The 218373-nt window shown below is 39.9% G+C and overlaps 7 protein-coding genes across 14 annotated transcripts; 5 read left to right on the forward strand and 2 right to left on the reverse strand.

The window, feature by feature from the left end:
* The first annotated feature begins 29581 nt into the window (after nucleotides 1–29581).
* On the forward strand, nucleotides 29582–51241 carry BRDT (bromodomain testis associated). Its single transcript, XM_050306582.1, has 19 exons — nucleotides 29582–29773; nucleotides 31939–32076; nucleotides 32798–32927; nucleotides 33736–33908; nucleotides 35043–35414; nucleotides 36429–36557; nucleotides 36733–36921; nucleotides 38149–38336; nucleotides 38411–38703; nucleotides 38785–38895; nucleotides 40464–40586; nucleotides 41459–41526; nucleotides 42708–42879; nucleotides 43599–43711; nucleotides 44987–45128; nucleotides 46877–46950; nucleotides 48206–48405; nucleotides 49840–50002; nucleotides 50732–51241. The coding sequence occupies exons 1-19, from the start codon at nucleotides 29582–29584 to the stop codon at nucleotides 50810–50812; spliced, it is 3051 nt and encodes a 1016-aa protein (XP_050162539.1). The 3' UTR covers nucleotides 50813–51241.
* Nucleotides 51242–56539: 5298 nt separating this feature from the next.
* Nucleotides 56540–73537, forward strand: EPHX4 (epoxide hydrolase 4). The gene is made up of 7 exons (XM_050306607.1): nucleotides 56540–56797; nucleotides 59727–59812; nucleotides 63237–63394; nucleotides 65426–65554; nucleotides 67340–67443; nucleotides 68474–68622; nucleotides 72599–73537. Exons 1-7 carry the CDS (start codon nucleotides 56555–56557, stop codon nucleotides 72831–72833), a joined length of 1104 nt encoding a protein of 367 aa, XP_050162564.1. The 5' UTR covers nucleotides 56540–56554; the 3' UTR covers nucleotides 72834–73537.
* Nucleotides 73538–74812: 1275 nt separating this feature from the next.
* BTBD8 (BTB domain containing 8) lies at nucleotides 74813–114318 on the forward strand. Of its 2 annotated transcripts, XM_050306578.1 has the most exons (18): nucleotides 74813–74940; nucleotides 75018–75203; nucleotides 82756–83030; nucleotides 83832–83949; nucleotides 87017–87106; nucleotides 88882–88962; nucleotides 90010–90106; nucleotides 90747–90835; nucleotides 91054–91156; nucleotides 94044–94226; nucleotides 95048–95185; nucleotides 96203–96332; nucleotides 98848–98909; nucleotides 99959–100595; nucleotides 100889–100976; nucleotides 101545–101684; nucleotides 102744–105044; nucleotides 106397–114318. In XM_050306578.1, the coding sequence occupies exons 1-18, from the start codon at nucleotides 74828–74830 to the stop codon at nucleotides 106864–106866; spliced, it is 5301 nt and encodes a 1766-aa protein (XP_050162535.1). In that variant the 5' UTR covers nucleotides 74813–74827; the 3' UTR covers nucleotides 106867–114318. The 2 variants fall into 2 exon arrangements, with proteins under 2 accessions (XP_050162535.1, XP_050162536.1); XM_050306579.1 differs by lacking the exon at nucleotides 75018–75203 and having other exon boundaries at nucleotides 74926–74940.
* A 533-nt stretch (nucleotides 114319–114851) lies between these two features.
* On the forward strand, nucleotides 114852–124378 carry CUNH1orf146 (chromosome unknown C1orf146 homolog). Of its 2 annotated transcripts, none has more exons than XM_050306614.1 (6): nucleotides 114852–114864; nucleotides 117551–117675; nucleotides 119538–119631; nucleotides 120757–120925; nucleotides 122942–123020; nucleotides 124157–124378. In XM_050306614.1, exons 2-6 carry the CDS (start codon nucleotides 117607–117609, stop codon nucleotides 124274–124276), a joined length of 531 nt encoding a protein of 176 aa, XP_050162571.1. In that variant the 5' UTR covers nucleotides 114852–114864; nucleotides 117551–117606; the 3' UTR covers nucleotides 124277–124378. The 2 variants fall into 2 exon arrangements, with proteins under 2 accessions (XP_050162571.1, XP_050162570.1); XM_050306613.1 differs by lacking the exon at nucleotides 114852–114864 and adding an exon at nucleotides 117094–117188.
* Nucleotides 122956–143872, reverse strand: GLMN (glomulin, FKBP associated protein). 4 transcript variants are annotated; one of them, XM_050306597.1, is made up of 20 exons: nucleotides 143732–143872; nucleotides 143444–143581; nucleotides 142130–142201; nucleotides 141550–141675; nucleotides 140212–140331; nucleotides 139335–139443; nucleotides 137972–138218; nucleotides 137395–137494; nucleotides 135305–135492; nucleotides 134774–134827; nucleotides 134259–134289; nucleotides 133820–133909; nucleotides 133232–133273; nucleotides 133075–133148; nucleotides 132697–132781; nucleotides 131392–131501; nucleotides 130235–130298; nucleotides 126978–127101; nucleotides 125514–125596; nucleotides 122956–125385 (listed from the first exon to the last, which is right to left on the reverse strand). In XM_050306597.1, the coding sequence occupies exons 3-20, from the start codon at nucleotides 142193–142195 to the stop codon at nucleotides 125278–125280; spliced, it is 1821 nt and encodes a 606-aa protein (XP_050162554.1). In that variant the 5' UTR covers nucleotides 142196–142201; nucleotides 143444–143581; nucleotides 143732–143872; the 3' UTR covers nucleotides 122956–125277. The 4 variants fall into 4 exon arrangements, with proteins under 4 accessions (XP_050162554.1, XP_050162555.1, XP_050162551.1 ...); XM_050306598.1 differs by lacking the exon at nucleotides 143732–143872 and having other exon boundaries at nucleotides 131392–131498; nucleotides 143444–143625; XM_050306594.1 differs by lacking the exon at nucleotides 143732–143872 and having other exon boundaries at nucleotides 143444–143623.
* RPAP2 (RNA polymerase II associated protein 2) lies at nucleotides 143816–176505 on the forward strand. Of its 3 annotated transcripts, none has more exons than XR_007627703.1 (13): nucleotides 143816–143871; nucleotides 144684–144729; nucleotides 145491–145605; nucleotides 146267–146365; nucleotides 147075–147140; nucleotides 148163–148251; nucleotides 149248–149283; nucleotides 150179–151115; nucleotides 151434–151528; nucleotides 153310–153390; nucleotides 158523–158591; nucleotides 173967–174189; nucleotides 174691–176505. XR_007627703.1 is itself a non-coding variant. In XM_050306600.1 (13 exons), the coding sequence occupies exons 1-12, from the start codon at nucleotides 143823–143825 to the stop codon at nucleotides 174100–174102; spliced, it is 1818 nt and encodes a 605-aa protein (XP_050162557.1). In that variant the 5' UTR covers nucleotides 143816–143822; the 3' UTR covers nucleotides 174103–174113; nucleotides 174691–176505. The 3 variants fall into 3 exon arrangements, 2 of the variants coding, with proteins under 2 accessions (XP_050162557.1, XP_050162556.1); XM_050306600.1 differs by having other exon boundaries at nucleotides 173967–174113; XM_050306599.1 differs by lacking the exon at nucleotides 174691–176505 and having other exon boundaries at nucleotides 173967–174275.
* Nucleotides 176506–199890: 23385 nt separating this feature from the next.
* GFI1 (growth factor independent 1 transcriptional repressor) lies at nucleotides 199891–210162 on the reverse strand. The gene is made up of 7 exons (XM_050306606.1): nucleotides 210048–210162; nucleotides 209883–209917; nucleotides 209606–209756; nucleotides 204516–204931; nucleotides 204289–204426; nucleotides 202536–202701; nucleotides 199891–200476 (listed from the first exon to the last, which is right to left on the reverse strand). Exons 1-7 carry the CDS (start codon nucleotides 210160–210162, stop codon nucleotides 200298–200300), a joined length of 1200 nt encoding a protein of 399 aa, XP_050162563.1. The 3' UTR covers nucleotides 199891–200297.
* Nucleotides 210163–218373: the final 8211 nt, after the last annotated feature.

Consider the following 218373-nt stretch of genomic DNA (forward strand, 5'->3'; position numbering starts at 1 on the left):
GTCCCGCACCCCCCGTGCCCGGGGCCGTGAGGGAGGTCCCGGTGCCACAGCACGGCCCGGCAGAGCCGGCAGCCGGCGCGCCGACAGCCGGGGCACGGCGGCGATAGACCCCGCTCACGCAGCCGCGGGCACCACGGCCCCGCCGGCAACGGCTTCGAGTTACCGGCCTCGAGGGCGCGTGAGGCCGCCGGGCAGCGCGTCCGTAACGGAGCCTGCGCCGCACTCGGCCCCGGCGTGACCGGCGGTGCGGCGGTGCCTGCCCTGTGCTCCGAGGTACGTCCCCGCAGCCCCCGGGCGGGCCGGCTCCCACCGGCGGCGGGGGCGCAGGGACCGAGCGGGCCCCGCTGTCCCATCAGCGCGGCCGCCCCGGCCCAGAGCAGCCAAAAACATCAGAAGGGGTCTTGGCTGACACCACACAGCTGACAGAGTATACAGCTAAGCAAATTAATGCAGATCACTCGAGGGTTATTACTTTATGGTGAAGATTACAAAGTGCTGTTCAGTGCAGAATGCACTTTTTAAGTTTGTCAAAACACCCAGCTGTCAAGACTACTGACTGTGGAGCCATGTGTCATTCAGGGACTTACACCACGGGTGAGGCCTTTCCACCTGCAGCCCAGTTCAACCGTAATTTTCTCCTACAGCAAGGATGGGCACAGTCCTGCAAGACTGCAAGCTCAGGTGTGCTGTTGGTACCTACATATCCTTTAAAAGTCATGATAACGAGCAATACTTGGAAACATTATTACACCAAAACTCCTATCACGAAATTGAGCCCTAGTCCTATTGCTATCCAAATAAATGTTGTATAGGTATGGAGACCATGTGGAGATAAAGAGAGGTACAGAGGAGTTTAAGAATGTTTCAACAAAATTTTACTATTTTAATTGGCTTTTTTGCTAGGAGAGGAGTTGATTTTTTTCACAATGCTGTTTGACTTTGGCCCCTTTGTCCCCAAATCATGAATGCTGAATTCTTACATCTACCCAAGAGGTGTGTTGTGAAAGTTCAGACACAATTTAGCCACTTGAAATGCCAATTTGCAACCTAGATTAATATACCACCACTTAACACTGCTCTGTACTGTCTGGACGAACCTTACTCATACAGTTCTGCTGCACATATGACACATCAGTCAATGGCTGGGTCCCCCAAAGACTAGGCCCCAAAACTTCTACATTATCTGTATATGAGACCTCTAGCAAGTAAATCAAAGTAAATCAAATAACAAGCATTTAGCCTACATTAAAGATTTCAGCGAACAGGCTTACAAAACCCGCAGAAACATGTAAAATACAAGTTTGGACTGCTTGTTGGCGGCGTAAGCCAGCTTACAGAATTTTTTATTTATTTTTGGTGTTTGAAAAGTTGTGCATGTTGGAACATGACATACCTCCTCTCTTATCACTCTCATATGAAGGATGCAAAATCTTTCCAAGAGAGATGTGGAGGTGGGGGAAGTCCCTTCGGGAACGAAGAAAATTAATATTCTTTAGCAAGATATGCATTTCAAGGCATATTTCCACTAGCTGAAATTCCGACAGCTGATTAAAAATGGGATTGAAACTTAAGCAAACCAATTATTTTTATTTTAATTACTCATTTAGGTCCCAATCCTGCAAAGATTAAATCAAACAGATTAGGTTCACTCAAATAAGCAGCCATGAGAGCTGTTCAAGTGTGTGAAGTCAAATGTGTGCACACAAGTCCTGGCAAAATCAAATTCTTTGTACACAGGTCTGACTCCAGCCAAATTATTTTCACCATTTTCACTGAAGAATTGATTCTTGTCCACGAGCCAATTCTGTTTGGTACTAACCATAGTTCAGGCTTTACACCACTTCTCCCAGTGTCTGAGAAAGTTCAAGACTTTCTAAGACACACTCAACAATGATTTTTAGTTGTAAACTAATATGTAACTCTGTTGATATATATGAAGATATGAATTTGTATAGGATAAATTGCCACATTAAAGTACAATTAGGAACATAAGCTGGCTCGCCCAGGAACATAATGATGGACAGTTGGCTTTGGCAATTTTTCTTTGTTTTCACGTCAGAATAAACAGAAAACACCTAATTTCTATTAAAACCATGGAAAATTCTTGTAATCTTAACTATAATGTTCATCTTTGCAGCTGAGGAACACAATTATATACATAATTTGTATTTTTACTTACTTTTTAAGTATTTCCTGATCTAGTGATTAACTTCAGTCCAGGGCAGGGTAATTTAACTTAGCAGGCATTGGCCCAATCCAGCAATGTAATGTAGTAACCTCACTAAGATGTATGAAAGCTGTGACAGTTCACTTTTGCAGGAGGTTTAGATGTTTTCATAGTGCTACATAATTAAGCCTAAGTAAATGAAAAATCTTAAAAAATAGGCACCAAGTAAAAACTATTAACATCACTTGGCAGTTTTAATTTCTTTTTTTCCCCCTTCTTTCCTGTGAAATTCTGTAGGGATACTTCTGTGGATAACAACTACCCATTTACTATTCTCACAAAATTATAGACCAGTTTCAATTATTAACCTCACTTTATGGTCACAGAGCTCTAACCTGCACTGAAGAGGCTGCTGAGTTCAGATCAGCCAAGCCAAAAGCAGTATCAACCCATTAAAATCGCATCCAACCCGAACTAACTAATCCTTGCCAGGTACAGGGGTTATTGATTTGGATACCATTCTATATTCACAGAATCACAGAATATTTGGGGTAGAAAAGGAGAATTAGAGATCACTTGTACTCAAAACCTCAGCATAATAAAACCATCATCGCCTGGGTAATTTCCACAGGTTTAAGAACACAGAAGCCTCTCTGCCTCTGTAATGATGCAGGACCGGGGCCTTGGGATAACCACGGAGCTGGGGCCTGTGTGCTGTCCTTGGGACTGAATACTCTTCCTGCTAATTAACATATTCCTCTGATGAGCCCACAGCCACGAGTATAAGCAAGCTTTAAAGAGTTGCTGCAGGATGTAGGCATCTGATGATCACTTACCTATTTATAGAGCTATTTAAAAGTATTTCACCCACCAAAAGAAATGAAGGGTACAACAGATCTACAAAAAGTTTATTCCCAAATTGACTTGGAGATTCTAATCAAAAGCACACACTTCTATAAAAGAGCAACTTTGTTTCTTGTCATATAAAGTATTTCCAGATCACAGACATGAATTTCGGACATTAGTAAGGACTAATTCTCACAAAACTCTGTCTTACTTCAGTGTCTAGAATCTTGTCAAGGCTAAAAGATAGTCCCAACCAATAAAACACTAAAAATAGATAAATAAATAAAATAAAATAAAAATCAAAGATAGGAAGGACCACACTGTCCTAAGAACTGTTCCTGTTTGCTTTCAAATTTATAGATCATGTTCTACATTAAGGCAATACAAGTTCTGTAATGCTGGATCCAGAAAACAGGCCAGCAACTGTGTTCTTGAAATGCTAAAGAACCATTCATAGTTTCTAAAGTCTAGAAAAGAGTAAATATCTTAATTCACCAATTACAAAAAGGAGTGGATCCTGCAACAGTATCTTGTACATTAGACTGGTTTGGAATTGGGATCAAGCATAACGAGTATGTTCAGATGAGTGCAGTCATTGCCCAGGACATCCACTTTGTCCTTCTCTGAGGTAAATTGATATTATTTAAAATTAGCTTTCTGTTTTAAGCTGATTTATTTGTGATTTATTGTGCAGCTGAAAGCAGGGAATAGAAAGGTCTAAAAGCCTTCACCATAGGTTGCTACATATAGGTTGTTATGATGCAGTAACTCCATTGTTATACTCATATGACTCTACCCACACAACCTTTAATATAAAGGTTCACTTAATAAAATTAAGCCATTAAAATCTTCTTAGGAAATAACTCATTAATACAAACTAATGAGGTAAAATTCTACATTCCTTACTGAATGATCCTGAATTCCTTGAACACCTAAAACTTTTGCCAAAGGTAAGTAAATGTTAGTGTTGAACTGTTAGGCTTGTCTACACTTGAACGTTACCTTGGATTAAGGCAGGGAGTGAATTTCAAGTGCACCAGCAAATCTGAGTAATTCCAAGCACAGACAAGTCATTCATAGTGCAATCGTGGAAGATACCATGGGTTTTAAACTCAAACCTGATGCTACATATCCAATTCAAATTACACATTCTTAACGCTTTCAGATTTAAAAAAGGAAGAAAAAAGACAAAATTCTCTGTCATGACTAATCATATCCTTTGTGCCTCCCCTTCACGCCTGCTTGCCTTGCTTAGGCTCTTCTATACCTAGCACTCCTCTTCTACTGACTCTGATATGCCCCTTACCCTCCTTCCAACATTTTTCTGATAAGATGTTTATAGGCCCTCAACCTACCAAAAGCAAACACAACAGACCAGAAGAGGGAGGAAAGAAAGAGATTATATGAGAGAAGGGAAAAATCAACAAAAGATCAAACAAGAAAAACGTGAAACTAGCATACCTTCACTGCTCAATCACTTCTTTCTGGCTGGATCCCATTCCTCATATTGCATGTTTTCTGTTTAAAACCCAATCTGAAGTTTAATCAAATAGCCAGAAGTCAATAGATTACTTTAAACTCTTCAGTTCCAGACAATTCTCTTTATATTTGATCATAACACACCTAGAACCTTGTCACATAAAAATTATTTAATAACATATACACGTACTTTCAGATTCAAGCCCACATATTAAATAACTCATATTCAACCCTGTAATACTTCAAATATGGAGCTATATATATGACTAAAATTGCATATGTTGTTTGCAGGATTGAGTCCCAAACTGCTGTATTCTGCTCTGAACTTTATACTGCATGCTTGTGGTTTTAAGACCATATTATGGGTGAAACTCTTTTGTAGCCAAGATGTAAGTATCACAGGCTGAAATCTGCTCATGTCTACAATGCCCTAATTACTTTATTATTTTTTATTTCCATAATTTCCATAGGGTGCCAAAAGTTTTAGAAAATCATCAAGACAAAGCTGCTGTCTAGAGAGTTAACTTCAATTAGCAAAGGTAAGTGAAAGAAAGGGAGGCAAGACAAAGTAATGGGGCATTGAAGCTTGACACACTGTCTTAATTATGTGTCTCAGACATTTTCTTTTAGCCCTTTCAATCTCTAGTTGATTTGGTTTTCTCTCTTTCTTCCCTTTCCAATCTGATTTGATTGCAAGGACATGATCCACTGGGTCACAATAAAGAAATGGAAGGAGATTTAAGTACAGCCTGCCTCACAGATGAAGCAGAGCCAAAAATCAAACAGCTAGATAAATAGTCATTACTTTTCATAAAGTAAATTTCATCCAGCACAGTAGAAATGCCTGAAATAAGACTGCTTAAGCTACATTTCTGTCCCAAAATAAACAGGTTAGCTAGATGTTCAGAATCTAGATATACATCCCAGTGAAATTTCATGTCAAGTAAACAATCAAACCTAAAAAAACCAGAAAACCCAACCAACCCAAAACCCAGAATTTGGAAGACTTTATTTTGTTAAATAAAGCTACTGTTTTGTTATCAGTCTGTTTGCAAAGAGGTTTGAGGATGAGGAGGTTATGACATGTTTATAAGGTGATACAGTATGACATTTTTGTAGCCTGGTTTAGGTAATCACATTTTAAAGCAGAGTAATAAAATGAGTCTCTCCTCAGTATACAGTGTTTCCAAATTTGCTCCCCAAAAGAAAAGGTCACCCATTTAAACCTACTAGTTATATGAATTTAAATACCAATCTATGGCAAAATTTTTGGATTTGGGAATTACCAAGTAATGTATTGCCCAGGGTCCAATTTATTTCTTGTTTGAACTCCAGAAGTTCAAGGAAGGAATTCTGCACTGCTGCTTTGTGCTTAGGTTTAGATTGATCCTGGGGAACACACCAGGAGAACACACCTTTATTTTTCTTTTGCAAGAGAAATTACCAATACTACTGCAAAACAAATGTGTAAAAGTGCTTAATTCTATACTTTCCTATGTGACTTACAGTTTAGATCTAGTCAGAATTATGAATTGATGTAAAAGTTTTTCCTTCACATATACAGCGCAGCATTAACTATTTCAGAGAACATATTCCTTTGCCTTTGTGTATATAAGAATTAGAGTCTTTTTGCAAGCGCTGGAGATCTCAGTTTCATCCCTCCAAGTGATCTCTAATTCATTATGTTCCTTATTTTGCTTTAGACTGCTACTGATTAATGCCTTATGTTGGATATTTGTTTGTTTTTCCCACGTGTTAGTTCATCATTCCTGAAATTACAGTAACACGTGCCAGGGAATGTGACCTGTTAACTGTCCTTCATTAAGACTGAGTGGGGATGTAAGGCAAGTGCATACATATAATATGTGAAGGGTTTACATTCAAATTTGACACATAATTTGCTGCTGGAAGGCTTTCATGTCATACACTGATTCATAAAGTATCAATTATTTAGTGTAGATGTGTGTGAATTGATATCAAAATTCAGTCTTTGTTGCCATTTACACATTAAAAAAACCAAATGCAAGTTTCTTTTTCCTTCTAACATATACAAAAGATCAAAAGAGGTCTCCAGTAGAGAGAGGAGAAAAAACAACCAAACATCCCATCTGCTCCTTTACAAAACCTCGAGAGAACAGACTGGTCTTTCCATTTCTTGTGTCTCTTGATTGAACCAGTGAGAATATGGCTTGTGGAGAAAGGTAATCTTTCAACAGAGAAATCCACACAGATAAGTAGAAAGCAGCTGACTGACACCACCAATCACAGCACATATCTGAAGACAAAAAATGTGAAATACCCGTTCCCAAGCAGTCCAGAGTGTACCCAGCTAGCTGTACTTTCATTTCTCACTACAGGCCCAAACACAGCTGCTTCTTGTAACCCACCACCATTCCCTGCCTTGCACAATTTACCAAGAATTTTATGTATTTCTGAATTATTTGTTCCACAGAACTGGAAATGTCAAATATGAAGGCGATAATGAGCTGAAGGACATCAGCAAACTAAGTACGTCAGAGCCAGTGCCCCCAGTGTTATCACGTGGAAATTGCTTAAAAGCAGGGGCAGTCCAAGCCCCGCTGTATCACAGGGCCGAGAACTTTCTGTACAGAACAGGTTGCTTACACTTGCCACATGTGACCTGTGCATCTGTTGAAACATCTGTATTTTAGCAGGCAGGCAACAAAATTACTGTTGAAAACCACAGACAAAAAGAAACAATCAAAGGCAAGTTATGCCGCTAGCAGAGATCATAAATATACATATCCAGTAAATTTGCTATTCAGGTCTTTCAAATTTTGCTGCTGCCTGAAGGTTTAATTTTATCTCAAGGACTGGAAGTTTCATTTGCACCAAAATCTTTTTTGTTTTGGTTTGGTTTTTTTTTGTTTTTTTTGAGGTCTTTTCAGGCTGGCATGGTAGGTGTCCACGACAGCAATACAGATCTGCAGAAGGTTTCAAAGTTGAAGAATTTGTACTTTTCTGAACTAGCCAAATTGTACCTAAAAAATTTCAACTTCTATAGGTTGTAAGAGACCAAAAGTATGAAGAAAGAAACGTTATATACTTAAATTTTCTTTTTGATACTTCATCTGTGTAATTCAATTGCTCTTGGGGGGGGTGGTGGGAAGAAAAGAAAAAACCCATAAATCATTTCTACACAACATGCTCTTTTTAAAACATGGAAGGAAAACATTTGCCTGCCCTAGAAAATACACTGATACGTACCAGTACACCAGAGAAATAGGAAAAACCAGAGAGCTCTTTGTATATTTAGATGTCAAGATATTTTGATATCAAGAAGCAACAGAAGCAGAATAGTTAACTACATTGAAAACTGTTCCTAATGTGTGAGCCACAAAACTATCACTATGAGGGTGAGAAAGGCCTCGTGCTAAAGAACATTGGCTGGCCTCCATCTGTCTCATCCTGTTTCTCCCATGGAAAAGACCAACCACTTTGTTAATGAACAGTAATTAATTCCAGAAGGAATAGGGGATACAAGAACAGATTCCCGTAATCATGTTTTTTAAAAAGCAAGCCATATTAATTATCAGGCTGTATCTCTCTATTAACAACTACACAGGTACATTAGGAAGGAGTCTACAGAACAGAACTGTATGTGTTGAGGGTCTGATGTCTATACTAGACACATTTTATAGGGAGTTATTTCCAGCCAATTCCAGTGTGGACTGCATGTCCATTAGTTTTTGGAGTACGTTAGGTCCTGGGTAACAGTTTAACTTCACCCAGGAGGAATCCCATTTGTGTACTCTGACACTGCCAACTTGAGAACCAAACCATATGGGAATGACCAGGAGCCTTTCCAAAGCCTGCTGCTGATCCAACCTAAAATGCTGACATAGGCATATCCCAAATATCTCCCCGGACACATTTTTGCTCTCACTGCTCTGCAGGGACACACATGGGCAAGAGAAACTTACAGACCACATCCTACAAGGCACTGGCAGCACTGGCACTTGCTGCCTGCCAATAGATGCATCTGATACCATACTAAGATGTTCACACTCAAAGGGAATGCAAGTTCACAAAACATTTTTAGGTCTCTGCTTCTAAGTGTTGAAATCCATGCCAATGCAGAGAAACAGCTTTCATGTTCTGCTCTGCCCTTCTTCATCCCTATTTTGACTCCATGTTGTGTCCAGGATTTGTACTGGCCGTCTGCTAGGGAGAACTTCACTGCCTGTCCACGAAGGGATTGTAGAATCCTTCTCCCCAGCCCTCTTTCTCCTCTCAAACAAAACACAAATCCCTCTTCCATTACTTTTGGAACTTTATCTAGCCATACGTGTATGTGTGAGGCTGATATACCAGAGGAGATACTGCCTTGGGTTGACCTTTATTTCTTAAATGCTTTTACTTCTTCAAGGTAAAAATATTCAACCACAGTTCTATTTCATTGCATGGGATGGAGTTCAGATCCCTGAAGAGAAAACAGCTGAATTCCTTGGGTCTCAAGTGTCAATGCTAGAAATATAAAAGGTAACAAACTCTCTTTAGAGCAGAAGGGATTAAGAAGGTAATTTCTTAACAGCTGCATAATAAATCCCACATACATTCATGATAAAACAGACATATTTAGCACAGGTTGAGAACACTTTTTTTTTTTAAACCAAAATCTAGAGTGATTTCTCAGATGCAATGTACTTTCTTTTACCTTTTATCTAAAAAGTGTGATGGCAACAAATTAAACCATCCATCCAGCAGAAAGGCAAAGTTAGCCCTTACACATCTGTTAGGTCAAGTTAGCAAAAGACAGATAAAGCACATGACTGTGCTGCTGTCTTTTCTAATTCCAAGACATGCAGTTAGTGTTTGAGAGTAATTGCTAAACTAAATAGTAAAACTAAGGCCCATATTGATTTCTGTATTTGTTGAATTTCTGTAGAGTCCAAACCAACATATTATGCAGTTTAGGTTGAATTTTCTTTTTCTACTTCTAATTTTTGAAATGCAGGCTTGTTGTACTACTCAAAATTTAGACCTTGGTAACCATTAGCATTTTATTACAACGCCTATATGGACATTTTTTTACTGTAACTGTATACATCTCTCAGAGGGGCATAAGCTGGGGACCACTCTTAGCTCATACTTGTTTTCCCTATGCAGCCACACATGTGGTGAACAGCTGGAGAAGTTGTAAAATTGTCTTTACACATTGCACATGTTGTTGAATTTAATATGCATACACATTATATATGAAGCAAGTCCTAAAGCAAAATAATGTAGTGAATATTTCTTTTTACTCATTTTTGTAAATATTTGTCTTTATTTAAATAAAGACAAATGTTTCCTTCTTAGATTCTTTCAACAAAATAATAGCACTTAATTATTCAGAATTGCAGGTTTACCAGTTCTTACCACAAGCAAGCCTTTTAACCACGTCCGTTATGGCAAAGAATCAAATGCTGTCAAAAGTGAATCTGCAAAGCAACTGTTACTATGGTATTGTGACCAGCTCCACGGCAATAAAATACAGAAATGAAAATGTAAATTGTTACTTACATATACATTTTGCTCCAGGGTGCTATAAGCAAAAATGAAAACAGCTGACACTGAGTCACCCTTCTAGATAATAAATATTGCTAATATGAATCTGATGTGTTGAAGGGTGGGAGGAAGCTCCAGAGACTAACACTCCCCTCGTTAATATTCTACCACCAAATTGAAAGAAAGGTGGAGTGGTTTCCCCATCTCTGGTGAGAGCTTAGTTTTCTGAATACAGCTAAATCAATCCCCACAGAGATATCTTATCTGCAAGGCTTGTGAAAAATATCTGACAAGTAAATGGTTAGCAGTTGGAAGGGACCACACCATGTGAAGTCACAGTTATTTCATAAGAGATTTCCCATGGTATATATTCCCAAACCCAACTACGAGGCCTTCACGCCCACACCCACCCCATGATATTATTTGAATGCTGTGCTATACTAAACAGGGCAGTTTTAAGCAGCAAAATACATCTAGCCAAGCATACTAAAAGGATTGCTTATTTCTTGGTTATTATTAAAAAAAGGAAAACAGATCTGTTTAAATGAGGAACACCTCCCTCTGCTCCCATCTTCCATCTGCCAACAAATGCTGATATTGCACATGAGGCTTATCACATAGTAGAAAGGAAAGCATTATACAAGCCCACTGTTAATTTAGCTATGTAAATATAAGCAATCGTTTTATAAATGTGCTCCTTTTTCTCTTTTCTTACAGTCCTTGTAACATGTTCAAAAGAATAAGCATTATTTTGAAAACTTTCCACACTATTTATAATTTTTTATTATATTTTGATCAACTATATACTGTAGAAACACGCTATCACTGATGTTAAAGTTAGCATGCATGAAAAGAGAAGCAATTGCCCATACAAATTGTCTGTAAGTCTTTCACACTTATCTACTGCACATCTTCTGCATGCACTAAAACTGGTCAGATTAAATATTTTTTCTTATCACTTTATTTAAAAAATAGCTAAAAATCACTTGAATCTGATTTATGGATCTGACAAAAGCGCTTACAAAACTTTGCAGCTAACTTGAGAAATTTTACAAACATTTTTATTATAATATCTAATTACAGTGCACTTTCTTTTCCTTGTCAAAAACAAAACAAAACAAAACAAATCCAACTTTAACAAATTAGTTTTACTTTACTACCTCTAGTATTAACTTATGTTTGTTCTGCATGACAAAACAGTGCATGGATTACTGTGGTGCTCTGATTTAGGGTATCATTTTACCTACCTGTGCCAGTCAAGTTTTTAGGGAACTTTATCCATAGTGCACATCTTCATTAAGCCCCAGTTCAACCAATTACTCATGCATTTACCAATCAATTAATAAGTTTTCTCCTCAGAATAAATGAAATTGCTTGAGTGTCTAAGTTGTGTTGCCTAAAGCTGTAATGAGGTCATTTGCCTGGAGAAATGCAAGTTGGAACACCTCGCTATTTCTGTTTGCATGAGTTCAGATCTCCTAGTGGTACTAGCAAAAAAATACTAGCCAAAGACTCAAGCCAGAATAAGCAAAGCAAAAATGCATCTTATATTGTAGGATGCTGCCTTTTCTTCCTTGTGGGATACTGCACTGCTCAGCCAAGGCCTTGGTCCTGATAGCTCTGCTTATGGGGAAATTCACTTCAGATTAAAGAGCCTGTGAACTTTAGCAGGCAGACATATGTTCACCAGACAATTTGCTCTACCAAAATTCAATTTTTTTTTCTGTTATCACAGTAACTGTCATGTAGTTAAGCCATTGCTGATACATAGGAGAGAAATCGGACTTCTACCATAAGGATTATCAACGTAGCTACTGTCAGAGATACCAGAACCACTTTCTTCAAACATACAGGGAATGACTTTTTTTCCAGCAGAGATCTGGGAGAAGGGGAGGAGGGGAGAGTTGGAGAGATCCTTCAAACTGGAATGTAACTTCCAATAATGACTTACAGATGTCTGAGTAATGTTCTAAGATCTTCCTATTAGCCCAATGCTATTATTTATAACATATGCAGAATGAAAGCCCCTTGCATAAAGCTGTAAACAAACTTCTTGACTGAACTAGTTGTGGCTCAGCCAACTTCAGCCCTGGGGGCAGGGAGGTGCAAAGAGGGTAAAAAGAGGCCTCATTTTTTAGTATCACGCTCAGGTTTTTTTACAATTTTGCCATTACTTTAGAGATGGGACGTCTTCACTGTATAGGTTCCAAATCACCACACAAAACTATCGGAAATGCCTGTGATAAAGCAAGTAAAACCACACCCAGCATTATAGGAGAGAGATTTGAATTCAGACATGCAAGAGTAATGAGAAAAGATGAGAGTTTTCACTTAGAATATATGAAATTCACTGCCAAAAGAGAAAGAAAAAGCATCCAAGTTGGGCAGCTCACGTATACTGAGGAGAATTTATGTTTAAGTGTATCCAGCTTTCACAGTAAATAGCAAAGCATATAATTAATCATATTCCAGCAGTAAATATTAAGATCAAATGCTGAATATCTCATTTACTCCAAAGCACTTTCAAGGTTTCAATTTCAGAGAGTCTCATTCAAAGCAGCTGTTTAATAAAAATTTGTATAAATTAAAATCAACATTTGATCTTCATGCTGGTTCTTAATTATCAGATAAAACTCTTAACAGTGTGTCTGATGTAAAGCAGGGGCACACTAGAGGTGATGTGTTTCCTTTACAGATGAAAATAAGTTGTTTGCAGTGTCTGTCACCATATGCACTTCAGGATCAGAGACAATTTGGTTGCATCAATTAGATTTTCATTAGAATGCCAATCAACATTTTTTACCAGCAAAAAGACACTAGAGTGTGCGTGGAACCATCAACTGTGTCTGGCACCAAGGTTTGCTGGAAGGGGAGCAAATCAGGAAAGAAGAGCACACCTGGAGTCTCACACACCTGTGGTGGAGGTCAGCAGTAGGTGCCCATTACTCACTCCCTTTCCCCAATGCCAAGCAGTCAGGTGTCCCCAGCAGTGCCCTGCTCTGTGCAGGGACACAGCCCTCCTGCCGGGGGGAGGGAGAGCTCTGGCTCCTCCCCAGCTCTGTGGGAGCCAGCAGAGCCACGGTACCTGAGGAACTCGAGCTACATGGATGTCCCTAACACTGCAACAGCAGTTTTTAGCCCTTAGTGCTTCTACAAGCCAGTGCAATGTAGGAGGTTGATCTGGACTTTTCTTACATCATACAACCTGGGAAACACATGCAGATTCCCCCTAAAACTAGTAGGTGTCAGGGCACGGCGAGGATCTCATTTTGCATCACGGGGGAATTACTGCCATAGGGGTACCATTGCTGCGCTGGATCAGCTGGGGCAGAGCTTCATCCTTGGCCAAAGCTGCTTCATAAAGCTTCATGGTGTTTTGCCAGAGGTAGTTGGGTGACACCTGCCTCAGGTAGAGATTATTCTAGCCCCTGTAAGTCAGTAGCATAAGTATTTGTTTCTTCTCTAAAATAATTATTTACTTAACAGTATGTCAAATCTGAGTAAGCCTGGGTTTTAGTTTTGTTTTGTTGGATTTTTTTTCCATTGTTAACTCTTTCTCTAGATCCCAGTAAACTCTAGATATCAAAGAGTATCCTCAAGTAATGATTCCCCCAAGGAGAATATGCATTGCATGAAAAAACTTCCTTTCAATTTTGCAGGCCAAACATTTCAGTTTCATGACTACCTTATTCACTGTGGTTTGGAAGATAAGGTGAATAGCCATTCCTGCTCTAACTTATCAACATTTGCTATCACTGTTTAAAACATTAGATGTGTCATGGTACACCTTATTTATCTAAGTTATATAATTATCTTAATTGGAGTTTTTCACCTCTCTCAATTTAAAGCTCTTGGGAGTTTTTATCACTTCTTTTGACCAAACTAATCTTAGCCTGCTGTAATTTGGGGAGAGAAAGACATTTCAGCAGCAGGAGTCTTAACATCTGTGAGAGATACTCTTGTTTTTTCTGCTCCTGTTACATTCCCAGTACACACAGATGAGATGCAGGGAAAGCTCCTTGCGTGAGTGGACACGGAATTGAGGATGCCTTGCAAGCAGCAGCACTGGGCTTTCTGTATTCATAGATGTCAAACAGACAAATAACAATATATCTACAATTTTACTTAGAGGCAACAATAACAGAAGACAGTTTCTCTCTGTATTAACAAGAAGTAGCAATGCAGAAAAGTGAAATGCTTCCAGCACTGAGGTTAATCATTTTAGGGCATGTCCAATAGCCCTTGTTGGAAACCTTGCATAAATGAGGACTGGCATTTGCCAAAATTTTTCATCATGAGGGAACACTGAAAGAATTGAAAACTATTTCAAATTAATGGAAAAGTATATGGCACATTAAAAGTTTTACAGAATATGTGTTCAAAAGAACTTCAACACAATACAATTTAGGTTTCCCAAGAGCCTCAAAAAAAGAGAAAGTATTGCATAGGCCTTTATTCATATTTCATGAACTATCAGAATTATTTATGTTCCTACATAATTTTGCAGAAAGCTCCAGCTAACTGACCACCACCTGAGAAATTTACATGTTCTGTGCAAAGTCATACAGACAAGACAAAATTGCTTCAGGTTGTAAAACCTGCTTTGGTCCTCAGATCCTCACTATAGGACAATAATACCTGAACATAAGCAGATTTTGCACAGAAAAACCAGTCTGAAATTCCTCTCAGTGTTTCATTTTTATTGGTAGCGTGGCCGATGAGCAGGTGCTTATTCTGCAAGTACAAGCTGTCATAATCCTTACATTTACAAACTGCTGCAGCTGTAATGAAGCTCATTCTTAGCTCTGTTCACCCCATCTATCAACACTTCTCACTTCTCAAAATTTACCATTAACGCACGTAGTACAGAGTGTTCACAGAATATCTTAAGTATCCTGTAAGACTCCACTTCAGCTCCTCAATCCATCTATTCAACTGCCTATAAATATATTTGTTCAGAATTATTACTGTAGTTTACAATTACGCAGCTTTAAAATTAATGAGATGCAATATGAAACAGTAAATCACATTTTTCACTTGTTTATATTTTCCTAGATCAATATTTTAATAGAGAGAAAGAGGGAACAAGATAGAAACCCCAATTACAGTTAGCAATACAAATACTTCCATTAAACAAATCAGTAATCACATAAACATCATACCTATGGATCTGTACATGTGCATTTATTTTCCTTCATTCTAAGCAGTGCAACGTCTCAGTTATGTCAGGATTATGCAAACAGAAAGGAAGAGTACTTGCCATACTACTGAAGTAACTGCTGTCCCTGTTCTGTGGCAGCCACAGAAAAATCTCATTGAAAATGCAAACAAACAAAAACATTCTATCTCCTTTCCAAAAATTTGTAAATTGTGTTGCAACTGCAATTCCACAAATATGTTTTAAAATACAGTCATTAATTTATTATTCTACTGTAAACCTATCTGCACTGCCAGCCTGAGATTTTAGCTTGATAGAGACTGATACTTTAATTTCTGATTAACTTCTTTCCTTTTAACATGTAATTCTAAAATATATAGTTTTATATTACTAAACTGACCTTTGTTTCCACTTCAGTAGTTTCCCTATAAGAAGAAACAGAACAGCAGGACCTGAAATAGTGTAAGGTACTTGGTTAATTAAAAAAGGTTTCATAAAGCAAGTTTTACTATGTTAAATCTTCTTGGAGGTTATTTCTTCTTTAGTGAAGAGACAGATATAGTTCATAATTATTCATTTTTAATTTTTGATTAGTGAAGTCAAGAGCTGTGGTGCCTCACGAGAGCTGTAAGAAATCCTAGGTTTGATCCAGCTCTTATTAACTTTAACAAAAGCTCCAGTTTTCCCTTGATATCTCCACTGTACTGCAGGCAAACAGTGCTTTTCATTTCTTTTCTTCTACCCTTTCACAGATCATATATTTTTTGTAATGAAATAAAAAAAAAAATTCTGCTTAATATAGGAATATATCCTCAATCACTTTTTGAGATTATTGATTTTAATGATTAAGTTGATTAATTGGATTAATTAAATACTTGAATAAATACAGAGCACTTACACCTTCCACTGAATTACAAGGGTTTAGATCTATTTTAGGACTAAACTCTCAACACAGCATTATTTTACAATATGGCTGTAATTTTATCTGCCACTCACACAGCACAAGAACCTACAGAAATAACTGAAAATATGCAAAGTACTTGGATGTATTTTTTTCCTCCAATATAGACATCATACACATTGTATTCATAATACCGTGGACACAAAGTACAGTGGGATTTCTCCCGCATGTGCCAATTCTTACAAGTAGAGAATGCTAACAGGTCACACTGCTAATGAGTTAAGTAATTTCTCTGCATTTAGAACATTCCAGTGCTGGATGGATACCACAGAGGATTTATGTTTGTAGCAATCACCTGGAAAAGGTATAGGAAGAAATGAAAATAAGTTGCACAGTTTTTGTTACTCAAAGGCAGAAAAGCTGTCCAGAACAATTTGCTGTTAATGGCTGTTTTAGCTCAAAAGAGGCCCTGAAGTGAAGAATAAACAAACTGTCACAGGAACAGAGAGTAAGTCTCTTAAGATCAGAGTTAAGGTTCATTGGTACAATTGCTCTAAGGCAAAACATTACTGCATCTTGAATTAATCTTGGCATGTAGATAAATATAAAGGTACAGCACTAATGCACATACGCCTTTTTTGTAACCCTTGCACGTGCAATACAGCCAAATGCATAATGCAAAATACAGTGTCCTGTGAAAATGAAATGGGAATTCTAAATATGTTGAAACAGTGGTTTAGAAATTCAGAAACTAGATAATAATAAACAAAAGTTAGATAAACAGGCTCTGCTGTCAGTCTTGCACAAGTTGTATTACCCTTGTTTAAGCTAAAACAGACTCCGGCCAGCCATCTATCTCAAAAAAACAGTTTTCCCATCTACAACTTGCCTTCAGCTTTTTTCTCCCCCACAAAGCCTCAACATTTTATTTTTTTAAAAAGATTATTTTAACATATTTTGACCCTCCCATGAAGAAAACCAGACATGCACAGTGCAATTCCATGCTGCAGGGATTAGTCCTCCACATTTATTTAAGTATTATTATATCACTGGAAAATCCTTCAGGTTTGCATTTGTTAAAAAAAAAAAAAAAAAAAAAAAAAAGGTTGTGCCAAAATCCTCTTCTCTTCTCTTTGATCATTATTTGTTCTCCATGAGTACCAGAGTCGTGAGTTTAGCCCCCTCTCTCTCACTCCCAGAAACATGCCTCTCCATACACTCCCCTGCCCATTCCAGCTAAAGGCATTTCAGCTCTTGGAGCTGGGTCAGAAGTATCAGCACTCAGGCTGAAGTCTCCAGCCAAGCAGTCTGTTCTCCTTTGCCACATTCAAAGCTTCCCTTTAGGAGAGTAAGAATTGCTCAGCTTCAGGCAGTGGCTAGGGACAGGAAGGAATTCTGACAGTCCTCACTGTAAGAGTGGGATGCAGCAAGGACCTCTCACCTCCTCCCGTGTAAGGTTCTCCATTCCCTTTGCTACAGAGTTGTCACCACACCTCAACTCCTGCAAAAGTCACATATTGCCACACTGATATAGTGATAAACATTTCCCAAGAGCAAGGGACTGTTCCTATTGCAAGAACAGCGCTGCATGTCCACTGCTTATCCTTCCTCGTTTATTTGCATTACATAGATAAGAGAATGAAGGAGGGAAAGCCATTCTTCTGATGGCAAGCATCTGCATCCCAGTGCAGCATTGTGTTATCCTTCCTCCTCCCTAGCAAATAATGCTGGCCAGCATTATCTATTAGAGCAAGAGCAGTAACAGTCTCCGGGATTCCTGGACTGGGCAAACTCCCGAGGACTGGGCTGGTCACTTACTAAGCCTCTCCATTTGCTGATACACTGCTCCCTTCACAGGCTCCTTGGCATAGAGAGGTGGAATATTCCCACTGGCCTCCAATATTAGTTCTTTTTTCCATTATGGTATTTCAGCAACTGTTGTACTCTCCAGGACTTCTCTGGCCTGAAACAAAGTTAGAATCAGCACCGGTAATAGAGGATCTCCCTGGCCAAGGTCTAATATTGTTAAACTGTCCTTAACATAACGTGCCTGTAGACACTAACAGCAAAAGCTGCTGCTGACATGCACAGAGGGAAGAGTATTTAGCAATGGAAGAAAGTGAAGCAGGCCTTGGATGAGTTTTCCACAGAAGTGGATGCAGAATGCACAGGCAGAAACAGCAGGGCAAGTTCCTTGCAGAAGGACAGAGGCTTTGGAGAGGACTTTGTGCTTGTGAAATCAGTGACCAGTCTCGGGCCAAGAGCTTGTGTACACAGTTTCATAGCAGCTTCTCTACCAGCTTCAATACCAGTGGCACTGCTCTCAAGCATCAGCATTCACATGCTCAGCTTTAAGCCACTTCACATAAGCAGTTATAGGAACTGCTTAAGTCTGGGAATGGCAAAGAAGTGGAAGAGTTCTTCAGAAAGCCACTATCAATGGGACAGACTTTCATTAATCCCATTATTAGTGGCTCACATAATTTCACTGTAGCTATTTTAGCTGTTTTGAGCACATATACATACAGGTCTTTTTAACTGACATTGTAGGTGAGTTCTTTTCTCTGTACATGAACAAGTACTTAGGGTTAAAATGGTTTAGCTTTAATTGAATAGTTTATGACTTGGTTTGTGTTTAAAATACATTGCTGTATGTGTTCTGCACATGCAGAAGAGCCAAGGAACAGATTATTAATCTTTAAAAAACTTGCAAAATGTCACAATCAGCTAAAAGCTAAAGCTATATTAACCCTGTAAAACATTGACACCTAAAAATCTCACTAAACCAATAAACATATAAAGCCTGTGACAAATTAACTGATGGTAAAATCTAATTTAAAATTTATTAAAATTGTTCAAACCATTATAGCTCCACTCAAAAACTCACTTCCTATGTCACTTCGATGTAGGTATGTAGGGTATATCTTAATTCCCACCTGTCCCGAGCCAGCCCCAGGAACAATGAAACTTTCTAGTTGCCCATATCAGCTCCCTAAACAAGCAGACTCCTGGAAACACCCCATATAAAAATACCTCTGGGTTGACAGTGCAGAATTTTTTAGCTCAATCTAATTGGGGGCCCTGGATTTTTGTCACCACTATCAACCTTCACCCAGTTCAACAAAATCACCCTCTTGCCATTGTCAAACATTTACAGCCAGTTCTACTGTGCCTGGCCCTCTGATGTTAAAGAAGTTCCATTTATTGAGCAATGGCAATAGTGAGGAACCTCCCTCCTAAAAAAAGTAATGACATGTAAGCAGCAAGGTCACTAGAAACAATTTTTTTAAACAAACAGGCTGTTAATCTCCTAAAGACTCTGGAAGTGTGCAACTTGACTTTTCTGAATTTATTATATTGGCATCCACAACTGTGTACTGAGCTAGGCCACAGACTGCAAAAATAAGGAGTAACATTTTCTTGGAATTGATGTCTCCATTTTTTCTTTTTAGAGGACCGAGTGGCAGCAGGTATGCCATCTACACAACATGTATCAGTTCAAAAAGCCTAACCCCTAAAAATAATTTATTAACTCTTATCTTCACGAATTTTGAGGACGCACATCATTAATCACTTAACAGACTCCGTGGTCCTAGTACAAAGAACTGAACTGCCAGGACAAGTTTAATTTTAATTTATACTTGTATTTTTAAACTTAAATTTGTAATCTACAGAAGATAAATCAGCCTGTGATAGCCACCCACCAGCAGGTCAGTGTCAGGGAACAGGAGCTGGCTGCTCCACCAGGCAGGGTAAGCACAGAGCCAGCAGTGACGTTGGCCTCACCCACACACTCCCCATCCCAAAGTCCCAGGTGAGCAGAGGGGGTCTCACAGCAGCAAGCAGGGTCAGCTGATAGTCCAGTGATTGTCAGACAAGCTTGCAGTGACCAAGCAGGTCCCAGCCAAGCCAGGAAGCCAGCTAGCAGGGTATGGCCAGGCAAGGGATAAGTACTACACAGCTCAGGGAAGGGCATGGACCTGAGGCAAAAGAGGGGGATTCTAAGGATGGCCCTCACAGCCCCGTCTCACACTGCTCTCTCCCCAGCAGTCTCATCCAAGGCTACACAGCTGCACTGTGTCAGGGCAGGAGCCAAACCACTCCCAGGAGAGGAGAAAGGACTGCCCAGCCTGTTGGTGCACTCAGGGTCCTGACATTCGGGGAGCTCCTTATTCAGCCCATGGTGGTAGTTCCTGGATGCCCCACTGTTGGTTCTCCCAGATGTGTACAACAGCATGGTTTCAGCCCATCCCAAATGTGATAGTTCCAGTGTGTATGAACAGTGTTATGCTACCGTAAAGACCAATGGTCAAAGTTTTGCCTCTCAAATGCTGTTTCAGCAACATATACAAACTAAAATTAGTCCTATAATTCTAAGAAAATAAAAGACAAAGTAAAAAAACTCCCAACAGCAAGCATATCCCTCCCTCACATTGTCTCACAGGGATAACCAGTTCACTGGGGCAGAGACTCCTCTGAATGCCCTGGTGGTTCTGTTTCTGGAGCACAGAGGTTGCTGCAAATTACTACCACCCTCTGCAATACAGTGATTCCTTTGCCCTGGCTTCTCAGTATGGCAACTTGGAATCAGAATCTGATCTTGAAAAATCTTTCCTTAAAGATTAATAACTAACAGACTTTCTTTTTTCAATCACACTGAATTCAGTCTGAATTCTCTCTTTACAAACGTCACTGAGCGTGCAAATGTCACACTGGTCACACTGGATGTGTGAATAGTGATGTTCTCAGCAAGCAATTTGATATTAAAAGTCAAGGCCAAAGTCACAGAACCACTAATTCTTATTACGGAAATAAGCAGAATAAACTTTCACCAGTTCTGAGCTGACATCTACTGGTAGAAGGTTGCAACAGAGTAGGACACTGGACACAATCAGGAAACACACAGGAAGGTATTTTGTTAAGGATCTCCAAGTGGTACCTGGTGAATGATCTGGGACTGGAAAGAGCATAAAAGTATAAATTTATGCAATTCTGCTGTGAGGGTATAATCTCTCACAGAGAGATCAGGCACACAGCTAGGGGATGTAACTCCTCAATCACCACCTCAAGTTTTGCATTTCAAGCATAACTTTGAGCCAATTTTATTCATGCAAGCGATTGTGCTGAAATTCATTTTAGTCAGATCTGCTTTGGGTTAGCTTAAATCATGAAGGGTATGAATACATAACAGCTTGCAACTGCGTTAGAGCAGTTCAAGAAGTTCTTAGGTTTCAGCTGAGGCACAGTAATTAATAACATGTACATACTTCTAGCCAGCTGCAATGTAGAGCCAACCCAGCTTGCACAAAGCCACCACTAAAGAGGGTTTAAAAATTAAAATTATGCTGAAATAAACCACTACTAAATCAGAAATACATTATTTTCTTGGGGACTCAAACAACTGTAAGAACCTTACTTCAATAAAATCAATTCAGTAAGCGGTAAGGCTGTGGATGCATCTTTTCCACCTTCAGTTTCTTCCACAGCACAAAAAGGGGATTGACAGTGTGGGAAGCATCCAAACCTTTCAATACAATCCAAGTGCCACACAGATTCTCTGGATTCAATCATATGATGGCAGCACAGCCACGCCATAACTGCACTTGAAAATTACTACCACAGATTCTATTCAAATTACTATAAATCATGTGTTTTAACATATTTTATATAACAGAAATTAGATCCCTAATTTATGGCTAAATATATAGCATTTTATCATGTACTGTTGCTTTAGGCAAATGTTAGAGGACCTCCTAGAAGAGAATAGGTAATTTCCTGACATACGCAAAGAGGGGATCTCATGAAGGAAAATAAAAAGGTGAAATTCAGACTTAATACACTGCTTTGTTTCTGTTCTTTTCATCCTAGTTGCTTCTAATAACCACAAATTTAGTGCTGATACTGAGTATCAACATCCTGGGAAGAACAAAAATATACTGAACAACCCAGTCATTTTCCCTTGGCAAGCTATTTAAATCTTTGGTTGTGAAAAGCACGCTGAGCATTTCATTCTGCTAATTTTACACACGATGAAAAGAGCTCCCTTTTCCACACCAGAGGATTCTGTCATTTTTTGCCATTCTCTCGGTATGGCCAAAGGTCACAAGATGGGACAAAGAACTGATGTATTCTTGGACTCTTCAGAATAATGCATTCAAATTCTATGTAGAGAAGCCTAGGGACTGAGGGCTTCTTTTCCTGCTCAGAATGAGAGCTTCACAGGATACCTCCCCTTCAAAGCAGAGCAGCTCCCCACATCCACATCCAGATGGGATCTCTGAAAGCACAACAGCAAGCTGGCCATCAAAACCTAAGGCCTGACCAGACAGAAATTATTTTGAGGAGCTAATTAATAAGGGAATATGGATAAAGAAAAAACTTAAAAGATTCAGGGAGTAAGCAGATGTCCCTGACCAATCCAATGAACAGTAAGGCCAGGCAGGAGCAAAGCAGCTGGAGGGACATGTTTGTTTCAGGTGAGAAGCTGAATTGCCAGAAGGGAGAGCAAGGCAGAGGAAGCTGCTTATCCACAGGCTGGCAGAGGCCAGGAGAGCCACAGCAGGGGTAGAGGGAGCACCTCACTGGCTGAATGTCAGAAATAATTGACTTAATTGTAATGAAATAGTTTAGAAATTAATTTTCAGGGAGAGAAATAGGTAGTTGCCAGCTCCATCAGCTGATGATGTAGTATGTTCCCAGTCAGAGATCATTCTGCAATAGTCCCTCAGCTGGACACAAGCTGAAAGCTGAGTTAATGAGGTGTGAGATTTCTCTAGCAAGTGAAACCAATCTAATGGGTGAGAAAGCAAGCTGGAATGGTGCAGCTTTCTGGGATGGTTGAATTTTTCACTGTCATTTCCTGTATGTGCCAAAGACCTGCCTTTACAATTTTTATGGGTACTCTGCCATAGAGTCGCAGATGAACAAAGTTATAAATAGCTGAGAAAATGATACAATGAGTTAAACAAAGAGCATGGGGAAATGACACTTTGCTATCATTTGCCTCAATGAAAACCTAAGGCAAGTCTGTTGAAGTTAGTAGGGTTATTCCAAATTTACAGGGCTATTTGAGAGCCAAATCAGGCCTAGACATTAAAGCAGTAGTCATCAACTTCAGTTTCTGTGTCTTACTGTGATGCAGAGCTGACTCCTGCAATCAGGTTTTGAGCTTCAGTTCCCGTTACTGTGTTTCCAGTGTTTTTTGAAGTATTTGTTACTTGCATAGTTAGGGAGAACAAAATTAACGTGCTGTGAATACTTTTGGGAAATACCATTCAACTTCTATAAAGTAAAATAAATTGTTTGTGTTTCATGTGTTGTAAGGCTGATGTAGCAGTGTCAAAGCAGCAGCCAAAACCACAAAGTAAGCACATACGAATGTGAATTATTAACATATATCAAATTGCACTGCTATCTAGGATAGTACTCTCCATACATGATTAAACCTAGAAAGTGCTAAAAGGCAAATGTAGAGCAAGGGAGAAGAAAAAAAGTGTCAGGAATTTGATGATCTTGCTTCACTTATCCCCATTTCTCCCTAAGATCTGATTTAGAGAATACAGTCTGTACAATTCTGCAAAGCATTTGCCTTTGTTCAATGTTCTGTTCCAAACACAGAGAAGACAATTCTGCTGAAAGGCAGCAGTGCAGCAGCACCTTGAGAGTTGTTTTTAAACTAATAAGAGAAAATAAACACTAGTTAGCTCAGTACCGTGTCATGAAATCCTACTCAGAACAGATGTAAGGTGGCACAGTGCAGAGAACTGCTATGGGAGTAACTGCAACAGCACTCTCACCAGTTCACTGTCTCCAGGGAATTACCCAAACATTTTTGGAAAAGTACAACAGCTATGAAAATCCAGCTATCCTTAGGACATAGCTTAAACATTTTATGAGGGATATTGGACATATGAGATTAAAGTCAGTGAATTTCTTCCAATCAGAGTTTAAAAAAAAAAAATCCCTCCTTGTTAGCTCAAACTAGTTGCCTTTTTAGAATATTAGTTTTTAATTGCTGAACCTCAGCTGTCAACACTGACCCAGTCTGTAAGTGGCAGTGTTTATCAGCACCAGCCAATTTTTACATAAGATGTTTATAATCAGGAAGAGTTCATCATGATTCAGGGATAAATGGCTCTCTGTAAGAGAAATTTTCACCAGAAAGTATAAAATTTGCAAACCTCAGCTAACAAAAACCATGGCAAGGGATAAACATGCCCTGTAGGAAGATATAAATTTAAAGATGAAAAGAAATAGACTCTTCATTATTTCACATCTTCTTAGCAAGCATTTAAAAATTTACCTTCTACCCACGGGACCTTCAAATGCTTTTGTTCAGTAGATCACATCCCACTCAGATATTCTGCCTTAGTAGACATTTAAGAATGATCAGTGATACTTGCTTTCACATTCCAAACAGACAAATCATTTCAAATATAATAATATAATTTATTTCCCTGAGATTCACCATATTAATGAAGTCTCAGGCTACTACCTTGGACACTGTCTTACAGTCTCCCAGATAGAAGTGATTAAAACTGTACAGAATGAAGTGTCTTCAGAAAGATGCAGTCTAACCCACTGCAGGAAGAGAGAACTGTCAACAAGTCTGCACTGAAATAACCACTCCATCTTAGCCATCCTATCAGACTTGTAAAAGTCCATTTTCTGAAGCATGTCAGGAATGTCATTCTAATCTGTAAGTGGATGGCACTAGGATGGTCTTGGAAATAGCAGACACTGGATGAGGACAAAAGCATAAAGGTGACCACCTCTTTCCACTATGTTATTGTTCTCTTCTCCTCACTACCCAATTATCACCTTTGGGAGAATTGCCAAAAGTATTGTTGGCAGCTACCTGCCTACAGGTCACAGCCAGCCAGACTCAGAACATGTAGCAAGTGCTGTGACTGGGGAGCCAGCAATGAACACTGCAATAGTTTTCAAAGTTGCCTTTTTCCACACAGCATTTAAATGAATCAAAAATTACAGCAGTACATTATTTTTCAGCTTATTTTAATATCAGTTACCCAAAGGCAGTGATTTCATTAAAACTTGATTTTCTAAGTATTTACAAACCAAACCAGTATAGTTTTCAAACACAGTGTTTCCCCATGCACAGCACAGCCTACCAGATCCAACTGACTTAAAGTTTACAAGACACGAGCAGATTCAGAGGGGGATTGAGCAGTTACAGTCTGGAAGCTAAGGGCAGAAAGCAGAATAACAGAACAAACAAGTCTGCTCAATAGACAACAGCTTCTGTTTTCTTTTGCCACTATTGGGATTTTTTGCTGGTGTCCTTCCCATCTCGCTGTCCAATCTCATCAACAGTAACACACCTTCACGCCTCTCGGTAACAATCCTCCAGTGAGGAGAGCACTCAGTTCAGCAAACCCTGAGACCTACCCACAGAGGATTCCACTCCCCTTCCTTGCTTGGCTTTATTGAATGAGGTTTCTACTACTTGCTCTGCTTCAAATGTAGGAATTCTTTACATTCCAGTAAAAACATCCTCTTCCTATCACCCATAAGGAATAAACTTTGTGTTAGCTACTCACATCTCAGTAGAGGTGCCAGAGGAAGCAGCAAACAAATGCTTCCCTTAACAACTTCATCCACATGCTCCTAACACATTGGGCTGCTGAAGTAATAATGCATGCTGGATCTACCTAGATATTTTAGATCCTATACAGGTACTTCATACTTTTGCCAGAAAAACAAATTCATCTAAGTAAAGTTTGTCCATTCACTAGGACACCTTGCTAAAAAAAAGAAGAAGAAATAAAAAAAAGCGTGCAGATTAATGACTGCATGATAGGAATCCAGGCAGGTTTTGATCCTAAAGTGGGACATGCACCTGAATGGAACAACAAATTAAACAGAAATCCCATTTTGTAGAGCTACCTTATTCTAAAGCATGCTGGGGATGAAGCTTTTAAGGTGTACTGAGAAAAACAAAAGCTTAGTCAATAGCTAAAATTCAAAATAAGCTTGGTAAATTCCTTTGTAGTTTTACTGACAACAAATGAAATTCATTAGGAAACAACCTGGCCCTCATTTTTACACTACTATGCATTTGCTAAATATATTTGGGGTTTAATTTAAGTAATGAATCTGTATAGTGAAGTAAGGTATGAATACTAGCCAGCTCTTAACCAGGCATAATATTTATGTACTGTTCTTATGACATAACACAGTACAACTCAGCATAATTAACAAAACATAAGCATTCCCATTATGTTAAATGTAAGACTTTAAAGTTAAGATAGGAAAATCAAACCAAATTTATCTAAGTATACTAACTCTTCTTTTTTAACCCTTCCACCTTGTGTTACTGACTAATGAGTGAGCAGGTCTGGCAGAAATAACCCTCTGTTGTGTTTTAGCCCTTAACAGCTGTTCCTGTTTTATGCTGATAACTTCCCAGTGAGCACCACTGATAGGGCAGGGTTTAGTCAGGGTTGCAGGTGTGTGGCTGTTATTGCTAGAGAATAAAATGAGGGTGGGATGAGATTATAAAGACTTCTATGTCTGTCTTCTAAAGCTCTGTTCTTCCTTCATCTTTCAGGTGGGGAGGAAGTGAGTTGTGGCTTTCCTAAAACTAAGGTAAAAAAGATGACCAGTCTGCTTTGAGAGGGGAAGTTTGGTTTTGAATTGCTCAAGGCTGGTTATGGCAGTAACTCTAAGTCAGTGATTTCTCAGCACCTAATATTTATATGGATTGTCTTTAAAGGTAAAATTTGTTTGATGTACCCCAGGAGAGGTCCTAAAAATAAGGAAATGCTGTTTTATGGATATCTTTAAGGTGGTAACTGTCCTTCTGAAAGAAGAGATTGTGCAGTAAGAAGACTACTCTGTTCTGGGTAGTTTTAATATATCAATCTATGGGGGGTTCCAATATTACTTATGAAACTTCAGGGTGATTATTGATTATCACCTAAAAAAACTGTTAAAAAGGCCTTGAAGAATCAAATGTTCTTTGGGTGTAGAGTTTGGTAGACTGTCTGCCTTTGTTCTGTATGTGGTATGCTAATATTTTTCTGAGTTTCTGTTCTTCACCAGTATATGATATATACAGCTTCTATGCTGGTAGCTGTAATGCTGAGCTAAAACAAAAGGAAATAGCTGCCTTTTCAGAAGGCTTGCTAATGCATGCTTTTAGAGTCCCATCAGTGAGACTAAATAATCTTTTCTTTAAAAAGAAAAAAAAAAGGCAAAGAAATTTGATTCTCACAAGATGTGGTATCTTGCTAAAAGCCTTGACTTCTCTAAAAATGTAATTCATGCAAGCTATTTGCTTTTTATTCTTGAACTAAAAAGACACCTCTATCAGTACAGTTAAAAACTTCAAACTGGGCCTAAAGGAAACACTCAAGGCTTCTCTTTTGAGGCTACTTGACCTTCGGGTCCTGCTTCAGCAGCTCAAGGACGCATGGGGCTGGGAAGGGGTGGTTTGAAAAACATCAAACAACTTAGCTGGCTGGAATCTGATCACACTTTTGCTCTAGTGTGCAAACATAGGTTTTATTTTAAGATTGGAAGGAGTGTTATGTGACTAGGGAGAAGGGGAGATGGAGAGGGAGGTAGTAAAGAAGGGATTGATAAAGACACAAACTTTTGTCTGCCCTTCAGAAGATGCAGTCTTAGCTCTCTTGCTGGCATGGAAGTTGGTTTCCACAACATAAGGTTTTAAAAGCTAAGCATCTAGGCCTAAGACACTGTGTTATGTACACAAAACTTTGGTCTCCTGGTTTCCTTGGGCACTCTTGATTCCAAGTTTGTGCGCTTTTTTCTAGGCTCTACTGTACTAATTTATGAAATTTTTCAGAAATCAGATGTGTCTCCATCTGAATAAAAGACATGCAGAGCCTGAGATGGTGTACTTAGTAATAGAAATTACATTTGCATTTATTCTTCATATCAGGCAGGTGTTGCTATTTTCCAAGGTATGTGAACTCTAAATGTGTTCAGCAAACTCCAGAAAACAGAAGGATGTTCTTGCACAGAGAGAGCAATAGGAATGCTTAACTGTGGTACTGCATCGACAGAAGGTGCCTGGTGAGTTTGCCACTGGCTCGTGCCAGGGGGCAAGCAGGGCTCTGCACGGACTGGAGGGACAAGGCCAGTCAGGCTGTTTTCAGTAGCCCAGCTTGGCTGGGTTCCCTCTTATGGGCATCTCCAATGGAAAGTACCAAATGAGCTGTCAAAGTATCAACTATCTTTGCAAAAGCAGTACTATGAAAAATAACAATAGTTTCGATACCTGCTTTATTGTGGGCCTCAAAAGAATCTGATCTGCTATTGAATTTATTTCTGATGTAGTGTCCTATGTAGGTATGCTGGCTGGTAGTCCAGAACTGTTCCTGGTAGGAATGACTCAGGTTTGATATGTTTTCCTTATTTAAGAAAAAAAAATAGCTTTTACCTTGATGGTAGTACTGTTCAATGAAAGATATCTGCATTCTGTAAATCACTACACTGAACTAAGAAGTGTGTCCAGCAGGTCAGGGGAAGTGATTCTGCCCCTCTTTTCCACTGTCACAAGATCCCACCTAGAATACTGCATCCATCTCTAGGGTCCTCAGTGCAGGAATGACAAACCTGTTGGAGCAAGTTCAGAGAAGAGTCATGAGATAACTAGAGAGAAGGGAAAGTTAGGATTGTTCAGCCTGGAGATGAGAAGGTTCTGGGGATACCTTAGAGCCTCTTCCAGTACCTAAAGGGGCTACAAGAGAGCTGGAGAGGGACTTTTTACAAGGACATGGAAGTGATAGAATAGGGGGAATGGCTTTAAACTGAAAGGGAATGGGTTTACATTGGATATGACAAGGAAATTCTTCCCTGAGAGGGTGGTCAGGCACTGGAACAGGTTGCTCAGGGAAGCTGTGGATGTCCCATTCCTGGAAGTATTCAAGGCTAGGGTGGGTGGGGCTTTGACCAGCCGGGTCTATTGGAATGGGTCCCTGCCCATGGTAGAAGGGTTGGGCTAGATGTTTAAAAGGCCTCTTCCAACCCAGGAAATGTCAATGTCTCTTTAGCTTCGGGAGCTGTTTGAGGTGTGCTTTGGAATGCTGAAATAAAGAACAAATGAAAAGGCAAGATGTGTGATATGCAATGTGTGATGGGATGTTACAGTTGGTGTAAGATTGGGCCATCGATCCTATTCTAGTAGTGTGCTGGGAACAGTAGCTTTCTGCTTTATAGTGACCTGTTCTGAAACTCATTACATACTTGATAGCATGATGAAAAGCAGGCTATCAGTTTTTCTTAGCAGAAAGCTAGGATGTATTTCTAGACTCTAGGGGTACAGTATATCCAAATATGCTTTTGTAAAACATATGCCTTGCTTGGAACATGAAGATATGCTGGTAGCTACAGTATTGACATTCTCCAAATGAAGGGAACATGTAAGCACCATTAAATCCAGATATCTTCACTGAATACTTCTGTCTTTTTTTTGCCCTCAGGTGTGACGCATAATGATCTTTGAACAAGTGGATATACAAGCTCACTAAAGATGTCTGTTCCAAGTCAGCACCATTCCATTATTATTAACCCTCCTCCACCAGAATACTTAAATAACAAAAGTAGTGGTTGTCAAACCAACCAACTCCAGTACTTACAGAGGGTGGTCATGAAAGCCATGTGGAGACACAACTATTCCTGGCCATTCCACCAGCCTGTAGATGCAGCAGCACTGAATCTTCCTGTAAGAACCATTTTGGAATAGGAGTATTAATAAGTAAAATATTTAAAGGACTTATGAATTAATGTTAGTTGAAAACAGGTTTTTTCTGATGCAACAGATTATGGAATACTACTTTTGCGTTTGAATTGCTGTCATTAATCCAAGTCTACAAGAGAACTGTTTTCTTTCTATAGAAATGTTGCATTTTTTTCTAGTTTGTTTTCTGTACTGAGACTAGAAAATCTGTATTTTGAAGGGATAATAATAATGCTTAGACAAGTCTCTTAGAGTTTCTGGATGTTGGTGTTATCTGTCTTGTTGTCTTCTGGTTTAGACATATTTATTAACACTGCATATGGTGAGTATTTTCTTTTACCTTTGAGTTTTTTATTTTTAATATGAGGCAGCTTCAATGTCAAATACTTTGATGGAAAAGCAGAACTGATTGATTCTGAAGTAAACAGGCAAATCTGGATCCATTTTGATGCACAGAAGTCATTACACTTGCAGTATTTGTTCATTTCAAATCCTCTCGCTCTGAAGTTTCTAGAGGAATTAAATGTCCCTGTAAAAACAGAAAGAACAGGTTTTATTCTCATAATACCACAGTGGTAGATCATCCTTCTAGGGAATAGATATGATGCTTAAATTCTTGTTCCATATCGCCATGCAGGTTTTATTTTTGTTAAAACTTAATTGCAATAAAGTGCATGTGTATAACATCTTGTGATAAATTGTTTTAATTCAGGTATCTTTAGACTCTGGTTTTGGATGTTTTTCAGTTGAATGAAAACACAGGTTATTGACACAATGGTATTTCAATGACCTGGCAGATGCTGCTCTAGGTAGAGAAGTAGAAAGGTGTTAAATAAAACCATTATATGTTTCCTTTGACTGTTTTCTTTTTTCCTCCACCAGCTTAGGCATTCATATTTAGTTCTCTTATATTTCCAAGACTAATTGTACAACATGATTTGTTCTGTTCAGAACAGACAAAAAAACCTTTACCTGTGGCTGTTTTCTTGTGACAAACTCATTTGGTCACTTTGTACAAAAGCACAGTCAAAGTGACTATCTTCCTGTGTCTTTTCTTACCCTTTTTCCTTCTTGGAAGGAGCTGTCAGTTAAGGTTAATATTAAGGGTCATTCCATCAGAGTTGTAGCAACGTTTGCAGCTGGCTTCAGGCCAGTTCTGCCTCTCTGGATTTCTAAGGCAGCCTCTTGACTTCTAGGAGTATGTGTTAGTTCAACCATTGCACAATAACAGGCAAATGTCTGGCTCCATGGCAAGGACAATAAAGGTATTTGCCTCTCTCTCCCTTAGATACTGGAATCTTCTAATGGCAGAATGGACAGTAATTATTAGCTGCTTTATTTAAAAAATTTCTTTGGTTTGGTTTTGGTAAATTCAATAGTCTACACTGTCATGTATTTAGCTTATTTATTTCACCAACACAGACTGTTAGGACAGCTTTAGAACACTCTTGAAGTAGTAGTAACTTCACACAATTACAAAGTATATGTGAACTTAGTGGGAATATTTCTGTTCCAGTTTCTTAAATGCACCATCAGGGAATTAGCCTCATGTTCCTACCCACAAGCTTTTAGCCATGCTACTAAAACAATCACAATAGTTCACATTCCAGCTGCCTTTCAGTCATTGCCACATGTTCACTAGACTAACCCTGAGAGGAGAGCCAGTATAACCCAGGCAATAAAGTATTTGGACAACAATTGTGAAAACTTGGCAGCTTCACTTTGTTAGTGACTGAGACTTTGTCTCTGCCCAAGTTTGTCTTTGGCTTCTTTTTCTACTGTTCTGTAAACTGGAGTGCTACTTCAGGCAAATGGCTTTGAGATAACAAATGAGAAGTTAATATACTTTTCATAAGTATTACTATCAGGACAGCTCTGAAATAAATATATCCTATTGAAATATGTATTCTTTGGGACTTTGAATAGTTTGTTATATGGAAGAAATAGGAGGAAATATAAGGTGAAGAGTTCCTGACCACTTTTTTGGTACCTATGGCTACAGGGGAAAGTTTTCTTTTACATCAAATATTGCTTCTAACATAATGCAATTCTCCTCTCTTGCCATTCAACTTTTATAGCTAAATATGTAAAAAAATCTTTGTCCTAATATTAAGGTATATGTTTGGTGACTTATTCTTTCAATACTACAGGATTATTACAGTATTATAAAGAAGCCTATGGACTTAGGCACCATAAAAAAGCGTCTGGAACACAATTACTACACAAAAGCTGCAGAATGCATTGAAGACTTTAAAACTATGTTCTTGAATTGCTACATGTATAACAAGGTATGTGAAACACAGCCTCTCACCAGTAACTGATTCTACTGAACAATCCAAACAAGTCTAAAACAAGCAAATGGTTATTAGAACTTGCACTAAGTCAATGTCTTCATGATTTTTTTTGAAACTATTTTCTCTGAAAGGAGGGAGGCTCTTTTGCTAGGATTGACTGAAGGCACATAAAGGAAGTCTCCCTTGCTGTTACAACTGAATGCTGTACAAGGATTACACCTCCCAAACCTCTGGGTTAGAGCTGCACAGCTCAAACAGCAGGTGCTCTGTAACTCCTGGACAAGTTGAACACCAGTGCCCATGAGCCATGCTCTGCTCCTCCCATAAGTTTAACCTAATGAAGTGTGAGCATCTCCCTGTGCTTGGATGTTTGCTGGCTGTGTCTCAGTATCTTTGAGCTTCAACAGCTTTCCTCAGGACATAATAGTGAATAAGGGAGTTGCAGATCTGCCCCCTTTTCCCTTTGCTGTAGAAGTGTGGGGATGGAAAAGAGGACTGTGCGGTGGGACAGAGGGAGAAAAAGTATTTCAATAGCAAAGTAATTTGTTTTAAAGTGAATTGTGGGGGCAGGGATGGCAAGGACTTCTAGACCTCTCTGGTACTGGTGGCTTTCTTCAATCTGTTGGAGCAGGATTCTGTAGTCTGGTTATTTTATGAGGTAGCCCTCACTACTGCAGTCTCTCCTTTCCTGAGTGTTACTGATCCTCTTTTGCAGCCAGGTGATGACATTGTGTTTATGGCTGAAGAACTAGAAAAAGTCTTTATGCAGAAAATAGCCCAAATGCCATCAGAAGAAAGAGTAGTGAGTCTCAGTAAAGGAAAGAAAAAAGGAAAGAAGCCAGAAGGTAAGGCCTGTGTTATATGCTGAATTGTTAAAATATCAAGCAAGCAAAAGCTGGAAACAGGGAATCCTTTTTGTCACAACTCAACCTTTGAGCAGATGGGTTTTTTTTTTTTTACTCTTTCCGGAACAATCACACAAGTAACAATACTACTACAAGGCTTTAGAAGATTCATGTTTTTTAAAAAGGCAACTGACTTCCATTTCAGAGAATGTCATAGTGCTGGTCAGTGTTGTGTTATATAAACTAATAAGTGTGAACATCCATGGGAACTAAACAGAATAACAGCTGGAAAAGACATTAGTAATCTAACCAGCCAAAGCAAATACAGAAAAACATTGGTCTAAACTGTTCTCAGATCAGTGCTGGAGAGCTGTAATACTGCTAACCAATATATGCAGGTATTAGCTATGCTTAGGGAACTTGAACCTTCATGATGCAGCTTGTACCTTTTACTGCTTGGTCTTTAATATGTTCATAGAAAAGAACTTGATTCTCTTCTTGGCAAGAATGTTTTTATGATATACAGTGTATAGTATGATGCCTCTTTAATCTTCTGTCTGAGGTTCATCCACAGCTTTCTTGAAGCCAAATAATGTGGACCTCAGTACAGCATTCTAGCTGAGGCACTACCGGTGCTCAGGAGGATACCAATGTTGCTATAAGCAACAACTGCTCTTGTTTGTATTTATTTATACCACTTGTGTATGGACGAGTGGTTGTGCTCACAGCTGTTCAATTTAACCATGAAAGAAATTAACTGCAACATTTAATACCTAACTTTTAAAATTTCCTGTATTAAAATAACCAGGAACACAGCAGCCCCTCCCTGGGACTTCAAATGAACGAAGCATAAATCAGAGCCAAGCTGGAAGCGGTGAGCAGCCTCCAGTGATGACTCAAGAGCGACAGCAGGTTCCACTGGCTCCTTTGTCTGCAGCCCAGCCGAGTGCGTTAATGCCAGCTGCAGTCCCTATAACAAAAGTAAGTTTCCTCAAATAACTTTCAGAAAGAAAGACATTGAAATTGCTCCTTCAGGCATTAACAGCAAAACCTTAGGAGCCACGCTTATTGCAATATCTTTTCAAAACTTCTATTGTGATAGAAAACATCAAAAAAATCTCTATTAAGTCTTCTAGCTCTCTGCTAAATAACTGGGCCAGTACTAATTTGAGAAACTAAACAGAAATTGGGATGACTGCTTGGTACATTTTTTCTTATAAATGTGGTTTTAAAATATTGTTCTCAAAGAAACAAAATGAACTTTAAAATAGTCATTTTTGAGGAGTATTACTACACTTCTGCAGGCTTCTCCTTGATGCAGAAACTGTTCTTTCCTTGAGGAAATGATGAGGCTACTTGGAGGATAATAGTTTGAGTACTAAAATAAAGCTCTATTTAGTAAGTTTTCATGTTCTCTATGTAAATCAAATGCTTGATTCTCCAAAAATAGCATGTTTGCTTAAACACTGTGTAACCAGTCTGGAAGATGTTTGCAGCTTACAAAAGCAAATTCTTGTTAACTGCAATCTTAATTGTATGTGAACATCTGACACTTTCCTCAGAAAAACTCTCTTGTATTGACTTGTTTTTGTTTTGCTCTTCCAAAGAGGAATAGGCACTTGTGCCAGCCTCTCCTACAGCATATACACTTCACTCAAGAACAGTCTGAACACCGATGACAAAGCACAGATTGTATTGCTTTCAAACCAAATACTACGCAGGTTAAAGAAAAATAAAGATAAGCCTTGTACATAAAGCCCTCAACCAGGCCTAAAATAAATAGCAGTATTTTTCCCCCTTTGTGTTGCAGTCAGCTTGTGGGCAACTTCATAACCTACCAACTTCCTGGAATCCTCTTGAATGGCTAAAAACTGACCACAACCTGAGCCTGCAGTACATCCCATTCTTTCCTTTAAATCTAAGGTTGAGCTTGGTGTGTTGATCTTGTAATAACTTGTAGATTTTCAGTCTAAACTTGTAAGTGTCACATTCTGCTCTGACTTCAGTAGCTGTCAAAGTTCTGACATTTTTTAGATTATTCTTTGTGTGTGTATAGTCTGAGAACTGACCATTCTCTCACTGTTCTGGACACCTGTATGTGTTTTCTTTTCCTAGGCAAAAAAAGGTGTGAAAAGGAAGGCTGACACTACAACTCCTACTACTTCAGTAGTCACAGCAAGTGGTGAATCTTCTGCAATGTGTAATGAAAGAAAAGCTGTTAAAGCATGCAGAGGTGAAAATGAACGTATGGTAACAAATAAGCTTCTGAAGAGATCCTTGCCACATTCTCAACAGTCACCTGGAATTATTAAAAAGATTCAGTTGTCAGAAAAACTAAAACATTGTAATGCAATACTCAAAGAAATGTTTTCAAAGAAACATGCAGCATATGCGTGGCCTTTCTTAAAACCTGTAGATGTGGCATCTTTCTCCACTGGTGAGAACCAAGGCATTGCCAAATGTCCTACAGACCTAAGAACCATTAAAGTAAGTGTGTTTCTGGGGAAATTAGACTGTTTGTGTGCCTGCTTGATTAACTTGTGCAATTACAAGATTTTAAATGTGTTAGCTGAAAAGGTGTCATGAAAGCTGCTTCTCCTTCGAAAGAAATAATGGGCACAGAATCCAGATACACTTACGTGTCTCAAACTTAGCCACTGAAGAACATTTAAGTCTCGTGACTATGCACATAGTGGCTAATTCACTTACCCAGTGAACAAGCTAATGTAAGGAGTGAGGGAAGCAGGCTGCACCTTAAATATCTCTGTTTGTGTATACAGCGCTGTTGTTAATGCCCCATAAAACAAACTGCAATTCTATTATATCGACATTTGCTTCTCTCTGAATCTCAGTATCCTTGGTGAAGTGCCCTGAAATCTCAACACTGGATATTTGTGACACTTTTCACCTTTTTTTGTGAGAAGCAACCCTTCTAGATGGAGATATGTGGACAGTGTTCTGTGAACACTGGGCATATCTCTATGGGGTTAAAGTATAGCCCGGTTAAGCTCTGCTTTTTTTTTTTTTCTTTTTTTTTGGGGGGGAGTGTGTTGAATTTAAAAATTTTACTGAATTACCTTGAAAACTGGCTTGTACAATATAAAGGTTATTTCCCAATTTCTAGCCCATTAGTTTGACTCCAGCTATTATGGAACAAGCTTTGTGTAAATACCATGCTTAGAATCAAAAACAGGCGCTGAGAGCATAACCAAATAAAGTCACCCAGACATTGTTGTCTTGACCTAGTGCTGAAATTAGTACTATAAAGTCCTTCCAGCAATTACAATTAATAAATCTGTTTAAAAGAGGGAAAAAAAATCTTTGTTCAAAGGACAATGTTGAAGTGAGAAGCAGGTCTTTCCATAATTTTTTTTACAATATTTATTGTCTTGATACAAGCTGAACCTGAATCTGTGTGTCGAAGTTCTTGTACCTCCTCTTTTTGTGCCAGTTCATGGTAATGCTCTCTACTAAACATGCAGTATTTTTCTTTTCCTCTAGAAGAAAATGGATAACTTTGAGTATAATGACATACAAGAATTTGCTACAGATGTTAGATTAATGTTCATGAGCTGCTACAAACATAATTCTCCAGATCATGAAATAGTTGCCATGGCAAGAAAACTTCAGGTGAGTTATCTCTTAAGTCAGACTTGAAAAAGAGTAGGTAATTTCATGCCCTGATGTAGAATCTGCTATTGTTACTGAACTACTGTGTTGCTATGCAGTTCTAGAGAACAAGTAGTAACTTTGTAATGCTTTTAGAAATCTGAAAAGTATGCTGTTCCCAAACCTAACTCTTCAGGATGTTTTTGAAATGCACTTTGCCAAAATTCCTGATGAACCTGTTGCAAGCACTCATCTGCCACAGCCTGGGAGAGAAATGACAGAAGCTTATTCCAGTGAAAGTAGTAATGATGATTCTTCAGAAGAAAAATCATCTGAAGACTCTGAAGAGGAAAAAAGAGTGCACCTTGCAAAGCTTCAGGAACAAGTGAGCATTAGTACTTAATGTGCATGACTTCAGATCTATCTGACAGTGCCACTTTGATTTTTCCATTCTAAAGCTTAGCACCAAAGATCAGTTTTTAAGAGATCCTAGTAATTTATTTCCTCTTTGGAAGCACCACCAAAAGTTAAGAATAGTGCCTCAGCAAATACCAAGTGGGTTTAGTGAATAATTGTTCTACTCCTCTTGTCTACCACTTCTTCAGATGACTCTCAAACTTTTAAAGAAATAAAACTGTTCCTGTGGTATGATGAGAGCCTCCAGACACTCCACACGTAGCTTAGTGTCACGTTCTTCCAGCAGGAGCATTTCTTTCATATGGTTGAAGAGCTCTGTCTTACCCCCTGTTTCTCTTGAGCCACACAAAAGCAAGTCATTAAATTCTACTTGAGAAAGCTCAGTATGAGAGAACAGAAGGAATCTCATGCTAACCAGGGAAGCAAAGCCATGCTTCATATTAATAGGGGATGGGTCCTGTTTCTGCTTGAATATAATGTTTTAACCTGTTGCTTCTGTATCTAAAAACTCTGGAGAAATTTAGCATTTGTTCTGCTTGTCAAATAAGGGACAGTTTTCAGTACTTGTCAGATGAGCAGCTATGTCATCAACTTACGAATGTAGGCAGGAGGATAAGCAAGTGTACAAGCCAGCCTTTGCAATAGTAATTCAGTTTGTCTGAATTCTAATTCTCATCCCCTTACCATCTTCCAGTTCCTGAGATTTAAACAAAGTTAAGTTTTTCTCCTAAATTCTTAGTATGTCCTAACTAGCCATCTTATATTGCAAATTAAGATGCATGAGCCCAGTCCCACTAGCCTAATTTGTCAGTGCTGTAAGAGATAGAACCTAATAAGGACTGATGTGCATCCCAAGTACTTCAAATTAAAGAGGCTGCTGGAAAGTCCTAGAGAGCTTGTTTTTTTTTTTTTTTTTTTTTTTTTTTTGGCTTTTTTCACTCTTGACAGAATGTTAGAAAACACATGTGCTAGAAATGTCTGCATAAAATAACTAGCCCTACATCTTCCAGGTGGATAGCCTGTGACTAAGCTACAATATAGTAAGATGTTTGGAAAATAAATCTCATTTGGAAAGCCAAACATCCTATTAATATCCACTCAGCTGCCCACAAATAGCCTGTGATATTTAGGACCAGCTCATTGTTCCTCCTACATTGCCCAAGATGATCAGCTTTTTTTTTTTTTCTTTTGATAGCTTAAAGCTCTTCACCAGCAGTTGTGGGTTTTGACCAAAGCATGTTTATCTAGACCAGAAAAGAAAAAAGGGAAGGCTAAAAGTGAGAAAAGAAAGAACAAGGAAAAAGCTAAAATAAAAAGCTTGATTCAAAAGAAGAAAAATCTGAAACACAAGAAGAAATCTAAGAAAAAACTCTCCTTAAACATGTAAGTGTGAGGGATTTGTGTGGGTGTCTAATTATTTTAAACTGTTGTTACTGCAGTATACTTTTTTCCTGCAGTCAATCAAAGCAAACCATGCAGCAGGTCTTGTTGGCACATAAATCAGAAGATGAAGATGCTGCCAAGCCTATGAATTATGATGAAAAACGGCAGTTGAGTTTGGACATAAATAAACTCCCTGGAGATAAGCTTGGGAAAGTAGTCCATATAATCCAGTCAAGAGAACCTGCACTGAGGAACTCCAACCCTGATGAGATAGAAATAGACTTTGAAACTTTAAATGCTTTAACACTCAGAGAACTAGAGAAATATGTGGCAACCTGTTTGAGGAAGAGACAAAGAAAGCAGCGGGGTATGTAGTGTAAATGAAGCTTAAAAAAAACCATTAGACTTGTTTTCTTTGCTTCCATGTTAACTTCTGTTTCACATGCAGCTAAAAAACCAACAAAGTCAAAAGAACAACTGAATTCTGAGAGGAAACAAGAGCTAGAGAAGAAACTACTGGATGTCAATGGTCAACTAAACCCAAAGAAGAATGGCAAGGGTAATGTGGCTCTTTTACTCATTTGGAATGGAAACAGCTTAAAGTGGAATTCTTCCCTTGGGCTTAAGTGCTGTTATGCAGCTGGGGACTTTCTCCTCAGAATAGCTGGGGTCTTAAACTTCCCATTGCTAGTCTTAAGATTCTTGCTAAGTTGAGTGAGCTGGAGTCGTGAGCTGGAGTCACAGCAGCAGATTTGGTCAGTTACTTGTCCTGTCTAAGCCATCTTCCTTATTATTGCATCTAATACTTCATTACAGGTAAAGGTGGTAACGGCTTCAGAACTTAAGCAACACTAAACTCCTTTATGCTGACAAATGAAAATATGGTGGGGAGTGGGGAGGGTCACACAGTCTCTTTGTTCATAATTCGCTTTCTGTAGTTTAGAGACTCAAGAATAACCAACTCTAGTTATGCTTGTTATATGGCAGTCTCACTAATGCTGGCACACTAGCGAAATTTCTGTGTCGGTGACAGGTGTCTGTGTTACCTTAGGCTTAAGGAAGCATCCTAGGAGAATCAATTCAGTTTTCAGGCAATAATGAGTTTTGAGATCAAAGCCGGAAATTTAGTACACACTTGAGCTGTACACTTACTGGTGGTTCTCATCAGGGGCTGAGAATGGATCAATGCAGCTGATGCTACTATTATAGGTCAATGTTCCTCATTAAACCACTGAGTGCTATTATTGCCCTCCATTGGATATCTATTTAGCTCCTGTGTAAAACCAGTTAGCTGAAGTGATGGCAGCATCCCTGCAAGACACAGGCGTGCATCCAGCATTAGCATTTGCTCAGTCAATTCTTCCTATCTGGTATGCATAATGGCTTGAAAACAGTCTAAAAAGAAAGACTTAAAGAAGCAGCTGAAATCCATTGAATTGGGAAGTACATATTGTGGGAAGAGAGAAGAGGCAGGCTGGGGAATCTTTACAGCTGGCATCTAGCTTGTTTAAGAGAGCTTAATCTGGCATTTAACAAAGATTCGCATCCAGGGAAACAGGTGTCCATGGAACTTCTCATTTGCAAAGCTTCCATCAGAGCAACAACCTGGAAAAAGCTTGGACTGCAAAATCCCTATAAACTAAGTTAAATCAACCCTGCCGATGTAAAATAGTCAGATGGCAGGGAGGTGGCAGAAGATGGCAATTCTGGAGTACATGTGGCTTGGGAAAGAAGAGTTGGCTGTAGATAAACACCTCAGCATGCATCTCTAGCAGCAGCAACAACAAGCACATAAACAGGCTCTTAACAGCAGGAAAGCTTATGGGGGAAAATTGCTTGAATTGTGTCACAAGACAGCATAGTTTTAACCTAATTGAGGATTGTAAATCATGTGACTACAGCTCCTCCCTGGATATTTCAGTCATTCAACTAGCATGCTGCTGGTAAATCCCCCTCCTCTCCTCTGTAGAGGGAGGTCTTTTTTTTTTTTTTCAAGCCTGCTGCTGAATGGACAGTGGACATGGAAGTGGAATAAGATGAACTGTAAGATGGGAGAATAGACCTAACAAGGTTGATCCTAGTCTTGTGTATGAAGCATGTTCTGAATTCTTTCTCTTCCTCCTGCAGTTGAAAACAGCACTGAGTCCAGTACTGGACCAAGCAGACTGAGTGACAGCAGCAGCTCCTCAGATTCTGGCAGCAGCACTAGCAGTGGTTCTAGCTCCTCAGATAGCAGTGACTCTGAATCAGGTCAGAAAGCTTACTTTTGTGTTTGCAGGCAAAACATCTGCCCTCTCAGTTAGCATTTACTGTTCCACATGCTTACTGGCAATTTTAGTTATCCTCGTAGGTTTGCTCTGTTTTGAAGGCTCAATTATAGTGCTGCTAAATCAATGTCTTAATACAGAGTTTGTAGGTAAAAACAAAACAAAACAAATGACAAAACAAACAAAACCCACTACAATGTCAATTCAGCTTACCAGTGAAAATCTTTAGAAACCAAAATAAGCTAGCAAACGGTCTGTGTATCTAGCCTGGACACTTGACTACTGGGCAGTAGCTTATTCTTGTAGTTTTGATTTGGTTTTGAAAGTGTGATTCCCTTTACTTTCACCTTCTGGTCTGCAGTATAAAGGATGCCTTACCCTAGGGTAAGACAGTCCCTAAGCTGAGAAACACAAATGCCTACAGCATTGACTGTAGAGCCAAAGTCCACCCTGGTGCTTAAGCTGTCTCAAACTTGTACACAAACCTCCCTTTAGTTTTCTAGGACAGAACAGATCTGCCTGGAGGTCTACAATGTAGATATCTGTGTGAGGTATAAGGTGAGATGAATGCTCAACCCTCTGTAGTGTGGGGAGGCAAATATAGTGAAGTCAGTGGCAGCAAAGACCTTGATCCCCCAGGAATCTTTGTGGTGTTTTTGTATCTGGAGAAGTTCTTTAAACACATCAAGCTAAAGTCAAAATATTCAAGATAAGAATGTTCCTTTCACTGTGAGGCTTTGCTCTCTCGGTACAACTGCAACTCACACCTTGTCTATGTGAATAATGTAACATATGTGAATGACTGATTTGGTTTTTTCTATCCTCCTCTTTCTGCCCACCTCCCTGTATTTACAGACACAGAAACCTGTTCAAAACAAACTGGAGCCAGGCAGAATTGTCCAGCTTCTATGGAAAAGCCTAAGGTAAACTGACTGGAATGGATGTAATATTTTTGCCCTAAACAAATTTAACATACAATGGTATTGGAAATGACACAACTTTATCAGGAAATAACAAATATGGCTTGAATGTTACTTGTTCTGTAGGACTGAGTTATATGAAGATGTCTCATCTGGTGTTTTTTTTTAAAGTAGCTTATGTATCTGTGTATAAACTGATGTCATGGGAGAACTCCTGAGGCTTTGCCCTTTTATAATCATTGTGGTCATTATGTGTTAGGTGAAGGAGAGGGGGAGAATGCTCCACACACACCCCCAAAAAAGTAAAATCCTCTCCAAATTGATCTTGGAGTATACATGAGCCAACAAAAAGTGCAAGCCCTACTTAAGTGTTTTTTATCTATGAACAACCTCACATCTACATCTGAAAATAAATAAATTGTACAATATATCACTTATTTTCAGGATACTTTAATAGTGCTTATTACTATGGTATTACTATGACTATCAGCAGTTTTATCCAGAAATAATTTTTAATGCCTCTTACATCGAATTGCTCTAGTCCTGTATACACAGTGGGTGTTATTTCTTGTCAGGGTTAACTGCCTTTTACAATTTCCCTTCAAGCTGCCAGAGACAGACCTTGAATTTCAAAGCAAGATCATGGCAAAGCCTTCATTCTTTTTGCAATAGGTTTGCTTTCCCTTAAAGTATAGGAAACTAGGCTGCAAATTTATTATTCAGCTGCTCCTTCTACATCTTCATAAGCAAAGACTGAGGAGAGGAATTATGCAACACACTTTTTTTGCTTAAGAAGAGCAGCCTCTGCAGTGACAGAATGATAGCAAGAAACTTGAGAAAACAGGATCCAAGAAATAAGTGTCAGCTTGGTCAGTTGTAAAAGCCCCAAACTGACTTTGAGTAACAGCAAACATCATACTTCAAATCCTCACATTATTTTGTTCTCAGGGGTTTTCTGTATCTGTCAACCCAGGCAGTAAGTGCATTTTACCTCATGTCTCTTTGTCATCTCAACTCTTTAAAAAATGTTGGATTAGTATTACAATGCAAGGACTACTGAATCTGATAAGCAGTGGAAATGGGAGCAGTGGTGGGGAAAGGGGATCAAAACACTATTAAAAAAAAAAGATTTGGCTGTATTAACTACTATAACCTCTTTATAGAAAATACCACTTTGTTTACAGAGAACATCCTGCAGTGCTGTTCTGCAAGCACAGCCCTCATCTGTTACAAGTAGCTTGCAAAATCATGGATCATCTGAGCTGCAGCAGCCACCTCCCAATGTACAGCAGAGGCTCCAGCCCTCACAGAATAGAGCACTTAAGCCACCAGAACAAAATGCCTTCTCTCCCTCAGGTAACACCTTTATGGCTCTATGTGACCCCTGAGGGAAGAATGGGTGCCAGGATGCTTGCATTGCCCAATAAGTTTATCTTGGATTTTTGGAGGCTATCAAGTGGATATGAGAAAAAATTCTTGTAGGGTGCAGATTACAAAGAGCATGATGTGAATTACAGCATGGCAGCACTGAGGATTGGCTGGAGTTTCAGATTACTGGGCAGTTGAGGTGGGACAGAGTAGTATTCAAACAGGAGGTGTTCAGATAGAAAAGGATACCTTAATGAACCTACAGTTCCAGGAAGTGCTGAACACCTTAAGGCAGGAATTAGATGCTTAAACCCATCACCACTACTCAAGTTCATGTCTGAAATGCCTATTAGCTGAATTTAAGACTTGGTGCCATAGGTCCTCTGAATTGATTGCTGTTGTCTAGACATATCAAATACATGAAGTTGCTTAGGAACTTGATCCAAGGAGCTTTTCTTTTCCCTCCCTCATTTCAAAAGCTCTAATAACATCAGACACTTCTGAGGTTTTGGTAAAAGACAGCTTGAGCTGGTAGCTGATTAACTGAAAAATCAATTAAAGCCTGATTAAAAATAACTCTTAAATTGTGCAGCTAGGATACATATCTTCATACTAAGTTAAGCCACAAATCTAAACAGTGACCTAATTTGAGAGGTAGGACTGCACTTTGCATGATAGGGAAAAATCATACCCTGCTTCTTTCTCAGGTGTAATCTCGGCTGTTTGTGCTCTGTATGATGCTCCAGACCAGCAAACTCCTCAGAGTACTCCAAAGACAAATTGGGCTTTTGTCACCCAGTCCGGACATGCTCTTCCAGAGGTGAATATGTGCTTCTCTCCAATGAATTAATTTAAAATAATGCCTGTAAAGCATGTTCTTACTTCTTTAAATAAGATATAATATAGTACTTCAGGCTTGAATGTGATGTGATGAAGGCCATTTCAAGTTTGGAACAAAAGTTTTCTAAAACCCTACCAACAAAGTGATTCTTATCCTTTAACAGGCATTACTTCATTGCCTGTTGGCTGCAACACAGAAGGAAAGTTTGGCCAATCAAGTTTATGGGGTACTATAAAGCTTATTTTATTTCCTTTCAGGGCTATAGCTTGGACTTAAGTAACCCTTGAACGCTTACAGGCTAAAAGTCCCCCTGCAAACCTACAGCTTCACAAAACAGATAGGCAGCTTATAATAGATGTTTTGGTTTTCCAGAAATACCAACTTCACAAACTCAGTAATACTATGAAGGCTCTAGAGGCTACACTAGAAAAGTGTGTTGTTTTTTATTCCTTTTCCTCAAGCTATGGAAACTGGGGCTTTCAGGGTCTAGATGAGGTGTGAAATATTTAGTCACTATTAACATCTATCTCAATACGTTCTTGGACAGTATCCTGGTTAGAAGGGCCTCTGTGTAACAAAGGGAGATACTGATGTTACTGCAGCATGATCTCTTCCATCTTAAGGTATTTAATGGTCTTTCTCCACATGGTTGAAAATTTAGCTGCTTTAGCCAGGCTGTAGTAGCTTTTGTTTTCAGAAATTAACAAAAGTTACATCTTGAATTTATGAGCACAAGAATGTGCCCTGTAAGTAAGGAAGAAAAGCAGCTCACCCTTTCCCATTGCTGTCCACTCTCCAAGGTAGCAAGTGGTGTATACCAGGACTCAGGTTTCTGCAACTCCTTCCTCAGTTCAAGGGATTACTGCACAGAGGCAAAAATACCCTGAACTGAAGATCTCAGTTGACTCTGACCCACAAGCTAGAGTGCAGCACTGGCTTTGTGACAACTTCATTCTGTTGTGCTGTGTTAAGGGTTAAAGAGCTTGTATCAGTTTCTCATGCTCTACCCTCTCCATCACTCAGAAGGGCTGGCTAGAACAGATTCTAAAGCCAAAGAGTTGATATATGAATTTACTTTGGTTACCATAATATGAACAAAATCTAATTCTTCCCTGCTGTTTACAGGAGCTGGAGCTACACCAACGTACTGCTCTAAACTTCTAAACCTTTAATCCTGATGCTGTGTAATAAGAATCCACGTGTGCTAAACACACATTTTGAAGAATATATTTTGAAGTCTGGCTTTTCTTCTAGGTATCCAACACAATTTCCCAGGTTGACAGTGCTGACTGGAGTAAACAAGCTGAGCAAACAAGACATCTAGACAAATCAAATAAACTTCAAAACAAGGCCAGTGTGAGAACTGCTGATTCAATATCCATAAGTCAAAAACAAAGTATGTAGTGTCATAATAAAAACTGTAATCGATATCTGGGGTGCAAAGTTACAAATGTATATGAACCTGGTTTAAAGAAATAAAATGCTGAGAACTTGTACACTAATCAGTTTGTACAATCTGTACAAACAAATTACCATCTGTAATGATCCAGAATAATGGAGGGTGTAATGTTTTCCCTTGCTCGCTCTTTTTGATTTGCTGCTTTAAAAAAAAAAAAAAGTTAAATGGATGTTTGGTTCTTGTTCTCTGTTAAAATGTATAAAGCAAATTACTTTTTGATGTACAAATTTAGTACTAGGGATAGTACTAAAGGAAGGAAGTCTGAGAACTGCTGCTCCAATCTGCAGAACTTGACTGGCCTTTAAAATATCTTCTGCTGGAGCTTCATGGAGTATTTTGAGTTCTCTGGCTTTTGATGACAAGGGTCTGACAGTAAATTAATGTCGAAGAGACTTTCATCATGAAACAAACTTGCAATTACTATAAGAACACAGGCCCGCTGAAAGCTGCATTCTATACTTCATCCATCTTTCAAAGTAAAGAATTGAACTGAATATCCATGCTGTGAGTCCAATGTTACCAGATGTGATGGTTTTGGTTCCTCCTTTAGTCTCTGCCCTCTAGCCTACCTCTACAGGTTTAAACAGGGGAGGGAAGAAACTTCTGAAAATGATGAATTAAAAGGCACAGCTTTCTCACTGATGAACTTTTTAGTTTTTGCCAAAGAATAATGCTAATTATTTGAATTGCATTAAGAGTTCTAAAACTGGAGATTTAATTTTCCATGGTGTTCTCTTCAGCATTTTCCTGATCTTAACACACCAAGCCATGCATGTACTGCCCCCTACTTTGTTCAAACTTGCAGCAGCTCCACTGGGTCTGTGGCTTTAGTTAATCATTTTCAATTAAGAAGTTTTGAGGCTGTTGAGGTCTTTCTGAAAATACCCTTTATGACAAATTGAGTGAGGGTTTGATGCTTTGCCTTCAGAATTCTGGATCTAAACAGCCAAAGACATGTCCTTTGCTTAACAAAAATATGATAAGGTGTTACCTTAAGTTTCTTATTAAGCATTTACTTAAATACTGAAACATCTCAAACTGCAGTTGAGGATCACTGCTGAATGACATCAAATATCTGCGGTGTTTATATCTGGTTTGAAAAAGTGCTTGGGTTTTTTCCCCTCACATAATAAAGAGGTAACAGCATGGAGCCTTTGTGCATCCTCTAGGCTACTGCAAATGTGATGACTAGCCCTTGCTGCCTGACCTATTTGCTTCGTTTAAAAGAACCCTGAAAAAGTAAATAGGGTTGAGAGCTTTAGGCAAAATGAGTTTACATAATGAATGAAGTACCCTTAAATAATGCTGGAATCAAAAGGAAAGAGGGTTGGGAGGGGAAGGGGAGGAGGTGAGTAAGTGGCAAAGTGCTGCGTTGAGACTTTCTGACCAAACTTCTTGGGTATTCCACTGGGATCTCTCCTAGAATCAAACAGGATTTAATTTCTCATCTACAGCTGAGATAATTATTCCTTTCCCTGCCCAAAAGTGGAGAGAAGTGGTCCAGTTCCCCTTAAGCTTAGAAAATGTTTGGGAGAATTTCTGTCATTCTGAGTCTAGTAATAGTAAACTGCAGTGTAAGTTTATAAGTCAGTTCCTTGAATGACTGAAGTTTTAGCATTTAAGTTTGAGGGAAATTTATCCATAGAATCAACATGAGTGAAAACCCTTTTTTATTCTTCCATCAGGTCATTATACACCTGATGATAAACCTAATGATAAAAACATACTAGAGCCAAAATCTGAACTTCTTCCAAAAAAGGTAAGCGTGTTGATCAAGTTCTGTTTGAAAGGAGGGTAAATTTACGTACTAGGCTGAGTAACTTCCTGACTTGGGATCTTCTCTAAAAATCTGTTCTTTTACAATTAGAATATTTAGTGTATGTTAGTTCTCAGGCATTGTTATAATCTGTACAGATTTATCTGATTTTTAGTTCTAAAACCAAACAAATCTATAGACTCTGGTCATTCCAGAAGGTACATGATATATATATGTGTATATATATATATAAAATAACATATTCATATTGTCATATAAAATTATGCCATGTTTCATTTAGTTTTAATATTATCTAGTTCTAATATTTAAGTTACTAGTGTGCTTTCCCTTGCTGATCCAGTAACTAATAAGAGTAGTGTGGAATATAGTCTTGGGTACTATTGGAAAACCTGTTTCGAAATAAAGAACTTTTAATGACTGAAGGTATTTATGAAAGTTAAACAAAATATTTCTTAGCATGTAGTTTAAGTTATCTTAAGTGGAGGGACAGAGAAATTTTCTTATCTGTTAAATTCTTCTCTGGTAATCAGCTATTTGAAAACATTAAATCAAAATTACTAATAATAGATCATGTTCGCTAATGGACCTAAAAAGTTTTCTCTATAATCTGTTTCTAGAATTTTTCTTTAGGCATTTAGCTCTTAGAAAGCTATTAACTAACATACTGAATTCAAGTCCAAAAATATGTTTTTCCTTCACAAACACATGACCTTCTACTAGAAGCAGGATTTCTTAACAATAGTGGGTTTATGCTGTTTTCTGCTGTGAAGAAAATGCCACAGGGGAAATGGGGGTAACATGGGTATTTAAAACAAACAAAACCCACAAGCCTAATGCAAAACTATTGCTACATAAGGATTACATATAGAGATCAGGTGGATGTTTTTGGTATTAAAACACTGTCAGTGGACCTTGATTAAACTCAGCCTTGTGAATTCCTGTTTTCTGAAATGAAAAAGAGAGGCAGACTTAAAGCATAAGAATAGATACAAATACTAACAAATTTTAGCATATTGCTAAAGAATCTCAGAGTGGATGAGAAAATATATCTGAGTCTGTTCAGACTGTTATACTTGCACTCCTGTCCTACCAAAGGAAGGATATTTTGTTGCAGATATTTCCAAACAGAGCCAGTTAAAAAATGTTGTTATAATGTAAGAGCTAAGCAGGTAATGGATGTTAGTAGTTGTACCATATATTTGCCTCTGCTGTGTTTTCCTTTTTCTAATAACTTCAGGATGCAGGATTTAAGAATATAGATTCTTGGATAAGCCTGTGTAAAGCAATGAAGCTTCCAGCTCCAATAAAAGCATCTGCTGAGAGCTTCAAACAGTTCAGGGAAGCAGTGTTAAAGAAGAGTGGGCAAGTGCCGGAGGGAAAAAGGCCTCTGGTGCAATCTGAGATGGAACTGCAAAACATTCCACAGGGAAAAAAAAGGTTTGTAACATGTATATTTAAATATTATTCTGGTTTTTTCTTGTATGTTACTGGGTGGGTTAGTTCTTCAGGAACAAGTGTTTTGGGTTAGGTAATGGCCACACATCAGATGAAGGCAGGGAGCTGTACCACTCTAAGCACAACTGCACATCCAAAATGCACAAAGCAGCCTTTTGCCATCAAATCAGTATTATTTCAGCAGTCAAAGAAACTTCTTGGGAATTTCTTTTTTGTTGTTGTTGTTAGTTTGTTTTCTGTTTTGGTTTTGGATTTGGGGAGGGGTGTTGGGGGGTAAGGGTGGGGGTGTAGATTTGGTTTTTGTCTGGGTGTCAGGGTGGGAGTTTTTTCTCCCCTAGAATACTCAATTCCTCTGGTCATGACCAGAATTCACATTTGTCCTCAATATTTTATTTCTCCTATACCTGTAGCCAGGAATATCCTCATCTTCCTGCTATCCTAATGGGATATAGGATAATCTAGTCTTCAAGAACATGGTGTTAACAGGGCTAAAGGGGTTCCAGTGCACACCACTTTGGGCAGCAGAGTTCTTTGCACTGCTGTGGAGAAGCATATTACATAAGCCCCTGCTGTAGCTTTCTTCCCTAGTTGTTTGCAGCCCCTCTTTTAGGGAGTACCCATTTGTGTTTCCCAGTCTGAGGTCTATGATTATGCTGAGCAGGATAAATGCCAGCCTACTAATTACTGCATTGCAATAATATCCTGAATTTTGTTTGCTGCCTTTTGGAAACTCTTTAATATTTCCCTCTTGAGTAGTACTGATTCTTTTTCTTGTCTGACCCTGTGAAAAATAAGTCTGAACTGGTTCCTAAATTCTCCTGCTACTGCCCATTGCTGGCTATATTAGAACAGGTTAATTGTTTAGTTGATTATTTTAATATTTAATATCTAAATATCTCCAATCAGAGCATTTGAGAGACTTAAGAGTATGCTCCTGGTTTACAACACATAGTGCAGCCCAGGCACCTTCAGCTGGTTTCTATGAGGAGCAAACCAGGCACGTAGCTCTACGGAATAACACATTACAGGTGTTTGCCTGAAGTTAGTGAAATATACCTCAAATAACTACTTGAGGAGGAAGAAGGTAGAAAAAAAACATTAGGGGCCAAGAAAGTAACAGAAAATTAAGAATTTCAAAGACAGTGGATGTAAGTTTTGTGTAGCATGTCTAAAAATCCCACATGCGTAGAGATTGGAAATGGGACACGGGAAACCTGAACCTACTACAGCCCAACAACTGCATGCACATACATCTTATGGAGCGAAATTACCATGAGACAACATGTGGAACAGAACCACAGCTTGAGTGCTATGCACTGATTTCAATTATTGGCAGAATTCTGTCAGGTGCAAAATGTTGTTATGAAGAAAAAGGACAATTTTATCCTATACTGATTTCTTTTCATGTCTTTAAAGGGCCCAGGAAAGCACAGGATTGGATGCCATGGCAGCGCCAGACTGTGAGCTTGAGAAAGAAACGCATAAGGACAAAGAACTTCCCGAAGCTCAACAACATGTTCTTGATCAAGACCGCAACTTGGCTAGAAAAATGGAACAAGAACGCAGGAGGAAAGAAGCAGTAAGTTGCTGGCTCCTCCTACCTGATATTTTTTCAACTCAAGTAGAGAGTAAACAAATATTAGGTCAGGTCCTAATTTCAAAGGACCTAAATAATTGAAAACAACAGAACTACACTACCTGAAGAGTTAGTCCAGAAAATGGAATAGGAAACTCAAAGTATGTGTTCAAGCGATGTACTATGAAAGCTATCCGCTTGGCCCTATTACTCCTATAAGCTTAGAATAAGTGTGTGGTAAAATAAAACTTTAAATAATAAAATATTATTTATGCCATCTAAATATATAATTTATATTAAAATAGATATTTAATATAATATATATTTCATATAAATATATAATATAAAAATATTATATATCCCTTCTAATAGTTTCAAACCTTGAGTCTTGCAAGCTGTCTGTCCTCTTTAACACGCTCCATGTCAACAAAAGTGCTGTCACACTGTTCTGGTCTGAAATATCAAACCTGAGCCTTTTTAAAACTAGCTCTATCTACTGGTGTAGGTAATGAATGTTTTTTAATTGCTACCTTTTTTAGAATAAACATTTCTTAAAAATTCATGAGAGGACTTCAACAGCAGGCACGCTCAAACTTGTAGTAACAGAGAAGGCATACATTTTTTGAAAAGATGCCTTATAGTTTTTTCTTAAATGCTTATTAAATATTTGACCTCCATAGTATTCATTAATGTCTGATTGCTATGAAAATACACTAACTTGCTTTCTTGCAGATGGCTTGGCTGATTGATGTGAATCTGCAGAGAGATATTATGGCATCTTTGAAGAATATCTTGAGTGAAAGCTGTAGTTAATATAGAACTTAACTTCAAACCTACTACAAACAGCATAGTTTTGTACCAGTTATATCTATCTTATAAGTTAAGACCACTTTAAAGAGCATGTAAACTTCTCTAAAATAGTTTGTATTAAAAGTTTGTTCCTTAATACCTGAAGCATCGAAACACTTTTTTTCTGGCGGCTCATTTACACCCGGAATGCAGTCTGACACACACTGGAATGCACCTGTTCTTTTGTTTACAGTTTTCTATGTTGTGTATGTATGCTATTAAAACAATCACTTTTCTTTGCCACACCTGCACAGAATCTGGGCTGTGATAAAAAGACCTCTATAACAGTGATACTCTCTAAGGGGTGTGTAACAGTATTTGTAACCATAAAAAAAGTTTCCGTGAATGCTGCAATTACAGCAGTAAATCCTGTATACTTGCATTTCTTTTAAGGCTCAGATGTGTTTAATGTATTTTATCTTAACATTCAGCTAAGGGTGCACAGTTCTGGTTCTTCACAGGAAGAAATTACCTAAAACAACTGGCTCCCGTTTTGAAAGAATTTCTGATTAATGCAAGATTTTATTAATGTGGGACTACTTGTCTGAAGTGGAAACCAGAATGTAAAAACTCTACATTCTTTTTAATTTGACATAGCAATATATAATCAAGTATGGGACTAATAGAACATTGTTTTATAGACTTAATACAAAAACACAATGTGTAATATAGAAATGTTGGGTGGAAGGGGCCCCCTTGAGATAATCCAGTTCACTGTCCAAACCTTTTTCATGGCGTACCCCATCATTTAAAAATTTTAAGCATGGACTCCCATTTATTAATTTATAAATTATATACTTGTTTTACTGTACTAGTATATTTTTTACATTATAATTTTTTAATTTCCCTTTTTATTTTAATACTGTTTATTTACTTTTGCTTACTTATTATTTAATTTTATTATTTCAAAAAATTGTATTACATATTTTCTTCCCACACTGCACTTTGGAGACTTCTGATCTCACTGAACCTCCCCCTCAAAACTCCCTGTCCCTCTGGAGAACTCTGATCTGTCAAGTTCTTGGGTGAAAGTTGAAAGTTGTGGTGGGGTTCTACCACAGACACCCAACTCAGTAAAGTAAGTGGAAAAAACTTTCTACACATAACTGAATTTTCAGAGAAAGACAGTAAGTTGCTTCTAAATTCAGAGATGCCAGCTAAAGCATGCCTAAAAATGGTAGCCTGGTCATTCAGGTAGCAGGCTGATGAGATAGTGCTGGCTCCAATAAAGTACTGTTCTGGATCTTCAACTTCTGCCACTGCTGGAAGGGTATTATTTCATTCACCAGCAAAGAGTGTATATGACTATATATATGTGTATTTGGGCATCACCCCCTGAAATGTCTAGGGATGTCCTCTTCCATGAGCCTGGCCTGGAGGCACACTCAAATATATGCTGTTTGAGAGATGTGAGGACTTGGCTAGGACAAGGATTTGGGATGAAAGATGTCTTGTAATGTAAATTGGTGCTCTTAGGATGTCTTGTTTCATATCCATATCAAAAGTGACCTGCCTGTCAAAAGATCTGCCTTCACTTGTATTTTATATGTTATTAATAGCTATTTTTTCTGCAATAAAACACTGCAGCTCACATTCAGGACACTCTACCTTGCTGTCACCTGGATATACTTTCTGACTGGGTTAATGCAAGCTCAAGATCTCTTGCTTCCGAAATAGGTGGTGACAGAGGCAAGGGCAAGAACTCCTTCTCTGCACTTCATCCATTCTATATAACTATATGGGCACTGCTAATGGTATGAACTGGTACTTTTGCCCCTTCAAAAACTAATTCCAGCTTCCATGACTCTGTATTGTTGTGATGGCTTAAAGTCACAATGTCAGTGATGCTAATGCTAATCTGATAAACCCTTTATCTGCAACCTACAAGTTACTTGGAGAGGATAATCAGTTCCTATCTCCAGCCAGAAAGCTGACTTGAGAGGAAAGGGAGATGGCCTCCAAATGTGAGTAGCAAGCCTATAATGACTGTTTGCCCAAAGCCATGGCCACACTCGAGGAAGCAGGACTACCGCTTGTGTAGATACCCCCTGCAAACAAGTTGCTTAAATCAACTGTTAGTTACCTAACAGTTAAAATGTGTATTAAGTTCTGTTACACCGTTCATTTAGCTTGACCATTTGTGAAAAACAGCTGCATAATGTGTCTTGCATACTTGTGTCTCTGCTAGTAAATTGTCTCTACATGTAAATGAAGGGTAAGATAGTCATTAGCTTTAAGAAGTCCGTCTGTCACTAACAAATGGAATATGTTAAATTTCTTACTATCAACTACGGGCTGGTCAGGCTGGAGGCAGAGGCAGAATCAGTGATGTGCAAAGTTGTCCTCTTTTGTCTCTCAGAGAAATGGGATTAGTTGAGCTGACAAAAGATAAGCAGGCAGATGGCACTTTATGGAGGGCAGAGCACACTGTCAAAGCACGTAAGATCATCTGCCTTGGGGTTGATTTGGCTTGGCACCCATTAGAACAATAATTTAGGGCAGAAGATGAGAAAATCAAAACATAAGGAAGACAGGAAAAATTATTTGTGTTCTTAATTTTTCTTATTCATGTGAGATATATAGAAGATTCCAGGCTTTCTTCTGCAAAATGGAAATTCTGGAAAATGTGTGGAAGGTATTTGTACAAACAGGTTTGCCACACATATGCAGACAGCATGGTCCTAGATACAAAGGAAGTGTTCCTCAATAAAACAGGAATTCTAGAGCTTCCTTGGTAAACAGGGCAGCTAAAATAGCACAGGTGGAGGTGCCCAGAAATGCTGAGATAGGATGAGCAGATATTTCATTGTGCAAAGACTACTCAGAACTGCTAGGTCTCCAGCACTGCCTTCCTCCCAGCCCTGATAGTGGATCCATATCCAATACCTGAAGATGACATAGCTAAACTCCATAGGCAAAAGGTTTGTGTAATTTAGAAGTTTGACATAAAACTACCTGAGCAGTTAGTGATGTACAAAACAAAAACAGACTTAGTTCTAGTCCTGTAAAAAAATTGGCTCTGCTTCTTTCTTAGTACAAAGCAATACTGCTTAGCTTGGCCAAATACCTGCATACTGTACGGCACATCATGGTTCCAACGTTTCACCCTTCTTGTATTGTAGACAACTACTACAATTTTGTGGTTGCAGTGTCCAACCCATCACTGGGCTTTCATTGACCTTTCTCTAGAGGCAAGTGGAACGTTGTGGTCAACTCCAGGATTTCCAATCTCAGTTTTCCAATTTTTCTTAAGGGATGTTTTCGAGTAATTCATTCTGATTACTGATTTATTAAGAAATTAGATGGCTACTGTGATATAAACAACATTGGTTGTTTTGCTACTGCCAAACTTCCTAATTTATCTAACTGGGTCATTGGTTTACTGAGGTGCACTTCAGGGAAATTCTGCTGCAGCTTAGTCTGACATTGAGAAGTTGCAAAGGCTTCTTCCCTACAAGAAAGGTCATTAGCACAAAGTCTGATGCATAAGGAATTAGCCCTATGTTAATCCTGAGGTTGGCGGTGTGAGTAATCCGAGCTCGAACGGAAAGCTCAGGCTCGGTAGGCGTGATTCATGTAATCCTACTGCAGTCTGCAGAGCTCGGTGTCTGAACTGAATCATCTGCTTCTGATGGTCCTTCTCTTCTTGCCCAAGAGAATGAAGGAGCCTTAAACAGCCCTTCACCTTTTTCCCATTAGCCTGATAAAGCTCCTGACCTTAAGTTTGTAAGGGCTTGTGTTTAGATGATGAGTAGGGATCATGAACAGTGCTATTCAACATTGGCAGCTGATGTGGGTTGCTGGGATTTCATTTGTGTTATTGATATGACAAAGCTTGGCAGATTTTTACAGCTACTTGAAAATGTTACATTTAGTAGCACAAAATAAATTCAGATAATGGTTTTGTATCTTGCTTAAACTTTTAAATGCATGAAAATGCAGTAATGGGACTATTCTTTATAACATTCCCTTCTGCTGCTTTATTTTTTTAAAAAGAAAAATGTTGAACTTGTTGAAACCAGAATTAATTCTGTCACTGCCTTCAGTGGGACTAGGATTCAACATCAGTGCCTATATTTGTAAGTCTGAATTTAGAACAAGTAGGAGAAAGCATTTGGTATGTTACAGACAAAAGTCGTCTACAAGCTGTGTTCCATGCATAGTGAAAAATTATATATATATTCTGCCTGCATACATGCTTATCCAATTTTTTAAAAAACAGCCCACTGAATTACATATCTTAGAGTTAACAGATGGATGGTGTCTTTGTACTAGCTTCCACTTGCACTGTTGGACAGAGCAAAAACATTTCTTTGAACTTAGATTCTAATCCTACAGATCCTAATCCTACCTGGACCAAGAACACATTTTGGTTGTCATCAAATTCAAGTAACATTTAGCAACCCCTCCTCAAAAGGGAAGCAGCTGCACATAGGACTACATATTAACTGTGACTCTCATGTGGCCTCCCCAAGCCTTGAACCTGCCCATATCCTCTAGAAGCAAGGGGTTGAGATCTAGGAGTAAAGATGAGCAGGCTGTGCAGTGAGTTGGATCAGGACTTGTCAGGACTTGACATGCAAGCTCAATTCTTGACTGCAATTTTCTTCTAGTCAGCAAATACCTTGTCCACATTTTGTTATCTTCCAGAACTAATAAACTGTAGTTGTTTATAACCGGCACTTTTATGACCTGCAAAATCAATTGCTTAGCATAGTTACACTTCTTCTTACAATTTTGGATTACATGAACTATTCTAGTTCTAAATTACCCTTTACCTTGCATATCAGTAGGTTAATACCATATAGACTGGAGCCTTCCTTCTTACCCTGGCATCTATGGCCTCATAGGTGACTGTGACTCCTTTGCTTATGCTTGAAGGGATTTCCAACTAATGGACAGGCATAGGATTGTTCAGCTTCTAAAATCAGTCTTGAAGATTTGAGATCTCAGTACAGAATAAGTTACATTAAAAAAAAAAAAATGGTGATGGAGCTCAAAATTTATATCTTTTTAAGAAATACTCATTAGTAATAGCATACAATAACTAAAACTGTAATACATTTACAAAATCATCTTTAAATGGGCATAGTGGTGAGGCAGCAGTGAAAGACTGTAGTCTTGAAACCCACTACGGTGGAAGGACACAGCCCCACACTTACACCTGTCCACCTCTGGCACGTCAACAAGGTACGGGCAGTCAAGGACGTGTTCGGAGCTTGCAGCGCGATCGCCGCCGGGCCCGGGGCAGGCCGGGTGGCGGGGCTGGCCCGCCGGCCCCGGCCGCGCTGCTCCCAGTGACATTCCGAGCGCGTCCCGGTGTGTGGCGGCTCTGCCGGAGCGCGCAGGTGACACAGCCGCGCCCCAGGGACGGCTTCTCCCTATTTCATTCAGAAATACCTGGGGAGCAGAGCCCCCGGTGGCCGAGCCCTCCGCAGGCGGGCGCGCCCCCGGCCGCAGCGCCGCCGCCCCCGAGACGCCGCCGGGGGCCCGGCGAGCCCGGGCCGTGCAGCCGGGCGGGGCGGGCGGCCGGCGCAGTGTCCGTGCCGTGCCGTGCCCGTGCCGTGCCCGCCGGCGGCGGGGCGAGGGCCGCGGGGCGGGCGTGCCTCCGCCGCCGCTCCCGGTGCCTCCGCTCGGGCGGCTCCTGGCGGCGGCGGCGGCGCTCCAGCCCCTCCCGGCCGGCGGGATCGGCGGCGGCGGGGCCCGATGGCGAGACCCGGCTCTGCGTGCCCGCCGCCCGCCCGCCGGGTGATGGTGGCCGCCCGGGCGCTGCTTTTCTGGGCGCTGGTGTACAGCTACTGCGGGGTGTGCGCCTGCATCGCCGGGCTGCGGCTGCTCTGGAGCATCGGCCGGCGGCCGGGCGAGACCTTCCGCTGGGTGGTGCGGGAGAACCCCCCCGCCTGCCTCAACGACCCCTCCCTGGGCACCCACTGCTACGTCCGCATCAAGGTGAGGGCGCGGGAGGGGGCGCGGGCCCCGCTGTGCGCGCTGCACCCCCTCGTTGTGCATGGCACCCCCTGTGCATGGCACCCCCGCCCGCCCTGCCGTGCGTGGGGTGCTCTGTGCACGGCACCGCTGCCTGCCCTGCTGTGCATGGCACCCCTACCCGCCCTGCCGTGCGTGGGGTGCTCTGTACACGGCACCGCTGCCTGCCCTGCTGTGCATGGCACCCCTGCCCGCCCTGCCGTGCGTGGGGTGCGCAGTGCGTGGCACCCCCGTGCATGGCACCGCTGCCTGCCCTGCGGTGCGTGGGGTGCTCTGTGCAAGGCACCCCCGCCCGCCCTGCTGTTGTTGGGATGCTCTGTGCACGGTACCCCCTGTGTGCGGCACCCCTGCCCGCCCTGCCGTGCGTGCTCGGCCCCCTGCGCTCACACCGCGCCTTCCCGGGCTGCCCCGGGAAAGGAGCCGTCCCGGCCGCGCTCGCTGAGGGGCCTCAGGCCGGGCCCGACCCTCCCGCCCCGGGGGAAGCGGTGCCCGGCCGGAGTGCGGAGCCCCCTGCGTGGGCGGGTGAGAGATTCGCCCGCCTTGGGTGTCCCGCACCCCGCGCCGCCTCTGCGCTCGCTGGGATTTGCGGTTTGGCCAGTCGCGCATGAGTCGCAGTGAAAAACACGGAGTAACAAACTAAGCGCTGTCCCTCAGGTTGTACAGTTAAAGCCACCCCAGTCAATTTGGGTGTTTGTCTCAGGTCCCTACCTGCGTTTCGCTCCTTTACCAAGTGCTCTAAATGAAATTGTATTATCTAGATTTCTTTTGCAGTTATAGGTGAGCAAAAAATGTACAGCAAATTTTGTCAAGTGCTATTTTTAATACCCTGTTCTCAGGGTTCTGTGCAGATGGTTTCATGCCAGGCAATACTAATATAAATCATTGAGCCTCACTTTCTTATGATTTGCTTGTCTTCTTTTGCTAGCAGTGTGCACTTTTTTACTTGTATGACATATTCTTTGTTTCTTGTAGCACAAAGCAGTTAAATGAATGGGCTGCTAGGGAAGTGAGAGAGGTGTGACAGTAGTAAAAGAGCATTTAGGGGCAAATCAAATTGCTGTCAATATGACAGTCAATCACTCAATTCAGGAAATAAGAAATTCTGGCTCTTGGATAACAGCAGGCTAATGGATTATTTTCCAAACACAAATATCCTACAGATCTGTTCAGATTTCAACAAAGATTTCGTTTCAAAACACAGAAAACAGTTTCAAAAAAGATGGCAACATCCTGTGTCTGTTTGGGGGTGGAAAAAAAGGGACAGAAATCAGCAACTGAAAAGGTAGAGGATGGTTAGGGTTTGGGGTATGTAACATTTCAACTGCTGCTGTACAAGTGGTAATTGAATTTGTATAAGTAAAGGGGATGTCCTTAAAAGCAACAAACAGATTAAAATAACAGCATTGAAGGTAAATCCCTAGGGGACACTAACTGAAAGAAGCAGCATGGAGGAGGGATTGCTCACTGCTCATTAAACTGAGAAGAGAAATTGTGGAAGGAAATTGAGAAACTTCTACTTTTTTAAATATCAAAGGAACAAAGGCAGAATGATGTGGAGAACTGTATGGATGAGGTAATGGCCCTAAAATTTACTAGGAATTTACTTTTACCTCTAAGGACTTCATTGGCATCCCAAAGGTGAAATATCAGTGTAATTTGGGGCAAAACCAAGCAAAAGTCCCTGTTATATCCATAGCAAGGATAAAAAAATCTAAATAGTTCTCTCTTTGGAGCCCTTTTGAGAATCAGTTAATTGTTTTGTAACTGGTTAGTAACTTATAAGTGCTAAGATATCTGAGAATATTTGAAGCATCTTTGGCAAGAAAACGTATTTTGTATGCATTTGTGATCCTTGCCCTGATATTAGCTCTTGATGTGTAACAAAAGGCATGGGGTTTTTCTTTCCTGTTTGAAATAGCAGAGAAAGTGCAGGCTCTGACATTTGTTCAGGAGCTACACAACATTGCTTCCTGCCGTTTCCTTCACATGACTTCTAAACAGTATTTTGTGAGCTAACTCCCAACTTCTCTATCTACTTCTGTGCCAGAATTCAGTAAAACCCCCTGGGTCATAATCTCAGTTTGTTTAAATTCTACTGGATTTGACCTTGAGTCAGCCTAAGCTTGTGTACATCCATTCCCTTCAACAGCATTTCAGTGTTCAGCCTCTGCAATAAGTAACTTGTCTGCTTGTAATTCTCATAAGACTCATTTTCTTAAAAGGTGCATCAGAAACAGTGCCTATAAACAGGGCAGAAAGAACATTATAACATTAAGGCTTAATTTTCTGGAGTGAGTCTGAAAGCTTGAATAGTAAAAACTATCAAAATCTACTCGCTTCCTAGTTACTTAATTTTGATTGCTTTTTGTTCTAAAGAATCCATGCGGTCCTTTATCGTGCCAGAATGCAATGTGATGGTTTTAAACAGTTGCATAACCTTACAAGCTAACTGAAAGATTGAAAGTGCATTTAAAGTATCCTGTGTCTCAAAGTCTTTCTGTAAAGCACATGATGGGCGTCCACGTGAAAGCAAAGTGCTTGCTTCGACAGTAACCTGCATTTCCCACTCACGGAGCCAGGGCTGTGTCAGGAGCGTCGTTGTGCTCATGGCTGGACCTGCACACCCTCACACAGCCTGGCAGGTACTGGAGATAGTCCTCCCTGGGGAAAGCTGTGGTGGCCAGGGTGTGGGATACTCAGCACTGCCAGCATGTAGCACATATTGGCTCTCAGAAACACAGAAGGCTTCAGCTTCAAAACTAATAATTTGATTTTTTTTTTCAGGTGCAATATATTGTTTCTTAGAATATTGTCTGAAACCATCATCATTCTCAAATCCCAGAATAGCAGTTTATGCAGCAATAAAAGCACACTTCTTTTTCTCCCCTTTCAGGATTCAGGGTTACGATTCCACTATGTGGCTGCTGGAGAAAGGGGTAAACCACTGATGCTGCTGCTTCATGGCTTTCCAGAATTCTGGTAAAACTCCCTACACACTTTTCCTATATAAAAGAGGCTGCATAAGATACCCAAGAGTGAACATCTCAACCTAAATATCCCCACTGTGATCCATTATATATGTTTATGAGTACTAACTAATGGCATGAAGTTTTAGTAGGCAACAAACCACGGAAACATTTTTTTAACTGCAGCACCCACAAAAAATTCCTGCAGACTAACACAAACCAACCATCTTTTTTGCATTGTAAATTCACTTTTCCCCAGGTATGTACCTTTTCTTAAGACTTTGGGGAGGAACTGCTCATTTTTAACATTTGCTGTTTGGATAGCATGTGTACTATATGGATAAACTTACAAATTATTGCAGAGGGTGTTAAAATAAGGATAAGCAATATGGATTGCTCCATTTATTAAAAATACTATACATTAATTTTTAACTGAGGAAGGTGAAGAAGAACTATGAGTTCTATAGGCTATTGTGCAGCCTAATTTCAGAATGCTACTCAGGGAAAAAGGTTCTATTATTAGTTCATCACAAGATGAATGATGAATCAAACACAATCCTAAATGTTTGTTTATAACCGAAAAGCAGTCATGTGTCTAATGATTTAACCAAAGGCTGTCATTGTCAGGTTTAACTAGTGAAGCGTGGCCTACAGAACTTGCACCAAAAAACCAATAAGGGAATAAAGGAAGTGCTAATGCCAGTAGTTCAGCAAGTTAAATGATCCTTCTCCTTTCTAAACTCGGGTATGGAGCTTGGGTTCACTGTTGAAACCGTGATCTTTCAATCTGGACTAAGGTCATACTATGATAAACTGACCCAGGTGACACAATTCAGTTCTCTTCCCTTAGCAGCAAATTCCCGTAGATACTAACAGCCTTGAGGATGATGGTAGAGAGTCACATTTATGTTAAGATAAATTTTCAGAGAAGTAGATTGTTCTAATAGTAAATTGCTATCTAAAATTATTAAAGCTGTAAACTTTGATTGAAAGGACAGTTAGATGGAGCAGTGCCTATTCTATGCAAACATTATGCATACCTTGAATAAAGCCTATTCTAACACAGGCAATGAGAGTGCAGCTGATTTCCCCTACAGGGGGATTAGTAATGGAAAAATAAGCATTTTACATACATATTCTACTGAGATCAGGTATACTACTTTTAAAAAGCAGAAAGCCATTCTTAGAGTTTAGAATGGTGAGTGATACTGTAAGTCATGGCTTATATATTGTATTATCTGACCATTCAAAAACAATTAATAAAAAACCTGTTATACAGGTCACTGGGACCACCAGTAGCATAGTTTATATCACTGTTTTGAAAAAGAAGACTACATGCTAATAGTCTGTAAAACAGTCATACTCAGCTTGGGTTGTTCATTCAATCAGTGAAGACTTTCTTTATGCAGGAATAGTGATTGTTCTAAGAGCACAAGATAAAATAACCACAGTTTAAGAGAGATTTAAAGAGCATCAAATTTGTATTGTTTGTCTAGGAAAATAAAAAGGATATGATCCACAGAGTTCTTAATTGTAACAAATCCTCTGCCTTCAAATGTCTCAAGGTTATAAATAGGACAAATATGAATATATTTGTCCTATATAAATAGGACAAACAATACTGACCTTAGTGAGTGATAGAGAATGTCTGAACACGAAAGATCACTTAAGAATATAATTCACCAGAGCCACTAAGTGCTTTAGATGCATTAGAACTTGAAAATCAATACCAATGTTGTGGAAAGAAAATAACAAAATATTTGAAATTGGGCATAATGTGTTGAGACAGCTGGGTACCTACAAGACTTGTGTGTGAGCTGCTAAATTTTGTACAACTTGCCTTTTAGAAAGAATGTGATCAAAAAATCTCAGAATAGTTTCTATGATTCAACCTTAAGAGCACAGAAGCATTCACAACATTTCCAAATTCTGCTTGCAAAGCAGTTGTCCAATAGTTACATATCATATGTGGTAAAAGGATTTCTTCAAATATAAAACCTACCCATTTGGTAGGTCACATATTTGGTGATTGAGGGACTGTTGTGAAAACAGAAGATGAGGACAGGTTGTTTTCTGAAAACAAAAATAGTTAATTTATTTATTTATGGGCCTGGTTCTTTCTTCTAACTGAAGTACATAGGATAGCTGCAACAGTTACCATGGCAAATTCAGCTTCCAAGTTGTTATATAATGCCTTTAAAAAATTCATTCCTGGAGATCTCAGCTAAACCTTGTCTTAGTATTATATGGCACTGAAATAAAAGTGTTCTGTTTTGATTATATGAATACAGATTCCTATCATTGAGTGTTCCTGTAATATTACTTAATATTACTAATAGGCTGGAGGCAAAAATCAAGTAGAAGAGCCAATGGTCTGATATAAACACTATTTGGATTAAGGTAGAATTCTGTGCATCACTGCTGCAATCACTGATGATCCCAGTGTTATATATCCTTTATCTGAGACTGTTGAAACAAGCAGAAGTAAAAGCCACCACAGAGGGATACAGCCACTATTAAATATGCTGAGAAGGATTCATTTATCTTTCTATTACAGTGTAATATAAGGCCATGTGTGTCTTGGTACTGGCTATTCTGAAATTTATTTGCTCTCAATAACAGCTGAAGGGCAGATAGTTCTTGCAGGATGAGACCCACCATTTTCTTGTTATTTTTGCTTCATAACACACATCTAGTCACTACATACTGTTACAGAATGAGGAACAGCCCAGGCCTTTGCCCAAGTTCTTAATTTCGTATGTCTTTTGATATGTGTAATGTTATCAGTCTTGTCCATAGAAACACAAGGAATGAAATATTTTGTGTAGCACCAACACATTGAGACAGCTTGTTCTGGAACAGTTCTGGTAGTAAAGAGACACAGATAAAATATAAATTCTGCAAACTTTACCAAGTTCATTTGTTATTAATTGAATTTCTTTCTTTGGTTTATTTAGTGTCTGAATTACCTGACAGTGTTTTTCTGAATAAAGAAAAAAGTCAACCATGCTTTGAGGCATGTTTCCCTGCTCTATCAAAACGTGTGTGTGAGTAAGCCAGGGAGAAGAGACAGCCTTTAAGACCTTACATTTTGATGATACTGCAGCTCCAAGGATAAAACAGAATAGTCCTCTCTGTGCTCTGTTCATTCTGCCTGCTTCCTTCACTATAAAGGGACTGGACCAGGAACTGTTGAAACACCCCAGCTCTGGCCATGCTCCCTTTCTGGCAGCTGCACTTCCTTACTGGTGAATTCAAGAAAGGTACAGAAAACTGCTGCAGCCACAAAGGACCACGAGTGTAGAAAGGAAAAGGAATCTCATTGCAAAGGAAGTCGTGCTAATTTACCCTCACTTACGTGGGTGCAAAAGCACTGAGTGCATTTTTGTATCATACTGCTTGACCTTATAACTCCAACTTTTTTTCCTCTTTGTTAGGTATTCTTGGCGCCATCAATTGCGGGAATTTAAAAGTGAATATCGAGTGGTGGCCCTGGATTTGAGAGGTTATGGAGAAACAGATGCTCCTTCTCACAAAGAAAGTTACAAGTTGGACTGCCTGATAGCAGACATAAAGGACATTTTGGAATCTCTAGGTGCGTTAGTAGAAGACAACCTACTTGACTCATAAATGACTTGATTTTCTAGGGAGAAAAACCCCATAAAGATTTAGAACTGTTTTCTCTTAAACTGCATATTTTTAATATATATAGTATAGGTATCAATCTAAGGGTACTAGTATTTTATCGATTATTATAAATGAAAAAGGGTTGTTTTCTAATTATGATGTGTATGTCAGGATAAACAACAGGTAAAGATGATGGAAAAAACCTCTTTTTCCATCAAGAGGTTAAAAAAAAATTCTTTCCTTTGTGCTGTGAAATGCAGCAGGACAAACCTCTGGTCTTTTTCCTTACGAAAGCCTTTGCTCCTAACCACTTACACTTAGGGGGATAATGTTCTGAATTAGCACTTCCAGAACAAAAAATTTAAATCAGATGACATTTTTCTTGCACAAACAACACAGAATAATATTGTGGGCTTTATAGAAATGATGAGAGTACATCTGCTCTATTAAAAACAAAACAAAAAACCCTCCCAAAATACTATTCCTGCAGAGTAGTCAGTTCTCCAGAGCTGAATCACTCTGTCTTACACAACAGAGAGAAGAACAGAAGGGAGAACAAGGGACACACAAATACCCAATGTAATGGTCTAGAGCTGAATGAGCCTGCAAAATTTGCCCCTCCAGTTCAGTTTGATGTTTCGCTGTTTGGGCAATCTTGTAACACCTGGTGAAGGGTATTTCCTACCAGCAGCAACACAAGGGATTAGATTGTCATTCTCTGAGTCATTTTAATTCCCTGGATACTCCAGTGATAGTGAAACCACTCACTTCATTTCATATGAAGAAATAGTAAAGCAGTGATTCCAGTTCTGAGGTTTGAATTTAGAATTTGCTTTGCTTGTGATGTTTGAGCATTGTCAAAAATTGGGCAGGCAGTCCCACACTGTGTTTACATTTTCCAGCCTTTGCTGGTTGTGTTAATCTCCATGGTAATGGCGTGGTTATGCTTGAGAAGTGCTCTCAGCATAATTCAGTTTCATAGGGATGTAAAATTTTTCAGAAAAAGTATTTCAGAGGCTTGTTATCTTTGTTCTAACCCCAAGTTAAATTCTTTTGGAGAACTTACTCATATCAAAAGCACTCCAAAAGATTTCTATTCAAGAGGGTTTATAAGGTGCTTTGACAACTCTGTCCAAATTTATGTCAGAATTCTAGAAATCTTGGCTTTTCTATGTTTCATTTGTAGTGTGTGTCCTCAGTGAGGAGAGTGGTGGTATCTGACTGTGTACAATACTGTGTATTCCAGCAGTGCTTAAAGAAGCAATAGTTAGACTTTCAAAAACTCGGTCATTCAAACTCATCAAAACTCATCAAAAGCATGACCCTTTTATTGCTGTTAAATACCATTTTTGTTGATGGAAGAATAAATATGGGAATGTCAACAACTTTAAAAATTGCCAACAAAACAGCTTATGGAGAAAAGCTGTGGGCCTACTCAGCATATATATGGGTGTGTATGTCTACGCTGTATATATGGCTATGAAGTATAATGCCCACTTTTTGCATAATGGTGGTGTTGGGTCTTAGATGACCTCCCATAGTCAGAGAAATTCATCAGGATTAGTTTCGTTCAGGAGGGGCTTAGCAGATTGCTCCATCTTTTTGTCTGCAGTTTCAAACTCCAGACTCTGTAAGCATGACAAATGTACATGCATTGTAAGGACTGCAGGTTGAACTGTCTGTCTGACCCTGCACTGGCCAAGATGTAAACAGGGAGGCAGTCTGGATTCTGAGTGACTTTAGTTTGACATGGAGGTAGTGCAGTTAAAGTTTAATTAAGTCCAATTAAATAATTTTAAATATTTGTACATTTTTTAAGTATACCAGTGGACTATATTTTCTGACCATTAGTAATGGAAGCAGGGTAGTTCTGAAGTTACATTAACAAATGTGCTGAACCGCCTATTTTGCGCAATAACGAAATCATTATTGTATGTGATCATTTCTGTGGATACTAATTCCATTGAAATAAAAGCATGTATCTGTGTTTATGTGGTAGGATACAACAAGTGTGTGTTGATTGGCCATGACTGGGGAGGAATGATCGCTTGGTTAGTGGCTATTTGTTACCCTGAAATGGTGACTAAGCTCATTGTGGTTAATTTCCCTCATCCTTCTGTATTCACAGGTGAGTTTTATAGTAGTGTTTGTTAAACCAAAGTACTCACTGTGCACTTCCATTACGATTATGTTTGCTCTGAGAACCAACTACCTGCCCCTTTAGATGTTCAGTAGATAAGCTGCCAGTACTCCATGCCTCTCACAATATGGACTGTATTTTATAAAGCATTAAGGTATCAAGTATTTGACTTTTGGAAATAAATTTATTGTAGGAAGTTAGCAGTGCTTGCAACAAAATTTACTGATTTTTTTTGTAATCCTTGAAGGTCCACAAACATAATTTTCATACACATGAATCTGTTTTATTCCACTTTGGCAGGATAAAATTCCCTGAAGAGGGGTGTATGTTGTATTACACTTTGGTTAAGGCCTCACTGCGTTATTAAATCTGCATAAACCAGCCTTTGTATAAATGTGACTCAGACATTAGAATTAAATCCCAATTTAGGTGACAAGCAATAATTTATGATCTGGTACAATATTCATTGGGAGAAGACAGCCTTTCCAGGCTACTAACTAGATGCTACTATACTAGTACTATTACTAGATGTACTAGTGCTGAGCTGAAACAAGGACTGAGGTGCACCAGCAGAATTTGTTGTGTGATAAACTTTGAGCTTGTCTACTACCCAGAATTACAAAACATTTCATAGGGATTATATCAACATTCCATAATGAAAATGAAAGTAGTATCTCACTAATTTCAGTTTTTTCAATTGCTGGCCTTAACCATTTCCACTTAACAAGTCACCTCATTTCCCCAGAAATAGCTAAGAATATTCAGTGCAGCTTTAATTTTCATTTGAGTTGAATGTAAATCTGACCTTACACCACTGTAGAATCAGAACCATCCACATATGTTGTTCTCACAGTGTTCTTGGGCACCTTTCTAAGATACTAAAGAACATTTTGCCAGGCAGTAAAGCCACACTTACCCCAGGAGAGGTCTGTTCATCACATGAGCAAGTAGGAGCTTTTTGCAGTATTTTCACTGAGAGCAGAAATCAGGCTGTGGAGAAGACAGTTACATTTTATTAAAATATTGCATATTTGTTGAAGTACAAAATCTGTTCTGTAGTTTGATAAATTCCCCCTAAATCAAATTTGTTCCACTGTGGGTTAAATGAAAATCCACAGTTTATAAATAGTGCAGAAAAGTAAAGTGAGCAGTGATGGTCTATCAAAGAAAAATATAATGGGTAATGCAGTTTAAGAATGTGTAAGATATGAATGTTTAGAAGATAGCTGACACTTCAGTTTGCATTGGTTTAAACCCCATTTTTATTCATGTCAGAGTTAATATTTCAGAGATATCTCCTGTGCTGTGAATGCAGTACTTCTGTGAGCAAGAGTGATGCAGTCTTTAGAATATCAGTGGATCATCATCTAGAGATTTCTGTGCATCACATCATTGATGAAAGAAATACCTAAAGATTCTTATTTATACCCTTTATTTCACATTTGGGAAAAAAAATTATTTGGACTAGCTACACAAATAGGTCTCTAAGTGAAAACCTATCATGCAATTAAACTCCCCAGTGTTGCTGTCCTCACTTAATCTTTGGCAAACTTTTGTTTTGCTGGCTGTTTCTATTAACATTTATAGAAGAATTGTGATTTAATGGCCACGCCATATATTTACTCCTGAAACAATAATCATCTTTTGTCACATAGCATGCTTTAATGTAATATTTTTAAAACATTCCTTTAAGTTTAAAAAATAGTAATATTAACAGTAATTTTGTTTGAGTCATCAGTTTTCATTTTTAATTCATGGGCATTTTTGTTTCAGAATACATTCTACGACATCCATCACAATTGATTAAATCTGGTTACTACTTCTTTTTCCAAATGCCATGGTTTCCTGAATTCATGTTTACACTAAATGATTTCAAGGTGAGCAAAATGAATGCTCTTGTTTATATATTTAACAGTGAGTAATAGAATTGCCACCTACGTTGATCCCTTCTGATGTAGTTCTAATCACTGGAAAAAATATGAAGCTTTCTGATTTTTCTTCTTAAGCTTTATATAAAGCAGGATATAAGTACATAGAGTTTCTGAGGTTAACTCTTGCACTTCTGGGAGGTGTTCAGGTACATACTTTTAACCTCCAGCACTGCAGTGCATTACTCCACCTAGAGACTCAGCTGGTTTTACTTGTGCCCATAACACTGGGACATAGCTGGTGCCTGTGGAACTCCTGCTGACTTATCTGAAGCTCCCATGGGCAGTGGGACATTCTCTTACCTCTCAGAGCCTGCTGCAGGGCAGGCAGCCTGGCCATCACATTCAGCCAGGTGATTAATTCTGCCCGAGGACCCAAGGTCAGCACCTTGTGTAACCTTAAAACCCAAGTGCAAGCCTACAGAAAGGGCCAAAGCAGCTGCAGGTACACGCCCTCTTACATGCACACAGCCCAGTGCAGAGCTCCCAGTGCTGCATGCACACAGGGCACAGCCAGCTGGGGAGCTCATGAATCGTCCTCCCTCCAGCCCTGTCACCTACTGGGGTCCATCCCCCCCAGAGAAAAAAGTATGTGCCTGCACTTGCCTTTGCCTTTCACAGGTGGCAGGTCAGGATGCAGAACTCAGTAACTGGGTAATATTGGCATTTGTCTGTACTTGATTATTCTGAAGTAAGTTACACTAGAAATAAGTTAACCATGTGCTTTACACATAGCTCTCTAAAAAAACATTTGAACCCTTCATTATATTTTCTCTTCCCCTGTCCAGTCACAGAAGGGAGTGATAGAGTGGCTTTGGTGGGTACTTGGAATCCAGCCAGGTCAAACCTCTGCAACTCTGAACATAAACAGATTTATAAATATGTACAAATAGATTTTAGAGAGATATGTTCCACTGAAGAAGAGGAATAACATTTTCTAGCTATCTTAGGTAATAGCTTTTTATTCTTCCTTTTGTAGGTTCTGAAAAGTTTATTTACCAGCCAGGCCACTGGAATTGGAAGGAAAGGCTGCAGATTAACGGCAGAAGATATTGAAGCTTATCTGTATGTCTTTTCACAACCTGGAGCACTAACAGGACCCATTAACCATTACAGGACTATTTTCAGGTCAGTATAACCTTTTCAAGCAGAGGAAAATATTTCAGAGTCCCCTGGAGCCCAGAAATGTTACTGTGGCTCCTGCCACTGGGGCGGAGGGGGAGAACTGCAGCTCTGTTTCTGAAGCCTGCCCAAGTGCTGGGTGTGGGCAGCGTGAGGCAGGTGAGGCCACGTGTGTGCTGTGTGGGGTCCATACAAAATGGCAGAACCACCAGAGCGCAGGTAAGGAAAATCTTTGCTCCAAAATCTAAAAAGGAAAGGCCCTCCCTCATTCACAGCACCCAGGGCAGTTCCATAAATCCATCTCTAAATAATATTTACAAAATTAACATCAACTGTTTGCATTACAATTCATATTAAGTAATTATAATATCTATCAAGAGCTTACTATTAGATAATACTACTAAATAATATCGCATCAAGTTACATCTAGTTACAAGTAGGTGACCCTTACTTGTAACTTTACAAAACCAAGTCTGACACACCCTTTTTATCTACCAAAAACAGGGCCAGAAGGTCTTTAACTCTGTAACTTTCAGCACTAACTTGAAGGATTGTATCAAGAAGAGTGGCATTGAACTTGTTTTTCCTTTACTGTCCAATCTTCAGCAGTGATAAATGTCCTGCGTGCTTCTCTAACACAAGACCAACTTCCCAATATTCTTTAAAATGGCCATTCCCTTCTTTCCCTCAACTCAGGCAGTAGACATTTGAAGTTGATTAATTTTTCATTTCCCCGATACAAATTTAATACTGCCTTTATTATTCTTTCTGTGCCATCCATGCTGTCACTGTCAGGAGAACAATCAGCAGGGAAATACTGTGAGGAAAACAAGGCTCTGAGCTAGGTGCTGTCTTGTACAGGCTAAGAGGCAAAACTGGAAGGAGAAAGTGGAAAGATAACACCAGGCATGGATGAGAGTGGGCAATAAATGAGATGGCCGTGCTGGGAACAGCACACTTAGTTAAAGCTACGCAGAGAGCAGTCGATGCCGTCAGCTGGGCTGTCCAAGGGCGCCGGAGCTGTGGCTGCACAGCCGCTCCCGGCCCTGCAGCTGCTCTGCAGCAGCCCCGGGGAAGGGCTAATGAGGAGCTGGAGAGGCGTGAGCGCCTGGAGCCCTGTTGGTTGCACTGGGCACAGCACCTCGCATCACTGAGCCTGCACATTAACCAGATGCTCCTCTGACAGCAGCAGTGACATGCCTGTGATAGCTGAATAGCTGTGGGACTCAGATGAAACAAATCTTCGACATGTTTAAACTATTTCAGGCCTTTTCAGGCTCAAAAAATTCTGGTATTGGTCATTAATCAGAAAGTATCTTCACAGCTGTTAATTCCTCTGTGTGTTTTGTGTGTATGTTTGCACACTGTTCCCTTCATTTGTCTAATGAGAGTATAGCTGTACGGAATTCAGAGAACTTCATTTTAGCTGCTGTCAGCCACGATGCAGAAGGCTTTGGACCGGAAAGAAAAGATTAGTCTCCAGCTCATTCAGTTCTTGCCACCAATTCTGATGGTCGCACCTTACAGGATGTGAATTGTTAAATACTAAAACTGGATTGAAATTTTCCCTTTCTCTCATATGAGTCGTCAAGCAGCATTTGGATGCTAATGACTTGTATTCACCCTAACTCCCAGTGGGCTGGTACTGGTGACCTGCATGTTAAAGGTTACCAACTCATTACTATCCACTTGGAGTTTCATTCTTCAGAGCTTAATTTTTCTGGAAAGTTATTTCCAAATAGATGATTGAAATAACCTACTTCCATCCATCACCAACACATCCTTTTATAAATAGCACAGCAGCCATCCCCTTCACTATATTTTAGATTCAAACACTTTGAGAATAAAAATCACAAAGCTTTTCTGTCATGCTTGGTTAAGAGAGATAGGTACACAGCTGGAGCTTGAATTTCTTCTGATATGCCATATTTTTTTAGAAAATGGGATTAGTTCTCTTATCGCAGTTAAGAATTACTTCACTATTTGTTTACAGAAAAGCTGTATAACAATGCTGTATGAAGGTTTGAGTCTATTTTTCAAAGACTTCAAACACTTCATGAGTGGAACTTCCCTTTCTAAATGTGAAATCCGCATGTTAATTGTTATTAAAGGCGATTTCTAGAAGCTTCAGGCATGATATAATTTCCCATATTCCAGACTGAGAAGACATACAGTGTAGCTCATAGGCAGTGAAAAAATGACAGGTTGTTCATGTATGCAGCATTTGTCAAAAGCCTGGTAGATTGTACCTAAGTAAGTGAGGCTACCAATCTTGCAAGGCACAAAACAGTAAACCCTACAGTAGTGAAAAAACCACACATGTAAATAGTGAAGAGATTCAGGATACTGGTTTTAAAAGGTAAAAAGGTTAGTCTAAATGCACTGAATGAGATCATCACATTATCAGTTTTTAAAACTGGCCCTATGAATAAGCTATGGTTCAGTGGGTGAGGTCAGGTTGTTTGCAAAATGAGATTTAAATTTACTGGTAAAAAAAGGCACTTTAAGAGTTTTCCTAATTCATCAATCAAAATTAAATGAAATTATTATTGAAAGTGATCTTTTACTAACATTTTTTGATATAACATATAAGTAGAGAGGAAGAATGTCTTCAAAGTCTCCATTTCTTTGTCTTATTTTAAACTAATGCATGCCATTGTCTTTTCTTCTTTACAGAGCATAATCTCTTAACTAACTCCTAAGTTTCAAACTAGTACTAAGTATGTCATAAAAGTTTGTTCAGAAAATCTTTTTTATATATTACTGGTTTAAAATATTCCTATTTGGGCATTGATATAACAAAGATTTGTATCTAATCAGATGGAATCTGTTTTGAATTGTCACAATCTGTTACTATATGTGGCTAAAATTAAGCAATTCAATCTTAGATAAATTTTTCAGCATCTCTGAAACAGATGTGCTGGAATAAATTTGGGTGGGTTAAGGTTGAAATAGTCTTTAGTTACCTGCATCTTTCTTAATATGTGTAATATAAGGTAATATTAAACATTCAATTCTAAATAATTGTATTAAGAAGAAAAATTTTTCCTGACTGTTTAAGTAGGTCATTGTGGTAGTATCATGTTTATTATAATTTTACTTTCTAAGGGCTTTTCTTCAAAGTGTTCTTCAAATGTCTTTTAATGTATTTATCCTTAAATGCTTTCAAGTCTGACAAAACTCTGGGTTGTGATGTTGCAGTTTTAGAGAGATTATGACTTCATGAAAAGCAAATCTTTAAGAAACAGTTTTCCTTCACTGCATGTGAAAGATGTAGGTATGTAAGTCCTAGGCCTTCAAAAAATACTGTGGTGATTTGTAAAGGGAACTCTGATGCACTTTTAATGTTGCATGAATTTCATAGGGTGAATGTAACTGAGTTCACTTCAGCATTTTGGACATCAATGTTCTATAGAATATCTTTTTCTACAACTATTTTTATTTTTAGCTGTACTCCATGATCTTTAATTTTGAATAGGTCTGAAACACTCCAGCTGGTATCTTCCATCACTGTGCAGCAACGGCAGCCTGCCATTTGCTGGGCAAGTATTTTTCAGTAAGGTTGTTTGGCTGGTGTTCAGTAAATAATGCAGGTTCAGAAACTTGCCTTCATCAGCCAAGGGAAAGCAAGTGACCTACAAAATTCTGGCCGTGTTGTTCCACATTCCCTTTTAGAGAGGTCTTGAGGCTCCTGAGCTGTGCTGAAGCATCTTTCATGTTCCAAAAGTGAGATCTCTGTTGCAATCAACTGCTGATTAGAGACCTGTTACAGTAAAACTACCTTCTAACAATTTCCCCATCCTTAAAACAACTGAAGAATTTTAAGTCACAGTGTTTTCTTGGTATTGTGTAAGATACCTTGAAACTTAGAAAGTCTGCAGTGAGATTCACTGCATTGATTTCAAAAGCTACATTGACTAGAATATGTCATAGTGATTTTTTGTTAAAGTAAGACATAGCTAATTGTGTTTTATTTTTAAAGCTGCCTACCTCTGCAGCACCATGAAGTCATCATGCCAACCCTGCTGTTATGGGGAGAAAGAGATGCGTTTATGGAAGTTGAGATGGCAGAAATTACGAGGATTTATGTAAAAAATCATTTCAGATTAACTATTTTGTCTGAAGCCAGTCATTGGCTCCAGCAGGATCAACCTGACATAGTGAACAAGTTGATATGGACCTTTCTTAAGGAAGAGACAAAAAGAAAAAGAGAATGACTGTACATGTTTTAAGGGGTCTACGTAAAAGCTCTTCAGATTTAAAACCTAATTGTTATCAGGGCCATATTTCCAGCCTGCCTTCTATTTTGAGCTCTGTTAGAGAAAAGTGTTTTCATTGTACTGTATATTTGGACACTAATGTTACAGCTAAAAGAAGTGAATATGAGAATATATGATACCAACATTGGTTTTACCTGTATACTTGTATTTTGCACATAAAAACACCTGCCTTAAGATACATATGTATTTGTACAGAAAGAAAATCATGGAAAGTTGCTTGGTTTTGTTTTCTCTCTTGCTTTACAGTTTTAATGTGTGGTGCCTTTTACAAATTTATAATGAAACAATAGAGTGGTGCCATACTGAAGAAAGTCACGAGTTTTCATTCTAGATTTGCCTGAATTTTTTTAATGTATTTTACCATTAAACAGTAACTAATTCTTTTTATCTATATTTTAGCATACTGAACGATTGAAAATTTTCTGGGGTACATTTCTAGTCTTTAAGTGAATAATGATATGTATCTTGTTGTATTGTTGAATGCAGCTGCTTTGTGCAATGTGTTTTTCTTTCTTGACTAAAAAATGGGAAACCTGTACACTCAACATGTCTGAACAAGAAAAATGGAAAATTAAGATATAACATGTATCGAATCCACCTCTGTCTAATAAAATGCAACTTATACAACTCCCTTTATCTGACTTCCTGTGGAGAGATTTCTTGCTGAAGCTTAGAACTGGGTTTGAATCGCTGAAGTGTCTGTCCAGTGTGCAGCCTGGACACCCATGCTATGATTGTAGTAGTTTCTTGAAAATAACGCCTCATTGTTGGCATTATCCTTCATGTGTCGGCAACTACTGTTCTTGTCTCCAAGAACTGCTGCCCAGCCCCTGTGTTTATAGGAGGAAGAGACACAGTGATTATGGAAACAGAGGGTAGAATTAACTTGCGTGTGATGGCAGGAGGGAAGAAAGCTGGATGCTAACTATAAAGGAAAAAGAAACACAAAGTATGAGACGCAGAATAGGTGAGTCACCTGCCTATTGGGTTTCCAAAGCCTCTTCCCTGCTTGGTGTGACCCTGCCAGTAAGGACCAAGCTGTGCTGTCTGCCCGGAGTCAGCTCGGGGTTGGCAACCCGCTCCCTCTCGGCCACTTCACCAAGTCCCACAGGAGTCTCCTCAGGATCACGACAGTGGTATCCATCTCGCCTCTTCCATTCACGGATGGTACTTGCCTTCAAGCCTTTTCCCCTGAGTATTTTCAGCACTTATCAGCTTAGATGGTTACGTGCTTCTTACTCTGAAGTTGAAAAGGCTCTCCCTTGCCTCAGGAGGGCGGCGCAGAGAGACTTCTACCACCTGAGCAGCAGATTATTTCTCTGGCAGGGCAGCCGCTGTTGGGAGCACCCGCGGAGCACCGGCCGGCTGGGGGCTGCTGCCCGCGGTGCGGGAGCTGCAGGCTGGGGGCTGCGGGAGCTGCGGGCTGGGGGCTGCTGCCCGCGGTGCGGGAGCTGCAGGCTGGGGGCTGCGGGAGCTGCGGGCTGGGGTCGCCGTCGAACGCCGGGCCCCTGAGGGCCGCTCCGCGCGCGGGCGGGGCGCGGACGGGCGGGGCCGGGCCGGCGAGGGGGAGCAGCGGCCGCCAGGGGGCGCCCTCCCGGCGGCAGCCGCGCTCAGCCGGGCTGAGAGGCCCCGCCCCCGGGATGGAGGTCCCGCCCCCCGGCACGGACCCCGCGGGGGGGCGGGGCCGGGCGCGGCGCCGCCGGCCCTGATTGGCGGAGGGCAGCGCTGGCCGCGCCCCGCGCGCGGAGCGGGGAAGGCTCCCGCGGTGCCGGCGCTGCTCCCGCTGCCCTGGCGGGAAGGCGGGCACGGCCCGTGGCCGCCGTCCCGGCTGTGTCCGTGAGTGCGGCGGGCCGCTCCCAAGGCACCGGCTGCCCGTCCCCGCCCCGCGCCTCTGCCGGCGCGGGGGCGCGGAGCGGAGCGGCGGCCGGCACATGGCGCGGTGCGGCGGCGGCGGGGCTGCGCCCAAGGGCACCGGCCCGGCGGCGGCGGAGCGGCAGCGGCTGAAGGAGGCGCTGGCCGAGCAGCTCCGGCAGGACATCGGCAGGTGGGCGCGGGGCGGTGGCCGAGGCGGGGGCGGGCCCGTGCGGGGCGGGGACCGGCGGTAACGGTGCCGTCCCGCAGGCTGCTGGCGGAGGGGACCCGCTCCGACGTGACCATCCGGGTGGGCGACGCGGCGCTCCGGGCGCACCGGGCGGTGCTGCTGGCGCGGGCGCCGCGGCTCTTCGCCGCCCTGGGCGGGGGGCAGCCGCCCCCCGAGATGCTGCGGCTGGACGGCGTGGGCACCGCCGAGATCCGACGCTTCCTGCGGTGAGTGCTCGGCCGCGGCAGGGCTGATGAGGTGGCCTTGGCACCGCTTCTCGTGTCCTGTCTCTTCTTGTTTCCCGGCGCTAACACCTGTTGTAAAAGCTTTACTGTTGTAAAGCTTTTCCCATTCAAGGCAGTACTCTCACAGCCTTCCTACAGCGTTGGCAGAGGACTTTTCTGTAACTTCCTTACTTTCCTCTGCCTTTATCCCTCTCCACCACAGCATGCTTTTTATGGTATGTAAAGGCTTTGTAGTAGATAAAGAAAAAAAGCAGCAAAAATCCTGAATATATCCTCTAAGATTGTCTGTGCCTACTAACACCCTTATTAGCAAGATTCCCTAATGGAAACAGAAAAAAACTGCTGTCAGGTCATGCTTAAAATAAAAAAAGTTATGTATACAGAAACCTAGGAGAGCTTCATCAAGTTGGATGAAAATGCATCAAAGTTAGAAACTCATCACTCAAGTCCTCCTGAGCCATGGGCTAGGCCAGAGACGGCACAGCTTTGATCTGAGCTGGGATCCCAGAGGGAGGTGTGTGGCTGGCTGCTCCCCAGGGACTGGTGCAAGGGCCAGCGTGTTTTTGCACTGCCAGCTGTTTTCCCGTTGCCCCACATGCAACATCTTCTTTCAAAGACTTACTTTTCTCTAACAAAGCTGCAGCAGTGCCAACTACTTTCCCTAAAAGAGTGTTGGTGTAAAGTGGTAGGCACTCTGGGATTTCACATGAGTTCAGGATGTGCCTAGAAAATGAAGGTAGCTGTAGAGTCTTGAGATTGTTGGCAAGAGGAAGGGGGGAGGATGTTGCAGCTTTAAAGTTTAGTGCCTGAAATAGTCTGACCTCTCCCTATTGGTTTTGTTCATTCTTTCCTTAAATTTGTAAATAAGGCAGCTGATAGCTAAAAATATGTATTAGGTATACTAAAGTTATGATAATTATGAAAGAAAACTTTTTGAACCCAGAGTAATATCTGAAACACAGAATCATTGTAGTGGAACAGGTTGATAAACAGGCATTTGTTACGTTACTGTCACAGCCTGGCAGGAGCATTAGCAAAACAAATGGTAAGAAACAAAACAGTATGGGTTTTGTCTCGTATTTTTCCTGACTCTGTTATTACTTTGGTATAACTAATTTCTTTCACATTCATGTAAGGATTTAATGGAGAAGCATGATAATGCAAATTTAAAAAAAAAATCAAATTAATTTGGACATAATTATTTGGAATAATTATCTTATTTATCTATATACTGTTACAGCATTTTTTTGTTTTCCTAATGGTAAGCACTTTATATGCCTACAGTCCACTGATACTTGCTTTCAATTTTGTTTGTGTTTGCTGGAAGGCAAGTGATGATGTCTGGAGTCCTGTATATTCTCCAGAAAGGATGGTATTGAAAAGCACCTTTAAACTCAACTCATCTCATTATAAACCTTTTATCTTTTCACAGTGAGTTTAGATTGAATGAACCTCCCTGTATTAAATGAACCTCCCTATATGTTTTAAGCTATGTATGAAGTGTGTTTTGCAAGATGATTGCTTTTTCTTAATTTAGTCTTCGGTGCTGTTTGATACTTAACCTTTTGGGACCTCTAATCTAGCACATTGTGTGAAAATTTGTGCCGCAGAATGCAGTGAAGTTTGACAACAGTGAACCCCTTTGGACCAAAGAAAGGAAGCAGCCTTTGTTGAAAAGAACCTAGTTCATTTTTGAAATTACTTCTGCTAGTATCAGTGGCTGTTGAATCTCAGTGGTTTCTTGTTAGGATGCAAATTAATTAATCTTCACAAATGCAAAACAGTGCCTTTAAATTACAGCTTAAGGTTTACTGGAAGCCAGCCTAGTTCTTGGAGCATGTGAACCACCATGATGAGTTGTAACAAAGACCTGTAGCTGCAGCTGAGCTCCTGAGAGAAAGATGTTGTCTTCTACAAAAGTTCTAGTTTTGTATGGAGAAGTGGAATACTAGTATAGTATTGAAGAGTTCATTGAAGATATAACAAAATCTCATTTCTTTTCCTGTTTATATTCCGCTTTTCTTTTATCTTCCCAAGTGAAAAATGTCTTTCCTTGGGGATTTGGGGATTTTGTTTTCTCACGGGCTATATCTGGCCTGCATCTCAGTAAGGCGCACTTCCTTTGGGCCTCTGTCTCTCTTCATCGGGAGAGATGTGGGCTGCGTGTCACTTGTGTGCTGAAGGCTGTGCAGCTCCTCTTGCCAAACTTCTGAGCATTTTTGAGCAGGAGGGAGGACGTGGTGAGCTTCATGCTGATCTTTCTGCAGAGCCCCAGCACAAAACAGAAGAGCAACTTAAGCAGTTTTGTTTCCCTTCATCCACTTGCAGTATCTGAGGACACCAGGAAGTGCAGCATCCATATTGTAGGCACTGTGCACCCTGTGTTTTTGCCTGATTAATGTAATATTGACTGTACCCTCCAGTAGCCTCCTGTCACTCTTTGGGACACCACTAGAAAAGTGTCAACAATCCAAGTACGTGGATGGCAGGAGATGACTGCCTAAGCAGGGTTCTGCTGTGTGCCTCAGGAAGGAAAACTCCACATTCCCGAAGGACAACAGTCTGTCACAGATCATTAGGTCATTACTCTCTTGTGAACTGGGAGGCAAACAGCTTTTTATTTTCCCTTGCAGTTGGAAAAAATACAGCTTTAGCAATAAAAAATCTAGTTATTGTTGTCTCTTAATATTTGTATTAAGAGCAGCTGATTCAGGGAAGGACAGAGAGGGACGTAATGACAGATCCAGTTAAAAAGCAATAAGTACAATCAAATACAAAGGAATACAATTGTCATTGTGACATTTACTGCCACAGGGGTTAGTTTGCAATACCAGCAGTTGATTCAATGTAGACCAGCCAAGGCTTCGACCTTGTTACGCTTGTAGAGTTCTGTATCAGGCAGTACAAGGATGCTACATCTCTCTTAAGTGCAGGCAGAAACATTCTGGAAGTAAACTCCTAGACAGCATGAGGGCAGTAACTTCTTTCTGTAGAGTCTCTGCAAACATTTCCTTTGTATAAAAAAACTTTAGGCTGTAGTAACTGCTATGAATACAGCAGATACCCTACAGCATGTTCCTGTTTCAGCTGTCAGGTGGCCACACCTCTTGCAGTCTCATTCGTTGCTCATGTCTATCAGAACCTTTTCGGTGTGCAGGGGGAAAAATCCCCAAGCAATAAGGTCAGATACTTGTTAAAATTACATGACATCGTGCTGACGTTACAGAAGGTGATGGCTTAGCTCTTTTCAGTTTGACATTCTCTTGCATGTGAGGTTTTCATAAAACCGTTGCACCAAATACAACACGTTTGTGAATATTTGTTCTTTAAATACAATTTCCGGTTACAGTTCCATAACTGCATTACAAAGTAGTGAAAAAGGGAAATATTTCTTTAAGTAACTTGTGCATGAGTTTATTCTTACTGATTCCTAGATTGTCACAGTCCACACTGGATAATGGCTGCTTTGGAGAAAACAAACCTGACTTCTGCATGTGTACATTGAATTCCGTTATGTTTATGCCTCAGCAATCTTACCCTTAATATCTAGGCTTATGCATTCCCCTCTAGTGGGTTGTGATTGCACACCACTGTTTCAGAAGAATAGCATGCCTCCCATGTTCTTGAAATTGTATGGTTTATACAGACTATTCTGATAGGTCCTTCCCTTTTATCCTCCTTACCACTCATGCCTATTGATGTGGTGCAGCCTGCCGTGCTCATCTTGTCTGAGTGACTGATTTGTGGAACAAGCTAACTGCATAGGGCTTTCTGTGGCCCTTACAGGTGCATTTTTTGGCCCAACTACTATTCTTTTTCCTGCATTAAGACATAAAGGAACCAGTGATACAGATGAAAAAAAACTCATCCCTACTAAAACAAATAGAGGTAACAAACCTTGCCCTACAAATATGGCAACATGAGAACTGTCTTAAATTTTGTGAAACAGTAAGTCCTGAATTGTGGAAATTAAAGTGCTCTCTTAAGACTTATGTCCAAAGAACAGTGAAAACTGAGAACAAATTATTGTGAATCAAAGTTTTTCTTTACCAAGGGATTAAGGAATCTGCTTCTCTTGAATACCCAGGTTGTTCTAACTTAATGGATTTTGTTCATACAACCACATTGTCTGGTGTGAGTTTGTCACTACAGCACCAGGTTAGTTTTGTGGTTATAAACATGAGCTAAGTTAGTCACTGAGAAGAATAAGACTTTGCTGAGGCAGGGAAAGAGGGAAATAAGTAATGTACAACATGAAGGTGGTAGCTCAGATTTTATGCTATATCCTGTTGAGGGAAGAAAGCATTCACCAAGATGACTTGTTTATTTTGATGAAAGTGAGCTTTAAACACATAACAGACAATGGCAATCTTATCTCCCTTCCACATACATTGAAACAATGAGTTTGTCTTTTTTCTTACTGGATTTTTTTTCTGATCCATGTTTATATCTAATCTCAATCGGAGGCAGCTGAGAAGCTAAACTGTCAAGTCAAAGTATATTCAGTATGTGTGTGATAGTAACATCTTACTTTGGAAAGCACAAAATCTTAATGCAATGCATTTGTGCCCCAAGGAAAAAAAAAATAGATCTATGAGAAATGGGTAGAAAACTTTCACTGGGACCTTGACTGCTTAAGGATCAGGTTCTTCTGAAATGCTGAGCTTTTACAAGAAATTAGAAAATCTAATCAGCACCTGGGTGAGGCAGTGAAGCAGTTTATATTGCATCTCATGAGAAGAAGATTACTGAAATACTCCTGTCAAGAAATCAACTGAGTTAAAACAACCATCTTGGCTGCAAAAATCAAGCAGACGGTTCTTTTAGCAAATCCAAAGGGAAATGGAAGACTCTTAAGTGATTATGGTATGTTGAAATTGGGCATATGACAGGCCTGACTTGCACTAAGGCAGATTCACTGCTATAGGTGTATTGCTGAAATATTTTTGCAATCCTAGCAGTATTTGAGAGTATTTGCTGCAGTCAGGTTTGCTAGGCATTAGTGCATTACAGCTGTGGGCAGGGAGATTTCTTACATTCTTGGTGTTATTGTTACTAACAAAAGTAGACATATTTTGGGTTCATTTTGGTACATTATTGTAGTAACTGATAGCTTTGTTTAAGTAAAACTATAATATGGTATTTTACACATGTAAAGAAGATATTTAGGTGCTAATCTAGTTAGTGTGATATTCTTGTCTTTAAACTGGAGAGGAACAGGTTTGATGGATGGACCATTCAGTGGATGAGGAATTGGCTGGATGAGCACACTTGAGAGTTGTAGTTGGTTGACAAAAAGCTCAGTGTGAGCGGCCAGTGTGGGCTCACAGCCCAGAAAGCCAGTCCTGGGCTGCATCAAAAGTGATGTGACCCACAGGTCAAGGGAGGTGACTCTCCCCCTCTGCTCTCTTGAGACTCCACATGGAGTATTGTCTCCAGGTCTGGGGTCCTTAACATAAGAAGGACATGGACCTGTTGGAATGAGTCCAAAGGAGGGCATCAAAGCTGATGAGAGGGCTGGGGTGCCTATGCAGACAGGCTGAGAGAGTTGGGGTTGTTCAGCCTGGAGAAGAGAAGGCTCTGGGGAGAACTTAGAGCACCTTCCAGTACCTAAAGGGTGCTTACTCAAGAGGGACTTTTGACAAGGGCATGTGGTGAGAGGACAAGAGGGAATGGCTATAAACTGAGTAGGTTTAGATTGGATATTAGGAAGAAATTCTTTATTGTGAAGGTGGTAAGGCCTTCTTAGATTGTTCAGACGACTATGAAAACTGCTGTCTTGTAATTACTTAGTTCAAAACTGACCAAGATCTAAGACCTTCTGACAACAGCTCTATCTGATTTAAAGAAGAGATTCATAACTTTATAGAACTGTTATCTTCTGTACTTTAGGCTTATGAAACTAGGATGTCACATTGAATGAAGCCTACTCATGAGGTTTGGAGCAGTTTTTAACAGCTATTCCTGTCGTAATTCTGCAGTAAGGGTCCAGGTTTCTTACAGCAACTGTGTTTTAAAGAGATGGTTGTACATTATCACTAAACCCTCTGAGCTCCAAGGTCCAAGCTATGCATTTTGCTGTGGATGACAGATTTCCCTTGCTTTTGTTTATGCAGAAATGCACCATTTGATATTCCGTAGAAGACAGTCTAGAAAGCTTCACTCTGCTTCTAGAAAGACTTCTATGAGTCTATAAAATAGATGGTGCTGCCAAGGAAAGTTTTCTATAACAGGTTTCAGAAAACTGCAGAATCTTGCATTCTGGAAACATCTAATGGGATTTTAACTAAGATAAAAGGAAATTTCTAAAAGATGTGCCAAAATCATTATTACTGTCTGTGAAGTAAAATAAAGGATGCTTCCATGAGTCTTTCAAAATAGTAAATTTACAGTCTGTATTAAGCAGGACTCTAATATGAAGATAACCTGCTGAATTTCTATGAATACACATACAGATGCAACAACCTTAAAATCCCATGTAAAAAGGGTCCACCAGTCTTTCAGTGTGAAATCCTGTCACACCTTTTCCTGGCCCTTGCTTTCAAAATCTAATAGAATATTAAAATTCTTATTGCCTGCATTCCTGTTTCTCCTCATTTTCACTTGGTGAGGACCTATATCAGATACACACAAAAAATTCTACCTATCTCAATCCTTCAAATACTTAAGAAGGAAGATGATTTCTTTGTATGTTTTCTCTGCCCCTTTATAGGACAGTGTCCAAATGGCACACTCAAATTACTGTGTTCCCAGTATTAACAAAAAAGCCATGGAATGAGTGACTCGATGCAGATCTCTCAGTACACGTCTGGTACATCCAAAGTAACTGCAGCTCTTCTGTTAAACTTTGTTAACTTCATCTGTCTGGTATGAAACCACGGATAAAGCATGTTATCTGTTCACTCTGGCTTTGTAAGGCTCCATTAAGTTGCTGGAGTGCAGTATCTTTCTATAAATACAAGATCTTTGCAGTCACAGACTGCAGGCTTTGTTAGCCTTCCAGATCTTGAGCCAAAAATAAGCTGGTGAAACAGATGGGAAAGTGGGAAGCTGGAATTACTATATGGGCAAAATGAAAGTTCTTGAGTGATCTTAACTGCAAATTTTTGTGCTTTCAAGTACTTCCTGTGAAACTAAAATTTATTTCCCAAATTCATTTATATGTCTATACAATTATTATGATTTTGTACTTGTAACCTTGATGTTAGAAGGGTTTTATATTTTTGGATGTGTAAAATTGATTACATTAAAGGACAATCAGATGTCTTCTTTTGGTCATATTGAGATTTATACATCAGTTCCTTTTAACCTGATATTACATTTTACTTGTAGTTCTTGTTTATGCTTTTCAAGCATTGCAGAAATAAGTTTTCCAGAGATACAGCTTTTAAAAGGTGGGGTTTTTTAAACGCTGTAGAGTCCAGCTTTTGTTTTCTGGTCATGAACTTTCTTACATAAAAAAATGTCATTTTTTTATTTATTTGTTTTGATCAATTAAGAAATTACAGGAGTAAAAGTTAGTTTCATCTTCTAGGCTTGTATATTCATCTGATAAAAATCTTAAAGAAGCTGAGGAGCTGGCTATGATGAAAAAAGTATTGGAACCCAAATTAATACATGAAAACAACATTGCTACCCTTCAGAACACTCAAACAAATGTAAATTGTCTCAGAGAAAGCAAAAACACACCTGTGGAACAGAATACTCCAAGTGGAGCTGTGCCTGCACAGAAAGAAGTTGCTTGTTCGTCTTGTGTTGAGGAAGTTCCAGAAGCAGTCGTTGATGTAGAAAGCAACAGAGACACTGCAGGTGGGTTTGGAATTATACTTTTTTTTTTTCTTTTTGTCTTTTAAATAATGATTCAAATACTTCTACAGTTACAAAAATGCAGGCAAAAATTAAAATTACTTTTATAGCACAGTTTACGTGGATATTCTTTCCTATGGTGTACCTCATTCTCTCACAGTCTGAAAAAATGAATTGCTGTAGAAGTTTGGCAAGAACAGTTCCCAGCCAATGTGGAGCATAATAAATCTGACAGGACTTGCCAGGCATCAGCAAACTCGAGCCCTCACCATGTGGAACTTCCCCACAGCAGAATATCTCCATCCTTTTCCTTTCCTAGCAAATTGCATTAGTTCCAGTGTTGTTTTATGAGGATTTTGGACCCTTTCAGTCTTCTGTACTACAACTGTGAATGAAATAATATGAGGAAATGCATCTTCACCAGAGGTGTTGGCTGCTGCAGCTGTGTCAGCAACACAGGATCAAACAGCAGATCTGTTCAGGTGGAAGCCTGTAGCCCTGCATGAGCCTTCTATTTTAATGCAGAGGTTCTGTATCTCTGCAGAAAAAATGAACTGACTGCATCATCTTATGAAAGAGTAACTATAACACTTCTTCTGTAGGTACCAAATATGGAGCATCAGTCAAATTTCTGATATCTCAAGTCAAAATGAAAAGTAAAATGCAAAGGGTGGGAAACCCTTCAAGGAAAATCCTAGCTTTCATGTCAGAGTCTTCTTTTCAAAATTTTAAGTTGTCTGTGTACTGTCAGTAGTCTGCTCTACACCAGCCAGAGTGAAAATAGCTATTTCTCTCCATCTGCAGGTAATTCCAGACTAGAAACTGCCTCTGTGTTAGGAGAAGACTTAATGATGCTCTACGAGAAGTGCTGTTGTCCAGATATTAATATTTGCATAGAAGGCAAAGATTTTCAAGCTCACAGGTACATAAGTATTTACAGTAAAAAAATTTTCACCCAAAAGCCTTCTAGTATAAAACACTGTTGTTACTGTATATCTGTTGGAAATTACTGCTGGTGCTGTCCCCTGGCTGTAAACTGTTACAGTTTTTAAGTCTTTTGACTGAAGTGGCTGTACTTTGATACTAATGAGTATTATTTATCTTATCAACAGTAACTGTTGTGAAAACAACTGCACTTTTAGCACTTCTGAGATTGCCACTGTAAACTCATATGATGAGTACATACTCAAGCATCAATGCTGTGTGCTTTATTTTGCTAACTTTTTATATAAATATATAAAACTTTTATATATAAAACTTTTTATATAAATATAAAATAATAAAATATAAATAATCTATGGTCTGTAAAGAAAATGAAAAATCTATTCCTAAACTATTCAGCTATTAGTGCTGAATAAAATTTCCATACAGGTAGAAAATTTCTGGAGTAGTAATTTTTTTTCCTGCTTTTCAGAATCTGTGCTTACAAAATCTGATTTTACTTGAATTGCTTCCATGATGTAGGTGTGAAGATTGTCAGCAGATTTTATTAGATCTAAAGTCCACGACTGTTTAAGGACTTTGGCTTATTGTACTCCTGTAGCTTGGGAAAGCAAATTAAAGTGTCAGTACCATTTCTTGTACCTTTGAGATAAGTCTGCATTTGAGAGAGCAAACCAGACAGCCTGTATTTTGTTCTCTTTGAGTACAAAAATCACTGAGAGAGACTAGAAAAACCCTGCACTACTTTCAGTATTTTCTCAACACGAAGCCGGGGGGTTATTACTGCCAGTACAATATCTTTACAAAAGACATGTCATAATAGTGTGTGTGGGTATTTTATTTTTTTAAATAATAGAGCTGGGCTGTATCCTAAATTTCCAGAATGTGGTATAGTTAAGCATGTTTGTTTCTTCTGTTCTACGTGTTCTCAGATCCATAACTTTGAGAAACAAATACTTACTGGGAAACAAAAAATCAACAGAGAGATTCTATCAGCTCTAAAGAGCTTCGTTAATTTAGGCCACTTCCTGCCTGGAGCAATGTATGTAGTTTAACTAGCATCAAAAAATATGGCAGTAAATCATAGAAAAAACAAGGAAATTCTGAAGCAGGCACAAGCCTTGCTTGTTTTAGCACTGCGTCATGTGAACAGCAGGAGCTAATAAGGGACATCTAACTTTGGGTATCGTGGTGGTGAAAGCACCAGAACTATTTACTTACTTTAAGGAGGTTTTTTTGAAGTTTTCAAACAGGAAACAGTTTAAGCCCCCACACTTTCCCACCCACTTGTCTCAGCATTCCTTACTTTCTCATGAAGTCCTATGAACTTCCAGCAGGCTTACCAGTGTGAGTGGCAGTGCTCTGAGAGACTTGCCAAGTTACGTTTTCCTAGTGTTGTGTTGTGTTCTTACAGAGCTCTGCATGGAGCAAGTCAGGTTTGTTTGGTGATAAAATTGGCACAAACCATCACGGTAGGAAAGCACAGATAGATGTACTTCAAATTAATTTGGTATCTCCATGTGTTTTGTAACTATACACTGATAAAATTTAGGTAATACATACTTGTCTGTATTCTGCTGAGTGCCTGTCTCATTTAAAATACCAGCTTCCAACTATGCCCTTGAAGTTGACTGATCACTGCTCATTACTAAAGTTTATTTGGAAGGGGATGAAAAATTGGAGATAAGTGTATTCCATATCTCTGTGATATTGTGTTATTGTATCTTATAAAAAGAAGATTGCGTGTGTATCCAGAATTTCACATATTCAAAGTGATGATGTAGTACCCATTTACATATGGACATATTTCACTAAGATATGAAACAGTCTGTAAAAGCTTTGTTATAATTGCTGGATGAATCACAGGAGGAATGTGCGAGAAGTTTCTAATTTAAAGCATTGAGACTTCTGAAGCAGGAGGAGGGAAGAGAGATGAGAAATTACAGAATATATAACGACTAGAAAAGAGACCATAAATAGCCTTCTTCATGCTTCTTCCTACACAAAATGAGAGTGCTCTGCAACATTTTAAGAGACAGCAAATACATGTAACAGAAAGGATTCTCGTGCCTAATATAACTCTTCGCTTTTTCTGCCACAGGAAATACGTGACATAAAATAATTTTATAAATAATAGGAAGCTTAGTAAGCATCAGGAAAGAATTGTATGTATGACAATGCTGTCTATGGCTGCAATAGCCCAGATAAGCTGTATGAAGGCTAACACTATAACTGGTGTGGATCTGGAAGACTGAAATCATACAGCAGTTTTAATCCACTACCTTCTCTTCCTTTTTGCTCTTGCACTTCCACCTTAAGAGGCTCCTGTTGCAAAGGTGGTTTTATGTGGTATTTTGAAGGCTCTGATAGTGCAGAGATACTGAGCTACACAGACTACTGGTCTGGGGTTTCTTTTCTCTCTTTGATGGAAGTAGTAGCAAATTGAATTAGCCCCATCACGGCCAGTTATGCCTTTTAAATATACAAGGGTAGTACATCTAAACACAGGTAACTGATAACCTCTTCTTAAACAGTGTTTAACTCTTCTTAAACAGTGTTGTAAACGCACATCACATTGTTCTAGCATATGTTTGTATCAAGTTTTGTTTGACTTTTAGGATGTGCTGGTCAGTGACCAGCCAGTTTTGAATGCAAGAAGTTACATACTTCTCTTTTCATTTTGATAAATACACATTTTGTAGTATAAAAAGAATTTAAGACACAAGGTTATTTACTGTTATTTGTTAAATAAAACAGAAGAAATAAATGTGAAATTTTATATGAAAGGAAAATGCTTGTGAGAATTACTTTCCTCTGTGTGAATCTCAAAGTCATACTAAAAACAAGCTTTAACTGAAAATTTTATAGAGTACTGTTTGGTTTGTTTCTAGCACATTTTGAAATTCCAAACATACTGGAAGAAAAGGCATGCAGTATACAGCTGACACCTTAATGCATAAAGGGCAAAGATTTAAGTCAATGTTATCAAAGAGTGTCATAATAAAGATTTGTATCTAGTGGAATAATGTTTACTTTTTCTCTCTCAGGGCCATTTTATGTGCCAGATCTAGTTACTTTGCTGCTATGCTGAGTGGAAGTTGGGCTGAGAGCTCCCAAGAGCACATCACTCTTCAAGGGTAAGTGTTGTCTCTGCAAGTCGTGTGGGAGCAAAGGTAGGCAATTTCCAATCACTGCAAATATGGCACAACTGTGCTGTGTACAGAGCACTGAAGATTAATCTGCCTTGACACTTTTCTCCAGCCTGATGTGTTTACTGAGAACTGTTTTGACTTCAGGATGACTGTGTGTGTAGTGTACTTGTTAATATTGTCAGATGATTCAGAGAAGGATTTTTCATCAGGAGAAGGGCACTAATCCTTTTTTGTAGAGTATGTTTTAGTGTTCATAGTGTATTTGAGAATTCTTTTCTTTCACTTTGCATTGTACATGTCATGAAAAGTATGAGTGTCTGAACAATGTAATTTTCACACTTATTTGTACAATAAGTGTGTATTTACAATGTAAAGACAACAATTACATTTCCTAAATAGTGTTTAATTATGATATTCCAGCAGCATATCCTAAAGCAGTTTTATCTAGTTTGCTTGTTCACAATGGCTTTCAGTGTGAGAGCTGAAAACAATGGAGCTGTCAGTGTAAGATGAATACTTAAGGTTTCATAAATAAGCTGGGGACTGCCAGGTTAGTTCTTTTCAGTATCAGAAAAAATCAATTGAAATACATTAGATTTCCTTTAAGAACAAAGGAATACTGATCTGTGTACATGGCAGCTTTTTTGTTCAGGCATGATGTAGGCTGACTCAGTTTTCTTCAGGAAGAACTGTGTACCTTACAGTGCTACAAAATGTAGCTGCTTTGTGTTAATAGAAAATTGCTTGGCCAAGTGATACTTTCTCAAATGACCATAATTTTAGCGTTCTGTCAGTGTAATAATACTGCTGCAAAATCAGGAACGTTGTCTGTTGTTTTGGTTATAAATTCCTAATCCTTATAAAACATTATACTTGTAATTTAATTGATTCCTTAGCTTTGATGGGATGTTTTAGAGGCTGATAGTCACCAGTTACTCTGGTATTTACGCTTCTCTCTCTGTAATTGATTTCTATGTGGTTAAGAAAATTTCATCCTAATTTTTCGGTAGAGGCTTTCTCCTGAGAAGTACTTAATCTTTATGTGAGCATATTCTCCATCCCAGTGTCTCATAACTTCTGTTATAATGAATCATATCCGTAATTTTACCTTTTCTAGTTCACTTTTCTGCTTAGTGCTGATTTTTGTGCTCTCTTTTATAGCACTTATAAATAAAGTACATATGGCTTAATCTGAGATAATGAGAACTCTGCATAAGGTGACAACTGCCGAGACTGGGGAAGCTCCTTGGTGACTTCATGGCTGTCGTGTGTACTGAGACACAGAGACAGCTGTGCTGATTTTGCTCCTCTGCATGTTGCAACGTTGGGCTTTTTTCCTTTTGTTTTTAGTCATCAGTGTCAGTTACTTAAACATGTTCAGTGTTTTAAAGGGTCTTAGCTCCATCTGCATGACTGTATTCCATTTACACTGATGTGCAAAGCACTTGTGGGCTCTGAAGATGGCACACAAAGCCGTGTGTACGCAAGGACAATGAGGTGCTGTTCAGGAGATCGTGTCCATCATTTCAAACAGGCATTCTGTGCCTTTCTGCTTTGTGGTGCTGGGACTATGAAAGGATGCAAATGCTACCGTGTAGGAATTCCAGCTTCCTTAATCTGAATAAAGGCTTTCTAAGTTTTGAGATGTAACATTCCTACTTAGCATTCTAAGAAAACTACAAAATGTATATTTATTGGCTAAGAAATGTAGTGCATTTTATTCTGGACATGTCTTTATTTGTATCTTTGCTTTTTTGCAGCATAAGCCATGCAGAAATGAGTGTCATCTTGCATTTTATATATGGAGCTATTCTGGACTTCCCAGACAAAGTTGATGTTGGGTATATGTCAACTTTTATTATTTTTTAGTTGTAGTTTTGTTCATTTGATTGTTCTGTATTTTCTCGGTTAAAAGTCAGAAGGAAAATTCCAAAAATAAGACTGTTGAAGGAATCATCTTTATTTGACAGCTGCTGGAAAAGGTGTGCCAGCTGTTTTTTGAATACTGTATGAGGAAAGTGAAAAACAGGAGGAATGTTTTATACTAAAGTAATTCCTAATTTGCCCATACTTTCCTTTTAGTTTTCAGAATAATATATACAATGTGTGATAGCATATAATGGTTAATGTGTTTATTTTAAAATAATTATTCAAACAATGAGAATGCTAAAGTAGTGAGTCTTAGATCCATTAAAGGTGATATATAGGGGAACCATTGTAGATGTTGACATTTTCTTCTGGGATAGTTCTTAATCACTTTTTTATACATAATCCTGTATTAGCGAAGTAACTTCTGAAATCTGTGAAAACCCATTTATATATTAGATGTTGAACTCTGCCACTGAACAGCAAAGTGCTACAGTTTCTTAAAAATATGGAATTGTTCATAATATGCCCCACTGTCAATGTTTGGGTAATGAATTAATATAGCAAATAAAATTATTGTATTGATTATTATATAAAATAATTAATAGTTTGCTTACTGTGCTTTTTAATATTTGAAAGGGACATAACAATGTCATAACATTTTATGTAATCCTTGGAAATAACCCTGCAAAATGCCAAAACTCCGCTGACACAAATATCTTTTTCACTTGCTATCCTTAAAATAGAGAAACTGAGAGGCTTCTAAACAGTGTTTTGAGCTTGTGGTTGAGGCTTACTTTTATATAGCCTGAACTCAGTGGCTGGGAGTTTATAATTAGGTCAGTATATGTTTCTGTTTGAAGACTGTTCTTTGGCAAGTGGCACACTTGGTTATCAGTCTATTTCTGCAGTAAGTTCTGGCTGAACAAAGAGGTGAGAAATTAGCGTGTCAGTTGTCTTGTAAGCAAAATGCATCCATCAAAATGACTTGTTGATTCCTGTTGCCACTGCTTTCTCTTCAGTCGCATGTTGGGCATTGCAGATATGTATGGGCTGGATGGGCTAAAAGAAGTAGCTATCTACATTTTGAAAAGAGATTACTGCAACTTTTTCCAGAAGGTACGTCAGTTCTCGTGCTGCTTTGTGAGCTATAAAGCCTAAGAATTTTGATTCTATTACTTAACACATGCTATTGAAAATATACTTATTAACTGTGTGGTCAAGGTGTTAGCTTAAGTCTACAGACCCTGTTCTTATGTGTGAGTCTGCTGATTTCACTGGGATTGATGATGGGAGTAAGGCCTGTGGTATCATCCACCTGTTTATAGAAACTTGTAAACCCCAGCTGATGAAAAGCAGTATTCCACACGATTAATTCAATGTATTAAATTACACTGAGTATAATTTAACATGTCCCATTGCAGTTGTAATTGTTCTTGGTGGAGATACGGAAATGCTGTATATCTGCATATCATATTTCAGGGGCATATATTTAGAAAATATTTATCTTCAATTGAAATTAGTTTAAAAACAAATACCTCCTTAGAGTTGAGCATTTTCATGCATTATGCTCATGAGGCTGAATCCTACTTTACTGACGTGTGGAAGCAGATGACTTCCATATTCTGCATAAAGACAAACAAACCTGAATACCAGGGTAGCTAACAGGACTTCTCTTTGAACTGAAGATTTTGTAGTTCTCTGTTGTTTCTGTTAATCGGAATGTACAATAATTGTGGTAATTTTCTAACAATTGTAGCCTGTTCCTGGAAAACAGCAACCTGTACTAGAATGCATGGCTATTGCTCATTCATTGGGAGTGGAAAACCTATATGCTGCTTGCATGAAGTGAGTAAAAGAAGATAAAATAATGTTTGTTTTTCATTCTCTGCATTTTGTTTAAATTATCTTATTTTGTGAGATAGGGCTTATTTTGGCATATGAGATGTTCACATTTGAAATATTCTTTTTCTTCATAATACTTAAGAGGTGTATCACTTATGCTAACAAGTGAAGATAAAACATTTTTCATCTTCCTTACCTAAGAGTGGCTCTCTTTTCAACAGATGGGTAGGAAAACATTTTGCAAAATGTTTGTCAGAGAGAAGCTTTGCCAATTTACCCACTGAACTTCAGAACAACTGTCTTGTTATGTTGATTAACTCTTTGGTAAGTAATGTGCTTTGTATAAAAATAGCACAATGTAATTTTTTTCCTTGTTTAGATGTACAATGTAATTTAAGAGATAACCAATGTAGTATTTTAAATTTGTAGCACATTTATACTATGTAAAAGTTTCCATTAAAACGACAATTTAAAACCTGATTTTGATGTGAAATGTCATTGTTATCCTTCATGGCACACGGGCTAGTGATCATTAGATCCAAGTCCAGTATAGTAATAGAAAATAAGTTTTTGAAACACAGCTGTGACATCCTAATGCAACATTATGGAAGTGTTCAAGGCCAGGTCTTGGTGTGGTGGAAAGTGTCGCTGCCCTTGGGCAGGGTGGTTGGGACTGGATGAACTGTAAGGCCCCTTGTGGCTTGTACTGCATGTTCAGGCGAAAGCCTGAAAACCAAAGAGATTTCAGAGCTGTGTGGCCGTACCGAGAGAAGCTTAAGAGTATCCTCAGCTCTAAAGCCTGAACAGACCTTCTGCCAGAATGCATAGTTCTGACAGTGAAGACAGGAGCTATAATATCCTAATAGTACACCTGTTATCTCTTGAGACACTGAGTGTTCTACCATTGTATCGGATCAGTATGCTGAGTGTTCATAGAATATACACATAGCTTTGTGTGTCACATCTTGTATAAATATTTGAGAAGTTTTAACTAATGTTTTCAGGTATTCATAGTTACACCACCACCCATCTCCAGACTACCTCAGGTGTGTCCTGTAGCCAAGAGCAAGTGTTGACACAGTTCCAGGCTCTTCTCTGGGCCATGGTGCAACATTATCACAACAGTTTAAAGATAAATGTTTGGGCCTTCCTTCCCCTCTGTGTCTATTCTGGTGTATAAAGATGCAGTGCTTACAGTTTGGGTTGAAATACATGGGCTACCTTTAAGCTTGCCAGCGTTTGCAGAACATTCATGGCACTGTGGTACTTGGTAGTGCTCCAAGTGTATGTCCAGCTTCTGTGGAAGGTTTTTCCAGTCTGGACAGAAGTGTAATTTGGATCCCATGTGATTGGTTTAAAATTTGTGTTGCAAGATTCACTGGTGTTTTATGGACTGAAGTTTTGAAAGCTTTTAGAATTGCAAAATAAAACAGTAAAGCATAAGCCTCTTCTGCCCAGAGACCAGTTCTGCTGAGTGTTCATTCAACTCTGAGAGCTTTGAGCTCCAAAAACCTGTGGAATTCCCAGGGGAGTCTTTCACAATCTGCAAAAATGCTTAAGGCTGCTTGAGGGAGGAAAAAGTCTGACATTAATTTTGCAGGGTCTACTGTTACAGTCTTCTTTTCCTCTGCTGCTGGAGTTCTCTGCTGTAAAACTTGTTAACAGTTACACCCAGTTAATGAGTATAACTGCTGATCCTTTCATTTACCAATATTGGAAATGTAAAAGCTAGTTAATGAGGAGCAGCCCTTTCGAGGAAGAAAAGGTGCAAAGAAAAGGAGATTGCTGGTCAGAAAATCCCTGGGAAGCCTCAATGGATGAGCACAGAAACATTAAAATGGGAGTGCAGTTCAAAGCACTCTTCAAGTACCTAACCCTGATTTCTCAACTCCATGCAAGAAAATTACTGTTTTTTTAGATAAGTGGACTCCACTTTAGAATGGTTAGGAAAAAAAAAAAAAGAGAAGTAAAATTCAGTTAGGGCCACAAAGTACTGGTTTAATTAGAAGTCAATGAAGACATTTTATATTTCACTGGAAGTGTCTAATGGGAGTAAATGCTTATTGCCTTGTGAGCAGGGGTTAAATTCTAGACAATTCAGAAAGCTGGTAATTGAGTCCAGTGGGAGCAAAATCAAACCATAAACATGTACATAATCCTTAATTTACCTGAGATGCATGGAAGCAAACTGGTTTTGCCCAGAGATGAGTAAAACAAAAAATATAATTGAACAATGGATGGTCAGATTTTTATTTTAACTATAATATGCACAGAGAAGGTCCTCCCTGCTTTTGAAGTTGTGTAGGACAAACATAATTGTGACCTGAATTTACAGTAGGGGATTTTGTGTCAAATATTTATCTGAATTGCTGCTTTTTGCAGTGTTACTGATCTTACTGCATAATTTATCAGTGTCCTGCTAGGTCATGTTGAATAGAGCTTTCAGTCCATTCTAATGTGGATAACCATAAATTGCAAGTTCTTTTCAAGTGATGTGTTAGGCAGTAGAAGTTGCCCTCAGGTACTGTGCTGCTGCAGTGCATGAAAGAACCAAAAGCAAAGACCAGAGTAATAAATATTAGCAAAACTCTTTGCTGGTTTTAAATATACTTAGGAACATAACATCTAACTTTTCTTAGAGAAACTCTAGACAACAAAGAGGCTAAGTTCAGTTAAAACTCCATCTGGGAAGACAAATATTTGTTGACACCTTTAAATAAAGCAAAAGGATTCATAACTGTGAAAATGTTTTTTGTGTATCCTGAAAGCTGGACCATCCACAGTTACCTAAAACACTGATTCAGCTGTTTGATTTCAAAATGTATTGCATCTCTCAGAGACCTCAAACATTTTTCTGTATTCAGAATAGTTTCTTCACTTAACGTTTGCCTCATTTTCTTCAGGACTGCAGTACGTAATGATACAGTTCAAAAAATACAATAAAACCTACTGAAAACTTTACTACCTACTGAAAAGTTTACTACCTAACTTCAGGCAAAACAGAACCAGTGGATTTTTCTTTTTCTGCTTTAGTTTCAAAGGCAATAGGTATATATAAATATATATATAATAAAATTTATTTAAAGAAGGGAAATTACTACACGATTGGATCCTTGTGTAAAAGTTCAGTGACTGAACAGAAGCTGTTTTACGATCAGCAATTCTTTAGGCAGTGACCTGGCAGCAGGCTAATTTCTGTTTTTATTTGAAGACCCACAAGAATGCTGCTTTCCTTTTGATGGAGAGTGACCGGCTGATCAACAGCCTTCCCCAAGTGAAGTGGACAGAGGCAGCTGTGGCCTTGGCATCCAGGCTGCATGAAGAATGCGTGACATTTATCGTTGCAAACTTCCTACACGTGGTACAAAGCGAAGGCTTCTCTGTTTTGTTGCAGGTAAAAGTGCCCTCGAGTTATTGTGTGCTTCCAAATGAATTGAAGTGTATTACATTTTGGGAAGTTCAGACTGCTGATTATCAAAATAGCTTCAACTTTTGCTTTGAAGTATAATTCTATGGGAAATTAAAAAAAAAAATAAACCTTAGGCAGTGCTAAGTTTTATTTTGGGGGGGGTGCAGGAGGTGGGTTTTTTCGGTGTTGTTTTAAAGCACATAAATATTTTGATATGCAGGGCTGACACTGTGTTCAGGTTATGTATCTCAGCTAAGCAAACGTTCCAGTTAATTTAGTGGGACAGTTTCTGTGTTGGAAAGAAGTAAGTATAGATACCAGCTTTGAAAAAGCTTTCAGGCCCATAAAAAACCAGCATGAGAGTATGAGCTTGACCAGTATATTCAAACTTCGACTGATTTGTGTTGTGAGTTGCAGGAATGTGGCAATACTGCAGGTTCTGGTGAGAACATAGCTAATCATCTAACCAGTTCATTTCTCCAGTGGAAGATGGTTTTTAATACTTATGGAAGAATAAAAAAAGAAATAGGGAGATGTTAAAACCTTTTGTCTTTGAGTCCAGATTTACATGGGGCTGTAAATTCATCACTGTGTGCTTGTTCCTAAAATTTCTGTTAACAGTAGGCCTCGGGATGATTTGTAGAGGCCTGGAGAGGAGGGGGGTTATGGAATGGATACAAAGGAAGATGCTTAGCTTTGGAATACCTCCTGCACAGCTTGATAGCAGATCTTTGCTGCACAGTAATGCTTTTGCATACAAAGTACACTCTTTTGTTTTAAACGGCTGCCTTTTGTTGTTTCCTCAGGCACAGGCAATGAGCAGCAAAGCTGACCTTCTAGAACTAATTTTTAATGCAATTGAAAAAAGCATTAATAATGAAAACAGCTGCTTTCTTCTTGTAGCTGTGGATACATTGTTGGACTCTGCAAATGTGAAGGAGATGGTAGGTTTGTCAGTGTGCAATGTTTGTAGAAAAACTGTTCTGATATTGTTTCATATAATGGTTTGAATCAGAGGATGTGGTGTGAGCCCAGGTGGCTCAGTCCTGCAACTGGGGTCACACAGAAAAGCATCTCCCTAAATTCAAGGTCCTGCTGGAAGTACAGAAAATGTTGTCATATTTTTTACTTTCAAGAGAAACCCCATCCATGGCAATAAAAAAGTTCCTGTGTACTACTGAAAATAGAAGTCCTGTGGGCAACACTGCCCTATTGATCTTTACTGTCACTTTAAATTTGTGAGGAGAAAAAGCTGATCAAAATGTTACATTATCTAAAACTTACAGCGAGGGAGAGCTTATTCTCTTTCTCCCTATGTACTTCCCCTTCTTTTTGTGAAAGTCACAGCTCCATTTGCTTTTGTTCAAGACTGTCCTCTAAAGCAAGGACTGCCTCTTAATGCAGTGTGTGTTTTTGGATTGGGTGGAGATGTCAGTCTCCATGTGTGTCACATACCGTGTGTATCCACACAATCTAAATAATTACACTTAAGCTGTGGATAACTAATTCTGGGAATAATTCATAAATAGTATGACAAAGAATGAAAAATAAATGAAAAATTAATTAATGCAGTCTGGTGCTATTGTAGATCTCCTTGGTCAAAGCAATGAAAATTTAATCAAATACATTCTTTTTCCCTAGAGTATTTGACCTTGTTGTGACACAACTGACAGTGAAGAGCTATTATGGGGTTCATTTAAAAAAAAAAAAAAAAAAGAAAGAAAAAAAGAGCAATGCAGCATTTACTAGTGCTGTAGTTTGCAGGTTTTAAAGTATGGAAAAAATTACTTGGTGAGCAATAATCCTTCAAAAACAGCATCTCCATCTACCAGACCATTATAAAATATATGTGATGACATCATTGATCTAGCTTAGAGAGTAAGTAGATTCTGAAAGGAATAATGACTGGTTGCTATGACAATATGCCCCTCGCCAGCTGCTGATTTGTTACTTGAACACAGGGTTTTACGTGCAAGATCCAGGCGCTGCGTGATAAGCTCTGGGTCTTCCTGGTTCAGTCTTTTTATGCTGTTCGTCACACAGAGGGCTGGAAGCTGATGAGGCCAGACCATCAGCAGCAAATACAAGCAGGTACGTTTGGCATCAAACGGCATTAGAATTTTTTAGCAGTCTGTTTAGTAGATAAAATGCAGATGGAATTGCGGAGCCTGATACAAACTAAAGCAAAATCTGTGCTGCTCTGTGTTTTGAAGTGGTGTTTTAGAATAGAAGCATGATGGCATGCTTAGCTAGTTTCAAATATGAGAATCAGTCATTTTCTGTGAAAAGTCTTCCCTCCTTTTTGTTTTAGGAGGGTGTATGATAGAAACCAAACCCGTGTAGATGGATTCTATTCTTATTTACAGCTACTCTGAATTACTGAAAACACTGCAGTAGGATTAAAAACCTTATCTGCCTCATTTTTAAGGAGATAAGCGCAGTGGATGAATTAAATTTGCACAAAGCAGCTTATGCGTTCTGTGAATTCAGTTTGTGTCCTTTATCGTTCTGCCCATGATGTATAAATATTGCTTGTCTCTTGCATAATGCTTATCTGGTGCTCTGAGCAAATGCAGATAGCTGGACTTCTCGGTTGGTCGGCATTGTGATCCTGTGTGTGCTGCTGCAGAGAGCCCCTCAGGAGCTGCATGGTGTGCTCTCAACGTTTTAACAGACAGCACTTCCAACAAAAAGGAGTTTTTGTTCTGAACACTCCTTTGTTTTGAAGTACACGAGTATTTCTGAGGGTGCAGAACTGACGATGGAGTTCAGGTTATGGTTGAGTATTAGCTTTGACAGTACAGTGTTAGAAAAGAATGTGTTGAATACTTCTCTGTTCACTTTTGATTCGGAGGTGAAATAAACATTTCACTGTCCTTTTTGTTAAAGACATTAGTAGCTAGGATATGATAGTTATAAAATTGTTTATTCCTAAAAGTAGATGAAAATTTTATTCTACAATTACATGCTGAGAGGAGGATGCAGTAACAGTCTTTCTAAGCATGGTTTAGGGAGGTAGTACTGCTACTGTGTAAAACAGGCTAATGATTTCTTTTTGGATTATAAAATCCTTCAGAAGCTGAGGAAGGAGCTGGCTTTAGAAACAAGGGTGGGTTGTTTCTCATTTGGGGTGTTTTACTTTTAAGACAGTCGTGTCCCTGTTGTGAATAATGTTTAGGCTGCTTTGCACTAGTGCTTTCAATACAATAAAAATGTTGAAAATCAAGGTGTGTCCTAGTTCTTCAAACTCCATCTTGCCAGAAATTGTTTGTTTTCTTTTAGGTTAAATTATAAGTCAGAGGTAGCATACATTTTATATGTGAACAGCCTGAAATGTTGGCATAAATTACCTGGTTTTAATTACAGGCAAAATGATCGCACAATACTGGTAGACAAATATTAATCTTTAGGTCAAATATGTCTAGGATAACTTAAATCAACTTTCATTATAAAGATTTCCTGTGGTGGTTTATCTTCTAGAAATTTAGCCTATATAGAATTAGAAGGCTATAATAGAGGAGGAAAAATGCCAAGACAGATGATAATGTGTTTTTTTTCATTTACAGTATGTCTTGTGTTTTCTTAGGCACAAGTTTATATGGATTTTGTCTTAATATATTGGTATGTATTAATGTGCAGAGTCATTGCTAGAAAAAGGATTAGATCCCTGGGGTGCCATTTTCAGCATACCTTTTGTGTGATTTTTACAGACCTATATAAAAATTATTTTTAGTATCTTCAGTAAGAATTCAGCAGAATTTTTACTTGTGTTATACACACAAAAAATGTATCCATGTAAGGTGTCAGAACATAATGAATGCTTAAATTTTTATATCCATTTTTTGCAAAACCTTTTTCTCAGCTGAAATATGAATACAAGCAGAAATGAAACCTATCGATTCTGGCTCTGTACAGTGTCTATAAATATCCTTTTTGTATTCTACAAGTGCAATTGATTCAAAGGCTTTATTGAAAACTGCTTTCCTCCCAGAGTACATCACATTAAAAAAAGGCATTCACTGCCTGAAAATTCCACATGACAATCACAGGGATAACTCTCATGCCATTATGCTGCATGCTGTCTAAAGAGGCACTGTGATCTTACTGTGTGCATTTAGGTATTATTTTGGCTTTACCACTTTTCAAAACTAATATAATTTTCTTTAATGTACTTAATCTCTTCTTAATATAGTATAAATAAATATTCTAAAAATAAGAACACATCACTGAAAAGTCATTAGTACTCTAAATTTGAAGCATCTTTTCTGTAAATTTTGTACACTTTCAAAGGTCTCAGTGCACTGCCAGCTTTGAGTGAATTAAGCTTGGATAAACAAAAGTCCTACTATGGACATAGGGGAAACAGAAGAGTTAAACCACTTGCTTATAGCCATGTGACCTCATTACAGATCCCACATTTTTTGTTCCAAACATAAAACCATGTATTTCCACTTAACATTTGCCATGTCACCAAAATTAGCCTTCCTAGAATAATTACAAGACCCAAAGAACTCATTTGAGATGAAGTTGCCTGAGTAGGCTGGATTGTTCTCTGTCTGCCTTCTTTCCTGCTAAATAGTAAAGAAAATGCTTCTTCCTTTTACAGCTGCATTTGACAAGGGTGATGACCGAAGACTTGGCAAAAAACCTGTATTCACTAGTTCTCAGGTAATGTTTGGATATAAATGTTTAAAAACACTTGGATAATTGCAAACAAAACTATTTTCATTATATGTTTTAAATGAATAATGGAACTTGTATTTGAAAAATCTGTATTTTCTTGTGAACTGTTACTGCAAACATCTAAGGATTCAGACTGTGCTCTGCTACATTTTCAAACAGATAAGCTCAAATAAAAGAGAGGAATTTGTGTTCAGAATCTCACATTCCTCTCTTGCTACATAATGAAACTCATCTGTTTCCCAGAGCAAATGGTTTACTACTGAGCTAATGAATCTCTGCTATTATTACTAGAAGCCACCACAGCACCAAGTCTGTCACACTCCTTGCCCTGAAAAATGTTTTTTAGTGCCCTTAACAACTCTTCTGTTGAGACTCCCAATCAAAACTACATTATTATCTGGTAGAAAAACAGTATGGGTTTCCCATGATTTGGCGGTCTTGGATACATTGCAATGGCACTGGTATCACAAAGATTCCATCTCCTACACTTAATTCTCCGTATTTCAGGGCATCTCTTTACCTGAGAGAATAAACATTGTCCCTTCTCTGTGGACACACTCTGGGTAGTGGTTAAAAACATCACATGTATTATACAATAATTTTTGGGTTTATGTTTGTAGTAATGCATAGCTTTGTTCCTCTTTGGAAAATATGCACATGTAACTAACTCAAAAAAGTTTTCTTACTTCAGCAGTCTCTAATAATATAAATATCTATTACAGAGTAATTTGTCCAAAGTAAAAGTGAAACTCTACTTGAATCTTTCTCTCCCCTCTATATAGAGCAGTACTTCACATGAATGATTTGTGCTACTTTTATGTTCTTGAAAGCCAGCAAACCAAGCTAAAAAGTATATATATATATATATATAAATTTATTTCTATGTTGAATGTTGTTGCTTTACATTTACATGCTACTTCAAAAGTAGGTGTGTTTCAGAAGTGTAAGAGTATGGACAGTTTGGTTTTACAAATGTCTTCTGTTTTGGTTGGGTTTTTTTTCTGATGCCCTTTTTTTTTTTCTTTTAATCCTAGTTAAATAAAACTACTGCTCAATCTGTTGGTATAAGGAATAGTTCCTGGACAGAACACAGCAAGAAAGATTGCTGGGGAGATTCTTCCACCAATCAGGATAAAATGAAATCGGATGGATTAGGAGCATCTGGACATACATCCAGCACCAATAGAAACACTGTTAATAAGGCTTCAAAGCATGAGGATGTAAAGGGAAAAGATGGCAAAAAATTAGTTTCCAAGATTACTAAGGATTCAAAACCTGGGGAAAAAGCTGCCTCGCCAAAGGCTAGAGCTGTTATAAAGACAAAAATAGAAAATAACGGAAATGTGAAGGCTGAAAGCATGCTTACCAAGCAAGATGGAGAAAAGACATCATCTGCAACTGGACAGAAAAACTCTGGAAGTGGCAAAGGACTAAAGAATCATGAAGGAAAAGTTGCAGGTGCCAGGCCTAAAGTGCTGACAGTAACCTCAAGTGTGCAGATCAAAACAAAACCACTGAAAAAAACCCCAGGGAAGGAATCTCCCTCCTTAGTGACTGTAGCAGCAACTTCCAGCAAGTCAGCAAACTCCAGTGTGGATATCAAGACTGTCAGTGAACAGACAGAGGAACCCAAAGAGGATAAGTTGGTAGAGGAAGGGAAAAAACAGACTGGTAATTTTTTATGATTTTTTTTAAGTTTTCTGATTTGCCTCAGGCTGGTCATATGCTGAAAACCAGTCTGGGAAGCTTTAAGGAAAGCTTAGATTGATGGGAGTTACTTTCTTTTGCTGTAATTAATGTTAACTGACTTTATGGTCAATTGATAGCCAAATAAAACGGTAAACATTTTACTAGTTTAGAATCTATGCTCTTTTCAATAACTGATCTTCTTATATTAGATTTACTCAGTACTTACATGCAATGCATTTCCCCCTGTAATTAACTTTGAATTTACTTTACAATAGTGAAAACAAAGGCATCTGTGAAGATATCAAATGGAGTCACCACCAAAAAAAAAAAGACTGAGCTTGAGGCTAATGTCACAACAAACAGGTATGTTACAGATCAGTGTGGTGCTTTATATGTGTGTATGAGCTTGGGGAAAAAAGTTCCAGGTGAACTATTAAACTTACTGTTGACTGATCAGTCAACATGTTCTTTTTAATCTGAGAATGGTTGTCTGTAGGATGTTATTTCCGAAACAATTTGAGTTGGCTACTGGAAGCATTGCTGTAAAGATAAAATTGGTTTGGCTTTTGGGTTGGACTGTTTCACGCTAATAATTTTAAAACGGTTGTAGGTTGTTCAGAATTCTGCATACTGGAACAGTTAATGACTACACAAGGGGTTGTGAACTTACTGTTTCTGGAACAGGTTAAACTGGACAGAGAGACAGCTGAAGCACCATGAAATTGTGAAATGGGTCATTATATATATGTTTGTCTATACATTAAAAATATAGATGCACATATGAGTTTTATTTTCAAAAAGTTTACTTTTTAGGTGGCATTTTCAATGTTTATATGTGTGTGCACATTAAAACATGTATTGCTTGTTGAATTATAATTAAACATTACTAGGTCTAAGCTTGGAAATAATGGATAAAATAATTTCCTTGCAGTCTGACCAAAAAACCAACAGGAAAAGGGTGCAATGAGCAAAATGGACAAACAGTCCTAAAGAAAAAAGGGACTGTCAATACCAGTTTCACAGCACAACAAAAGGCTCAGAATACACCCACCAATTCTCCCAAGAATCAAGGTAAAGTTTCATATAGCAATTAAATTATCTGCCACTGTTATGTAAAGCTTTGGGTTTTGTCTGTTTGTTTTTCAGCACAAGTATTTGAAAAAATCTTCTGAAGAATTCTTGTATTTTTCCATATTTCATTTTTGGTGACAATCCTAAACTGTAAAATGCAAATTAATGTGTCAACTTCAAAATATTTAAAAGACAGTCTTCACTACCAGTTGGTGTTTTCTCTTGCTTGTTTAATCTGCATTGCAGAGTCTTCTATTTGCTGATCCCCTGCACTTCTGCATTTGGAACCATGACTGAGTCCAACAGAAATGCTGTAGGTTGAGCATTTATAATAAACCTCAGAGATATGGACTGCAGAGTCCTTTATGGCTGCCTGTTCTGGTGTTCCCCCATAGCAGTGGCACTACTGGCACTGACCCACAACCACTCGGTTCCAGCAGCTGCTGACAGCAAGAGCAGGAAAGGACATCATAGACCACAGAGAGGGAACACTGCTTTATAAAGCAAGTGTTAAGGATGGAGCTCCACTATTCAAGTTATATTCTCTTTAATGCATTATGATATAGAAAACACAGGTTCTGTCAATTTGTGGTCATTAAAAATCTTGCAGTGTTTTCTAACTGAGCAGGGACATTAATTCTGGTATTCTAATCACATTATGACTAATGTAATTATTTTCTGCCTCCTTTCATTTCCTCTGCAACATAAATTGAATACAGTGCTCATCACTTCCTGTGCTAAACTGCTGTGCAGTGTTTCTGTGCATTATTAGAGAGCTGCTGCTTTCTACTCCAGTGATGACTGCCTCAGTTACAGGCTGAAGTAATTCCTGTATGTATATTCTGTTAATTGCTTTAAAGACAGCATGTAAATGCAAGATGGTATTTTTGTCTACTGTTTGTTTAAGATCTCAATTCTTCATTCTTTAATAAGCCCTAAATCCCTTAGTTACATGAAAATCTGAATAACTTGTTTCTCAACATAAACACTAACGTAAAATTGGTCAATATACTGTGAGTGGCATATACAATCTTTATAGTCTCTTTTACTGTTTGTTAGGACCTCAGGGGGAATCAACAAATTCACTGAAATCAGGAATGTCTCCAAAACATAATGAAGAAAAAAATGTGTTACAACATCTGGTTCAGACAGCACTCCCAGAAAAACCTCCTTCAGCCAAGAAGAAGAGTGTTAAGCAGTCACAAACACCTGTAACAAAAGCCACTGCAAAAATAACACCTAAAACCCTGACTCCATCAAAGCATGCTGAGATTACGAATAGTAAAGAGCCGAAACAGAAATCAGCTGTATTAAAATCTCAGACCTCTGCCCAAAAACATTCAAGGAGTGAATCTCCTGTTGTCCAGAAGAACGTGCACACCTCTGAGCACAGAGGTTCAGGACAGAAACTTGAGAAAAACACTGCTGATGCTGTGGCAGCTCAGCTTCATGACAAGAATGAATCCTCTAAACCTACGGTGGAAAGCAGCAGTGATGATAAACTGCTGGAGTCCTGTCAACCCAGTAAACAAAATTTATCAGATTCTACTGAAAATGTGCAATACAAAATACAATCTGAATCTTCTCCTCTAGTTACAGAAGAAAATATTTCTAAACTTCATGTTTCAGTGCAAAATGACAGGGAAACAAGACAAATCTGTAAAGATCAGACTGGAATTAAAAAGATTGAAGATACAAAGATCAATAATACAGCTGAATTTCACTGTCATGCAGAGTCTGCCAGTGATGGATATTCAGACTTTTCCAAGGAAACCAATCAAAAGGCTCCTGTTCCAGGAGAACTGATGAAAGATTCAAAAGCAACAGAAGTCTGTAGTGAGCAAAGTGATAAATTATACTCTGAAACAGATCTAAACTATGGTGAAAATGCTTTGTCGAGCTTTTCCAGAATAACCAATAAAGAGGATGAGACCTCATCTCCTCAGATCCACACGGAGGGATTCCTTACAGCCGATGAACTGTGTGATACTTCAGCCTTGACTGAGTATAGATCAGTTACAGCAGATTTAGATGATGTTTCAGAATGTTCCACAGAACAAATAACAGAAAAATATTCACCTAGTTACACAGAGCTCATAGATCCTGCAGAAACACCCGAAAACCAGGAAAATGCAGAAACTCCCTTCGTTGACCACTGGAATACTGGGGCTGTAGATCCAAAAGAGAGCCCTGAATCAGATACTGGCAGTGCAACCACATCCTCTGATGATATAAAACCAAGGTCAGAAGATTATGATGCCGGAGGCTCTCAGGATGATGAGGGATCCAATGAAAGAGGGATTTCTAAATGTAGCACTATGTTATGTCATGATTTTCTTGGAAGAAGCAGCAGTGACACGAGTACACCTGAGGAATTAAAAATTTATGACAGCAGCCTAAGAATAGAAGTGAAAATGAAAAAAGAGGGTTCTGATCTCTTCCGTGTTAATTCAACAAGTGATGATGAAATACCAAGAAAAAGACCTGAAATTTGGTCCCATCAGGAGAGTTCACGGACCAGTACTAGAGAGAGCAAAAGTTCTACTTTTGGTAATGCACAGCTTACTCAGGAAGCGGACCAAGTTTCTTCTTCTGCTGATGAAACAGAAGATGACAGATCTGAAGCAGAGAATGTTGCAGAAAACTTCCCTCCATCAAATGTTCCCACTCAAAAGTTCCAAGGAATTGATAATTTAGCTTTTGAAGATGCAACAGAAAATGATACTATAAGTCAAGAGTTTCCTAAAACTAAAAATTTCAAACGATCTGTTTTACTTTCAGTAGATGAATGTGAAGAATTGGGATCTGATGATAAAGTGGAAACTCATACTTCACGTCAGCACTCAATAGAATCTCTTACTCCAGAAGTATTTGACAGCGTTTCTCAAGAGCAGCACGGAAAGACCTTTTATTCAGGATACTCAGTGGAAACTGAAGAAGGATTCCTGGATGGCAAACAGCGTAAGGATAGAGACAATAGGTCAGATAAAAGTGCAAGTTCTCACGGTACTGAAATCCCAGGGAAGGAGAATGAGGGTGCTTCAATGACTGAACAAAATTGCCCAGAAAAAGTCTATTCAGCAGCTAGTCCATGTCCAGGAGAAACACAAAAAGTAAATATGAAGAATGAGGTTGCTGTTGAATTTCAGCAGTGCAATAAGTACTTAGACAATGATGCAAAATCTCAAGAAAGACCATGTCACCTGGATCTTCAGCAGAGAGAAACTAATTCTGATGCGCAAAAGAACAGCTCTGCAAAACCTGTAGAAGCCGGTAAGAGTCAGATACTGACTCAGGAAGGTCAAGTGAGAGACAGTCAACCAGCAGCTACTGAATACGCTAATACTGATTTACTTCCAGGTAATGTACAGAAATAGAAACATTCAGTCATTCAAAAACAAATTAATAGGGAAAGCTTTGGCAATTTGTCTGGGATTGAATCCTGAACTGAAGTAATTTGGGCTGAAACTATATTAAATTTAAATATTTTTAAGTATTTCACTTGGGTTAGAGAATGCTTGTCTGTTTGAAATATCCGTCAATACCCTGCTGTTCAATGAGAAACTTGACTACAAGAAAAGAGATTTTATGTAATGCTAAAAGAAAGATTGGATGCAGTTGTCTGTACTTCACTTATTTTTGATCCAATCTAACATTGACAGCATCACTTTTGATGGAATTTTAGTATTTGTTTTGTCTGCTTGACAACATATAGTATGTCTGAATGGGATGTGCAATAACTAAAGTAATAACCTTAACTAAAGCGCACTGAACTGTTTACCTGAACAGCTATATGCATTATTGTTGTAATTTATTTATTTATATATTCTATACCAATTTGGGTCCTTCTCCCACTGAATATAACTGAATATTTGCCATATACACCAGTGGGAGCAGGTTTGAACTCTGCTTTAGAGCTTGTGAGATGTCTAAAATTCTAAATTTTACCAATAAAAGCTTATTTCCTAAAAGAGAGATTATACTTAGAACTGATGCTTATATATACAGAGAAGTTCTAACTTGTTTCATGTAGCTAGATGAATACTTGTCTAGTTTTGTGTTTTGTCTTCTTTATATCGATAATTCAGTCTGTTTATCCCATCAAAAATATACAATAGTGTTGATTCCAACTATTGTGTATTCAAGAGCAATGAAACACTGATGATGATCTATGTTCAGCCAGACCACAGAACAAGAAGACATTACAAGTTGTACTATTTTTTTTTAAGTTTGCTTGCCCTTGCCTGCAGCTGCCCTTGCATGTGCAGTGTAGAAATAAGCCTGTGGATAAACAATTTTGGTTTTAATTCTCTCCTAAGCTGACATAGCTCAAGTCACCATTCAGTAATCATTCTCTATTAATTCCCTCTATGCACCTCCTGGTCTAAATTTAATTTATGTAGTAAATGAGAAATTTCATGTGCATTAAGTGTATATTTACATTGTCATTTTCTGTATCAGAAACTTAATTATGGAGGTTATTGTTAATTACCAGTGGTGATTGCTACTTTAACTTAATTTATAAATCATACTTTGTTTTTTATATAGGAAATAAATGCCTCAAATTTTGTCAATTTTGTATAACCCTCCATCCCCCTTTTTTTAACCTGATTGGATTGTCCTTCCTGAATGAATTAAATTTTGCTCTACACAGCCCTGAGGGGAGGATCATCTACAATTTTTACATTGTACAGTATTGTGAATTATTTCAGGAGACATAGATGATTATGACACAATGGCACAAACCTGCATGTATGAACATCGGCCTCCAAAAACCCTTTCTCCAATATATGAGATGGATGTTGGAGAAGCAATTGAGCAGAGGATGGATTCAGAAACAGCAGTTCTAGATGTGGATTTTGAAGATCAGCAGTTTGCAGAACAGGACTGGACTCTTCTCAGGCAATTGTTATCTGAGCAGGACTCAAATATAGATTTCAAAAACTCTGTTCCTGAAGACCTTAACTTAGCACAATGTCTTATCAATCAGACACTGTTTCTGGCACGAGATGGTTCAAATCCTCAGGGTACATCACAAGTTGACACATTCAGTAGGTGGACGGAGCTCATGTCTCCACTGGACGATTCTTCAGCAAGCATTACGGTGGCAAGCTTTTCATCCGAAGACTGTTCATCCCCTCAAGGGGAGTGGACAATTCTTGAACTGGAAACCCATCATTAAGGTGACCAACTGTTTGCAACTGAACTCCAACCCATTCCCCAAATCTATTTTTGATGAGTTGTTTCCATACAATAGTGAAATACTGCATCAGTCAGGAACGAGCAATTCTTGATACTGAGGCAATCTTTCTTATATAATGAGGTAAATATGTTAATTTATAATCTAGATTTAATTACAGGTACGGTAATTTTTCAAGACTTAAATGTATGTCTTTTCTAAAAATGAACTTTGAGCATGTATTTTCTAGAATTGTTAGAAAAACTAGATGACATGAAAGAAAAATCTTGGTTTCCACCTTCCCTTTTATCTTCTTTTTTGACATTTAATGTTCTCATTCAGCAAACATTTAAAGATGAATGCACAATTAGTAGAGCTATTCCCCTCCTTTTCTTCCCTCTCTCTATTTGGTCACTTCATTTTACAACAATAAAGATTCAGAATGGTTGTGTCAAAAGGTGATGTGTGCCAACACTGCTTTAAATGATGGAAACACGGTCTCATGTTCAAAGAAAATGTTGCAATCTGAATCTGCCTTGGGCCTTATTAATGTGAGCAGCTTGTTTCATCTATTTCTTCCAGATTAAATTTTTGTATTTTGGTTTGTTTTGTTTAGAAGTTTCCAATAAATTTTTTAAATTGTCTTTCCTTTAAATATAAGACTTCAGAGGGTCTGTGCTATAGGAAGAGCACTGTTCCTTTTTTGGAAATGCATGTTTAAGTAAATATTTTAAATGGCATAGTGCATGAATTCAAAGGAGTTGGTAGAATGCTGCTCCTGTTCTAAGAAACAGCATGTCTGATGTTTCCACAAATATACCTGATGCTGAAGTCGTGGTCAGTGTTACATCAGAAGTCTGACTGACTAGAATTACCTTCTGGCTTCAATTCATAACACTTGCACCCTCCTGATGCTGGGGCATAGCAAGATTCTCAGGAATTAGGTTTTGTTTGTTTTTACAGATGCTACATTTTTGGAGCAGTAATAGGATTCTTGCATCATCATTAATATCTCCAGTGTAGCTTTTGCATATTGAGACTAAATGTCAACATAACCTTTCTTATGACTCAGAGTGAAATAGGGCTCATAGCTCATTCTGCTGCTTTTGGCTATTTGGGTGTGCACAGGACTGATTATTGTCTTTTGTGATTTGACAAGGAGGAAGGGGTGAGAAACTCTTTGTAATTCTTACCACATCAGAACTCCTCCTGAAACGTACAGGTTTTTTCCCCTGCAAAGGCTGGGCTCTCTAAAATATCTGCGTTATGGAAACAGCAGGGCTTGTCTTCCACACAGCCCAAAGTCTAAACAGGAAGTGTTCTACCTCCTCTTAGTCATTAACAGAAGTGCCTTCTGAAATAGGTGCCATATGGCAGTAAATGGCTACTGACATCCTTCTTTTGTGGAAACTGTTTAAGATAAGTACACAGCTTAAGCTGGTTGTAACCACCGATAACATGGTCGGTTTTGCAAGCTTTTGCACAATTCCAGCAGTGCACCTTAATTTTTTTGACAAACTTCATTTCTTTCTGTTCACAGTCAAACTCTCATGTTCTCAGTATGAAGTTGCCCTAGTGTATGACTGAAGTTATGACTTGTCTTACCTTTGGATTTGACATAATAAAGAGCTTTGAGGCAAAATGTTTTATCTAGAAAGCCACTTTGTTGAACTTCTGGTACAAAAGTGAAACTAATGTTTTATCCTGCTCAGAACAAGCAGAGGAAGAATTTTACCTCATTCCTTAATATCAAGGTAGAGGGAAAAAAAGGAAAGCCTTCCTTTCTCTATGTCAGTTGAGGACTAAACTTAGGGAAGGAAGATGTTCAGTCTCATAATAAAAATCTTTCTAACCTACTCTTTTAGCAGCAGCATCAATAGTCTGAGATATTATAATTCAAAATATTATAAATGTAATACACTGTATTTAACCCAGTTGTCATATTGAGGAATTTAGGAGAACCTTTAGAAGTGAAATCATCAAGAAAACCTTTTCACTTCAAGGTTTACAAGGTTTATCAGTAGGGGATAATCTTTTGAATAAAAGAAAGAACTATAGTATTAGCCAAAGTAAGAGATGAAACTTGAGAGAAGCTCTTACGGAAGCCCGAAGAATAGTCTTTTTACAATTTTTATGTAAAACACTAAAGTAAAACTTGTTCACTAAAAAGCTTTGATCAACTTCCAATTCCTGATGATATTCTGATAGTGGGCATTCACACGTTAAACAAGATGAATTGATGGAAAGGAGAAGTGACAGAAAGTGAAAGAAGGATTCCTTTTGTGTGTTTTTTGCTTTGCCCATATTTTTAACTCTTACTGAATGTATAGAGCAGCACTGAAGTGACACATGAAGTTTCATGTTTGTTTTATAAATTACAACACATACAGACATTTTTTTTTTCTTCGCATTTACTTTTGCAGTTGTATCAAAATTAAATTAGCTTCTCTCTTCAAGTCCACAGTGATGTTGCTGCAATTCCTGTAGTAGATTTGCAGCAGACCACTGATTAGGATATGGTATTGTTCAGTTGTTACATATGCAGCCATAGAATTCAGCTTCCCACAGCAGAAGAGTGTCTGTAGAAGTAGCAGGAATAGAAAGTGGTATTGTTTTTAATTTGCGTTACCAGAGTGCCTGCGAAGCTTAATCAGACCAACGTCCCACTGGCTAGACATTGTACAAACCTAGAAGGAAAACAAAGACTTCCCGCAGGGTGCTTATAATCCAAGTTAAGACAAAGGACAAAAAAAAAATGCACATGGATGGAAAAGTAAAATGAGTGTGTCAATATTTATCTAGCTGATTAGCGATGGTCTCAGCACATCATCAGTTTAAACAGTTGGTTTTTTCCTGTGTGCATTATGAGAAGGGGAAGTTGGAGGGTGAGGTTTGGAGGCTGTGTAACGAGGGAGCTGGAAAAACCTTGTGTGCTAGCTAAACTGCTTGACCCTGACCTCGTTCAGGAGGATGTTCAAGCTTTAAGCCAGGTGTAGGTGGCTATCTGTTTAATAGCATCAGTCACCTGAGGTCCTTGGGGTCCTGCTTGGGCCTCCTGGCAGTGATTTTGTCACTGTGTTGGGCTCTTCTCCAAAGCATGAGAGAACGGAAAAAGGTTTGTGTGAAAACTTCATAGAGAAACAACCAAAGCTAGTGTCCCAGGCTCCAAGTGGATAGTGGCTAAGAGGTCCTGGAGGACCTCTAAAGTAAGGACAAGGTAGGTGCATCTGATGAAACAGTGAAAGGGCGTCAGTGAAGAAGCTAAAGAGATGGCATAGTCAAAATATTGTTTAAGGATTTACCTTTGCAGTAGTACTTTGAATAAGAGCAGTGAAATTGCTTCCTCAAAGCCTGAGAAGACAATGTTGCAGTTAACAGGTGATGCTGACAGCTTATCTGAGATTGTTACATGAATGGTAAGGGTATCTGTATCCTGCAGGTAGTAACACCGACTTTAGTAAACTGTCAGTGAAATTCAGAGAACTCAGAAATCAGAGTTGAAGATAATGACCCTGATTTTGCCTGTCTTGAATGATGCTGTGAAAGTGAAAAATAAGGAAGGATGTTTTTCACGTGTGAAGGTATTAAGTTTAAAAAAGACTATACCTCGAAAAAGTGGTCCTATAGTCATAATTACTTTTTTTTTTTTCTTTTTTTTTACTTGGAAAATTAGAGTCTAGTCTGGACTGGAGAAACAGGTCTGCAGGGTTTTTACATACAGCTAAAATAGTATTTGTGGAATAAATCACTAAAAGACATATTGCAGAGGGAAAATGGAAGCAAATGGAGGCCCAACACTTGGAAACCTACAAGGAACTAAGGAAAGTGGAGGTTCTTCCAAATAATCTGCTCAAAAACAAAGAACCATTAGGTAAGCGAAGGAAATAAAGATGGAAACAGGAGTCAAATGAGGATGACAGGATTTAAGGAAAACTGCACCACTAACTTCACTAGAGAAGGCCCACAAGGCAGATATATAAAATACCAGTTCTGAAGTTGGTTAAGAAAGTGTTCTTAAGGACTGTGGTCAAAATGAGATATTGGCTCGCAGAGTAAAATATCTGGTAGATCATGACAAAATATCATGGTAGAGCATGACAGAATTGCAGGAAGGAAACTGAGCCTAACCATTAAGAGAGAGACAACAGTTAGAAAAGCAGATCAGTTAATAATATATTTTAGGTTGCTTTTTCAATGCATGAGGTTATACCATGTTTATATAGCGTAGCAAAAGCAATGTGGAGACAGACATACAGTGAAGATCAGGAGAGATAAGTAAGCATGAAATGAGATCAGCAGGCAGTCTGGGCTGCTACAAGCGATCAGATAAGTGCATAAAACCCAGACACTGGCTGTTGTGGTGTAGGGGTAGTGGAAAGGACACTCCATATATTCATCATTTTTTCCCTTAGAAATTTTCTTCTAGAATCATTCACAGAAAGGTATAGTCCTATGGGAAAATGCAGGCTTGAACAGATTTCCAAAGGTCTCTAGTCTGACCTGCTGATAAAAGCAGGGGTAACTTCAAAGTTAGATCGGGTTGCCAGGGCCTCATCAAGGTCCACAGCATACAAAACCATAATAAAGTCACCAGGCACAAACAGTGCTCATGGGAAACAGCTATTGGAGTTTAAAATATTCCAATAATAATGAAACTACTTTGACTATTGTTGGAAAATATTAGTAATTAAATACAAGAAATATGGCTTGCTTGTGATATTTTTTAATTCTGGACAATATGTAAGTGAACTGTACATGTTTAATACTCTTATCCCACAATTTTTAACTTTTAAATTATTTCAAAATTATACTGAATTTATGAGTTTGCATTATTTTGGAAGAATTAGGGCAAGAGAACTTCACATGTTTCTTACAAAGACTGTCTATAGGATGTGTTCTCTAGCACTGTCTTATCAGTTTCTTTCAGGGAATATGTAAAAACAAACAAACAAAAAACAGCTGTTCTAGGTACAGATTATAGGAGACTGTTTTAAAACTTTCAGTATATATTATTTCCATCTGAAAAATAATTAGTAGCACGTTCATTCTACTTTGCTCCAGAAAATCTAAACCTTTGCATGAAGGAATTAAGAACTGCTCTTATGTTGTACATTGGTTGCTCAAAACCAAGACATTCAAGAATTCATTATTTTGCTTTCATTAATGTCAAAGAAAAGACTGTTGACCTCAGCTGAAGCAGGTTCAAGCCTTGCCTATATTAGTGCATGTACTAGAAATGCTATTTTTCCAGTATATCTATTTCATAGTTTTCTAGTTTTACTCTACTAATAACGTTGTACAATTGTAGGTGTGACAAATTACAGCTAGAAAGACTTCAATTTATTAGTCATAACTGTATGCATTCTGTTAATATTTCATGACTGGAGTGATTTAACATTTGTACATTGATAGATGACTTTCATGCCAGGACTACACAGGAACTGAGGACAAAAGACAGAATGAGAATTACTGAAGCTTTGTTACAACACATGATTCCCAGGAAATGAGCTTTTAGATATGAAATCCAATATAATTAGAAGCTTTCATCTCTTGCGGAAAACCCATACTGATTTTCATATCTCTCTCTTGAACACATGCTATATATGATAGTTTTTGAAAAATAAGATTTAATGCGTTCAATTTTGGAAAAATTACAGCTCAGATCCCTTCCTTAGCTAATTTAAAACCAAGCTTCTTCCTACTGACAATTACTATTTGTGTTTAAGGAAACTAAACCTGTAACAGGATATTGACTGGGCAAAAATACTGAGTTGGATAATTTCTTTGATTTTTTGACATTTGTCAACTAATACAATAACTGAAGAAGCTATACAATGCATGCATGCACACCTGTTTATTTTATTGCATTTGACCTTCCTTTTAAGCTTTGCAGTCTGTATTGTACGGTCCATTAGGCCACAGTTCTGCAAGCACAGGAGCGAATCCACGTGCACAATTGCGGATTGGCTTTCCATTTAACACTGGCTTTTCAGAAAGGGTAATGGAGCTGGCACTGAGGGCAGGCACTGGGGGCAGGCACTGGGCATGCTTGGGCTTTTATACAGTACTCAGCTTAATGAGCTTCTAATCCTGATGAGCCATCTGGATGCAGTTAAAGTATGAAATAATTAATAACGGAATTCCATTAAGTTGCTTCCCTGTTCTCCTTGATTTATTGCTGAAGTTGCCAGCTCAGAAGACTATTCAGTTAGAGAAATCAGAGTCCTAAGAAATCATAACTTTTCCCATTAAATGCAACAAAATTTCTTTTGCTGTTGCGCTGTAAAATATGAATACTGATCATGTCTTCAGTGACTCAAACCTCAGTCTTTGGAGGGGCTGATGATAACTCAGTAACCAGATGTATTTCACAAGGACATTGATGGTCAGAGTAGGATGATGACTGTTAACTGCATTAGAGTCCGTATTCTGGTGAACCTGGACAGAGGCTCACATGCACAAATTTGGGACTCAGCCCAATGACCCAGGTAGTCCATCAGATTTTATACTTTTGCACACAAGTGAAAGTGGCTACTTGTTGTCAGCTCTCGCTGCAGTTAGTGTGAGTGGTATCAGATCCATATCTACAAAAATCAGTGTATTTAAGTGTCTGAACAGAAAGACTACTTACTTACCTGAGTAAAAACTTTGGCTCATGTAACTTGGCTCTATAACCCTCTTTTGAGACTGATCTCACCAACTTACTTAAATTTACAGCATCCTCCTATATTCAATCCTTATTTAGGAATTTTTGTGGTTTTCTTATACAGTTGTGCTTAATGGAATTATTTTAGTTCTTCTCTTTGTTTTTTAATAACACTTTTGAGTGTGGAGTGGCATCCTGCCTCTCAGTAGAGTTACATCAGTGTGCTTAAGATCAGTATAAATAGGACCAACCATATGTACATGCCAGATCTAGTGTAAGTGGTATGAAAAATTTTTGTGACCTTCATAGACTGAGGTAATTTTAATGTCCACAAACATGAGACCCACCTTTAAGTCAAGCTTCCTACTTGTAACAGAATGTCTTCCTGTATCTGTAGAGAAAAAAACTTCAATCTCTATTTTCTGGATTATCATGTTTTAGTAATCAAGATTAATCCAATATATGTATAATGGGATGCATCTGGAGAAAAGTTTGAGTCACTAGCTATAGTCCATGGCTTTATGGTCCAAGAATATTTTGACCACTTGGTCTTGTGGAGGGAGGGGGAGGGTTTTAAGCTCTCAAACTGAATGCTTGCATGTTTTTCAACTGCTTGCTTTTCAGATTTAGATAATTAGCTGGGGCCTAAGTAATCATATTTCCAAATGACTCCTTGTCAACATGGTCTTCTGTTTCCAGAATAACTGTATGGTTCCATAGTCCCAAACATTTCTTCCCCATGCTACATACTGAAGGTTCTTAGTTGACTTATGTATGACAGAAAATAATAAACCTATGTGTAAGTTAAATGCTGAGTTGTTGTACTTCATTCAACTTGTGGACTGCTGACATCAATTTTTATTTGTGCTCTGAAAATTGCGAAGAAAAGCGTTACTTTTCTATGTGTTTAGTGAACTCTACCTCTTTCACTCTTCCTCTTTCTCCTTTAAAAGGAAAAGATTAATTTTTCTTTAACTGTGTAATCAGAGAACAGGATGGGTGATCAACAATCAGTTCTCATACAAAATGCTTAGAGAGGAAGATGATACCTGTGTAACTGCCCTACAAAATCAAAAAACGGTGCTGATGTGGAACACACGGGATATGGTTCCAGACAGCACAGAGAAACACTAATTAGATGATAGATTTTGCCTTGTCGTAAATTAGTTATTCATCCAAATGCTTACACCATTATCTTCATCGTAGGGGAGTTGTAATCCCAAGATCTTTCTATTCCTGCCTAAATGGGGTTGGTTCTCTGCTCTGCTTCCAGGAATTATTTGATATGCTGCCAGACTCAGCCCTATTCTTTCTCTCTCCTGCACCATCACCCGTACGTGAAATGCACCGTGCAGGTATGTGGGAAAGGAATGCTGCTGAGGTTTAAAGCTAAGACTACCAAAATGTCACAACAGAGATAACCATAAGTACTAAAATAAATTTAGCTTATCAGATAGCACAGGAGCCCTCAAAAGTCGCTTTTGGGAAGGAAAACTTCTGTGGAGAATGCTCTGAAGAATACACAATCCAGAAAAAACTCTTTTCTTTGAGTCCAAACTCTCTTTATTTAGCCTGTGACATTAGGCTGAAAAAAAGAGAGAAGGCAAGTCGTGTAGTGAGATTCAGACTTGAATGGTATTGCCGAACAATCTTCTACCAGAATTGTCCCTTGAGTAGTTCCTAGTCCAGGGGCTCAGCATGACCAGTTGTGTAAGACTTGAACCAGACAAGCCCTAGGCCAGGGTGGCTCTTACATGGGACTCATGGGGTTCATTGTGCTCAGAATTTTCTGTCTCAGAGTCTTATTTTTATTTCAAATGTGAACTATTGTCAAATGTAAGTGACAAGGAGAAAGATATTAAGTTTCTGGTATAAATTTTTGCCAACTCTAATTAAGATACACAATTTACACATATATATAACAACTGGAGTCAAAATATTGACAGGAAGCATTTTGAGTTAAGGTAGGGATTTTCCTCATTGTCCCACACTTATCCACTTTGATGCCTCTCAAGTGGTATTTTGAGGTTGGAGGTGTCCAACTCCATGCACAATAAGTGGCTATAGGGGAAAAAGGCATCTGCTGGTATACCAGGAGCCTAAATCCAGTGTTTATATTTCTTTGTAATGACAATCTTTTTTGATGTAATAATGTACCCTTGTATGTACTGTACATTTCTAACAGCATTACATTGAAGAAACATAAGACTACTCACCTGTTACAGATATTTACACTGGAAATAACTTTTTATTCCATTCTATTCCCTACTGTTTTTTCTCTCCATTTGAATGGTTGTAATTCAATTAATGCATGTACACATTAGACATAATCTAAAATTATTAATTCAGATATACTATAGTGTCATAAATCAGGTATAACCACTACAGTAAAAGTTACTACTCTTTACCCTTAGGCTTTCTCCAGTACTGAAACACAAGTTCATTCATAGTATGCATGAATTCAACATTCACATTGACAGATGTCAGCAGGATCATCAACCCTCATCATAAAACTACCTTATTATTTTATAATTGTACTTTAAAATAATTCCTGATGTTCTCAGCTCCCTGATTTTTGTATGCAGTCAGAGCACGTGGTGCCACAGTGTCACAGGACACGGTTTCACAGTTGGTTGGTCCTGTCACAGCTCTCCAGAAGGCAGCAGTTGGGATACCAAATACATCTGTTACTTTCCTTTAATTTGATGACTGTCACATTTATGCTCCACAGGAATTTTAAAATTCAGTATTAGAAATACTTGACTTACTGGGAAAAGTAGTATGACATTCCCGTATCCTTGCAGCGCAGGGTAACCCTAACTTCCATGCATTGCACCAACAGGAGAGGGAAATGGGGTGTGAATCCACTTCTTGTCTAGAACAAAAAGGAAAAGAGTGATTTTTAAATCACTAAGATGTCTAATTAATTTTATGCAAGGCAGACAATTTGCTATTTAAATGTATAATTTTTAATAGATGAGGTCACTTCTATTTTAAAACGCTCTAAAGTGGTTTAAAAGGGAAAGCTTTTACTAAAATCTCCGATTTTCAGTAAAATGGCAGTTTCAGTCATAGTATTTGAAGCTAGACTCATGCCTGGGTGAAGAGCAGAGCTGGAAATCAATGCTTTTTCAGTGCTTTTTATGATTGCACTCCAACTCTTCTTTGCTATATGAAGTATTGTTTCCTCTTACATGATGAAAAAAGAAGCTCCAACACTCTGGGTATTTCTTTTTCACTGAAAGTGGTGCTGAAAATGTCAAAATCTGCCCTTACACAGCAGCAGGCCCTCAGGCCAACACCAAGTTCTGGACGTCTTTATGTGGGCAGTTCCAGGATGGCCAGGAGGGCGGTCAGCAGGAGCCCGTCCCGGTACACCGCCCCGGAGCAGCGGCGGAGGAAAGGCAGCCCCAGTGGCTCCTCACCTCAGCCCCGGCGCGATTCCTTGTCCTTGCCCTGCCGCGGTGGCCGGAGCTGTGCCCGCCATCCCCGGCGCGGGGGCAGCGCTGGCCCCAGGGCCGCGGCTGCTCCTGAGGGCTGAGGCGGCAGCGCGGGACACCGGCCCGTTCCCGCCGCTCCTCGCTGTCCCGGCCGCGCCGCCGCGGCTCCGCATCAGCGCCGAAACAGGTTTTGAGATCGGGGAGAGGCCCGGCTGAAGTTTACAACCAACAGCACAAAGGTACCCCCTGGAACCGGCCAGGCCCAGCCCGAGGGCTGCTTCCCGCTCCTGCCGGGAGCTCCCGTGTCCCCAACTGCTCCACACGAGCTTCGCGGACACAGAAACGCCTGCCAAGCTGCGTAGCCAGGAATATTTTCAGAACAGTGTAATGCCTGATAGAGGAAGCCTGCTCAGATGCAGATTCTTTAAAGCCATTTAGGTATTTAATTGCCATCTTAAATTAGTTCACTGGCAGTAAGGCACCTGTTACATTCTGGGGAATTGAGTAATGCCCTGATTTTTAATCAGCTCTTTAATGTGTACATGTGCTTTAAACACCTCGTTAATTGGCAGGAAATACTTGTCGTCTCTCTTTTCCCTAGCTTTTCTGAAGGTGTCACCTGGGATCTCACTGCAGAGCCATTAGACCTTTTAAAAAATGACAGAAAGTTGTGGGCAGGAGCAGACGAGATGGGTGACAACAGTCATTATGAGCACGGCTCTGCAGGTACAGTACCACGTGTCAAGACCAGCATCTGACTCACTAAGAAATGCTGAAAAAATCATGTCCTATATTCTATATGTGGAAATATATTATGCAATGTCAATGAATAGAGTTTTCAGAGGATGAAACAGTCTGAAGCTGCTTCTACTAGAGTACTGGTTCTTTTTGTGTGTCTATATTTTCTCCTAGCTACTTCCGTAGCTATTTAGTATTCTTGCCACCTGCTATTCTGAGTTACACTGCTTTAGGATTGTTCTCCTGGCTCATCATTTTTGCACTGCACTGATGCCACTTTCAGTTAGTGCTATAAATAATTTCATTAGAAATGTTTCTCAATTTTCTGAATTTCTCTCTAAACACTTTATTTTCTACTACACAGTATCAACATTGGGGCAGACGATTACTCAGTAAGCACATAATTCAGTTTAAAATAGTGAGTCTTGCAGAAATTGATATATATTTATATCTGTTAACATCAGAAGCCTTGACTGTGTTCCCAAGTAAAGCAAAAGGGTATGTCAATGAGCTGGTAATTAGTTTCTGCAGCTGAGGCCAATTTCATGCCAGCTGATGAGAATTTAGAGGCAAGAGGGCTTTGATTCACAGGCAAGAATATCTCATGCTAGCTTGGCTGACAAGGTTATCACCCCATCTCTGCTGGGTAAATGGGTGAACCATGTTGAAATAATTCCTGAATCACCTCAGTTTAAAGCCTATTCTTATTTGCCCCTGTGTCTTGGAATTTACAGCCTGTAAACTGTGCCTGTTTGGGAACTGCTTCAAGAGCAACTTAATCCATAATATGGTGAGAGGTATTGGGTGGCAGTGATTTCATCAGCTATACCACCATAACCCATTGCTATTAATAAGCTCTTCAGCTCTATTCAGAACTACTGCTGTTAGTAAGGGCTTCCCATACACAAAGCTGAACACAAATCTAAGATGGCTTCCTGTACCAGTTTTGGTTATAAGCTTTCTCTTTTTCCAGTACAGCTATAATTTTCTTACAGCTGTTCTTTATATTTGTGCATTTTCTCCAAAATTGTAGTTATAAGCAGTTGCCACTGAGTGTTCCCTTTCCAGACCAGTTGAAAGCATGACATTTCTGGTTACTGTCTCCTTCAGGGTTCACTTGCTATACAGATTTTATTTTGTACTCTTCCACTAAATCATGACACTTTCCTCTATAGGCAGGTTGGCTATATTTTAAATGGGTAGGTTAAAGAACATGTTATTAGCCAAAAAGGATTCTGTGATTTAACCTTTAAAATATGTGTGTTCAAGCAGCTTTTGTAGAATATACTGCAGAAATGCTTTTTGCAAGCTGAAAAATACATCCACACCCTTTCCATTCTGTAGATGATTATGATTATTAGTTTTCCTCAGTGGATTGCATTCTGTCAAAAAGCTTTAAAGAAAATCATGTCCTATACAGAATTTCTGAACTATTTTCCAACTGAGATGCTGACATCTGTGAAAATAATGCAGTTTAATTAACTGGAGTCATAGAAACACACTACTGTATGTTCCTCACTTCTGCAAATCCTCCTTTAGCACTTCTTACAAAAACAGACTGTAAAATATTTGAGCTTCTTTATGCATTATGCAGGAGTTTCCTGAGACAAACTGAACGTGCATGTACAGAGTTGTCTTTCAGTGTAACTTCCAATCCAATACTTAAGAAATTAATTAATTGAAAATATTCAACATTTTAGTACTTAGTTTTTATTCCATTCGCAATACTTCCTTTTTTTAAACAACGATGCTAAAGGTCTGTCTATAATGGTTCAGATGATGCTTTAAGGATATTTTTAACTTGTGGGCTGAAAACATATTTTTAAAATAACCTTTTAAAATTTATTTAGGATCATGAAATTTCTACCATTCTACAGAGGCAACACCACCGAGTTCGATATTCAGAATCAGTGGAAACTGGATCTGTGATTTTTCCTCTTTCTGGTACAGTACTTTGAAGTTTGTCCTTTTAAATCATAAACTCCAATGAGGTACAAGATCAGGCGCTGTTGTAGGCTGTGCTAAACTGAATAAAATCTGCCTTGTTGGAATGTTGTGCAGCAGTGAAAGGAGCTGTGCTATGGTTGAATGCAAATCAGATGAAACAGAGAACTTTGGGAACAAAACACTGTCATTTTTTTTAATTTTTTGGGGATGTCTTGTAGAACAGCTACATGAGATTTGGTGAACTGAACTATTCAGTAAAATCTTATTATAACTGAGCCAACATGCTGAATGCCACTAACATGTAAGCTGCCATCAAGATCTTGAGTATGCACAGCTATAAATGTTAAGAGTGAACCGAGACCTTTGGCTGTCAACTTCCAAGTTGAATTTGCAGACCTGGTGGTAGCAGAGGAGGCACGGAAAGGATTATTTGAGTGGCTTTGATTAGGAAATCACTTAAACTGTAAACATGAAATATCTACTTTCTTTTTAGAGCAGAAGATGGTTTAGACACGTACATGAGATCCTTTATCTGAAGTTTTCCTGAACTAGTCCTTATAAGGACTAGCACACATACAAAAGCCAAGTCTTCTATATGCTCAGTTGCTAAGCCTCCTAGTCTTCAGCCTTCTTAGCTTTCCCTTCAGAATAACTTAGTTGAAAGGGCTACAATTTCATGTTTCAGGGTAGACAGTTTAGCTAACTTTTAAGATTTTAAAACTGATTTCTTTAATTTAAAAACATGACTTGCTGAGCTCTTCAGTCAGCTTTTGCATTTGCCCTAAATTCATTCCTTTATAGCAGTTACTTGTTCTTGCAGCATGTGCTTTCAAAGGCATTCAGATATGTCTACTTTGAGTGGATTGAATAATTGGTTTTTTAATGTTATGGTAGAAAAATAACCTCTGAGTTATTTCTAGTTTTATCTTAAAATTACTAGTCATCAGTGGCCAAATCTCATGACTGCATTTCACTGTCAAAGATGTGTAAATTCATTCATGGGTTTTGTTCCATTCCCTTTTAAACTAATGGTTAAATTAAGAATTCTGCTTCCTGGTTTGTGCTAAGAACTCCATCCCGTTATTGCCACGATAGGTACATTTACATGATTTTCCTCAATAGGTGTTGCATTTATACTGTCAGACACTCAAGATTTGCTTAGGACGGGGGAAGAACAGTTTTCTGAAAGAATTCAGAGGTTCATAGGCATTCATCGGAACAGTTTTCTGGTTTTGTCAGCTGCTCTTCATGGACCAGAAGAATGGAGTGTCATGTTCAGGATTCAGAAAAGGTAAGATTTCAACATCAAACCAAACTTTTTATTAGCTAGGAAGAAATGAAGCAGCAGTCTTAGATTTGGGAATATTATTTTAGGAATTAACAGGACAAGTGGCAACTTGTCTATTCAGCAAGAACATGTTACTCAGCTGATGACAAGGCTAATTTCTCAATCTAGATCGTGGTTATGTACAACAGATTTTGTGCACCTGTTGATCACTAAAATGCGATGTTTTGGAACTGTATTCCATTTGGCAAGTCAGTAATTTTATTAAAAGAAAAACAGTTTTATCATTGCAAGCAATATCAAATTCACGTTGACAAGGCACAATTATATTCTAAATGCATTTGCTTTTTACTACCTGGTATCTTGGAATTCTTCTGCTGTATGTAAAGCACTGACTGAGCTTCTGCATTGGTGGGGTTGAAACTTGTGCCATGTTCTTTCAAACTACAAGTCACCTGTTGGATTTGTTAAAAAACAAAACACCTTAGTACTTTCAGGTTGTCTTCTATTACTGTTTCATTCTGCTTGTCTATGGTTTTGCTGCAACTGGGAAAGGATTGGTTTTTATTATTAAAAAGAAAATTATAGGATTCTTCTTCAACAACATGAACACTTTCTGTAAGGTTGTGTATAGTGTGGGGGAAGAGGGAGAAAAGCAGCAGCTTAAATGAGCATTCCACTAATAACCACTAATAAGTAGGTGTGTGATAGGTTTTTAACACCCTGGAGGAAAGACTAGATGTGTGTTCAAATGGCCAGTATTCTGCCCATTAATCAAATTAATAAAACTAAATTTAGACCTGCTGTAATTGGAAGCAGAACTGTTCATAAAAACAGATTTTCATGGATCTCAGTAAATAGGCCTGTTTTTTTGTTGCACTTTGTTCATTTCATGCTTTGTTTAGCCCGTTCTAGTATTAATAAAATTGCAGCAATTTATTTGTCTAAGCCCTGAATGTATATCAAACCACGGTTCCTGCATCAGATTTTAGCAAAACTCAAGAGGGAACTGAGTGCCTACTCTTAGGTTAGGACAGTGCCTGTAACAGTTTTGCTAATTAGAAGCAAGGGCAGACAAGTTCAGATGAGATACCAAACCAGCATGGGGTCTTATCATGAGTCCAAGTCATCAGCCAGATTGCAGGAAGAGCAGGTGGTAGGCACAAGGGGAGGTCACAGGGGAGTATGCAACTGAGCAGCTGGGCACTTCACTTGGATTACATTTTTGCTTATTTAAAATTCCTCATTCTTTGTTGTTAAGTCCCTCTCCCGTTGTAGCTCTACAACAGAAAACAGCAGCAGCGCTCACGTTTTGTCACTGTTACAACACACTTCAGGTACCAGTCTGAAGGAGAGGCTCTGTGCTTGCTAAGCTTTGATCTCTCCATTGAATGACAACTGATGCTACTATTTAAAATCTTCAGAATCCATTCTCAAGAACAAATGCATACTAATAACACTATTTATAGAAAGAGAGTGAATTTTAGGTCAAAGTATTTGAGTGAAAAAGCCTTTACGTGAAAGTAAATTATCCCATTACCTGAACCACGTCTGGAATACAGGTTGTTTTATTTATAGTACACTACAACGATTTAGCTCAAATCCTGAAGTATTTTTAGCACAGTGTCTTAGATACTTTCCTGTGTTTTTCCAAAGCCATAAAAATAACCCAGATATTTTTTATTGCCACTGAGAATACTCTTCAGCAATATCACAGAAGAGGGTTTAGTTCTCTCTGAGTGTAAACATGCTTAAGAAGTGCTGATTGATTGTCCAAGAGCCCTAGATAAAGAAATGAGCCTTTCAAATCCCACCTAAATAAGTGGTACAGAAATGGGACAGATGGCTACACAAACAGTATGAATTTTCCACTCGCTTTTAAGGATAAAAACAGTCTCTATGTTAAGTAAAATTGCAGAGTAAAAAGTTGTTTACAACATGTGGGAATGCATTTTGAGTTTTATAGCATAACAAATTAAATACACATTCTAAAAGTAAACTTTAATTTATTTTGATGTGCAGATTCCTGGGCAGTAATTTACGTGTAATACCAGTTCATAATCCTGCTGAAACTGTTAAATTAATGCTAACTATGGCTAAGGTAAGTCCAGTTGCATTTACTTAAAAATACTAGTATATTTATCAAGAAAAACCAAGAACTATAAAACATTTGGTTTTCCTTAATGGAACTCTGGGTTCTACTGACCACAATCCATTAATACACTGAGGTAGGATTGGTCCTCTTATGTTTTAGCTGAGTCTTTAAACTATTGTTAAAGGTAACTTAAAAGGTCTTAATAGCATCTACAAAGACACATTAGATATTTAAGAGCTCATTTGGCTCTTACTTACCACTGTTAAGTTAGAATGTCTTCATGCATAAGATCTAAATATGTAATGAATTCAACGTAAAGTAAAAATGCTATCTTAAAACTTAGTTACAAGTAGTTACTTGTGAATTTTTAGTGATGCACACGCTAGTATATTACTGCTACAGCTTACTGTCATGTATCTGTGGATCTGCAACATATCCAGTATCAGAACATATTATTAATTAAATCAATTTACTGAAACTCTTTAAAGGCCATTTTTCCATGAAAACTCTAACTTTAGATATGAACTGTATCAGTACTAGCAGTATCCCATGTACCAAAACTAGAAAGATCAGGTTGAATGACTTGTTAGGAAGGAATCAAAAACTAATTTACTTTCTATGCTTTCCTGAATATAGTGATGCCCAGTCTCTTAATACAGCATTTACCTAAAAGCTTTTAAGATTCAAGTTTATAGGTTCAGCAGTAATTTGCTGTTCTACTTGTTCAGAACATTTGCACCAGCCTTCAACAGGAGAGCCCTGTAAGAAGTGGTGACAGCACCTATCACGTCCGCTGGTTGCCACTGCATTCTTTCTTACTGATGCAAAGCCAGTTTAATGAGCTCATCATTTGCCAGAGAATCCCTAACTGGTACAAGGCCTAAAAATCACCGCTTTGCCCCAGGTTAATAGATATGGCCAAGGGAGCAATACCATCCAACTAATCCCGAGCTACCATTCCCAGCTCCAGTTGAAATTCCGTCACCTCTGTGTACATCATTCCTGAATACTTACTGCAGAACATGATTCAGATTTCACCGCTGAATAATTTTGCACTTGTACTACTGGAAATATAGGATGTAGAATATTCTATTACCTAGGAGTTACTGTGCCCTACTCATAATATTTTTTTTCTCCCTAAGATAACTTCCAAGCCACAAGCAGATGATACTCGTTACAAAATGGAAATGATAAAAGCCCAAATAATAGAAAAAAGTCCAGTTTGGAAGATGCTCCAGGAGTACCAATCGCACTGTAATTAATTTAGTGTTTGGGGTTTTTATTCATAAATAGAATGGTTACATTTTAAACAAAATATAGAATGTTCTTTAAAATATAATTACATTTCAAAAGACTATATACAACATATGCATTTGGAATGAAAATTCATATTAAATAACTATACAGTGAAAAATACCATACTTGATACCAAACATGCATTCCAAGCATGGGGAAAAGTGATTTACCTGCACTATAGAAAAGTCATCCTTATTTTTAACTTGATTCTGAACTTACAGACTCATCTGTTTATAAATAATTTCCCAAAATATTTACTATGTCTTAAAGAAAAACTTTATCATTAAAGATAAGGATGATCAGAACAATTCCAAAATACAGGTTTCCCAAGCATACACAGGTATATGCATGAAATCTTACACTGCTTTTTTAACTCTGGCATTATCTGTTATGTTACTAAGTTTTAACATCTTACTTGGCTCAAAGTTGATGTGTTTTCCTTTAAACCTGGTTTTCCTTTGCCACAGTGTTTTACCATCTATAGATATTATATTCTATACTGTTATCTAGCAATACCTTACAGTCTGTTTGCAAATCTAGAAGCTTGTTTGTCAACATAAAAACATGCTAATAAAAATACCTTGTGCTGCAACAGTGCTTTTTAATTAATGGTTCTTCAGTCACTTCATAAAAATGTTTGTAATTCACAATACCAGTCAGTAACTCTAGCTAACAAATTCTGAGAATTTAAAGAAAAATAAATGCCCAGCCACACCTCCTTGCCACAACAGAAGAGCACACCCCCACCTTGTTCTTAGTTTCTAAACTTAAGAGAAAGCATCAAATTCTGAAGAGGAGCAAATAGACCATATTTGTGAATCACATGCAACAAGAGCAGCATTTGCAATTCTTCTGGAGGCCATTCTAAATTGCTCCTCTTTAAAGGCTGGTAGCCTCCTTTGCAACTAAAGTCTCCCAGTCTAAATGAACTTGTAAGGAGTATGTTAATTCAAATACTTCAGCTGACCTAACTATTGTCATCCATTACAGCTTTTATTTTCACTTCAATGAGTTCTTCTACTCGAGCTAGAACACTTTCTATTAAATCAAACGTGAAGAGAGCCGAGTGTAAAACCTGAAATGACAAAAAAGATTAGTGTTACTTTTATTATTTTTTTTAACTCACTGTACACATACTTCTGTCTCCACATTGAAAAGACGATGGCAATACTTCTGATAGCTCTGAAGGAAATGCAAACTCACCTGAAGCTGCATTCCAGTAGTCATGGCAGGCATCTTTTCCCCACTAACAGTTACAGAACAAACTGTGTTAGAACTGTGGGCCTCTGTAGAAGAAAATAACCAACGTGACTCTTAGAATGAAAAGAATATTCAATATATTAGAATTTTGAGACAGTAATTGTTAGGAACACAAACCTAGGGACTGAGCAAACAGGATGGAAAGTGCTGAACCTTCAGAGGAAGGCAGTTTGAGCTGGATGCTCTCTCTACACTTTCTATAACACGAATGTCTACATCACTAAACAGGCAAGATCTGCAACTCGAAACGATTTTATACAGCTCAAATGCTCTTGGAATGGAAAAATAGATTTTATCTGGTCAGTTTTTAATAAATTTTTTAAATTTCCACATCCAGAGAGATAGTAGGAGGCTTCTTATGTTTGAGTTAATGAATCCAGACATGAAATACTTATTTTATTAAGAAAAGGCTGCAGGCTTCTCTGTTTCAGACAGATTACTTGCAGCAGGTTAAACTATAAGGACAGGTCTGAAAACTAAGGGGAAAACCTCTTATGTTCAGACCACATCCTTAAAATAAAATGTAATTCTTACAAAGATTATACACTGGGGAAGGAAGGTAAACCATTTAAGGTCACACGTTAGATGTCCTCTCCCGAACTCAAATCTCTTTATACTTTGTCAAAGGCTAGAGAAATGTAAGAGGGACTTAAAGAAAAAACTTCCTGATTAATTTTGAAGGATTCCCTTTAGAAAGATATACAGAGGTTGCCTTCAGAAAAAAAAAAAACCTTTGCCTCATACTTATATAGTTTACTACAGAATAGGGTAAGACTAGGGGCAAAAAGCTGTACTGACATTTTTAGTAGCAGACCTTAGGCTGTCTTAATTATACTGGAGACCACAAGGAAGAGAGGATCTGACATACAGAGAGATCCCCTCAAGCAGCTACAGCTCTTGTGCCCCACGCAATGTGTCTGCTTAACCCAGAGCAGAACCTGATTCTGTGTGTCAGATTAAAAAAAAAAAAAAAAATTAAAAAAAATCCAGATTGTAATGCTTCAGGCTTTAGAGAGCACTGTGTGACTTATTTCTTCTCTTGTTAACCTCCCTACACCTGGTACGAAACCCAAGGGCCATGTATTCTTACATGCTGCTCCTGAGTAACATTAAAATCAAAAGGATAAATGCAGAAGCAGCTTTGAAGATCTTCGTGTGACAGTTCTGTTAGGTTTCCGTAAGATTTACAAATGTGATGACAGATAAACAAGTTCAGATTTTTTCTGACCAATTACGAAAAATTTTAATATCAAATATAGCAACTCCTGAATTATTATCTGAGGTTTGGAATAGCGTCAACAGTTAAATAAAACATAATCTATACAGCACTCACCAATTCTTTGTTTCCAAAGGATTATCAGAGTTTCTAGATATGAACAAAACTACGGGGAAAAAAAAACAACTAACCTTTTCTGTTTTCTTTCTTATTTTTTATTTCTGCTTCATAATGTGCTTTTGACATGTTGAGTCCTACACGCAGTGGTTTTAAAAAATTCTGCTCAATCTTGGTGAGTGTGGTCCATACACCAGTCTATTCAAACAGAACACAGACGGTTACAAATCAGTTTTAATGAAGCATTGCAATACTAAGTTTTTGAGCACAAGTTTTTCAGCTAATCTTTGTAACAGTGAATAGCATCATGTGGATATTTAAGCTCTCCCTCTCCATTACATCATCTGTTGATTGGAGAATGAAGCAGTAAAAAAAAGGGGGGTGAGGGGGGAACTTGCTGTGTAGGCTGGTAACTACAGCAATGGAAATGAACATTTAAAGCTTGATTCTGTAAGCAAAGCTGAAGGGATCTTCATATGCTGGAGGGGATACTTAGCCACTTCTTTGGGCTGGAATCTCTACAGCAAGTAAACAGCAGTTGTAGGTTCCTCTCAGATAATTAGGCAGCAAAATGAAACAAATATTTAAATGAATGTTCCACTGTATCGCAATGCCAAATGAAAGTTCTGATAAATATGCTCCCCAAATGTCTATACTGCATTTAAAAAGCATTGTAGGAATGTTACCAGATATGCTACTAACCCATCCTTAGGCACAGTAGCCAGAGTGACTATGACTTCTCCCCAGTTTGGTGTGGGTGGAAGGAAGAGTTCACAAGGATGGCATTCATGAAGCAAGAGATACAAGGAATAGGTGCTCAAAAGCAAGGTTGGTCAGGGTTACACGGCACAAGAGGAGAACTCCTCTGCCTGGGCACCTTACAAGCTTGTAGTTACAAAACTGCTGTAGAAGGAAACAAACACACAGCAGCCTTTGTGTCCTTAGACACAGAGCCACTTACACAACTCCTGTCTTCAGGCAGTATCCACAAAGGGCAGAGTAAGGACAATACAAATAAGAATTCTCAATCTTCAACATAGTGAGTCCACTGATGACAGTGGAAAGTCCATCGAATTTTAATACAAAATGACACAAAATTAACTGGTCAAGTAAGACAAACAGTAATTATTTCCACCAGAATGTGGCTAAAAAAAGGAAAGAGCTCTCTGGAAAAAATTTTAAATTTGATTAATGAAATACTTGTTACACAGCAGTCAAAATATCTGAACTGACATGAAGGGAGGCATTTTCTTTCTACCCCACTTGCACTATACGAAGAGAGACACGGAGGAAGCCAAGAAGAACTGACAGGCTTTTTGCCAGGAAACCCTCAGATGTGATGCTATTTTCTCCTCAAACTGTAGGGACATTCTTTTTGCCAGGCACTAGGACAGCACTGTTAGAGCAGTTCAGTGCTACTACGTGGAAGTTTTCATTAAGAATAAAAGAAGAATTCTCACCTCTCTCACAAAGCTATGTATTTACATGAAACTGGGTGGACTATAATGATTACTTAAATAGTAATCGCTCCTTAAACATGAGAAATAGACATAGTCTATCCAGATTAACTAATAATATAAATAGTAAATTGGAAATGCACCATTTTTGTTACTGTTCTGGCAATCGGTGCAAGTTACATTATTATTATTCAGTCTAGACCAATAACATTATTAGGCACTTATAAAACTTGTATACCTGATCTCAAAGTAGTCTAAAAGGAGATGAGAATTTTTTTCTGTATGTTAGAAAACAGAACATGACACGCTGAAATCCATTAGTCCAAACAATAAAGAAAATCAAGGAACTGAGAGAGAGCAACACATCATCTTAGGATACTTATCTACTGGTTAGAATACTCATATGACCATGATATTGCTTATTCAAGTCAAGAAAGACTTTACTGCACTTTAAAACTGAAAAGCAATTTTTCTTTTAACTGTCACTAATTTAAACAAGCATTAAAATGCAAAAATCAAAACATTTAATACTAAGAAGATAGGTGATGCTTGTTCACTCCACAATATAGTGGATAAAGAGCTCCTGAATTGCAACAGAGGACTGTTGGAACACGATTTGAAAGAGTCAGCAGAAGCTGCATTTACTCTTAGAATAAATATCTATTAGGTAGTGGAAGGTCCTCAGACAACTAAACACAAATGATTCCGTCAGCTCTTGAGTGCTGTAGTGACACAACCCAAATCAGAGCACTTAGGAACCATCTGCTGCAGGTGGACAGGACTGACTGTACTCAAATCCACATGAATCCACAGATCCCTCCTGGAATGCTGCCCTGATCAGCCACACAGCAGTTGAGAACAAGTACTGGTAGAGAAGTTCAAAGTGTAACAAATGTCCCTGACTGCTTCAGACAGAAAACACAAACAAAATGGAGAAGAAAGAGGTGGGGATTAGAACTAAAGCTGCTGCTTTAAACCAGGGCAGCACAATATTACATGGGTGAAATACATAAGGACAGTTTCAGTTTTTTATATATATTGCAGAGTATGTCTGAAATATCTACAGTCAAACATCCACACACCGGGGAAATGAAGGTAAAGGGGCAGAGCTGTAATAAAAACAGGGGTAAACTGCAGTGGTGGGCAGTTTAGGCTGGCAGGTTACCTTTGTGCATAAAATGTTCTAGGCTGTTTTCAGTAAAGCAATGTAGCAGAAAATTGGATGGGTCTGGCCTTTCCTTCTGTAACTTCAGCAGATATATCTTACAGACAAGAATTTTTTTGATGCTGATACCTCAAGAAACTTTTAATATGTACCTATCATGCACCTGCACAGTTGCTGTAAATATGAAATATTGTTTTGCACAGCTAAAAACAAATTAAATATGATTTTTTAATATTTTCTCAAAAATCCTAACACCTTTTAGCATATTGCACAAGAAGTATTTTTCCTAGAGATGAATAAAATGGATCTCTTGAACTATTATTATTTTTATTATTCAGAAATCCACTTGGAGCTTTTGAGGGATATCAGCGAATAAACAAGCAAGAGTAACAAATTTTTTCTCATGGGAACACTTGATGGGTATGTGATTTTATGGTGACACATTCCAATGTTATGGATACAGTTTGTGAGGCGGAGTATTGTTAGCTTGTTTACAGCAACAATATGAATTCAAACAAATTTCATCAGAATAAAATAACACATTACATATTTCCTAATGCTTTTAATTAAAAGTATCACTTCTGGACAACTAACCATTGCAAAGAAAAATGTAAAAACCATGTTTTCTGAATCAAGGATAACAGTATTGACTTAAATCCAGCTCTCAGGTCTCAGCTAATCAATCATTTTCAAATCAGTCAGTACTTACTTGATTATCACTTTCACAATCCTTAATGACTAAGTATCTCAGCAGATTTAGTGATGCCATAATCCTGTGAATTAAAAACATACCATTTATAATCTAGAGCACAGATTTATATTACAGGGATAATAACTTAAATTATTCATTAGCCAGATATCCTAGAAGTATCCATTTGTACAAAACACTCATCTGTTGAGCGATACAGCTTAGTCTAGAGCACCAGTGTGCAGTGATGTCCATGCAACAGTTCACGCTCTGCAAGTAACAACTGTCATCAGACTGGAGAAAGCTGCTGATTGTGAGAGAAAGAATCCCCTGAAGAGACAGAATCCTATCACAGAATTTGTAGTATGCACCTCTAGTGATCCAAAGTTGATTTGAAACTAATGTGACAGTTTTCTTTACTACTGTATTGGATTTTTACCTTGGAGTGCTTTCTCCAATATGCTTTTTGCTTTTGTTTTACCATACTTTTTAGCAGAAATTATTTATTGCCTTTTCCAGAAAAAAAGTACAATTACAGATAATACTTCTGCCTTTTTGTCCATCTGGACTCCATCACCTTACTGATTTACAAGCCCAACCATTGCTCATCATATAAGATTTGTCCTATATAGGAGATTTTCAGAGGTATTTCAGTTATTTTTTTACTTCTTAATTTCAGTTATTAACTGTTCAGGTGGATCTGTATTCCTACTCATGAGATACTGGATTCCCAGCAGCAATCTGTGAAACAGCCTCAAAAATACTGTGTGCTGTAAGTTGCATCTCATAGTTGTTATTGCCTTGTATAAGACAACATACCACATTGCTTTTATTCCTCCAACCTCTTCTGCAGAAAGCTGACAAATCAGATATTCCTCAAGAAATAATGCTTTGCTAATTAGGGTAATTTCACATCTGAAGTCTTATAGCCTCAGGGAATGGAGGAGGAAATCCTTTTTTATTGTTAAAAATCAATGTAATAGCACTGTGACATTCTTCTATGCAGAGTTCATGGAAATAAATGATCATTTCCGTTTCTAGTTCTGAAAATTTAAAATACATTAACGTTGGCACCTCATTAGTTACATGACAGCATCTGTCATTGTAGTAAGGTAGTTTAAAGTCTTTTTAAATGATGAAAAAAAGGAGAAAGGCCTTCAACTGTGATTACAACTCACCTATCTGAGTTTTGCAGAAGATCTGTCTCAGCACCCTCTGGAAGTGAAAGTACTAAATCTAGAAGGGAGATCAGGTGATGTCCTGTAAACCACATGTTGTCATATTCCTTCTGAAAAAACAATATAAAAAGTTTAGCAGAGTGCAAAATTTAAATCTTATACAACTGAACAATAATTTGGCTAAAAAAGAAAAGGCAAAAAAACCCTCAAACACCAGAAGCTGTATCTTCTGGTTACTACCTGTGACTGAAGTACACAAAGTAGCCTCTCATAATCCTCCCCAATTTGTCTCTGCATGCCAAGCTATTCTTTTCTATTTCCTCAGAAAAAATTCTCCATCTCTTTATAATAAAGAGTACCACCATCAATACAGTTAATATTTGTTTACATAAACACAGCAAATTTTAGAAGGCACCCTTTTTTTTTATATTGAGGTGTGCAACAATTAACTTTCTTTATCAGAGACTCTTCCTTCATAACAGCAGTGTCACTGGGTTTTTTTAAATGTCAAATTTCAGAATATACTTTTATTCAATTTTAGTGCAAGTCCCTTTTGGAACAGTTTTCATCTTGTTCACCCCTGCTGATTCAATATAAAGGACAGACTATGATCCAATAAATAGTAATTCACTGTCACCTGACATAATTTTGCCAGCATAAAAGATGAATACATTTACTAAATTGTCCTCTTTGACAAAAGGCAGCACATTAAAGAATCAAATTTAGTTTGGAAAAGGCCCTAAGCAGTAAAAAAAAAAAAAAAAAGAGTTAATAATTTAGTTTTAATTAATTTTCCCAAGTTCTCAGTATAAATGATTATAAAATAAGATATTTAAAAGGCTTTGATCTAGCTCCACTCCTTCTGATAAGTTTATTGCTTGCAAAGCACTCATAATAAAATGCTGACTCTCATCAGAAAAACCAAGAAAAAATTATTAATTCTGCCTAGACTGTAGGATTTGAATTATATTCAAAAAATTAGGAACTGTGGGGATAAAACAAAATACTGAGTAGTTCCACTTCAAGAAAGAAACATGTATTTTCAAGCACAGCAAAAGTAATAATAACTTCTTAAAAAAATATAATAAGATTGTGCAAGTAAAAATATAACTATAAAATTAGAATGTAAATACACATATAAAAAGCCAAAGCAATACTTTTAATATAATCGCTTAATCTTATGTTTCTTTCCAAAGTGGATTTTTTTAAATGCATCACTCAAAGTTTAAGCTGTAGACATTTTCTCAACACAATACTGAGAGAATTTTGAGATGGTAACTTGTTTTTTAGTGGTAACAGCCTCACCGTTAATGATAAGTGAATCTGATCTTTTATATTTTTAATAATGTATCCTTCCACACCAGCATGGTTGCTTGTCTTCAGTAAACACCTTCAAACAAACAAAACAAAGATATTATCTCTTCAAAGCTCAACACTTTGATGACATTATGGGTTTATTCACTAAGTGGGAGTTCTACCACAGAGAAATCTGTATAACTGTAACCTTTAAACACTGGCTTACGTAAGACAGGTGATTTTATGTGAGGCAATTGAAATTCATTATTTATCAAACAATTAACAAGTAAATTAATGTGACTTCTAGATGGAAACTGTCAGAAATCACTGCAGCTATGTAATTAGGCTGCACTAAGGCTGATATTACACAGTAACTTGGATGCATACCTGAATAATGTATATTTTCCCTGAGTGTCAAACTTGTCTATGAACAACTGCAAAATACTTAAACTCTTCTTTCTCTAAAGAAAACAGAAATGTTATCAGATGGATTCTCATTAAATAAATTCAGCACTTAACCCATTCTGTAGGTAACTTTACATACCAGATGCTCCATGGGACAAAGGGTCATAATTTTCACCAAATCCTGCAGTGGGACAAAGAAAACGTAATTTCTACTTACATACAGATTATTACATTAACACTAAAATCTACTCAAGACATTAAAAAGTCCAAACAAACAAACAGAAACAAACAAACCCCCACTGCACACTTGACTATGGGAAGATTCTCATCAGAGACATTCTCAAGAGCTTCAGTGGTCAAAACCCCAGGGCTGATACACAAGAATACAATCCTTGTACTGTTGGGTCCAATTAGAATGAAGTCAAGCAGCAGATGGGCAAGGAGGAGACAAAAAACGAGCAAGTACCAGCCCTCAACTAAGATCTGTGCCCACCTGCTTCAGTGACCACCCGTACATACACTGAGAATATTTGAATTGTCACTGAAGCTTCATGTTGCAGCAGGCAGAATAGACAATCAATTCTGTGCAGCAAGACACTGAAGGTTTCCATTTAACAACACAGGTGTATCAAGGTTCAGTAGCATGTGCTCTCTCCAACACCTAGAGGACAGCGAGGTATTATTTGTAACCAAACTTTGAGGACTTCTGTACGTTGCTTCTAATTACCTGAGGTACATTAATAAAATCTCTGAATTCTAAATAGTCATGGAGAAGGCTGTTATCTTCCATTCTCAATAAACTGCTCTCAAACAGATCCTGCAGGTGGAAAAAAAAATAGCAATAGTATGCACATATATAAGACATTAATCCATATGCTTAACATTTCATGGCTAACACAGCTGTAAGTACTCCTTCTGATACCAAAAGTTTCCAGGAGCTGCAGTTATAATATAATTTAAACATTTATGCAGGAGTGTATAGTTCAATAAATATAGTATTTGTAACACTGAAGAATACCTAAGTAAGCCTCAAAATATTTCTGGAACTATTATCTGAACTATCATTTGTACCTCTCTTAGAAGGGGAAACAAGAGTTTTGCCGTTCCTTAAATTGAAAAAAAAAAACATTCTAACAATGAAAATTGAATTTAAAAAAACAACTTACAAGTCCTTTAGATAATGCAGATTCTTCTGTTCTAGAAAAAAAAATCAAATTCAAATTTTTTAGTAGATGGACACTGTTGATATTTCAGAAGAAATATTAGAACAGAGGTCAACAAGAACTTGTCCCTCAACAATTTGCATTCTATTTTCTAAATATAGTATCTTCATCACTCCTCTCAAATAATATCACAATAGTCACCTTTAGTACTACAATCATTGTTACAGAAGTACAAGTAAATACACACTAATTATTCTGCATGTGTTTAAACTACCTGAATTTTGCATTTTCCAAATAAAGTTTCTAAAAATGCTATCACAATACATGATAAAAACCATACATAAATATTTTCAAAAACTTCTTAGTAGAAGAAGGCATCTTGTAGTGGAACTTGCCATTTTAAGGCTCAGGTTTAAAAACCTTCTCTGAACTTATACGGTATATTTGAAATTTGATTCTATGAATTACTATAAAAGATCACACCCATTACCTAGACCTGCAAATCCCACAAACTCTACCTTTTCAGTAGCACTTCAATATGTGTCATATTGCATAGCAGAAGGTATGCTGGGCTAAAAGACAAAAATTAGATTACATTAAACTGCATAAGCCATATATGTTTGCACATAATTAATATATTTGACAGGATTAGTATTTTTTAAAAATTAAAATATCTTTCTAAAATTTTGAAATAGACAACAAAATTGTACGTCAAATCACGGGTGGTGATTCTTACATGAAAACTGTCTATAAATATGTAATTGAACATTTAATACATATTACTTTTCAACACATGACTAATCTTTGACAGTTTCTTTAAAAGGACAGCTCATCTAAAATTAAACTGTAATAGAGTTATCTGCAAAGCTATGTTCTTTATATAAATAATATAAGCTACATAAAATATAAATGCATAAAGGCTGACATAAAACTAATACCAGTGAAATACACAGTTTTCATTCATAACTATTCACAAATAAAGTTCTCTTCTGCTCAGAAAGAATCATCAAAGTACAGACTTACAGTAAGTGAGAAAAATTAGGTCTTACCTAAAAACCACTGGAAAGCATTCGATACCAAAATGCTGAACAAACATCAGATATGACAGACATGCCAAAGAATCTGCGGAATTCTTTCGCTCTATGTCTGCAAACTCCTGATTCTCCCAGCACGGACTTTTGCTTTTATGATGTAAAACCACTAATGGCATCAATTCTCTTATATTCCACAAAATGTCCTGAAAAAGAATGATAGATTGCCTATAGCTGCCTTTAAACTACCTGAATACCAATTAAGTTTCAAAGCTTTAACTCTATTTACAGTACATTCTCTTGTACAGTATAAATTAATGTGATATTTATGATATATACACATATGCACACAAAAAGAACCTTGCAGCAAAATTAACTACCATTAGAAGAATGTTCCTAACATGGCAGAGTCCTATTGTATGCACTGCAAAGAAACAGCGAGACAAAGGTCAGCTCACTGTTGCAGGGTTGCCAAAACAGAAGATTCAGGATCTCACGTTTTGGAAAACTAGGATTACACACAGGGCCAAAGCATGACTTACTGACCTGATTTTTAGATCCCACTACCCAATCCAATAAATACCAGAAGTAAATTTCTTAAGAAAACAAAATGTTAATTCATAATTAGTATTAAAAACATGGTTTCAGACTGTGCCCAAGAGAAAAGTCAGGACAAAAAGCCAGTTTTTCAGAGCATCCTTCAACTATCTTAACCATGAGATCACCTTCTGGTAATCCCTGCCTCCTTCCTGCACATCCTAAAAGTCCTGCAATAAATGAAGTACAGGTTTTGGGAATAAGATTCTCTCTCATTGCACAACCTGACTGATCCACACAGCAGTTTCCATTCCATGGTGAGGCATGCTGTGGGAAAAAACTGGATGTAATCATGATGGAAACTCCAACTTCTTGTTGAAAACCAACCCAAAGTTTTGGCAACTGCTTTGTGGGCTTCACTTCACAATCTTAACCTCTGAATATAGAATTCTGTTAAGAAAATGCTTAGATTTTTAAATACAAATTAGAGAAAAAACACACTTGCATCACAAGGCAACTTCTAGGTCTTCTCTGTGTGCATGCACATTTGCATACATATAGTGTATTTATGTGTGCTTTCCCCATCCCAGCTAGCTCCAGGCCTTCCTTTTGAAGCCCATCAAGTTTTAGTGTGTCATCCCCTTCCCAAATAACACCATGAGCCAGCCTCATTAAGCTGTCTTGTTCTCAACCCATGAGTTTTTCTTGCCTTTGCCTTTCAGATTCTCTTCCCCATTCTGCTGGGGGCCATAAGTGAGTGTCTAGGTGGGGGCTTACCTGCCAGCTGGGGTCAAGCCACTAATTTGGATATGTGTAAGAAAGGAAATATTCTTTGTATTTCATACTCAAAACATGAACAAAGCACAGTTCCATGTGCAGTAACTTTATTAATCACATCTAGTCCTATTTCTGAAAACATACACATAGTCTGTGTTCCAACATGTGCATTGACTGTACCCGACTATCTCCTCATAAGGCTTGGGTTTGCTGCAAATTGGAATTAAATTACCTTTGCCCACATTAATTTTGCTCTAATAAAATACAGCTACTATGTGAAACATTCAAAACCAGAGTAACTGCATCGATAGCATGGAAGGGACATGTGCCCACTGAAATTCCAGCTCTAGTCAAGCATCGGTTTGGGTTCTTTGACAGTCAGCTGGCACTGCACCAGGCACATCAGAGATTTCGCTCTGTGCAACTCTTGGATTAAAGGTAACATAGATTCTACCTTGCCGCAATACTGCAGCAAAGATGATCCTTTAGATAGTCTAATAAATTCATACATCACCAAGAAAAAGAACCAGTTAGAACAAGGCTGCAACTGCTGCTTCAGAGAGCACTGCAAACTTGTTTATCGAGGAGCAAAACTACGTATGAAGATTTGTAATTTCCACAGATGGTACCTGGAACAGTTCTAGAACTTTATCTACCTGCATTATCTTAAAGGACCAGTAAGTCACCCCACCAACCACTAAAGCAAGCAAAATGAGCTCTAGAACACACTACAGGTAATTCTGAACTAAAGCACTGGTTTTGCAAACACTGTAATTAATTTTGACTGCACTTACTATAATTTCAGTTGCAAAATGCCGAAAAGGATGTTCTTCAATGCCTTCAAGTTGTTCAAGTTGAGCTGCCAATAATGGGTATTTCAGGCTTTTCATACAGCTGAAATAAAAAGAGGTGAAACTAAATCACTAATATGGTCACAGAGTATTGTAGTGTCATTGATGACCAAGAATAAAGTCTGTACCCATAAGATGCTCTATTACTGGTATTCCAAAGAGAATTAAAAAAACCCAACATCTTCTGTAGAAACATTCCTTTTACTTCACCTCCAGACTATGATTATCCTCACAGCTGAATATCTGAGAAGCAGAGGAATACCAAATCAGCTTCACAGTAAAGCAACTAATACTTCTTTACTATTTCTCTGTACTAAAAAAAAAAAAAAAAATAGTTTTTACCTTTCTTCTCTCACTTCATAAATATATAAGGCCTATTTAGGGCTTCTTTTCCAAAATACCACATTAGTTAGCGTAAGTTGACAGCATTATAAAAGGTGATTCATTTACTGCCTATGTAATAAATGCCTACCGACCATTTTGTAAATAGGAATATATCACACTGACATAAAACGCTCACAATTTTAATAATTCTTCTTTCAGCTCCATGTCATTGTATTCTGACGACTTTTCCATATTTTTAACAACTTCATTCACAAAGGGTTTAGCAAAGTCCACCACTGCATTACAACACTGACAAAGACCAAGTTTGTCTTCTTGTATTTGTTGTTTCGTGTAAGGTACAGGTAAGGAAGTAAGCTGATTCATGATCATGGCCAACGACAAACCCACTGAGTAAGCCTTCTTGTTCTGAAGTTTCAAAAGCACTGGGGAAAGGAAAAAAAACAAGAAGAGGGGAAAAAGAAGATTTTGAGACAGTAAGTTATTACTTAGTAGAGGAAAACATGAAGAAAACCAGTGTGACTACATAAGAAAGCATTTAGTTTCAGGGAAGGAGCTTACATGAGCAAATCCAGGAGACAAAACATCCTCAGCAAGTTTAATGTGCTGCAGTTAACATGACCATGTCTTTGCAAATAACAAATATTAAAGCCATCATGCATTTCAATGTTCTTCCTTTCTCCATAGCACCCTGATGAGGACTGAAAAAAATCTGCCTTTCCAGAATTGAGTTACATGAAATAATACCCAATTTATCTGACCTGGAAAATGTGTTTATTACTTGACTCCTTTTGTGCTTGGCAAAACCAGAGACACAGGAAAAAAGGTGCCCAGCTTTTCTGCTTGGAACTGGTTTTCACTCCATGGCAGAACCAACAGAGGCACTCCCAGACTGAGCAAGCGGCACCTGGGGCTCTCCACTTTAACTGGACTCAGTGCAGGCTAACTGCAGATTAGCTATCCAAAAAATCATGTATGTCTCTTGTTAAATTCTCAGAGATTGCTACAGTCAGAATTCAGCTTTATACACAAGACTTGGTTTCATCTCACATATCAAAACAGAAACTACCACTTGCTACCTACTTAGAGGGTGTCCAAATCCAACATTTTTAATTCTCGTATGTAAGCCAGAATAATGCTTCCCCCTCACCAATAAAATATTTCAGTGTACTTCAACTGAAATGAAAGTTTTGTACTATAAAAATATGAAACTGTATGTTTTAAAAGTCAAATAATGAAGAATTTCACAAATCCATTTAATTCTCTATTTCTGTAACAATAGTATGAGTGCTTTACACCAAATTCTCGTAACTGATAAGAAATAGCTGAATATTACTTTTTCAACTGATACTATTAATACCATCTAAAATATTTTTCTAGCAGGTCAATATAAGTAGAAAAGTAATATCTTGTGTTATTTTGTAGAATATAAGACTGTAAAGTTTGTCAGCACAGGCATATTCTCAAACCATTCCAGCAAAGGCTAAACTGATAATAAATGAGAAAATACTTCAGAAATTGTATGATAAGCTGAGTCTTACCTGTCTGTAAAGGCTGAAGCAATAACATGACAGTTTGACACACCTGATCTCCAGAGGTCTGCTCAATTTGCTCAAGTAAACCCAGAAACAATTCCTTTGGGTTGCATATCTGCAAGAGAGGACCTCAAGTTAGCTACCTCAGCTAAAATTGTGTCCTTTAGATGAGCTTAACTCGTCATGATGTGAAAACCACACCTCTGAAGCTGAGGCTGCCCACCTGCAAACGGAGAGCCCTGCCCACTAAACATGCACCATGAACTCTGAATACCCTGTACCTTTAAATCAAGGCCAGAGAATAAGCTGCCAAGAGCAGCTTATCCAACTACTGATGTAGATCCATTATGCAAATATTGTTTGAAACAAACTGTATAAATACATTTGTATATTTGGCCTTTGGTGTGCCAGCTTTGTGGATTAATGATCCAGCACTCCTTTCTGTGCAGAACTGTAACTAAATCAAATCCCTCCCTCCTGTGTGTCTTTTGGCTTTGCATACTGGCTGAAATATCTCATTTTGCAGGAACAACAATATGTATTTGCAGTAGGTAAGTGGCAGTTTAGCTGTGGCTGCTTTGACTGCAGCAGTTTGCTATTAAGAATTTTGAGAGGCAGCTAAATGCTGCCTTCTTCTGGGTAATGCCTTGTCTCTGTTTTGCCCAGTTACTAATTTCAGATGTGTAAGACGTTAATTATCTCTGAGAACACTAAGCCTCTGTCTGCTTCAGATGAAATTGGCCCATGAGTTTAAAAGTTATGGGAAATACAAAGAACACAGAAATATTCATGCCTTGTTTTCTTTGTAAATTGGTGAGGGGAAATTAGGACTTCTCTCTTCCCTATTATTCTTGTATTATAATCCTATATTTCAAAACCATACCTGTGCCAACTGATCCAGTATCCTCAGGCAGTGTTCTCGCTTATCATCTTCTTGCTTATACATGAAAATACATCTAACAAGAGGAGAGATGAGATTCCAACCCATATTCTTGATGATAACCTAAAAACCAGATTTTCAGAGAATAAAACAAAACTGTATGTCTTTCAAGCCCATAAAGATTGTATATATAAAGAACAAAAGAGATAACAGATCAATCTCCTGGTTGTAATCAACACCATTAACTGTCACTGTCAGTGACAATTTAACAACTAGAACCATAAAGTTCTGTATTTGACCTACATTGTATTCTCTCCCTATACCTATAAATACAGTTGCATATTTTGTATAGGTTTTTTCCAATTTATTACCATTAACATGTCAATATATACTTCTAAATGTCTATGACAATACATTTAAAGCAGGACTGAGCAGAGAAATTTTGCTGAAAGAGTCCTTGCACAAATTATGCTTAACCTGAAGGGATTGAGATCTTCAGCGGTTACTCCAAACTCACGAAATTCAAAACCAGACTGCAAACCCCACGTAACACTGCTCACAATATTCCATCCCTCATATCTCTGTACAATTTGGTATACTCTCCCAGCTCCCCAAGTGCCCACAGACACTAATATCTCTTCAAGGAGCATCAGCTTAGTTGGCTCTTACAATTTTGGCCATAATTATTATATCCATCTGGGGTGGGCTGGTCCCAGAGAGCAACTAAGCACCCGCCAGCTGCTTGCTCACTCTCACCCCTCAGTGGGATGGGGTAAGAATCTTATTGCTGAGCATGATGTTATATGGTATGGAATATCTCAGCAGTTTGGGTCAGCTCTCCCAGCTGTGTCCCCTCCCAGCTTCCCTGCTTACTGATGGGGCAGAGTCAGAAACAGAAGGCTGTGGTGCTGTACAAGCACTGCTCAGCAATCGCTGAAACACTGGTGTGTTATCAACACTGTTTCGGTCACAAATCTAAAACATAGCCCTGTGCAGGCTGCCATGAAGAAAGTCAACTCCATGGCAGCCAGATCCAGTACACCATCTGAAATCCCTGTCCTGCTAAAGAGGGACACTGTCAGCTTCTCCTACGTATGCTTCTGCCCTTCCTTTTCTCTTTGCATCACTTACTGAAAAACAATTATCAGTGGTTTTGTTAAGATTACCATGATTTGTATTTTCTACCTAAATTACAGAATAATGTGCACTTAACACAGAGCAGCTTATTAGCTATTCATAAGTACAGCCTCGTTTCACAGTGAAAGTAGCTTTCCCTTCTTAATAAGCAGTTTTTTCTATTTGTGTTAATGCACAACTAATAGACTGTAAACTTAAACTCACCTTATTTTTCTCATTTTGAATTACTTCTAATAACTGAGCTGCATATCCATCTTCTAAACATTTCTGACCTGCCACCAGAAACAGATTAAAATCTTCTCCTTTGAAATCAGCTTCTTCCAGAATTTGCTAGAATGAAAATATGGACGTTTAACTCCCTGCTTATAAAAGTCAAATAAGAAAATACATGCTTTCATTTCAAAATCAAATGTTGTAACTTATATACATTTTTCACATGTTAAAAAAGCTACTGAGAGTTAACTCAGAAGACAAAGCAGTATTTCAACAGCACTTTTTAAGTGTAGACTACAGTATACTGTTTGGAAAATATATTTTGTACAATAACCTGCTTTTGTTCCTGGGGACAAGAACACTTCTTTCTCCAAGAAGCAGAAGGTTTCAAGCATCTTGGGATAAGCACCACAGAGAAGTCAATGAAACGTGGAGGCTGAACTTAGCTGCCCAATGAGGAACTCTGCTAACAACTGTCTTAGCTTTGAGGTCATTTGGTTTTACTTATAATATATGAAGAGAAACGCACACTGCTTACATTTGTTACTTTTAAGGAAAGAAAACTACTTACACATCTTTGTATTATGGCTTGAAGTTCGTCAACTGCCATTGTAGTTTGACTGCGTTCTTCTGGCATCAAAAACTATTATAAAGAGTGCAGTATTATATCACATGAATTTAAAATTGATGCTGAAAAATAATTACATTATAATTAACTTATATATGGAATTAATAATTACATTATAATTATTTTATATGAGGAATAAGAACAACCTAGGCAGATATTAAGAAGACTACGTGATTAAAAAACAAGGGAAAATGCATTTTTAGGAAGCATATACTAAATTATTCTACTCCCCATATTTGCAGGAGATAGTATTACAGTCAGGAAACAACCTGCATTCTATGTACAGGTAAGCAATTTTTCAAGTATTACCTGGGTCGTTTAAGAAGTTTGGAGGCTTTAGCTACTACTTCGGGCACATACATTGAAAACCGCAGGTAATCCAGAGAGAGTCTGCATGCCTTGACACACTACACTTCCTGGGACTAAGATCTGAGCAGAGGAGCTCCTGCTCAGCCCTGACTGGAACACTCTAACCCTGTGTCTGGGATGTGCACAGCTGATGAAACTTCCATGGCAGTTTATACAAACAGTCCAATCACCATTAGAAATAATTTACTTCTTTCTAGTGTTTAGTTGGGGTGGTTCAGCAGCCTTTTACCTCTATGTACTATAATTCAAACCTTTCTTACTAAAAGCAACAAAGTTAAACATTTGAGCAATGTTAAGTACACAGAAAGTTTTACATAGCTAGGACCACAAATTACAAATAAAATCAAACTTGGTTATCCCATGTGATACATCATAGCAACAGTCACAATCTTTATAGTTTCAAGTAATGCCACGGGACTAAACCTGGTTATAGGATCACTCTGAATGTCAATTAGCCCTATATCTGGTTAATTAGCTATCTATTCATCAAAACACAGCATCTCCACATAAGGTCCTCAACTTTTCCTCTTATGTTTAACCTAAGCTACATCAGACCAGGATAATAATCTATCTGGATGATTACACAAAGGGTGCAATTCATGAAAGCTCAAAAAGCATCTGGGTGTGACCTTAGTTATTCAAAGAATAAACAACTCCCTTTCTATTCTATTCGGCATGATTTAACATTTTATGTCGCTGAAACCTATCCATTGTATCTCGCTTGTCATTTTCACTTGGTCATTACCACATACTTTATTACTACATGCTGGACTAATTGAGCTCTTTATTTCACAGAATGTTACTAATCCTTCCAGAACAATGTAAATGTTCTTTCGAACGCAAATACTGTTGCATTTTCACCCCTGAGTAACTTTACAAGGTACTTACAGCCTTGGGACTGCTCCGAACACCCACCGCGCTGCTCCAGGGATTTACCGGCCCAGCTCCCAGATGTCTCCGGCCTTAATACTTAATCCGGTTTCTAACTAAATCTTTTCGGAGGTTTCAGCGGCAAGTGGGCAGAATCTGGATCATGTGAAACGTTCTATTAATACTCACCAAACTCCCTCCCCATAAACATACACCCCAGCCCCTTCCCTAGACGGTACAACACTGAGCCTGCCGGCCTCAGCCCGTAACACGCGGGTAAATTAAAAACCACAGAGCAGCCCGCACCTCAGCCCCGTCCGGCCGAAGCCCCGAGCTCCGCCACCGCCTCTCCCAGCCCGGCTCCGCCCCGGGTGAGAGGTCGGCGGGCGGGGCTGCGATGGCGGCGATGGCGGCCGGCACGGGCAAGCCCCGCCGGCGCCGCGCAGGTGGGCTCCGGGCTCCGCGCGCCCGCCCCTCCTCCCCCCGCCTGGCGCCTTGGGCTCTCCCTGTGCCCTCAGGGCGGCACAGCGGCGGACTCGCCCAACTCGCTGTGGCGGGGGGAGCGGCGGGACGGCTTGGTGGGCCTCGGCCGGGCCGGGTGCGTGGCGCGATCGGCGGCGGGACGGGCGAGGCGGGTCCGGGACCCGCCGTCCCCTCGGGCTGTGCCGGGACCGCCCGCCCCGGCCCGCGACAGCGGTCGTGCAGCGGGTTCGAGCGCTGCGCCCTTGTGTTCGAAGCATAACACCCCGGCATCTCCCCTCCCCGCTGCCCTTATCTCAGCGGAGCCCAAGCCCCGGTGTCACCGCCCGTGGGGGTCGGGCCGGGGCAGCGAGGGCGGCCGTGGCAGTGGCGGCTCTGTGGCAGTGAGTGCCGGCGCCGCTCCCCGCTCGGAGCAAACCCAGCGGTGGGGCCGCCGAGAGGACAGGGCGGTGCGGGGATAACGCCGCGCCGGAGAGCCGGGGCGGGGGTGGTTGGCACAAAATTGCTGTCAGAATTATTCTTCCCGTAGCTCTTTGAGTATACAGAACATGGTGAATGTATGGGAGGTGTTGGGCCTGCCTGTCCTCACACTCGTGTCTAAGCAACACTAGCTGCTGAAGTCATGGCCATCAAATCAGGTTTCTAAGCAGTTGTCTTGATTACGCTTTTAGAGGTTTAGAGTTTAGAGGTTTTAATATTTTTCATCTTCCCGTATTTTCCAGTATTAAGGAAAGTACACTAACTTCTATATTTCTGCATTTTTATATTTGATTTATAGGAAATAAGCGTTCAGCTGCTCCAAAGAATGAAGATGCTGCTCAGAGGTATAGTTTCTGACTAACAAAAAGTGATGTTTGTGTCATTTTACCTCACTTTGAAATTGCATTCTCTGCCTTGCATGTCTTTCGTCTTTCTCAGAGTACCGTGACTACCTTCAGGAGATCAGCAGCATCAACATTGTGCAGGCTTGTTTGGAGTGATGCTGTGTAACTCCTAACAGCACACACATAGGTGCATTGTATAATATACTAAAAGTTTATGAATCCAACCTGCACAATTGCATTTCCTTTTAATGCTTGCTTTTTGCCATCCTAACTTCTTTACACTTACTCACATTAAAAAGCACTCAGGAAATCTAGTGTAGTAGCATTTGTTTGACTTATTCTTTCTTTTACTTTGTAACCTCACACGCAATCATGTTCTTTTTTCTTCCCACTCTTCACGTCTTATCCAGCTCCTATTCCCTTAAAAACACTCCATAAATTGTGTGTCCCAAGCTCTTTCACCAGCCAGTTCTTGGTTTCCCTCTTGCAAGAAGAGTAGGGCCACCTTGAGTGATGTATTACAAAGCAATTAGAGTCAATACTTTTCCTGATCAGGGTGGAAATAAAACAAACCAAGGTTGGAAATTCCTTTGTGGTTATAACAGAATTACTGGTCCAATTACTTGTTGCTTTGTTTGGCTGACATGGTGTGATGCAGAAAAGTGTAAGCTACTGTATTTCAGGAAAAAGATAAAGATATGATTGGAAATTTGTTTATGAAAATCTGCCCTCTGTGTCATTCAGTGTTTGTTCTGTTATAGGAAAGCGGCTCTGGAAGCTGCTTTGAGAAAGAAGATTGAATTTGAGAAAAAGGCGTTGTCTATTGTTGAACAGCTCCTGGAGGAGAACATTACTGAAGAGTTCCTTCTAAATTCTGTAGGTGTTGCACGGTTTTGTACTGTTTTGTATCTTAGTGTGCTTCTTTTTTTTTTCCAAAGTTCTTGGAACAATTTACTGCAGTTTAAAAAAGACAAACCATTGCTTGCCTCTCTCGTGAGCTGATGATGATTGCCTTGTTTTCAAGGGTTCTGCAGTGAAAACATGCCCTAGTTTTGCAGGACTGTATACATTTATGAATCCTCACTCTATTATCATAGCCTTTTTATATACCTCTGTGGTTCTGGTAGGTGAAGTATAAATATTTAGGTCTACATCACATCATCTGTGAATTTAGGCAAAGTTTCTATAAATGCGCCACAGTTTATCTGGCAGCACAGTTTTGCTGGAATGGTATGATTATTCCTGTTAAGGAATAATAAATGTTAATTCCAGTAAAAAAGCTGGTAAATAGGTGTACAAAACATATAAATAGAGGAAAATTATGAAGCTCATGTATATGTAAAAAGAAGTGCCCATGTCTGTCTTCTTTCTGTTTACCCTTTTATAATTTTTACTGTGTAGGTTTTAAATGTTGTTTATTAAATTTACTAGATAACTTATAAAATTTAAAATACTTACTTGCTTATGAGATGTCTTGAGTACAAAAAATGACGTATTTTCCAGTTTCTGCTGTTGAAGTATTTTCTTGTCATTTTAGGGAAAGTGTATTACTCCATCTCACTATAAAGACGTTGTTGATGAACGGTCTATCATCAAACTGTGTGGTTATCCTCTATGTCAAAATAAACTGGAAAATGTAAGTTGCTTTTCATTAATGCTGTTATTATAAGAATCTCTTCACAATTTTGATTCTCTTGCATTTTCTTTATAAGGACTAAAATACTGCCAAGTAATGGGGTAGGCATCATATCACTCCATTTCAGTATAATCCTTCTGAAGTGAGAGGTAAAATTTGATCAGTAGGCAACAGTTACTGCATGGCAAAATGAGTTAGCATCTGCTTTGACAGTGATAAAGATCAATGAGTTAGGGCTTCATGGACTTCCTTTGTGCATGAGAAAATTTTCTAATCTTGTTCTTTTGTCAGTATAGCCACAAGTGTCTGTGAGAAGGATCAAAGAGAAAAAGTAGTACAATGCAGGAATATTATTATGTGAATACATCTACATCTGCTGTAAAAATGTATGTCATGAATTGAGGAGGGACCTGTCTGTAATTGCTCAGCACTTACATGAGGAAAGTGTCTGCCATGGCAGCTCTGTTGATTTATATTCAGCACTGACTTCCTTGTAGATCTAAAGTTGTCTTCTACTGGTAGTGAGATGTATGTGATTGAAGATAAATTGTGGTTCTTACAGCTGAGAAGGTACAACATCAGAATTGAGAGAAAAGATGGTTGTAGTATACAATTCAGTTAAAACAGGACATATTACACTTAAGAATGAAGTTTTCTGTGTAGTCACCATGGAAGTAACAGTCTTGTTGGTGAAAACATTCTGTTTTAGGTGCCAAAGCAGAAGTACAAGATTTCAACAAAAACTAACAGAGTTTATGATATCACTGAAAGAAAGGTATGGTAACAAGTTTGTTTCTAGAATGTATTTAATAGTTGCAACATCAGAAATGCATTTTGTAACAGCATTCATATAGTGGCTTTGATTTAGAGCCAATGTGTTTGGTTCTTACAGAAATCATTTTCACGAGCAGAAAGTTTTTGTGCATTTCAGTTTCCAGGTGCTGTCTTTGGTAAAACAAAAAACCCCACATATTTTCTATATTTAAACATAACATGGAAAATTTTGCTTGGCTAGCAGTTTGAATGTGGTACAGCTGATCTGTGAAAGACATTTGTGACACAGGGTTGTATAAAAGTCATCTTTGCCACTTCACAGGATATGCAGTCACCTGCACATGTTTAGACACTAAATTGTAAGATAAATGTTTCCAGTTACAGAGCAAATTTCTTCAGTGTCACTAGTATCCCTTCCTTTCCTCTGGTTACAACTCCACCATACATGAAATTCTAGGAATTACTTTTTCAGGCAACCAGGCAAGACTCTGAGAAGAAGTGGGATGCTTTGTCTTCTTCCCTTGTGATGCAAATGTGCAAGTCATTTTTTCAAAGATGCTGCAAAATTTTAGGTGTTGTTCCAAATATTGCAAAAAACCAAGTTCTGTTGCTGACCAAAATTTTGATTATTAAACACCTGTCTTTTCATTATTAAGTGCATGTCTTCTAAACTGTATGACCGTGCTGGGTTATGGCTTGGTCTTTGAACAGTTTGTTGGGGTTTTTTTAATTATTGTTATGTAGAACTCAACACTGGTTTGCTTCTCAGTATGTAATGAAAGTAGAAAAAGCAGAAAAATGTGGAAAAAGTAGAAAAAAGTGGCTTGTGGGGAATGGGATAGACCTATTTGATACGTTTGGTTTCTCAGATGTATTAAAAACCTGCTCATGGTCTTGAAAAGAAATATGAATTGGTACTTAATTTTACAGGCATAAAAACCAATTACTTTTGTACCTTTCTATGAGTATTGAAGTTTGGTTTAGCCATTTTTTTTTGCTTTCTTTAATTTTTTAAATTTCTAGTGCTTTTGCAGCAACTTTTGCTATAGAGCATCCAAATATTTCGAAGCTCAAATTTCTAAAAGTCCAGTATGGATGAGAGAAGAAGACAAGTAAGTATAATCTTATGCATTCATTGCTCTTTTGGAGAATATTACTTCTCTGTGCAAGCTGCAATGCTAATTAATTAGCTGAAGTGCATCAAAATGATTTGACTGAAGCAGAGGTAACTGATGTTACAGTGTAGCTTAGCACAGTGTTCATTTCAAAAGTGTTGTTGCCATATGGGTTACAGTAATTGTCATGGCTCAGTGCTACTCACACCTGCTTAGTAGACTTGAGCATGTTTTGGTCACCCTTAGCACAGCACTTGGCATTGGTCTTCAGCTTAGACTGTGAATGCTTGCATCTGAAAGCAGGCTATACCATGAAGAGTTTCTTTTTCCTGTGTGAATTTCAGATTACCCATTTCATGTTGTTCCTGCAATACACATTTTGGAACAGTGTAATGCAATCTGTTCCTAGCAAAGGAAACACAGGCTTGCAATAATGAGTGGAGCCAATGGGTGTCACTGTTGAACAATAAGGACTTGCACAGAGAATGTTCTGCTGAATTCATTCAACTTTCATTCTCCGAGACACTACTTTTCATAATCTCCTTGTTTTCAGCAAAAGAAACTAGCTGAATGTATAGGTGTGAGCTCATTTTCACAGTCCTAGGAAGTAGTATCCTATTTCCTCCATCACTGGAGGTTTTCAAGATTTAAGCTTCATGAATTTGTGGCTGATCAAACCTGCTGCTGGTGACAGTTGCATCACAAGCAGGAGGTCAGACTAGAGCCTTCCAGAGGTCCTTTCTGACTAACACTGGTGCGACTTGCTGATTGTGTTCAGTGTTGTTCACTGTAAGAGCCTGGTGCTGCAGGCACACCAGTCCCTCTCTGTGAACACATGTGCAGAAACCTGCTCTCATGGCCTTGCTCTGAACAGTGGGTGTTGCACCACAGGGTCCTCAGGTGCCTCTTCCAAACTCAGTTATTTGTATTTATGTGTATTTGAAGAGAATTGATTCAGCAGGATAATCTTCATTCTGTGTCTTCTTTTTGCAGACCACCAGACATAGAGCTGCTGAAGGAGGGACAGAGGTACACTGATCAATTTTATTTTTTTATATGCATATTTTTAAAATATTTTTATATGCTTTTTTTAATATATTTTTTTTAATTTTAGTATCATGTCAGGTGAAACGGGAATCTTTGATTTCCTGTATTGTAGAAAAGACCTTATTAGAACCTACACAACGTTTTTTTAACTTTGTGATTCTAACCCAGCATATTTGATCTGTATGATTTAGTGTACAGCTGCTCTTGGATTGTGTGTCTTAATTGAGCCTGTTGAAATCTGAAACAAATACACTGTTTGTATTTTGCATATTTTATGCCATCTATTCTTTATGAAGAAAATTGTGCCAATTACATGTGATGAAAGCTTCTGTACTTCTTAATCTAAAATGTCTGTATCAGCCAAAATGAAATCACACCACTCTGTCATCTCTCTGTACCTCCCTGTGTATTGTGACTTTTTGTTTGTTTTCTTTTGCAACCCGTGGCTGTTAGGTGGCAAACTTACATATGGTCAAACGGCTCTGCTGTCTCTCTGATTTTAGGGTACTATATTCCTATTTATTTTAACATGCCTGTCTTCATTTTAAAATGTCACTATTCATCTTGCTAAGTCTGATATTATTTTACTGTCCTTAATAATATTTTATTTACTTTTCTAACTGACAGTAATCAGCTGAGAACTCACTTCTTCAAATAGTCTCTATTCTTGTCATCTTGGTTGTAGAACAGTAGATTGTAGAACAACTCCGAGTTCAAGAAGAGTTTTAGAAGAGCACCTATGATTCTTAAAGCAAAAAATCACTCTTCTTCTATAAGGGGAAAAATGCTTTGTTTATCATTCTTACATGAGAATGAAAAGCTACTGCAGGTAACACCCCTTTCTTGTTTCGTTGATAGCTGGTGTTTTCTGTTACAGTGGACGGTCTGGAGAAGAGGTGAAACTACGGGATGAAGTAATTAAAGCGTCTGACATTGAAAATCCTGGGATACCTTCAGAGCCATGTGAAGCTGGTTCTCACGGCACAGCCAGTGACAGCAGCAGCGATAATGAGCAAGAATTTATTTCATCTGTCCTACCAGGAAGTCAGTCAAGTTCAGCCAATTTTGCACAGCAATTGCCCAGAAAAGGCATCCTCAAAAAAAAGCATGCTCAGAAAGTCTCTCCCAGCCCTAAAACTGAAGATTCAGATGTGGTAGAAGCCACTGAACAACTCTCTCGTTGTAAATTAGACGCTCAGGAAGAAGTGCATGCTTGCTCTGTTCATAATGAAGTAACTGCATCACCTTCAAAAAATACTACTCTAGGGAAATCAGGTGCTTCAGAAGTCTGTGAAAATACCTATGGTTCACAAATAGTTTTTCTAGGTGTGAGCAAAAGAGGGGCAGAACATCTTAGAAGAACACTAGCTAACTCAACAGAATATAGAAAACATGAACTGAGGAATCCAGTTAATCCCAAAGGCAGTTTACTGGAAGTGCTTAGGCACACGCTTACGGAATGGAGAACTGAGGAAACTTTAAAATTTCTCTATGGCCCAAACTATACTTCTTTGTGCTCATCAGAGTGCGTAGCACCTGCCAGCCAGGAGACTGAAGAACTTGATGAGGATGACTTAGATACAGCTGATGATCTTAGCGCTGTTGCTGTAAGAGAGTCCGAAAACAGCTTGAATTATTCCTTACCTTTCACAGGCGCAGGTGGAGTAGTGAAGCCTGTGCCTAGTTACGAAAAGTTAAAAGAAGAAACGGAGTTCCTAGAACTCCGAGTGAAAGAGTTCTATAAAGGGAGGTGCGTCTTGGCTGAAGAGGCAGCGACACATGCACAGGAAGAGGAACATCCAAGCACAGACAAAGTAAGTGTGCAGTGGAATAGTTTGGAAACTGTGTGAAGCCTGAATAGGCCTTCAAAGAATTATTACTTTGTTTCTGCCATCCTAAGTGGGTAAGTGTCTCACACACGGAAGGAGAAAAGTATGCTGGCTGCACACTGTATGTTGAGTCAGGTTATGCAAGCTTCTGTCCATTAAAAATTTACAGTTTGGGGTTTTTTTGTATTCAGAGATAAGAACAGCCTTATGTTTAAACATTTATTGATAATCTGTGACTATCTTGATGCATAGACTTTAATTAAATGCTAGGTTATAGCTGCTAAGGTGCTTTGTTTAACACAGGATGATCAACACGAAGATCTCACCTTCCCACTTGTTGATTCAAATGCACAAATGCAGATCAGAAAGCGAATCGTCCTTGAAAAACTGAGAAAAGCGTAAGTATTTTTTACTTTGTTAAATGTCAGTCTGAAGTTGGTGCTCCTTCATCAACATTTTAAGTAACAAACACGCTGTCCAAGGATGGGCCTGGCTTTTTCTGGGTGGCCTTAGTCAGAACTTAAACCCAATATTGCCCAAAAGCACTTATTTATTTCTGCCACAGTCACCTGTACAGTTATTTATTTCTGCGACAGTCACCAGTGGTACAGTTGCAGACGTCATTTTGCACAGTCTGCACGTACCAACTGCTCAATTTCAAACTGAAAAACTTGACTGGGAGGAGTGCAGATATTTGTCTTGTACATTAAGCATACTATTACCAGTAAAAAAAAAGTACGTTTTCAAATCTCGTAATCCTTTAAGTAAAGGTCCTACTAAAAGAGTTTCTAGTCCATGTTTGGATGGCTGATATCGGTATGCCCCTGTACTACAAGCATTAAAGGCCCTCAAAGTTGAATCTTAAAACTTCCTGAACATCAGACCTTTTTCATATACATAAAAGGGCTTTGGAGTCCCAGAAAATAAATTAAGGCGTTTCTGTTGTAGCTGTTAGAATTACTAAATTGTCAAAGTTGAGAGGACCTTGAAAATATTCTCATTGTTAAGGCAATGCAGATAATTGAGTCTTTGAAGGTCGTGATTTTTGTTAGGGGTATTTACTTTTCCTGTAGTTGGTGTTAGCTAGCCAAACTAGGTTTTGCAGAAGCTTTTTTTTTTTTATAAACTAAAACACCCCACAACCAAGACTTCCCCCCCCAAAATAAAAGAAAAACCCCTTTCTGTTTTTCTCTACCTGCAACATGTGTGGATAGGCAACAATCATGGACTCAAACCATCCCGTAAGTGTCTTGCCTGTGTGGATTGTTTTATATTTTCTGAGGTGATGCAGTGATCCTGTCACAGTTTTCATTGTGATAAAGCAGGGGATATCCCCAGCATCATAAGAGTCCTGTGTTCAGTTTCTGTAAAACATGCAGTGAAGTACAGAACAGAAATCTCGATTCTTCCAGTGGTACTGATGCACCATGCACTGGGTGCATATGAATGTGAATAACTGGAAATTCAAATGCAAGAGGATATTAACTATTAAACGAGTAAACAGAGGCAAAATTTTAATCCTAAATGTGAAAAACAATGCATTTTATTTCCATCATTTGGGAATACTGACAACTAGTTAAACATTATGCACGGTGTGTGTGCTCTATCAGTTTTTATGCAGTCAGGTAAGGGAGAAACTTGTGTTTTTCTCTCTTTTGAAATTTTCTGATTACTGTCATCTTGGTTTCAACTATCAGGCTCACAGTGGAGTGATATTTCTGTTGCATCTGTGCAAGTCTGAGGTTAGCAGGTATATTCTGTGTGTGAACCTCAGACATGTCGTTTCCTTTTGTATTGTTATTTTTGAACCAACGTAAATATAAACCTTTGAAAAATTTATAAGACCTGTAGTTCCAGGCCTCATAATTGTAAGAATATCTTGTCAGAACTGAAATGTGAAATGAGTAAGAAAATGTAGGTAGAACTATATTTAAATTATATTGTATTTCTTCTTTACATTCACTCTGAACTAGAGCTTATTTTTAAAAACAAGCCATTGTGAAGTGACAGTGGTGGCCCAAACACTGCTCAGAAGAACCTGCAATAAAAACTACAGCCTGATCTACTGCACAAAAGTCACTCTTTTTGCTAATTTTGATAAGCTTTGGCAGAAGTCCTACTTGAGAAGAAATAAGAAAGAGAAGAAAATGCACATTGACTGGTGTCTTTTGCCCCCTAGATTACCTGCAGTTTTGGGCCCTCTTCAGATTGCTCCAGGTGATGTTTACACAGAGCTGAAAAATCTTGTCAAAACTTTCCGGTGAGTGTTGGTCTTTAGTTAGAGATTCTTCCTGATTGATTAATTAAACATGCCGATGAATGATTTGCAGATCTGCCCTTTCCTAGCTGTGTGTTCATGTAGGTAATGTCGCATTCCCTGTGGACCAACAAGTGAACCCTTTCCGTGCTCCTGGCAGTGACTAGGTCACCAGGAGTATTTGTAGATTTTTAAAAACTAGGCCAGTGGTCTCTGGAGGATGATGGTGAGTCTTTTAAAGGTTCTGCTACCTTGTCACCTCCTATTAAGCATGAGTTTCTGAGATCTGTCGCTTTCTTTTGCTCTGGGTCCCTGCAGCTGGGCTAAATGGTTTTAATGTGATTAATAATTGTTACCAGTAACTTCTAGAGTCAGGAAGAAGGTCCAGTTTGACCTGTCTTGTTCCTGATTTTAAAGGGAAGTAGATCTACTTTTACAATCACAGATGAAGCTTCTACCTCAGTCAGTAGGGATAAAGACAGTATTTGGAAACAGTGAGATAAAGAAGGAGGGAAAACGAAATGGTGGTAACTTCTCTGAATGTTTTTAGGTTTCCTTTGGAACACAACTCTCATAGCTCAGACCTAGATCATGTCCTGCATCCTCAAGTATTGTCAGGAAAAGAACAACAGCGATTGCTAACTGTGTGTACGTTGTCACTCTTGAAACATCCCTCCCACATCCTCAGCCTGTGTGAGGGTTACCTGTGAATTGTCCAGAACTCATTCATGCGGCATTTGCCACAAGGAACCTGGGCTGGAGGGATGGCGCTAAAACACAGATGTTATAGGCAGGATTTCTTACCCTAGAAAATTCTCTCTGCCCTTCTGATGACTCTGATCATAATCTGTGTTGTTGAAAAGAATTGTTAGTGTTTGGCCTTGATTCTGTGATTGCAGTCTTTTTAAGTTCTGATTAACCTTTTGTTTTAACAGCAGCACTGAAAGCAGGGAAGATATTTTTGGTTATATTGAAGCAGAGGGGTGGTTAAAGACAAGTTGTATAATATATATATATATATATCTCAAATAAATGGAGTTTTGTCACTAATAGTGAAATAATAAAAAAATACAGGAAATAGAGAAGCAATAAAAGCTTTTGGACCCTTTCTCCTTCTTGCATTACTGATATGGAAGGGTCTGCTGATACACATGAGCTCGCTCATGGATGTTAAGATGAAGGCATAGATTGAATCTCCAGTTCTGTATGTAGGTTTAGATTTATTTAATATGAGTGCTCTCTCAAGCTTTGGATTGAATGCTTTGGCAGGGAGACTTGGGATAAATTTTAAATGGCATTTGTATTTACAGGATATAGAAATTTCTTTGTTAATGTTGTTTGAGTACTTAATGACTGTGGAGGAGCACTGATAAATGCTCATGCTTTTTCCTGCTTTTTGTACTGGAAATATTTCAGGCTGAAGAACTTGCCAAAGAGGGTAGTAGATAAAACACATGGCTGTAGTAGAGCTCAGCTGAAGGAGGGTAAAAGAGCATGTGGTGAACTAAGCAACAACAATTTTCAGCTCCATCGGTTTTTAAAGGAACACTTGCAGTTCAGCCTCCTTTGGGCAGCATTTTATTCAATCACCACTGCTAAGAAACACACTAGAGACATCTCTAGAGACATTTTAGAATGGTTAGAGCTCTTCCCAAACAAAGTCCCTCAGTGCCTGTAAGCTTTTGTTACGAAAACTGAGATGTCAAATAATTCTCCAGAGTGTGTAAGGGCACTTTGCTAAAAGATCAAGAGAAAATTAGCTACTTATATATAAACTGAGAAGAAATTATTATGTTTGTATATGTGTGGTTGTTTCTTTAAGGCATAGTATTTCATATTGAAGATAGATTTTTCTCTGTATTTTATGGTTTTTAGGGGAATAAATATTTTGCATAATAATGTTGATGTCCATCTTGTAATCCCCACTGCAGAGTGTTCCTTTAGTCAAATTGTTCCCTTGAAATTCCAGGAAATGTAATCCAGCTGAGGAAAAGGTGTCAGCTCCAGCGTTGATGAGTTTTTTTCCTATAACTTCAAGTTTGTTGTGGTCTCTCTCCAAGTTCTTGCACAGGGCCCTTAGGCAGTGCTTAAATCTGCTGCCACAGCAGGCACTGTTTACAAATCAGGCTCTCATTTGCAATGATGGTAGTTAAATGGGAAGACAACTAAAGGAAAAGAAGTAAAACCAACTGTATATTTTTTTTTTGTTATTTCTGGGTTTACTGTTGTTTACTGATAGCTTTAACCTTGGACTCCCCTGTATTACTACAACTTCCCTATTAGAATTCCCTTCCTTTGCAGGCTGGGCACTAATCAGTTATTGGGAGGTCATTTGGGATGGAAATTTTATGCATCTTATGAAACTCTGTGAGTCCTTTATCCTGTACCCTGTAAGCCTCTGCTCCTTGGATCCGTCTGCTCAGTCTGAGCTCCTCCCTAGGGTATGAAAACTGCTGCGTGGGTCCTGCTGGGGGGTGGGAGCACTGGAGTCTGGCTGCAGTGTGTCTTGCTGGAGTGAACCACAAGACCCACAAACTAACAACTAAGCGACCCACACAGCTATTTGGGATCATCAGACTTTCCTGGCTTACGTGTCCTGCTCTGCACAGGCCAAGAAAGCAGAGACGTTCCGTTTTGGAAAGTTGCGTATTGTTTTCTTTCTTTAGGTAGGTGAGGGAGAATTTAGTCCAGCTCTTTAACAGAAAATATTCCACTGCAGAACTCAAATCACATACACAAAGTTTTGTAGAGTTTTAACATTTCCACGTTATGTGCTTGTGGCAGAATCTAGAGACCTCTCTTTCATGGATTGTTCTGAAATAACGGTTTTGGCTGGAGGCAAGGCACATTTAATGAACCATTTTTACAGAGGCCATGCAGTTCCCTGTTTTCTGAAAGCTTTGCTCTTCAGAGGCCTTGGTGTTGACACCCAGCTTGTTTTTGAAAGTGACTGCCCTTCCACTGCTCCTTATTATTTAAGGCTTCACACCTGTAGGTTGCTAGCTTTACTCTGATCTGCCTGAAATGGGGCTTTTGTTCCAGCTGCACAAAAGTGTTTTAGGACAGGTGTTGTACCGAAAGGTTACTCATAGTGGGAGCCTGGCTGTTCATCCAGTCTGGTGACAGTAGGACAGCAGCAGACCCATATTGCCATATCCTGCTGGTTATCTGGGTCTTCTGACTGCCTCCTTCATAAAGAGCATATTGATGGCAATGACCAGTGTTCAGACCTTGCCAATCAATACTAACATTGAATAAGAGTTAATTGACACAAATAACTGCATCTCTCAGTTTGTGTACAAGAATGACACCTTCTTGTGCTCTAATCAATAATAACTCCTTGTAGAGCATTGAAATAAAGCTGCTTTCTCTATCTGACAGAGTTTTCCCAAATGGCCCGGAGCTGTCTCTTTCATTGTGTCTCATCATAACAGATTAACTGGAATGTTACATGTGAATTGCCTGTCAGGATGATTCCATCAGACATTTCTTGGTAGTGTTTATCACTGTCATCAGTGTTGAGCCAAGATGTTCAGCCTTTGTTTTGGCTCTTGCTCTATAGCCAGAAAAATGTAACACTTTACCAGGTACGAGCTTTGTTGCCAGCTAGATCAATTAGCTTTTTTAAATAATAATTGCTAAACATTAATCTTTTAGTAGCAAATATAATCTGCATTTGCCAGAACTGTTGGTTCTAGTTAGATGTGACAATTCCTGCATATGTAGTGCAAAACATTGTTTCGCCTTTCATAATTTAACAAAACTCAGGCTGGTGAGACACTACTTGAGGAATCATTGCTTCAAAATCTTGTTTTGGTTTGAAGACTTGGACATTTGAGAAGAAAAATAGGATAATATTGTTTTTATCTTTACAAATATATTTTATTAATTTTTAATAGGTTTCTGAAATAGATAAATGCAAACATAAAAGATCCTATTCATAACTGCATTTTTAATGACCACTTTGAATATAATTTTGGGGAATTAGTTAACAGAATTCTTATTTCAACAATGACAAGTACAAATACTTCTATCTTCTCAATTTGTAATTTTTTTTCTTTTGTTAACTGTATACTTGCCCAAAGTAATTAAACTTTTTTTTTTTAAAGTAGTCTTACTGGGGAAGAAAACCCTGGATTTGGATTTGTTGCCAAACGGTTAATTTTAAACAAGCTCTTACCTTCAGCCAGTGCCTGTAGAGTGAGTGTGAATAACAGGGTATCTTCATTCTGAATCTGAATTTGTTCAAGGCTTCACAGAAGGGAAGCTGAGAGCAAGAAGGAAGCAAACACTGGGAGGCACTTGCCTCTCATTATTTCTGTTGGATGGAGCCATCTGTCTGAATAAAATTAATAAATAAAATAAAATAAATTCTGCTGGCTCTTCTGGGTGCCGGCACAGCCACTGCTGCCTTTTTAATTGGGCTTTTCCATGGAATTGCGTGTCTTGGGCCATGCCAAATTCAGCCATAGCAATTCACACGTGAATTGTTGTGGGACAGATTAGCACATGACTTGGAGCAGACCTGTTTTATTAGGCAGGTCAGCCAAGCAGGTCAGCTGGTATTCAGTGCAGCAGCACTCTTTGCTTGCACACCCATGAGGTTCTTGATTCACACCTTGCATTTATATGGCTCTTATATTTGCTCTGGCTCCCATTGCATAAGTTAGAATTCTGGGTTTCCATTTTAAAAACAAGAATCATCAGAGGATTGCTGCTGGTATTTTATAAAATTCAGTCTGTTTCCACATTAGCTCTCACAGCAAATCTGGATCCGAAGCCAACAGGAGGGAAACTAAGTGTAAAGATCTGTCTTTTCAGAAACACGTGTGCAGTTGTGGAGAATTTCCCAGTGGGGCTCACAGCAGCCAGGACTATTTGTGAGCATATTCAAAGAATTAGCTTCTTTTCAGTCTTTCCCATCCCACTTTCATATAGAAAAAAAGAGACATATTAGAAATTCTGCAGCTCCTCCATTACAGGACGAAAGAAGCCTGAAAGTTGGTGCATTGCTCAGATACAGCTGTAGTTGCTTCATTATAACTCAGTGTATTAACAGTAGACTTAAAATTCCGCTGTTAAAATCTGTTTACTTTTACTCTGAAATGTAATGATTTTTTTAAATTACTTTTCAGGTTAACAAACAGAAATATTATTCACAAAATGCCCGAGTGGACTCTAATCGCTATTGTTTTGTTGTCTGTGTAAGTACCTTTTAATGTCAGATATTCTTATATGCAACTGTCTTAACTTGCCTATAACAAGATTTAATTTTCAGATAAAAGAAGCTGAGATTTATTGAAATTAACTGTGGAATCAAGAGAAATCTTTTTTTCATGAAAATGAACTAAATTCTCTCAACAAAACAGGATTGTCCAACTTGCAGCAATTGTTAACAGCGGGCAATAACTTTTTAACAATAACTGAATGTTATGTTAATAAAAGCAAACTTAAGCCCTTAGGGGGTTTTAAGGAGGGCTGGTGGGATGAAGGAGTATAATTCACCCTCTTCCATTTGCTGCTGAGAGACATTCTTCCTGTCTGGCATTAGGACAAAATGATGTGTATTGTATTATTTGGATTTGGCATAACTGTTAAGCTTTTCATTTTTCATTTTACTTCTAATTTCTTAAAAGATTTCACTCCTATGATTAAAGTCAAATTATTTCCATAAAGATGTGGTGTGCTTCTAAATACATTTGTTTAAATATTTTAGCAAACTTCTTTTAGAGGGGAAAGCTCTTTTAGCAACTCCCAAGGAATACTGGGAACCAGTAGTTTATTTTTGTGAAGATTAGCTTTATTGCTCAAGATTATGATATCACAAGGCCTACGGTTCCTTGTTGGCTTTGTTTTACCTACTATAGAATTAAATCCTTTATAAGCGTTTTCCTAATGGAAGCCTGATTTTATTATAGTGTCTTTGAGTAAACTTCTACGCAAATGCACGATCTGTAAAAGCAATATTCATATGCTTTTACAGTGAGTTCCTTAATTTGTATTTTGCAAATTCAGGTACATTTCTGAGGTTAAAGACACAAACTTTGCAGTTTTTTAAATGAACACAAATTTGTATTAAATATTTCACATTAGTTCACCTTTTAAGAAATCACTGGTGGTTTCACACCATCGGTGTCAGGCCCTGCCTTTCAGTAGGGTTAAACCATCAAGCAGTCTTTGTACGTCTTGAGCTTGAATTACAAGATTGCAGAAATTTTTATTCCAGAGCCTGTTTATTACTGCACTGCTGCTGCTTCTTTTAGGCTTCCTGGGTCACTGGAGCCTGTAGGACAGAGAAGTACTTACAGACATTCACAGGTCAAGAAGTATTGTGGGCCAGCCTCAGAGCATCCCCAGCACTGCACTTACTTGCCTTGATATTGCCTCAGTCTGACACATTGTTCTGGCTTTCCTGTCCCAAGGAAGGCTGTACCGGCAGGCATTAGAGCAGGCTTCAGCGAGCCCTGCATCTGTGTCACCCAGCCACACACCGCTCAAATGAGTCATTAAATCAGAACACAGAAAGTAACTTTACTTGAATGCCTTGGCATAAATTTTTTATCAACTATAAGAACAAATCTTTTGTCATTTTTACTATATATTCTTATGGTTGAATTGTTAATTTGTGAAACAGATCTTATGAATTTTTCAAGTAGTTTCTGTATAGTTAAGGAAATGGTGACTTTTTGATCAGAAGTTAAAGTATGTTGCTGGTCTCTGCATTTGATGAGCTCTAAATGTTTACATAACTAATGATTGTTTTACAGATGCTTTAAAATGTTATACAAGTAGTAGGCAGTCTTGGTAACAATCAGTGTAAGCAGAGAACCAAGTCTCTTTTTACATTTGCTTTCTAAGGGTCTGCCCCTAAACAAATGAATTATATTTGCTCTTAAAGTACAGCAGACTTTATTTCTAATATTATTTTAGTGACATAATTAATAAAACCTCTGTTGACTTCCCCTTATTGTAAGGTTCTTGCAAGCTCATGATCTTGAGATTTTGAACAGATTTTCTCAGCTGCCTCTTAGGAGATGATGCAGAAGGATCTTGGTGGGTTAGAACGAGTGTTAAGATTCCTCTAACAAGATGACACGTCTTGCATCATTTCCAGAAAGACTAAAGCAGAACACTTAGTTATTTGGGAATTCTAATCAAATTTCAGTATTTAGTGGAATCCAGGAGTGTGCAGGGAAAGGCTACTGAGGACCTGGGCAATCCCTCACAGACAGATCCTCACATTGTGGCCTCTTCTCCTGCAATCTGCCAAGGAACCTGTCATATATTACTAATATTTCTCATAAAAAAAAGTACACCCTATTAAGTCCTCTCCTTTAGCTGTACTGAGAGATTACACACATTGTAGCACATGTAATGTCACTTAGATCAGGGAGTTGTTTGGGGCCTGAGTCAGAGTGGATCTTCATGAGCTCCAGTCCTGTTTTGATAATATTTATTCACAGTCTTGTCCTGGTTTCAGACATAGGACGACCATTTTACTTCCAATACTAAACTGCATAAGCAACACCCTGGAAGAGGATAATACTTCCTCTTTCCAGATGGATGACAGACCATATCACAAGTATCCCAGGCTGCAGGGAGCAGAGATTACAGAATGCAGAGTGAACATGACTTCCAAGGTATACCTCAAAAAACCCTATGAAGACTTCAAGTATTTTTGTTTTGTATGGAAGGGGGCAGGTTTGTTTTGTTTCAAGTAGCAACTGTTGGACTTTGCTTGCACCCCATTTTGTGCATCAGTGTTGTGGCTCACCACTTCCTTCTCGTGTATGGCTGGAGTGTGCTGGGGACTTGGTGTACTGAACTCCACAGTGCACTTTCAGAGTGCCCCGACCCGTTTTGTGATCAGCTGCAGGACAGAATAGCTGTTGTCATAGGTGCTGTATTGAATTCAAGTGTCATCAGTGCTTCATACTTGTATTATGGTGTGACAGTGCTGTCCTCTCTTCACACAAGTGTGCATATTAACTCCTTGTAGGATACAGCAAGATGGATAGTCATAACACCAAATCTTGGTGCTTAGATTAGAACCTGGGCTCACCATAGTCTGCTGGTCCTTGAGAAGCTGTTAGCAGTACTTATGTGCCCGTCGAGTCTGCTGACTGTTAAGGAAACCTGGGCTCTCATTCATTGTTCTGAAAGGAAGTGCCTGAAACGGGACAGTGAGACTGTTGAGGCTGTATGTCTCAAGGGATAAAATGTTGGAGGTCGCAACAGTGGAGTGTTTCATGTTCCTAGTGAGCAGTTGGATTTATTCAATCAAATTATTGTATAAAATATGAACAGCCAGTCTCAGCCTTTATTGAAAATCTAGCCTGAGGCACTCCTATGACCAGCACATTCAGCAGTGCTGAATCGACCTTCTTAGAGTACACTTTGACAACCAGAGAATTAGGTTCAAACAATTGCATTCATGCCTGTCATGGAGTAGGTGACTTTTAAAAATTATCTGTAGATCAAATTTCTTATTTATTGTAATTTGTATTAATTTTGGCATTGGTAGATTTCTATTTCTTCCTGTTGCAATGTTTAATATGTTAAACAGAATTTTCTGTTCTAGTAATAGCTGCTTTATAATGTACTGTAAACCAGAATGCACAAGTTGCATCTTTTTCCCCCAAAGAACATTGCAGAAAAGCAAATGAAGCAGATAAATAGATACAAATACAGTAGTTCAAGAAAGAATGGAGAAAGCAATGTGAAGATTGGTTGCTGTACAAGCATGGGCACTTTCTGTTTTTAGTGTATACCCCTGGCACAGACTAATGGAAAGCTTTCAAGATATTTTCAGGAAATGTCTGCTTTCATCTTACTTATCTGAGCTGTCTGGTTCCAGTGAACTGTGGTCAGCTTCATCTACAAAGCCCATGCAAGAGGTTCCCCTGCTAAAAGCTTTGAAGCATTTCAAAATGTTCTGGGATTAGTTTATAAGCATTCGGCTGCAGTATTTAAACAAACTCAAAATGACCATGATCACTAAACAAAAGCCATCATTATATGTGTGCAGCCACTTTAGATAAATGTGTCATGTGGAGATGTACTCTAGAGGTTTACTCTCTTGGAGATAACAGTTCAGGAACTGGAGAATCTTGGGTTCAAGTATGTGTTTTTACTTCTTTGCACACGAGAGCACATCTATTGCTCAACGCTAACATTTCTAAATCATTTTAAGAGGAATTCAGATTTTTGTGATACCACTACTGTGTTCTTATCTGAAAGTGTCTGAATATTTGAAATGTACAAATCTAATGTACAAATACATGTAGGATATGAATCAGACTTGTATGTGGTTTCTGTAGGAAAAAGTCACTCTGCAAGTCAGCTGGATGATCTTTTATTTAGCACATCTGATGGTTCCAGGTTTCAGCTGAGAAAAATCATTTATTATTAAGATAGAAATAGAAATATTTACCATTTTTAAAAAGAGCTTGCAGCACCAAGAATCCAAAAAGTCTTTTTATAAAAACATTTGAATGCAGTTATAGTGTTGTCTCTATCTGCAGAGTTATATTATTGTGAAAATAAAGGCAAGTTTGTCTTAATACATTAAAAAAATTTAAAAATACCTTCTTACCTTTTTCTCTCTTAATTTTAGGATGTCATTTGGTAAGTATGAGCTCAAATAAGTTATCTGTTAAGCAATTTTTAATTCTGCTAAGCAGTTCTTCTATTAAGCTTACTTAGCTTATCAACACTTTCTAAGCAAACTCAAAGCTGCTCATTCAGTACATTGTGGACATGATCAGTTTATCTTAGTTCTTCCTAGCATTTCCAGTAATATTTAGGAAACATACATGGAACAGTATTGTAAGGGATTTCAGAGTGGTTGATTGGGATATTAATCAGTGCTAACTTTAAAATAATTTATATCTTCATCATTCATACTGGAGAAAATAGATGGAGAAACCGTAGCAGTTTCCAAGAAGGTGTTTCTCCTGTTTCCTGTTGCTGTAGTGCTGTTGTGCAGGAGGTGACCCTGGATTTCACTGCAGCCCATCCAGCTGCAGTCTTTTTCCATTCTGGTAGCCTTCTGAATGGGAGATTTGGATGTGCTGTGTAACTTTGATGTATGCCCAGCACAAACTCTCTGAGGTGAGTTCAGGATAATTAGTTCCTCCTAACAGTGGCCTTGGCTTCATCAGCAGGAGTGGAGCCACAGCACACACTGCCTCCTGACTTCTGCTACACAGTTAGGAGGGTTGGCTCAGAAAGCTGCTGTCTCTGCACATGCCAGTTTTGCTGCCCAGTGCAAGGGAAGAGCAAGGTCATGGCTTTCTGCCAAGTGTCTTGGAAATCCCTCCAAGAGATAGAAATCTGCCAGTTCCCAGCAGCTGTATGTGTGGGCATTCAGACTGACATCTGCAACCGCACAGAGCTGGGGTGCAAAGTGCATCACCAGCTATAAATTGTCCCTCGTGCTGGTGTTCTCATGAATCTTTTTTTGTTAGAATCTAGAGATGTGGAACATCATTTTGGATCTTCTGTTTTAGTCACCATTGGCAAGATTACATTTCAAATACACTTGTGAATTAAGAATATGGTGGTAGGGAAAGTACTTTCCTCTGCCACTTCATTTTTGCCTTTCATGTGAATAAGTGAGAGTTTTATTGCCACTTGTGTTTGAAGCCTCTGAAAGGTAGCATGCTAGATTTTGGAAGTCTGCTTCATCATCTTGACTCATTGGGGAGCTGACCTGGTCGGTGGGAATTCATGTCCTTTATGAACTTTATGGCACAACTGTGATCAAGCAGATGGAAAAAATGCCCAGAGAGAGTACTGTTTTAAACTGCTGTTTTGTTAAAAGGTTTATGTTTAGAAGAATTGTATTGTAATGTCATATTTTTCCTCCTTCCACAATCAGTGAACACAGCTTTGTTTATTGGAAGTCCTGTCATCGTGCAGAATAAGTAGTGCAGTAATAGTAATATAGACAACTCTGAAGTAATGCTGCCAGTGAGACATCAATAACTCACACTGGTAACAGCTCCCCTAAATTTAGCTTTAAAGTAAATATATTTTAACTTCATCCACTGAGCAAACTGTTCATTTTGCAACTGAATGCTGAAGCTGTAGCCCTATGAAAATATACTTGCTTCCTTATTAATAATTAATCGTAATACATTCAATGTAAACATTTTTTTATCATGAAACATTACCCATCTGTTAAAAGAAAAACATGACTTTGACACACGCTTGCATCTTTTATATTCAGAGTTTTAATTTGATGTTAGTTAACTTTGTAAGGAACAGCCTGCATTAGTGAGGATGTGACATGTAAGCAGTGGTTTTGACATACAGGAAACATTGTAGGACAAAAATCAATGCTAATTTGGCTTGTTTCTGAACCAAAAAAAAAAAAAGTAGAGGTGCACATCACTGGAAAGGCTACTACAGCTTCTTGGCATGTGATCCTCAGGTATTTTGTACCAGGAGAATTTTTAGCATGGATTCTGGATTAATTTGTTTGCTTCCATGCAGATAGTTGTACCTCTCGTAGGCTGAATGGTGTGTCCTCTTCTTCTTTAGCTCTTTAGTCCTCTGCTTCTTTAGTATGTGGGAGCTTAGTCCAGAACTGCAAAGTGTATATGGACGTTACACACTATTAAGTGCAAAACCAGCATCAGTGCAAAAGCTGTGCAGATGCTTGGCTGTTTAGAGGCTTGAGATCTCAGCATGTTTCATTTTGTGTACCACACCTCCAGCCTACATTCCACAGAAGTGCACAGATCACTCTCCCTCTTCCACCCTCTGTCCATCTGAACATCTTAACGCACTGAATAGATTTCATTCATCATAAAACTCAGTGTTTCTGAGATGAGGTATTTGGGTTTTTAAAAAGTTAACAAATACTTGGTTCATCTGGCTCTTCATATTTGTTCCCAACTTCATCCCATGTATGCCTAAAAGCAGCAGAATGCTTAGGTCAGTGTACTTTCACAAGTCACTGTTACTATACTCATACGGTAAGATTGAGGGTAGAAAAGTGATTTACTAGGAATCATCAAGTCAATAACAGATTTGGAAATAAAACAAACTATTAAACTGGAAAAGGGTTTGGGGTTTTTTGTTTTGGTTTGTTTGTTTTTTTAAACCTGCTGTGTGCTGACATGTCTGGGAAAAGATGCTTAAAAATCTGTAACTTTTGGGGATTTCTAAGAATCTCATTTTGAGAAATCCAAAACCACACTGGCATTTGTTTTCAAAACTGGGAGAGGCAAGTAGAGAAGTATTGAGGTCATTATGTTTAACTTCTGAATAAAAAAAAATTAGACACAGTGGAAGCAAGTCTATTCCTAGCATGTCTCTTTACTTAGCTGCATTGTTCCAGGTGTTTGATCTGTATACTGGACTGTAATCAAGTTACAGTGTTAGAAACTTGTGAAACCAAACTATGATCAATTTTACGATCACTGTTTCCCTGGTAACTGAAAACAGGTGAGTGCATTGTATAAAGTCAAGGATTGACATTATTTACCTAAGCATATTGCATTGTAGCTGTTTTAATTGTAGGTCACTATATTTTATTTTGTCTTTTTTGAATTAATTTTTTTAACATATCACTGAGATAATGAATTGATAGGAATAGAATACCCACATGTGGAAGCAAAAAAGTTCAGCATTTGCAAAACTGAAAGTATATTAAACAATGTTTAATTCATAAAATGTACCGTGTTTGAATATAAAAGCATCTTTTAGCTATTAAATTGTCCCACTCTGTATGGACAATAATTTATAAAACTGTGTGTATTTTACAAAATACTTAAAAGGTTCAGACTCTCAGAAGCTTGCGTTTTAGCATTCTTTAATCAGAGACTTCTACTTGTCCTTAATTTCATGTAACTAAATACTTCAGTGGCATATATTCCAGTACTTGAGAAGTGTCACGGGACAACTCTGTGGAACATAAAAAAAAGGAAAAGAAGACTGAGAAGGCTGAAAGGATCAACTTTAAAATAAATTTTTAAAATACTAAATTTAAAATTTTGACTAAGTTAAAGAAGAGGGGAAAATGGGAACAAATGATTGGACTGAGAAGTACCTTTGATCTGTCAGCTGGTTAGCAGGAAACAGACTTCAAATAAATGGAGCTCTTTAAACAAGGCCTGTCCTTGAAATGTGTACCTAAGAAACTTAGATTTGTTAGAGAGAAACAGCTGATAGTGATTTCTTCTGGGTTCAAATTTTGAACTCTTTTTTTGCCTTGGCATTATGATGATAAGTAAGCTTAATTGAAACTTCTTGGAACAAATCTCTCCATGAATGCAAGTGCTTTAAATGGGATGCAGTGTTTTAGGTGCTCTAATCCTTTGTGCCTGTGAACTCATGTTGTAGTCATAATTTGGAATATGGGAATGTAGATGTGGGTACCACAATCCATCTGTTTTTTAGAAAATCATCCTGCAGTCATATCTGTTAATACAAAATGGTGAAACAGAGTCTGATCCAGCTAAATTTTGTGGAAGAGAACTCTGGATAAGAAACCATAGATGTCTTGGAGCTGATTTTGGTCCTTCCTTAGTCCTCTCAAGGTCTTTCTAATGCACTGTTAAATCTGGAAATGCTGTTTGGCATATAATTGGTTTTTACCAGACATATATGATGATATTTCTGTTGATGGCCATCCTGGTAGTCCTTTAAAAATAAGTATTTGAAAATAGAGTTCCTAAATATCACTATATCAGGAGGCAAATAGAGCCATTACATATTATTACTGGGACTTTAAAGGAGTCATGGGTCCTGGAATTTTTGTCACTGGCATGACAGCAAAATATTTCCGGAGTGTTGGCTCTCATCTGTCTCACTAGACAGGCTAAGCCTGGGTTAAAAACAGTGATCCCTAACTACTTAAGCCAACTGCTTGGTGTTACAGGTTCAGCATAATGCTGGCAAGTGCTTGCAGGGAATGTGATGTCATTTTCCACCTGCTGAATGTTCTGAAATGTGTAGTTCCTTTCCTGGACAAGTGCCGAGGGAACTGACTTTGCTCGGTGTGTGCATATATAAGGTCACGACACTTGCTTGGAAAGAACATTATAGGAGCGATACTGTGTGGGGAAAAAAATTGATGCTTGCAATTGCAGGGGCTAAAATAGTTGTACAAAGCAATCGAGTTCTAAATTTTCTCTCAGCTGAACAGAAATTGTTGCTGTTGTGTTTGTGCTACTGGTCACTCACAGGGAGCTGAAATACGGGAGTGGTGAGAAATGCCATTTGCTAGTTTCTGAGAAGAATTGTATTATATAATTAATTATGTTGTGGTAAAATAGGATGAGTGACATTAAGTTTCAGATGTTTATCTAATTTTTGAGACATTTTCCATTTTTTTGGTAGTTATTTGTGTATATAGTGTGCATTTGAAGGCATGGTGCCTTCAAGTAGACAATGTACAGATCTGACACAAATAGCATTAAGTGGCTGTACTGAATTGTCACACCATGTACGTGTCACCATGGTTTCCTTGAACACATTATTGATTTAAGACTTATTTTGAGTTGTTCATTTGCATTAGACTTTGCCTGTAAAATTAATTACTGACCTAATGATGAAAATAGAAATCTTTTTTATTTTTGGGAAAGTTTTGTATTTGTCCAGCATTGAAAGTCAAGGGTCATTTATCTTACACAACTTAATATTTTGAGGACAATTTAATTGATTTTTTTTTTCCTTTTCTGTATCTTCTTGTATCAGTGCAACATTATTATAAAACCTTTTCATTGCAGGATCTTTGTAGTTACACAGCTGGCTGTTACAAATAACAGCTGGCAGCTGATGGAGTAATCCGTAACTTCCAGGGAGAGGAAGAAAGTGGCATAAACAGTATATCCTGCTATTCATGCAAATAGCTTGCAAAAAGCAAGTTATTGTCTCTTTTTTAGTTGTTAGCAAGCACTCCAATCAAATAGATAAACCCCTGTTACTGTAGGAATGCTTTCCTTTTACTGTTAGTTGTACCATCTGGCTACACCACAAGTAAAGTTTTGGCCCCATTTGGAAGCTAACTTGTGTCTGGACACCACGTATATGAAAAATGTGTGTGGAAAGTGAACTTTAAATGAAGAAAATTTGTATTTTGTGTAAGTATGTGCATAAATGTGTCAAAGATCATTTTTATTGAATGGACTTGTAGAAGCTGCATAGAAAAAAAATTGAGATAGTGGAAACAAAGTTAACTTTTGAATGAACCTTAATTTTTGCCATATACTTGGATTATGTAGGAATTCCAGTCGTTGATTTCGAATCAGTGTTTTTAGCATTGATTTAAGTGTAGTGGACAAAAATTTTAAACTATGAATAATTTAGTATCTGTTGCCATCAGAGAATTAAAGTGCCTGTGCTGGATTCTGTGGACAAGTCAGTACACAATAATGAAAGGAAGTTAAATAATAAATAAAACATAAGTTGCACTTCAGTTACAAAATTCTTGTCTTTATGATGAGAATAGGATCTTCAGGCTATATTTAAAACTAGACCGGAAGTGGCTTTTTTATCTCAATAAGAAAATTGCCTGTTTATTTCTGCCACTAGTTACCATTCAACACCATGGACTTTAGAGTGGTTTATCTTTTATTAAGAGAATATAACACAGGAATAAATTGGGGGAGATTAAAGAAAACTGCCCCCAAATACTGGTTTCCTCTTTGACCCACTGGATATGGTAACAAAAGGCCCCAGATTAGAGGCTGCTTAAATTTCAGAGTTGCAAATGATACTAATCATAATTACTCTTTTTCAGTCCTAGCATAGTTTAATTTAAAAAACTTCATTCCTAAGATATATTTAAATACTTCTGCATCTTGTTTGTAAGTTAGATGCTTCCAGTTCAAGATTGTCTGTCAAATATTAATGTGTTCTAATGGAAAATGTTCACTCTAGAGACAGTCTTTTGCTTTTAACAGTTTGGGGGTTTTTAATGTTGAGATTTTTCAGTGATGCTCAAACTAAAGTTATTAGAAACAAGTGGGGTTTTTTCACTGAAACTGTGAACGTAACTGCTAAGTTGAAGCTGTCATGTTTTCTAATTTCTGAACATGTGTTAAAAACAAAGGGATTGTAATCACTTAATTATAACAAAGTTTATAATTTTTTAAGCTCCCTAGTATTGAATCTTTCACTTACAGCTACGCTCACATGCTTCAAATCAGCCTTCTGTCTGATGGTAACTCTGGCCTGAGGGATGCATCTTGCTTTAAGGTCTGTGGAAATCCTGCTGTGATTTAAGATACGTTCCTAACAAAATTGCTGTCTCTAGACAAACCTACTGTATCCAGTGAGATACTGGAAGTGAGAGACCCTTAAGTGGCAGTCAGTGTATTGTAAAGAACATCCAAAATTACAGTGATGCTTTGCCTTTGTCAAAACGTCTGAGTGCCTTTGGGCAGGGATTCATGAAATGGATCGACACAGCAAGTGTTTGAGTCCACCCCATCAAATGAAGCACTGTTCTAAGTGATTGATACATGGCAGCACTACAGTTTGCATACAGGCAGATGGTCTATGAGCAGTGCACATCTCTTTCAATGAGTTTTATTGCTGATGTGTAACACGTGTTGTATTGACTCTGTCTAGCCATTTGTCTTAAACAAAACAATTGCTTTATACCTTGTAGAAGCAATTGGAGACAATTTCCCTAGTGATTTCAACTCAAAATGGTAGATACAGAGCTGGGAAGAAGAGTATATTAATGGTAAATCTGAAAAACAGTTGATATTTAGGTAATACAAATGTTCATAAAAAAATCTGTAGAGGGGGGAAAGCTGGAAATTCTGTGGGTTGATGGCCTTTTAACTTAATCCTTCTAAGTATCAATTAATTATTCACAAAGATGGGCTGTCCTACGTTCATGACTTTGTTTTTTCAAATCTGGAATTGACTCATAATAGCCATGCAAGTGTGAGTTTAGAAGAGAAATTTGACAGACTTCCCAACTAACTTCCATTATCTGTGACCCACATGATGGTGCTATTCCCTGCTTTTGAATTACAGACTTAGACTTCAGTCAGCTGCTCTGCTTTCAGAGCCATTTGATCACACACACAAAAGAAGCTTGGGATTGCTGGTCAGTCCTTACCAAATCCCAGCAACACACTTTGATGTTGAGTTTCCATTAAAATGCTTTTCATTTGTGTCTGAATATTGGCAGACTTTTAGTATAAAGAGTTTTTCTATTCAGATAGGATTCTGTTTAATGCTTTGTTGCAGTACTGTCAGGTAATGATCCCTGGCACTCCCCAGTGTGTCTCCTGCACAGTTTGGTTTTGTCATCTGTTTCTCCTGGCTCGGTCCTTGTCAGCAGCGTGACGTGACTTTGTCACAGCAGTGGAGCAAAAGTACTTTAGAGTTGTGCTGGTGGCACATGGCTGGAATGGCTAATTGATCTCCCAGGCCCTTCAGTAGCTGTGGTGAATCACCTGAAATGATGGTGGAGGCTTGTAAGCACTTTTTGTTAAGTGTTCATGTACATGTTACCAGATCTTCAGCTGAAATGCTTGCACAGGGTGAGAGGAACAGATTGCTCATAGCCATAGTCTGATTTGTAATGTCCACACAGACCAAAAAATGCATTGGACTTCCTTTCAGGTAGGGACCTGTAGCAAGAGTCTGTTGATGGCACCTCAGTCAGAGGCTTGTTGGCACCCTTGTAGCACATATGAAGTAATCTGTGCCTCTGTGTGTGTGTTTTTGTTGGGGAAGGGGAAAAAATTGCTGCCTGTATTTGCTGCCAGATCCTCTTTCATTTCCGTGTTCTGAAACAAGTGTTCAGGAAACTTCGTGATCCTTCATTGTTCAACTCCATCATTCTGTTGGAAGAGTAGTTACCAGTCATCCTGGTTATGATGGTCTTAAAAATATACTTGTCAAATGTTTTTGTTAGGCAAGTAATTCACAGAAAGCTTGGGTCTTGAGTTGAAGCACTGAAACTATGTAAACATTTTGCGGTAGCCAGATGTCATTTAATAGCTTGATGATAATTGCTTGGTCTTCACATGAATTTCACCTTTGTGGCTTTTTTCTTGAACATGTAACATATGTGGAATAGCCAGCAAATACAAATTTTATCAATCATATATAGTTTGACATTTTTAACACTTTTTAAACTTTACAAATACCTGTTTACCATATGGTGTAAGTGGGTGTGCAGGAAACGACACTTTCATCAACTCTGATATACTACTTTTCCATGATCTGAGCATGAACATTTCCTTTTAACGGGTATACTGAAGGCGAGCCTTTGAAGAATGGGTGTATGATTTTGGACTGTAACATTTATGTTTGTGTAATTCTGTAGGTGGTTATTTTAAAATCACTTAATCTTTTAGCTTTTCTTATTTTTATTTGACTTTGTTCACAAAAGCTTGTTCCAGATGAATGTTGCAATATGTGAAAGAAGTAACAGAAAAGCAAAATTTATATTTTTCTTTTCATTGTTACCAAAGCCAGTAGTTGTTTTTAGTGTGGTCCATAGTATCCCATTTCCTGTTTATATTCTATGTCTTTTGAAGATGCTGCAAAGTTTCAAGGGAATTCCACGATCTTTGAACTGAAATCTTGTGTATCATTAAATTGAATTAGTCGTGATAGTTTCTTCAGAGATAGGGCCGTAGTAGCTGTCAGTGACTTGGAGATACCGATCCCAAATGCTGTTCTGCCTTGCATACAATTAAGGTTTGGTTCAGTTGAATAGCCCCTCGATGCTCTGTTGTGCAGCACCTCAAATATACATTGGACCAGTGTTACTCAGAGCATGTGACTTACCTCTTAATGCAAATTAGCAACTTGTGCTCGCTCCTTTTGCAGACAAAAGCTTCTGCTTCTGCTCCAACAGCCACTTAAAAGTAGAATAGCACTCAACAGTAACTGCTTTTCAAATTACAAGTTAGGCCAAAAAGACATAGTTTTCCAAGATTAAAGTGTTTGTACATATATTCATAATTTTTAACATGTCCCATCAAGATGCAAATTTTTAACAAATTGCTAGAAACTTGCACCTTTCTGAAATTACTTGTTGATTTAGTCTCTTGCTTATGAGATAATTAGTGACTTAATTAGTTTTTAAACAAAGCTCAGGTAAGGAAAAAATTGATCCACAGCTAAAATGTCTTTTCTTTTTTTAACTTCCCTTCCTCAATATTTAATGCCTGGCAATTTCTCTAACAATAGCAATACCTTTTTCTTTCTTTCTTGGTGTGAGCTACAGTAGCTATTCTTTAAACAGTGTCTTAAACACGGTTTGACCTTTAGGATATGTTTGTAATTCATGAAACTATGTAATATTATAAACTGCAGTTTCAAAAAAAAGTGTGTGAGCTTCATTGTATAAAGATTTTAGTTTTAGAGTATTACATAAAGCTGCACAAGTTTTCTGCTCTTTTTGAAAAATAACATCCTTGTTAACATCCTCATAAGCCCATGGCAGGAGTAAGAAAATTCAGATAAAAATGCATCTAAATCTACATCATTGCCAAGAGAGTGGCTGACAATGCTGCAGCTGCCTGGCACCAGCACTCAGGAAGTCACGACTGTTCCTGCCACCAGTCTTTTCTCATATACAGCCTACTTAATTCTGAGAAGGGTGAACTGGCGACCAGCAATAATGCATCTCTGGGTCTTTCTCTCACTATCCTTGTCTCCAGACTAACACTCTGAAATGGTTACTCTGATCCTCTATCAGCACTTCCTCTGCTTCCCCGCTGATAAAGTGTCAGAATGCAAAAACCAACCTGCAGCCCGTGAGCAGGGGCTCTGTTCTGCCAGCTCGGGTAGAACTGCCCGAGCTCTCCATTTCACTGCTTGAACACACAAACTGTCAGAACCAAGAAATCACATCGCTCCGATTACTCACTCAAATTGTTCCTTGGTTTGAGGATTTAGTTGATGTCTCGTGCCCATGTGCATCAAGTAAAATTCATAATAATCCAAAATGCCTCTAGGGGAGGCTTCTCTGTGTTTGAAGAAACCTTGGCACAAAGCAAAAGGATTTGCTACTCTTGAGTTGTGGTTTATGGCACACAGAGCAGGGGAAAATCAGCCGAGGAAATGACCTTCTTGAAAGTCTTTATGAACTTTGACAGGGCATGACTGTAAATATTATTCTTGGTCATTTTAAACAGAATTTTATAGGTCTTTTATATTTTACTCATGCAAAGAAGTATACAGCTTTTACTCTATGAGTGTTTAGGAGATTTTTGGTAAAGAAGAAGATAATGACCGAGATCTTTCCTTTTTTATGTGTAGTTGCATAATGTTTTACACTTTGTTTGTTCTGAATTTTGTTTATCTGCATTAAATAACATCAATATACAACCAATTAGAGGCATACAAACTACTCACTTCTTTTTTTCTAATTAGGTTTTTTTTGTTTCACTACATCTTAATAAAAAATCATATTTTGGTGTGGATCACATTTTATATAACACGTACGGTCTTACTGTAATGAATCAAGTGTGACAGTATACACTGCTTTTCTTCAGTACAGTTGTTTGGACACACAAGCTTTGGTTTTTTACATCAGACACTGAAAAATTGCTCTTCTGTATGAAATACGTGTGGTTTTTTTCCAGATTGTCAGAAACTACTCCACTCAAGAATCCTCAGGCAAGCCCAATGTACACACAGTTCCTGACCACGCTGCTGGAAGAACTGCATTTCAAAAATGAAGATTTGGAAAGTTTAACAAGAATATTTAGAATGGACTGACGACCTGAATGGTCAGTCAATTTTAAGCTACTTTGTGTGTCATAAAACCAAGCCAGTTAATACTGGGGTTTTATTATTCAGCATTTTGTAAGTATGCACAGTAACTACAGATTGTATCAGCCAGAGTAGAAAATGTATGAAGCACATTTTAAAGTAAAGGAATATATATGGTATGGAAATGAGTGTCATCATTTTGTCACTTACAGTAAATGCCAGCTGCTTACTTATCACATTAATCTTTTGATAATATATAGTGGTTTACTGCAATTTTGAGAGGAATTTTTACTACAATTTATTTAAAAAAAAAAAAAAAGAAATTCTGTGTGGCTACAACAGCCAAGGCTCAGCAGGGTTTTTTAATTATTACAATTAAATTGTTCTGTTCAGTCTCTGTGATATAAAATGGAGCCAAGAGATATGTATTTTTTGCTTAATGAGGCAACATTGCATTCTGGGTAGGCCAAAAAATGTAGACCAAATACCTTATTTATATTGATCGTATTCAACTGATTCAATGAAAATAGAGTTTATAACATTAAAGTAATTAATGTATTAACATGAGTGATCTCAATCCTTTGTTCCCCACAGAATAACATGATCATCTTAACATCTACCACCTGAAATAGCTGCACAGAGAATATAAGAACACCTTCAATTTTTGGAACTTTTTTAAAATGAAAAATATAGTTTAGTATGAATTGTACTACTTGCACTTCTACTTTTTCATTTCCTTTCCACGGGTGAGAATTTTGAAGTCTTGTGGAAAAGCTGCCTTTAACAGCAGTTGTTCAGGGTATGCACGAAGAGAAGTTACCATGTGGATCGTCTGACAACCGAGTGTTAAAAGCAGTAGAAAGGAATTTGGATTTGTTTTTTTTCTTAGCTTGGAAACTTTCAGTTTGTCTACAGGAATTAGGGAAAGAGAGTGGCTGAGGGGAAGAATATTAGCCTGGAGTGTTAAGAACAGTGCTGCTGACATTTTTCTGGTTGCCCCAGTGCATGGAGCAGTAACTTTAAGAATGACTGTGACAGTACACAAAGATGTCTGAGTTATAGCCTGTTTCTCTTGCTGCTTCTAGAAAAGGGGGGGGGATGTCTTTGAACTTACGTAAAAGTTATTTTTTAACAGACTCTAATTGTTAATAATTTGGACTTTAAAATATATTTTAATAACTAAAAATTTTTGGCTTTCAGTAGTTATTTCATTTCAAAGAGTTGTGTTGTTTAGACTGAGTGTCTTTGGGCTTGCTTCTGGCACTAACTGATTATAAATTGCAATTTAAAACTAGTCCACTAGTAATTCTTAATGCCTCCATAATATGGTTCACTGCATAGTTCTCAGTTCATAGGACACTGTCCTTTGAGAGACGTGAGAAGAAAGTTGTAACTGACAGTTCTGAGTCTGCAGCAAAGGCCAGCACTGGTTACAGCTGAAGCCAGACCTACCAGGGCTGCTCCACAGCCACTCCATTTGAAAAAGAGTTTGTTCCTTTGTTTAGTTCCTGTAATTGGACATCACAAGGGAACTCTACACTTAATTAATGTAATGCTGTGTTGTTCCTTCATATGTTCAGGATAAATGCACAGAAACCCATGCAGCTTTTCCCTGGAAGCGTCATTGTGCAGTCGACTTTATTTAGGAGATGCTTGACTTTTCCTAACTTACCTTGTTCTGAGAAGTTATGTTCAGTATATGTTGTAAAAGCAACAATTTAGAATGTGAATGACCTTTAATGCAGAGTTACAGCTATACATTTTTCTAAGTATGCAACAGGAAAAAATTACCCATTGCGATCAGAGCGTGTCTGATATAAAATACATGAGAGTTACTGGATAGAAGGTACGTTGGTTTTGGGCCATGATGGAAAAAGTTTACTTGATATATACGGAAAGAGGGGTCAAAACCTCACCAGAAGATAAACTTCTGTAGAAGACTGAGTAATAGGTATGATACTGTGAGTAGAACTTAAACCTTGGTTTTGTATCTGTTTGCTTCTGATTTTAGAAGTTAAATATATTTCTATTTTTAGCTAGTACTTCACTGTGGATGAGCAAGCTGTTGTCCTGTTCCATGCACATTTACCTTGAGACACAAAGATTGCCTCAGAACAGTCTTGTTATACTGAGCATACCTAGAAGGCATTACAAACATACTTATACCAGGAATATGACTGTGTTATATTACATGTGATAGCTCACATCTGGAAAATTTTTACACTTCCTGTCAGTTTAGTGGTGTGATTTTTTTTTTTTTTAGTTATTTTTAGGCTTGGTCTTCAGCACCTACTGTGTAGGAAATGTATGATCTTGTAATAAGAATGAATAGGTTGCATGCTCAAAGACCTCTTTCTCAGAGTTCAGTGTAGCTGCTTTTACTGTCTGCCTCAACAGCTCAAAAAAATAAACTTTCAGAATTTTTGTATCTCTCCTTCAGCTTCTGTGTAGTGAGCTCCCCCGTTCTTTTCCTTGCCCTAACAGAACAGAAAAACCTTTCTCCTTCCACGAGGCCAGAAAAAGACTTCTGTAGTATGCTGGAAATGCCCTGAAGGAATATTGTTCACTTACCTTTAATGATTTTATCTCCCTTAGGCATGAGTAACACACATATAAATAAATGGAGACAGTATGCATATATGCCCATTACTAGGGAGAAAGGCTGTAGACTCATCTGAAAAGGATCTTTCATACTGTCAGCTTTAACTGGTATGTAAAGATGACAACTCAAGTACCAAAAATCAAGTTCATTTGTGTAGTTTTCTTATGAGCATGTCTAGTAGCAGCTTAGCTGCACAGAAATGTTCAAAACCAGACATCATTTTTGAGCTTAAAGCTAATTTCTGTCTCAACTATCCGTCGTTTAACAGATGTCACTCTTTCTTAACTCAGTCCATTTTGGTGTCGTTCCCCCACTTCTCATCCTGCTTCTGTTTGCAGGAGATTGTTGCCTTGTGGCCCTGTTGCTGTGCTTACTGTCTTTGCTTCTCAGCTGAGCGGATGAGGGCAGTTGACGCTCAGGTCAGTGGTGGTTTCTGCCTTATCTCATACACGCTACATTTTTGTGACTGACTCGTGAGCTGCTGAGACCAACTTGTGTAGGGACATTATGGATCTGGGCCTTAGGGTAGATGGGGCATAAGCAGGGCAAATGTAGTGTGATGTTTCTTTTAATTGGGGAAAACCAGGTTTCTACAGTGATTTTTTTTTTCCTGACATATATAATGGATTAAGTAAAGAACAGAACAGTTTAGTTTAAAGCTTGAAGCAGAGCCTGCTTCATGCTGTTGCAGCTTCTCCACATCAAAGGAGGAATGTGTGACACAATCCCTGCATAGCACAGGTATGGATTCCTTACCAAGTTTTCTGTAGCTGTAATGAAGTAATCTCAGGAAGAGAACAACCACATATAAAGTCACATTTTTTCAATGTTATTCAAAGTAGTCTTTATGCTGGCCAAAGAGGCTGGCAAAAAGGCATTTGTGTCTATTTGCACACCAAAGTTCAGTTCACAGTCTTGAAAATACTGTCAGTGTAAGCACTGCCCTCTGTAATACTGAATTTCCTAGTGCAGAACCCTTCACTGCTGTTGTTTGATTCTTTGTGCCCATTGACCATGCTTGCTGATTTTTATTGGGTTTTGGAGAGCAGAGGATTCAGATGGTCCATTTGATAGTCACCATTTCAAGAAAGTAGGAAAGCCATAAGATAACCTGTAAATTATCAGAGATTACGCTGCATCTAAAGTTGGCAAATGTTATGCTTATATATGGTAATACAAAATTCTACATTAAAACAAGCAGAAGAGAGCTTGATTTATTTCACTGAAGACTATAAATAAAAATTGTGCCAGGACTGGAAAGTTACATCTACCCTGTCTTCTAAAGAGTGATGCAGGGAGCGACAAGGAGCATGGTAGATGTATGAGATACATCTGAGGCTTTGTCCACACTACACATAGAAGAGTCACTCGTATTATCACTCTTCAATCTCAGTGAGTAGCTTAAAAGTGAGACATCTGTTGTGGTTTTAGGGGTAAATAACGGTTCTGTGAATCTTGATGTTCCATGTACTACCTCTCTCCCCCGAATTTGAGAGAACCTGGACTCTACAAAATGCAAGAGGGAATGAGCAGCTCAGCTGAATGTGAAGTCTGAACTGACCTTTTAACTGCTGGTGAATAAAAAGACACATCAGAAAGAAGAAAAAGGAAGAGGGAAGGGGAAGGTGCTATTCACACCTTCTAAATTTAGGTGTCCAACCTTAGGTACCTGCCTGTCTTAATTTACTTCGGAAAGAACCAATGCTCTTAAATTTAGAGTCTCCAAATCTTACCTTAGTACAGTGTATGAAGTGGGTGGTGGTAATGCCTCTGTCCCTTAATCCCTGTTGGGGGAATGAAAGCAGAAAAGTCATCTCAGAATGTTGACCATAGTAGACAGGCTCTCCCTGGAATAATTTGTAATAGTTTATGGAATTTAGACCCTAAGTTTCTAAGCAATCTGATCTTATTGTTCACTTTGATGGCTACTATTTCTAATGGATTTTTTTCTTAACATGTAAGAGTTAAAACCAAAAGAATTAAAGTGAGCGACAGTCTTTAGGGGAAAAAATAATGCCCATATGTTGGAATTACATCCAGCAGGTTACACTCTAGCTCCGCAATTTGCCTCTAAGCTTTCCGTACTTACTGTTTATTTTTGCAGTTACGTACGAACACACAGTGCTGTGGGTGGGCTTAGGTGCTCTGACTGGGACAGCAGGTAATGCTGAACTGTCATTTCCAGTGAGCATTAAATATTGAAAACACAGAATCAGCCTCTCTTTGGCAAATCTTAAGTTTCCATTAGCAGCAGATGGTATACAAGGCAGGGCTAGGCACCTACCTATAAAGACCTCTTGTTTCTCAACTGCATATCTGTGCCACCTGACAGGCAGTCGTGCTCTGATTAGAGTCAGAGGAAGTGGGTGTGCCTTCCATTAGCAAAAGCAGAAAGTAATATTGCTGAAGACTTTTTCTCTTGAGAACTTTCTTTTTGTGACTCTTCGTCTTAGAACCACTTCTCTGCACAGTGTGCAGTGCTTTGGGAGATGCCTGAAAGGTGCTGCAGAACATGAACTGTGGCATTTGTGGTGCTAAACAGGATTTGTTGAGGTGGGGGCAGGGAGGAGCTGGAAACCCATATCTTCAAGTAGCTCTCATTTGAGCACTCTGGTTTCAAAAAGCAAGTGAAAGCAGATCAGCCACTGAGGCAATGTAAGGACGTGTGTGATTAAATGTTAGTTCATTCCCCCTTAGTTGCTTGCAGCTATAAAGTAGAGCAAGGTGCAAGCTGGAGTTCTAAAAAAAACTGACTTTGCTACCAGAATTGAATGTGTAGACTAAAGTCCTAGACTTGGGAAGGCTAATCAATCAGAACAGTGCAGTAAGTGTGGCCCCTGCGCACTGCAGATGTCCACCTGTTTGTTGGCTTTACTGTGCTATGCTGCAGTTACCCTGAGACAAGAGCTGTAATGAGCCCCTCTCCAAGAACAGGCTTGAGCTGACACATGGGTGATCCCAAGGCAGTCTCCTCTTGCCACTCTGTGGAGTCCCATCTTGGAAGGCAGTCCCCAGGATGGTTTGGTAGCCTGTACTTTAAAGGCAAGTCTTCAGTAAGTTTTTGCACGCTGTGATTACCTGTGGGAGCTGCTTGCAAAGATCAGAGAGCAGAGCCAGTGGGGCTCTGGTACATCCTGCACCACTGCAAGCCAGATCAATGCCATCTCTGGCACTTCTGAGCCTCTCAAAGTTCATGGTGTATGTAACTGCACTGAACACTTAGAGGGACAGCAGCAGCTTCCTGGGAGTCCTACAATTTGGTTAGAATTAGTCATCACTACAGAGAGTTTGAAGGACTTTGGATTCCGCTTTAATAAGCTGCAAACATTTAGCTCAGGATTTACATCATAAACCTTGCTTTTTTGTTCTACTCAAACAGGAGTGTCTACAAATCAGGTTAATATAATTTAACAGTACAGTAGTTAAGTAACAAAAAGGATCATAATTGGTAGTATTATCTAAGAAGCCAGAACAACCCTGCTTACAGCTGTCAGCTAAGATCTGACTCATCTAAGGTATTTTATAGCAACCATATGTTAGGCACGTCTATCTCACCTATTATGCCAAAAAAAAAAGATAACATTTCCTAATCAGGATTTGCCACTGAGCAGGATTTTCCTTAAACATCTCAGTATTGCAAGTGCTATCCAGAGTCAGGAGAAAACCTTTTGCAAGACACTTCTGATTTGTTAATTTAATAAATAGAATAAATGGTTACAAATCTGTGGCTAGTACTGATTCAGCAAGGCTGAATTTGAACTGTAGTTCAAATTACAGGTACGTTACTTTGGCAGTTGAAATGTTAAAATATCACTTTAGCACAAAATTCCTGAAGGTGACTACTAACCTTTTTGTGCTTCTTGTGCATAAAAGCCTGGGTGTTTCAAATTGAAGACATGGTCTCAAAGGCATGTGATACGTGAAAAATACTTCACTGAGACCAGTACTGGTATAGTATCTTTACCTGCATAGACAGAAGAGGGAGGGTGATTTCATATCAGTATAGGAGACCAAGATTAAAAATGTTTGAAAATATTACAGTCTTTTGATAACAATGCAGGTGGCTAAGCTAGAATAGTAATTGCACTTTAACAAAGGCATACACTGTTGCAAACCCCATGGGCTGTTGGTTTTTGAGAAAGTTTTAGATCCAGTTCACTTTTACACAGAAACCTGCCTAAACCTACACCCCTCTGCAGTCTGACTTTACTTCTTGCACAGAGATTGGTTATATGTCCATCAGCCTTAACTATTCCCAAGCAGTCTTAAGGAATAATATGGGGGATGAAGCTGCAGTCCCAACACTTCCTTCTGTTCTCAAAAGGGCAGTAGTTTTACTGCTTAAAGCTCTGATTGACTTTGAAACTTTTCTGAATACATTCTTTTTTTCTGAACTGTGGGGTCTCACTAAATTAAAAAAAAAAAAAAAAGCAAAGTAGATGTTTTTGATGCTTAAGATCCTTGGCTTGTTATAAAATTTCACAACCAGAAATGTAGTTAAAGTGTTTATTCCTTATTAAGATAATTTTTCCAGAGAGCACTTGAAATCTTGGAAAACAAGTGATTTTACATTAGCCCTCTACAGCTCTGGGTCAAAAACATGTCATCTCTGCTAACTATTCATTTCTAAGATCCTCCCAAGCTCTGCTCTTTTGTTCACTGAACATCTGATGCTTCTTGTTATTCTTCTATAACCACAGATGTGCCCTCTTCAAAAAACTCACAATCTCACAATACTAAACTGACAAGCTGAGTGTCAAACCACACACCCCAAGCAGCCCTGAAGAAAAACAGAATCGCACTTGAAGGAAAACAGAATAAATCACACGAATTGTTTCCAAAGAACGAATCTGAAACATTTCAAACTGTGCACAGGCATTGTTTCCTAAGAATGCAAATGCCATTTTTATGCTCACTTACTGTGTAATCAGAGGCTGCTCTCGGAAAGAAGAGATAATTTTGAACAACTTTTTATTTCCTTGTTAGGGTGAGTTTTATCTCCTTGAGCTGAACTGGGGCCTTGCTATGGGACCAGGATGGGTCTCCTTTTTGCCGAAAAGCAGCAGGGCTGTTGCTGTGCTGGCTGAGTTACACAGCGGGGTCAGCGAGGCCGCTTACCGGGGATTGTGCCGTGTGTGCATCCGAGCCCCGTGTGCTGCTGGCTGAGCAGCCGAGAGCTGGACAGGACTGAGCAGAGCTCCCTCTGCCTGAGCAGCCGCCTCTCTGCTCTAGCGGGTGCCTGGTGACAGGAGGCTCTTTGGGCAGAGTGAGGAGATTAGTCTGGGTCTCTGCGGCCAGGCTATAGCAGGACTCACAACTCTTTCAGCTGTAGTGCCTCTCTGCAAGCAATCCCTCCTCCCGCTGCAAGGGCTGTGGGACAAGATTTGGTCCACAATGCTGTAGTGCTAAGGTGCCAGATATGTGTAATTTGGCTTGGCAATAATTCTATAACTTACCTGAAAGGCCTTATGATACTATCCTGCAAAGAATGACATGTAAAGGCAGTAGAAGGGGTCATTTTCATGCTGAAAAAATATTCAAGACCAGCTAGCTGGTTTATTAATTAAACTGTCAAGCACAGTTCACACTTTGTGCTGTCTCCTTCTCTCTACAGTTCAAAATTTGTCACAGCATAAAAAACCTCAGTAAAAATATAGAAGCATAGCCACAAATGTGTATCTAGCTGCCTTGAAGGCTCTCTGTCAATATGTAACTGTAAGATAGTGCTGTTGTTTAAGCTTCACTGAAAAACTTCTTTTTTTTAATCTGATGATTCAAAGGCAAAACATTGACCTCCAGTTTTGGTACTTGACTGACGATCTTCTGTAAAGATCTGTGTAGGAGTAATGCTGAGTTCTGGGTTACATCATTTATATATCTAGAGTTTGAGTCAAAAGTTGGATTTCTTTTTTTCCTAGTTCATCTCTATCTGATGGCCTTGAAGATAAGAGATGATGCCTGAAGCAAAGCTGATAAAGTCACCAGTGCCAAGAAGCAGGGGGTGGGAGGGGGTGGGGAGGGACACAACAGCATAGATACATATCTTCACATCCTTATTTCCTTTACAAAGGGAGGAAGGAAGTTCCCTGCAGGTTAGCCAAAGAGTATCCGCTCCTACAGTTCTAAGAGGTAGCAAAGTACAATTTCCAAGAGCTGCAGGCTTTCAAAAATATTGAATTCAGTATTTCACAGATAATACTCCATAAAGTGTTTTCTATACCTAGTGTTCCTGAAAAACTTCTGCTAAAAATTCACAGCTGGGTGTACAGCCAGAGGTACAGACACTCACCCTACCGTTTCATATCTCTACTCCCTTCCTGTCCTGTCTTCCAAATCCTTCCTGTTCTTCCCATCCCCATGCCTGGCTATTCCTTTCTGCTGCTCTACCCCTTCTCTGACTCCAACAGCTGGCACTCATTCTCCTACCTGCTCCCTGTGTGCCCTTGTAAAGATCCCACCCAACAGTCAGCTTCCACAACAGGAGAGCCCTGGGCTTCCCACCCCTCCTGCTGGCTCCCTGCACCCCAGGAAGGGTCAGCACTGCCCAGTGAGGGCCCTGAGCCTCCCACCCTTCCACCCACATAGGGAGCTGCTGCAGGGAACCTGCTGCAGGGCTCATTGTTTCAGCACAGGGTGGCAAACGGGCCATCTCTGCCCTTGATCCTCAAAAGTGGCTCACACGTGTCCTTGGTTTGGTGCCCACGGCCACAGATGACCTCTCTACAGCTGGGAGGGCACTGCCCTGGGGCCACGTGGCTTGTGCAGACAAAAGTACTCATATAAGGATTCCTAAAACAGCATCTATAGGTTATTATGAAGGTTGTCTCTAAAACAGAAATGAATCACCCAACAGCTACAGCAGTGTTCCTGTGCAGAGATGATTAAGAATTTTTATGCAACTTCTTTAATCAGAAGAGGCCTGCTTGGTTGAAAATGAAACCTTTGCAGGAAAATGTTGGTTTTGATTAATTTCTCAACTTGAAAAAGTGTCCAAATTGTCAGTGGGTATCACTTCAGCATTTCTAAACACACAGAAAGGGGAAAAAAAGAAAAAATTAAGAAAATCAAGTTTCAAGTCACTTTTCATTTTAAGATGGGTTAAATTTCATTTGTGATCAAATGGAGTCCAGCCATTTTAACACACCTTACACCATGAGGTTTTTGTTTGCAAAAACTTACATTTTTCACTTGTCTTCCCAAAGTGTTTGTTGTAGATTACACTATGTAAATACTCAAATGTATTTTTCCTTAGTAGAAGTACAGTATTTATTTTTAAAACCAATGTGATGAGGAGCCATAACAGCTTTGTTCAGAATCTCGTGCTATGTAAGAATCCCCAAACAGTAGCTCCAAATAGACTGTTACCTATCAAAGTCATTACCTTTCATAATGCAACCTCAGGGAAGATTTTACTGCTGAAAAAAAAATATCCATTCCTACTTTTAACTAATTGTTGGAAGAAATAATTGTTTAGTGTCAGAACTTTGACCAGGATTACAAATTAACCACTGAAGATGGATCAAACTAATCAGTGGTTTCAGGGGATCATATGTATTTTTATTTGCTGATTTTTTGACTGAGCTAATGGTCTTCTTATGGCATATTTACATTTATTGAGATGAGCTCTTTACCTGTTGAGGACACCTTTAAGATGATTATCAATTAGCTGGTTGATCATCAGTTTCAAAGCATTTTCCAAAGATACTAAAGCCCTTCTCACAGAAACAGAAAGTGAAAGGGGAGTGGAGTGACTCATCCAAGGCACATGGACTGTATCAGATGCAGAGGCAGAAATAGGCTCTGAGCCCTGGTACCCACACTCATGGCCAGGGCACTAACGTGGCTTTTACCAGAACTGATAGCAGGCATCTCACCACTTTGCAAAGGAACATCCCTTTGTGGTAGAACATGCATTTGAAATCCAAAATGTATTTGCTTGGTTTTTGGCAATACATGCTGTAATGCCTCCCCACTCTTTGCCTAACCCTACCCAGAGCAGGAAGAAAAATAAAAGTCCACTGAGCATATTTTTCTGTATCAGTTGCTTTGCCTCGATGTTGCTGATACTGTAAACTTGGCTCCACACCAAACAGAAACGTTACAGTTGAACTGGGTCAGATTTTCATAAGTAATCACCACCAGATTTGGGTCATATCTGTAGATATACCCCCTGCAACCTTTAGACTCAGTTTTGAATGTGGTTATGTTGAGGCCAAGCACTGTAAAATAAAGAGACTAAAAGCAGACCATGTGCTCTGGCCTCAGGTGTGAATGCTGAGCTCTTTGAGGAACCTGAGCCACTTCATCGAGCTTCTTGTCTGTTTATAACCATCCTGCCCATTGAAGAAGACGAGGCCACAGACATAAGGGGAGCTGATAGTTGGGGCAGAGCTACATGGGAGATGTTTGGAGAGCACAAGACAGGAGCACTGTGGGGATGGAGGGTTTGACATCCTCTAGCTCAGTGCTGCTCATTAAGGCCACCAACAGTAAACCCATGGGGTTAGCCTGGGGGCTTTAAACTGCCCTTGAGGAGAAGAAAATGTAGCCAGTCTGGTAAAATGGACTATTCTAGGCTGTATCAGAAAGAGAGCAGGATGGACTAGACTAATTAATATTACTTTATAAGAGTCTTGCAAAACCAGAGTATGTTTGAAAGCAGCAATGAACTTCAGGTAAAAGATGAAAGAGGGTATGAGAGACAATCCAAGAAAGCATAGGCCAAGTGGTTAACTACTATTACAACAACCCAATAGTTCTGCATTAATTTGGGATGATTAAGGAAGAAAAAAATGCCTGGGGGTTGGGCATGGGTGGGAGCTGTTGTTACAAACTAGTAAGGTTGCAAATCTTGGCTCTGAGCAAAGATTGTAAGTATTTGTTCATAGTTCTAGGTGGGTTGGTTTGGGGTGGTTGTTGGAGGTTTGTTTTTTTTTTAAATCCAGGCCATCCGTGTGGAGGCACTTTTAATTCAGTGAATTGCATCAGCACAACAGTCACAGTACATACAGCATGTGGCAGCTTTTGCTGATCTTGCCAGCTTAGACCCAATACTAGCACTAGCACTTGTTCAGAGAATGGGGTAAGGAAGTGCCAGCACCAGATGCCTTGTGGAAACTTAAGCAGCACGAGTTTAAGAGGAGAGGAAACACAGCAGAGGTTTAGGGAAGAAAAGAAGAATGAGAACAGAGGTTTGACACAGAAGGGAGCAGCGGATGAGCTCACAGGAGGAGAAAGGGGTGAGGGGAAGAAGCTGTGATGCTAAAACTCTGTGACAGCAGAATGGGCAGAGAACATTAGAGCATGTGGAGCCATAGGGTGATAAGGAGAGTAGGTCAGTGTTACAGGGTGATCTGAATTGCACAGTCACAAAATGCGTTTTAATACAACCAGATGCAATAGAACCCGCCTGGGAGAAAAAGCAAGTTCCTGGGATGAGACTCTGCCTCTGAAAGCAATGATGGATATAGGGTATGAAGTCAGCCTGGACGGCCAAATGCTCAGCACAGAAGTGTAATTATCTTTTTAGCATCTGAATCTGTGTATCAATGTTTTGCAGCATGTATCTCTGTACAGATGTTTCTTTAAGTACAGTACTAATTATAAACAGAAGAACCACCACAAAATCTGCACAAGTGTCACAGACCTATGAAACCATTGCAGACCCAAACCATAGTGCAGATGGTGAAATGGTCTTGCGTGGGAGGTAACTATTTCCACATTAACGTTATTCAATCACAGTGGCCCATTTTCACATAGCTTGCTGAACTTCAGAAAGTTTTCACAAAGGTTAAGGTTTGACATTTTGAGATGGAGTAGCTTAGTCCTCTATCCTCTAGTGAGAACTACAATAAATAATCAATAATAGAAGAGAAACACACACTCTTACTGCATCCCTTTCCAGGGTGGAAGCACTGAAAACATGTTTTTTGACACAAATGCTTATTCTGAGGTTTTCATTACCAGGATTTCCAGTAAAATAGCCATAGGCAAGAAAGCACTTAATCTGACTGTTACATTAGGCTTCCTGAAACCACATGTAGGTGCAATTGTGAGTGCAGGCATAAGAAAATGTCCTTAAACTTCTGATGGACAAACAGAATTATATTTCTATCAATATGTAAGGTTGTGACGAGGTCCTACATAGAGGGTAGCATTTAGTGTATTAGGGTTTTTTTTATAACTAGTGTGATTTCTGTTAGTTTATGCAAAGCACGCCTCTAAGAATGAAACAGATTGAGACAGGGCATAACGTCTTGTAACAGCAGCATAATTCATGACTGCACTCAGAAATCACTTCTCTCTTTAGATTTAGGTTTCAGTTCAGAGATTACTTCTAGAAAGCAGTATTCTCCCTTAAACACTCAGTTCTACAGATCTCTAATTATGTGTTAAACTAATTTATTACTGCTTCGCATCTGTTATTTCTGCACTACCAGATAGATACAGCACAACATTTTCAGTGTTACTGCCATCACAGAGCACTGTATCTGTAGGGGTTTGCCCACTTCTTGATCTGAACCCACCCTTCTCACCCTTCTCACCCTGGTACTTGCTGTTTTGAGGCTGTGAGAGGAGGAGGAGAACCCTAGAACCCTGCCTGCTCTCATTTCTGTCTCCTGGATGCAATGACCAACTTTAGGGAATTTAACTGCAGAGTCCTTGGAAGTCCCCACCAAATGTGTATAAATTGTGGGTTCACAACTTGTTGCAGGTTGGACAGAGGTAAAACTCCAGTACTAAACCAAAGATCTTTGCTACAGGCTTGATTCCAATGTCCTGGAGCAATGAAAAGAGCAGCAGAGATACCAAACTGTTACCCATCACCAACATGGCAGGATTCAAAAATTCTCTGGTCTGTGTGCCAGTCTCAGGTCAGAAGCTGAAGCCACCTGCACATTGATTCCCTGGTATGTAGCTGAGAGTCACTGCTTTGCTCTACAAACCCAGCAGTGTCATCTAGACAGCGCTCACAGGCATGCAGGTACAGGTATGACATAGAGGGAACTGGCAGGGTCACTAAGGAAAGTCCATACTCCCTTGTGTCCCCAGGTGTAGGTCCCATTTCCCTGTCACACACCTTGAGGTGAAGAAACAAAGTGTCCATTTCAGAACAGCAGCTTGAGAGGGATGAAGTCTTTCAGGTGCTTTTCCCCCCTTGGGACAAAGCAGTTCTGCAGGTACCCTGCAAACAGGAGTGTGGAGGGAGGTGAAGATCTCCCACCCAATGTACCACGAGAGGGAACTGCAGCTGCATAAAGAGGAGGCCACAGAGCCAGAGAAACATTTTCCCAAGACTTCATTTTCAAAGATTGCTGAAACACAGTGGCTGCCTGTAAACCCAAGCAAACAGCAACATAACAGGTCATAAGAGACACTGACATAAGAGAGTTCAACCTAGTTTGGTAATCTGGCAGTTACAGGCAAATGAGAATGGAGACCATAACATCAGCTGTTAAGCAACTTTTAAACACACAGTGTTTCCTATGGTCACAACATAGAGCAATCCCAGAAACAAGTTCTCTTAGCTCATAATGACTGGTAAGTCACCCAAAAGACAAAAAAACAGCACTAAATAATTCTGCTTTTTAAATGCAACAAAAAGACTAAAAAAAAAAAAAAAACCAAAAACAAACAAACAAACAAACAAAACCCCAGTAATCTGAAATAAATACCTTCTACAAAAGAGGAGAAGACTTGTCAAACCCTCCTGTGTTCATTCTGCTAATTGGACCAACCCACAACCCAAACCACAGAGCATTCAAGGCAGGGTCTAATCCCACTGCAAGGAGGCTCCTGTCACCCAGTAACCTCCCCTCTCCATTAATGTTGGGTTCTGACCAGGAATGGTTGCATCTTTCACTCTGGTTTCTGGAGATTTACTGTTTTGTTACAGCATTGGATGTGCCACTTCGAGTTTAAAGCACTGAATTTCAGGCTGACCCCTATCATGTGTGCAGCTACTGAGCACAAGTTCTTCCCCCAGGAAGGTTTAAGAGTAGCCCTTAGTGTCATGTTAGTCCCTTGCCTTGAGGAAGAGCAGAGTAAAAAACAGATGCTGCCATAAGCACAAACCCAAGATGTGCTGAGCCACGCAGAACTGCAGTGGAAGTACTGGAGATAAGAGTAACACCCACTGACCTGCTATTTCCAATAGTCAGCAGTGACCAGGAAACAACCATTTTCCCCTTTAGATGGATTGTTGCTGAGTTTAGCCTGCAGAGACACCCTGCCAGCACCAGTGAGACTCTTGCTATATGAGTTAGATGCACTCCACACATTATCGACTGGATTACAGAGCTACAAACAGGTTCAGTTCAGTTTAGAGCACAGACCACTCAGATTTATCCTAAATATGGCAGATTAGATGTAGGTCATCCTACAGTCAGGTTCCTGCTCTTTGATTTCAGTTAAGAGTAAGACAAATCTGTCACTTGTGAGTCAGCTTCTAAATGCTCTTGGGGTGATGGGAGCTTGCATTTATACAGAACTATGTAAATACCAAAAAAGAAACTAAAGATTTGACCTTTGTTTACCCAAGCAAGTCTCGGTTGACCAAAAGGCATGTCAGATTTTAATAGCATTTCTAGGATTGATTCAGCTCTGACAGGCCAATGTCTACAAATTGACTGCAAGTACAGCACATCTGTACTCGGCAGGAAGCCTACGCAGAGACTGCAGTGGCATCAGGAACCCACAAGTTACACAAAATAAACACTTTGGTGCAAAAATCTGAAACAGGAGCAGAGCCAACATGACAGAATGCACTGATTTATTCACCACCTTCACTCCAGTAAGGAGCCTCTCCTGCAAACATCTCTACCATGTCTGGCTGCCCCAGGGGACTTCCCAGCAGATTGGAGAAGGTGCACGAGCAGTGCCAGTCCTCCAGCCGATGAGTCAAGCCCTGTCTGCACAAGCTCATGATGTCTGCACCAGTCATCAAGGGGGCCATCTGAAACCAGCACCATCAGTGCAGGGCCAGCCCTGGCAGAGGTGCCCTATCACAAAGCTCTGGGTCCCTTTGCTCAAGTGCAAGCCCAAGACAAACCCTCAACAAGGGCACTTTTACCTTTAGGCACAACTTCGTGACCGTCTTTTTAATACCTTGGGCAAATATTGACTCGGATCCAACAGACTGAAAATATTTGGTTTGCACCAGATGCCGTGCGTGTGTATCTTTGAACCATTAGCTAAAGGAGTGATTTGGGAAAATAAAAACTCTAGGTGGATGTGTTTACTTTACAAGGTTGTTGGCGTTGAGCTCAGATCCCAGAAGCGTGTGTGAAGGTTTCCAGCACAGGCAGAGAGCCAGCTGTGAGCGCTGTGGTGCAGATGCAGCAAAGCTGTGTGCATGCACGTGCGTTCTGCCTCTGCACTCACCACATGACAGAGGGAGGGCTGGGGATCACTGGGGAGGACGTTAACGGGTCCTCACACTCCTGCTCCAAAGAGACCTGAAAAGGTCTGTCAGGTATAGAAGAAATCACTGAGCTTATCACTTCAAGGCACGTCCTCCAAAGTTCTTGGCATCTAATGTTGGGGCTGCTTTTTGCAAGAACTTGAGCACCGTTTCCCTGGCTCCCAGCTGACGACAGCTTTTGGAAATGATGACACTGTTTCAAGGGAAGGGAAGGTAACTGCCCACTCCTCTCCCATTTCTCTTGCCCCAGCTAACCAGAAAGAGTTCCAGTATAAAGCAGGCATCTAAAGCACATATCTCTGCAGAGAAACAGCCTTTGTTAGGAGGCTGAAAGCAACAGAGAGGTAATTTGAGTGGTTTAAGCTGCTTCAGTTTTCAATCCTTAGGACCCTCCCTGCCCCAACTGCCAATTCCCCACATGGGGATATCCCCAATTCCCTGATACCCCACTCTCTCCTACTAAAAATTATTAGTCAGGTGCAGCTTTGGCAGTTGCAGAGCTTGCTTATGGAAACTGGAAGAGGGAGGGAAAGCAATACAGGAACTGGAAGAAAAGCACTTAAGCACCATTCAGTAATCTACGGATATTCCTTCTGTCCAATATTTTCATTTTAGGAGTTAATTCATTTTGGGGGCCTTTCAGAAGGAACAGGAGCATGAAAGAAAGTTCTTTTCTGTATTTACCAAATAAGCATAGAAGAAAAAAATCACAGAATTTTGATCAGTATATTTGCAGGAAGAGTCGTAGTGAAATATTTGTTTGCTGGGCAACTCAGGGCCAAACTCAGTAGGCAGAAGTTTGTACAGAACAGAATTATTCCTTGGAAAGACTGGACTGGAAATTCATAGCAATGCTCTTCGATATCTCTTAAAATAATCATCTTTGAGTCTGCAACACATCCCAGGCAGAACTTGAGAAGTACAAGAGTAACATTTTGCTGAGTCTTTTTCCACAAGTGAATCTTTTCATCAGATACACAACAACACCTGACACCTGGGGCTCTCATGCCCTCTGAACAGTCAACAGATTTTGCCCAGAGCAACAAAAATGAGCAAGCCACATGCACTGATCCACACATACACCTACCTCTAATGCACTGCCTCCTGCCCCACTGGAAATTCAGGGGTACTGGAGTTTTCCTGGCCATGAAGGACCACTACAGCAGCCAAGCCATCCTTTCTCACCTACAGGCTCACTGTGAATCCTTGCAGGAAACTAACCCTGAAAACTTTACTCAGACACTAAGCTTGCATTAAAATCAATTTGATAACATTTAGGAGCTGCAGGAACATCACACCTCCCTGAAGGGGAGTTAGAGATTGGTTTCAACATGATGATCAGTTAAACCATCACTAGAAAGAGATCCAGTTTCTGGCCATATGTTTCCATGAAAATATTCCCTTGTGCCAGAAGTTCATTACCTGAGGCCAAGACACTTCACAGTAACATACCACAGGTTCAGGGACCAAGGTTATTTTAGAGGAACCCTAGAAACACACTTTTCTGTACTCATGATAATGTAGTTAAGCTCAAGCCTAAGTGTCAAAGCAGCCAGCATGCAGAACCTCCTAATGCAGCTGAAAATCTAGAAAGGCATTTTTGAGGTTTCGCCCTGCCAAGGAAACTCTGTAGATATGTTACAGTCAACATGTGTCATACCTGGAGGTTTCTGAGCCATCATCCCCTCCATCAATGCTATGCACACCCCCTCCCCAGCTAATTCTACACAGTCCAGCACACCCTTAGCTCTGTGTGTCCGAGGGAGTTCAGCCTGGGTTTCCTTCCTCAGGATCGCAGCATGTATTTGAGTACTCCATCTCCCAAGTCATAATTCCCCCTTCAAGGTGTTTGAGGCATTTCTGTGGAGGAATCAAATCACTCCAGCACCACCTCATGAATCCTTAGCCTGACCCTTCTGCCTACAGCTGCCCAGTGCCTGGACATGCCAGAGGCATTTGCTGCACACACTTCTCTCAAGCATTGTGGTGGAGTTTCCTCCACCTCTTTGTCAACCACTGTTACAACATACAACCGAGCACCACAGTTAGCAAGATGTGCAATTACCCCATTTGAAATTTCTCTTTCAAGTTTATAGGACTGCAAACACACGAGGAGTCCCTAGCAGGTGTCTGTATGCTGTTAAACACAATCTCCCCTGGCCCGTGACTTCCTCATACTGATGGCATCTTCCCTGTTCCCCCTACTCCTCTGCCCGGACCAGCCTTTACATGAAGGGGCATTTTCAGTTTGGTTCTGTCCTACAGCAGTGAATTTCAGTTCTCAGGGCATCATATAGAGTTGTTAAGTCAATTCTCTCTGTTAAGTCAGTTCTCCAAAGCGTGGCTTTGTACAGAGCTAACAATAAAAAGGATCTGTGCAAAGCCTGTTTACTGACAGATGAGGAATTAGGCCCATTTCACACTTTTTAAGTTGACAAAATACTTTGTTATGCTGTGAAGAACATGAAGCATTATGGAAGCATGGCTGGGTAGCTGCAGTGTCAATGTGACCAGAAATTATGTCATGTCCTCTGGCTACTATGGGCTGTGCTAAAGGGGCACTTTGGCTCCTTTAGCCCATAAACCTGATTTCAGTCACCACCCTTTATTGTCAATAAACAAAAGAGCACCCCTTTGGAATAAAGGGATTTAAGTAATAGGAAACACAGGGACAGGCCACATGTGTGTCAGGCCAGGAGCAGGGCTGCATGGTCACAGGCCTGTCTTTGCCACGCACTGGCCTGTCTTGTAGCCCACAGACAGCAGCCAGCTCTTAGCAAGGTTATCTGGTTGTCTGCCACCTGCTCTCCCATAGATGTGACAACCCCTCCCTCACAATGTGGGGAGACAGGGAAAACACAAGGCACTGAATCATCCCATAGCAGCAGCAGAGAACAGGCACAGCAATCCCAGAAGCCCAGCTGGAGAAAGATGAGAAGCAGCTTTTTGGGTATTTGTTGTCTTCTATGCCATTCAGGAAAATAAAGTGCAAGGAAACAATTTTTTGGTGGTGGTGGTAGTGGGTTTTCTACCTTTCTCCTCCTGCTCCAGCACTGCCAGGACACTCTTGTCAAGAGGCAGTGGCACCATGGTAGAAGATTGATTCACCCACCAGTACTGTGTGCTCTCAGGGAGCTTCACTGATTGTCAGCTGAATTCCCACCATACAGCTAACCAGGAACAGGACTGGAAGGAGTGCAATAACATTTACCTAGGAGACTCTCACTACTAGCACCAACAGACACCCTTGCTGTAGCACATGCTGCACATCTAGTTGTGCTGCTTAACTGCAGCATTTCCCCTGATTGGTTTGAACTGCAGCAGAACCCCCCCTGGCTGGTGCAGTTGTCCTTTTGTGTTACTCTTTACTGTGAGGGACTCTCAGGATTCAACATCCTTTCTGGGTGAGAACCAAGTCTCCTTATGCCTGCGTTTTGCAGAGAGCATTTTGGCTCTCCAGCCACTATGGAAGTCTAAAACACCAGGGTCCTTAACCTTGCCAGAGCATGAGTACAAAGGCAGCAGCAGCCTTCTCCAGCATGCAGAGGTTCTCAGAAAAAATTGCTCAAACAAGATTTCAGCAACTGAACATGCAGAGGAACAAAACAGACATCCAAATGGCAAGTGGAAAGAGCCACAGTTAAAAAACAAACCACAGCAGTCTCAAAAGAGAGAAGTAACAGTCAAGTATCTCCCCTTCTGAAATTATTTGGTGCCTAGCAGTTTGAGGCACTTCACACTTAAGCAGCCACGTGTTCTTCCATGGCCCCATGTCTGGCTGGAGTCCTGCTGTGAGCGGTGTGAAAGGTTTCAGGCAAAGGAATTTAGAATTTAGGGAAGAGTAAGATAGGACAGAGCTTCCCCCACTTGCCTAAAACCCCTTCCTTCCATAAATGCAACCGTTCTTTTCCATCCTGCAAGGGTCTGTGACGCAACTTGGGCTGGGGAAACTGGGACGGAAGCACCCGCTGGAACATCGCCCCCCTTGCCTGGAATGAAGGGAGAGGTGGCAAACGGCCTCACCACCTCAAGTGGCCACAGAAATCAATCCAATGATTGCCAAACCCCTGTAGGAAACAACAGCAGTGAGCCCTGCCAGGGCCAGGCCTGGCTGACAAATGAGCAGGGAGAGAGCGAGGCTGCCCGGCCCAGTGCAGGAGCTCACAAGCAATGGTGGAAACATCACACAGGAAGAACACTCTTCTCGATTGCCATTAATGTTAATTTAGGCTTCTGAAAACACAAATAATTCCAAAACCAACTGACAGCAGATATATAGAGTACACAGTAAAGCTCAGCAAAGGTCAGGCCCCTGCAGCACAAAGCCCAGCACAAGCACACAGGAAGACCCAGCTCTTAGAGCTCGAGGCAACAGCACCCTGACTCACACTCACTATTACTCAGTGCAAGCAGGAGCGTCCTGGTCCAGCGGATCTGAACTCCCTGACTGCAGGTTTGCAGTAAAGGGAGTCTTCACCCACAACCATCATTCCTGCAGCAGCTCAGAGAGTTGGAACAGCTACAGAAAGAGCATCAAGACTATTTTGCACCCATTCCCTTTTTGGGAGCTGGTCTCACCCTCCTGCCTGCCTATCCCTACCGCTGCGTTTCAGAGAGCCAAAAGGCAACAGGAGAAGCAGAGCTGACCATTTGTGAAACTGGGAGTTTAGCAGGTTTAAGAGTGCAAGTTAACTGCTAGAAGCAGTTTAGACCAAGTAAATGTCTATTCTCTTTTGGTTTACTACATAATGAAATACAATTAATTTGGTTTGGCTCTTAAATGCAATACATAACTTTCCTATATGAAACATTGAAAACATATTTTTACCTCTTTTCAGATAAGTGTATTCTTTTGAACTCTGGGACTTAGTTTCCTGTCTCTTGCATTGATACCCCTTTGAACTCACCCATTGAGTCTATCAGTGAGTTTTGGGAATGTATTATTCATAGGGGGGGAAAAAAAGAAAGTGAAAAACATAAGTTTTGTATCATACTGTCCTGTCTATCACCTCAGGGGATTACAGTTTCCCTTTAATGCCAGCTGGCTCTATTACAGTAACTAAATAAATGGAATATCTTGGTCATTTTAAACACCTGCTGCGCTGCACTCCTGCCCAGCCACCTCAGACATGCACTCCAAGGAGGGAGCTGGAGCATGAGCCAGCAGCTGAGGTGCTTTTTGGGCTGTTTGAGCAGAGGACCCCAGAACTGCAGCATCAACTGCTGCCAGTGCTTTGGCAAGCTGGGCCTGGGCAAGTTGGGGTGGATGTATCCCATGGTAGTATCCAGCTGGCTGGCAGATCCCACACATGTCAGAAAGTTGGCTGGATGGTTTTAAAGAAGAAAATCTTTTCAATAGATGTTACATTATTTTCTTTCTAGGTTAGTCTTATTCAGTATTCTTTTATGCCATCTCTATTAAAAAAAAAACAAACAAACAAACAAAAGAGAAGCAGCATGTTGGAACAAGCAAATAAAAGGGGTTTGCTTTCATCTTATTTGAAAGATTTATCATGTGCTCCAGGTTAATCCATTAGGCAACAACAAGGTGTGGCCAGCATTTTTATAATGTATGAAACATTACTTTCAGATTTATGTGCACTCTCTCTTTATAGTCCATACATTGTGGATATCACAAACCAGTATGACACAGACTCAGGACATTTTCTGCAACTCCTGTATTGTTTTTGTTTGTTTGTTTTCTTCTCCTAGTAAGGCAGTCAAAGACACAACTAAATACCCATATCCAATGGACATTCAGTTTCTGCAGCTTCAGATGCACAAGTATCTTTTCAAATCTGGTTCCATCATTTTACACTCCTTATAATGCATTACAGATGTTTTCATGCCTTAAATCTATTTATAGTGCTCCATTACTCAGAGGAAAAAATACTGGAAACTACCACTATCCTACTGACAAGTAAAAAAAAAGAAATTACCCTTGGCATTCTTAGCAGCCCCTTCCACTGCAGGTGAAAACAGAGAGGATGTGGCTTGGCAATGGAGTGAGCTCTGGGATTGACCAGGGAAAATCTCTGGAATTTTGACTCTGAGGAAGCATCTAATAAGGTCTCTGCTAGAGAAGCACTCCATTGACTTACATGCATATTTCAGTGCTTTTCTAAATCACAATTCACTCAAAGGACTGTGTGCTATGTTTCACTATTAAGTTTAGAGTAGGACCCAAATCTTATATAGTAAAGGCAAAATCCATTCCTGATGTGAACTGGGGTAATGCTGGAGATGAATCTGACACAACTGACCTGTTTGGGTTTTGTCTCTTAAGGATGGAAAATGCAGACTTGAGGAGCACACCTTTGTCAATGTGCAAGAGCAGCACAGCTTGCAAATAGAGTTACACAAGTCTCGCAATCTTTCACCCAGGGCTTATTCTAGAAACCTCTTCCTCCACCCCATCAACTGCAACAAAAGTTTTGCTTGAGGAAGGAGCAAGACCCAGAAGAGCTGCTCTCTCACCTGTGTTGCAACATCCAATCTGAGTGTTACTATCGGCTTTTGAAAACTGATGATATAGAAAACACAGATGATGTTTGCATATTTTAATTTTAAACATCTCTGCTTGGCATAAGGATGGAACCTAATAAGTTGCTTTGTTTCTGCCTCATGAATTAATTCAGCTTGCTTGCTTAACTGATTTGGATAAAGCATTTTGATTCCAACTACTAAATTTTTTTTTTCTGAGCAGGCAAAACAACTTTTGGAAGCAAAGTAACAAATTCATTAGCTTGCCAGGAGAAGTACTTTTATAATATCTTTAAGGAATTGACCTTTTCTTTTTATAACCCACTTGTTCCACCCATGTCTTTTAAATCAATCAGATAAATTCACCTTGTTTTTCAATGCCCTGAATTCTGATAGCTCTGCACACTTGATAGGTAATTTAATCATTGTTGGCGTGGATGAACACAAGCTCAAATTAGCTTCTGAAAGGCTTAGTCGCCCTGTAGATAGCTCTGCCTTTCCACTTTTATGCAGGAACTGAGCTTCACCAACTGCTTAGCTAGAGGTGTCATTAAAAATTTACAGAAAGAAACAAAGGTGTGCTCCAGCATCTCTCCTTACCCTTTCTACTGTTACTCTGGCAAACAAAAGGTATGGAACCTGCTTCATGAATGTAATGTAATATGCATAATGCATTTTTAATGGCACGCAGTAATAACATTGAGAGAGATATTTCCAATCTTCAGACTTGCACTGCAGCCTCTCAGTAGCCTGTTCTGATTCTCCCCAGATAAATCTTCTTTTCCTCTTCTTCATTTCAATTCCCCACCTTAAAGCCACGTATTTCCTCCACAGGTAGCTGCGTTTCACCTAAGCCAGCAGCTGGCACTCCTGCAAGAGGGGCTGGGGAGGTGCAGCCACGCATGGACATTTTGGGGCAGTTTGAGCCTGAGCTGCAGCCCAGCACCAGTGCCCCGAGACACTTAACCAAGTGAACTGCAACATGCTCTGGCAGGAGACACACTTAAACCAATAAAAACACCTGAGTTTATTCCCACAAAGAACATTCTTGCCACCCGGGCTGTGTCCATGCTGCCTCCCTGGCTGCCCACCCCAGCCAGCAGGGCAGCACTGGGCTCAAACCACACAAGTGGCCCTGTTGGAAATGGGACACTCCAGGGGGGCAGGTACATGTCGCTGTTGTCCTCCTAAAGGCAAATGCCAGCAACTGAGCCTGCTCAGGGCCTGCTGGAGAAAGGCCTGCCCGGAGGGAGGGAGGCTGTGCCTGGCAGGAAAGGCCCTCCTGAGGGCAGACGGGCTGGCACCCAGGCCACTCTGTGCCCAGAAACCCTGGCCAGCACTCACTCCATCCACAACTACACTTTCCCTGTAAAATAAACACTGAGCATAACCCTGGGACACCCCAAGCCTACCTTTGTCACCTGATGAGCCACTCCTTGGAGCCTCCCCTGGCCTGGGTAGGGCCCAGAGCATCACAGGTCTTCCCCATCAACACTTAGTGCCCTACACTGACCTTCTGCATTAATTAATGCAGCATAATGGGCTTAATGCGGTCATCAGAGCACCTGCACCTCCTGTGGTGCCTGTGCCACAGCCTCTCTCCCTGACTGCTGGGCTGCTCAGAGAGAGCTCGGTGTGTGGGCAGCCCTGCCTGGCAGTGAAGCCCTGCCCAAGTGGGTTTGCCCTGTGGCAATTTGCTTCAGCCACAGCCTGTGATGGCGACCCGTGGGGAAGCAGCTGAGGTTCTCAGGGGTGGCAGAAAGCAGAAACACAGCAGGACCTGGGTGCCACCCTGGCAGGTAAAGCACCGCAGCCCTCGGGTGGGCAGGGTGCCACAGGGCTGGGCCAGCCCAGCAGGACACAGGGGCCTCTGGGGTTATCCAGAATAAAAGTACAAAGCTGAAAACAACAGTATATACTCACATGGGCACATAAGATTACATGCACATACAAAAGCCCAGGCTGCCATGCTGTGCTCTACTGAGAAAAGGACAAGGGACCCCTCCATCCTCCTCCTGCTTCTCTTTTGTATGGGTTGCAACTGCCAGATGGAGCCCGCCCTGCTGACAAGGCAGGCAGGCAAAAGGCAGCGCTGTGAGTCCCAACAGGCTTAAGTATAAATGATGCACCTGCTGCTCAGGTGTCCCTGCAAACTCCCAGCCACAGACATTTAATCTTATGGGAGGACATTCAAGTTCCTCCTGGGCTAAGCAGGGACTTCTGGCAGCCTACATTTCCAAAGCAGACACTTAAAACCACTGTTTCTCCTCTAAACCCTTTTATGCTGGTAGTGCTAGGCACAGTATATCCCAGTCTTCAAAAGTGTAAATGTTTAACTGAAATCAGTGGGAGCTGGACAAATACATATGGCAGTGGTGTTCTTCAATTGCTACAGACCTTGTATGAATTCTGCTGTGCCTCCATTCCCTCCTCAGATTCTGCAGTCTGATAATCTCTGCATTGTTGTAATGGTTGATTCACAAATGCGCTGAAGTTAACATATTAAATAAAAACCACTCTGGACCATCCTCAATACTTTATTAACTTAAAAACATTGTTCCAATAAATATGTGCCAAGAAACATAAGACACTCCGTAAAATCTAAATAAGGACATTTACAAACCTGTCAACAAAGTAAAAACAGCTCTTTTTTTTTTTTAAAACTGAGGTACATGCAGGGTTAAGGCAAATTAAGTCAATTATACTTTTATAATAATTCCTGCCCACCTCAGGAAGTTTCCCTCTAAAAATTTAAAAACCAAAAACAAATATACAAATTATGCTATTGAGTAGCTATTTTCCAGTTATTAGAACAAGCCCAGAGTGCAGAAGCCTGTAATGGTTCTGGACAGAAAGTCTGTGCCTTCCTCATGCTCCTGCCTTTCTCAGGCAGGATCACTTGTTGGATTGGTTTCTAGTTCTAAGGTATAATTCTGTGCTTTGGCTTTTCCAGTGGTCCTTTCACAAACTTCCTTCTCCCCAGTGGATGTAGGAAGAAGTAACTCCCCATACCTCAAACACTCAGGCAGTCAGGCCTTGCACAGACAGAAAGATAGTTCTGGGAGGATAAAAAGGGCCTCTCTATAACTGATAATGCAGCTCCTGATTTGCACCAGAAGAAGTGAGAGCAGACTCAGACCCAAGCTGGTACCTTTGCTTAAAAACCTGCAAGATGCCAAACTGCACAGTCCTGATCCTCCAGGTTTTCCTGAAAGGAAATCATCGAAGAGTGAACCCATTCAGCACTGAACTTAACCAAGGCAAGTGCTGATGGCTCTCTGTCATTGCACCATGTAAACACTGTTATACCCATGTTTCCCTGCAAGGTGATTCAAGCTGCTGAAAACTTGAGGGGGTTCATCATGGCCATGGGAGAAGTATTTTCCACCTTACAGACCTTTGGTAGCTTATCCATCTTTGGAATATCAAGGCTTCATCTCTAAAAGGCTTATTTTCCAGTGTTATTTCAGAGACAAAGAGGAGAAAAGAAAGAGAAAAACACCAGCCTTTAATTTCTACTTTCAGTCCAGGTTGAGCTGTCAATGCATGGCTCTGTCCTCTTCTTTCCTCTTTGAGCTCTGTTCAGAAAGGTAATGCCAGGGTTTGTGTTCAGGAAATGGCTTGGGTCCAGCAAGGAAGCCAAGGGAGTCTGTTCTCATAGTGTTGTAGGCTTTCCATATTGCAGCTGAGACCTCATTTCAGGCCATGCTGTGTCTCCCGGTGTCTCCGTAAATCCACCTTTCGTTGGAAGCCTTTGCCACACAGATCACAGCCAAAGGGCTTGAAGCCTGTGTGCTTCCGGCTGTGGGTGATGAGGTTGGAGCTCTGACTAAAGGCTTTTCCACACACCTGGCACTTGTGAGGCTTCTCACCTGCAAGTAGAAGGTGGGAAAATGAGAGAGGGTGTGAGAGAGGCATTGTGCTGCTTAAACGGGACCACAGCGAACAGTAAATGCACACGGGGCCTTACAGCTTATTAAACAGACTCCTGTGTGATTACCTAAGAAGTCATTCTTACAAAAAAACATGCAGTTGGGAGCCTCAAAGCATTAGTTGAGCCTGCACTATAGCTGAGCAGCCCTGGACTTGGATGCACCTCCATCAACCCTGTATAGTCCTGGGAGCAGTCTGAAGCACAGAGTGCTCTCAGGACGCCACACTTTGTGAGCATATTTGGCTGCACGGGCTCTGTCCAATTTAAACGGCCTTTGTGTCCCAGCAATGTGAGGAACTCCTTGAAAAGTGATGAATGCATGACATGGATTACTATACCATCAGCATAGGGGCAGGGGGAATAGGTAGGTGGAGGTTAAGACCAACCCGGTGAGCTGGGATCTGTCCCCAGGGGAGGTATTAGGGCCATTCAGTGAGCCCTGAAGGGCAGAGTTTATCCAGACATCTGCTCTTCTCTCTGTTCCCCACACTGAAATGCTAGCAGTCACAGCCTTGAAGTTCTCCTGAAGGCAAATAATGTAAATGGGAATAAATGCAGCCTCTGGAACTTCTACAGAGCACTCAGTGGCAAAACTCCACTGGTGTCCATGGGAGCAGGATCTCTATGTATTTTCATAGTGTTTATTATCAAATAACGAATAAAAGGGAACCCAACCACAATACCAAGCCGGATTTTCAGAGTGGCTTTGCACCTGCATAGCCCACTGACTTCAGCTGGAGCAACAAACTCTGTGGATGTTTGAAGATCAGATTCTTAGAATCATAAAATAACACAAAATGTGCTGAAGCCTCAGTTCACAAGTATATGCCACATATGAAAGGAATCCCTATTTCAGTTAAGGACCTGGTTTTATATTAGCAGTTTAAAAGCCCAGGCACAGTTTCTGATCTCATAACAAAACAATGGGTTTGACTGATTCAGAATTTGGCTGAAATTCTAGTTAATCAAGCCTCATTTGAAAAAGTTATTATGAAAATACTTGTGTTACTTCTAAATGGTTAATTTTCATCCAGCAACCATCTCGTGGAAAATCTTTATAAGTAACGTTTATTGTTCACTGCTTATCATCTAGAAAAGTCACAGTCAAGCAGCACTACACATAGTACCATCTTTCTACATAGTTGCCATTTTTAGGCTTCACCCCTGATATCTGCTAGTGGACGCTATCAGAAAAAAAGGATTTTTGTCATTTGAACCTTGGGTTTGGCCAGTAAAGCTGTTATTTCATGTCACCAAATTCTTCCATATCTCACACATCATTCATATCCCTCTACTTTAAGTGAAGGGTGCAGGTCTGAAAGGTAAGATTTTCTTGTAATGATTTCTGATAAACCTGCCTTCTCACTGAATGATATTTTTAAAACAATTTCCTTTGGTGATTCACTTGCACTTTATTAGTTTCCATGTTTATTACTAACAGTGAAACTTGAGAACTCTGCACCTCTCCTTCCATTCTGTATCAAACTGCAGCCATTTCTCAGAAAGTCCGGGTGGAAGTGCAATCTCTGAACAAATATTTAGACTAAGAGCTGGATCCTCAGCTCTCCAGTTTAGTGTTTGATCTAGAGGAGGAGACTCCTGTTGCTCCTATTGTAAATTGGTAGATCCTGCAAAAAGCAATGCCGCAAATTCACCTGTCATTTTCCAGGGACCTCAGCTGTAAATCAAGGCTACACGAATACAATACTCTACAAATCATCTTACACAAAAGCCCTTTGAATAAACATTGGTGGATCCTATTAAGAGAACACTGATTGGATTGCTAGGATTTGGGTTGTTTTGCAGCTGCTGTTCATTAAAGCACGTTCAAGTCACCCTCCTTTGCCCAAGTACAGCTCAGACAGCATGAACAGCAGCGGGACAGTGAGAAGCACAGGGAGATGTGTGTGTACTGTCCCAGCTGAGGAGGAATGGATTGCTGCAGAGAAACCTCTGCCCTCATGCTGGGGCTGAACACCAGCAGCTGCAGGGCTGACCTGTGTGAATGAAAGTGTGTTTCTTCATATCAGATTTCTGGTGGAACCGCTTCCCACAGTACTGGCACGGATAGGGTCGCGTGTCCGAGTGGATGAGCAGGTGGGTGGACAGAGTAGAAGATCTCTTAAAACTCTTGCCACAGATCTTACAATCAAAGCTGCGTTCCTGCAGAGAGATGAGCAGAAGCACACACGTTACACGACACCAATGATCCCATCAGCAACAAACTGCCCAGCAGCACATCAGAGTTGCCCCTTCTGCCTTAGCAAGCACTTACACTTCTCCAGAGAGCTGAACTGGCCTTCAGACACATCACCACTGGCCTGACAACACCACATGATAAAAAAGATAATGAATCCTCTCCCAGTGCTGTGCACTGCTCCTCAAAAAATTTAACTGAACAGCTCTTCCTGCAGGCAGGAATAGTTAGGTGGGAGCAGCCCCGATGGCCCAGGCAGAGTCTGCCTGCACACATTTAATAGAGGCCCAAGACACAATCGCTCTACTGGGAAGCCAAACAGCTGCAGGGCTGTTCAGAGGCCACCTCTTCACTGTACACAGGAAAGTGGGTGCTAAGGTCTGCTTGGGTCTCCTGGGAAATCTCTGTGGCAGACTGAGTTCTGCTGGCAGAGTAACAACTAACTGCTTATCTGTAGTTCCATTAACATTCAAGTGAAAGCTTTGTAGAGCACCTGGGAAAAACAGCTTTTCAGGTTACTACTTTAACATATAAAAACAAATGCTTTAAGATCTTACCTCTCTCGCCTCTCCCTCACACACTCCTTCCTCTCCACCACTTTCTTCCACCATAAATCACCTCTTCCTTCAATACCTTAACCTCCACTGACCTTCCTCTTCCTTCTATGCTTTCACATAATCACCTTCTTTATTTGGCTTTCAGTGCACTCTCCCTGAAATGCTGTCCCCTTCATAGACACAGAATGCAGCGTGCTCTTTTCACCACTGTTTAATGAGATGATGAGATATCTCCCCTCATTGTGTGCTCTGCTGGTTACACACTCGTGAAATTATAAATAAAACAGTTAGCAAAAAAACATTGCTGTAACTCTATCCACCAAAAGCCAGTCTGAAGAAGGAAGATTTGCCAGGTCTAGTGGGTGGGGAAGGGGAAATATGGCACAGTATCAGCAGGTGGAAAATGTTACAAGTCCTCCTACCAAAATTAACTACCATATTCTTTTGGTGTGTGACTCAGTGTGTTGAGACGGGTGAAGTCTGTGCTCTATACCTGACTGGTCATTCAGATGTTCCCTTCACAGACACAGTGACTACAAACAAGGGAAGACTCATTTCTTTGGGGGAGGGAGGAGAAAGAATGAGGAAAACTGCATCCAAAGAAAGCACAATGAGTTGCTTTAGCTGTTAAAGGAAAGTCCACATCTGCATTACAATTTCCAGCTCTGAGAGGGAAAATTTATTATCTGTTACCTCTGGAGTGCCAAAAGTGCCCATTGCTTAAATACAGATGCATGCAAAGTCTGAGGAATGGAAACAAAGCCTGTGCTCTTCAATTTGGTGATTAGGTCCTTTGCCCACCCTTTCCTCTGCTTGTCACCATATTCTTCACCTACAACTGCCCAACTGCAGCCCTATCATGTTCTCTTCCCCTCCTCAGTTTAGATCCCCAGATCTTGCCCTGCAATTGCCTTCCTGCCCTCCCCAGAGCCAGCTGAATAAAGCAGCTGGCCCTGGCTCCCAGACCTTCATCCTGGCAGCCTGCCCTGCTCTCACCTGCGAGTGCACGGCCTTGTGCTGTTCCAGGCTGACTGCATGGCCGAAGGTCTTGCCACACATGTCACAGGCAAAGGGCCTCGTGCCACTGTGTGAGCGGCGCACGTGCACCTCAAGGCCGTGCGGTGTGGAGAAGACCTGAGGGAAGAGAGTACACGGGGTCAAGTTCACCAGGGAGAAGGGTCTGGGGAAGAGTCATAACCAGTGTGGGAGAAAGGGACCCCTACCTTGCTGCACTTGACACACTTGTACGAGCCAGTGCTGATGAGCAGTGGGCGGCACAAGAGGTCTGACTCCACTTTGATGCCACCTGGCCCCTTCTCTTGCTGCAGCCCAGGCTGCGTTTCGGCGTAGAGTCCAGGAGCTGCTCCTGGCGAGCGCTCAAACAGCCCCGTGCCCGGGGAGCTGAAGTCTCCATACAGTCCAAGGGAAGAGCTACACTCAGCGCCATACAGGGCAGGCTCAGAGCCTCGGTCGCAGAAGAGCCCCAGCGCTGAGGGTCGCTCCAGCGTTGGGCAGGGCCTGTAGCTTTGCACAAGGTGCCTCAGCTCAGAGCCACCCAGGCTGTTCCACATGTACGGCTTGAAGGGCACCGAGAAAGGGGGTGCTTCATCTAGGGACGGACACACAGATCTCTCTGAGGCTGTGGAAACAAAAGGGTGTGGGAATCAGTGTGCTTCACAATCCAGACACTATCAAGGGGCAGAAGAGTCTCAGCACTCAGACTTATGCCCAGAGGCAGACCCCTGTACTGCACACTGAGGCTGCCCTTTCATCTCTGGTGGGAGGACATTTACATTGCACATTAGGGGCTGAGCATCCAGTACCACCTACTTACCGGATGTCCCAGCCAAATTATTTAAAGCAGACACCAATTTTTTCTGTCTCCATCTCTGGGTGTCCAGGTGTATACACACTGATCTGACCGTGTAAACAATCTAAACAACTCAGTCTGCAACTTCCTACAGTTTTATCTGCAGCTTCTCAGAAATGTGTATCTACCGTGTCCCAAGATGGACATCAAAGCTCACAGTCCACATGTTTAAGCTCTGATGGAGATTCTACACATCTGTATAGCAAATACGAAATTACAGAGGTGCCAGACACAGCAAATGTGCCAAGATTTACCTGTTCAACAAAATGAAAAACAGCTTGTTGCACAATTTAATGGCCAAATCTAGTCTCTCAACTTCATGCCACAACTGCCCATAACTATACTACAACATAACTGAAATAAATAACAACTTCTGAGGTGCTTGCATAATATGCCACACTTCTTCAGAAAAAAAAACTCAAACAACTAAAATCAATCCTCATCTGAAAAAAATCATGATTGTTTCAGATTGCTCTGAGGTTCTCCACGTAAACAAACTGAGTCCACCCAAAACAGAGCTTTGCAAAGTCATCAGTACAGGCCACATTAAAAACTGAAGACACAATTAACATTTTCCTAGCAGTCATAATCAAAGCAAACTTCCACCAGGACAAGCTTAGATGGTTTTAGTTGACTCTAACAGGCTCATCTTTGGCAATGGCATCTGACCAAGGCAGTGGGCACTACAAGATGAACCACACTTGGGGATCCATAGCAGAGTTTGATACAATAGCAGAAGAATAGCCTTTGAAATGCTGTTTCACAATGCTCAGGGAGCCTTGCATGGAGGAAAGCACAGCTGGGCATGGAACATGAGGTACCAGACCCCAACCATGTCTGCCAGAGATGCTGATTAATGGCTGATGTGCACTGCTTTCACTCCTCATCACAACACGCAGCAGCACTGGGAGAGTCAAATGTCTCTACTGCAAAAATGTTTTAGTGAACCAAGGAAAAGATGAATCGGTCAACTGCTGAAACACCACTGCCTTCATAGAGATACTGGCACTGCTCACAACTTGGGCTTCCAAAGTAACGTCTCTTAACCAAAATCTTGTCCATCCACAATTGCTCTCCTACTTCTTCCTCCCTCCTGTCAGCTTCACATCTCCCATGGCCTTTTCAACCTCTGGTAAAACAAGATAACCAGAGGTGGACTAGAGAAGGAAGGAATGATGCCTTATGCTATCCATTTGGATAGGCAAATGGTCACTGAGAGGTTACAGAAGGGAGTGGGAAATTAGGTGAAAATTGAGCTTTGAACGACATGACTGTTTCCTGTCCTTTACGTAATTTCAGACACTACCAGTCTCAAATTCTTCCACTGAAATTAACAGTTCTTTGGTTGGACACATACCAACTGGGACATTTGAACAGAGCGATGAAATCAAATTAGCTGACATGGTGCTGAGCATGATTTTTCCTGTTCCGCACTGACTGCAAAGTTGCGGTCAGTGTCACATCACCTATCTTGTGTCTTTGCAACCAGTTTCAGTGTTGCCATCTCTTCACGATTTTATCACAGAATTCAAAACCATCTTAAAGTCCCAGCTCTTAAAACTGCTTGAGTTCATCAGGCCTTCAGGTTTTCTTTTGTTTGCTTGTTCTTGTTTTAACTATTTTTCCGCCCTCTTAAAGCCACCTTCTAGCCCAAACATTAAAGCAAAGTATGAAAACATAAACCCTCGATTTTTCAACACTAGAACCAAATATCCATAAGTTATTACTTACAATCTTGATTTCTAAGCCAGTTCATTGAGTGAGAGGAGAGGGAAGGCTGACCTGATTTTGGAGCCCTTGGAATTGGCAGTACAGTACACGGTGAACATTGCACCACAGATCAGTTTGCGTGCAATGTTCCTTCCAACACCTCTCATGCTCTGGAGCCCTCTAAAGCACGAGTCCAGGGCAGTCACTCATGTTATACTCAAGCCATCCAAGCCCTGCACCCAGTGTAAAAGCAACCTCCAAACCCTGCTCTACCACACTGCAGGGCACTTCCGTGTCTGCCTCTCCTCCACTCCACAGCATCTAGGGGGGAGCACGGAGGGAGGAGAAAGATTCTCCCTCATTTTCCTAGAAATTCTGTGCAGTGTTTATTTAGACTACTTCTGGGAGAAAAAAAAAATCAATGCTCTTTTTTGAAGGCAAAATGAACTCAACCTTAAATGGTTGATATGCACACTGAAGAAAGATTCAAGTGTCCTCTTAAACAGCACGAAACACCACACTCTCTGCCCGTTATACCCAGTACAAGTCTCCTTTCAAGACTGGAACATCAACAGGTTCATCAGGACTTACTAATACACTGCTGCATGAGCTTCCATGCACCTTCTGTATGTGCAAACGTGTAATTAGAGACACACACAGAAAGTGAGGTTAAACAGCAAAATGATTTGTACTGATGGAGTCAACAGTGTATTAGAGTGTTAAAAGGTAGTGTGTCTGTATGCTGTATGCCCACCCAGATCAGCAGCACAGCACTCAAAAAACAAAGGTGAAATATGGCTTTCACTGCATACTGAAGTGCAACCTGCACCTTTATTCAAGAGATAAGGGGGTCATCGTACTACTCACCACGCCTGACCTGAGCATGATTTAGAATCATTTCTCATCTGCTCTGCCTGGCAAAACACAAAAACTGTGTCCCATCCAAACACAACTGTAGGAATACAGTTTCTCACCAGGGCATCTTACAGAAGTGACCTAGACACAAATTCCAGCTTTGCACTGAATCTGACAAAGCAGCTGGAAGGCAGAGGGCTTTGGGGGGAACTGTAGGAGGAAACCTATCTAATCCTGCTGCCACTGCCTTCATCATTAACATTACAGCACCTCTCTCAATGTATTGAGATTCATTTAATAAAGCTCTTAGACTATTTGGGAGTTCCTTACCTTCCCATTGTCCTCCTATGAATGGGATCACACAATCCCAGAACCGTACCCCCCTACAATTCAAAAAATCTTTATCTGGGGATGTCACCCTTAATTTTGCAAAGTTAATTTCCCTGGATAGCTGAATGATTGGCTGGGAGCTAATGAATCCCACAGCGAAGGAAGAATTGAGTGGGAACAAGAAAAGCCAGAGTAAACCTGGTAAATAGCTGCTCCATTTTACATCTGTCTTTATACACCTCGTGAAAACGATCTGTTTTCTGTGCAGAAATTGCAATTATTTGGAAAAGGAGGAGCAGGACAAATTCATTAGAACAAAATTTACCCACATTTCTACACTTTGTGCAGAAATATTATTCGAAGAGAGACTGCTGCATTGCTGCATTTGGTCTGGTCTGTCATTTGCAGAGACTGAAACTGTCTTGTGGCCGGTTGTGAAGATGCTGGGCAGCATTTTGAATGTTCCTTCAAAGGGGTTTAGGACTCTTAAAAAAAGATGAGGCTTTAAAAATGCAAACCCACATCATTACAATCAGCCACTGATATGCAAGGACACTATAAAGACGAAGTAGGAAAATCCGGTGGCAAACCAGGACTAAGTATTCGTTTGCTGGTGTCTGCTGTTACTCGGTAAACCTGACACAATCTCTCCTTCATCGAGGCAGAAATTGTTCTTTTTTTCCAGCTGTCACTTTTTAATTGAGGCAATAAAAAATAGTTTTATATACATACATATTTTTGTTATAAAATGACACCACCGTATTTTTAAACGAGGTAAGTATTTGCGCCAGGCTGGGGACAGCATCTCCCACTGCTCCAACCACATCAAAGGCAGGACGAGGGAGCTAGAGACAGGTACGGCAGCCATAAGTGTGAGTTTCCTGGATTTGGGGTGTTTAAATCTGACCGTCATTATTTTCCTCTGTTTTTTACAAATGCGTTTACAGAAAAGAAAAATAAACAACAAAAAAAACCAACCCCCCCAAAAAAACCAACAAAAGAGAGGGGGGCGGGCAGAGGGATCCTTTTTATAGGCAAGAGGCAAGAAATAACCTGAAAGGGCGTTAGGGAAGACGTCCAGCAGGTAGTACAAAACACAAAATCAACACTGTTTACTACAGGTATATAGATTGCCTAGTAGAAGTTTGTGCTGTCTTAAAAAAATTATAAACTCCGTGTAGGCAGGACCCTGTAAGAAAATGCCGGGACGTTTAAAAACATAATCGATTTGCTTTTAACAATTAATCACAAACAAAAAAATCAACACCCCATGTCACGACAACTTTTCTACAGCCTGCTGAAGGTGCAGCGGGACACGGTCTGGGAAATCAACCCGAAAGACGTAACCCGAAAACTAGTGGAATGAACAGATTCTGGCAAATCTGGGGAGGGGAAGCGATTAATATTAAAAAAGGGACAGGCAAATCTGTCCGTTCTACTTATTTTCGACTGCGGTGACCAGCCACGAAATACATGCTCCACTGCCCCACGGCACGGACACTGACATGCAGCCGGACCCCCGCTGAGTGATGCTCGCCCCGGTCCTACCTGGTGACACGGAGGGCGAGGGAGGTCTCCAGAAATCCTCGAATTCGGACACTCTGTCACAGACGCTGCCCTCGCAGCTGGGCACTGACTCGGAGGTGCCATCGGCAGCCTCGGTAAGGTGGGATTCCGGGGAGAAGCGTCCCTGGGAAGTCTCCGGATCGGGCGGGGCAGTGCGGCACAGCTCCGTGTCCTCGGGGATCTTGCTGTCTGCAGGGCAAAGGGGGTGAGGGGGCTCATCAGTGTGGGTCCATGGTGGGAGCCAGCCATCTCCCGCGGCGGCCCCGCTCCCACCAAGGTTTGATGTTGGACGCTCTAAAACCCCGCATCAGCCCCTCTGGCGTCCCGCGGGGGCTACACAGCGACAGCCGGGAGCCGGGAGCAGCGGGGTGATGCAGGGCGGGCGGGTTGTGTCTGAGCGAGGCTGCGACCGAGGGACTCCTACCTGCACAGATCTGGGCTAGCACCGTCTCGAGCCGCAGGTTGTAGTCCTCGTCGGCGGAGCGGGGCTGGTGGTAGCTGTGCGCTTTCTTGCTCTTCACTAGGAAGGACCTCGGCATGGTGGGGTGCTGCCACGGCCGGCACGGCCGCACTCCCTCTCCCTCGCCGGGCACGGCGGCGAGCGTCACCCCCGAGTCTCCCGCGGGACGGCGGCGGGGAGGCGACCTGCGGGGAGGCGCCGATCCCGCCGGTGAGGGCCGGGGGCGCCGGCCGGGAGGGGCCGCTCGTCGGGGGCGGTGCGCCAGGTGGCGGCGCGCAGGTGGCTCCGGCCGCCGCCTCCGGCCCCGTTCGCCTCGCCCTCCCTTCCCTGAGCGCAGCTAACTCAGCCTCCCACCCCCCCCGGCCAACCCCTTTCCACCCCACCCCCCGGGAGCCTTGTGTCCGCCCCGGCCACGCTCCGGCAGCCCGAGGGCTGCAGCCGGGTCGCGGGGAACAGGCAACAGCAGTAGCCGGGCACCGTTCGTCGGGCGAGCGGGGGTTGAGGGAGCCGGGGCGGCGTGATCGGGTGCAGCCCCGTCCCTCCGCGGGATCGCGTTCGCAGTCGGCCCACTGGGCGCACCGCGCCTCCGTGCTGGTCCCCAAGCCGGCAGCCGCGGCAGAAGCGGCCCCAACAAATCTCTCTCCCCTAGAAACTGCTTATCAGTCCCCGCCACCCTGAACGGGCTGGTCAGCGCGGGGTCGCTACCGGGGCGGGCGGCAGAGTCGTTACAAACTCGGCAGCGTAAACCTGGCGCTTGAGGGGCTGTTCCTGTCGGAGGGACTGATTCACTCGTCCCGCGCGAACCACGACAACGCGAAAACGAACAAAACGGAATCTTTCCTGAAGCCCGCAGCTGTTGGCGTCGCGACACCTTGCAGCTGCGGGCACCGAAAGCCGGGGCGGGGAGAGGAGACGAGGTGGGAATCCTCATGGGGGACCCTGCGGGGAGTCGTGGAGTCGAGGGGGGCCAGGGACCGGGTTAACGAGAGCTACTCCGAGCCGGCTCCTCGGAGTAAGACAGGAGAGGTCACTGGAACTCGTCCAGTGCCGGGCCGCCTCTGCCATTACACTCGACACTTTGCAAGTAGCGAATTTAATCGACGTTCGTTGGGTTCTTTATGGGTGTTGCTTCACTTTTTTTCCCCCTTCTCCCGTTAGCGGCCTCAGGTTTGCGAACGGGGAAAAAGAGGGAAGAGGCCCAACCCTTCGGCGGGGCTCGAGAGGTGCCCCGCAGGTGCCCTCCCCGGCTGTGCCGCGAAACACCGGCCTGTCCGCGCCGGCGGGGGCCGGGTCGCTGCGCGCCGCCGGGGAGGCGCCGCCCACGGGCACGGGGCCGGGTGGGAGCGTTGGTGGCCAGACCCACCTGCGCCCGGGTTCATCCTTGAGCTGGGGCTGGAGCAGGCCCGCGCAGAGCGGGGCGAGAAATCAAAGCGCCCCCGATAACGCGTCGCTCCCCCGACAGCAGCGCCCGCCGCAGCCGTTGGGGGCTCCGGGCGCCGGCGCCGCTTCTGCCGCGTGTGTTCGTCCCCGACGCGGCGCTTTTCCCTCCAAAAGCCACGCCGCAGAGGCGCCGCCGGTCTCCCAAGGCCGGAGCCGGCCAGGCAAGGGCTGGGCCCGTGGGAAGGCGAGTTCCGCAGCCCACCTGTCCACCGCGGGCACCTGCCCCCGCTTTTCCCCGCTCCCGCTGGCCCGACGGCCGTGCCCGCTCGGTGGCCGCTGCTGCGGGGACGCGGGGGCCCAGCCGAGAGGAGAGGGGTCTCTGCTGCCCCGGCCCGCCCGCCGGCGGCTGCCCACGCGAGGCGAGAGAAGCGAGAGCGCTTACCCATTTGGAGGGGCGAAGGAAGCTGGGCTGCGAACGGGGTACGCGCGGCAGCCTGATAGTTTGGGTGACTTTAAATTTAGCTTCCCTTTAAGGAGCAATGGTGCTTGAGTTGGTTTTTTTTTTCTCTTCTCTCTCTCTCAACTCCTTTAGAGCTCGGCCCCCTAAACCACAAATTCCACTTCCTGAGCGTTAGTTAGGAGCTTCTGCAAAAAAAAAAAAAAAAAAAAAAAGTTTTTTAAAAAGCCAGAACTTCACAAATCAGTACTGTTCTCATCCTCTCTTTCTCTCTCAATTTTCCTTAAATGAAAATGCCTTACCGTATTCCACCTCACATAGGGTTCGCTAAAGTAACATCGAAGTGTCATTCTGGAATCGGGCGTTTCATTTCTCTCGGGGTTCTGCTCTAGAAATTACACAAATCTATCTGAACTATTCTTGGATCCCCCTTCGACTTCCGCAACGAGAACAAGTCACAGATTCAAAACACAGATTGACTCTGGCGGGCAGAGGCAGAGGGCAGGAGACGGGGCAGCCGGCGCCCGCCCTGCCGAGCCGGCTCCACACCGCATCCCTGCCCCCGGTCCGGCAGCGCGGGACGCACCTCCCGCCGCCATCGGGACGTGCGTGGCGCTGTAATCGGGGCTGAGGCCGGGCCTTGGGCGACGGAGACCTCCCCTACACTAGAAATAACTTGTTATGGAAAACTCTTTTGGGATAAATACGCCCAACGGCGCTGAAAATACCTTAAGAGGTTTGCTCATTTCCCTTCGGATTTAGGTAATGGTTAAATATGGAAGGGGTAGGCGAGATCCCCCACCACACCACCCCACTCTCCCCCCCCTCCCCGCTACTGTTTGCTTGACAGCGATTCAAACGCGAAAGCGGAGCGGAGCCAGGCAGGAGGGACGCGATTGCCGTCCTCGCCTGCGTGTCTGTGCTCAGGTGCTGCCTCGGGGAGGATCCGTGAGGCAGGCACCGGCGGCAAAGAGAAAAGGCTCGCCTTGCTTTACATACTCACCCACGACCTCAAAACATAGTTTTTCAGGTCTAGCCTCGGATTCCTAATGCAGCCAGGAAATCCAGCTCGGGTCTCCGGTATCTTTCTGAGGTGGTTCTGGGCTTCGCTATCAGGCATCTCAGGTCACCAGCATCGTTTCGATGGCTGTAGGGCCCCTCAAAGTGCGGCTCTGCAGTGAGCCAATCGACGTTTAACACCATTTTCCGTTCAGAAATGACTGAGACTGAAGTCGGACATGACAGAAGCAAGCTTCAGCCTCCCTCACGCCCTGGAGCATCCTGGCTTTGCGAGCAGATGTTTTTTTTCGCCACCACCCCCGAAGCATTCACAGAAACATTAGTCACTTGATGTCACTGAGCCCCTGTGGAACACAGGATTAACCTGACTTCCCAAAATCTAACTAAGCAAGCGAACACCACCACGAGGAAAACGGTCCAACCTTTTGCTGATGCTTTAGTGTGACACAAAAGCAAGCTGAAGAACACGACTGACACATCGCCCTTCATTATTGCCGGAAAGTTCCTGGTGCTGGGCACAGCAGTTTTACTTACGGCATCTGCGTACCGCGGTCTCCTAGCTGCACCTTTGGTTGATTACTCTGAAAATCATTCACGCCTTCAGCTTCAAAAATCAATGCTCGAATCAGTAGAAATAACCAGATTAGAACAACTCTAATTTCATGTATGCGTCTTCGTTGACTCACTGTGACTTTTTGAGAAACAGTCTTTCTTGTTTGCCTCTAAAATGGGATGATAAACTCATACCCTTTTTGAGTACCCTACTACACGGCGCTTTGACTGGGTGTAATGAACGCAGCAGAAAATATTAAATTAGTATTAACGCTCATAAATAATTGTGACTTGGTTACAAGAAAACACACATTCGTCTTTGTATATGTAAATTCAAAATGTATACAGGTGCTGCGGCACGCTGTAAGGCGCGGTGATCTCCGTGCATAGGGTGCTCGCAGCCATCCGGGATGCGGGATACGGGATGCGGGATGCGCTGCCGGGCGTCGAGCGGCATCGCTCGGGGCTGTCCTGCGGGAGGCACCGCGCCCAGCCCCTTCTGTTCAGCCTACCTGCGGACGGCCCTTCCTCACCTTCTGCTTCCTAATAGGGTTAAAACCTTCAGCAGAAAATAAAGAAATTAAACGAGTTAACCAAGCAAATGCTTCATATCCAGCAATATAATAATCTCTCATGTGAGGGTGGGTGCTGCATGGGCACCGGGAGCGGACCTCTGGCTCTGGGGCGTCAGCTTTCTCAAACGGTTAGAGGGGAAACGGTATGAAACCGACTGTGTTGCGTGATTTCCAATACTAGTTCGTGCCTGGAATGGACCCTGCCTTCCCGGGATCCCGGCTGGACGGCCCTTTGTTTCACGGTGCCGGTGAGGAGGGGGAAGCGGAACGCGGCGCTGCGCACCGAGAGGTGCCGGGGATGCCCCAGGCAGGTGGGGCTCTGCGGCTGGAAGGTTTGCGGGCACACCCCCGCACACGCTGGCACACACCCGCACGCCCCGCACACCCCCGCACACGCTGGCACACACCCGCACACCCCGCACACCCCCCACACGCTGGCACACCCCGCACACCCCGGCACACCCCCCACACGCTGGCACACCCCACACGGCCCGGCCTTACGGGGGCCGGGCACGCGGCCGCCTCGTGCGCGCGGGCCGCCGTGCCACGTGCCCGCGGGCGGGCGGGCGGCGCGAGGCTGTGGAGGCGGCCCCGCGCGCGCAACCCTGAGGGGAGCCCTGAGGGGAAGGAGCTCTGAGGGAGCCGCCGACAGCCATCATCGTCCCAGGGCTCTCCCCGCCCCGAGGGGAGCTGCTATCTGCAGTAACCACGCCGAACAGAGGTGAAGGGGCTCAGCTCTTATTCTTGGTTTCCTGTGTGACATGCGTGCCGCAGCTCAGTAACCCTTGAGGTGGTCTTGCATGTGCAGTGGTCATCGTGTGGCATGCAAGAGCTCAGTGACAATGCCAAGTGTTCTGTGTCCCAGGATGGAAAAGTCAAAACCCAGGCCCTGAGTTGGCGGAGGGATGTAATCCATGAGGAGTGCAGGGCTGGGTTTTAACGGAGCTGCTCTAATGCTTCTCACAAAGGGAGTGCAGTATTCCAAGTTAAACGTAAAAATTTGTTAAGATGCGGTTGAATGCAATGATATTTGATTTCTACCCCATACTGACAAAAGAGGGGAAGAAATAAGAGGAGGGTTTAAAGTAGGGTGGGATCGTATTATAGTTGTGCTTAAGACTGAAGAGCTTCTTAGTATAATTCACTGCACTGTTCACAACAGCTGCCTGGTGTCACCCTTAGAGCTGGGACAACATCAGATAAGACGCCAAACGTGACAGGCTGCAGGTGAGATCTTGGACCAGAAGTGATGAGACACTGCGACAGGAGGAAGGATCTGAAGAAGAGGGTTTGACAGGTTAGCTCCTTGGTACGTATGGGGAGGAGAAGGAGTTTCTTGTGTGTGGAAGTCAGGATTGTGAGAAGGCAGCAAAGATGCTGATACTGGGGGGAATTCATGCATCCTTTAAAGTGATAAAACTTTGTAGCACAGTTATGCAGAACAGTTTCACTATGAGAAGCTGCTAGAACTTGTAGCAGCGTGCATTCTGTTGGGAAGCGTGTTTTTTATAACTTTTTTTTTTTAAAAACCTATTTTTAACATGATGCTTATTGTTTATTTTTTCTTCCAGCATCTTGTTCACTACCTTCCTTATGGTTCTCCTTGTGGCATAAACACGTGATGTAAACGTGAGAAATTAATCAGTGATTTTGATTGTTTTTTCCAGCAATCAAAAAAATTGCAAAGTAACTTCTGCTGCTCTCAGAGCAGATTAGAGAAGTAATGATACCTGAAAGCACAAACTGGGGAGGGAAAGTGACAGTATGCTGTGGTGTTGAGGCTGGGATGAAAAGAATGTAGACATTTCAGTCACTTGGGCAGTAGTATACAATTCTAAGCGTGCCACACTGCTTTTGTTTTTCCTAATTGTGAAATAAGGTCTTAGTTCCTGGAAAGGGAGAATGTTGAGCTGTCGTATCTTAGATCTAGTGGTTGTATCTTAGTAGTCAGTCAGTGCCCAGGCATGCGTAGGCCTGCACGTGTAGCATGTTTGCTCTGCTCTGAAGCTGAAACTCCATGCTGTATAGAGATTATGTTGAAAGTCAATTTATTATGTACTTCCTATTATTCAGAATTTCTGGTTCTAAAGCCTACTGTGGAAATGTATTTCACCAGTTCTTCTTAAGTCTTTCACTGGTTTGTAAAAAAAATAAAAACACAATTAAAAAAAAAACACAAACCCAAACCAAAAAACTCCATCACCAACCAAAAGCCTCAGAGAATTGCAGAAAATATGCTGATGTAATTATAATGATAGAAGATTTCACAGAACAAAAATGTACTTAATTGAATCCAGAAATCTGTTAATTATACACAGCTTTCCTCTTCTTTCAGTACACAGAATTAGTAGCTGGTGCAGGATTGAACCATAGTTTCCACATAGATTGTACTAACCTCTATCTTACAGGTTGATTTCTTTTAGTCAGTCTTCAGGACTAGCCTAAGCGCTTTCCTAGGGGATTTGTATTATCCTCTATCTTCCCCTAAAATGCGTTACATTATTTGGAGCCTCAACAGGTAAGAGAATTAACAGCATATCCTATATAAAATGTGGGTAATTTTATGCTAACATATCTCTAGGTCATTCTAGCTTAAAATAGAAATATATGAGCATCAAGTTTCACTAAGTCACTAACACAGTCTCTGATACAGAACAGTGACTACGTTAAATACTCCAGAAAAACACACAATTCCACCTGTGTTGCAGTTCCAGAAAAGGGCTGAGTACTGATCAACAGTGGTTTTTTTAGATTTATGCAAAGTCCTCCGTGAATGCTTCTTTTAATCACTTTCACAGCGATTTATTTTATTTAATACAGGAAATTGCACATACAGTTGAAAATTGAATTTAATGGACAATAGTACTTTGTGGATGTTTAGGTAGATGAGGCCTGCTTTTTGTTAAAAAAAAAAGTGATCGATGAGAATAAAGAGTTGTTGAGCTGTGAATGTACTACATGCTGCTTATCTTTGCGGGTGTACTTTCTCCCAAATACTCATGTTCTAGATTTTTCACAAATATTACAAAACTTCTAATATATGAAATTACTTCAGTAAGAAGAGGTCTAACCATAAATGCTATTAGTATCTAAAATAGTCACTCCTCTAGCATGGAGAAATAAGAAAATACAAATTAATTAGTGAAGGCATTTGATTATCAGATTGGGGAAATCAGAACCATTTTCACTACATAAAATTGTAATTTACAATTACACAAAATGTAATTTACACATAAATCCCATATATAGCAGGGCATCCCCCTTCCCTGTTTCACCTCTCTTCTCAGCCGCAGCACTTACATATTAAAGAATCTTGAGTTTTCATGTTTATGTGCTTTTTTTAACCTTATGCTTTTAGCATTTGCATTGAGCTTTTCCAGCCTGCATTTTAGAGCAAATCTAAGCAATCAGCAATGTTTGTTAGAAAAGCATGGTATATAGCATAATTACTATGTTTTATTTATTGACAAATATATTGTTACGCTGTTAATGACAATATTCCCATGCATATTCAAATTATAATACACATAGCAAAGAGATTAGTGTCTTTTTTTGCCAGAAGAGTTGCAGAGAAAGCAGGATAATGCTGAGCAGCCCATCTTGGGCTGTCTTCCTAGGATACTCTGTGTTTAGCCAAGTCTTCTGAAACTGTGGCATGTCCAGTGATTCATTTTTATCACTAGAAGAAATGTAGCTGGTGGACTTCTGCATTTCCCTTAATATTTTTATTTATGCTGTTATTCAGTATCAGTATTTATTGTATACTTTAAGACCACAAAAGTTCAGGAAATAACCCTTGCCAGCTAATCTCATTTGCTATCACTTGAACAGTAAGGCAGTTATTGCAAAATCATAACACTTCACTGTTCAAACAGAGAGGATTTTTATGGCTCTTCAACTGAATTTTGTGCCTGCCACTTATTACAGAAGATTAGCTTTAAGAGAGGCTTGCAGCTGGTATTGATGACAGGCAACAAGACATTTGTCACCTATCCTCTTGGGCAACAATCCAGGTGCAAACTTAGGTTTGCAGATGCTCTTTGGAAGCAAAAAGACAGTTGTTACTCACTTGTGAACAAAAGTGCTCCTAATTTGGTTTTGTACACATAAAATTTTCAGCAGGGATAAGAACCTGTCAGCTAATCCACCTCAGAGGTGGCAATTGCCACAGGCTATACTGGGAACAACATATTCAGTGGTAGGATATGGGAAAATTTTGCAGAAATACTGAAGCAAGTTAGGAGCTGCAGACATCAGTAATTTGGAATTTGTCACCTACCTGCTTTAAGATGTAAATTACATTGCA

Source organism: Myiozetetes cayanensis, unplaced genomic scaffold, assembly GCF_022539395.1.
Source record: "Myiozetetes cayanensis isolate MyiCay16 unplaced genomic scaffold, myiCay2020 scf12, whole genome shotgun sequence".
Classification (NCBI taxonomy): domain Eukaryota; kingdom Metazoa; phylum Chordata; class Aves; order Passeriformes; family Tyrannidae; genus Myiozetetes; species Myiozetetes cayanensis.

What these genes read in the sequence shown, in the direction of transcription:
- BRDT (XM_050306582.1), top strand. Translation starts at nt 29,582, where the DNA reads ATGTCTGTTCCAAGTCAGCACCATTCCATTATTATTAACCCTCCTCCA. An exon ending in GAGACAAAGAAAGCAGCGGG is followed by an intron (nt 38,704 to 38,784) that starts GTATGTAGTGTA and finishes TTTCACATGCAG; the next exon opens with CTAAAAAACCAACAAAGTCA. An exon ending in CCGGACATGCTCTTCCAGAG is followed by an intron (nt 43,712 to 44,986) that starts GTGAATATGTGC and finishes CTTTTCTTCTAG; the next exon opens with GTATCCAACACAATTTCCCA.
- GFI1 (XM_050306606.1), bottom strand. Translation starts at nt 210,162, where the DNA reads ATGCCGAGGTCCTTCCTAGTGAAGAGCAAGAAAGCGCACAGCTACCAC. An exon ending in ACCTTGGTGGGAGCGGGGCC is followed by an intron (nt 209,757 to 209,882) that starts GCCGCGGGAGAT and finishes CCCGATCCGGAG; the next exon opens with ACTTCCCAGGGACGCTTCTC. An exon ending in ACACACTTTCATTCACACAG is followed by an intron (nt 200,477 to 202,535) that starts GTCAGCCCTGCA and finishes TTCTACTTGCAG; the next exon opens with GTGAGAAGCCTCACAAGTGC.
- RPAP2 (XM_050306600.1), top strand. Translation starts at nt 143,823, where the DNA reads ATGGCGGCGATGGCGGCCGGCACGGGCAAGCCCCGCCGGCGCCGCGCA. An exon ending in GCCCCGCCGGCGCCGCGCAG is followed by an intron (nt 143,872 to 144,683) that starts GTGGGCTCCGGG and finishes TTTGATTTATAG; the next exon opens with GAAATAAGCGTTCAGCTGCT. An exon ending in TGGATGAGAGAAGAAGACAA is followed by an intron (nt 148,252 to 149,247) that starts GTAAGTATAATC and finishes TTCTTTTTGCAG; the next exon opens with ACCACCAGACATAGAGCTGC.
- BTBD8 (XM_050306578.1), top strand. Translation starts at nt 74,828, where the DNA reads ATGGCGCGGTGCGGCGGCGGCGGGGCTGCGCCCAAGGGCACCGGCCCG. An exon ending in CTGCAAATGTGAAGGAGATG is followed by an intron (nt 95,186 to 96,202) that starts GTAGGTTTGTCA and finishes ACTTGAACACAG; the next exon opens with GGTTTTACGTGCAAGATCCA. An exon ending in TCAGCAGCAAATACAAGCAG is followed by an intron (nt 96,333 to 98,847) that starts GTACGTTTGGCA and finishes TTCCTTTTACAG; the next exon opens with CTGCATTTGACAAGGGTGAT.
- CUNH1orf146 (XM_050306614.1), top strand. Translation starts at nt 117,607, where the DNA reads ATGACAGAAAGTTGTGGGCAGGAGCAGACGAGATGGGTGACAACAGTC. An exon ending in ATGTTCAGGATTCAGAAAAG is followed by an intron (nt 120,926 to 122,941) that starts GTAAGATTTCAA and finishes TTTGATGTGCAG; the next exon opens with ATTCCTGGGCAGTAATTTAC. An exon ending in TAATGCTAACTATGGCTAAG is followed by an intron (nt 123,021 to 124,156) that starts GTAAGTCCAGTT and finishes TTTCTCCCTAAG; the next exon opens with ATAACTTCCAAGCCACAAGC.
- EPHX4 (XM_050306607.1), top strand. Translation starts at nt 56,555, where the DNA reads ATGGCGAGACCCGGCTCTGCGTGCCCGCCGCCCGCCCGCCGGGTGATG. An exon ending in ACTGCTACGTCCGCATCAAG is followed by an intron (nt 56,798 to 59,726) that starts GTGAGGGCGCGG and finishes CTCCCCTTTCAG; the next exon opens with GATTCAGGGTTACGATTCCA. An exon ending in GGACATTTTGGAATCTCTAG is followed by an intron (nt 63,395 to 65,425) that starts GTGCGTTAGTAG and finishes TTTATGTGGTAG; the next exon opens with GATACAACAAGTGTGTGTTG.
- GLMN (XM_050306597.1), bottom strand. Translation starts at nt 142,195, where the DNA reads ATGCCAGAAGAACGCAGTCAAACTACAATGGCAGTTGACGAACTTCAA. An exon ending in GGAAAATATACATTATTCAG is followed by an intron (nt 132,782 to 133,074) that starts GTATGCATCCAA and finishes GTTTGTTTGAAG; the next exon opens with GTGTTTACTGAAGACAAGCA. An exon ending in AGATTCACTTATCATTAACG is followed by an intron (nt 131,502 to 132,696) that starts GTGAGGCTGTTA and finishes TTGTTTTTTCAG; the next exon opens with AAGGAATATGACAACATGTG.